We start from the raw sequence: 288,358 nt of genomic DNA on the forward strand, positions 1-288,358 counted from the left end.
CACAACCTTATTCTTACCTATATAATGTTTCAAATCAAGCCCCGCATAATTAAGGCTTCCTAATCAGCACTTCAACAGCAGCCTTGTCTCTAAGCTATTTGCAGGTGCCTTTCCAGCAGATGATGTTTGCAAAATATCATACCTATAGAAGTTGCCAAAACCACTGAAGTACTGCTGGCCACGGTTTCTGTCCCGTTGGTGCTTCGTCCCCTCCGGATTGCTGCCAGCCCCCACGCGCGGCTGCTGGGGGGGGCAATGGGGCAGAGGATGGGGCAGGTCCCTCGGCTCCGGACTCGCCAGCTCTCCCCCAGCAGCTACTGCGTTTTCTTTGCCTGCATTAGCTAACGTGCAGCCACCATCCCCTTAGCTGACTCACAAGCCCCCACGTCACCTTCCTTGAAAGCAGAGTTAGAGTTCCTTGGAAATTTAAAAAAAAAAAAAAAGTTTCATTTCTCCCTGGCTTTGGTGCTACTTCACAGGTATTTTACACCCAGGCACTGGTTTGGGATTCGTGCCACGCCGAGCCACAGCTGCTGCACATCAAGGTCACTCCTTTGCCCATTGCAATATAGATCCTTTGAAAGGCAATAAATAAAGGAGATTTCTCACGACGGCTCTTGGTTACAGTTAAATCTTCATTTGCAATTCCAGCGGTGATTGCTGCTAAACACTTTACTTGCTTTTTTAACGGAAAGCAAACTGGCACGGCGGTTCTCCCCAGCATAGTCCATGCCAGTGGCGTGCGGCATAGACCCGGGCAAGTTCCCTGCGCTCAAGTACAATAAATGTTTAAATAGCTCCATCCTTGCCAGTGGGTCATTCGAACCAGCAAGAGTGACCTTCTGCAAAACCCCAGAGATGGGATTTCACCGTTTCTTCAGGGAACTCCTAGGGACCAATTCCCTTTTTTATTGTTTACACTCTGCATGCAAGTGGAGCATGTTATCCTTTCAAGTAAGCCGTCATGCTCAATGATATTCTGATTTATAGATATGCAAACCAACACCACTCTCTGTGCCTGTACTACACGTGAATTTCGAAACCACAGCTCACTCTGACCAATTTTAAAGAGAAGAACAGAAAAATTGTTCTTGTCCAGGGATCCCTGAACTTCCAGCCTACAAATAATTAATACGCTTTTTTCCATGTATTTCCTTGGAGGTTAGAAATCTAGACAACACTTCAGTTCCAACTTCTCCTTCTAAAACCTAAACATTAAAAATAATTACCTACAAATTACTCAGGAATTTTGTGACAAATTATTCATGCTCTATGTCAGACCTGAAAATTTACAGGAAAAGATCAATTTTGCCAAACCTCCCAATGTAAAAAAAAAAAAAGTGGAAAATTTCAAAATTTGTCTCTAGCATAAATTATTTCTTTCAAAAAGGGTAAGGAAAATAAAGATCAACACAAACAAAAAGGTGACAGATTATCAATTCATTAGTGTTTTCAAGCACCTAATTTTTCCTCACTGCTTAATACAGATAATATTTTACTTCTGAAAATGCCCACCTTCCTGCACCCAAATGCTGTTGGGGACATGTCTAGCCTTAACTACACCTTTGTGCCACCGTACAGCTCTTACTTGGGAACGTCCGTCATAGTCCCATCAGCGGCTGGACATTCCTGCCTATAGACATAAATGGCCAGAAGAGGAAAAAGTCAGCTGAAATGAACTGGGGGCTGAAGCACCATTAAGATACAAGCCTTAGGTCCCTCCCCCTCTTCTTGCATAACACTGACATTTTTAAAGTAAGATATATTAGAAGCAGCAATTGCATATTTATACAGGTGGGAAATAAAACATTTTGCTTCTATTCTCTCCCTATGCTCTTTGCATAAACTAAATCAGATAAATGATTCCTGATTTACCTTCATCAGCTACAAGCAGTGTATTGCCTGGATATGAAACTCTAGTTTTAATACTTTGATTATAAAATACTAAGAGAAGAATTGATGCCTCAAAGGCATTATTAGCTTTAGTGAACTAGAAGTTTTCCTCCTTAATGCGGAGGCAGGAAGGTATCCCCACCTCTGCAGCAGGACACAGAGGCTTTGTTATTAGGTAGCAGGATAATAAACCTGGGGCTGTGGCTGCCAGGAGCATGTTGTGCCGAAACACATGCGCACAGAAAGCTGATTTGGTGCTTAGATATGGCATTTTAGGGAGCAAATTGTGCTAACTTTAAAATGTGCGATAAGCGTTCAGAAAGTAACATTTACAGTTTCACCGACACTGTGAAGGTAGGTGGAACAAATAGAATATAGTCCCATGAATTTATGGTGGCATGAGAAGGACCGCATATGATTTATTAATGAATATGCAAATTAGCTGTCCTGGAGATATAAGGAGGGATTTACTAATGGCTCGTCAGGGCTGTGCCTGAAGAAGATGCTTTGCTGCCTGCTCTTCACCTTCCTTATGCCACGGTGGTGAGAAAGAGAACGCGTTTGAATGCTTCATCGTTGTACTAACCTTACTTAGCAATGGAGCTAACAATGATATAATGACACTTTTGTTTGTCTCTCTTGTTGAATTTTAAACAGCTTGTCACTATTTAAAGCAATGAAGCTAAAAGTAATACAACACTCTCCAGAAACAGCTGCAAATGAAAACTTTGCATGTGCCAAAGCCAAGTCCTGGCTGTGAAGAAACTCAACCCTGGGTTGGCTAGGAAGGGAGAGAGTCTTCCAGACCCGTTGTGTTAAATGAAACCACAATTATTGATGGGAGACCATTTAAACACTTAAGATGATAGTTTCCAAAAAGTGGTCATAAAAATCTGCTTTAAAAATTGTGTCTTGAAATTGTATATGGAAAGTCTCATCAACACTACTGGACAGAGCCATTTTTTTCTGTTTAGGTGAAACATTCTTAAAATGTCAACATTCTTCATCCAGGTCAGATTGAAATGTTTGGCACAATACCTTCTCTCAGTAATGAAGAGATCTTTCTTTTTGTAGAATTTATTATTAAGCTTGCAAGCAAGTTACGGAATTATATTATACACAACTGTATAGTAATAATTTACACAGTATAATGTTATTTTATATATTATGTGTATGCATAATTTCAGGTTCAGACACATTTCCTAGTTTCTGTGCACACAAGGTGCATGGAATTCATAGTTCAGAATTTCAGTCTAAGACACTTTTTATTCTGAACTTTTCTTTGTACAGCTGTACTCACCAACTAACAAGGCAAGTCTTGACAGCATTATTTACGTGAACAGTCTCACCAAACTGCCCTGCAGAATTGTAATTCATTATTGATTTAAGTGAAGTATGTGGATGATTACAGCACTCTTTTCTGAGGTCAGCTGAAAGTACAAAAACTATTCACAGAGGCCAGAATTTTCAAAACAGCCCAATATTTCTGAAATTGTGGGAAAAAAAAAAGAAAAGAAAAGAAAAAAAAGGGGATGAGGGAGGCGGAGAGTGTAGTGCTCACAGATTCATATGAAATTCCTGAGGGTACAATTCCAAGTCACATCTATTAACGATCTCACTGCAGTCAGAGGTACAACACGGCACCGCTGGCAGAATAACACAATCTAATACCCCATAGGAAATACAGGGCTGGGAATTTTCTCACGGTGATGTGCCTGCCATTCAGTACTTTTGTACCGATATTTTCATGAGCCTATACCATAGTAATTAATATGCTGAAAGGTTTTCTTTTGGGATAGCAGAGAATATCTGTGCCTGCTCTGAACAAGACTAACAGCAAGAGTCACACAGGCCCACCTGGAAGAAATAAATGCGTTTAACTTTACTTATGCAAAAAGGTGTGTAGAAGCTGTTAGAAATGGATGGACTATACTTATTAGAGAAACCTGAGCTATTTACTAAGACTAAATGGAATCATATTATTCTTTGATATCACTATCAATTCCTCCTACAATAGAAGCAATTTACAAGGTCACTTGAAGCGTGAGCAGTGATCCCACTTTCAAGGCGCACTTCAGGATCACAACCGCCTTTCCACGTTCTTGACAAACAGCAAATAATTCCAAAGACAGACATTTAAGAGTAGAGATGGGGATCGAAGATGATGGGAAATGTCAGAAGAAGGAAGGCTCAAGAACTCTTCCAAAGACTGAAACATTACCTCCAGCAGCGCAGAGCGAGATTGGCTCGGGAAAGGTGATGTACGGAAGCCTGCAAAAAGGTCTGAGAGAAACAAGCGATGGCACAGAAATGGTACCCAGGAAATCCTCTGTTGTCCCGGCCAGCCACCACGCTGCTGCCGCGGGCAGCACGGTCATTGCCGTTGGGCTCCTAATAAAGCACCTCCTTGCTACTGAGCGAAAGCAGAACGCGTGCACATTTACAGTTACGTAGACTAAACTTTGTACGTTCAGCGCTTCGTTATTCCCTCAGTTGTAACTTTACATGCAACGGTACAGGGTTTTTTGCTTTTTCCTTTTCTTTGTAATAGGATAACTACAGTCATTTCTTCTGCAGCCCCAGGAAACAGTTCTCTGCCTAGCTGAGTTATTGACTTATTTATGTATCATCTGTATCTGCAAACAATATTATAAGTGAAAGTATTCTCAGTGTATCACAGTCCTTGTCAAAGCAACAAATGCCTTATTTGCCCAAGAAGTGGTCTATAAAAGAACAGGGATTTCACATAGGAATTCACTTCTGACATTGATGTTAGTTAAAGGTTATCACATGAAACATTGAATTATCTGTTAAGGCTGCGGAACTGCAGCAAGATAACAGAGAATTCTGAATAATAATTGATAACTCCATGCTGAAATCAATGGTATTAGACTATATTGATGTAGATATTTCTTTTATCTATAAAACACAATTAAAAATTGAACGGAGTGTGAATCTTAAATGTCGGTATCATTACCACGTTCGTGGTTGTCAATGCCTGAGCTGAAAATTGCGAATATGCAAGCAAAAGTACCCCCTGTGAAAGCGCTCAGGACTTCATTTGCAAAGCCTGTTTCCTATTAGACAAAACAACACATGGTGTATTAAGATCACAAGCCTCTGTCTCCAAGAAGGCTTTTATCAAACCAAGGCATGCTCAGGATAGGCAGACTCGTGTGTGGGGCATAGAGAAAGGAACGATGCCAGTTTCCTACAATCGATTCAAACAGAACGGGTTAGCCCTTGCTAGGTATCAGATAATTTTCCAAGAATTTCCCCTTTCCCCCAGCATCGCGAATCTTGGCCACTCTGTGCTACGCTAAACCGGAGCTGAGCAGACGGATATTTGGGGCAGGAAGGAGCAGGGTGAAATGAGAGCGTTGTGCTGGTATTTAGTTCAGTTCTCAGCATGGAAGCTTTGGTGTTACCCGACGCACAGGGTGTCAGTGTCTTTGTTAAACTTATCCACCCATTATAAATGTATAACTGTTTAAGAGTATTTTGAAATGAAATTTCATAGCCTGCCTTACATTAGTCTGAAAGCAACATTCACACATTAAAAAGAAGTCTTATATATAACAATAACATGGTTTGGGGAGTTTTCCTATTTCACATCAAAAAAATTGATGACTCAAAGAGGCTACGTATTTTCACCGTGCGCCAACTATCACAGGGAGGGCCAGCATATTTTCCAGGAGAAATGCTCTTGAAGAACATAATAGAACACTATTGTATTGTTCACAAACATGGTTTTTTGTTAGAATATTTATAGAAATTGTCAAAGCTGAATTTCTAGCCACAGTGATCAAGATGCAAAACTGCGTTTAAACATAAAGCACATCTTGTTTTCCTTAGGGCCTCTCCTTTACAAAGTACAGTGAAGAGCGTTGGATTTGGGGCTTTTTGTTACGACGTGCCATTTTCTTTAAAGATAATGCGAGCTTCTAACAGTTACCTGGGAAGCCAGCACTCCTGGTTTGGGTATATTTTATGGTCTGCTCTGGATTTGCAGGGTGCCAGGACTGACAGAGGTGAAGCTGGTGGTAAAGACGGAGGAGAGGAAACACCGTGGCAGTGGGGCTTGCCTCGGGAGCAGGAAGATGCTCGCAGTCTCTTCCAACCAAACAGTTCCCTACGATCTCATCACAGGTTCACAGTAGCTTTGTGCATGCTCTTCTCATTCCTAACTTAGGGTGAAGAGGGTGCTTGAACAAGTCTGGCACACGCCTCAAATAGATCTGTAAACTCTCCAGCTATTCACAAATTCAGTATAACATTTAGGCCCAAGTACCTTGTTCAACTGCAGTTTATGTTCTTCTGTCGTTGGTAATAACTTGTCTTTTAAACACAATAGAAGTTGTTTGATAAAAAGTAATTAAAGTATTGAAGTGTTATCTCATTTTTAAGTATATAGTTTTGTTGAGGCTCTTATCATTGCCTCAGCAAGGGCAGAGAAGCATCGCAGACCTGGTGTTGAAATTGTCGTGGAGAAAGGGAGGGCACCACTCAAAGAGCTCACTTCCATATGGTATTCTTTGAACTTGAGAGGAGGCAGAAGTGGCACCCCTCTGCTAGAATGGGGAGACAGAGAAAAAACAGTAAAAAATAAAGAAATATTTCCCTGAACCAACTAAGGAAGGTGACTTCCATCAATTTGAGTTACATCTCGGTTCTCATTTCTTAATTACTTACCTAGCTATTATTTCTCATGTTGAGAAGCACACAAGTCTGCAACATCTACATCAAGTTTCCGACAGAAGGTTATTATTTTATGCCAGGTATGATGTTCAGAATACCGTATTTCAAGAACAGTAGTACAGGCACAGGATACTGATGTGAATGTCTTCAGGTGAGACATGATAACCTTTGATGGATGGCTGGAGACAGGACCTGGGAAACACTTACACCCATGTCACAAACCGGTAATGCTGGTCTGGGTGTGCACCAGCTCATACCCATCAGATGTGCTGTGGCAGCATGTGCCATCAACATGGGGAAAAAATTGCTGCTTCCCAGCCAACAGATTCAAAGGCTGATGACCTTCCTGTCCCGCCAAACTGCTGGAAGTGCCAGTGTTAACTAAATAACCATGGAAGAAATGGCAGACCCTGGTTGTCAAAACCACAACTCCAAGAAGACGACTGCAGCTTTGATGAATTCAGAGAGTTTTCCGTGCCAGCAGATCAATGTACGGCTGTCTCCAAGCACTTCCCAAGACTTGGAATTAATTTTCAAGTTTTGAACTGAAGACAATGAATTGACTTCAGACTCATGTACAAAATACAGCTATCAGAAATGTGACTTCTGCTCAAATTCAGGTCTAATGAAGACCAAATACTAGTTACTCATATGAATACCAGTTATTTAAAGGAGTATTATTTGGTCTGCCTAAAGGTGACAGAAAAGAAGAGTAATAGGACATGTCAATGTGCTATGAGCTGTATGATAGATTGTAACCCTACACTGGTTTTATCTGAACAAACATTACAACAACCCCCTGTAATTTGATTGTAACTCTGTATTTTTTGTGTGTTCTACAACATGATATTACTTCCCGTCATCCTAGAGGAGCTGGGCAATCATTTATCATAGTAAATAAAATAATCTCCTATTACTCCGTTATGAAAATACCATTTCTTTTAATTTGATAAAGTGACTACTCTTTAGCATCTTCACAAAGCAGAAGGTTTGATGTATTTTACTCTGTGCTCTCTTATTTTTTCCATGCTTAGTTTTACCTATTAAACACACACATACATATGTTTTTCAGAATATTACTGTTTTGAGGATACTGGCATACTGTACTGGAATATACCAGCTGATTAATTCTCACAACGGTTCTGTAAAGGGATAAGAATGTATCTCCCTGCATAACTACTTCTTTGAATGATTTATCTAAGAGAGTGTACACATGGGTACACAGCCATGCATATGGCTAAAATAAATTCAAAGAAAAAATATCTTTATTATTCGGTGCTTTACAAGAAATGCTAACTAGGACTTCATAGAACAAAATTGCAAAAATTTACAGGAGGGAAAGATCAGCTGTATTTAAAGAATAATTACATTGTTAAAAATGTCTCAAAGAAAGCAAACATGAAAATGTTAAAAAAATGTGACAAAACTTTTTAGGAAAAGTAGCACAAATGCCTAGCATCAAGGACTTAGCAATTCATATTATCAGCTTTCAAGCCTGAACCTTCCCATGGCAAAACTCTACTTGTATTATCACGTCCTCTCTGCTCCTCAACTTGCCTGCATGAAACCAGAAACATGTCCCACAGCATTTTAGTCTTCCCAGACAGTTCTGGGAGAATTTATCAGGCCTTACAGAAGACTTTTTGGAAGGGTAATGGGGGTGCTGCGCGCAACGAGAGAGAGCAAGGAAGGAGAATTTCACCAAACTACTGCTGCCGCAGGTTCTTACAGTAGACTAGATGATAACCAGAGAAAACACAGATGCACAGCATTATGTCTAGCAGTCATTTGCAGTATAGGCTGACTCATTAAAAGGGATAATTAAAGACAGCTGCCTACATAGTTAATTACTGTCAACAATTAAACCTAGAGGTACATTGCAATAGATACCCAAAGAAAACTGAACTGAGAAATGGCCTCACCTGGGCAACGTCTCTTCTCTGGCTTCATCAGATCCCAATGTATTCTCCCCCATGACTTTTAAAAGGCTGCATTTCTTTTCTAGGACATTATTTTCATCTTTTTATGTAGGAAAGTTGCTGGCTATAAGCCCAGAAGGGCATTTTCTGCCAGGATGCTAATCCACCTGCAGCCAAAGGGCCGGGCTAATGCTTTCAGGGTGACTGGTGGGATGGGACGGGATGGGATGGGATGGGATGGGATGGGATGGGATGGGATGGGAGTCCTTGCTCCCCCTGCAGACCAGTCCCAAACCTCCCCTTCTGAGCAGGGAACTGCAGTCACCTGGACCCTGATCCACTGAGGGAATAAACCATACGACTGCAAAGAAATCTTTGTACAGATGGTGACAAGACAGAAGATCACACAGCTGTGAGATGAAATACATCCATCACACCGCTTAAAAATATTTCAGTTTACAGTTTTTTGTATGGGAGGAAAACAAGAAATGTGTTCTCTCTCGCTCAGGAGAGAGAGGAAGCAATGTAAGTATAATAGTTTCCTATTAATTTTAATATTATTTGTTTCCCATAATAGCTTGCAAAATACCAGGAGACCTCAGCAGGGCTTAAATGAACTGGTTTGTGAATCTGCATCCAGGGTATAGCTTATGAAAAATTAAAAATACACCAAAATTTTCTGATAAAACCCCTTAAAGTCTCGTCATAATCAGTGGTTGAAAAGTGAACTGAGAACATTTGTCATCTTTAAAATGTCTTAGATTGTATTTTTTCAAGTCATTTAACCATCCTTGAGAAAGGCAGAATGGTGACAGCTTGCTCAGGAGAAGAGCTCCAGCTTACATCCCCATCCTAAATCAGTGCCCAGCTCAGCTTCTCATAATGATTCTTTCACAAAAACCAACACGCCGGACCCCGCATGCCATCTGGAAAGAACATACTCAAATTGACAGAGAATATTTCCAATCATTTGCCAGTTCTAAACATTTCCATAAAAAAAAAAAAAAAAAAATCAGCAGCACATTTACTTGCAAACATCAGAATAAGGTAGAGCAGGGGACACCTTTGCTTTGGGGAAATGCAGATACATCACCTTGCAAAGACCGGTGCTCGCAGAGATCCCTCACGTGTACTGTGCAGCACGAGGTACCGTGGCCACCCGTCATCCATTTAGCACGCTTCTCTCTGCGCACCTGGTGGTGCAGGGGCAAAGAAGAATTACTTTCTCAGTACTTCCAGAAGAAGCTTAAGAAAATTATGGTTGTCACCTAGGGTACAAAAAATACCTTTATATTATGGCTCTGGAATTTGCAGTACTTCTGGCGTTGTGTGTTGGCATCTACTGATGGCTTCTGAGAACGCAGGATAATAGATTTTGAATTTTTTCCAGAACTCCTAATGTACACAAAAATTCCTACCTGTTTGCTACCACTGACTCCAAATGGTGCCTGTTTTCTGGTCATTACTCATTCCTGAAGCCTTCCGCATGGAAGCTTTTTTGCTTCCTTGCAAAATAAAACTGACTGGTGATCCAAGCCCATGCAACGTCCCGTTGTAAGCTGTCCACAGCCTGGGTACCCCATTCACACTTGTCCCATGTCAGCATACCTGGTCTGGAGGAATAGCAGGAGGCACCATCACAGGAGTTTTGGTTAATGATGGTCTTTAATCTCTGAGAATATGGCCAGTACTTATTTTGCTCCGTTCTTTGTTCTGCTACACAGATTCTGAGATCAGAGAGCTCGAAATGCTATGTCTCCCAAGAATAAAAATTTTTACTACTAGAAATCTTTAATTTCCCAATAGAAAATAAAGGCTGTAAATGGGATTTTATTTGAAGGAATCTTAATAAGTTTATTATGAATTATTATTTTATATGCATGTTCTGATGATAACATTTTTATGATCCCTGAACTATTCCTACAGTCACATTCACCAGAACAGACCCCGTTGCTCGTGCAGAAATCCACTGAGACCCCAAAAGGCCAACTGGATGTATAGGAGCACATGCAGCCTGTACACTTGCTTTTGAATATGACTTTAAATCAGACGTTCCATTTTGTGGAGGAGCTTTGCATTTTTTAATTTTGTATTTTTATACATGTTTTCATTCTGGATTTCGAAGTAATGAAATCAGACGTATCACCACAAAATAAAAAAAGAGGAAAAACTTAAAAGGAGGACAAGAGGCAATAGTCAAAAGTTGCAGCAAAGTAAATTCCAAGTGGGTGAAAGGAAAAAACACTCTTGACAATCACAGCAATACTGGAAGAGGTTACCCAGAAAGATTGGGCAAAGTCGGCATTTTTGGAGATTTTCAAAGGGCAGTTGGACAGGGTCCTGAAAAACCTCATCTGTCCTTGAAGCTTGCTTTCTGTTGAGCAGAGAATATAGTAGATTATCACATTATCTGCAGCTTCTTTCCAAACTACCCCTCCATAATTTCAGTCCTTTCCAAAAAAAAAAAAAAAGGCCGGGGGGAGGACCCGGGAGCAGGTTGCCCAAGGCGGGCTGGGCTGCCAAGGACAGGGCTGGGTGAGCCAGCAGGAAACAGGCAGGTTCCCTTCAGAGCCCTGGTTTATTTTAGGAGGAACATGGCCAAAATGGAAGAGTCTACCCAAAGCACTTTGGTTTTGTCAAACTGTCAGGATTTGATAAAATGCTGCTCCAGAACACTTGCTTTTTTTTTTTTTGCTTAACAGTTATAACTCTATTTTGTTAGCGTGGTGGTGAGATGAGTTTCCAGGTTATTTAGGGACTTGGATATGGGAGTAAAAAATTATTTTACTTGTTTAGAGATTACACAAGGCAGACTTATAGGAAGAGGTGATATATTGCTGTGCTGCCGAGAAGCCCCATGGAGGAAGAATTTGCAGCTACCAGAGCCCCAAATCCCACACCACTTCTATTGCTTTGGAAACAGGACTTCACCCAGCATGCTGCTCTCACTATTAGTCACCTCAAGCCTTAATTTTTAAAACAGCAAAAAATTATACTAAACAATGATTTATCTAAATATTTTTTTTCGTTCACCTTGTTGTGTTGTATCTGGATCTAACATAACAGTTATCAGTGCATTGGGGATATTAGATTTTGACACTTGTGGTTCTTTAGTTTCCTGGACTTTTAATGGAAGTGTTTATCACCAATATAAAGTCTGAAGAGGATTACTTGCTCTGTCATGCAGTTTTGGCTCCTCCAAGAAGATTTTTTCTTCCTAACTCTTTCAAGAGATTGATTTTGTTCTGAGAGACATTGACATATAAAACATTTCCTGTCAGTTTCTTGTCATTATCCTTAAGAAACAATAGCATAACCGCACTTTTTAAAACAAACAAAGTCAGTCCATGTAAGTAACATTAATTCTTTCCTTTCATAAAATTTTTCTCTTGTATTTCACAGCCTACTTTCTAATCCTTGTATAAGTACAGAGATATACCATGATATGCATTTGACACTAAATTTCTGGTTTTTAAGGCAACTCCAAGAGAGATTTGAGAGTCAAGCAAGAAACCCACCAAAACCAAAGGCTCAACCAACATCTTGAAAAAATGAATCTCTTAAATGAACTTACCTTTAGAGACAACTCACACACAGCAACCTAAAAATTTGTGCTAGATGTTTCATGGCTGGTATCCTATGATGTTATTGTACTCCTTACAAGAAAAAGCCGCAATAAAGCAGGTATTTATTATCTCAGAGGGCATCCTGCAGGAAGAAGAAAAATGCATTTTAATGCACCATTCACCTTCTCCTCAAGCGAAAGCAATCGTCATTCTGGCGGCTTAAAGTACACCTGTAGGTATATCATACACCTTCCTATTGCAACACCACCTCTGGAAAAGCTCCGAGTTTTTAAAAGAGGAGGCTATAGACGACTTCGGAAAGCACTTTAACCTTAGAGCCACCTCTGTGGCCCTGGCTGGAGCACTCGATGTCTCTAGGAAGACCATCCTAGGAGTCCTCCAACAGCATCTCACCGGTGCCGCAGCCGGCTCGAGGCAGGACAGGAGCACATCTGCCATGTGCCTGGTGTTACCCGCAACCTGGCAGCACGGACAGAGCTGTCCATCTCCTGCCTGGTGGACATGGATGTCACAAATAACCCAGACCATAATTACATGTATGCCTGGAATACATATACAGCATCTTCCAGACGTTATCTTTATGGAGCTAAAGTCAATAAAAATGACTACATTCAGCCCAGTACAAGAAATTGAATCTGCTGAACTAATTAATCCACTGGTGAGGAGTAAATTCATTGGGGGGGGGGGGGGGGCAGGGGGCAAGTCCGCAGGTTGTGGCTTGGCTGTTCCATGAGGTGCTCCCATTGCCCAGCCCAGGAAACCTCTCTCATCTTCATCCCACAAGAGTGCATGCATCAGTAGCTGGCAAGAGTGACCACCTGATTGCCTCTTGGCATGATCTATGCTAAAAGTAAGATTAAGATTTAGAGGGTGGAAACTGGAAAAAAAGTCAAATTGAGATTGTTTACAAGGTGATATGTAGAAAGGGAATACATATATATATGTATATATAAAAAATACATATATAATTTCTATGCTTCTATTCTCCACATTCTGTTTCTCCTGAATAGCAAAATAAATATTTTTAGCCAGATCAGAGACCATTTCTGTGCCTTAGAAATCAGCCATACATCCCATGTATACAACACCACAAGCCGTGAGTTTGTGGCCACAGTGAGATATGACAGAAACCGGCAAACTCTCCAATGCACACAGGGCTGGGATTTACACTTGGTCAGCGCTAAGACACAAAGCGTTTCTTTGCTTACTTTCTGAACAATTTCTGCAATGCAAAAGTAATAGGAACTGTAGGACATAAAAGCCACGAACACCTAATGAAACGAGGGACATGATCAATGAACACAATTTGATGGCTTTTACTTCTCCCAGTTTAAATGTAAGCTGTTTTTTAAAACGAGAGACAGAGAAACCCAGTTGCAACTCTCCATTAAGGTCTGGCATCGCTACTCTGTGAAGGAAAAAAAATGACACTGTTTTATATAGCCAGCATGCTTAAACTGCTTATTAGTAGTCTGGGTAAAGCTGAAATATGGTCCTTCAAGTGCACAGAATACAAACCATTAGAAATAACACCAGAAGCAATAGCTGCGGCAGCGTTGGGGAAGTGCTGGGGAACACTGGGACCTCCTCAGCCGTGTGCCCACGAGGCACCGATCCTGCTCTCGCCTCTCCCGGCATCAGCAGCACCCGACCCGGCGGCAGGGAAGGACGTAACGGGGGGTAGGTGAGGGAAGATGCCTCGGGATGCTCTCTGCCAGCGCGCTGGACCATCCCACCCCGAGGGACCCGCAGCCTGCGAACAGCCCCGCGGGTACGTGCTCAGCGCTGGGTCTCAACAGAGGCACTACTGGAGGGAAAAGAGGACAAAAAAACAACTATTGCCCTGTTTGTGTTTTTCTTTGTGTCACTGGTGAAGTGCAGTGGTGGAAAATTTTAGAGGAAAAGCTCCAGGTATGTGAGGAATGACTGTTTACTTGCAAACTCTGATGTCCTGTCCTGGTAATAAACTGAGGTTATAGAAGCTCCTGGTTTGTCTTTTCAACATACATTTTCACCAGGATACTCTCTTAAAATATATATCTGCATACATACATACATACATATATATGTATATAGGTGAAATCTCGCCCCACTTCACATTTACTCTGATGACTGATGCCGGGTTTTATTGCCTTTAATGCTTCAAGCAATCAACCAAGGAGGTACTTATGCACACACATAATATAAAAATGCCAGGCCAAAAAAAATTATCACACTTATCACATCTGTGATATCACTTTCCTTTATGCATCGCTTTATCTGCTAAAAAAAAATGCTTTAAACATATGACACTAATACCAAGTGGATTTTGGTTTATTTCAAACTGCATTATCGATAATTACAGGGTTTATATTCCAGCTTGATCTTTTCTGACCAAGGATGAATTTGTTATGAAAGCAAGCAGTAGCTATAACTTCCCATTGCACTGTGCTGGCAGAACAGCACACAAAAACGCCATCATTTGGGTGGAATGTGTTTAGAATTACAACGTAAAACAGTGAGTCATAGCCACCACAGTGGAAGGAGTAGCTGCAGTTAAAATGAATTATCCTTGGCCATCGAAGATGCAGTTTGACAGAGAAAAACATGAGCTAGGTTGAAGTTGCAGTTATAATAAATGAAAACGAAAATAATGTATTTTACCAAGGGGAGAATCGAATGGACAATATGCAAGTACTGCAGTCTTTTACATCCTGTCTGCAGGTGTATCAGTTATACCTTCCAAAACTTAATTTCCCACACACTCTTTATGCCAAACCAAGCAACATTATTACCACCTTAAGAAAACTGAACGCTGAAAATATCAAAGGTTTTGGTACCTGCATTATTCTAAGAATGGACATACCTCCAGAATGTCTTTATGTCCTTAGACCATTGCAGACTATTTTTTTTTTTGCTAAAAATACTAAATGATACAAGTTCTGAAAAAAAAATTATTTACCCAAATCTTCCAAAATGCAGGTTAGTCACAGGTCGTGAAGAATACCTTCCAAAACCAAGGCATAGCATACTATGGGGAGAAAAGCATGAAAGACAGATCCAGAAAAACAACTTAATTGCTATCTCATAGTCATGGTGATTAGGCCGATGATTAAAAGGCAGCAACAGTGGATAACTCTGCAAAGACATCAGAGACCACTGCAGAGAGGGAAGAGACAACTCTCCATGTCCCCAGTGGCTCACACCAGGAACAACGGGCCCAAAACCACAGCAAGAAAGATTGAGCTTCGTGCTAGAAACCCAAATACATTGCTTGGGGAGTTTGTAGGATCGCCACCTCTGGTACTCTTCAGGAACAGGCTAGGTGGCAATAACTTTCATTTGTGCAGGCAGACCAACCAGATGCTCAACTTGTGCTTCGCATCCCGTGGCTTCGTGATATTCTCCAGGAGCATGAATTCCCATGGCTCTTGGTGAGAAACCAGTGCCTAAACAGAGGCTGGATGTGCCCCTAAACTTTCTAAACTTCTAAACTCCTGAGGGCCAGGACACGCTTCTGCAGCTAAATGGACAAAGGCTAATTAAATCCCACCATGGTGATGAGACCAAAGCTGAGCGTGAGACGGCTAAAAAGGCCATTTTGGTTTTTTCCTAAATAGCATATACCCAAGCGAGGTAACCCACCTGCAGTTTCTGAGCTCATACAACCCAGACCACAATCTGATTTATAAACCCATTCGCTGTCATACAAAATGCAGTTGCTGGAGAAGCAGATTCAGACAAGCACGTGCAGAAGGTGCCAAAGTCAGAGCCGGGTCTCCAGTCTCCCTATCCCTTGTTCTTGGGTTATGCAGGAGTCATCCTCAACGTGGCTTTTTTACAGACCCCACAATGTCACCTGGCAATTAAAACTCAAAGAGAAAGGTAGTGACAATGAGATCTCTGTGAAGACTTGTTATACATTCCAAAAAATATTGTCCAAGAGAAATGAAAGATATGGTTTGGCAGTGTAATAAAAATAGACATACTGAGGCTGAGGTATATCACCATTGCATTTTATTGTGTCCTTGAATATTAAACTCACTTTGATATTATACAGTTACTAGAAGATATGACAACCAGGTAGGGGATTGTGTGTATATATAATAAATTTTGAGTTTATTGGGGATAACAAAGCAGGGAGCAGACCTTTTCACAGATATATATTGACAGCCATGAGCCACCTGCCACAGCCTGAGTAATTCCAGTCCTGAGAAATTACGTGATACCAGTATGGCCAGGGACAGCAGTGCATACCTGGGACGAATTCAGTGTTTTACTAGTTTGTTACTTTAAAATGGTTGTAAGTACCAAAGCTGTATGATGATGTTTTGAGTTTTTCTTCCTCTGTTTCATTTTAAAATTTTCTACTATGTTTGCCTTAAAAGCAGGTGCTGGGAAATTAAGTGTAAAGGCATGCAATAGCCATGCAAGCTATGCAATGTATCAGTTAAGTGATTCTAAATTCTGCTACAACTTCTCCATCATCCAGAAGTCTTGTGAAGAGGCAAGCAAGCCTGGCAGAAACCTTCCAAAGCACATACAGACGTTACTGGATTACCCCTGATTGCCATAATGCCACAGTCACCTCCCCATGCTGTCAGTTTATTTTTTGAACCAAGTAAACAATAAAGATGAAGCTACTTAAGGAGCAAGAATTTTCTCCCTAACTAGTATGCTCTGCCTTCAAAGCAAACATATTTTTTATAGCACCTCTAAATATAAACAAATTTTAAATGTTTGATACATGCTGAACACAGTCAACAAACTGAAGCACAAGTAAATAATTTGTTTTTGCCTTTTTCTTAAACAACGATTTCTTCCTTCTGCCCCACCAAACACACTGACAGCACACTTCCTTGTCAAACATCACATGAATCTACCTGCAAGACTCGTCAAATACAAACTCACCTGCTAAGTTCAAGCAAAAATACTGCTGGAACAAGCACTACATACCTACTTTCACTACATGTAGTACTACCTGGATCTGTCTTCACTATTTCCTAGTCTTTTTATATAAAGGAGGTTAATTAAAACACCATCTATAGTTAAGAAGCCCCAGCCCTGCTGATGTTCAGTGTTAGCCCTAGCAGCGCACAGGCAGTACTTAGCTTATAGAAGACTGAAGGTTTGGCTGATGGGAAAATGCTGATGCCATTAACAGAGTTAATTGGATGATGAAGGTGGGGGGAGGATGCAAAACACTTGCTCTCCTCCCTCCCTGCACACATCCACCCAACACGAACTCCCAGCAAAAGGAAAATAACCGTTCAGCAACAGGGAACAGACTTACAAGATAGGACAGCACAAAAGTGAGATGGGAGAATTTTAGAGAGTTGTTCCAGGCACTGCAAAGCCTGGCTGCAGCCCCGTTTATAACTGACAGCTCCTGGATCTGCTTCAGCAAGTGCAGACTGACAGTGACTGATGTGAGATGAATCAATAAAGATACTACATTTATCATAAATAAATGGGATTCATTAGGCTAAAAGGCATAATTCATGCCAGGTAATTTATATGGCATAGGTAATTTAGGTAATTACCTAAACAACTAGGTAATTTATATTACACAGCAAACTTACTAAACTCCCACCCTTACGGATTTACCATTGTTATCCTTTGTTAAATGACAGTGAACCTTCTCATAAAACCTGGTTCAGAGTGTTTTATGTGCTTTATGAATTTTCACATGGAAAACAGCTCTTGGGCAGAAATTGTAAGAAGTGATGCACTGGTATTCTACTGGGTCATATTATTTTCAGGATAGGATTTATGGGACGGGTTGTAGCAGATTAAAGCTATTATATGCAAACATTTTCTGCATTGTACGCAGCTTTCCAATTAGAGATCTCATGTCCTTTCTCCTAAGCTTAACTGCTCAAAAGTTTGGAGCTTGGTCAAGGGTAACCAGCCAGTGGCAGAGCCGGGAACAGCCACCTCCTCCCATCCCTAAAACCACTTCTCCTCCTGGATGACTCATTTCAACAAGATGTGCTGCTTTAGATGACTTGTGCTTCTCTCAGGACTGACCCTGATTGCCAGCCCACAGACTGCTGCCGTCCCTCAGCCGTGAAATTCATCCCATATCAGTAGAATTACATCAGCAGAGCTGCAGCACTTCACGTACATCACTCCCACGGTATCCAGCCAACACCGATCACGGCCAACATTCAGAGATTTTACTGCTGTAGTTAATGTATAGTGCCATTGCTGTGAAGGTGCAATGGTATAATAGATCATAAAAATGCCATTACTCAGCTGACATCAACAAATACATGTAGTTTTGGCACCCCAGCAAGAAGCCCAAGGACTGCAAAGAGACCGTGACCATCCTGTCCCCCGCTGCGGGTTAAGGGAAATAAGCACAGGCTCTTCCAGTGCCATGGCTGCTGAATGAGGTTAAAATTAGCACTGATGGAATATTTATTAGCACCTACGGGTTTTACCAAAAGTCATCTGTCACAACAGTTTTCCCATTAACACTTCTGATTTTTGCTGCAGCTGAAATGTTTTGGTACCTATCAAACCTTCCTCGCCTGACAAAACAAAGCCAAAAAATCCTCCCAGGCCTGCTTAACAGGTTCAAAAGCTTAGCAAAAGAGATGGGAAGACGCTAAAGCCAAAATATAAATAGATTTCGCTTGTTCTGAAGCAAGTCCTTCAAAGCCACTCTGCTGGCTTTTGGCCAGCGTCCACGATGTGCCACCAGAAAGCCCCCGGGCGAGGGCCACCACGGCCGCCTTTGTCCCCACCGTCACGCCTGTTCACTCAACCACGTGGCTCGGGGCCAAGCCAGGTCGCGAGATGCGCTTCCTTTGGATTTGCAATTCGATTAAACTCTTTCCCTGAATTCAAACCCCCAGCAAGAAGGGAGGCGTGTCTGTGCACAGATCAAAATGAAGACATCTGTCCAGACCCGGGATTGCACTTAGGTGGCATTTGTGCAGTGGAGTCTGCAACTTTGCAAGCAAAAAAAATTAAGTTAAAAAGAAATCTGTAACTTCTGACAAGTTGCCAGCTTGCGTGTATGATAAAGGCTGAAGAATTGAGCCATACTCCCTGACAGCTTCCAAATTAAACTTTGGGCTGTTTAGGAGGTTGTCAGTCAATAAATTCAAGTGTTTAAAAGGTCCAAGGCTGTTTCTTCTGCCTGTTAGACAGGATATATGATTTGGACTGTGTGAATCTGGGAGCAACAACCCTTCTCTTTCACTGTTTGTGGATCACTTTGGCACGGCTATTAAGGCAGATTTTGTCTTTTAAAAAGAACTCAGAAAAATATTATTTCATTGGGCTGAAACAATTCTATTTTCCCCCCACATCCATTAACTAGAACTGCGCTTGAATTCATGGGCAAACTACCCACTTACGTGCATGTAAGCAATGCTACAAAGACATCAAAAGAGAACAAATTCAGAAATGCCTGAGCAACAGCACTGAACGTCTCATACAGCAGGATTAGCTTAATGTCTATTAGGGAAAATCACACTAGAAATTTTGAAGATAAATGTTTGATTTTTAACCTAACAGCCTATTGAAAAATCTCTCCCTCCCCCAAATTTTACCCTGCATTTTGTCCTAAACCACCTTTGAATCCCACTAGGTTTCAACAGCTTTAAACCACACACCGGAGTTTTCCAAGTCGAAATCCGTGGACACTTGACCTCCTCCTAGGAAACCCCCTGTCATTAAGGGCACCATGTAATCGCCCCAGGTGAAGCAGGGCAGCTCTCTGCAGCTCTCGCTCGCGAGGCTGTGGCCGGGGCACCCTGCCACGTACCCACACACTCACCAGCTCCCGTCTGGCCTCTCCAAAACACAAACTCCAATTCGCATCTGCCTTGAAGAAACTGTGTTACGCCCTTGCTGCCCTGCATCGGTGTTGCACGTCATGTTGCATACTGGGAAACTAAGCGGAGATAAACGTAGCATCAAGATGAGCAAAAAGCTAAATGCAGCTATGAAAATAACTTGTTTCTGAGAGTTGGTGGCTCTGGGACACCCTGGCAATGTGGGAGACGGTCTAAGTATCCAAAACACAGACCTAAGCCTTTGGGCGATACTCCTCCTGTGAATGGGCTCATCCCAACCCTCTGGGTAAACACGGGGAGCCTCCTTCCCCCTCGGGAATTTTCATGAAATTCAGCACATTTCTGGGGCAGAGCTTCAGTCTCAACAAAAGACACTCCGGACCAAAAAAAAACCAAGCAACAACATGTTTTGCACAGAACCATTTCTGGACAGCTCTATTAAATATCTCAGGTAGCAGCACAGAGCGGGTGATACAGATGTGCGCGGCAGCTTCTTGGCTGGCACACACTGGCACAGCTCCACACTCATCTGTCTCATGCATATTTATGTGCGAGGGATGGCATCCTAAAACTAAAACTGTCTCAGCAGATGCTAAACTCAGACAGGGAACTTGGCTTCTGCAGTTAGTAGGTGTGAATTGCCCCAAAATAAATCAAAGTGTCCCAAGTGATCTTCAAAAACGATATGTACACTCCTAACTCACTAGCGACTTAATCTGAAATGGATAGAGGCACCAAAGCTGAGATTTCAACAAAACTTGAGCACATCAGAAAACTACTTCCCACACGTCTTTGGGGATTTAGTTCTTAAGTGCCTTTGAAAATGTTATTTTTCATTTCCATACAATTTAAAAGCATGGAATTATTTTTTAATTCTCCAGTTCACCTGTATTTCATGTACAGAGGTGGGTTTATATCACACCGTGACAGACCTAAACTCCCTCTATCCTCCTTGTGAGCCAGCATACGACACTGAGCCTAAGATGCCCTTAAAGATGACGCACGCTAGCTCATGTGCAGTATTAGATTAGCCCCATAATATGGCTATTTTGTATTATTTGGATGACAGGGACAACCTGAAAAACATCCTGTATTCAAGCTCAGACTTCAGCCAATTATAAATTCATACATCTTGGATAAGAAAGACCTTCCACGTTAGGAACTGGTCATCTCCTGGTTCTTTCTCCAGGGGTCTGACTGGAGTAGCTTTGGTTGGATTACCTACAGCCATATTTTCCTGTATGTTTATAGAAAAACAGCTAATCTGCCTCATGGATGGAAATACATGGCTGATATTTTTCATGATGGTTGAAAATCATAATCCTCTATCCTATTAGTAGGTGCATATGATTTAGTGGATTTATTCAATCTAAAGCCATGGTTCATTATCTGGAAAGGGAGATCACATTTCAGCAATGGTCTTTCATGACATACGAACAATTTTTACTGCAACAGATTAGTAAAGACATTATATAAAATAGTCTTGAGACAAATGACACAGAAAAGTCCAAAAATTCAGCTAATAAAAAAAGTCTGAGCCATAACGAGTACATTTGGGGATTACATGTGCCAATTTCATAGCTGTTTCCAAAAAATTATTTTATCAGCCACTTACTTATATCTAGGTATCTAAAGCTTATTCTCATACAAGTTAAGACACTCTTGATTGGAAATGACCTGTGGTTACAATTTGAGTAAGGCAATTTAATAAAGAAACTTTAGCACAGCCTCAATAGAGATGGAGCAATAAACCCGAGATTTTTTTCTTATCAGCACAAAATGGCAACAGAGTGTGATATGAAGGAAAAAGCTAAGTTCCCATACTAAATAATAAATGTCTGGCAAAGAGCTCTAACACATTCTTGACAGTTCTGATGACATTACAGTTCCCCCCTTCCCAAAATAGCTATAACTCTGTATACATTCATACCTCAGTTCTGCAACCTAGTTCTCAAACTCTGAAACAGAATAATGATGGTGTATTTTTCTAGAAGTTAGGGGAAAATTCAAGCCATGATAAAATAATGTCATATTTGATATGGCTGATTGAAGTTTAAGAGATGGACCTAATTAATACTGAAGTTAATGCTTTAGGAAATCTAAGAAAATATTAAAAAGTAACTTTTTTTAAAAATCAGTGATATTCAAAAAGCTTCACAGCAAACTGTGGTGTTTGGGCCTGTTATTTTACAGAATGCCTGTACAAAACCTGTGGAATGCTATTTTGGAAAATGGCTTACCTGTTTTCTTGCAGTCTCTTGTGTGTCAGATTAATTATTTTCTTACTATAACGGTATGTCCAGAAACAAGGTGGAATGAGCTCTTTTAACGACAGATTAAGAGACTTGGAGGAGAGGCAAAAAATATTTATTGCTTTATCCCTACATTCGTTTTATGAAATTGTCAGATCTTTTCCTAATCTCTCAAATCTTAGAGCTAAAGTCTTAGCCACCATACAACGGGCAGTGGCTTTTGGTCTGCAACCATGGCAGGTTGCAGATTGCCAGGCAGAAACCTCCGTGTCTGGGTTTGCTCCAGCATTTCCACAAGCACAGCTTGTGTGCTTTGTGAATTTTATATTGCAGTGTTTCTTTTCTCCCCTCTATACTTCATTCTCTCAAGCTTCACCCCCGTGGGTGGCCCCATCTTATCACCCATGCCCTGATCCAAAGCCCGTTGAAATCCTTGGAAAATTCCCACAGACATTGGTGGATGAATTTTGAGGTGTACAAAGGCAGAGTTTACCTTTGCATGATGGTTCCCAGCCTGAAACTTATTTTAATATATATTGTATCATATCTTCCTGATTATAACATATGTGTCAGAAGTTTCTATACCACAGAAGATCAGCTTAATGAGTAGGGAAAAGAGCAAACACAAAGTCAATGAATGGCCCTAGAATTTCTTTTTCATCTGTAGATAAATAGTACTTTTTAGAGTCGTCAAGAGATGAAGCAGTCACTTGTGTTTTTCAATACTTCAGCAACAGCCTTTTGCAAACAGAGCATGTCTTTCAGAAAGAAAAATTTCTTTCTCTTTCAAGAACCTGACATCTATAGAAGGCTTCTGGAGCACCACATCAAAAGAAAACCTACAGAGCTGAGGATGAGACGTGAAAAAACGCAGCTGAGTAGGAACAAAGTCATCAAGTAACAAGAAAAAAAGAAGGGAAGGTCTGGAAAAAGAAATTAGTTCATTAACATTTTATTCCAGGACTGGAGGCATGTAACATTTCATCCATTTCTTGTGATGCCAACTGATTTTTTCACCTACCAAAATGCACATCAGATAAACAGGGATCTTTTTTTCCTTTTGCTGTGTTTAGACTTCCTCATAGCTTTACAGTTTCACAATTTGTGCATAAAGGATTTAAAATGAATATGCAGACAAACCGCATTTATCTTCATCTACCAAGGCTGTATTTGAGGTACCTTTATTTCTTGCAGGGTGATAAAACTTGTTTCTAAGCTAGAGGGGAAACTGCCTTTCACAGTCTGATTTTGAAGCCATGACTTATGCTTAGATGAAGTTAGTGCTAAGAAGGAAATGAGTTAATAGTTGAAAAATAGCAAGACTACCTCTCGAGAAGTGGTGATCTTCCCAATAACCTGTGGTCACTCTGCAGCCAGCACTGGGCTGAGCATGAGGGCATCAGCTGCTGGAAACTCTCCCAAAGGTTGATCCTGCAGCACAATATAGGTCTCTCCTCTCCAGGGCTACGTATTTCCTGTTCCACCAGAGATATACAAGCAATGTGGTGGCTTTCCTTCTCATCTCTGCATTATTTCTCCATTTTCAGTAAATAAAGCCTTTTGATTTTGTATTCCAACACCAAAGTAAGTCTGTTGTGCACCAAGCTTTTATTTCTGAAGATTAAAATGAGACTGTGTATGGAGAAGGTTCATCTCTCTGAGTTTCCAGATCCAGTTAGCATTCATCTGCTCTGATCTGTGGCACCCTCCTGAGGAATACATTAATTATGATGCAAATCCTGTATATGGCAGTACAATTGTCAGGTGTGAGATATTCTTAGAAAAGTATTAACGTACACAGTTGCAAGCCTGCACCCAACCACATATCTCAGTATAAAGTTCAGATAAAGTATAGTCAAAGGAAAATTGCATTCAGAATTATTACATTATAATAAAGAAATAATTTTAAATACATTTTATTGAATTAATTTGCAAGTTGCAGTCAAGATCAGTAGCACATGTTCAGTCTTGTTTAGTGCCACTGCTCTTTATAAGGCATCTAGCAAAGTCATTTTACTGCCCTGGGAATGACAACCCTCCTGCACGTCCTGCTGCTGGCACGTGCCCTTGAGGAGAGAAGTGAAGGGAACTGAGAAGGGCCCTCTCCTTTCTGGTTTTCCTCTGGATAGCAAAGAAAGGGCTTACTGTGAAACCTACCAAACCCTATAGAAAAATCCCATTGATTTCAAAGGTTGTGGATGCTTTTAATCCTGTCAAATGCTGAGCAGGTGATTGGGAAATAAAAAATTTTCCAGAACCCCAAGGAGTTCTTCATCTCCTGAAGGACTTGTATGGGCTGACACTGAAGTACAAACTGAAGGGGACAAAGGGCTAAACTGTGAAAAGTAACCGTCACAATAGAAACATTACGTTTAAAAACCATGTGAAGAGAATTTGGTTCATTATAATTTAATCCCATGATCAGAGGCGTCGTGTTTCCCACGGGTTTGGTCTTGCAGGATATCCTGTGACTGATCCTTGGGAAACAGCGTGGACACAGGGGTCTTCCCGCACGGGTACAACTTTGGGATCACGATTTCTGCACATCGTGCTCCTCAAAGCCCCTCGCTGTATGTTGGTGCAGTTTCTGCTGGAGTCTCAGTTTAGTGGCATTTCTGGAAGCGACAAAGGTTGTTATTTAGATGCTGAGTTCACCTAAATGGCTATTACTTCCCTGCAAGCACAGTGAGCACCTTATACCCTGAGGAGCTGAAATCATCCATAGTCTGCTTCAGCGACCCTACATTACCTTCAAATGAAGCCATCTGCAGACCTAGCATCGTGACTCTTCACATAAGCGACCAAATATTACATATTTCAGTGTCACAGTGAACAGTGCTGTAAGAAATACAGCTTTGACTCTTGTACTAAGTACATCATTCCCTTCACCAGTACTTCACCTCTGCTGTTTGTCGTCACTATTGCTGTATACAGTTGTAACAGTTTTATAGAAAAAGAAGACTCACATGATGCTATTACTCTACTATGACTATCACCACTTGTCTTTTGTAGCAGAGGGTTTCTGTTCCTCCTCTAAAAACATGTGGGAAGGAATAACTGTGCTATGGGGATGTGTCAAATGTAGGAACGGTGGGTTACAAATGTGTTATGAGGAGAACAAATTTGTTAATTTGTGTCAGCTGAAGAACATAACACTATTCTAATAATGTCTGGTATAATGCAAATTGCATAGAGAACTGTATGGTGCTAGAAATGATATATAAAAGTTAGCTTTCCAGTGAAACAGCTTTATTTCACCATACAGCGCAGGAGAAGGATTCACTTCTTACACCAGCACAGATGTCCTGCTATCAGCTAAGCATCTGGCACACTCCTCCTCCGAGTTCATCTTCTAAAGCAAAACTAAACGTAGTTTCTAGCCTGCTAAACAAAACGGTGCCATGATCGGCTCTTATGTGTCAGGCCAAGCCACGAGTAGCACGTTGCTCCTCTGCTGCTAACCCCTGCCTGCTCCTGCTGCCTGACATCTGCCAGGCATCGAATGCCGCAGGTAAGCAAGCCTCCACCTGAAATCCTCTGCTCAGAGGGGGTCACGGGATAAATTCCAAACAGAGGGACCAAGTTATGAGCTTGGCATCTCTCATCGATGCCTCCTGCACTGGTGGAGCCGTCTCCCCTTGCCCCAGGCTTGCAGAAGCCCTGCCCCAGGGTCATGCACCACGGTGGCATGGGAAGGCTGCGAGGCAGAGATGGGGTCAGCTGCAATATGCCGATCTGAGTCTACAGAGGCCAAGGTTCAGGCAGTTCCTAGCTTATTTTCCTAACCAAGAGACAAAAATAAGCAAGCTCTTAGCAAGAAGAGAGGTGCACAGATCTACTCTTCAAGCCCTGCTTCCCAAGGAACTCCACACATCACTGCTTGTGTGCCCAGGTGATGTTTCACACCAAACATGTATCTGTGCTCTTCTTTTTTTAGTAGGAGTTCTATATTCAGGATGTTTGAACATTTTGAATGAGCTTCAGAGAACATTGGAAGCTTTTATCTCTGCATGCAAACACTTTATTTTTTACCTATTTTAAACAAACCACAAGTAGACAATTTAGACACGGTAATAAAGTTCTGTTGGGAAAGGTTTAGTGTTATGGACACGTCCAACAAGGATGACTGTGGTGGTTTTCCTACCGTTCCTTATTCTGCAATTTGTTATACCACGATGTGCACCATATTGAATTTCCTGCAGTTGTGTATGGGAAATAGCCCTTACAGAATATGATAGCAGAACACCTCCATTTCTATTTTTCCACGGAGACTTTGTAAAACAGATTCCCAAAACGTCTTGGTCATCTTGCATCAATTGCAAGCTTTAACAGTTTGTTTTCTGCAGACTTTGGGCTCACACCTGCTTTCTCTCGCTCTGCTGAGCAGCATCCCCAGGGCACCAGGCAGGGACCTCTCGCCAGCGAGGATGGCTCAGGGTCACAGCTCGTGGGGAGCAGACAGGGCTCAGGTTGAGAACAACCCTCAGTGGTAGGACACAGGCAATAACTTCCTTGTAAGCAAAACTACGAGCTTGCTCATCTTTTGTGAGGGTGTATCAACCAGCATTTGAAGAGAATTTGGAGATCCTCAAATTCATAACACAGTATACTGTAAAACTGATTAAGTACTACTAATGCAGTTTGTACTAAGTTTCATTTCAAAGGCAGTGTATAAAAAAATCAGTATCTTTTTTTAACAATACATTTTGTGTGCCCTTTAGAAAGCCATCAGGACTGAGCCTTGACACACAATAAAGCAGAGCCTGTATACTGCTTGTGTGGGAAACAAATGGAGTGACGGGAGTAACTCCCACAAAGGGATAAATATGTTAAATGGAAGTCAAACAGTGTTATTTCAGGCTTACAACATAAAACATACACCTTGGTCTAGCCTCTGTTTTTTAAGGTAATCAAAAAAACAGTATATGAGAGCTGTGGGCAGTTCATTGTTAGAGGTTGCAAGGGATGCCATAGCACTGTCTGCACACTAACTGAATGCATGAGTGTGGGACCATCAGGTTAACACTACCAAAAAGGCCTGTACCATGCAAATTGCTGTACAAAAATAGTGTTATACAAAGGCAGTAGAAAAAACCCAAACTATTTCATGTCTTTTCTGCAGATTCTGAGATAATACAGTTTCTGGAGAACTGCATCCACGAGTAGCCTCTTCCACAGCGGCAGTACTCTGTAGAAACAGTCTCCAGTACTATTTAGTTATTCCAGGAAACCTGATGAGTCAGTGAATCCTGTAACTGCATCTTCTTATGGCTGTAAATCCCTGAAGAGTGGCATGGTGAAATTTCCTGTGCTCCCAGGTTATTTCAGAGCCAGATCTCATCGCTGCCCGAATGGCACATTTGCTGATGTAATGATCAGTATTTACTCCCCTTCATTTGGGAGATTAACCAGAAATTGTGGCACTAGTTACACAGCAAAACAGACACCATGTAGAAGCAATGCCGAGGAGGGACGTGGTGTCATTCCCTGCATGTGCCATCAAACTCCACCCCGTGAGCATTTGGTGGCAGGACGTGCTCTCCAGGAAGAGCTGGGCTGATGGGGATGCTGGGGGGCCGATTTCTGGTGCCAATGCATTGCTCTAATTTCACCATGCTCCCATGCTGTCTAGAAAAGGTACTTGCGTACAAGAGAAAGGAGAATAACACTTGCCATGCATCCAGAAAGCACCTCTTGCTACGTCCCTCCCAAGCACTCGTCTGCTCAGAGCTACTGAAACCCTCAGCCGGGACTGAGCAAAACTGGGCTTATTTACAATTTTTGTCCAGCGGGAAACCTGTTATTTCCTCCTCTGGTACAAATGCAATGAGTAGCAAATATCCTTTCCACCCGCCTTTCCACGTGCACCATGCCGTGGGAAGTATCTCTAATATATTCAGTTATTAAGGCACAATTTAGCAGGGGGTTTTTGCTTTCTAAGGCTAGCAAAACAGTATCAGAGAGCTTTTTTATGATGAATATAAACATGAATTGAAAGTGCTCTTGTAAAGTTTGAATTGAGTTCTCCTGAATAAAAGGGGGAAAGCAAATTGTTGCCAGTTGCTTAGTAACCAGCCAGAGCTCATTTCTCTTTCAGGGAAACCAATTAGGCCTTTTAACCTATTTTAATGGGGGGGGGGGGGGAGGGGGGGATCTATAAAAATTAAACTTCCTGGCGTCTTTCTGGTATTGAGGGTACCCTTTTCTAGGGGAGCCCGTGCAGCTAATTTCAGGTGTATGCTCCAAAGAAGGTGTTCCCAGACTCTTCTCAAGTTGACTTCTCCAATGTCCATCCACCTTCGCCTTCAGGACATGAGACCACTCTCTTGTAATACTGTCTCAAAAAATATTGTAATAGTACAGGCAACAACTCTAGGTAAAAAGCCACTATTATCAGGTACTGATACATTAGGAATCAGTTAAATCTTTGCAAATAGGTCTTTGAAGTACCTGGGAGCTAGAGCTATGAATATGGGAAGATACACAAACGCATTTTTGAGGTTTTGAGGCTGTTCCTTTCGGTTTGTGGGTGTGGGTGTGTTTCTACTTGTCTGCCAGGTCCTGATTTCCTGAAAACTAAGAAAGATCAGTGTACGTTTGGGGTTAAATTTCTGAACTAAAACTTTTTAGGTCAGGCTTGCCATATCTAAGATGATATTAGATGATTTATTAGGTCCTGTCCTGCCCCAGCTCAATATAGTGACAAACTTGCAATTCATCTTAATTCTCCCAAAAGTAACTACGCACAATGGTAGCAGGAGACATTGCTTTAACTGAGTCCTATTAGATGAGAATTAATATTTACAAGGCTGTTAGAAGCCAGTACCTAACCCTGTGAGGTTTTCCTGCTGCCTCAATCAAATTCAATTGAACTGAGCTTGAGCAGTATATTTACATAGAACATATATAGATTTTGATTTCTATTTATTTTCTTGGACAACAGCGGCTAGTAATCGGATAACTGGTTTTCAGGGTATTTTGTATGTGCTCATGGTACCCACAGCTATGAGGATCTCCCAGCTCCGGGGGCCGACTGCATCATTATCGACAACCCTCAGCAGAAAGAACAGTGGAAAAGCAAATTCTTTGATACCAAACTGCAATACTAGGAGCTCTCAAATATTTTCCACTCAACACTGAGCTACCTTAACACACAGATTGGGGGACTTCACTGGGAAAGGATTTCTGCTTAGAAATCTCTGGAATTTGTGTAATTAAATGTAACACTATTAATACATGTTTCAAAGTTACAGAAATACATTATTTTGTGGTCTGTTTGCTGGTCCTGCAGCAGAAGATAAGAGAGAAACTCTTTGCTGCCTGCCCTGACGATGACACTAATCTTCCATGTTGGTGTACACCCACACCTCACTAAACCCTCCCCTGTGCAGGTAGCACCAGCAACAGCGTGCAGAAAGGAAATGACGAAGGATGGAATTAGTCGTGTTCATGAGCAGACTAATACATGCCGCTCTCTTTGTTAGAAGACAAAGCCAGGGGCTTGTGATGATTAGTAGCTCTTATTATTCATCCCATTGTCACAGATCTGATCAGTATTGCTGAACAGCGGCTGCAATATGAATATTTATGATTAACAATTCTGAAAATTCTTATTTTGGCTGTGCCTTAAAATCACCTTCAAGATGACAACAAGTTATAGCACAGCCAGCTACAACCGACATGTAACGCAGGAATTATTTCAAATCACACCTTTAATGAACACCGGCCATGATTTTGAACTGAAATCCTGATCTTGGAAGCTTTTTCAAACACACAGAAGATGCCCAGGAAGAACAGATGACGCATGTGGGCATGAAGAAGAAGCTGGAGAAAAATCCTTCCCCACAAGTTGCCACATACATCTCCAGACTTCTACCCCAGGGACTACTTAACCTCTAACAGAAGCTAAATTAATAGCGAGGGTCAAAAATCACTGATTATTGTCAAAGGATGCAGAAGAATATTTTTCATGAACAAACCTTAAGTCGAGAGTGAATAGCTTCCTTACAGATAGCTAAAAACATAAATATAAAATGCATTCACCAGAAATCATGAACACAATGCAAGAATATGGCACGACATTCTGACGCTGTTTTTCTGGAAGATGCTAGCCTTGGGTAAATGTCTTACCTTAAATATCTGTTAATAAACTGGATCTAGGCAAGAATTTTTCTAAATAATTTTTAATCTGTTCTCCCTCCTCTGCCATGTACACAGCCCATTTTCACATTCACCTCTAAATACTTACATTCTCTATATGGCTGTTTTAAATCAGTTCCACTCATCTGAATTTCATGCTATGCATCCTATGACATTTATCTTTCAGTTCCTGGTCTGTACTGATGTTCTTTTTATTTATTCTATCTATATTCTCAAATAAAGCAGCAGGTCTTCAAAAGAAATATTCAATCAAAGTGCAGTTGAAACTAAATCGTGGTTCTGGCCAGGTTAAACATGTGATTTGACAACTCTAATGGAAAGATGATGGTGGAATATTTCGCTATTGGCCTCTAAAGGAAATTCCGGCGATTGATAGTTTTCTATTTCATTCCTATTCCCTCTCATCTTCTCGGACTAAAATGTAACGTTCTTCTTTTTAATAGAGCATACTTTGATGCTGCTGGGAACTTTGGGTTCAGCTAATTCTGAAAGATTTAATGTTTATTTTTCCTGTTATTATCATTGGCTTGGAGATACTTATTTCTTCAGCTCTGAAATAATTAGGTCCTAACTCTGTTCCAGGAAAGCAACAAGTATGGGACATTTTAGGGGGCTGGAAGGAAATGGAAAACAGTCCTTCTAGCTTCAAAAGGTTATGAGACAGGGCAATATGGCCATCTTTAGCATGCTTTTCTCATAAACTGTGGGTTAGCAGAGACAGAGATTTGGGGAAATTTTAGGAAGATCGGTAGCCACAGCCACAGATCATTGTTGCGCATTAAATTGCTGCTCCAGGAAGATTTCAGCTCTGTCTCCTGGGACAGCAGTCAGTGGCTACGGTGCCTAGAGGGACCACGGAGCACATTCACACGGGTTTGAACCCCGGGTCCCAGCCCAAACGTGCCTCCCTGGGAGCACAGCCAGCTAGTACACATAGACTGCAACTCTTTCAAAGCCTTGCAGTAGTGGTTTTCTTTAAATGCGAGTTATCTTTCACCACTAACTTCTTCCAAGAGTTACTGCAAGGGCAGCTGGAGTCCCTCCATCGCCATATGCCTGCCAGCTCAGCTGGAGTGAACAGGTTGAGCCAATCTCCACTGGAAAGCCTGAGTTCAGTAAAAATCACCCAGGCGGAGGCGGACAATAGGCAGGTGAGGATCTGCTCTGTGGAGCGGCATTTGGCCGGAGTGATGGTGGCCTTCGCTTGGGACTGCCAGATGGAACATTTGGCTCACCATTCACCACGTGAACAACCTCTCCAGAAGCAAACCACCTCTTCTGGAGTGGTTCAGTTGTAAAAGTTTAGGCTCAAAAATGTATGAAATAAGTACAGTTTGGGAGTCTGGAGAAATCGTTTGATAAAGTAACCATACAAGCTAGAAGTAGGTATCAAATACTTTCAACCTGGAGATTTAAACCCTATGTGCTCCATGACTAAAGCATGGTTTATTCCAGTTTATGGAGTATAAATGCTCCCACGATACAATTACCAATTAAGGTACAGAGTCCCTGTGTGACCCCAGAGCACTCCACAAGTCCAGGCACCTTTCTTTGTTGTCATACCTCAAAACCCAAATAATTATTTGTTCTCAGAGATATCGTCACTGGGAGAGGCATAACCTACCATCTTGCACTACTGGAAAATGTTTAACCTACCATTATTCATGATGTAGGAAAAAATCAAAGCTACCAGCCTTCTTCATCCTTAATGTTGGTCTTAGCTGGAAAACCACTCTGAGAAAAGTGGAGATGGGAGAAAAACATCCCATCCAGATTTTTCCAGCAGAGGATACTAAAAAATGGATGCAGCAGTTAGGTAGGAGGTGGTGCTAAAAGAGTCGCTGGGTGATGGGCACTACTTGAGAGGAGAAAGCCAAGGAGAGGTGGGTCATGGAAAGGATCGTCTCCGTATGATGTTCCTACCTGCATTTTTCCTTCTGGCTTTAGCACGGATAAGGGCATATCTGCCACTGCCACCTGTGAGATGAGCATTACCATTCCTCTGCTATCTCAGGAGGTGCTGATAAGATAATCCTGTTACATTTCTGAATTGCTAAAATATGAGTTTTCTAGTCAAATGGTCATGGGTTTTCTAGTCAAAATAGCCACCGATAACAAGAAGAAAATTGGAATAAGCCAATATATCTGGTTTTGCTACATAGACCTTTACTGAACTCTCCATATTTCTATCTGCTAAATGTGACAAATTTATTTCCTGAGTTTTTAGGGCATTGAGAATTTCTATTGATTTTTTATTTTGAGTAATTTATATGGTATAGCAATAGCCTAATAGAAATAGGTGTAAGTGGAATAATATCAACCGTTCGTCCCCTGATATTCAAAAAGAGTCCAAAGACCTCATGAGGGCAGATTTTTAAAGGATCAAGTCTGAAGGCGGTCAGTCAAATTATGGGGTTGTCACCATGTCCTGGTCTCCCCGTGACAGGGACTTGGGCAGGAATGCCACTGGGCATGCACAGACCATTCCCAGGGAGACCACCCCCCCTCAAGGCTTGGGTCTGTCTCCAGTACATAATGAGTCAGAGCCTCACTAACCAGTTAAGAAGGAAGAGATCTTTTCATGTGTTTTTCTTGAAGGTCTCCTTTGAAGTGTTGATCCAGCCAGGGTCTGACCTCCCTAAGTTATGCGAGTACAAATTTACTCCCTTGACTTCAATGAAGTCAATTCCCTCTTCCACTATTTATCAGATTTAATAAGACTTTTTAACTTAGCAGAGGCATTCAACCTGAATAAAAACTCTTCAAAGGATTGATGCCAATTATCATTCCCTCCTCACTGCAATTATCATGTTTGGGTGGGTTCAGGTTATGCATCCTCCTCTGCACGTGCAGCTCTCGTGGAGCTGTTGATCCTCTGTGCTTCCAATGCTGTCAACAGAAAAGGCAGGACAACTGCATCCAAACGAGAGAGCAATGCAAGATGTTATAAGACAGAGAAACCTGTGCTGGTTTAAGTCAGAAAAGGTTTTGCGTTCATTGCTGTTTCAAGGAAAGCTTGGACATTCCCCCAAGAGACTCTGGAGCTACAGTTGCTCCTTCTGCAGCATCTCGGTGCAGAAGCAGAGCGTGGTCCCTGCTGCTCTGCCCAGGGGCACCCCAGGAGTGAGTCTGACCCCGGACAGATGAAAGGTGCTCGCACCGATGCTCTGCAACAATTCCCTCTCACTGAAAATTGTTTGTGAGGTATTTAATTTATAATTCAGATTGTTTGCAGAGATGCTGTAAGGCTGAAGGAGAGCCAACAGCTTAAATTTACATCCAGCCCTTTGTTTCGCCTTGCCACTCAGCACAGCTTTTGACCCTTCTTGTACAAACTCCAACTTCCACGTGCAGGTTTTAGTCATTCGAGGACTTTCGTGAAGCTACTGATGTGCACAAATGCTTGCAAGCCTGAGGCCTCAGCTTGAAATCTCTCTAGAGCAGATTGGAAGGTCAAGACACTAAAATACTTAGATTGAAAAATGTTAATATTTTAAGTACTCACGTTAACATAGAAGACCTTTGCACTTGTCTGATTTTAAAAATTAATTTCAATAGTTATTTTGCCTATAGTGTTTTCCAAAGTATAGACCCCCTGAGAATTACCCAACAAAATTTCCATGAGCCTTTTTTCTGTGTCCATTTTTATTGCTGTTTGCTGCTATAGATGGTGCTTCTTTTAACATGTTTTAATTAATTCATAGGTGATTTGGAAAAAACAGTAAATGGAAGATACAGGTTAATAATAGATCTAAAGAATGAAAGAGAAAGGTTCAAGTAATATTTAGTATTTGGTTTAAAAGATCAAATCCGTTATTCAGAGGACAGACCCATTGTTCTAAAGGTGAGCTGAAAACACACACAAGATGGACCCTGTCACTTTAGGGTTAGAGAACTTGCAGGATATAATGTTGCCATATCAAAAAGGTTAAAAATACTGCTTTTTCCTGTTTATTTTTTCACAGAGCTTGTCCCCTTTCCACCTGTTTCATGTTCTGCTCACAAGCATCCTCTGCAAAGAGTGTTCTCACGTTATGCTGTTGAGAAAAGTCTCCTTAAAATACCATATTTTTATGGTTAGGGATCGTAATGCCTCAAAACACACTCTACCATGTGCATTTGCACAAAAATCATAAAAAAGAGAGGGATAACTGGGATGTTGTAAAAGAAGAATTGGAAACATTTTAGAAAAATGACTTACGCAGAGCCACTAAAGCATCTCTACTTTACGGGTGAAGAATCAAAATATTTTATCTAGACTTCTGTCAATCTGAGGAAAAGTCATTTTGTAGATAACACACGAGGGGAAAAATATGAAAATTGAAAGTGTATTTCAGAGGGCAATATTTACTGCTTAGTTTAAAAGAAGGGCATCAGACAATTTGAAAATTTGAAAAAAAAAAAGTAAGCTTTTCCATAAGTAAGGAGGTATTTGTCTCTGGTTTGTGTCCAGCATAACTCCACAGATGTCGCTGGAGTCCAAGCGAGATCCAGAGCTTGCTCCCAGTTTTTCAGGTGACTGTAGTATATGGTAGAGTGAGTCCTGAGCATATCTCACCTCTGAGCTACACTACTGCAAGCCTTGGAAACAAGATGCATTTCAGCCAGGGAAATACACTCATCTGAATATTCACGAGGAAAGGAACAAAAGGGTTTGCAAATACTACTGAAGTGGATGACCATATTTACTTCTAAGCATATTCCAAAAACATGTTTGGCTTTAGTCACACATCTTGAAAAATGGCTGACAACACTGTCGGCTAACAACCACATAAAATTATAACAGCCACTTACACAGAATTACGACAAATTCCCCACATTTTTTGAAAGTGTGCTGCTATCCCCTTTTGCAGTATTTTTCTATAGCATGTAGCTCACTTCCTTGTGAGGCTGTCAGCAAGATTACTGTATGATTTTCTTTATTTTTAAGGCATATAAATTGCTCTACTAAAAATTAGCCTGAGACCAATGTGCATCGCAGACACACCTCACATATATGTCTCTACACCTCTTAAATTATTGGAACTGTTCTCATTGTTAAGAATGTAAGACTTCAGTTATTTCAGTTACAAAAAATATGCAGTTATCTATATCGAGCACACATTTCCCAACCTTTCATCAATAGATAGCTTTTATAACGAGTGGGCAATGGACAGACATCTGATCTATTGATGATGATGGCAGTCTGTTCACCTCTGGCTGTTTACACCCTATTTTTCAGCCCAGGACATCAATGGGCTTGTTAGCAGGGATCCAGCTTTGATGAACAAGCCCTTCTACACTTATGATTTCATGGTATTAACCTACTCGGCTCAATACAGTAAGATTAAACTCTGTGCTACTTGTTTTTTGTCTAAGGGAGGATTTCTGCAAAGACAGACAGTGTTTGTACTCAGACATATGAAATACAAGAATTTCAACAAGGAATAGAAGGATTTCTCCAAAATTCTCATAAAATAGACAGCTTCAGAGAGCTTTGAGGGGAAAAGAAATGGTTTATATACCAGGTATGTGTTGAGAGCCCTAATTAAGCATTTGAAAACCAGCTGATGACTGTCACAGGCAGCCTGCCTATGGAAGGGTACTTGCAGAGAACGATCACAACTTTTCCCTCAAACTATGTGAGATGAGGTGATGACAGGTGATGGAAATTTCATGCATTACCCACAGAAAACAGAAGTATTTGCCTTCCTAATTAAACAAAAAAAACCCAACGACCCAAACCTTAGGGAGCTATTTTTCAATAACCTTGTCTTCTAGCATCCACCCAGGACTAACTCACCAGAAACACACAAGCCAATTAATTCTGGACACATTGCAAAAAAGAAATATCAGCCAACAACCTTTTCCTGGTGACAGATTTCTGCCATTTCAGTGGTATATAAAATGGACATCAATGCATATCTTTGTTTCTCCAAAGCAATAGAAGGGGCCAACTCATTATACATCTTCTCCATCTTCATCCAAAGAGCAGCTGCTTGTCCTGCCCACTCTACGTTCAGCAATGGCTAGCCCAGAAGCTGGAGCCAATTTGGACTAAACTCTGCTATTCAGTGCCCAAAGGCACACGTGAAACTTGGACTGCTCTTGCAACAAAAGGGCCTGTTGCAATGGAAAGGACGGAAAGGAAAAAAGCAGCATTACTTTTGTCTGTTGTACAGAGGGATTCCAAAAACTTATGAGCAACGTGGATTAGTCTCAGGAACTTTAAAGTTCAAGTCATTATTCATGTTCTTTTATACATTTTGTTGAGGCTCATACATTTTTTTGCAAAGCAGATGAATCTCTGTTCAAGGTTTACCCAGAGGCACAATGATCTCTGCCAGCCAGATACAGATGAGTACTCTGAGCATCAATAACACTTACCACATCAGCTATGACTACAGAAGACAAAGTACTTATTCTAATATGGATCACAATAAAAAAGCATAGATCATAAAACTTGGTCAAGAAATTTGATCACTGAATAAGGCAATAGCTTTGAAATATATCTGCTCCATACACAATCTTAAAATCACTCCCAAGACAGTTCAGGTTGCTAAATTGAAAGTCTCTGGCGAGTCCATAAAGATTAATGTGATAAGCTATGTTAAATACCATTACATGCCACCGTGATTGAGTTAAGCAGTGCAGCTAAAATTTGGTTATGCTAGTGAAGGAAAACTAGACCATGATATAGATGTATGACAATTTTAATCTCAAATTTTGAAAAATAAATTTAAACCAATTTGCTAAAGACCATTTAATGACATGGGAAATTACTTTCCCTGAATTAACTTATTATCACATCCTTTTGTTTATGAATATGAGAACCCAAAAAAGCACAAGACCTCACTGCCTGAGCTTTTTTCTACCTTTGTACTGTAAATTATAAAAGGCTGTGCGTCAGCTGGTCTGCAACAGCTACTCTTTGGCCAACAAAGCTCCTCAAAATAGTGGTACAGGGGTCTGCGGGTTGGGGTGTTCTCCCCCCAGGAGAGCTTCCCTGGTGCTGGGCAGGGATCTCCCACCAGGGAGGACAGGTCAAGCTCAGGGCTCGCGGGGACCAGGCAGGGCTCAGGCTGGGAACAAGCCCATTGGTAGGATGCTGGTGGTAACTTCTTTGCAGGCAAAAACATGAGGTTGCTCATCTTTTGGTTAGTATTTGCTTGAAAAGATCAGGATTTCCAGCCTGTCTTTTCACATCTCCAGTCCTTCCACCAGTCGCATCGTAGCCAGAGCAGAGATTCCTGCACCAAAATTGTTTCTACCCTGCTAGAGTGCAAACTCTTTGAATGACGCTAAACTCAATGAGACAACTGAGAGCGTGTGTCAGGTACATGAATCTGAAACACACAGAGATCAGTGCAGAGCCCTCGTTTCAATTACAGGAGTAGTTTCAGTGAAGCCAGTAAGAGCCTGTGTCAAACTGGGGCCCAATACCACTCTGAAATGCCATTGTGGGAAATGTCAGGGAGACCCCTGGTAAGTCAAGTGGTCTCTTGACACAGGGCAGCGTAAGAGCCATCCTTCACTTACACATTAGTAAAAACCCGAACGCAACAACAACGAGGCTCTTATATGGCAGAAAGGAGCTGAAATGGCCGTGGCAACCCACTCTGAGCATCTGCACACATCGTGGCATTGACCTGAGATACACGCGAAGTACCTCGTGTGCGAAGGTCGGGCTCGGTGAGAGATGCAGAAAGAGCGGCGGAGCAGAGGGAGAAGCAGGCAGGAGACACCAGCCAAGCAACGGGGGCACTGGTAGCATCACCTATGCACAGAAACAGGGAAATTAAAAAGCAGAAAAAGACAAAGTGGTGGATGAAAAGGGTTTTGAACTATGAGCAAAGAAATTCCAACCACTTGAGTCTGGCTACATGGAGGGATTTGGTGCCTCGTGCAGCCCGTATAAACAGACCTGCATCACAAAGTCTGACTCCATCTCCAAACTTCTCTTCCTCAGAAACGTAATTTCAGTTAAATGTTGGAGTGACAAGTGTAATAAAAATAACACTATAAAATGCATGAAAAATTTCCTTTTCTAAATATCAGATTTTAAAAGCAAAATAAACATTAATTCTCTGCTGTCCTGCCAGTGACGCTGATGTGATTCATGGCTATTCAGCTGCACAAGGCTATGTTCTTTTCTTTGAGAAAAAGAATATAAATCTTCAGATGAGCTATCAAATGGCTTTATGATTAATTCTGTGTTATCCTTGAATTTAATGCCAATGGGTGGGAGGAAAAGAGGAATATCCCACAGAAGAGGAATGGAGCTTCAGACAAACTCAGAAGCTCCCCAAGGTTAATCTGAAAGAGTTTCTTTCTCATCCCTCCTGCAAAATGTGACGCTTGGGGGCTGACGCTGGCAGTTCCTCCCCAAGTGCCCCTGGGAACCGAGCCCCGCAGAGGAGCTGCCGCCGGCTCTGGAAAGCACCGGGAAAATGCTGGGCTGGCAGCTGCTCCCCTTTTGCCTGCTGTGCCCAAATACGCTCAGCGGGGCTCCCCTTTGAAAGGCAGAGCTTTTCTGCTGCTGTGTCCTGCGGGGAAGGTTGTTTTGCAAAGGCTGTGCAAGCTCAGGCTGTGTCTGCCTGGCTCCCGAGGATACCTACAGGTGTCTCGCGGAAGGCTGAGAGATCCCCTCTTTCATCGCCTGTGGAAATCTAGTAGGATTTTCCTAATTTCAATTTCAATAGGCATGGAAAATTCTTTTTATTTGAGATGAGTTTAAAATTAAAAAAAGGAAAGGAAGACATGCCTATGTGTCTGATATAAGCATGGAATTTAACTGGAAGTGGTGAAAGATTTTATATCCGTTCTTACCTCCACAGACCACAAATTAGCCACTGTCTGCTCCAGTCTCAGGAGGTTCACCTTACTCTGATCACTAGGTTGTACTGTGTTAAGAAGTGCTATGTCAAGTAAAATGGATCAATAGCACTGACGATATGACGCCCTGGTAAAATTCACTGATAATTTTATTTTTGAAGTTCTTGTTCTTGTAAAAAGGCACTGACCAGCGTGGAAAGTCGTGTTTACAGGAACAATGGGGGAAAGGGCAGCCCTGTCCCCCATCCTGCACCCAAGGGACCTCGGGGTAGGGACCCCCCAGCCTCCAGCCCTGAGTGGAAGATGTCTCTCCGCCGAGTGGGTCGATGTGGGTTACAATTATCATGAGAATGGGGATTTTGTTTTTCATGTTGTCACCTGTGCGTTAGCAGCTGGATAGAGGCTGCCAACCCCTCCACCAAGCCAAGAAGCTGTCGGATCACGTTAAGGAGCATTGAATGCTGCTGACAGATTGTGAATGAATATTCATGACCATTATTCTGCAGTCTGCACCCTATATAGGCATTATCTGTTAAAAAAAAAAAAAATTAAAAAATCTGAACTGATTCCTCAAGCTTGAGTCACAAAATTTTGTCAAAATAAAATGCGGTTAAAAATAACCGAGGTGGTAGACTGCGTTGTCCTTGGCATGGCTTGCTGCTTCCTTGGGCACCTCTGGTCCCCAGCAGTGTAAAACACCCAAGTTCCCCAAGGAGAAGGTACAGATGGGTGTCGCAGACATAGCTGTTGTACTAAAAGAGATAGTTCCACATTTCTGGGTATTTAGAGAAAAGAAGAGTAGTGCTTGGGGCCCCTTCTGCTCAGTTTCACAGCAGGAGGAGCGGCCAGCCTCCCAGGAGCTACCACCACAGCTTTCAGATCTATGGTGCCAGCAAGCTTTTAAGAAACTTCTGGGAATTTTCTCAGAAAGTTCAGGCTTTTTATTTGTCATGACTCAGAAACCGACAGAAATCAAGGTCAAAGCATGAATGGCCAAGACTTTCTACGGTTTAAATTGGCATCTTTTGCAGTCTGGGCTCTGGAAAAGAGACTGAGCAATACTATGGGAAAGTTGCTGATGCCACAAATTACTTGAAATCAGGCAAAGGTCAAAAAAAAGAAATAGACTGTGAGGAAATTTGGTGGGTACCAAACAAGTCCAGGTCAACTGGCAGGATGATGGTGGAGGAATCTGCATCTTGCCAAAGACACATTAGTATAAATTTTGGCAGATTTCTTGTGTAGGGATTAGATCTGGGAAGCATTTGTAAGAGCAAGCTCATTTGCTCACTGTGTGCTATTGCTCATTACAAGTAAAGTGCTAGGCAGCGTAAAAACAGAGTAGAAATCAAACAATACAAAGGATACCTTAGTATCCTGCCTTTTGTAGAATCTTTATCCCAAACTAAATTTATATTTTTCTAAACTAGAGTGGCCTTACTTGGAAAATACACTTAGTATTTCTCACTACCTCAAAAGAGTTGGGCAGACGTAGAAAGTTATCTGTGTCAATAATCAGTTAACACATGAAAAATCAAAAAGATGGGATAGTTGAATTCAAGAGGAAATAAATAAATGGGTATCCTGTAGAGATTTATGGAATTACAGACAGAAGAGTAAGAGACATTAAAACTGACACTTGATCTGTCTTGCTGTATATAAGACACCAACAATTTCCAACACAAAATTAATTTTATTTTTTACTTATTTTGTTTCGCTGAAGAAAAAGCCTTCCATGGTGTAAAGCATGCTGTCTTAAAATGACAGCATTTGAGACATCCATGGAGAAAGACCTGAAGGAAGTCATCCCTGCAAGCCCACAGGTGATGGTGCCTGGTCTCATCCCTCCAGCACACCTCCTGTTTCCTGGGTATGTACATGGCCTGGTCCCATGGCCAGATGCTTTGGAGCAGGCAGGGTACCACTGAGGTCATGGGCTCCACAGGATTAAAAATAAAAAAATAATAAAAAAAAATCAGCACTCCTCCTAGCAATGAAAATATCCAAACATGCTATGATAGGTTAAAGCAAATAAGGAAGACAGGCCCTCATTCACCATGATAAAATTCAATGATTAACAATTTGGGTTTGTAAGAACTAATTCTAACTAAGAGGTTTTTCTCCACAACACCTGAGCTGAGGATCAGAAGAGATAGAAAGAATAACATACAAATATGGGCCATTTCCCAGAAAAGCAATGCCTGTACTCTCGGGGTGGCAGGAGCTGGAAACCAAGAGTGGGTTTGGCCCATGCAGGCAGATCAAGCAATGGCTATGTCATCGTAGTGATCAACTTGCTACAGTACAAGGTGGTAACGATATGGACGCTTCCCTGCGAGTCGGAAACACATCTTACAAGGCTGGGATCAATGGACTGGAGCGTGAGTATGTTGTGTATGCATATAAACAAACAAGCAGAAGGAGCCTTTAAAACAGTCAATGCAATTCTATGCAGCAGTCAAGAAAACTCGCCTGGTCTTTGACTGCAAAAAGGCGTTGTGGTTTAACCTCAGCCAGCAGCTAAGCACCACGCAGCTGCTCACTCACTTCCCCCCAACCAGTGGGATGGGGGAGACAATTGGGAAAAAGAAGTAAAACTCGTGGATAGAGATAACAGTTCAATAGAACAGAAAGGAAGAAACTAGCAATGATAATAATAAAATGACAATAATAATATAAGGATTGGAATATACAAAACAAGTGATGCACGGTGCAATTGCTCACCACCTGCCGACCAATGCCCAGTTAGTTCCCGAGCAGCAATCCCCCCAGGCCAACTCCCCCCAGTTTATATACTGGGCATGACATCACATGGTATGGAATATCCCTTTGGCCAGTTTGGGTCAGCTGTCCTGGCTGTGTCCCCTCCCAACTTCTTATGCCCCTCCAGCCTTCTTGCTGGCTGGGCATGAGAAGCTGAAAAATACTTGACTTAGTCTAAACATTACTTAGCAATAACTGAAAACACCAGGGTGTTATCAACATTCTTCTCATACTGAACCCAAGACATAAAACTATACCAGCTCCTAGAAAGAAAATTAACTCTATCATCTCAGCCAAAACCAGGAAAAAGGGAGAACAAACCAGAGACAAAAACTCCTTTTTTTTTTTTTTTTCCAAAAAGAGCTTGTCTAGACTGCTGTACAACCTAGAAGATTTAGAAACTCAATGTTTAGGAAAGACCCAAGAGCATCACAGGACAAGAAAAATAACCAAAATGTTCCACTTCCATCAATTTTCAGCTAGGAGGTGTCAGCAACTCATCTGCCATATCTTCCCCATCCATCAGGGGAAGAGAAAACTCTAGTTCCATAAAAGACCTGGCTCTTTAAATTCTATTTGTGCTTTTGAAAACTCTCTGCAAAAGTTTAAATAAAAAAGAGAAGAGAGAAGACATGGCTGGTATACTCAGGAGTGACACAGACAAAGAGCAAAGAGAGCCTCGCGTAAATAATGGCTAAAATTTACCATGGAGGTGGTCAAACAGCAATGGTATCAGTGACCGCTTATTTTTACTTGGCAGTTTGAGGATCAAATACACCACAAGGTGAAGGCTTACTGGAGAAGGCACACGTGTGGGAGAGTTGCAGAAAGGGGGTACGCTGTCCCTCAGGGTGCCAGGCAAAATCCTGCCACACACTTCTTTGTCCATTCCTTTGAAAATTATTCTTTTTTTAGACAAAAGAATGTGAAATAGAAATTAGTGGCCATGCTACAAACTGTTACCACATGGATTAGAATTACTTAAGATATCATTAAATTATGTTGTAAAGTTTATTCCATTTTGCTTATGATATAATTTTTCTATCTATTACAGTCACAGAAATAAATGATTTAATTTCTCCAGCCTGCACTCCAGATAAAGCATTGCACTTGGAAGCTATGGAATATATATGTTAATCAGCTCCGCTGCTGCCCATGCCATTACCAGCCCTATTCATTTGTTTCCTGTTGTCATTCTTGATTACACATTTTTAGAACAGATTACTGTAATAACGGGGGGCGGGCAGGCAGTTCCCCTGCTATGAGTGTCCTTGGATCAATCTTCTGATCACAGGTGAAATGTATTTTTCTAATAAATTGCTGGTCTGCTTTATGTTTTCTGTAACTTTTCAGTTTTGGAAATCAATTAATATTAGTGATTCCAAGGAGAGGTAGTTAGAGCTTTGAAAACAACATAAAGAAACATTATTGAAAGAGTAAATGAAATACAGTACTGCCACTACTTGAAACAGCAAACTGAGGAATTGAGTGGTTTTTCTGTGCCTCCTAATTCAGCACCCTTTGAAAATAAAACTCTGCTCAGCCTCAGAGCGAGAGATCTCAAGTGATGTGCTCGCAACGCCAGGCTTTTCCTGCTGCTTTGTTCCGGGACTGTTTGTTTGGGTTGGCTGTTCAGATTGTTATTGATTTCCTCATGTTTTAGAACCATCCTGAGCAAACTGTCCTCCTGAGTGAGTCTTTTAATATGGAGCTACCTGTACTCTGGGTGTGCAGGTCCAGACAGACACACAGACGAGCCAACATTGTTGCTGAAATGGCTGTTCCCTTCTGGGTTTCTTTTCAGCAAAACAAAAATGACGTTGTATATTGAATGCAATACTGATGAATTACAAATATATGCTCATGCACTATCCACAGCATAGCATATGTAGCCACCCTCTTTGAAACAGTAATTTTGGGCATTTGATCATGTACACCCTGTCAAAATACCACGAAAGTCTGTACCTCACAAGAAAAGTCAACTAGCAACCCTCCCCATCTGCCATTTACGAGCCAGTAGGTACTCCTACGACTGTTAGATTTACCAGAAAGTCACCAGTTAACAACAAAGACCAAGACCAACGCACCACTACCCAAAAGGCATCGTTACACCTGGATTTCCCTGTTCCTCTTGACCAGCCTTCAAAGACCACCTCTTTCCATTTCTGCCACTGAGCAAATATCCAACTGCTCCCCATGCGAACAAGGATTTTAGGACTCAAACTGCACAAGAAGTCTCCCCAGAGCCGTGGGGAGCCTGGCTGCAGCCAGACACCAAATTGCACAGAGCTCACCGTGGCTTCAGACACGTCTCAGCCTCTTCAGTTGTTCAGGCTGGAGCAATGAGACACTTAATAGACATAGGAATGACTTGATGCTTTCCATCAGCTGAAACAAAATGGGATGGAGCCAGTCAGAGCTGATAATTAGAGTATAAACTCAGACTCAATAACAAAGAACAGCAGCAGAAAACCCTAGATAGATAAAGCTGGAATAAGAGAACAGGTTGTTTCATCTTCTCATTTCTTTTATTCACATAGTAGAAAATTACTCTCTCTCTCAGAAAACACTCCCTCAGACTTCTGGTTTTGGTGGCATGGGTCACAAGGAAAACAGACTCCTGACATCTTTCTGGGCTCTAGCAACCACCAGGTTACGTCGAGACCTTCTCACCACCAGCCGCCACATGGGCACAGGCAGCTGCCGCAGGTGGGACCGCGGTTACCCACCGGCGAGGAGCCGTGGCACTCTCCGTGACCAGAGCACGGAGCAGCCTCGGCTCCTCTGCCACCGCAGGGGTGTCCTAAGGCACCGTGCAGACCTGCAAGGGCTGGGCCAGGGCAGATGCTGGGACTTCGTGTGCTGAGGTGAGAGCTTGTCGTCCACTGAACAAGACGGCCCGCTGGGTTTGCACGGTTAAGGGACCCTAAGGCGTGCTGCAGAGAGATTCTGACTAATCATCAACCTGCTAAAGACCGCGGTGGCAAATACGTACCATGCTTTTATGCAAAGGGCTCTTCACCTGAAGCTTTCCAGTTCCCCCAGCACTACTGCAAGCTCAGCGGCCAGCTCAGCCCAGCAGCCTCCACGTGAGCCTGACCAGCTCGGAGGAGCGATCATGGACACAGCGTCCCCCCTCTCCGTTTTTCCTTTCGAGGCTGCAGGGTGTCTTAAAGGTCCCCGCAGGTGAGCTTTGCAGTGAACTCTAACAGCAGAATACTAAAGTATAAATTTTTTTCTACTCAAACATAAGAAATGCATCCCAATTTCAGCTGTGCATAGCAGAAGCAACCTGCTGGAAAAGCCGCGTGCTGGAAGGAAAGCATGGCAGGACGCAGCAGTGGAGCAGGCGTCTCATCAAGCAGCGCTAAGAGCAAGCTGTACCTCCTGCAGCTTCTCCTGCAGCTCCACACCAGCCCGTCTCCCTCAGGTCCACGTGCCCCGTGGGGTGGGGACTGCTCCGTCCCCATGGCTGACTCTTTCCAGGGACCTCTCAGTGATTTCCTTCATTTCAAACACAATGCAACAAACTCCCAAATGTCTGCAAGAACGACTCGGCAGCATATTCAATAAAGAGCTTTACTGCAATTAATGACTTTCTTTCAATAATTACTTCACTTGTTTTGAATTAGGAACCGTGAATCCACTGATAAATTGACTGATCTGAAAGATTTATTCCCACTGTAGCTTCTGCAATTTGGTTTCCGTGCAGCAATGCATCTCGGTGATTTACGCCTGGCACTCAGCAGCCCTTGCAGCCCGCGGGGCGGAGAAGCTCGCTCCCCCGCTCCCAGCAACACGGGGACACGGCACAGCAAGTCCTGCTCCAGACGTGGGCTGTCAGCCCGCGGCGAGGCTCGCCGTCTGCAACTCCGCTTGTGCTCCCTTCGCTTTTTCCTCCCTGTCCCCACAAGCACGGTGTGGGGCACGGACCAGCACCGCAGCGCAGAGGCACCGCAAGTTCTTCGCCCACAAGTGCCCGACTGCCCAGTGTTGCACATGGGTGAAACGTGGTTGTGCTCCAGAAATAGTCTCTGTGTGGTCGAGGTTAAGGCCTCTCACATTTTCCAAAGTCAAGGGCTAATTATTAATATCTACTTAATTTAGATATTAATCTAAACACTGGCACAGGTTGTCCAGAGAGGTGGTAGATGCCCCATCCCTCGAAACATTCAAGGCCAGGTTGGACGGGGCTCTGAGCAACCTGGTCTTGTTGATGATGTCTCTGCTCACGGCAGGGGGGTTGGACTAGATGACCTTTAAAAGTCCCTTCCAACCCAAACTGTTCTATGATTTTATGAATTTCTCAGCCCATTTCATCCTTGTAGATCATTCTGCTGGATGACCCAGATTTGCTTCATCCTGTGGCAGCTATTGGGATGGCTGGGAGATGCCTGCCAGTGCTTCCCCTTGCAAGGCTCTACGATCATTATCTAATTCCCTTTTCAAGTGCAATTATTGGAAACAAACTTTTCCGCGATCCATATTTGCCTCTGCTGCCTCACTATGTTTCACTATGCTTTTTTTTTTTTAAATTCTTTTTGCTTGACGACAGAAATCCTCTTAAGGCAGTGGCAGAGCTGCAGTATCTGCCCTGGCGCGGGGAGGTGAAAGCAGCGTGGGGCATCGCCTTGCTGCAGGGGCTCCGGGACAGTGGGCATCTCAAGCTCAGCCCCAGCTGGATTTGGGGTGGCTGCGGGTGGTCCAGCTGGAGGGCATGGGGCTCAGCACCCTCTGCAATAGCTGCTGCTGCTTGCAGGAGAAATGTGCATAAAAATAGTATGAACAGTTAAACACTCAATTTGTCAGTAAGAAGACCTATACTAACTAGATTGAGATTTACATCGATTTAATCCTTTGAGATTAGCATGCATTACTACTGCATGTGTGTTAAGTGCATGTCTGTAAAGGCATATTTAATCATCTCCCTGCATTTAACAACCAAAAATTTTTACACAGGTCAGACTGCTTTCCACACATTTCCAGGCAGTGTCCTACCAACTTCTGGTAAAGGCGCATGGTTAATGGGTAAATGCCAGAAAGTGCTGCCGATAGATTCAAGGACACCGCTGCAGGTGTGGCTTACAGTGAATCCTCCTCTGATCGGGTCGGTACAGTCCTGCTCCATCGGAACCATCTCATCCGAACTGCGCTGTCGTCCAGATTTATAATGGAACTGAGGGTACGTTTCTAAGTGTATTTAATACCTTCTGAGCAGCACTTTCAGCTGGCTGCGATGGTGTCTGCAGCTCCTGACAGCAGCACGGCAAGCAGTAGGAATTTCAGTTCCCCACGGCTTAGCACGCTGCCTGGTTGCTATCGCACGGCACTCTGCCGGGGTAATCCTTTGCTCAGCGCATCCGCCGGGAACGAGCTTTAACACCTCTCCAGCCTCAGCCGGTCTCTGCTGTGCCATCCGTGTTGTCCGCCACAGCACAGTGACTGGGATACTCATTGCATGAGGATTTCCAGCAACGTTCCAGACCAGCGTCACATTGGCGAGGCTGATCTCTAATGAAACAGCTTTACCCCTTAAGACATTTGTTGTTACATTAAAAACATGTTATGCCGTATAAGTGGCATGCACAGCCACACGTGTGCATGCAAAAGAGCCTTTTAAAAATCCCTTTTTAAACTTTTCCCAATTCTTAAGTTTTCCCAACCCTTGTCTGATCTGCCTCTCTGCATTTTCCTTTTTCTCCCCCCCCCCCCCTCCCCAGTATTTGCAGGTGATGTTATTATATGCCAGCCTCCATGACAGGAGAAATAAAATCCTGACATCATAGAATATTTTCATGGAGCTTTTTCCAGGTTAAATGTAAGCAGATTTGTTATGGAGAAGCTAATCCTTTCAAGGCATATTTAGCTGTCTCCCCAAGGAGCAGATCAAGTGGTGTGTATTTCAGAGCTCACCAATCACATTAAAAAACATTTAATTCCACTGCGGATATCCCTAATGCCTCCCTGCATGAAATGGGAGCCTACACAGGAATTTTGGGCACTGTCCCCCTCCTTACCAGCGTCACGGGTGAGCAAAGCCCACGGGAGCTGCTGGACGGGGCAGGGGCAGAGCTCAGGGTGTGAGTGCGCTGCCCGAAACCACCCTCTGCCTGCGGAGAAATGGAAAAAAAGGCACAGCTCTGCCTTGCCCGTTTAGACTGATCATTCGTGTGATCAATTAAACAATCTGCTCTGCTGAGCTACTGAGAGGAAAGACCTTGCTGTCATTCATTTACTATTCTAAGCTAGTCTTTTTTATTGCCAGACGGCTTGCAGACCCTTCAGGTATATATACGTTTTACTTTACTCAGAAGCGTGGGGGTTTTTTAAATCTATTTCACGTTTGCTTGCTTATTCACAGGTTTTTATTACTTCCTCAGTTTAGAAACAGATATCTGAAAGTAAGATGCTCCAATCTGAAATCAATTTTAGGGGGTGTGTGTGCCGAAATATCAGGTATCTGTATGCTCCCAAACATAGCAGCAAAACACTTTGTTAATTTAAGTATTTCGTATAGGCTAGTTACAGGAGACACATGAGGGTTTATTGTCTCCATTTGGCCCTTTTCTGCTGGTTTGCTGAAGGCAGGGGATGAGCTGCTACCCAAAGGCTTAGAATCCTCGCAACGTGCTTCTCTGGGACGGACCGGGCTTCGACCCCGCGGGAACCAGCTCTCTGCCTCCTGGGACTCCCTCGTCTCTCCGCTGCCTGTGCACCGCGGCTGCACTTTGACTCGCGTGGGGAGCTTGTTGTCTGGGGGCAAGGGTTGTGTTTTAATTTTTCATTTCCCACAGGAACCGGAAGGTGAGCGAAGGTTTTTTTTCCTCAAACGTTCGCTTTTATTGAACCAAAATAAACGCCTAGCGCTGCGATCAAACAGGTGAACCTCTGCTTCTTAGCAGGGTCCCGCTGCTGCCCGTGCCACCGCTGCGTGGCATCGAGCACCGCTTCTGCCACGGGAGCTGGAAACCAGCTGAAGAGGGGGCCAGCCCTCTGGCACTGCTAGGAAGTGAAACTGTTTTTTTTTTTCATAATTGCATGTCCTGGAAAACTGATGGGGCTCTGTAGAAGCTAAGGAGAAACAGAGCAGAGTAAGGAGCACAGATGCCTCTGTCTGCACTCGGACGATGCTCTCCAGAACTTTGCTGGCCAGTAAATGGAAAGGGCAACCAAATTAGTCCCCAATACGCTCCAGTATTCTGCTACAAAAAAAGCCTAGTCTTGTTCTCTTTTCTCATTGAACCACATTAAAAGATTAATAAGGAAGATGTGATCTTCAGGAAAAGGGCATATGGGATTTCTATTAAGTCTATAAGCCTAACCAGATCAGCAATACCAGCGGTAATAAAATATCTTTCTGTGATCCTCACAGCTGAGATTAAAGCCTTCAAGCAGCCCACAAGATTAAGGAAATTACTTCCATAAAGCATAATCTGTTACCCTTTCTGGACTTGGCTTAGCCACACAGTCAATCAGGGAAGAATATTTTCTCCTACTAAGAAAAAAAATGTTTTTACAGTGACACTTCTTTGCAAAAATGAGAATTTTTAGTGATAACAAAATCCAATTTTCTTTGACCTGGCTTCTGCAGGACAGCAACTACCAGCTGGATGTTGTAAACCACTTCTCAAACCTCCCAAGCCCAGGGTTAGCTCAATCCCTGCATTCTGGTTTCTGTTGCAGGGTGGAGGAGCGAGTCCCTCTCCTGGCATCTGGATACCGATGTCCTGCTCGTTCCACTCACACCACATTAGACTGCACTGCGCTGAGCATTCTAACCACCTGCTTTCTAACCAGCTGCAGAGAAAAACTACTTTTCTGGCATGAAACAAACCCCATTTCGATTTGACTGAAAGAGCAAGAAATCTACCCGGAGATGTTTTCAGGTGACCTCCAACCAGATCGTGCTTTCCACCTTTAGCCACGTGCATGCAAGGTGTCAAGAGCCTTCTCCAAGCCACCACTTTTCATCCAGATCTGCCCCCGGGCATCGGCCACTGCCTGCGAGCCAAGCAGCCACCACTGCTGCCCTCACACTGTGGCTTTTGCAGGGCAAGGGCCAGAACCGGGGTGGGAGGGAAAACAAGCCAGGAGAGTCCATTATGATCAAAGATTAAATATTTCTTCTGAAGGTTATTAGAAAGATTAATGCCTGTGCACACACTTGTTGAATTAGTACCCAAGTTAAGTGAGGACTGGATAATTGTACAATTTCTATATACATAGTTAGGTATATATATTATGTAAATGAATAATAATAAAAGAATATTTCTTCTGTTCCTAAACAGCAAACTCAAAGTGTCATGGTTCAACACCAGCCAGCAACTAAGCACCACACAGCCGCTCACTCACTTCCCCTCAACCAGTGGGATGGGGAAGAGAATCGGGAAAAAGAAGTAAAACTCATGGATTGAGATAAGAACAGTTCAATAGAACAGAAAGGAAGAAACTAGTAATGATAATAATAACAATAATAAAATGACAATAATACTAATAAAAGGATTGGAATATACAAAACAAGTGATGCAGTTGCTCACCACCCGCCAACCGATGCCCAGTTAGTTCCCGAGCAGCGATCACCCCCCAGGCCAACTCCCCCCAGTTTATATACTGGGCATGACGTCACATGGTCTGGAATACCCCTTTGGCCAGTTTGGGTCAGCTGTCCTGGCTGTGTCCCCTCCCAACTTCTTGTGCCCCTCCAGCCTTCTTTCTGGCTGGGCATGAGAAGCTGAAAAATCCTTGCCTTAGTCTAAACACTACTTAGCAACAACTGAAAACATCAGTGTGTTATCAATATTATTGTCATACTCAATCTAAGACATAAGACTATACCAGCTAGTAGGAAGAAAATCTTACTCTGCCCCACCTGAAACCAGGACACGCTGTTAATGTAGTTTTAATGTAAAATTCCATCTACAAAAGTGTCGTCTAATTAAGCTGCCTGCTTGCCCTCATCGGTGCCTACCAGGAGAGCTGGCTGTGCTGGCCCGGCTGCCGCGGCTGCATCCCGCTTCATCCCCACCACGGCCGTGGCGGACGAGATGCAGAAAGGCGGCAGGAGCGCTTGGGGAGAACGGGGGTCGGGGCTGCCGCCGGTCAAAACTTAGATTTTGAATCTACCTTTCATCCACCTCTGGAAATGGCTGACTTTAGGCTTGGATTTGGTGGGACTCCACAGCCTGCCATAAAATTTGGTGGCCTAGAGGGGGCTTTTCAGTCGGAGGAGCGTGGAGCACCACAATCCCAGGTTTTGCAGAGCCGCTTTGCTTCGGCCTTCTTGCAACCTCCCATTTCAACCAGAATTGCACGGTTTCATTGCGACCCACCTTACCTCCCTGGTTAATTCATCATAACGTGGCTATTTCTTGTCTGGAATAAATGAGGGGTCACTTTTCTGGGACAGTGCGGTGGAAGCAGCTGCCCCTCCCAGCATCAGCCAGAAAAAAGTAGCTCCGAAAGCGCTACAGGAAAGGAGTCTAAAGGCAAAATTTAATTTGCCTTGTGCCTGCAATGTCCTCCTCAAACAGCTGTAAACTTCTCCCCAAGCACCCTTTGGTTTGGCGTTTAGCTCTATCCAAGCCAGGCAGCCCCAAAAACCCACCAAAGTCGGTGAGTGCAAATGTCCCAGAGGCGCTGGAGACGTGCCGCCGGGGCAGGCGGCCGGGTCTGGTCGGTGAGGGAAGGTCCTCGGAGCACCCCCACGAGAAAGGGCAGGGGGGGATGCCCTGACGCCGCGTTTAGTCTATGCCTTCCCAACAACCAGTTCTCCCTCGCTTGCCAGAGACGTGAAGCCGGTGCCAGTTATGTTTGCAAACGTAATTAATCATTCTCAGCACACCATTTCCGAGGCTCTTCAAGCATATGTTAACTACGGCAATGTGAGGGGCGTGCTCAGGCGGTAACGCAGGAGACGGCAGGTCCCTCCTCTACGCGGCAGATTGCGGTAAAACACCCTCAGCATCGCGGCGAAGGGGATGCCGCCCCGCGGCAGCTCTGCCGGGGCACCGGCACACCATCCAGGGGAAACAGGATGGGGCTGGGTGGCCAAAATTTTGGAAGGGCCCCACGAGGGCACCCGGAGTGCACGTGGGAAACACAGACTGCCCCAGTTAACGCGGTGGTGAGCAGTTATTTGGCTAGAGCTCTCTTTCTCTCAAGGAACAAAAGTAGCTTAAATGGCAAGTCTAGAAAACCTTGCTCATTAAATGGGTTTATTATTTCCTGAGCGCTGTTTAATCACCCTTTTAAAGCCTCTGTTTGTTAATTGAATGCTTCCCCTTTTATCAGCAGATAAAAGGAACGAGGAGTTGTTGGAAATGGTTGATTATACATATGTATAAGTACACTGGGTTGCTTAATGAATCTGGTAGATGAGAAATTTATTTTTATCCTAAGCCAATCAGCTGCTTGGTTATCCCTTTTTTCTGGGGACGCTTCACAGTTCCCTTTGCAAAAGGCCTTATGCATGAAACGGGCTCCTCGTGACCATCAGCTGCTCACGGTGGCTGCAGCTCGGGGATGCCCAGCACCGTGCAAACACAGGGCAAGTATGAGCTGCATCCCAGCACGCGTGTGTCTGCGCAGGTGACAGAGGGACAGCGACAAGTGCAGCAAGACATGAGCGTACGGCAGCAGCGGGATATCCCACACCGATGTGGCTGGGACATTTCTCCATGTCCGAGGTTTGATGCTTGCAGCCTTGTGGTATACTTCAACCTATGCAATAGGGAGCACATTTCATCTCCGTCTTTAATAAGCCGTATGTCAGAAATGTCACTGGGATTGAATGAAAAAATCCACCAACAAATACACCCCTAGCGTTTAGAAGTAATGTGCTCTAACCACATTCTTTCCCTGTTTTATTTGCTCCGAGAGTATTTGTGTGAATTCACCTATACAATTGTTTGCAAAAAACCTCCAAAAGTTCCATGTGTGCTGATAGTTGCTAGAAAGGAGATTTTAAGGTCATTTACATCAGCGCTGCCATCAAAAATGTGCTGTTCTCTCCAAACAGCAGCAGCTCTGTAACTCATGACAACCACTCAGCTTCCCCTGCAATAACCAAGAGAGGGAAACCAACCCAAAGTCGGTGTGACTGCAGCTTTGACAGCTACTGAAGACATTCGTAGGATCATCATGAAATGACCAATTCACTGCCTATGTTTTTGAAAATTATTAAGTAGGAAAACCAAAGCAGACATACTGCAATAACGAGCAATATCTGGGATGTGGGACTAACTCAGAGGACAGGGAAGCGAGCAGGGAAAGCAAGTCCTTTGGGTCAGCATCCATAATTTGCTGCTGTCGGTAGAGTGCAGCAATGGAGACAGACCTGCAGGCTGGGGCATCCGTTTGCACCACTGTCACCGTGGTATGGCTTCTAAATCAAGCCCAGATATAATTAAAAAATATGATTCCTTTTGTAAGAAAGGATGCTCCATATCTGGGCTGCAGGTACCAACCCAGCCAGGGAGGTCTGCAGGATTTGCAAGACATTTACCAATGGCGGAGACCGCTTTGGAAGGAGCTGCCTTTGCTAAATAGCTAGGCAGTTTTGGAAAAAAGTATCCCTTTTTTTATCCCCCAAGCATAAATTATCAGTTATAACATATAATTGTGGTGAGAGAGAAAGGAAAACAAAAGTTAAATGAGCTAAACTGTAAACACAGACACTTTTTGAAAAAGATAAGTGTGAAGTAAGTGAACCAAAACTGGATTAAACACAGGGGAGAGCAGATAATCGAGTTCAGGAATTAAAGTGAAAAAACAGGAGATGGAGTTGAGAAGGACGTCTATCGAGCAGCATATCAAAAGATCCGGAAAGTCAAGTCAAGGATAATCCGATCCCAGCAGAATTTGTGCAAAGCGCTGTTCTCTGACTACAAACACTCTGCTCGGGCCTATTTACAACTCTTACTGTTATTTTGGCTTGTCGATAAGCGCTGTCGCACTTTCCTGCGTGGTGACGGGTTTCACATGAGCTGTGGAAGAACGGGAACTTGTGATGGATTATGGTGGACCAACCAGATGCTTTTGCATAGCGAGATCCTGCCCTGAGCACATGCGGGTACCCACCAGCTTCCAGCCGCCCGCCAACAGCTTGTCCAACACCAATAAAAATTTCAGCTCCAGTCTTTAAATTGAATTATACATTTACTGGGGGTACTTTGGCTTTGCAGCGTTCAGGGCAGCGTGGGCAATGGGGATTGAAAGACACGACCGAATGGATGTAGCTGCACGCCCCACTCCTGCTGTGGGTTCAGAGCAGCAGGGCACACGCTCTTGCTTCCCTGCATTGTTTCTGCTATTTCTAATGCACTGCTGCAGCCAGTCTAGGAGCATTCTGAGTGGAGAAGGAAGCAGAGGAGATGGTAGAGGTAATATCAATTCTTCTGCTAGTCTCCATAAAGCAGTATGATTTCCAATTTGTTAGCATTCATTTTCAAGTGTATCGCTTTGACGAGGCTGTACCCACGAGCTAATGCACTGCAGGTGGAGCTCGTGCTGGATTGCAAAATGGTTTTACACTGGCCCGAGCTCAGCAGGGGACTAGGCTACGAGCTAAGTATATTTTATATTTGCCATTTTGGAGGACGGGAGCTTTGGCATTGGCTGAACATGTTTCATCACAGCAGCCGCGCCAGCAAGCACTCAGGGGAAGGCACAGAGCCCCAGCATGGGTTCTCTCCAACAGCAAGGGCTTGCAACTCAGCTGCTGTCTGTTACGGGGTGATGAACCAACTTAGGGTCTGAGGGCCCATAGCTGGAGCCCTGCCTGCCGCAGCCCTGCCTGCCAGGCCTTCCAGCACCCCACGTTCATATGGGATATGCATTTCCATGGGTAGGGCTCAGCCAGCTCATCGCCTGGGGCTGCACTCTGTGCTAGAGGGTCCTCTGCTAATGCTGCTACCAAATGACAGGCTGGTTCATGAAATAATTTGCTTAAAGACAAAAAAAAGTCAGCCCAGAGAAAAGCTTGGAAAATTCAGGCATGCCTGGGCAAAATACTGGGGGCGCAGCCTGATGGCCACATTGAAAAATGGGGGGGTCTCTACTTCTGGGGGCTCAACGGGCAGCATATCCAGCGAGCCCGGCCCCCAGCCCTCCTGCAAACTGAACCACAGCCTCAGCCACTGGAGAGGGAAAAGCGGCAGCATGGAGAAACGGGTTATTTCTTCAGGGCTTTGGAAATGCAGAACTGCCTCCAGCCACTTGCTTAGCAAAGAGGGGGCTCAGGCGATGCGTGCTCCCTCTGCCACGCTTTCATCTGCTGCCTGCTGCGGGGAGCAGCGAAGCCGGGACCGAGCCCACTCGTTCTCATCAAGCAGCGTAAGCCTTGAGTTGATGGCTGGGGGGACCCACAACCCTGCAACATAAGCTAAGGGGAGCCATCCGTTACGTGGGGTTTTCCTTGTTCTTCAGACCCTGCTGATGCAGTGCTGTTGAGGCTATACCATCGGCAGCGCATCTGCCTGTCCTTCAGGCTTAACACGCATTCACGTGCTTGCTCTCCCTCCCCATCCCTGACTAGCTGATTTCTGTGGCTAGATAGAAGACAAGAGCATCTTCTGTTTAATTAAAACCTGGGAACATTTCCCTGAATTACTGGGAAGATGCAGGGATGCGGTGTGAAGCTATACTGTATATTTTCTTATTAAAAGCGTCATGTCAGAAGTACAAGGAAGAACTAGAGCTATTGCATATTTCATATTAGACTACCCTTAGCAGCATGCAAGACAGCCATGAAGATTGCTTTAGAAATTATTCTGGCTGTGGAGCATCAACTAAAGGTGGCTCAATTTATTTATTTATTTATTTTAAGCTTGGGAGTGATGTCACTATATTCATATATATATATATGATATATATATCTCATATATTCATTTGCTGTAAAGTAGGTGTCAGACTCTAGCTATAAACCCAACACATGGGTTGGGTAATTACCGTTATTCACAGTAGCAGCTAAGACCATTTAATAAAGTATATATATTTAGCATAGCAGTCAGAATAAATGTTTGTTTATAGAAATAGAAATAAAAACCATGTGCAAAACCATCTGCTTCTGTCATTACTGTCAGAAGGAACTGAGTTACTACCAGTCACTGAACCATCAGCTTTACCATGGGTTTGCTTCGGTGCGATTGAAATTATCAAGGGCATCAGCTGCAATAGGTTCTCCAGTTTGTTTTGCTTTGCTTGGCTCTTTTTCATTTAATCAGGAATCCGATTGGAGCTGGCTGGACTAAAAAACAATGTTTCCAATTCCTTTGGACTGAAATCAGCTTTTTGCTGGCCTTCCTGCAGCAGGTTCCTCCAAGAGCCTGTGGGGATTCTCATAGAGGAGCGGGACCCTTGGTGCCCCACTGTCTACCCGCCTGCTCCGGGGCTGATCCCACAACATGCCCCAGTAAAGGAAACTTGATTTTTGCCTCTTCCTTAAGGTACAGGTCCCATTGCTGGGAGACAGTCTGCTAAATACACATTGAAAAGCCACTGCAAGAAGATAAGTGAGATTCAAAATAAAATGTCTTTTCTTCCTGAGTATTACGGACAGACCGGTGGAGTGAGACTTATCATCTTGTCTGCTGTTTCAAAATAAATATATTAAAGAAAGTACCAAAAACCCCACCTCCTCCTTATTCTGTCCAACACTACCAAATACCAGTTGGAAAACACAATGGTTTTATCACCGTGAAGGTTTTATCCTGGAAAGATAATCACAAGCTACTTATATAGCCCAAGAAATAGCCGACAACTCCACTGAGGGAAATAAAATTATTTCCTCTCATAGTTAAAGCCTAACAACCAAGATTAAAGACATCCAGAAACATGGCTAGAAATCTAGAAACATGTTTTTCATGTGATGAGAATTCCTACTCAAAGCCCTGAGGAACAGAGGTGTGACCAGCTTCAGGAGGAGCACTGGGATCCTGCCTCGACAGAACATTCTGGATTTGTGATGGCTGGCAGTGACGGCAACCACCGGCGCTGGGATGAATAAATCAGCGCTGGGATGCAAACCCGCACTTCATTCTCCTGAATGCGTTTCAGCTTACTTTGGCATTCTGCATAATTTGTATTATAATTCCCAGCATATAAAGTAAACAATCTTATCGCTTTTTTGTTTTGTTTTTCCCTAGTATCTCTCCTGTGGCAAAACTTTTCTCCTAACAGATGACAGGTGCAGAATACTTAAAGAGACCAGCAAAGCGGAGAGGAGAACGTTGCCTCTTCTCTTCCTGATCTTCATTTCGGAGAACAAACACAGAACTCCACACTCATGGCACAGGCAACCCCCCTGATGAGCGTGGTAGGGCACAGCCAAGGCTGCAGACCCTTGCTGTAAAGAGCAACCCCTTCTTTTAATGGCAATATTCTGTACTGGATAGCCTTAGGGGCAGGCTCCTAGAGCTCTCCGAGCAATAGGTATTTTTGGAAAGAGCCGAGGCCATGCTCCTGGATAACGCGGGTCCCCAGAAGAGTTGCTCTTTCACAGCATTGCTCTGGTGCCACGCCATGAAGCCCGTGAAGTCTACACGCTCAAGAAAGTGGTGCAGGTGCTCACTTTTCCTTGTTCTTTTAACATTTTCCTACCCACAATTAAATAAATGTGCTGCTGTAAACCAGACGCATGAATGACACGCAATGCCAGCACCGACTTTGAGATCCTCAGCAGTTAAAAACTTATTTCGGCACTGACGCTGACATACGCCAGCTTCACCCCAAGCCAAAGCTCGTCCTTACCTGCATCATGTTCATCAAGACACAGATACATGCGTGCCCATACTTTTATCTCCAGCGCTGCTGAACTACTCCTTCTGCGGGATTGTTTCAAACCGATCCCACGCCAGAGCTGCATGCCCAAGCTTTATTTATGTATGCAAGGAGCCCCTACTGTCACCGACCGTCGGGAGGCATCGAAACCAAGCTGAAGCGCCTTGGAGCAGATCCCGAGGACAACGTGACACCACTGACCCTGTCAGCAGAGGCAGGTGTGCCAGCACCAAACCTCGGTGGGGATGGGAACAGGCAGGAGCAGCCCGGGGGACTCGGCTGGTCCCAGGTGCCCAGCAGCTCTGCACCGAGAGCGGATCACACTCTGCCAGAGGAGGAAGATGCCAGTTATCCAGGCAACTTGACAGGCGGGAAATAATAGAAACAGGGGATTCACGAAACTACCTGATGGCATTGCCACAGCGAAATCTTAAAGTCACAACAGAAAAGCGTACGTTCTGATTTTTAATTTTTTTTTAGTGACACAGAAATTCCCCATGCAAGCCACCCTTGTTAGCCAGGTGGCCAGTATTGCACTTCTCTCCTTCCTCCCTCATTTTACCCAATCGCCACATAGCCACTCCGGCATCAGCAACAACTCTCCAGCGCAAGGGGTGAGGAAGACCCTTTGGCAGGTAATAGTTCAGTCAGTTTGTGTTTTATTTATTGCACTGTATCTTGGGGGGGTTGCTTAAATTTAAAAAAAATTGACAGAAAATAAATTAGTGATGCAGTTCACGGAAACAGTGAGCAGAATATTCATGCTCTTAATTTCAGTATTGAAATTTACCGTTTGCATTTTAAGAAAAAATTTAAAAGTCAAAATAGATTTTTTTTTTTAATTGCCTAAAGCAAATACTTTAATTTTAAAGCAGTACACTGATCTTCTTTTTCCAAAGCAACCTAGGGCAATAGAGATTTTGGTGTAACAATTTCAAAAGTTGACATGCTAGCAAACTCTCTTCGTTCATAGCAACTGCAGAGACTTTAGCAACAAAGTGATGGCAGAGATTTGAAAGATTTAATAATTTTTAATTAGCCAATATTTGTGCAAATTGGGACTGACAAAAGTATAATCTGCAGAGTGCATCTGCCACCCGTAGTTCTCCCCTGTGAAAAGCCAGAGCCCCTGTCAGCGCGTCATCTGTGCTTGTCTGCTCTGCGTGTCAGAAGCACAGAGATGATCAGTTCTGCTTTACTGAGACCTTTCATTGCTCATCAACAACGGCAATTTATTACTCACCCAACCAAACCCACCTAAGCGATTGCAATACAAAGAAATTAACTTCACTTTGAGGTCACCAGCGTTAAGCTGCTGCAGGGCGTACACGAGAGAAGCCCTGCAGCGGCTGCAGGAGGCAGCAGCCCGACCTCGGCTCTCCCTGCGCCTGCACAAGAGGCTCAAAACCTAACCTCACCTACACGCAGGCTGCCGGGCATTTCCCAGCTTGGACCGCGGAGGTGTGCTCCACGTACGTAGATCCCGCTCCGAAGCCACAAGAGAGTCGGCAGAAAGGCTCCGTGGTGAATCCGGACGCGCTGAGCATCCACGTTGCCTTGCGAAGGAAAATGGAAAGCTGCCGCCTCCCACCTCGCCCGCAGCCCTGAACCACCACCGTCCCTGGAGGTCATCGGGCCAACTGCATGGATGGGAAGTTATCCTGGGGGAAGAAGTTACAGCGTCCCTTATAAGCGACTGCTTTGTGGCCAGAATAATGCATGGAGATTGCCAGGGCTGAGAACAACGTCTGCTTAGAATCACAGAATCCTTTAGGCTGGAAAAGACCTTTCAGATCACCGAGTCCAACCATAAGCCTAACGCCGCCAAGTCCACCACTAAACCATGTCCCTAAGCGCCACATCTGCATGTCTTTTCAATACCACCAGGGATGGTGACTCTACCACTTCCCTGGGCAGCCTGTTCCAATGCTTACAACCTTTTGGTGAAGAAATTTTTCCTAATTTCCAATTTAAACCTCCCCCTTGTAAAGCAGCAGAGGGTGAGGGTTTGCTCCGTGCCATTTTTGCAGACACCATGCAGATCCTCAGTGACCCAAAGCAGCAAAGGTGCCAGCCCCACCGCAGGCAGTTACGTTGCCCAGATGTCAGATAAAGGCTTGTGAGGCTCCTTTTGGGCTGTTCCCCAACTCAGCATGAAGCATGCAGACTGCCTGGGGGGGTATGTTCTCCAAAAAAAAAAATCTCCAGGATAAATATGGACTGACTACATCAACTGTCTTATCTGTGCTGTATTCAGCTGTGCATGTTTGGAGTTACCAGGTGATTATATATTTGGTCTTGAAGAATGAGGAAGTTTCAGTGCTGAAAATCATTTCATCTTTCCTGTAAGTAGGCCAAATACTCACGAAACCTGTGGCTTTTCCGATAGAGAAAAGAGAAGAATTTAGAGCTTGCAAGAATTAAACACCATAAGGATCTTTCATAAGACAGGATCCCACCCCAAGGAGACTGGTGCCGCAGATGACAAGCAGTAACTGCCCCCACTACTCGCTTCAAGCTAATTAAACACAGCGCAAAACACCTAGGGAACATATTTTTTCAGGAATCTCTTTTCCCCCTCTACTGTCTCTCAGTGGGGGATGAAGGGATGGCCAGGTTTCAAAGATACAGTAATACACTCAATCAGAAGACGATGATCCAACAGAAGCAGTTCAGGTAGCCAGCCTACCTTTTGGCTTCTCCCTGGTCCGAGGAGGACAGGAGGGACTCCCAGAGCACCGCATCTGCCCAGAAAGGCTCTTCGCTGGAGGTGGTGGGCAGGAGGGGCTTCCTCGGCTGCAGACACAGCCTGGACGGCCACCAGCACTGACCGACCATCCCTCCCTTAATGCAGTAGCACCGTTTTGACGCTGCTCCCCTCCAGCAGCCGCACACGATTCAAGAGCAGAGACTGACTGCCCATCATCCCTTCTTGCTGGTTTCAGCTGTGATGCGCATGTCAGCATCGCATGCCGTGCCGCTTCTTGGGGCTGAGCAGGACCGGGACTGAAATCAAACAGATAGTCCCTCTAGAAGGTATTAAATGAGGAAACGGAAGAGAAGAGAGAGCTCTCCAGTGGTCTGTAAATAATACATTTTAATTAAGGCCTGAATTTCACCTTAGGCCACTTACAAAAACTTATGAATGAATTAAACGCCTTTAATCTCCTTTAGGATTATAAGCTTTAAACGGCAACAGAGTGGAAAGAAGAAACATTGCACGTTGTGCCGCCAAAACCAGCTCATTAGCATTGCTTGAGTTCTTCTGAAGTTTCTATTTTTGCTCTTTTATGACCTTCCGAGGCAAAACATCCAAACATATTTCCTTTAAGCATGGACAAAGTTTTGGCATAGTCCCCTGTGCCTCTTTGTGCCTGGCACCCCCGCTCTGAGCACACTCTTCACTCTGAAAAGCACAATGAGGTGCTACAGGGAAGAAGATTTCCCAACTTTCTGACATTCTTGAGAAAATATTAGCAGCTTTTGTTTAAAAATAAAAACATACTGTTGCAATTTGTAAGAAGATCTATGCAGGTTAAACATGTCAACCTCCAGTTGACTATGTTTGAATTATTAAATCAATATTTTATTCTTTTAGGAGGAAAAATATCATGTCTTATGGAAAATTATTTTTAATACAAACAAAACACAGGCCTTGAAATTCTCAGCCTACCATGCTTACAATCACAGCCTTTTCAGATGTAGAAGGTCTTTATTAAAAATGCTCTTTAAAGTTAAATATATTCTTGTTTTTTCATGCAGTGCTTGTTCCAAGCAGAAACACCACTTTCCTGTGATGGCAAGGAAAAGCTTTTCTCTTCAAAGTAGGAAAAAGAGAAATATATAACAAAGACATTTTGCTTCATCAGGTAAAGCCTGATCCAAGAACACAGAAATGTAATGCTTGCAGCTTGCCTTCCAGACCACCGCACGCTGGGATTTCCTAACGCTCGGCTCTCCTTCTCCCTTCTTTGTCAAGTTGTTCAGCTGCTTTTTGGGCAGTTAAGGCTTGATTTAGTGTCAGTAGCAGTTTATGCTGTTCACAAAGCTGGGGGAAGGTGGTGAGGAACGTGGCCTCTAACAAGTGCCCCTTGAAGTTGTTTTATTTTGTTTTGTGTATTTGAGGAGGAGACATTGCAGAAGAAGTCTGAGGAAGAGCCAGTGGAGGTTCTCATTATCAGGAAGGAAAATATTGGAATTTAAATCTCACCACAATTGCGCTCTGCCATGAAAGCAACAAGGGAGAGGATTTAACAGGAGAGCTGCTCTAGCTGAATACATAATATAGAAATTACTAACGAAAGATGATGCTATGTTAAGAATAGGTTTGATAAACGCTGGGAATTGCATAAAAGAGCTAGTTATATATAAGGGAAAAAATGCAAATCATTTTGATTGGTTAATCCCGAAGTGGTTTGGTTCAAAGTCAATGATGGCTAAAGAAAAATAGATTCCAACAGGCAAATGTGGAAAAAATTAATTTAGAATTTAAATGTGTCCTTACAGCACAGCAACTCGTATGTAGAGTAGAACTGGAGACTCTTCAATTCAATTGAAAAGCTGCCTGAAATTTGCATCTCAAGCAAGAACAAGAACTTAGAAGGACAGGCTTTTTTCCTCTCTAGATAAATAACAAGATGACAAAGAAGGGGGAGTGTTCAGAGCCTGCAAATAAAAGAAGAGGCTGACTTGGCAAAGAAAGCTGTACTCAGAAAAAAATCAGCTACAGAAGACATTGTGATATATAACTTGATATGTACCATGAAAATTGTTTTCAGAGTTGAATACTGACAAATTATTCAGTAATAGAAAGAGAAGGGGATGTGTTGTGGTCTTCGGTGAAGATGAAAGGACAGGAACAGCTATCCAACGGTAGTTTAAACCCCCCCCCCCCCAAAATCCTTCACTTTTCTCCCCAAAGCTAAACCCTGCTGAACACCTGGGTATGGAAATACAATGGATCAGAAATGAGTTGTAAGCAAACACAAACACTTTTGATATGATCACAGTCCAAACATCTTTAGTGGGGAGAAACAGCAGGAAACACACCGGGCACAAGAAGGATGGAGAACAAAGCGAGTGGAGCAGCTCAGAGCTCCACGCCAGAAGCGGGGCAGACCACCGAGCTTTTAGGCAATTAGCGGGCAAACGCAGTCCACGCGATGCATCCAGGCTTCGGAAGAGCTTTTGAGAAGGGTGGCACAGCGGCGGCTGCTCGGCGAGAGGGAGGTGTTGGGGGTTAGCGCACAAGCGGTGGGAAGGAATAGGAAGAAGCATTACGGGACAGAAACACCGGGATGTGCTGCAGGAGAAACCGCGGGGCTACACGGCACCGGCATCAACGCTTTGCGTGACCTCCACCACGCGCTCACCGCCGGCGTGCTAAACAACCCGACTCAAACTTAGGAGGCTTAAACGGCAGAAAGTGATGACCTGGCAGGTAGGATGAATAGCAATGGGAAATGTTTGACAATAACAAAGGCAATCATCAAGCAGAAACATGAAAGACTTAAATTTACCTTACACCTGTACAGTAACTGCATCCAATTATCATGTTTTGCCGTGATCACTGAAAAAACCTCCATAGATACGAACTGTGGTAGTTCATCAAGATAGTCTAAGGGACAATTGCAAAAATGAGTGTCTAACCCGAGAGGCTGGAAGAAATCTGCCTTACTCTGGGTGAGCGATAGCAGGGCAGGGGCACTTTCTACCAACACACTAGGCAAATGACCTCTAAAGGAGGGAAAGAACAATTGTTACATGTTTTCTATGGTTGCATTTGGACTGGAAATTAGATTAAAAATTATATTGTCGGCATGAAAGGACTAAAGTCTGGGAAGGCATCAGGCATCTCTGCAGGGGTGTAGGAGAACAGGAAAGAGCTGAGAAGTGAAGACCAAAGTCCCTGTTTTCTTTGCTATTTTCCAAACTTCCTAAGTATTTAGGACCCAAGAAGTGAAGCCTGACTCTGCTGATGTCAGCAGGAACTTCAGCAAAACCCTTTATCTACACATTAATTTAAGGTTATCAGTTATTAGGAGATTTGTATGCTCAGAAAAATTTACGCCTTCTGTTCTCAACATCACGTACATTCAGCCAAGCCAGCAACTGCAGCGGCCCATGTGCTGACACTCAGAAGTTGGGTTCCCAACACATTTTCATACATCCACCCATTTCATTTACACAGCTACTATTTTACCTTGCATCTTGAAAAAACAGGTTAAAGCACACCAAAACTACAGATAGACATCTGCAGGGTTTTGCATTAATATCTCCCCCCGCTGCCCGGTATAGGACGCCTGAGGTAAAAAAGTCCTATTTATAGCAATTTTGACAAAATATAAAGCATTCAGTCAGGGGTAGATCGAGCCTCCCGTTTACTATCACAAGGTAACTTCTCACAAACTCTTCAAAAGCTAAATACTCTACATCAGCTTCAGATTTCTCTCTGCAGAAAGGTGCGAAACTCAGTCCCCTTTCTTGGGGGAAGATTTTTTTCTGAGTTTCTAGTTGCTGCCCTGTTTTCCTTCCCAATGTGAAGACATTATTAAATATAACAACCTTAAGACAAGTAAATGGAAGAAAACCATGAAAAACTGTCTGGCTACAAAACAGCTCCGATACAAGCAGACTTGCCAGAAGTGTATTCATTATGAAAAGCATGTGGAGAGGCAACAATTCTGGATGTCACAGCCACTGCTGAAGAAATACAATATATAGATATTTCATTGACGGTTGGAAGGATAAATCAAGTTAAATTGCTCACAGAAGCAAACCCAAAGCATCTTGCTGTGAATCTAGAAAAGTAAATTTGTAGTCTCTTGGGAACATTGCCATCATTTGTTTTCATTTCTTTGACTTCTCTTCATTTATGCTAGAGATTAGCTCTCCCAACAATGATCACAGCAATACAGCAATATAAAAATGTGTTCCCAGAGGAATGGGATGAAAGTAATATTTACCAAAGTAAACCCAAGTGAAGAAATCAAAATAGGAAGAACTAAGTTTAAAAAAAAAGAGCCACAAACTATTTAGGAAAGAGAAACAAAATGACTTTAACTGTTGCTGAACCACTAAATGTCTCCCCAGAAATCTGTAGCCTTGTTAGGAGGCCAAAAGGCAGAAAAAAACCCAAGTCAAAACCCATAAATACCTGCCATCAACAGCCTTTTGCATATTTTCACATTGCCCTTATTGTTCAGAATTTATTCACTAAGTATTTTTCATTTTTCCTAAAGAAAAAACCCATAAGATTATCACCTTTGGTTTTTTCCTCCTATTTATCTCATTTCAGGCAAACATAATCCTGCTAAGGATGTAAACAAACAAATTCCTCTTGAACCAGCATTATTCAAGCTAAGTGATTATTAGTATTTTATCAGCATGTGAAGCTAATATGCAACAAGCTCAAGGCTTTGGCAGTCCATTTCACCTCAGCTTAGTTTCAAATTACAGCTTCCTTAGTTTTCAGCATTTTGTTCGTAGGGGAGGCAAAACCAGAGCTCCATCGGGACATGTACCCTGTGGTCAAGCTCAACTTCATTCTTCTTCCTCAAGTAGCTTCCCAATGACCCAACCAACTTATAAATATATCTGCTATACATATCCTGTTCTGGGTATATTTTGAGGTTTCAGGGCTGTTTTCTCTATGTTGTTGGTTGAACTGAAAACTATTACACGCTTTGGAATGTTGGGTTTTTTTTTTTTTTTCCCCAACTTGAAAATTGAGAAAGAGCAGATATCCAAAAACCCCAAGGCACTTACCTGAGCAAAAGAACACCACGTCCATCACAGATATGAAATCACGGAGCAACCAAAGGAAGATACAGAGCAACTGGAGACTCCAACGAGAAGCAAGGAAACCAGTACCGAGACAAACATCGCCGTGTGAGCAGACAGCAGGTACCGTGCGTGTCCAGCACACGCGGCTGGGCAGGAGCACGAGCAGCTCCAAGGCGTGATCTAGCCCGTTTCCTTCTCCCATGCCACAAATAGGTGTTGCTCAGACAAGAGTCAAGTATTTCAAATATGCAAAGTTTCCAGGCAAAATAAAAAGCATTTATAGTGCTTTCCATGCCTATGTAGGCCAAGCCATAATGGACTTAAATTGCAGCAAGAGAAGTTAACGTTGGGAGGGGAAAACCTTTCCTGCTAAGAGCAGTTAGAGCGGGATAGGAACCACCTGGGGATCTCTGAAATCGCTGTTTCTGCAGGTTTAGAGAACCAAAAGAGCCAAAAGCCTGTCAGGAGGGATTATAGACAGCTGGGGCTCCTGCCCACAGGGAATGGCTTAGAAGAACAGGGTGGTGTTGGTTTCCCCCCCACCTGCCAAGCATTCCAAGTTTAATTTCCATAACTCTTTCAACAAAGCAGACCAGGATCTGGTTTACTGAAATACAGAGGCGTTGAACAAATGCTATAGGATCAAAATATTTTCATTTTTATAAAATGTTTTCTTTTCCTAGGAAATCAAATATGTTGAAAGTTTCACCAACACTAGCAGCTTCTTTCTGAAAGGGTGTTAGCTCATTCTTGCTGCCTGCATTCCCAAACTCTTTTTTAGTTCTGTCCCTTGCTGCTACGGCAGGCTTGGACTCTACTGCTGATTGCATTTCAGTTTCTTCGTACTTTAAAACACAGGTTTTCTTCCTCTTATGACAATGAAAGACTATACTTGTTAAAAATCTTGTTGAAGATTCAGTTTTAGTTATTTTTCCCTCTGTAGAAATAGCAAATTCAAGGCTGCTATGCAGTTTTATTGGCTCCTTTAGGACCGCTTACGGTCTTTCTAGAATTTTTTTCTAACTTCACCAACAACAGAAAAGGAAAGCCTCCCTCACGCACACCCTCTTTCCTTTCTCATTTTCAGAAATCCATTGTAACTGGACCTTTTTCTACTTTCAACAGCCAGACCCTCTCTGCTCATCACAGGCTCAGGAGAAAAGGGCCCAGCACGCTCACACCAGAAAGCCCAGGTCGTCTCCTCTTCCCAGCCCTGGCCCAGGTGGTTCCCGCTGGGGCCGTGCCCAGGACACGTTGGACCCACCTGAGCCCACAACCTGCGAGAAGGCTGCAGGGCAGCGTAAGCCTTCACGGGCTCGGGCTCAGCGCGCTCCTCCGCTTCAACACGCACGTAGCCGCGGAAGGCTGGGTGACTGGTTTGAGTGTTTCTTGCTACTGGCGTTAAAAAATTCCCCACGTGCGACTTGGGGTACTCTTGGCTGGGTGACTGGTTTGAGTGTTTCTTGCTACTGGCGTTAAAAAATTCCCCACGTGCGAGTTGGGGAACTCTTGGCAGAGGGGCTCGGAGGCGATGAGGCTGTTGTAAATAGACGAGGGTTAGAAAAATTGCGTTGGGTCGGGGAAGATGGGAGGGAGCGGGACCCTTGGCAGTCTCCCACCCCTGTGCTGGGGCAGCAACCTGGGATAAATGACCCCCCCCCATCAATCCACCCATGTCAGGAGATCCTGGTGAGCCCAGGACTTAAAAGATGGATTGCACTCGTTTTAATGTGACAGGTATTAGAAAACAGAGGATTCCTGGAGGGCTGAAGATGAACAAAACTTGTAACAAAATAATTTGAACAGTCCGGTCACAATCCACCCAGAGTGCTACGTTCTTGAAACCATTCTAGAAAAAAATTCAATGGGTTACTCAAGTCAGGAACAATTAGATTTTCCTCTTGGTTACCCAGCTAAAAGAAAGAGTGCCCTTATTTTAGGCAGTAAAAAGAGAGTCCTGAAAATTAACTCCTAACTCATGATAATCAGTTTATTCTGATTTGTTCTTGTGGAGTTGTTCAGGTTTAGTAAACATCATCTCCCACTATGCTATCCCCTCCTAGCGTGATCGTGCAGAATAATGATCTCTTCTAGACTTAACTGTACTGGCCAAACAAAGTCTGAGGCTTTTAGGATTTTTTTTTTTTTTCGTCTTCTCTTACATTAGCACCTCCTCTTCTCCCTGGTGTCCTCTAGTGATGGGGCTGTGCTCCCCTGGTCCAGCTGCCGCCCCATCACCTCGCACAGGTGAGCTCCATTCAAAACTATTTTCTGTGTAGTCTTGCCAATGATGGCATGGTAGGCAGGCCTCTTTGTCTGTCCTGGCTGTACCTTGGCCAAGACACTTTGAAGTGTGCATCCCAGCGTATGAAAATTTAGATATATTGCAGAAAGGAAATAACAAAAACTCTGGAAAAATTATATTTCCTGAGAAAAATAAGCAACTCCAACCATTTAATGGAGCGTAGTGCTTTTCCAAGTGTCCTGCAGAAGCTCAAAGCTGTGTGTGTGCTTTGTGAGCGAGCTGTGCGGATCAATGCTGCCTCCAAAGCTGCACCCAGCATACAGGCAGTGCTCTGCAGTGGTGCTGGGGCATTCTGTGTGACTCTGTAGGTGATCTCCCCTGGACTTACACAGCTGTAATTCACTGGCACCCACTATATGCCCTTAACGTATTCTTCTGCACTTTCCAAATGAGCCACGAAGTTACCCCCAGGGACAGGCTGAAGCGGTGCGGAGAGCTCCCGCACCTCCCTGGACGCACCACACGGGTGTTCCCAGGGGAAACCCAACCAAACCGAGCGTCAGGCCTCCTTTTTATCTAAAATTTCCTGGATTTCGCATCAGGGATAGCCTCATTTTTCAACGCCTGGAGGCCAGACCAACCTCACCTCTAAGCTCGACAAAAGCAGCCCTGCCCGACCGTCTGCAGGACAAATGGACGGACCTGGAGCCGAGCTTTTGGACCCACCAAAGGCACTTGCAACCTTCAAGGCCTTCCTGACTGCAGAGTAGTTATATTTTATTAAAGTAATATGGTTATAAACAATAATAATTAGAATATTAAGGGCTATTATGTGCTATATACTATACCAATCCAAAGGATAACGTGGTAAAGCAAAAAGCACCTATATTCATCTCAGACTGTACTAAAAAGTTGTGGCAGAAGGTTTTTCTTTGACACATTAGACATGAATGCTAATTCATTTATATTCACAATGCTAATCTGTGTATTTTGATAATTTTTATACAGGTATTAATAACAAAAGAGGACACTGTTTTAATTTGAGGTACCTGAAAAGTGAGATTAGGATTTGTTAAGGGTATTGCAAAATGAACAGGCCACAAAAATATTATTTTGGGATGAGATCATATGCTTCCACAAACTTGAAGCACTTCTCTGAAGGTATTTTACTTCAGTGACTATCAGTATTTTGCACTATAATGTGCCTTAATATACACATTTCATCCTGTTGTATCATGGGGCTAGTTGCATTTATTTTAATATTCCTCTGTTTTAAATATAAGAAAACAGAGCAAACTTGGAGGCTTTCTAACAGACACAGATCACCACCAGCACTGATCACTTCTTACGTTTCACAGAATTTCTCAAGAAAACCAAACACATTATCCATTCACTATCACACTTACATCATGACGAGGATTTCTGACGTTGTCAGGAAATGCTAAAATCAAGGAGAATTCCCAATATAATAATACCCCATTTTATTCATATTTGAAATAGGGGATGGCAGTATAGGGTCTAGATATGCACATACATTTAAACCAGAAAACAACACAAGGGGTACAAGCCACTGAAACAGAAGAGCTTTCAGGCATAAAAGCAAGATCTCACTGGTTTTCTGCATCGTACTTTTTCTTTTCTTTTAACAGGAAAATTTGCAAAAACTTATGAAAACCCCTGTGAGGTCTGTCTTCAGGTCTACTGAAAGACCTACTTCTTTTTTCTGGGTCATTGCCGCCTAGTCCGACCACATGTACTAGTGAACAGCATTTGTCTCTGCATAATTCATGCAGGACTCTTGAGTCAGACAGGGGTGGGAACAAACCAGGCTCTTGCAGTGATGTAAAAAGAATTGTTAAAAAAAGTTGTAAGTAAGTGAGTGGCTATCACAAGCCTTGCAAGCCCTGTAAAATCAAATTGCATCTACCAGCTCGCACTCCAGCTCGTTCGCTCCTGACGTATAACCCTCACTTGCAGAGGTGAGAAAAACTGGCAGCGTCTGTTTAACCTGGTAATTCCAACACAGCAACACGTTTCCTCACTCACAGCAACAGCAACTTTGGGTCAGATCTTGCTCTCATAGAAATAAATGACAATTTTTTTCATGTGGAACTTTGAAACTCTACATAAGTTCTAAAACACATCTTACGTTAAGTACTCTTCTTTGAATTGCTCTGAGTTCATTTTTGCAAAGCATTATAAAATACCCTTTATTTCCTTGATTATAAAAAATATTCAGCACACATCTAAAGAAAAATTACCATTAGTTGGGGAAAATACCAACATCACTCCTAGCAAATAGAAATCTATAAATCTAATGAGTAATAACTTAAAAATTAGGTCAACTGAGAAAATTATGATGATCACAGAGGAGAGTGTGTCTTTCCTGCAGCATAAAGGAAAGGATATACTGATGTTCAGTGGAGCTGTGCTGGTTTACAAAAGCCATGATATCCTACCTTCATAGTAAGAGCGACTGTTTTGCTCTCAAAATGCTCAGAACTCCAGTTGATATTAGTGGAACTTGCATACAAATCATGAGCGGCAGGAACACGCTCTGGTTTTCTACCTCTTAAGTAAAAACCATGTACAAACAACTGCATTATTTTACCCAATATTTCAAAAAGTTTAGAAACTTAAAACCCCCTGAAAATTGGCTTAAAATATTTATTAATTAAAAAAGTTAAATATTTATTTATACAAATATGATGAGAAAAATCTCATGCAGACTTTTCACATACAGTAACATAATTCAAATCATACTGTGATGGTTTTACAAAATAACTTTGTTTAGGAACTTTGACGGAGAGGTGTTGCTATCGCCTGTGTGCCTGAAAGCACCATTCACGGCAATTAGAAAGCTATTTCTGAAACTTAGAGTTTTCCTATGGAACATATGCCAAGATTTTCACACTCTTCACTAAGATTAACAATTAATATCTTATTACTACTACTCAGAGAACTGGACAGAGACGTATGAACACCGGGTAATGAATTCCTGCATACCACTGTACCTCTAACACTTTATGTTAATGCATAAAGTTGCCAAAAGATTGCTTTAGATAATTCCCCTAAATGTTGAAAATATCTTGAGATTGTTATGGATGGCATCTGCTTCTGCTTAATTACAAATCTGCATTGGATTCATAATTTGTGTATATTACAAGTAATTTGCATAATTAAAACAATTAAGGGATTGACATATCATGGCAATTAGAAATGCATCAAACTCTGGATGTTGTACAAAAGAGAGCTTCAATATGAAACATTAATTCGTTGAGAACAAAATATCCTTCAGACTCCTGCAGAACAACCTTCACAAATTCAATATATGTTCAATAAACTCCGTTTAGAGAAAGTTTTTCTTCAGGGATATCCTCTTCCTCGTCAAGCCATTGCACGTGTAACCCCAACGCTTTAGCCTTCATTTGAATTTCTTACTGCAGTCACAGCATGGACTTGTGTATTTATTGCCAGTTTCAGGAGTTTTATCTCATTTTCCGTAGCCTTATCCTGTTTTCTTTGTCCCTCTTTTTAAGAATAAGTATGAACTGATTGAAAAAATGCTCTTGGTCCTTCTTCTTCTGCACAAGGCGAAACCGCTGATCTCTTCCATATTTCTCCGCAAATTCTTTAAACGTTGTTCTGCAGAAAAGAGAGACATTTTAAAGCTGCGACTTTGTCAATCCACTCTCAGACTCTGACCTGGATCTCACTTAACTTTTCATACAGACACTAAAAAGGAGGGGTGTTCTGGGGAATGTTGACAGGAACAGGACGATAAGCCCGGGACAAGGGAGGCGAGACCACGCCACAGCTGCCCAGGCTTTGGACTCATGGATCAGCCTGCAATAGTTACATTCCATTTTTTGATTTAGAATAATCTGGGTGATAGTTGACAGGACAATTTTAAATCATTAACACAGCATTTGCTACAGCATGTGTTACTGCAGCTTTAATCTATGCCTGATGGTGCTTGCGGCCAGTATTTCAATAATTAGCCTGTAATAGAGCAGAGAAACTCACCTGTGTCTAATTGCAAACAAATGCACTTTGACTGTCAGTAGTACACGACACCTGATGAAATACCATGCTAGTTTGATCTTTTCTAAAAATAGCAAAAAACTAATTGTAACTTTGAGTGACGGGCACAGTGCAATTGAAATCCACAGGCAGCTTTGCCTGAGGATTTCATTGTCAGGTCCAGCATTTTCCAATGCAAACACGGTATCTGAGAACAGAAACATTCACTGGTATTTCTGCCCGGATGCCTTTGCTAATCCCAGTACAGGTCCATACGTCCAGGTCTGAGAGCAGCACAGCAGGCACCATAGACTAACGACAAGGGGTTTTTATTTAAACTCCCGGACTTTTTGTATTTCCAAGGTGTACGTTCTTCTAGCAGCATTTTCTAGCTTAATTTTCGTTGAGGCTGCATTCACAGCGCCATGAGAAACGATGGAAAACCAGAGTTAACGAAGGAGAGGAGAAAAGGGATGACAATAGGAAGGGCAGCAAAGCCCGGCAGCGCAGGCAGAGCGGTGGTACGGGGCTCCCCGCAGCCGGGGGCTCCGGCGAGGGCGGGAATAGTCACGGACCCAGAGAAGGGAGAAGCCGGGCAGGCAGCGGGACAAGCTGTCCCGAGAGGCAGCACGGCCCCAGCCCAGGGTCGAGTCCTGAGCAACCCGGTCTGACCCTGCCTGTACTTAAAATACAAGGCAACGATCCCTGTCAATCCAGAGTAGCACAGGGGGACGCTGGAGATGCTCCGGATCCGTCGGTTTTCCTTTGGCAATGCCCAAGGCTGGCTGCTCTGCGCTCCGGCTGTTCCCGGTGCCGGGATGCTGTGCATCGCACGCCGCTGCCTCGCTCTTCCCGCAATGACTTCGTTCGGTTACCGTGCTCTGCCACGTGGGCTTTGTCTTACTTACTGTCGGCTAAATCAGCGCTCCAAATAAGGTGTAGATTTGTAACAGTCGCTTGGGGAAAGGCCCGTTTTCTTTTTATTGGAAATATCTTTGATTTATTTATCTCATTGCACATCAAAACCAAGCCAGAGACTACTGCAGGTAGATGAGTTTCTTTGATGCTGTGGTCTCGCAGTCAGCTCAACAAAAGCATTAATGGGTAAAATGTTCTCCGTCCTGTAGGCCAGCATGATTTTGCCCTTGCAGACCGAAAACATCGTTGCTGGAACCAGCATTTAGCTGCTACATTAGCCCAGAATATTCTCAGTTTTGTTGTAAAAAACTTCTTATAATTATTACTTCCATAGAGCCTAACGTGTTGTTTGTATCTAGATGTCTAGGCAGGTAGTGCTGTACCATTACCTGCATATGTTAGTAGAGAAAACCATAATTTCTTAGTTCCAACAATTTAATCAGATTTATAATACATAAACCTTTATTTTCATATAACTTACAAATGAGAAAGCACTATCCTAAGCACCGTATTTGCTATTGTGCAGTTTTGGATCCATTACTTAAAAAGCAATGTATAAAAATAAATTATTGCATTGCACGCTTTATTTTAATTTAGTGATGTGGCATTAATACTGATTTTGTTAAATTGTATTTCCCTTCCATCAAAAATCAAACCTAAATACAGTTTTTCACTAGCTATACCTCTATGCCTAATATAAATGAGATTTAACATTCTGGTACTGATTTTATATAACTAATATATATGTGTGTGTGTTCTATAACTATAGCATATATATGCATATAAAATAAATGTGTTATGCAAAATATTACTTATTCTGAATGAGAGAGAGAGAGAGAAAGGAACAGAGAGAGAGAAGAAATGTCAACACAGTATTGTAACAATGGATGTACAAGCTTGCTATAAAGAGTACGTTCAATGTTACGGCGTTCTGGGGCTGATAAGCACAGGCTAAACGAAAAAGCTTATCTTAACAAATCTTCATAAGGCAATGCCATACCTTGGCGATAACTTGGATTCTTCAAGGAGCTTTTTAAATTCTTCTTTGGCTAACAACAATTTATTTTTCTTTTCTTTGTACTCTTCTCTGATCCTGGTCTTGACAAACTGTTCAAATATCTTTTCAAGACAGGGAAACAAGATACAGTATTTATTAACAAAGCCGTTATGGTATTTATGCTTGATCAAAGGGCTGTCAATGTCAAGAACTGCAGTTCTTATCTGCCCTCAGTATTGGCTGACTCACGTGCAGCTGAACCTGCTTCATGCAGCACTCATCCTGTGTTCTCAGAAAATAAGTAGCTGGAAAAAGGTATAATTTGGACAGATAACATCTTCATTCAAACATCAAGTGCAACATAAATCAAAATTTCCTGACTTCAGTGTCTTGCTGGCATTTTCATGCCTATAGCATTACTTTTGTGCATCTGTACAAGTGACTGCAGTTATTTAGTTTGGATCTCGCATCTTTCCCAACTTGCTGGAATTCCTGAAAATGTCTATAATGCTAAACATGAATATTCTGTAGGTTACCCCCAAAAAAGCCTAAAGACCTTTCAAATCAGTTGTCAAAACCCACGAGCTTACACATGATCCTCTGTACACATGCACCCGAATGATTTAATGTGTCTGGAACAGTCGACAACGTTCCTCTAGCAGTATTTGGCAGCTGAATATGCAGCAAGGCGCTCAGCATCAGGATTTTTGGTGTCTTGAATAAGGGGGTTGCTATATCACAAAATTCTGCCAATGGCTTTAATCACATTTTTAACATCAAAAATCTGGCCCTGTTGGTTTCACGCTCTAAAAAGTGTGGCACACTAAGCTGTTGAATAAAAGGAGCTGCTTCTCAAAATGCTATTAGCTTTCCATATTCACTATCCTTTTCACCACAAATTACATGCATTAATTATGATTACTGTGGTTACTACCACAGTTGCTTTCTCATCAGCCATGAGGATACACAGGTGCAGATCTACATTTTGTGAAAGCTAAAGTAACCAAATTACAACTGGTATTTAGTATGGTATGTGGAAAAGGGAAGAAATAGCACTGGAAAAGTAAATCTCAAAAAATGGCCATGAAAGAAGTACTACAAAAAACCCTAGGAAATCTAAATATATTATACTGTATGCAATTGCATAAGTTGAGTGTAAGAGGAGATGGAAAAAATGGAACAAATAAAGTAGGTGACACTGTTACTGCTTGCCTTTCTGGTATCAGTGAAGCTATTATGAAGGTAATAAATCAAAATTAACAGAGAGCTCATTATTTTAATACAGTTGCTCCTTTACCCTTCACTGTTCCTTGCTCGAACATAGTAGCATCTTTCAACTGTTAATAACCCCTTGGAAAATATTGGTAAGTAAGCGGAGCAAACCGCCAATGTTCAATAACAGATCGTTACGTTCCTCGCGCTGTGTAAGGACACCCACCGACAGCAGAGCTCGCGCTCCGCAAAGTCAAACCCACCTCAACGCAAGTCCAAGTCAAGAGGAATTTCCCTCAGATGCTTGCAGGTCACAGTCAAAACCCCTGCCCTGCCCTTTCCAACCCATCTGCCTGGCCATGGAAAGAAGGAAACTGCAGTACTGCCAGCCATGCTCCGGCGCGCCTTCCTCCCTGCCTTCCTCCCTGCCTTCCTCATTTGCATTTTGAGCCACTTTTCACCTCTAACCCCCTCTAACCTAACTCAGACACTCGCTATTCAGGCCACACAGCCAGCATCCGTGAAGGTAAACGTTTCCATAAACCTAAATAACGTCTTCTACTAATTTGGGTTGCACTTCAAGAAGTACTTTCATAAAATCAGGCATCTACTCTTTTCAAAGTCTAACTTTCTTCTTGAACTATTTCTTGGAGGAAAACAGGGTCTAATTAAATGGCACTACTCATAATGAAAATCTAGAAATCTTAACTTCAACCTTAGCAGCTGAAATGCATTACAACCTTGGTTTGTGCTCCCAAGCTTACTGGTTTTTTAACCCTGTTTTGCAGAAGAGCAACTGACAATCACCCTCTTCCACCTTAGCTCTGAGCCTGAATTACTGTCACTCTCAGAGCCAACCCCTACCTGATTACAGGTTTCTACCTACAGGACTGCCAACTACTTGCTTTTCATAACCCTTTCCTTGAGTATTAAATATACCCCAGAAATTAGGTTCCCCTCAGCAGTGCTTCAAGCACATTATATTATGTGTATTCATGATGTATTTTTATTATATCATCTCCAGGGCTGATAAAATGAAAGAAGTAATATATCTTGATTGACTCATCAAGCTCTAGGTTTTGTCCTTGCCGATTCCCTGAAATAAATACAAAACTCCCTGCTTGTTCTCTTGTCTAGCAGTATTTTCCATTCTAGCAGTTTCTCTTATGTTTTCATTCCTGTATTTCCTTACTATTTTATTTCACTTTTTTTCTTAGGAAAGAAAATATTGGAAAGGGAATAAACAAAGATGTATGTGTGCAGTCCCTCAGTAAATACTACAGGAAGCTCTCTGGAGAAGCACAAGACAACATGGGCCCCAGTGCAATGGAATAGGAATAAGTGTATTTTTCATCATGTTTATTTAAAGAATGGACAATTCCATATTCAAAATTCTTCCTTCTCCAGGATGACAAAAGACTGGTAAGAAAGAGCAATAACTACAGAAGAGAAGCGTTCACCTTCTCTGCAACATCCTTGCATCTCTCCTAAATTTTTTAGACTAATCTGCAGCCCTCGGATCCTTTTAGATCCCTAGTGATAATTAATGCCCAAATAAACAAGGCAGCTAGAAGTCCACTTCCCCTTGCAGCTTGCCAGAAAAACTAAACCCTTTCAAACAGATACCAGCGTAGCCACAGTGTTCTATCCATTTATGTCTAGCAAGTTTAGTTACTGCAAAATATAGCACTAAACACTGCCAGACTCCTAGAAAATATTCTAAGTAATAAAAATGAATTAGTTTCTCTACAACATTTAAATAATTCAGAGTGGAAACATTACCTTATGGCCATTTCCCTTTCTACAGCCCCGTTTCCTAGACTCAGGAGGAGTTGTTCCTACAACCCAAGAGACCGTAGCTCATCTCTGTGTGCAAACTCACTTGTTACCACTTGCTTTTCAAAGGAGACAGCACTTTCTTATGAGCAGAGCCTAAATTACCAGTCTCACTGAAAAACTCAAAAAAGAAATTTTAATTTTATGCAATTCTTTTTATCCCACCAAGATGATTACTCTGTTATTACGGTTAATTTGGGAGACGTTTGCTGCCAATCAGAAGCTATGCGGGAGGTAATGCTCACCTGTTTACGTTCTTCCGAATTTAGTAGAAGGTAGCGTGGATCAAATACTATTTTGTGTAACTCTTTTTCCCATGTAGAAAATGCTGAAACCTGTAAAATACACAAACACAGTTGCATTAAGGAATTTTAATAAGGATGTGAAAGAAGGAAATGTTCCAAGGTGAAGCAAAAGAGTAGTTCAGAAAGCTAATGAACCCTCTAAAGGATGCCTCAGAGCGGTTGGAAGTTGAATTTTAATCTGTTTCTGGCAATGCTCTGGTCGCCCCCACACCATTAGTATTGATTTGCTCTAGGACATCTCAGCGAGTATCTGGGAGATGCTCACTCCACATTTTTGATGAAAAGAATCTGTAGCAGAAAGGAAAATGCCATTTTATTATCCCCTTTGTTCAACAGAAGCATCAATTTCCATTTAAGCAATTACCTCAGCTTTAACTCCCCTCCTCTCCAAAACTTAAACTATAACCCAAATGAGGCTGTCAATGCATGCACACTCAAAGAACTAACAGTGAACATCCAAGCACCATGTTTTTGTAGTAAACGCGCCGCTTCCCTCCAACAGCACGGCTGTCACATCTCCGTTTTGAGGCTTCTCCCCTTTTCTGCTGAGTCTGGCTCTCCGGAGTGGGACCCTGGGTCTGCACCCAAGCCCCACGCATCACTCGCCTCCCTGCGGCCACGCGAAACGAGGGTATCGCGCTCCTGCAGAGGTTCTTCCATCTTCTCCGAAACCTCTGTATGGTGCGTGGGCTGTAAGGACCACCACGAAGCTGAGCAGGTCCCTCACCTGCCCAGCGCCCTTTGCCCGGGGCTTTTACGAACCAACAGTCTGGGAGCGCAGGACGGCAATCCCCAGCCTGATTGCGGTACCTTGTACAGCATCCCTGTTAATTAGTTTGATACAGAAACTCTGGAGTAACATAAAATATTCTAATCACTCCATCTAGTTACAAATAAGAGTAAATTCACTAAAAAAAATAAGTATGTGAAGTATAATTAAAATAGACTAATTAACACTCAATCAGGAAAGCTCTGATGAAGCAAAGCGGGTTTAAATGGACTGGGTTTCCTTTGGAATGGTTAGCACTGGAAGCTTGGAAATGTCGAGGTTCAGGCTAACTTTCCGGATGCGCAGTGATTCAGGGCTGCCTCCTCCAAAAGTCATCTTCTCGCAGCTTGCGGTTCACCCTCCGTGCCCATGCCGGTGGCAAAGTCCTGAGGTTTGGGGTTTTTCCTCCTTCAGAAGGATCAGCAGCAGGAATCCTTTTTTTTCAGGGTGTCTTTTATACTCTCTCTTGGACATCAGCTTTGTTTCCAGTACAAAGGCCAGGCTGAACTCAAAGCTAGTTAAGCTCAGGCTAATTTATCATGCAATCATTCCTGTTTATGATTTTTTTGTTTAGTAATTATTACATTTCACATACTGCAGACACACACCTAAAATAAATGTTGGCTACTGATATTTATTACTTAATTCTAGCTACACGTCATACGCCGTTCAGGATACTCATTTTGGAGCTCTACAAATGCATATAAAATATTAATATTCTGACTAATCTCCCAATGTGTACTGTACTGTGGTCTTCTTCCCTGCTATGGGACATTCAACCAGGGAACACATGCGCTGGGGATGGTGGGGGTGGCATCTCTTCCCAGAATAAATAATTACTCCTGTGGCCTAGTATCACCACAGACGAAAAGGAGAGGAGAGATCTGAGCTTTTCGCGGGTTTCCAGTTCTCAACTCCTGCCCTTAATCAGAGTGCACAGTACAGGGAAAAACCTCACAAAAATTCAACATATTGGGTTTGAGCAGTATGTTTAGAAGTGAAAGGACATCTCTCTGAAGAGCTGATTTTATTTTTAATTCACTCTGGAAGCCCAGCAATGATGGCAGGTTGAGATTTTGGCTTTGACTAAAAGATTTATAGGAACAGAAAGGTGAAGTGCCTGATATTTTCAGCGGATGCATTTTTCTTCATCAGCAAAGGATTCCCAGCTTTCAGTAGACGTTGCTCTGGTAGGGAACGATGTCCACCCCAGACACAAGCTATCGAAACACGCAAAAACTAGCAAAAAGGACGGAGTGGCAAAGGGCTGAGAGGAGGCAGCCGGGTGGGCAGCGGCAAGGACCACCCAGCTGGGAGCCGTGTCATCACCCGCTGCTGGCTCTGACGCGCTCCCAGCATCCCGAACCCACAGACAACCCCCATTAAAAGATGCTTGGGATCAAAAAAAAAAAAAAAAGTGGGATTCAGTGGCTTGTCCTTCTAGGAAGGGGCTCTTTGGGTCTGTCTGAAAAACAGGCTGGGAGAGAAAAAAAACCCAAAAGACCCTGTTCATTTGGTTTTTTTAATTTATTCTTTAGGATAACGCTGAGGCTGCAAGAATTGTTTTGAGGCAGGAAGGTGGGGGTTAGGACCCCCCGAACCCCCTTTTTTTCTCCCCAATATTAAGAAAGTAAAATCTAGAGAAAAAAATACCATTTGGAATCCCCTAAAAAGTCCCATTTCACTGACAGCATCCTAGCAAAGAGAAGACTGTAGAACGTGGGTATTTTGATGCCGTGGCTGTGCGGGAGCCAGGAAGAGGCTTGCATTTTCCCCTTCCCCTCAGGATTTTGTGGAAACTTTTAAACTTCCAGGAGGATATCAGAGATTACATTTTTTACATAGGAAAACTTGCCACAGACTTAAGAATACTGCCATTGTCTTGGAGCTACACCACAAATCACATATATTTTAAAAATGTTACAATAAATATTCTTTGTTGATATAATTTATGTAGGAAGATTCAGAACTACGCTGAAGAACTCCATCTAGTTCCAGCTCTTTGTAATGCCATCAAGTAACTTCTTGAGAAATAACAACATTACGAGAAAACGGCAGGAGACGTTCATTAAATAATCAGTTTAAAATAACACTAATGGCCTCACTGCATTTCAAGCAATGCCAACCAGCTGCTGCTAACCAGTGGCTTGTCTAGACATTTTAAAAATGCTCAGGGCGAAAGCAAAGTAACCTATTATCTACACATTTTCAAATAATAGCAAAACCAAACAGTAAATTTCCTGAATTTCTTATTTTTATGAGCAAGTCTGACTCTTACACTGGAAACACTTGACGAATCCTATTGTAGAACATCCCCAATACTTTCAAATTTTGACTTATTGCCCCTTGACTTAGAATATGCCAGCGGAATTCTTGAACCAGTAATCATTTATGGCACTTCTGCATTTTTTAAGCATAAATAACAGAATTTATTAATAAAGCATGGAGATAATTTACTGTTGAGCCTCTGAAGCTCTAATTATCCACCTTTAAAGTCTGCTGATTACTAGTGATAAATTTTATAGGCTTTACTGCCTAACAACAGACACCTTGGATTTTTTTTCTTTACAGAACTTACAGGAACTTCTATAGAATACATATTCGCAGAGTGTTGGAGGGAGGTATAAAATCTGCATACACTGCTCCATTATGCACCCATTTACATTTGCAGGATTAGGACCTAAACCTGGCATGCTTATTAATTCCATTTACACTCAGAAGTCCTCAGTTCTCTGGAAGAAGGGACACCGTGAGATGAACTTTTGTGGAGGTGATTTTGTGTTTATAAGTAACGGTATCCAAAATTCCTCACAGTGATGGTAATCTTCACGCAGCCAGTTCAACACAGGTTTGTAAATGCTACCACAGAAAACAAGTATCAGGCTGAAGCTCTTTACAAAATCAGTCACCGGATGCTGTTACACGATCTGTGATTCAGATTTCACCATGGGTCACGAGGCTCACAGCGCTGATGGGTTCTATCTGCAAATTGAATTTCTGCTCCACCTATGGACTCATAATCTTTATTAGGTCGTGGTGAAATGGCTGCAGTAACTCCGAGCCCTCCCGTAACCTGTACCAGCTCCGCGGCCGCCAGGTCTGCGCTGGCCTGGATGCGGGAGGGATGGAGCTGGCTGCAGAGGGGCCACCTCTTCTTGTGCCCCTTCAGCCCAAAGCCCTGAGCATCCCACGCTCCCGCACCGCAGCCTCAGCTGGAACCACCAGCTTCTTCCCAAGGAACTCCAAGGACAGTCAGGGACATCCAGGGAAAAGGGTTTTCTTAAACCTCCCGAGACGCCACTATGTCTTTTCCTAACAGACTGGGCAGATTTCGGAAGGCCAGTAAGTGAATTTGGCTCCCCACTGCTGGGATCACTGGAGTGTGCAGTGACGAAACCCCTCCCATGCCAAAAAAAAGCGAAGAGCTTGCTAAGAACATTTCTGACCCTAGTTCTGTCTTTCAGGTGATACACCCGACACATCTTTTGTCCTTTGTTCATCATGTAATGAGCACTTCTGAGGTCCGTGTGGGACCCCCGGGGTGGCGTGTGGCTATGGTCCCCACACCCTGCTGAGCCACTGGTCTGCACTGGAGGAGCTACCGCCTCTGGTTATCTTTGGGTCCGTCTCCAGGGATTTACTTGGAACTGCACCTGCAAAGTGCTGTCAGTTCTGCATGGCCAGAAGAAAAGTCACAGTGAAGTACCACAAAGCCTACACGGTTAGTATGTTTTATTGAGAGGGATTCACTCAATAATTCTTCCTTTGACTGTTAAGTTATAGTTACAAAATGAGCCCTGCAGTGGTCCTAGATGACGCCCTGTTTTCATAAATGGGATATGTCAAAGAAAGTAAGCGTATTTCTTACCCCTCTCTCCAGAAGCATGTCTCGGAAATGAGTGATGCGCTCTTCTAGGGGAGGCGTGATCTGAGGTGCTGACGTTTCCTCATTCTTCTCCTCCATTTCAGCCTTCCCCTGCTCAGCAGCTTGGGAATCTTCTGTTCTTTAACAAGGTAAGATAGAAAATAGTTCAGTAATTGTCAACTCGGGAGGGGATTTTTAACCCTCTCTAGAAAATCCTCCAGGACGGCAGGATGCCCTTGGGTGCCCGCAGCAGCCAGGGAGCCAACGCTGACAGCTGAGAAGTGACCCAAACCTGCAGTTCGTTATTAAACCGCGGGGCTTGCGGGCCCTGCCAAGGGACCTCTGACAGCTCGTTATGGGGAAGGATGGTCTATCGGTGTGATCAAAGAGGAACTCAGCAGCGAAATACTATGCTGTATTTCAAGCTACAGAAAAGTGACAGCTTTATGTAAAATTTGTCAAGGAGTGAAGACTTTAAAGGAGTGACTGAAGAGACTCATCTTGTTTTTCTTTCCTCTGTTTTTGTGCCCCCAAACTTGAAAGTCAACACTAATTTTTATTTTACGTTCCCATGCGCCCCACGAGCTCACTCCTAAGGGAAGTAATCCGGCAATGCAATGCATGCACAAACCTGCAGTAAGGCATCAGCAAAGAACCTGCCCTTTGTCAGAGCCAGAAGGTCTGTATTTATCCAGACAGCGTTCTTCCAAGATTGCATCTGATTAGGATAAAGAGGTGCTTCTAACCAAATACTTACTACCTATCACCTGAGTCCCTTCGCCTACAAGAGCGCCTGGGTACAGGCACGTACGTGGCACGGCTGTGCTCATTTCAGGAAAGGACAGTTTACTGCACGTTGCAACCGTAAAGCGGCAGCAGCGCGAGAGCGATGCTCTCCTCAAAGCGCGATCCTACGTAAGCGGTGTCGTCGCTGGAGCTGAACTGTTTCACCCCAGATAAACACCTACCTAATTTTATCAGAGCGAGAGACCATTAGCACTGCACTCTCACAGCGCTGGAGGCAAAAACCTACTTCCCCACTGTTCGGCGGGCTGAAAATTTGCCCCCGTGGGCCCTCAGCATCTGCAGGGAGAGGTCGATTAGATGGGAACCTCCACGGCAGGACGGACTCCGCGCCAGGAGGGTGACGGGATTTGAGGTGGGGATATGAAACTCCCGACTTCAGAGAAGCTGGCCAGCTCAGACCTCGAAATCAGACTTCTGCTCTGGGTCCGCTCTGCTGGTTCTTCATGCTTTGAGCAATGAATGAGTTGAGTACAAATTAAGGCTCTTTCTGGAAAGATGAGGAGTCTTAAAATGATCACAAGGTTCAAGTGAGGATAACAAAAGCAAGGTGATTTGATTTTTAGCCTCCCACTAGGCATGACTGCATTTTCTACTGATGTAATTTTCACCACTACAGAATAATACTTAGTTTGAAATTTCAACAGGAAAACACTTTTTTATTTCCAAGTAAATGAATTAGATCAGTATGTAATGTGAGCTCCAGCGTATTATCTTCCTTCTACAAATAATTACATTACACTTATATTTACCCTAAAATGATGCTGTATTACTAGTGATTTGAGAGATATCAAATTGGTGTTCTTCACAGAATGACAGTGACTTTTATATCGTAATAGCAAATTTTATTCTGTGACAGGAAAGGCCCAATCCAATTTCTAGTACACACAAAGAGCTTTTTCAAGCCGAAACTGAGAGAAATACAGTATACTACTGCACTAGCCAAGCACCAGAAGAGCCCCTCTTTCCTTCAGCCCTCCTTACACAACTGGAAATGATGCTGCAAATCACACAGACTTTTTTCTCATGCCAAAAATGACAATAAAGAATACAATTTTCTTTAGCCATACAATAATCTGTCACAATATGTGACTTCCTGCTCAGATGTACACATACGGGCAGCCTACTAGCACAATCTTGGAAGCCTGCAAATCTCAGAATGGATAGGGCCGTGAGATGTTTGCGTGTAACTGTGGTACCCGCTGAAAGGAGAAGAGGCAATGGGCACAAACTGAAATACAGGGAAATCTATCTAAGCATAAAAAAAAAAGCTTTTTCCCTGCGAGGATGGTCGGACACTGGGGCAGGCTGCCCAGGGAGGCTGTGGGCTCCAGCCCTGGAGATGCTCGACCCCTCTGGACAGGTCCTCGAGCGACCTGCTGGGAGCAGGTGGGACAGAGACCCTCCAGCCCCTCCGTCATTCTGTGAAGAAAACCCAGAAAACCCTAAGTTTCTCTGAAAATTGTTTTTCTTTTGTAGAGAGTACAATCAGAGCATTGCCTGAGTAAGAATTTGACTTCAGTATTTTTAAGCAGTTTCATTATACCCCAACCAAATGTAAATAAACGTGCAACAGCAGCTTGGGGAGCCCAGAGCTCCTAAACCTGCAGACGCAGGTTCTGGCTGGAAGCACTGGACAGAGGTTGGGCAAACCTCCACGAGAGACAGAAGGGAGCCCTGCTGTCTTCTGCAGCCGGCCTTGGGTCAGGTCCTCTGCTAGCTCTGTCACCGCAGCAAACAGTAGGAGACGCAAAATAGCAGACCCATTCTTACCAACGTGAACTGGTTGGTGATCCCATGTGAACCTCGGTGTGAGGACCCTCTAGCTGAACTATAAAGAATTGTGCTGGAGCTTTGATGCAATTAGATCTTATCATTAGCACAGCGCTTTCTGTATAGCAGATGATTTACTGTAGGTCGAGGGATCAATATGATTTACTAAGTAACTTCAGTTAAATTAAGGAGAATAGGGAATACGGCATATTTAAAGACAAACCCTGAAAGCATGTAAGACCTTCTTTTTTAGTTAGACTTAACCAAGAAAAAAAATGTTGGTACTACAAAAATAAGCGGATAATGGCTGTGTGGAGGTAAAAACGGGGTTCGGTTCCCTGTTCCGCTGCAGACGTCAGGTGCAGGGCTGTGCAGCCCGTCCAGCTACAACCTGCCCTTCGCTTGCAGCGGGTCTCTGCGCACGCCGAGCCCTGCCTGGTGCTGAGCCAAGGGTGCCTGCCGTCCAGCCCCGCAGCCCGGGCACCTGCAGGGGACAGAAGCCCAGAGCATCACGGTACGGCGGGCTGGTAGTGCTCCCTATCTCCCAACAGCACTCTCTGCTAAATGTAGGAAAACATTCACTGCCTTCATATGCAATTATTAATGTGGGTATGACAGCAATATAAATAGTTTTTCTGTCCGTCCAGCGCCCAAATGAAAATTTGTTTAGTTTTCTGTAAAGACAAATCTTTTTCACCTCTGGATTCAGCCCAGAGCGAGCAGCACTTTGTCCATGCCCAAGTAAAACAATGCAGAGGAAACAGAGTCAGATTTGGACCTTGTACGTGCTATTTGGAAGATGAAAAGCTGGTGATGTGTATCCCCTTATCCAAAACTCGGAGCTTGACCAGCATTTTAGTAGACTCTACGTCTGGAGAATTCCCCTTTTGCTGTTTATGGCACCGAGTAACTTGGCTGCTTTTCTTATGAGGAATTACAGGCCACAGTTTTCAAATCAGTTCTGCTGTTGGCTAATTCAGACACACACAGATGGAGCCAACTGAGACCCCCAGCGCTTAGAAACAATAATATCAGTTCCAAACACTGATGGCAGCAGCGATTTCAACTGCTGTGCAAACACCCATTACTAGGTCTCAGCTGCGGAGACGGGAGGTTGCCTGCTGCAGTGGATACCCAGCTGGGATGGTACCACACAATCTCCAGTGGGATGTCTCAATCACATTAATGAAAACTATCTTAATATAGCAAAAGAGTTTATACCTGATTTTCAGCCTGAGGATAACTAAATTCTAGTTTGAAATGAAAATCCTGCAATATTTTACTTTTTTATGTCATGAACTGTTAGCTATAGTTTATTATTAATACATTTAAACAAGCACTTAGACTGCATTTCTTCACTAAAAGGTCAGTATTTTAAAGGTCCATCTATGAACCTCTATATTCTGCCATTGCTTCAGGGTACAAAGCAAAATGTCAGGAAATCTTCACATTATAAAAGAGAATTTAAAATTCAAAACAGCTGTAGAAATCATCCAGTAGTTTGGGGATGCATGTTCTGCTGACAGAAAAATAAACACTTTATGACTTTTTGGTGACAGGTCAAACTTCTGGGGAATTGGGATCACCACAACGAAGTCTGAGAAAACACTATGTTGTCAAGCCAAATCTCACTCGTTTCTGATGTGAATGTTGCCCTTGACTTTCATAGGACTAATTGCCCAAATACAGCAAATGAGAATTGGTTCCTCCTCATTTAAAGACTTATTTTAGAAGTTAAAGTTAGAACTTAAGATAGGGTTCTCAGAGCTTTTAATATCCTCTCAATGAATATCTTGCTGGAAATCTCAAGTACGATAAAAACTGTATTATTTGTTAGTCCATACAAATATGGATCACAATATAAAGACACCTGAGGACATAAAACAGCAGGTGATATACATTCACTATCACGTGCTATTTGACTTTTGTGGCATACAGTCACAGCCGAGAGCAGTCTGTGTTGCCTGTGACTCAAATGACCTTTTCAAGACCCAAAGGATGCCTTCCCATGCCACGACCGCTCTTTTCCGTGAGAGATGCCTTCGCAGCGCCGGCGGACACCGCAGCCAGCGCTGTCTTGCTACCCGTGCCGCAGCAGGCATGGCTGGCAATCGGAGGTGCTTGCTACCACACTGCGGGATTTCGGACATGCCTGCACTTTTAGCTGGATGGCTGCATGATTTATGCTTATACATCTATATACGTAACTACTTTTGTCTAAATATATACCACAAGAAAGATGCTACAATGCGTTAAGGCAGGAGAGTCATGCAGCAGCTCTGCAACGGGCTGAGATTGCCCAGCTGAACTGAACAAATTTGCTTTGGGGAAAAATAAAATTATATCAAAATGTTTTTCTGCAAGTAAATAAAAATAATAAAAGGTAAATTCTGCAAATATATAAAAAGATGGTCCCTATTTGTGTCTTAACAATTTTGACAATGTCCTTTTGAGTGTAAAGAAAATAAGAGACTAAAAAACCCAAAGTTAGTCTTTCAAGAGTGAATAAGTCATGGAACTCCAGTGAAGATGAGACAATATTCCTTATTCTCAAGTAGACAGTGAAAGAGGCACTGCCTGACCTTCTGACACACAGCACAGTAAGCCCACGCCTCCTTTGACAAAGTAATCATTGAATAAGTGCATTTTTCTGGAGTTTATGAACAAGCTTTAGAATTTTAGAATTCCATTTATGTACATCAATGGAAAGATGTTTTCACATTTTCTCAACCAATCACTAAAGGGAATCACCTTAATAGCACATGGAAAATATCCACTTCTAGACACAGGTCATAATACTGGCCCATTATTGTCAGACCCACTGACGTCAATAAAAGTATTCTTAAGTATTTTATACTAAATATAAACTTTTATATTGTTTATGAATACTATGTAACTAGTAAAAGTACATATTTAGTATGTATAAAGTATAAATATACTCTTTTATACCAAGCATTAAATGCTTAAATAGTCTGAGTATTCAGCTCAGAAGTATCTGATTCTTCCATCATAATAATACAAATCCACAGAAAGTCTTAATAAGGTCAAAAGAACCACCCACTTACAGGATAAGAATGGCAATGTAAGAAAGAATAGAATTATCTTCAATATATTCACTTGGAAAATACAGAAATTTGCTGTACTTACTCATCACAATGCCCTCAAAAATATAACACACTATGCAGATTTATTTTACAGATTTATTTTTTTAATGGTCCAAACCAGTGTCTTAAATCACAGCCAGCCTGCACGGAGAGCTAATGCTATATGCAGTTACTGGCCAGTGGTTAAATAGAATGAAATGTCTCTGAGGTACTCCTTAAAACAGAAGTGTTTACTTCATTTTCTTGCTGTTTTGGCAACGGGTGAGGGAGTTGCTCACTTGGCACATGGATTTTTTGCCTGTTACTTCATGAGAATTTGAAACACACATGGTAATAAAGGTCAAATAAAAGCACAATAACAGAAATACCTCTGGATATTTCTGAGCCAGTAGCCTGGAAACCCTGACACCAGTGAAAAAAAATCTGCTTCACTTCAATGAAGATAAAGCTTTTATCCAATGTCTTTGAAATAACCACATATCCTTACAGTCTTTTTTTAACCATTTCAAAGTAAGTAAGAGTTACTCAGACAAAAATGGATGATGCTCATGGGAAAGAGAGATTACAGAGAATCATGGAGTTCGATGAAGATTGGATACTTTAAGAATGACTCTCATAATTTATTGGTGTAGTTATCCACACAGAAGAAAAGAATTGTATTTCTCTTTGCACTTATTTGTACCAGACGTTAGCTTCCCAACATTACATATAGAGAAGTAAACTTTAGAACTTACTTATTTCTCTTAGTTTTGATGCTAAGATCATCATTTTCATCCCCTGGACAAGAACTAACACATTTGTCTGCTAAAAAGAAATAAATAGTTATTAGATTTGAACTAGATAAATGGGAATACAAATTCCTCAAATTAACCTTTTATTTCTTGTCTTTGGCCGCTGCTCAGGTATTTACTTATTTACTATTTTTTGCTCTCCACAAAGTGTTTTAATAATAACATGTAGTTCATCAGATAGATCCTCAGAAATGCCTTCATCCAAATGAAAGTGATAGCAATAAAAATGACCATTTTAATTCTGAAAAATTACTCACTGTTCATTTGTGACATGATTTTTTAAAAATCTTGTTATTGTTTCACCTGATACTCCCTCCTCCCTTCCCTTAAAAGTGCAACTACAAAGACATTTCTGCAAAATTATTTCAGTCTTGGCAACCTGAAGGATTCAATAGTGCTAACACACACCAGAACTTCCCTCCTTAGCCCATTTCTCTTTCTTATATAAGCAAATATAATGCTGCTTTTCCAGAAATTCAACCACCAGTATAGCAAGGCTATGGAGATACCAACAACCTCCACACTCCTGATGTTGCAGAATAACCCCGAGGCAACGTTACACTCCTGGTTTGGCCTGGACACTCATCCTTGAAGGACTCTGAGGTTGCACTGTCAGTCATAACGAATGTTAAGCATGTGGAACAGGTATTTATTTCTGGAAACCTTTTTTTCACCTATACAAACTGCAGTTTTCATCAACATTCAAATGGACAGAGCACCAGAAGTCATGTCCATCCAGTGCTTGGTTTGTGTTGGGGACTCTTCAGTAGTTCACCATGAATTAATTGAGAAATATAAAAATCAAACTGTATGTGATTAGCTTGGGAATATCAGAAACACCAAAACCCAGCCTTTTTGTATTAGAGTGGTAATGAAGACATGTCTTGCTATTTAGAAAACTACGAAAAAATAAATTAAAAATAAATATAAAATTGAACTTAGGTTATGGAGACAAAAGGCTTGAATAACTTGATATGGTGAGATCTGATCTCACTGAAATCAGATGAAACTCCAAGACATCTGCTAGATGATGGGTCCAATCATCTGTATCATTGAAGCTAACAGAAATTTGGCCATTTATTTCTAGTTTTATTTTAAGAATCTTGTTCTTAGCTCATTTGGTTTCCCTGGTTTAGGGAAATTACCTGTTTATTATCGTGCTTTCAGCAGATGTTACCTTTTATTTATATTAAGTGCTTGACCACAGCATACACTAAATCTCTGCAAAAGGAACAATAAAAAAACGACAGTAGTTGTAAAGTTGCAGCGTGGGAAGACCAGGAACAGAGACCACACGAGGAGGAAATACACAGCAGGTGCAAATGGATGCATTACTAACTATAACTTAAAATGATAATGAGGAGAAATGAATGGCATTCCAAAGTAAGGAGCGTTTGATCTCAACATTCCTGACAATACACGAGCATTATGAATACATAAATGAATTTAAAAATGTTTTAAATAAACATAAAATCACTGGAAGTATTACCCCTTCTTGGTAAATTCTTCTTTGGGACACCCAATTAAAAATACAAAGAAATAGAAAAAAACAACCTGTAAACTCAGATGGTGGAATGTAATTCAACAGAGATATTACAAAGCTATTAGTCAGGAGTTGAACAACTGGCGGAGGTAGCGGTGATCTCAACTTTAATGAATTCTGAAAGTAATACTATGAAATGACAAGAGTACTTGATGGTGCTTTCCAAGAGAGCTGAAGTTAAAGGTGACTGGGAGATCACAACCCTGTTCCTACCAAACCTCACGGCTATTAAAGGAAAAGCCGTGCCCGCGGGACACCTCCTGCGTCTGCCACGCCATAGACAGCCCTTCCAGAGCCGGCTAAAGGACGTCCGTCGTGCCACGCTCGGACATTCCGAATCCTGACGGGATGTTCTTTTAGTAAAGCAAGCGGTGCAAAGTCTGGCCCACGCGGTGAGCCTGCCCTGTTCGACATTTCCACAGGCCAAGAGCAAACTCACTGGTGATGGCAAACGATTTTGTGAAGTTCTCCAGCTACTTGAAGGTGAACTCAAATCTGAAGTCATCTTACGACAAGATCTTTCACAGATTTCTGAAAAGGATACATAATTTTTAAATTTTGCTGTGAAAAATAGGTGGACCGGGCATTTATAAAACCAAATCTTAGCTACCGGATAGCCTTCAGATAAACGAACTCCGATACAACACACCCCGATTTCAGAGTTCACTTCCATCGGCTGGTTCCTGACAGCCCCCGGGTTCTCCCAGAGAGCAATGACAGCCTCCCTGAGGGAGGGACGCAAAATCCTTCTCGCTTTGCCTGCATGAGTGACTGCTGTGGGTATACTGTCCTGGATAAGTGGGACAAGGTTAGAGTCAGCATCATCACTTAAAATTTCAGTGCAATGGAAAACTCAGTAAAACATGACAAATGGTATCTACACCCTCACTCAGGAATCTACTGAATCACATCGCACCGCTGGACCTCTGGTAAGATTATAAACTGACTTTGAAAGGGAAGAGAGGCAGCCGAGCACAAAATCTAATAATTGATTTAAAGCTTTGAGGAAGAATATTACTTGACAGTAATCTTTCCATGAAATCGTGAAGCGGAGCACTGCCCCAATCTGACGGTCTATCAAGCTTAGTGCTGATTAATTAAATCATTCAGCCAACCCCAGCCATGTCATGAATTCCGGTTCATCTTCCAGAACAAAGAGGAAACACCGGCATTTACCAGGTGAGTTAAGGCGTTGTCAATCCATTGGCCACACGCAAAAATCTGATTTGCAATTTTATAAAGAGGCCCGGCACCCACGTATCGCAGGTAAGCCTAGGAGCTTACCCAGGCTACTTCTAGGGACCGTGCTTCGTATTACTGTCTGAATGCTAAAGGGTCCAAAATATTTGTGGGGACAGAGTAAACCATATCATAACCGGTTCTGAATAGGGATCATACCACCTATGAATCAACATGCCATCTTCTGCAGTCAGAATGTCAGTTTTCTTCTAATTAGCTGAAAAAGTACTTCCTCAGCCTAACCATTCAGACCAACCATTTGAGCAGGTGGAGGAATAGGAATAGATAAAAATGTTTTTCTCCACTGCAATGAGACAGAAACATTTCAAGGAATCTTTGAGGGCAAATAGGGGTTTTATGCTCAGTCTGTGCCCGTACTGAGACAGAGGAGCAACGGCAGTCGCGGACGAGAAAAGAGAGCTGCCACCAGACGATGCTGCGCTCTGCCGTCAGACAGCGCTGACTCGGGAACGTGGGAGACGAAGCTGTGAGAGCCTGGAAAGGCCGTCTCTGTCCTGACCCGCGCCTGGCCGGCGGCGCGTCCCTCCACCCAGGCGACGTCCCCGTCGCAGGGGCTGGGGTGGTCCCGGCCGGCTGCTCCGGAGGCGCGGGGCGGCCTGATGGGAACCCGCTGGTAAAGAGCCACGACGCCTTCAGAAATCTCCCAAAGAACCGATACTTCGTGGAGGCGGAGTAATTGATAAATGAGTAGTTTTTCGTTTACACCCAAATTATAAATGCACTTGACCTTTCGGCGGAGTGATGCGCAGATAACCTATAGCACCCCATGAATAACTACCCTTGCCAACTTTTTTCGTGCCTTTGATTTAAAAATTCTAATTAAAACTCGGCAGCAGCAACTAAGCTAAATAAATTTGGCAACCATTGCTGCAAACACACAGCTCATTTGTGTTATTTATTTACTCGAGATTACAAGCTAAGAGAAATGGTAACAAATAATTCCTTTCACCTCAGCAGCTAATATATACTAATTATAACCTCACTGTCTCAAATATTGAGCAACCGCAAGTCCCAGTTATATCAAGGAAGATTACGGCTATTAGCAACAATGAAAACCATGGTCATAAAGAAACCGGTGCATGAATCAAATCTTGGTGGTACATATAGATAATAAATAAAAAGGATGGAACACACAGCAAAAACTAGATTTTTGAAGTGGCACATATCAACAATGACTTTAGACTCTTCTTGTTAATTAATTATAGACCGCGAACAATGACTCTCAGTTCTGTCTTTGGCCATCATTCCCCCTTGTCAGTAATTAATTGATCTTTCAATATAACCTGTAATAAAAAACATATGCTATATTTTTCTCCTGAAGAATGAACTTCAGCAGATACGCTTTGGAATTATTAGATATACAGCTAAAGTTATTCAAGCCATATACAAAAATGATACATATACGAGCATCTGACAATTGAAATTTATATTGAAAAATCCAATGACATTATATAAGGACTACACTAATAGAAAGCCATTCTTTGTAGCTTTTTTTCAGTAAACTTCTGCTAATACTGATAACATAAATCCTGATTACCACTCACTTTTATCTACCTGCAGACACAGTGTTTCAAGTCCACAAATGCACACTCACAGCCCATTTTGCAGTAGTTAATTGGGAGCTGTGCCCGTGGATCAAAGCGTACATTACAGCCCCCGATGGCCTGAGTGTAAAAGGCAGGTCATTTCACGAGACTGGCAGTGCTGCCTTACTTTTAGTTATAAAATACTACACTTTAAAAGAATGACAGAAGTCTCATTTTTTCCCCCCTCCATTTTTCTAGACCTCCCCACTAAAGAACAAGCATCAGCTGAAGGAGGCTCTCCACTGAAACTGCTGTAAAGCAGAATATCCAAGAATTACAAGCAGCTAACCCAGACAAGAAGCATTTCACATGATTGCCATGCATCTAGATATCCTCCCAGTAACGGCGGGTCTTACTGACACCGCTCCCACGTGAAAGCCAGCGTAAAGCATGAGGAAATAAAAGGAGCACTGACACGGCACGGAGGAGCTCCCGGTAACGGGGAGTCCACAAAAAACTGATGAAACATCATCTTTGGAGAGAAATGTGGTGGAACAAACTATGGAGCCGCTACTGCACCAGCAAGCACAGGCTGACCTGCTGGGCTGCTCCTGGACCGGTGACCAGCACGGACAACATCTGGACTGAACAACTGAGGTACGGACAGCAGAAAAAAAGATGGCATGGCGAGGAGCATGGGGTGGGAAAGTCAGGCTGGGAAAACTGCCTCTGCGAACCAGCCGTCTCGGGGAGGGGCAGAGAGCAAACCCCTTGGGTCACTCACAAGCCAAGGGGTGTCTTTTAAGCTGTATTTTGAACCACTTAACATGTATTACTGCAGATCAGCATGGTTTTCTTTAGCCAGGACTCTCCCCTTCAGGAATCCGCAGCGTTTAGAAGGTGACTGGCAGAGTCATGTTTGGATGGAAGCACCCACATTTCCACCAAACCTTTTAGCGCTCTGAGATTTACTACTGGGATTTTTTCTCCCCTCTACAACTTGGTTGGATAATCATTAGCAACGGACTATCTGCTTTTGTGTAACAGCTGAATAATGCATTGGTAATGCATTCCTAATGTACATCTTGGAAATAGGTGTAATAAAACATGAAGACAGCGTCTTCTGAGATGTATTTTATACATCAAAGATTCGTCCAGTATAAGAAGCCACCTGTTTCTTCATTGCCAATAACGAGAACACTCTATTCCCCAGCTCAGCATTTCGGTGAAAATACGGATTTTGCAATAAACATCAATTTTAACGCAATACTTTATATGAAATCTCAAAAGGAAAGCCACTCTAATTATGGTTATCAAACTTCCACTGAACGTATTTAGTAACCAAGTTTCATTCGATATTCAAGTTTAAATAGAGGCAAATAATCACAGGGCTTTAGTTACTTGCTGCAGCTTCCAGCTTGCGCTTGTGAGGAGGATCCTCGATGATCCGGTTTATGTCGCCGCGGTGCTTCAGGTCCACCGGCTTCTCCCAGACTGACAGCTGCATTGTAGGGTTGAAGAAGAAGACCCGGTCATCTCCAGTCCAGACTACACACCTATTCCAAGTGATAAACTATGCTTAGATAATGTCAGATACACCCACGACCGAGAAATTAACCCGCAGCTGGCTTATTGCATCTCTGTTCGCAGCGCGTGGGTGCGACTCCTCTCAGAGCGACAGCCTGCCTCCGGCCCTGCCAGCCCGCGCCGGTCACCTCGGGTACGGAAACGCTCTCCGTATCAATAAAACATCATAGAAACGGTCTAACCACCCCCAAAAAGCAGTAGGTGAAATATAGAGGAAGGAAAAAAGAACCAGGCGAGGAGGAACGTCGTGGCACTCCCAGCGAGAGAAGCCACGGGGAAATACATTTCACGTCCTAAAGCCGTGGCCGAGAGCAGCGAGCTGGGCTGGCCGGCCACGGCCTCGATGCCCACGGGCCGGGGCTGTGCCGGCTGCTGGTGGGCGGCCGTCGGAGCCTTATATATAAGGCTGTGTTGGTGGGAGGACCTGTAACCACGGCATCCCCACGGCATCCCCACGGCATCCCCGCCGGCTCCCGCCACGCTCTGCGCTGGACAGATACAACCAGCCACCGCAGAAGTCTGCCGCAAAGGTTTAGGTTGAGCTTTATGGGCTCTGGTTCGAATTTGAAAAATGTGACCAAGTCGCTGCTGTACAAACCACAGTTTTCTTGACTTGGTCAGGTAAAATATGCGTAACAGCAGTTCAACTTTTTGTCCTGACATACATTTGAAATCAGCTAAAATAATACGAAAATAAGTATCGCGCCATCCTTAATAGACATTAAAAACCCTCAAGTTTCACTTCACTACCGCTGTATGTAATAAACAAACAATATCAATCTCAAGCCCGCGCTTTCTGAATCGTAATGAAAACTAACAAACAACATATACACACTGACTTCCTCACACACACATACACTTATAATGGGAAAATGTTGGTCCCTCTGAAGAATAAATAACTGGAAGGAACAGATCTTATCATTAGAGGCTCTGCTGCCTAACTGTTATTAAAAGCAAGGAATAAAACTGGTTTAAAAAAAAGTCTGGTCTGGGTAAAGGACTGCAAATATGAAAAATGCTCCATCACTGCAGAGTACTGTAATAAGATAATCCAACATACTCTGTGTACCACTGGTAAGACATCACCATTGATCTTGCCCAAACACGTAATGAAAAATACATAACCTCTGTAAGAAACCGTGGAGGAGCCGCAGGGCTGCGGGGTGCCGGCCGGGAGCAGCTCGGTGTAAGTGTGTTACTGAGCCCGAACATCACAGTAATTATGTCCAGTAGAGTTCAATGTTCTCCCGATGAACAGGAGCACAACATTGGTTGTACAAACGCAGCCGTTGACTTCAGTCACACTTACACCCCACGGGAGTTCTGGCATCCTGAACTCAACGACTCGGACATGACTAGTATTTTAATAACTTTCTGTTTATTTAATACACACACGTTTTGGATCACAAAAGAGCCTCACAAGACAGACGCTCTAATCCTCTGTTACGTAATGATTAGGTCTAATTACTACTTCTTACTTTGTACCTCGGAGCTGTGGGAACCTCTGCTCCCCCAGAAACACTGACCCACCAGCGCTGAGCCTCTTCTGCAGAACACACCCAGAGGGACTTCTACAAGAACACGTTCAAACCAAGGCTCCACACTCCCATAAATACCACAGTCGTCCCAGAAGGAAGGGACAAAATCTTGGCATTTAGGTGAAGAGGACTGACGTAGCTGATTAATTAAATTGGGTTTTTGTTATCCTTTTATAAATATCAGAAGTACAGTTAGGACACAGGCCCAATCCTGCCCAGGAGCAAATGCCTGTTTTGAAATGCCCCTGGCTGTAATTTCTTTCATTGGCAAGTACGCACGCTGCAGGATTTGAACCGCTTGGGGAATTAGTTGCAAATGATGGTGAACTTGAAACCAGCATCTTGTTTGGGACCTGCGATGCTACCACATGCACGCAGGACTGTCAAAGCTGTTACTTGACAGAGGTTTACAACCAGGGGGTTTGGAGACCTGTGTTTTGTCTCTGCTGGTACACTGCTGTGGTCACCGCTCCCCTGGCCACGCACAGAGATGTTGATGGTGTTCATTAATCATGGAGTATCACCAGGTCTCGCATGCCATCACCCCAGGTTAGAAACTCTGGGGTCCCTTGTGACACCTCTTCACTTTTCCATGACTAATATAATTTGACATTTAATTTAAAATTAATGTCCCTTTCCCCATGTAACATGTCACCTGTTCCTCTTTGGTATAATAATGGTTTCAATTATCCACAGGGGACACATGGTATTTTGTTTCAGTCGCAGAGCAGAAACTGGAAATGCAGATATTGCTTTGTTCATGTTTCCCTTTAGAAAATTGTAATTTAAGAATGAGTAAGGGCACAAGATGATGATATTAGGTGGTTTGGTTTTTTTATTTCATAAGGTAGATAAGGTTTGGTAACATTCCTGAAAATTTTTCTGCCATTAAAAATTCTGGTCTAGCTGCTTCTGACAGGTGCTTGGTGATGTCACATCAACCATGGGTCCTGCAGAAGCAGGAAGCCAACCAACGGGTGGGGAGCGGTTGAAGTAACTTCAGAATTTGTTGAATTTGTGTTGCATATCTAGTTTCAAGCTATCAGAAAAATCTGTAGGTTGTGCTTGAAGCACCCTACAGGCATGCTCCATGTTCCACCGGGAGCCATGGGACAGCCAATGAGACGTTGTCACCTCAGAACATGGGACAACTGTCAGCGTGAGGACTATGCCCCCTCCCTCTGGTCCCAAGGACCAGATTTGGATGCCTCTTCTCACCCCCAGAGTGCTCACTGGGTCACTAAATAGTCCTCTGGCAACCCAGAAAGGTAAGGAAGGTTTCTCGTTAGAGATTAAAATACCACAAGTTTGGATCTGAGCGCGGAGCACTTTGGTGGAGGTGGGGAATGCCCACTCAGTGCTCAGCGGACACTGCTGGAGAAGAGGGGCTGCCGCGAGATCCTGCTGTGGGTGCCCCTGGCTGTGGCTCTTTTCTGTAAGAACTGGTGAAACCGTAACCCGCTTATGACACTGCTGGACTCAAATGGTTCCTCTGCACGACACCATAGAGTAGCAACTGTCAAGAAGAGAAAGGATGTAAATCACGTATTTATGATGTTGAGATTAAGTAGGACATCGTACTGTGCTTACAGCACCGGTTTGCCAAATGACACAGTATGATAATAACAAATAACGGCTGATATCTGGGCGTGGAGTGCCTTTGCCAATGATCCCATAGATGTCATCCACTAAGTATAAACTAATTATTATATGGGTAAAGGAGGTCAAAAATCCTTCTAGTCAACCGTTCAGGACAGAAAGTGAAGAAAGTTTTTATCCATTTAAAAATGACACAGGAGCTTTAGTTTCCCAACATGTAGTTCCCTGAATGGGAACGTGGTCAGGAAACCTCGATCATGAGACACAGCCTATTTTCACTGACACAGCCTGAAATCAACCCCATTCTTGCGAGTCACCCACTGTCACTGAAATAACTGGGAGAGAAAAAGGATCTGACCGTAAAAAGCAAGAACATTTCTTGCAGATGCTGTATTTCCCCTTGATCCATCCAAGCTGGATCCTCAACGCATGTAAGACAGAGCCCACGGAGCACGACCGAACACAGCCCTGCTCACAGCAGGCGAGTGGCCACACATGCCCACAAAACCAGAGAAACCATCGGTTGCCTTCTGCCAGACCTGGCCCCTGGCTGAGCCGGAGCTCCGCAGCACACCGCCCTCACCTCGCAGATCCCAGGAGCTGGCTCACACCGTGTTTGCAGCCTACCCGCATTTTCCTTAAGTACAGGGTTAATGAGGAAAAGCTCCAGCAGAAGCTGCAACAGGAGCCCAGCATTGCTGCTTAACACCCAGAGTAGCATATTTTCCTCACGTACCAGACCGCTAATGCACGTTTGGCAAGGGAAACGGCACTGATGAATGGCTTCTAGCAGGTCTGATTGCATTTGCTTACCATGGTGATCCTGGCACTGGAGTGGATGCCACAGGCTTGTTGCCATTTGATGTGCTGTCATCCTCATTTACTAGTTTAAAAGAATGATCCTTGAAAGACAGATAGAGATTAGTCAACAAATAAAGCCGATGCAGAAGACGGTTATTGTTATACAAATCACTGCCTTTAACTTGAAGCGGATCACCCTTGTTGCCATTATTCCGCGAGCGGCTTTATGAACAACCAGCTACCTTGAGAATAGCCCAGATAAACAGCAAATAATAAAAATGTCGCTCCGCTTACAGCAATACAAATGAAAAACCAGCAGACGTGCTTTTTGTCCGTGCCAATAGCTCCCTTGGGACAGCGGGCATAACTCCGTGTATTGCGACGACGAGGAGAGCCTCCTCGTCAGAAATGATGGGCAGGGAGTGATGCCCGCGCTAACGAGGGGCAGGGTGAAGCAGGCGGGTGCTCCCACGTCTGCGCCCAAGGCAGCCGCGCACGCAGGGGAGCGGTGGGATAGCTCAATGTGGTATCAAAACACGAGAAGCAGGTACTTAATTAAAAAATAATAAAGCGTATGTCCGGAGGTCTTCATCTTGAAAGTATTTTACAACTTAACGCCCTAAGCAATGTGCCCGAGTATCAACGCAGCTGCAAACGTGGGGAACGCCTGCAGCGCCTGGTAGGCAGGGAAGGTTTGCTTGCACAGAGCCTAAAGATGGCAGCGCGATAGGAATGTGCCAGGTGAAAATAAACTCGACAGAAGCTCAAGTCCACAGGTCCTCCTCCTGCAGGACGGAACTCCTGCTGCAAAAAGCGTGGGTGCATAGAGCAGAAGCACGGGGGAACAGACCACGCCTGTTCCAAGGTGGCTTCTCCGCACTGCTGCTTTCCAAGCCTGCGATGCTCTTCCACAGCCCCACACTCAGATAAAGGTTTCCCTCTTTTAGCTTTAGCCGTTTTCAGGATGTCTGCATGAGCTGTGCAGAAAGCAAATATTTCCATTTATTTTGTAGAAGCTGGGAGTATGATTTAGGTCATTTTCCTTTATAAAATAATGTAGGCTTTTTTATAAAAAGCTGATGAAGTTACACACATATAGTGTTACCCATCCGTAAGCTGCCCACAGTATTTGCTATCCATTTATGTTCACCAGTCAGTTTTATTCAAGGACCTGCAATTATCTGTAAAGGAGTGCTACTGAAGCACCCAGCACAGTTAAATTAGTAACACCAAAAAGGTGAGGGTCATGAAAAAATTCCTCCTTGCACCTGGGGCTGATGTTGCGATAAGTGGCATGAGGTCCAGCGAGCTGACCCTGCTCTGCGCTGGGGCTGACTCAGCCCCACAGGTCCCTGTCACCACAGTGAGACAAGAAAATCACAAATACTCTGTTTCTGCACTTCAACTTCTCAGTATACGAATTTTGTCCTGGGCTGTGTCACACCTCCACGTTTGCACTCTCACGACCCCCCCCCCTCGACTCACTTCTCCTCCAGCATGCGAGCATCCCTCCTCTGATACCCTGACACTACAGTGACAGAGCTCCTATAAAGCACCAAGATAAATTAAATAGATAGCTCTTGAAAATCGACTGTAGGAAACAATCCTGTATCACCAGCACAGCTCCAGCCAGAGGACAGTCCTTTATCCCAACTCCGATTTATGCAGTTCAATAGTCTAAAGAGGTTTATAAAAGAAGAAATGCCATTGCAGACCTTATCTCCATCGCTCTCCACGGGCGTACTCTTCCTCTCCGTGTGTAAAATCAAGGTCGGTGGGCAGGAGGATCTACTCGATTCTTTGCCATTATCTGTGAGGGGAAATGATTTCTTTTTAATGTGCGACAAATACATTCCCAACAAGCCAAAACGGGCAAAGAAAAAACAAACCACTCCCTGTGGCTCCAAGTCTCCTCTCTTCACCTCTTCCTCCTCGTTCAGTCCTTTATTTACACACATACGTGTGTGGCGAGGACTGTATCACCTTTCTAAATATCATGCTGTATTTTAATGGGACACATTCATATAGAATCATAGAATCATGATTTAGGTTGGAAAAGACCTTTCAGATCATCGAGTCCAACTCGATACACTTTAGAGTGAGGCTTTTACTGCACTGAGATTTTAGTCCTGCTTTTTTTAAACCCCAAACATTTTTCCATGGGCACATCCTCTACTCCTGGGGGGCACGGCCGCCCCTCGGAGCAGCAACCTCCCCCCGAGGGGCTCAGGGCCGGCCAGCCCCCCGTCCTCCCAGCCAGGAGATACTGGTGTGCTCTGGGTTAACCTCCACAGGAACCGCCGATGAGCATTTAATTGCGTTTCCGCTGGTAGCAGTTGTATGAACACGTTCCTCTCCTTTACAAGCAGCTGTCTCCATCCTGAAATGCTAAACACTCAAGTGTTTCCACGGGCTACAAAATGCGTACGTCTCAAAAACAGAGGCCATAAGGGACAGTAAGGAAAGGCGAAAAGGCAGCAGGTACAGGACACAAACTCAACAATCAGAAAAAAAGTAGTTTTCACAGTGAGAAATATTCAGACAGACATTATATTTTTTACTAGGGTTTTTTTTTTGGTCTTCTTGTCCTCTTAAAACACATAGTTGGGGAGTTGAGCAAAGGTACTCTCTAGTCCCCTGGCCCGTCCCGCCTGTGGCAGGGAGGACAAGATATATATATATATATCCTTTGTAAGTTAAGCAGTCCCAGGGAAAGCGTTCCTAGCACCTTCCCACTTGTTCTTCCCAGCTAGAGCCGTCGCCTTTGCTCGTGACAGCAAGTGACAGCAGTGGCTCCGGCGGGGAGCGCGGCCGGCCGGTGACAGGCGGCCGCCCAGGCTACGTGACCTGGTGCGTTCCTCCTAGAACGAAAGTCTACAAACCCCGATCGCGGCCCCGTGCCACAGCACTTGGATTTCTACCTTAAAGCCTGCAAAATTTCAGGCAGAGTTAAACAACAAATAACGACGATGTTTCAACTCGTTCATGCTAAAAACTCCATGAGCAATACAGAATCGTAATTGAGCATTCCCATCCATACGTGCCTGAAGACAGCAGTAAAATGGCCAAAGGAGGCTCAGCCTGCTCGGGACCAGGGACCGCAGGGATCCATCCCCGCCAGCACGCCTGCGTGCACGGCTCTGCGCCCACGGCGTTCCCGGGAGTCACCCGTCCTACACCCAGCCACCGCGCTCGGCTGGCACGGGCTCCTTGAAGAGCTCAAGTGCAAGCATCCACTGCAAATATGGGCTGGTACTACCAGTATTAAGAGTGCCATAACGAGGGCAAGCCATGACATACCTTACCCCCTATACACCTCAAGAGTTACGGAGCACTTTCTGTCTGCCGAACAGACTAAAACTTTGGTATAGTAGCTTCCAGGAACTATTTGCAAGCACTGCTTTTCTAGGACTGCATATTATATAGCAGATTCACATGTCAAAATACTATCCAATCAATTTTAAAATTACTCAGACTACAGAATAGGCACACATGTAACAGGAATTACACCGAGGGAAAGGCTGGAGCCTCAGCCATTTGACACTACTGCACTGTGGAATATATCACAATAATAAAAATTTAAATATATGTCATTTTTCTAAGAATTGACTTACTCAATTTTTATGGGTAGTGAAAAAGAAGATTTACAAACCATATCAATTAATTTCCATATTAAAGGAGCTAGGAGTAGGGAGCAGCTAATACATATCAAAAGGGTCTCTAAACTTGTCTTTCTTCACGAGACATCTGGTAATCAGGAACCAAAGCATTACCGGGCACCGTGGTCTTCGAACGCCGTAAAGTCACACCTGGCTTCAGCCTGCCTGCGAGCACCCACCTCGGCCATCTCCTGCTGGGCTTCCAGAAAGGGGAAGGAAATCCCGGCAGAGTGCTCAAGAAGGGCCGGGGACCCCGGAGGGACAACGCGGGGACCCGGCTGGGACCGGCCCCGTGAGCAGCAGTGCCGTGCCGTGCCGTGCCGTGCCATGCACGGGCGCCTGGAGAGGCAAGAGGCGGCTGCTGGCGCTGGCAAACGGTGGAGGAAAGCCCCGTGCGAGGAAAGCAAACACAGCCGCAGGACACCTGAGGACCGAGGACCCACCGCTCTCCGAGATCCGGAGGCACAATTAGGGCGCCTCGCTTTAATTAAACTCTGCTAGCATATCCTCCAGCTCTAAAACATGGCAGAGGAAAGACAACGTGCAGTTTCTTAACTGTTTCACAGAGGTATTTCACTACCTCGCCTTGCGTTTTCCCATCACTCCCACGCTCCCACTGCCGTTCCCCTGGGATATCCTTGGTGCCTTGTTCTCTGCTCCCATGGCGTGCGACGAGCTAGCCCGCGGGCGCTGCCCTGCGTGGCACGGCAGGCGCAACGTGCCTGTACAGCCTGCCTCCTTCCTGACGAGGAATTTTTAAGCCACAATATTAGCGTGCCTTCTGGAAATATGTTTGTAGAGGATGAAAGGAACCTTGAGACATCCCCCTCTGCAGCAAACGTTCCCATGCAAGGCATTGATTTGGCGGCAACTTGAAGCGCAGCCGGAACAGCCCAGGTTTGGGATGGCTTTTGCAGGCGCACAGCTGGCGCTGGCCACATTCTGCAGGCACACAGCTGGTGCTGGGCTCCGGGCACGGCGGCCAACCATGCGCTGGGGGCCTTCAAGGGCAACGCTGCTGAGTGGCACGGTACGTCTTGGCATTTCCAGCTCTCCACTCTTCTGCTCTTGCCATGAAATAATCCCCAAGGCAACAACTCTGGAAGGCCAATTAGCTGCTGATGAAACAGCCACAAACAAATTGCTGTTCGGATTCTGTCACTCAAACATGGAGCAGCATGCTTGGGAAACGATGCTTAATGGACCTGGAATTTATCTTTCCTTTTAATAGGGAAATCACATCAACCCCTCTTCCAGCTCTGCTTCTCTCTCTTTTTATCTGTTTCTCTAATCCTAGAAAAAAAGCTTTTTATTATTATTAGAATTCGGATTCTTTTATAGTCTTCATTATCACGTTGGTTTAAGAAGTAGCTAAGATCCTTCATTCATGTATATGCACACGCACACATGCATGAGGAACAAGAAAACACATTTACCTAGCTGATGTCAACTTCTAATTAATCATTACAAACATTAATACAAACACATAAATGTCAATTGGCAGATTTAAACGAACTGTTGCACAAGTGAAATTTGGCAGAGGAGTTTCCCACAGCTGATGCTGAAGAAATGAAATAGGAGAGAGAGCCTAAACCACACTTGTGCAGTTCCGGGAGCTTGGGTTTGCTGTGAAGGAATCTATGACACACGGCGTAATTGCTTTTGTCGTGGCTGCTCTTACCCTGCCCTTTAATAACTGAAGATTGGCTTGAAGTACGGAGCACGGACGTACCGGTGCGGGGAGGCTCTCGTGCAGGGGCAGCCATTCTAACTCCTTTTTGAACCTTACACGTCTTTGGCACGGAGACACTGCCAATGCCCGAGGCAACCTCTCTTTTTTTCCTCCTTTGAAAAGCTCCTTCACAGCATCCGAACAGGAAAGGGGAAGCCCCAGAGAGGGACTTGGGTGCTGTAGCTTTTGCTTGAAATACAGCATCACCGGTGCAGCACACGTAGGTGAACTTCTGCAGCACGCAGTTCATTAGGCATTCACATGTGAAAAATACTTCCATGAAATTTTGGACAGTCAGCACGTATAAATTAAGATGGAAATAAAAAAAATTAAAATAAAATAACAAAAGAAAGTCCTGAAAGTCACTGTGCACGTCAGGAGTCATTTATTTTTATAGCTTATCGTTGAACATTGTGACCTTTTTTCCCCAAGTATAATGTCAAGAGAAAAATAATTCAAGCTCGCGTTTCCCCCGTCGAGCTCGGGAGCCGCCGGCTGACCTCGGGGCAGGGAGCGCTCCCCGGGCTCGGGCTCGCTGCGCTAAGGAGGGATGCCGAGCTCCCGAAAAGCGAGGCGGCGGAGGCGGGAGGAGGGCTGCGGGGAGCCCCTGCCGCTGACCCGCAGACCCGCTCTGCTTTCCCCGGGGGGTATCAAGCAGAGCCCTCTTAGGGCTTCCCACATCATTACAGATTCCCTCTCCTCTGCACACGCGGGAAAGGACGGCCAGCAAGGCGCGTGTTTACCCTCCACTGGCAACCGGTGCACGTCTTTGCTCAGGTTTACTCTTTTCTCATTAATTAACCCCTTTTTTCCCCCCCTTTTTAACTTAAGTGCATGAAATAAACTGCAGCCTGACAATTAAGCTACCGCGACATATTTCTGACATAATCACACACCTTTTTTCGCCCCTAAACTTAGCTGCGTAATTACTAATGATGTGTTCCCGCACTTGCTGTAATGCTGCCGAAGGATGCGCCAGAGACGGGAGGATAAAGATATCTGATTAAAGAGACTTCTCTGAGGCTCCACGGCAGGTAGAGAGACATGAATAATTCACAGTATGAAAAGTAAAGGTGAAGTACCAAAACTATCTTGGGTATATCACAGAGGATGTAAGGTGTATGATCATAAACATCTTATTAAAAGCAGAATTAGAGAGGGAGTGCAAGAGAGAAGAGGAAGATTGATTCATACCACAAGAAGCTATGGACAAGAGACAACAAAAATTTGTTTTGCAAATGTATTTAGAGGCCAAACCTCTATTAATCTCAAAAGAAGTTTAAAATTTTGATTCTAAATGTTTCTGAGAATTGAATTTACTTCAGGTGCACACATCCAAACACTCAGTTCTTTATTATCCCACCAGTATCTCTGCAGGTCAGTTCTGTCTCTCCCCACAACCTTATTGCTTTTGTATTTTGGGATTAGCCTAAAACCCATATCTGACTGATTCACAAGCCCTCCTCTGTTGGTTCCTGGTTGAGCCAAGCATGGGATTTCAGTGCCAGCTACGGTCCATGCCCTGCTCCCCCAGGCGGGGATCCCACCTTCGGCCCATCATCACTGTTTCAGGGAAACAGATCCTGCTCCTGCCTGCACACTGTATTTCACCCTTTAATTAGTGTCTATTTTTGTCTTTGACCAGTTTCGCAGTGCCCTGCTAAACGCCCTGTCTCTCCTCTTAGAATGAGTCTCTTGAGCAGTGCTTTTTTCCTTCTGCAGCAATCTCTTCCCACTCACCCCTTTATTTTTGTGGAGATTTGTAACAGCAACCGTAGAACAACAAGGACAAATTCTTTGACTACTGCACCATAACGTGGGCTATATGCCTGATGCAGAGTTCAAAGACAAACTCATTTTGTTGTTGGACTTTTGAGGCACACAGCCAACACTGCCCAATAGGTGCTATCTGCCACTAACCTGAATATAGGTTTTTTTGTTAAAGAAGGAAAAGCTGAAAAACCCGTACCAGCACATTCCCTCAGACACCATGCAGGGTGGGCAGCGTACCGTCCCCACCTCCCAGACTGGCTCCGTGCATTCGCTTCCCATATGGCTGCACAGGCAGGAGCATCACTACGAGCATCACTACGAGCATCGCTGCCCACAGAGCAGCATCGGCTCCCACCAACCGGGCACAGCACAGGGTCCCCGTTCATTCGCCTCCTCCCTCCCCGGGCACGAGGCAGCTGCACACTCATCAGCAGGGTATTTCTACCTGGTTTTGCATTTCTCCCCTCGTTTAAGCCACTGTACCATTTCTCAGCTTCTCTCTCCAGCTGTTTCTGCACCTCTGTAAGGCTGGCCCAGGCTAAGCTGGGCTCTGAGTCAAAGACCTTCACTGACTCTTGCCGACCTTCCTTCCTCTGCTCTTTACATGTGATTCCTTTTAAATATCAAGTTCAAGATCTCAGCCCTGATCTTCAAGGCACTTAACGGTTTGAGCTCTGCATATCTATGAAATGATGCAGAGCTCTGTGAGGGTGGTAGCTACAGCTCCACCTCTCTTGTACCTACTGTAACACAGAAAAGTTGGATGTGTACTCGAGACTGGACTTTTCCAGCTTCCAATACAAAAACAAATGCTTACTAGGAGCCAGTACTGTTGCAAAAATTACTCCTTCTGCTCCAGAAATACAGAAAATTTTATTAATTTTGTCTTCAGAGAAAGATGGATTTTGTGTTGTCACGAGCAAAATCCAGCCGTGCCAAGCCTCACTGAACACCCAATTTTCTCTTTAGAAACCAAATCAGAGAAAGGCTTATCTATATTGCAAAACGAAAGCATGCCTGTAATGCCATATAAAGTCTGTATCTTGGCTTAATACTGCCACTGTATGTACCAGCAGTAAAACATGGTGGCACAGGCCTGAATAAATATGTTCAAGCACTCCACGTACTACACGTACATGTTAGCATCTCCTAACAGCTTCCTAAAGCACACATTTGATTTTCTGTAGCACTTTGAGGCTGATGTGTGAAAACACCTTTATTACTGTCATTTGCTCTTAATTATGATTCCTACTTCGATTGTTTTTCCACTGGAGATAACGACAGTTTGTAGCAACCTATAGGAAAGAGCGTGATCTCCTCAAAGACGTTAAAGAAAAATCCATACTCTACTGGAGTGAATTACCATTTTTCTCTTAAATGTAACTGGCAGCAAATCAAAGGTGACAAAAGGAGGAAGAAGAAGGTATTTTTCATTTTTAACAGAAAGCTGGAAACAAAAATATAATGTTTACTGTATTCACGTTACTTGTATACATATAAAAATGAAATGATTGCTCTTCCAAAGCGATGGCCTCCCAACAGTATAGCCACTTGATTTAGGCAACCTATTGACCAAATGTCACGCTGGCTTGTCATCACAAGTCATCTAGTCATCAAAAGGCTTTATACAGTTAAATCCTTACTCAGCATGATGGATAAAATCAGGAGTGTTTGTGTTTTCAAGTCTTCCAATAAGAAGATTATGAAATACCTTTGATATGAAATGTATTAGAAACCATGATTTCAGCTTTCAACAAGCAACAAGCTGCAGATCAGCATGACCCTTGCACAAATCTTCATCTTTCTGTCCTGCATTCTTTGAACAGTTTTAATATTTCCTCTGTCTCACTTGCTTCTGACAAGGAAGCAAGTCAATACAATTCTTGGTGACTTTAAGGACGAGTATGCAGGTCTTCAAGCACACTAACTGTATAGATGATAAAAGAAGTAGGTGTTTACCAAAAGCAAACCAAACCAGCCAAGAAACTTTAAACTGAAGTATGTCAAAAGAGATGTGTATGAACTTTCCTTCAGTTTTAATGTGTCTGCGACATAAAATATTCAGCAATTTCCAGACAGAGCTAGAATACTCAGCAACATAAATTCAGTCAGAGGATCTTATTCAAGGTGGGTACAGTAGCAGGCAGACCTGCTTCAAAGGGAGCCTCCAGCTCCACTTATGGATTTGCCTAGCACACCTGACCACAAAGTATTTTACAAAAATTTTATCTTAGCTGTGAGTACAGCCGGTGATCCTGAGGTACCCACGAAGGAAACGGCTTAGCCGGACAAGTGAAACCTTCTATACCAAAACCTGTACGTGAACGCACACAGTACAATACATTCATTTCTAACTCCTCAACACCTCCGCGACCGTGCAAATCCCTGGGTGTGAAGGGTCAGATAAATTATGCCTGGACTGATACCTAGTAATCCCTGATAAACGCCGGGTCTTTCCCTGGCACGCGGCTGGGAAGGCGCGTTCAGGACCCCCGGTGCCGCACCGCCGGCGAGGGCTGGCTGGCAGAGGACCAACCTGCCCAGCCCCACCGCAGCATCTCACCTCCACTACCAGAGCTCCTGACTTCCCAACGACAGCACTGCACGAGGGATTTCACGTCGTTAGGAAAGATGTTCCCAATTTCCGAACAAAATCTGATCGCTTTTTGGTTGCGATTTCCGACGCCTATATGTGAACCTGAACAAAGCCGCGAGACTTCCTCCAGCCTTTGCGAAAGAGCATCGCCCCTTCTCTCACAACGATACACAGACATTTACATGACGGTGAACAAACCAGTTTTATCACACAGTACAGCACAAAGCATCCTCGGAGGCTTCAGCCAACGAGGCTTCATGGAGCAACTATCCAAAAGATAACCACATTATCACTGTAATGCTCGTGAATACCACTGGCATGGGAAATGAAAAGCCCAAGGACGTTTCAGAAACTCGCCTTTTGTATCGTCAAATGCAAAGCTACTGCCAATTGCCAGACTGAGTAAACAGGATCCGAAACACTCTGAATACGGTCATAATTAGCTAAAGCAAATGTCATCAAGTTTGAGCTGATTTTTTAAGGGTCCCCAGTTTCTATGCAGTATGGAAAAAGCACGGTTTGGTTGGAAGTACACAAATATACAACATATACTTCAGTAATATAATCAGTATACAGAAACATAAACATACCTGATAATGTCTGATCCATCAAATTGGTTGCCATGAAGGTCACCGCCGGTGCAGACACAGCAGTTACCCGGGTGACTTGCGTCGGCATCAAAGGACCCACATGAGCATCCATTCTGGAGGCAGAACCTGCATTCAAACCATAAGGAAACCTTTTTTTTTTTTCCCAGTAAACAAAAATGCCTTTAAAAAACTCACCTTTTTTCCAGCTGTATTTCGCAGAACGCTCTTTTAACCTCCTACTAATCATTTCTCCCTATACCCATTTGCATGGTTAAAACAATAGGTTTTGTGTTTAGCTGAATTACCGGTCTAGTCTGGCCATGACGTCCACCGATTCTCAGCAAATAAGCATCAGCGGAAATTTTAAATTAATAAAACTGTGGCCCTCAAAATAAGAATTTGCAAGGATATATTAATGCTTTCAGAACAGATTACAGCAAGATCAGTTTTCTTATTTAAGACTAAATAACACACCTCCAGTTTCTACTGCTATTCATCACAAACTCTTTGTCTCCCACTCTGTCCATGGGAAACAGCCAGTAACTTAAAACAGAAGCTTTATCCAAGGGAATCACAGTCTGCTCAGACAATTTGCAAAACAGAAAATGACTAAATTGCCCATATACGTTATTCATGATAAAGCAGTAATCCAGGTCTGCTGCTAAAACTATACTAATTAAACGAGGCTACCTAATCCTTGAGAATTCATGGCTATTGCTGAATTTGAGGTCAAACTTTGAGCATCAGTTTCCCATTAACTGTACATTTAGACACGAAACCTTTTTTCAGAAACTGGAAGACCCATACCACATCATCTCATTTCAGTGTAAATTCAGGTGTCCCATCAGCAGTCTCCATAGCCTGTTTAGAAGCCACCATTTCAAAACTAACCTGGCAGTAGGGACATATCCCTAGTTTAAGGCAGGCTCTGGGAATAACATCGTATGTCCCAAGCACGACCCAAGCTGCAGAATTTACTGCCCTTTCATTTCACTAACTATTCTTGTGCCGTCAAACACTCCTCATCACAAGTTCTCTGCATTTCGCAGTAATATGGGTCATTTCTGAAACCTTCACTCTTACAAAAACTCACTCGCACGCTATAAACCTCATCACTGATTTTTGTTTCTCCAATTCCAGGTGCCAAAGCAGATTATTAAACGTAACTCTCACCAACATAGGCACGCTGGTGGCTTTTCTGAATGCGACTATAACAACATTTTATCATTAAAAAGGACACTTTTTCTTCCTCAAAACTGGACTCTTGGGTATTGTCTGGGCTAGCGATAACCTAAGAGGGTATTTTCTCATTGCTTTGAGATGTGGATCAGCACAGCCGTCCCAGCCGGGGCAGAGGGACCGTCCCGTTCTGCAGCCAGAGCTGTACGAAGCACCCCGGCTACAGGCACTTGAAAAGGCATGGCACATTCAAAAGGGGAGTATTTTAGCAACAATAATAGTGATGATGCTAATTATGCTAATGAAGCATGCATTTTGCTGTTAGACAAGACGTACGTTCTATCGAATATAATCTGAATTACCTGTATGAGTAAAATAAAATATGCATCATGAAATCCATGGTGATTTTTCCTCCTCCACCCCCTTGTCTCCCACCCCAACAACCAGGCTACAGTGGTGGAAGCTGTGAACTTTCCAAGAAAAGATAAATCTGAGTATTTTGTAGTAGATTGTTCAAATGAAGAAGAAAGTAGAAATTGGGACTACAGAAGCCTAAAGAAGACCCGGGTTACACCACTCAGAGACTGCTTGGCAGCACGACCATCTGTTTGGGACTTCACCCTAAGCCCAGAGGTTTCCGTAACGTACAAAGGGCTCTGGTGCAAACCGAAGATAACAGTGCCATTTTAAAGGGTTTCCTGGTGGTCCAAGCAATGTTAAACATCTGCTTTCGCCCAATGGGAAGCAAGAAGTCCACAATCACTACTGAAACAGGGAAAGCCCATGTCTTCTGCCTGGACCTGGTGACATTCTCTACAAGAAATACAATTCCAACAACTGCGGGGCTATTTTCGTTCCTAGCCAGCATGTTTTCAAAGCTGTCATTTTAATGGACTTCCTCATATCATCAAGTATGTGTTCCTGAAGCAGACTGGGATTCAGGCTATCACCAGACTTGTGCAATTCAATTCACCCTCATAACGAGCGAAGGAGAATTTAAAACATTGTAACTAATTTTAACCGAATTCCCATTTTTTAGTAATCTTTTACAACAACAGAAATGGATATAAAATAATAAATCTTATGAAAGGAATAACATTTTATAAAATCAGAAAGTCACATTCCTATAAAGGGTGAACATGGCTAAAGAACCACCCAGGGAAAAGTAAAGCTTTTCCTAACATTACTTATTGGCAAAAGTAGGAGGTTCATGAAGCTTTAGGAGTTGGGGCCAGAATGTCAAGTTCATTGAATGCTCAATAACGCATTTGCCTGATACCAACTTGCTATTAGCCAGGGTATCTTACAGCCATTACTTGCTAAAGGGTGATTTATTAAATTTAAATGCAAATGAAACACCTCAGAAAACCATGATCCCCATCCAGCAAGGAAAAAAGAAACGTGTTTCCAAATGTGCTGAATGGAACAACTGGGAGGACAATTGCAATTTTTCCATATGAACAAGTGGAAAAGGACGATTAGTCCCAATCAGCTGGGGGGGGATCCCCCCATTAACCTCCCCCTTCACCTCCTCCCCTCAGAGGACCTCCGAACCCTCACGACTCAGAGCAACGCATGAGCACAGCATCACCTCTCCTCACGAGCTGGCAGCGTTATGCAGAGCAACCCCTGAACTTTGGGCTTTGCGGCCACACGATCAGGCCTCGAGACAACTGAAAAGTCACCTTAGATGAGTATTTTGCAAATGAACACCATTTGCACCATACACCCAGGAACATTTTCATGTGCACATACACCCGCACGCACAGCAAGGACCGACAGCCCCGCAGCTATTGCACAACAGCATATCACATCCCTACGTTTATATTTTGTGAAAATCACAAGAATGCAAGAAGCACATTTAGTGTTTTTATGGGCTTCCTCCCACCCTTCAGCCTTCACCCATGCCTGGCGTACATCCCTCCTAGGGCAAGGATTAATTAGCTAGCCACCGTCATGCCAGCCAGCTAGTGGAAGGCGCAGAAAAGAGGGAACAAGAGGACAGTGCCAACACTATTTTATCCTCCCAGGCCGAGTGGAGCCTGTCCTGTACGGGACAGACAACAAAGACTACATGTCTCAGGGCACATGTAAATATCTGTACACGAAGTATGGATTTTCTTAAGCCATAACGTTTACGTGTATGCCTGGGCATGATGCCGCATCTGACCTGCTGAGCGAGAGACCTCCACAAACTTGTGGCGGTCTAGAACAAAGCAAAACAGGTACCAAGAGATGATCCTAAATAGTTAACATCAACGGAGCGGGGGAGAGGGGGAGACCGCAACAGCAAGACCTCTGTGATCCACTAACTGTCCCAACAAAGCAGCCCCGTGCCATTCTCACGGTGCTCTCCTCCCCGGGATGGCAGAACCGGCTGCTGACAAGGACCCCTGCTACGGCAGCACGGGCTACCTGGGGGGCACGGGGAAGATGAATTGCAAGCGGCTGCAGGAAAAACACCAGAAAAGGAAACATTTTATTATTTCTCTTTTTTTTTTTTTCCTCGCCATTTAAGTCAGGATAAGAGAAATTCCCGCAAGACATGGTCAGTAGCACGATAAAGAAATTACCCTGCAAGGTACTATGATAAATTTAATCCATACTCACTCTGAAGAAAGAATGATAAATAAAGCATTTACAGAAGAGGAACAGGTCAGTGTGATGTCTGTTGTGCTACCTACAGCACAATAATGTAACTGGAGGCACTTGTAACTTGGCCATCTCTAACAAGACAGTGAACCATTTTCCAGCTCGAGACGATGTTCAGACCTCAGGCAACGACAGTTTCTTTTTTTTCTGCTTCTGTCAAAGCCCCTGGCAAAACTATTAACTTTGATGAGCTCCCTGGATATAAAGAAATGCTGCGGAACCATCAATTCCAACACTGAAGTCTAAGGTGCCTCTGATTATACGGAGCAATCCATGCAACAGCAGACTCACAACAGCCCCTCCAGTTTTATGGAGATCCCAACAGGACACACGCATGAATGGACCGAAATTCTGGTTTCCATATCCTTGGAGACCATTTCTTAAGCTAGGATCCCCACCTGTAACTTAGATGTACATTACTACACAATTAATTCCATGAATAATATTTTATAGAACAAGAGTTGTTTGATTTTCTTCGGCTTTTCAAATTAATTTTAATGACAACAAAAAGGACACTTTCATCCTACCACTTCCAGAGTCATCAGAGACAGATTAAAATGGTATTTCATCATCCGGTGTCTTCTGATTCTGGTGAGGTATGTGCACACGGCTGCCTTGCTATCTACAACATACCCGGAAAAGCCTATGCAGCTATTCTGAATTCCTGCCAAAGTGACCACCTTTAAAGATAACAACAAATCAAAAAATACTGGAGATGAGCATGGCCGGGAATCTCTGGCTTGTCCTTTTCCACCTTTAAATTTGCAAAGGAAGGGGGAAAGGCTCACGCCTACAGATGTGAATCTGTGCCACCAAACGGGCTCAGCCCGGGTCCCCTCCTGCTGCTGAAGGTCTCCCCGGGGACAGGCTTGTCTCACGCAGCTCCACGCTTTCTGGGAAAGCTCTCTGAGAAATGCTGAGCTGATCCAAAACCGGATCCAAACCCAAGCACAGCCGGGCATCACGGCTCACGCCAGCCCCATTTGCCGGGGGCTGCGGTGCTGGGCAGGGCAGAAAATCACAGCTGGCTCCCAAAACGCCGGCGGTGCCATCCCACCGCTGCATCCCACGCCGGCGGGAGCCTGCCGCACCGGGACTCCGGCCACGCCGCGGATGAAGCGTCCGTGGGCTATACCTGCGGACGCTTGAAGGTTCATACCCAAATTCTGAGGTTTATAGGGACAGCAGGTGTAAGCTCACATTAAGGTATGCCTACGAATTTCAGTACACAAGCAATTCTCTACACCCAAAGTTGGAATAATTTTCATAACCTGCTTAATTATTTCCCTGTAGTTAGACACGTACCACTTGAGATGAGCTCTGCCCATTTTGGTACCACAGCGTATGCTGCGTGTTGAAACGTGTCTTTCCAGTATATAATTTCAACTGCTTCTTTGTGTTGATTTATTATCACATCCAGGAACAATAAAATTATCAATGCATCTTTTGATGTGATGGAAGCAATTAGCTCACAGCTTCCATCCATACTGGAGTCAAGCATATACATATATATACACATATATATGTTATTTCATACACGCAGATCGAGTTCAACTGCTTAGTTTAATTATATCTGATGCTCACCAAACAAGCTTGAATGATTTAAGGCAATCATAACCTTTAAGGAATAAATATTTATGCTTTCCAGTTCTTCGTGCTCATAAAAAGCAGTCTTTGCAATAGATGGATTTGGAATACAAATAAACTCTGTGGATTGAGTTTAATGTCAGGATGCAATATAAGTCTTCAGTATGAACTCAACATAACCTGGGCTGGAATGATGCCTAAACATGAACCTAAGCCCACCCACCCACACTCTGAGCATTTTATGATGAAGTTTAGGCAAATTTTACCATAAAACAACACTGAGGAGGGGAAGGATAAAAGCGATCTCTTCTACGAAGTTTCTGATTATTGTCAGAGCCAAGGAGCCCTGACTAGCAAGTCGTGCGTTTTGAGAACATCTGTCCATTTTTAAGATTATTTCAGTGCAGATGCATTTTACTGTCGCTTACAAACACAAGCAACCTACGCCTCAATCTGACTGCAACGAGGACAACACAAGGACGAAGGAGGACAACAGCAGATGAGTGGAAGGTGCAGAAAGCTGAAGATCCCCCAACAAGCGATACGCCACCCTGATTTGCATCCCTGCGGATGGAATCCCGACGGGATGCTGCCGTGCCCGAGGCTCCGCTTGCCGGGGCTGGGGCTCCCCTGCGTCCCTCTGCACTGGGGGGGTCCGGGGGCTCCCCGTACCCACCGCCAGCTTGCTGCTCCCCACCGCCGCCCTGCCGAGCTCCACTTCGGGAACGGTCGAGCATCCCCAGGAGCAGAGCAGAAGGACCGTGCCGGGCACAGCTCCTGGTCCGGGGTCGGTCCTGTCCTGGCTCGAGGGCTCGGCCGACGAACGGCCCGGAGCCGGGGCTGGCGGGGTGCAGCTCCCCGCCTGCCGCAGTCTCGGGGCAAGATCCGCTTCAGCCCCCCGGGAACGTTTGTTCTCTCTCCTCTGCGCCCGGGCAAGGGCAGCTCAGGGAGGCCAAGTCCCACAGCAGCTCTGGCCAAACTGGGAATGGTTACAACCATGCTGGCTGAACTGGGAGCGGTTATAATGGACAGCCCCGTCACCCGGCATGTCTGAATTGGCATTTTTACCCTGTTGCTTCAGCACCTGAGGAAGAGAATGGGAAATTCCCCATCACATAACTGAGGGACTGTGCCTCACCTCCAGCAGAAACCACTGTCCCCAGGCACGCACCAGGAGTCAAATGAGATTAGATTCTTCCCTGAATGGACAACTAACTTTTCCACCTTTGTTATTTCTAGCAAACAGCATTTAAAGGCTCTTTCTTTTTTTACCCCATAGCACATAGACAGATCACTGTTGCTAGCTCCCTCCTCTACTTGCTTGTGGCCAAAACAGACCTCAGGAGAGGGAGCAGATACATTACGGATGTTCATGGCCCGGTTGAAAGGGATAGGACAGATTTTCAGGGCAAAACTGTTCTTTGTAAATGTTTACTCTGTGCCTCAGCAGACCCATCGGCTCTCATCATTCCATTACACAGCACATGGATGTTAATGACCCGTGCTAACGGGAGTCATGCTGCCCGCAGCAAAATAATGTGACGCCGGTCCTGGACCACAGCTGGCTACGGCAGCGGACGTCTCCTGTTCCTGTTGTTAAGTTTTAATTCTTACCTTTTCCAGTTAAACCATGGCATTTCCAACATTATCTTAAAGCTAGGCTGGCAGTTCAGCACAGGTTTAAGCCTAATTTTCCTCCATGTGATTCAAGGAGGCTTTAACAGCACTGCACCCAAAAGAACAGGGGCCACAATTTATTTTAATGTACTCATATTGAAAATATCCATAGCATGGGCCTAATCTTACCACCAATGAAGTCAGCACAAGTGTCTCCGCTGAGCTTTATGGGCACGAAAATCATGCTCCTGAAACCAAAGCTTTTCTTCTTGCAAAACGTTTGCTTCTTGCAAAGCTACTCTTTATGCCATGGGACAAAAGCTCTTAATGCATTACTGAACCGCATAGTTGGTAATTCATATTTATTTTCGCTAAATATATCTCAGAACTTGTTTTTATTACTGGCTTTGTAAGACTGCCTCAGGAACGGCATGAAACCTAAGAGCACAACGTGCCCAGGTAATGGCAGCAGCAGCAGGCACATCGCACGCAGAGCCGACACAGCGAGGCGCTCAGCCTGCGTGGGAATCAATCAGGATCACATTTGTAAGACTTTTTAAAATTCAACTACACGATCGAAACACTCGTTCGGTGAGAAACCACAATCAAATAGGCAACGGTGGTTCCTGCAGAGAAGGGATGGAGGGACGGAGGCCCATCGCCACGCTGGGGACCGGGGGCCACGGGGCGGCACTGCCCACCCGGTACCGCTCCTCCGCGCCCGGGATGCTCGCGAAGGTCTCCAGCTGCTTCTGAAGCGACCGGCTCCCCCGACGCTGGGCTTTACGGACCGAGCCGCAGGGCAGGTGATGCTCTGCCGGCTGCGATGCCGCGCACCGAAGGTGGTTACTCCTGCGCTCGCCCACGTGCGGCCACGGCAAGGCTCCACCTTCAGAACAAATGAGCACGGATGCAAGGGTGGGACCGGGGCGGTGGGCTCCCCGCGTGGGAACAGCCACGCTGGTTCACCCGCCCACCAAAGTACGACCGCTGGTTGTTCCCAGGCAGTTCAACCAAAGCACGGCCCCGGCCGCTGTGCTCCGCACGGACACCAGCCACCGGACCTGGTGCAGAACTGGATGCTCCAGGATGCTCCAGCACCCAGCGATGGCCCAGCCTGCGCCGCCGTCCCATTCAGCAGTGGAAAAAGAGCCGAGGTTTCCGTTGTGAAAGCTGAATGTTTTTCATATACCTAAAACCACCCCTATTCCGTTCCTTTTTTTCATCTTTTCTCACCTTTTATGACTTACATCATATTTGCCTGTAGTTACGTGTTTGTTTCAAAAATATGAAAAACACATTTAACTGAAGCACTCTTTCTGTACCACTGGGATTAGATGGTTAAAGAGGAATATAAACCGAAGGCATTTTTCAGATTATTAATCCTGTTTTGCCTGAAATAATCCAGCCAGGAATAGTTTAAAAAAAAAAAAAAAAATCACAAACTCAGACTTCTGCCTGTCCATCTACTGCTTTGCACACCTTACCAGTTACAGGAAATAACATATAAAAGTGAACCATCACCCTTACATCATACGCACAATTCCTCCCATGCCCTCGGTTAGAACATCGACCGGTGCATCCCCAGCAAAGGGTACCCAGGACAAGCAAGCCGGGCCATCATCTCCGTACACTCAGGTGTGCAAAGACAGGGGGACACTTTCATTAACACTATCTACAAAAGCAGTTGGGGCATAATTAACCAAGATAGCTACTGAGCATTAGGAGTTTTACAAGTCATCTGATTTCAATACCAAGTAACTTTCTGTTCCAGCAGAGCAACCCCAGCAGGTTCCCACAGACCAGGACCCACCCGCTGTGGGTGCAGTTCAGGCACGCCAAATCCCCCCGCAATCTCTATCTATTTCCCTTAGCTGGTGTACCTCTAGAAGATTGTTTCCCAGGAAAAAAATACAAATAAAGAATTTTTCCTCCTGTTATTTTTTGCTAATAACCATCTGCCTGTATTTGCTTGTCAGATTCTGACCTACCAATAAGAGAAAAGACAGAAAATAAAGGATATGTGACGATGATGAAATGACAGCAAACATCCTCAGTAAATCACACCAAATAAGAGAAATACAAACTAATTATTCAAAGCTGGAAGGAGGAGCTGTGTTGGAGGGGTCCTGCAGCCCCCTCCCAGACAGAACTGAAGCGCTCCAGAGGGAAGTCGCTGCTGCAGGGATCCATTCCCATCAATTCCATCTACTCCAAGCGCAGGAGGTAACTCCCAAGAGAAAGCACGAAAACGGCACCTTCTGGACTGTCACCAAAATGGGGAGAGAAACCACCTCTCCAGCACAGTACCCCAACGCCCGCCCGCTGTGTAGGGAGAAAAATGGGGAGAAAGAGGTGAGATACTGATGAAAAAGGGTGCGGTGCCCTCCCCTAAGGGGGGGCCGCTGCTGGTCCCCACTCCCTGCTCGCAGGAGCCGGGCTCCGACGGCTGTCCCGTCACCTACGCAGGGAGCAGAGATCGGGCAAAGCATCTGAACAGTTTTGCTGGCTCTCACCAGGTTTGGCAGCGCTGGCCAGTGCGGGGGCAGCTGGGATCCCCCCTGCCCCGGGGCTGGAGACGCCGGTGCCTCGCAGGGACCTGCCGCCTTGGCCGTCGGCGCGGCGTGCCGTTACCCACGCTTGGGAAACCGCGTAAATGCCACCGAGCCAGTACTCCGAGGATGGCATCAACCTGCCAGAGCTGCTCTTCAGGTGACTTTGGAACCACGACTGTGACTTTCTGAAACAGGGAAGCATGTTTCTTCAAAACAACACTTTCAACGTATTTTAAGTCTGTAACAAACGCTTTACAGTGAGCCCTCTTGCCCTCCCTCATGCTGCTCGTTTCAGAAGACTCCCCCCCGCTATTTTTAAAGCCACCCAATGCCCACACCGGGTGAATTAGTCTCTTCTTTTGCCCAGGGGAGAGGAGCCCTGCTCTGCTCCCTGCTCCCACCCGGGCAGCAGGGTGGCTTTGTGCTCGTCCTCACCTTCCCAGCCTTGGCAGCCGGACAAACCCAGCCGCCTTTCATGGGCAATTTAAGTCACGCCACGGCCCAAGGGGAGGGCTTGCAAGAGCTACTTTGCACCTGAAACAGAAATCTCTGCGAGACCTACAGCTACAAACCCAAACGGGCTCAGGTACGGAGATGCCACAGGCTGGGGCTCAGCACCGGCATCACTGATGCACCGGAATGTGCCCAGCCCATCCTGCATCCACCGGTCCCTGCGCCCGCAGCGGGAGGCAGTCACGGAGGGACGGGGATGCTGCGGCAGCTCCGGGGATCTGCCAGGCGGCCGGTACCGCTCCCCCGGCCCCGGTACCAACCCAGCAGTTGAACTTCAGCCCTTAGGGAACTCGCGGGCGCAGTGCTTGCTAGAGAGCAGCACCGGGCTGGAGCAGAAGGCGAGCGAGCAGTCCTGCCCTGGGAGATCTCGCGGCAGGACACCACGGCAAAGCAGGGATGCGCTTATCACAAGCTGGCTTTTAAACACAAAAGCGTCATTGCCTGGGTGCATTTCAAATTAATTCTATGGCATTTTAATAAAATCAAGATGCGCCATTAATGTATTTGTTACTTAAAAAGCATCCTTAAATCAGGTAAGTTATTTTTTTGCTGGAGACTACTGTCCAAATGGCAAGCATCATAAAGTTCACTGCTTTAAAGATAAAACAAGAAAAAAAACACTGTGCCTCTGGTGCTGAGATGGAGATTACACAGGGGTGTTACTCGTTACTGAAAACCTCTCGTCAGAGCCCACTGGAGTTGATGGGAAAACACCGACAGCCTCAGAAAGAGGACAGAAACGTCTGATGCTTATTCACACCTTAAATAGCTCAGAAACAGAAGACAACAAATGGAAAATACATTTTAGCACCCTCGTATATAGCCGATCAGTGCATGCACTCTACCGTATGGCAGCACCTACCAGTTCTGCGCCGGCAGGTGCTGCCTGTGCTGCCAGCCCAGATGCACACCCGACGGTTACAGGACACCGGCCGTGCACAGCACGAGCACCAGGGAATCCTCCTCCCGAGCCGACCACAGGCCCGTTCCGACGTCAGGGTTATCCCGTTTAGTCGGCAGGGCTCGGGAGGTCAGCGCTTTCCGCTCCCACAAAAACTCAGGCGTCCCCGCTCCTGCTGTTTCCCAGCTTAATCTTTTGACGGAGGCAAAGGCCCAGAAGATTTACATTGCTTAACTGGATGAAGTGCGGTGCTGCTGGGCTGACTGCACCGCAGAGGCTGAAATCCGTACAAATACAAGCTTCCTTGGTGATGGCGGTTTCCTGCCAGTGCAGCTGGTCTCCGGCGTGGGAAGATGGGAAATTTGTTTCCTTTCCTATAATATTTTAATCTATTCTAGCGCCTTGTTCTGCTTCTGGAACAGCGGTCTTTTAATTCCACTGCTTTGTCAGAAGTTTTATTCTAGCTTGTTTGTTTGTATATTCGTTACACTCTGCTGTGTACAGACAGGATCACCTTTGGTTTCTAAAGACAGCAAAAATTTTCAGTGGTATAAAGCCCAAGAATGTCATTTTCAAAAGTGTGCCCATGACCAAAGAGTAGAAAACCTATTAAGAGTATAATTTTGTTGACTTTCAAATCACTGATGCAACACTGAAAATCCCACACTCAATAAGAAGCCCAGCAGGTACTCCAAGATATGCTTATTTCTAAGTCAAATGTGAGCCGCAATGATTCTTTTTTACATCCAAATTGAAATGTAATGAGAATGTATTCTCAAAGAGCATTAAATATTCAGTGGTCTGGCTCTGCTCAGGCAAGGCTTTACCTTACACTTCTAGAGCGACCCGCAGAGCAATGCTGATGTAACGTAGGCTTTGGGCTTTGCCCTTTTGATACCATTTAGAGGAATTCCGCTTCTGCATGGAAAAAAAAAAAAAAAAAAAAAAAAAAAAATCAAACAAAACACAACCAACCCCAGAAAAGCCTAAAGCAGGAGACAACCTATAAATATGAAATAAAACACTAATATTGAATCCAAACACTCAAAAGAGCTTTCCTCACAGTGGCAGATATAGCTGCCGTTTCCTTTTGCGCTGAGTACCTACAGAAAGCAGTTTTGGGAGCAGAGCACACTACTCGCAAACTTGCCATCAATCCCTTATTTCTTACTGATAATAATCCTGAATGCATACAAACTCACGGAGCGGATGAACACAGTGCTGTAAAACCTGTTTCAGAGACAAGAGGAGAAATTCTGGCACTGAGCACATCACACCTTCCCTTGTCTTCCAAGGGTCAGAACTTTACTCAAAATTCTCCTGGGTTCTGTGGATTTTTCAGACTAAAATCCATGCTCAGCAAAGCATGGAGCACCTATTAATAATCTAATGGGATGTAACATCAAATTAAGAGAAAAGATAACAAACCAAAGAAACCACCCTTGCACGTACCTGAAAAATAACCACAAGTGCGCTGGGTGTGCTGCAAATGGATAGCTCCTGTTGACTGCATGGAGACCCCTGGTTTGAAACGTGGTGTTAATTCACAAACACGAAAAAAATGTGTTGCCATACTGTATCCATAAGAATGTTAAGTGTAAGACGGACACACTGCATCAGAGCAAGGGTCCTTCCTGACCGGCACCCAGCTCCCAGCCACAGCTAATTGCAATTGCTGTGGGAAGAGTGTAGGAATGGAGCAAGGATGTGGTGATAGACAGGGAAAAGGTGTAAGAAAAAAGCAAGGAGATAGCATATATTTCGATAGGATACTCTTCCAACCTTTCAAATACCCATGGCTCAAAGAATTGAATAACCTTAATGGGCTTTTTTTGTCCACAAATGTCTCTAGTAATTCTTTTGTGCCCATCAAGATAAAACCACACAGAGGCTTTTGCATTGACAAAACTCTTTAGGAAAGAGTTCCAAACATTCTATGTCTTGTTTGTTTAACATCTGATAACTCTGCGTCTTTGTGAGAGGCTGAAACTTGCTTACACTCCTCACATCTCCCATGACCTCACGAGACCTCTATCACGTCCTCTCCCGCCCTGCCCTTCATCGTGTTCCAGCTGAAGGGCACAAGGTTGCTTATCTGTTCTTCTGGCACTGCCCTCAATGCTGTGCGGCCACAGGGTCACCAACAAACTGGAATCAAGATCATATTTAGATAGAGATATATACACAGATATATATATATATGGCTCATTCAAAAATAATGAAACTATTGCAACACTGTCAAATTACAAAACTGGTTTAAAGAAAAGCATTAAACTGTGAAGGAATCTCATCCAAATTCCTGGAAACTGCTGGAAGGAACAGAAAATTGAAGAGCAGGTAAGTGAAGCCATGCAGTAATCAATTCCTCAGCAGCAGCTAACGAGCACGTCTACACTGCAGGGCAGGCACGTGCCAGCCTCATCCCCTACCTGGAAGATGCTGCCCTCCCGCACGGGCACAGCCATCGCAACGCGCACACCGTGACGGGTAAGAGGGAAAGGTGCCCGTGCCCAACGCCGCATCGCCATCACCTCGCCACTGCGGTGGCTGACCGATCGTACGAAGTACTCCTCGCTGTCTGAGGCACCGAGCTTGAGGCATTAAGTCTGCGCGGGATTTGATACTGGGCACTACACACAGCTCTTGTCTGGTTTGAGAAATGCGCGTAATACCCAGCTGCTGCCACGGGTAGCTCGGTAGTTTGGAGTTAACTACTGGGAATGAAAATCCAATGCATGGTGCCGCAGGGAAACCTCAGCTTGCTTATAAAAATCATTAACAACATTTCACATTTAACTCATTTCTGTCGTCTCTCTAATGTCTCCTGTGAGATTTGGGCTTGAACTGAAAGAAACAGGGGTAAAGTTCAAAAAATATTGAAAAAGAAGATAGTAACCTCAAGAACTGTGTAACTAGGACTGAGCAGGTCAGGCAAGAAGCATCAGAAGGAACTCGGTACCCGATATACTCCAAGCCCAGCAGAGAAATGCAGTCCTTCTGCTGGCGAGGAAGGAGCCCACTGCAGGATGGTTCGGTAATAAAGAAACAGAATAAATCCATGTCTGGTCCAATTCTTTCATCATTGAAATATTCCTTTGGAGGACTTTGCCTGTTCCCAGCCCCAAGGGCGCTCGCCCGGGGCAATGACACCGTCACCAGCCATGATGCAGACACTTGTCACCTTGTCCCCCCAGGAGGAACCCCCCTTTGCTCACCTTGGTCCGGCCAAACTGCCATCAGCGACAGGGAGGATTAGTTTGTAAAAATTCCTGGAACGTAAACACGTAGTTTACTATTGAAAAGAGGAGAGCAATGAAATTAATAATTTCAATCGCTGTGTCTAATAGCCAGTAACAGAGTCAGACACAGAAATGCGCCAATTTATTTTTATTATTGCTGTTCTCATTTTATGACCCCAGAAGTTAGTGAAGATCAGGGCCCAGGGACTTGCTTCATTTAGAAGCAACATCTGTCACGATTAGGTAATTTGGGGCAGTACTGCTTATTTGCAAAGGACAAGAGAAGTCTTTTTTGCTTGAACAAAGGAGGAATTGAACAGTAACAAAAAAAATCAATTTTTACAAACCATGCAGCCCCTCGGCTCTGCTTCTACCTTCTCCTCAAGGTCACACCGCGCTTTTCCTCAAGGCCATTTTCAGTTGGCTAAACCCAAGGCTGCCTAGAAGCCACCTTTGCTGAATTCTCTTTCCTTACTCTGTTTCTTTGAAAGGCCCAGATATGTTCATTAAAAATATTCAACACTTTCTGAATCTGATTATCTTGTTCCCTCTGCTTCAGACTGCAAAACGTGTTGCGTTTTTTGAGCAGCAGCTGCCCTCGCTGGCCTGTAAAGGTGCTGCTGGGTGAATCCTTGCAAGAAACGTCTGCAGCACAGCCCGCACAGACACTGCCCGGCTGCTAAAAGGTTTAGCAAAGCCTGTCCTGTCCTCCTTCCCCCCCAAACTTAAACCAGCAAAAAGTCAGAGTCTCACCTGAGTCTGGCAGAGCAAACCTAGCCTGTCTCCCCTCCTTTCCTCACCTCCAGCGTGGGGTTACTGGAGAAAATCTCCAGCACGCTGCAATACGTCGTGATGCTACATAGGAAGGGGCAGCGACCACAGCCACGCCAAAAAACACCAAAGGCTGGAGGGGCTGGAAGTGGCAATCACTGTTTGTAATTTTCCCTGGTATCTACCATGCAAGTAGTTACACCGCGTAACGATGATTTATGGTGCGTACCTGTGCACCACTGCGGAGCGCTCCCTCACCTGGAACGTGCTAACGGCCCCTTGACTTCTCAGCTGGAAACCAGAAACTGAAGCAAATTTAACGACGAGATGCAAGCAGGATGTGTTTGCTTGCTTATAGAGAAGGGCAGGCCATAGATGAACAGCATTTACACTAGGAGTTTAAAAGTACGTTTTCCCCAGACCCCATGGAAGCCACAGCCGGACTTGCTGGGTGAAATGGTGCAGGATTCACCCGTGGTCTTCCCTTCCCTCTCATGCAACAGGAGTGTAAGGGGGACGATCCACAAGCAGTTTCTGCTTGTTCCAGTGAACGGGACTGAACTGGAAGCCAAAGCAAAGCCAAACGTCTGCTGGCTCATAACTAACCCAGAAAGGGAGGGCTGGTGGTGAGGAGAAACACCTGGAAAGCTGGTTAGCACAGCAAAGACCTTTCTGAGCATGGACCATAAAACTGTCTCAATACGGTCTGGTTTTCAGCAGGAAATGCGTACCGATCTGTCATTAAAAGGCACAGTTTCCATGACAGTCTTTAGAGGAGACAAGGGCGAGGAGCTGATGGGACACGTCCCGGGGTGCCCGAGTCCCAGCGCCAGCCGTGCCCAACCTGCTGCACGGCCCCGACCGAGGCCGGCAAGCTGTACGGCCCGAGGACCTTGTACAGGCAGGGAGAAAAAAGCAGGAGGATTTTAGAAATCAAGACTTTTATAGTTTCCTATCCATATAGAAACGACACTTAAAATTTTGGCAGCATCATTGCTTTTGGCAGAATTACCCTGGTTGCTTTGCAGTTCTTTGTCCAGGTTTCCTGCAGTTTTATTTTTGTTTGAGTTTTCCTATTTTTAAATGTTAAAAAAAAAGGGGGGGGAATTGCTATTGAAGATCTCTTTTGCTACTGTACTGGAAGTAGCAAAAATAATGTATTCAGTGACCTGGGATGGAAAATAGAAGAATGGCAATGAGATGGAAGGGTGAAGGGTGATACCAAAATGAATGTCTGTTTCTAGAAAGGAAGAACTCTCAGCAGGTTACGGTACCGCCTGACACAAACACAAGGGACTGGAAAAAGCATTAGCTGGCTTATGAATTTTGACACAGAATTTTTTTTTTTTTTTTTTTTTTTAGTTAAAAATGGATAGTGTAGAAGCTTAGTCACCTCATTGCTATTCCATCAGATTAATAAATTGCCCTATAAGGAGGTCAGAAAATCAGTTTAGGACTTTCAATCTTTGGTTAAATGAAAAATAGTAGCATGACACACATAACTACAGATAGATAGATAGATACACACACACACACGTGCATGAATGCATATATAACTGTACAGCAGAAAGACAACATGGTGAACTACCACCAGTTTTTTCTAAAGGATGCACCCATTTTTCCACCTTTACACTGGAATGCTGTTAAATGGCACCAAGAATAATCATTTAATTAATACGAAATAAACAAATTCCTACTTCTTAATTACAACTGTCTGACTCGGAACAGCTTTAGAAGGTAAATGTGGCAGAAAGCTCTTCCCCGGCAAAGCACCAGCAGCAGCCCTGGAACACCCACCCCCTGCATCCCTCGCATCCCTCCCCCTGACCGGGAGGGAGGGAGGTGACGCCGATGGCACAGCGCTAAGGAAGGTGCCTCAGCTGGCGGTCCTGCTCCAGTGGCTCTTACAGCCCTCCTGAAGCCCAACTTACAGCGTTCTTACGTATTTTATAGACAAGTATATATAGCTTTGACCAGAAACCCAGACTGAAGATACCTTTTAAAAAGCAGGCACAGAAATACAACAGCCGCGCTGAGGACCCAGCTGCCAACAGCATCAGCCCAAAGCCCTTCATCGCTCCTCGCTCCTCACTAAACTTTTGGAAGGTCAATAACGAGCTGTTTAGCGATGAGCTTTCATCTCCCTAGAGCTGCCCCAGCACGGCTCCAGGCTCCTTAGCCTGGCTCCTGCAGAAGCAAAGTTTTTTTTCTTCATACCTTTGTTTGTTAGGGGATATTTGCCCAAACATACCTGTGTTCCTCCACAAATACATTTGAAAATACTAGTAGCTTTTGTACAAATCTGAAAAGAAAGGTCAATCTTTCAGAGGCTGAATGAATACCTCCGTATTCACAAACAGCAAGGCAGGGAGGAGGAGAGAGATGCTGTAAGTGCTTGGACTGAAAGGTGATGGCAAAACCTCATCTTTTCTTAAGTGGCCAAGCATCCACGAGAAAGGAAGGTGCTCTGAATGTCAAAAAAGCTTCAACTGAAGTCCGTACTTATTTCAATACCAGGAGGCATAAATCTGTAGGAAACTATCCCTCATTAGGTCAGAGAATTACTTAAGGAGGTAATTGCCCATCTCCTTGCATGCTTACCGGCCAGCAGACGTGGCTGTCTCAGCCACCAAGCGCGAGCCGTCTCCTCCGACTGCCACCGACCTGCCATGCTTTGAACGCCTTGTCTTGGCGTCCTTCACCACCGAGGAATTAAGGACTGCTTGGTTTCAGGCGCGAGGACTCTGCCCGGATTTAATTCCCGGGTCCAAGGCAAGGAGGGAGGGATGCTCCCTGGCACATCCCCGCCGAACTCCCTGCCGCCCTTCGGCGGGTCCCCCCCAGCCGGGGGGTGCAGACCGACCCCCCCAGCTCAAAGAGCTGCCGACACGCGACCGAACCGGCTGCTGCAACAGCGTGCTGGGGTCCCCGTCGCAGAAAGCAGCGGGCTCCCAACAGAAAAGGCCCCGTGTTTGGAAAATATTTACATTTCATCACAACGATCCCGTTACGTTTGTGGAAGCCAGGCTGGCAAGTGAATTCTGCATAAAAAGCAGATTACTGGAAAAATATTTAACTCTGTGTTATTAGTAGTCTCGCATGTAATGAGACGGTTTGAGGGCTCACGTACGCAGCAGCTGTGCCCCTGAGCAGCGGGAGAGGCACTCGCAGAGGAGGGGAGAGCAGCGGCACGGGCAGCACGGTCCGGCTTCTGCTCAGTCCTCACGTGGGGAATTGGCACGACAGCCCACATAGGAGACGGCTGTGACACCTGAAAACGGTGCTTGAGAAGATAGATTCAGCTAAAGTAGAGAAAATAATTATCTGTTTGTTTTCAACGAGAATAACCTTACTTAGGATGCGTACAAATGTGTATACTTACCGTGGTGGTTCACAAAACAAACAGTATTCCTTCTTTTTTAGTTCTTACAACTCAGTCTTCTGACTGTGGCAGAATTTCAACTCCAGAATCTACCAAAGTCCTCTGTTGCTTTCCAACGACCAGACGGCAACTCTAACACGCACTATGATTCCCCCCTGCATCCCATGGGAAAGTTCAACAATATTTTTCACGTTTGGATTTTCCAGGGAAGCGGTTTGGGGGTCTTTGATGGGCAAGACCCAGAAGTCACCCAATGGAGACCTGGGCATCTGTACAGTAGATCCATTGACAGGATGGTGACCTCTCAGGGCCTCTGAGTAAGTCTTCAGGCTTCCTACGATCCAAAAATAATCTCATACCCATTACTTTCTCAGTACTTCTATCGAGATGAAGTACTTCAGCACAATAAAAAAGCCCACCCTTGTCTTACCTCAGCAAACAGAACTGACAGATCTGCGGCATCACTGTGGTTACAATTAAGATCGACTCTCCAACTCTTACACTCTCCTACATGCTAATTTAGATTTCCTTGAAAAAACTTAATTTCTCACAGGATTTCAAGACAGGACCATCATTTCAGTTTTCATCTCACTTGTGGAAAAGCTGCTCATGCTGCAATCTCCCTTAGACATAAATCTACTACCTGGACTAAGGTTTAAAGACCTGTAGCATTTTCAGACACACTTAGCAAAGAAACAAATTCTTTGATCTTCCTTTTCCTCTAACTCTTTCTTTTGGGAAAGGGATATTTTTAAAAATGGGAAAACGTTGGCTCATAATATGTCTCGACACAAGTTTCTGTGCTTGTATCAGCCACAACCCAACCCTCGTGTATAAATTTCTCACAAATCTTAACGAAATCAACACTTAGAAGCAAAATAAAACCTAAGACACAGAACCCCCAAAACTCATTCCCACTTTACATAGTTTTATGCAGATCCTCCCTGACGTCCTTCCCAACGTCAACATGAGCGAACGCTCGGGGAACGCCTAGAAGGTCCAACACCAGTGTGACCAGGGCGTTGCATGGACACGGCTCTGGACTCGGTGGCCATCCCCTGTTTCCCATGGAAGTCCTCAGCCTGGGAAGCCGTAGGAAAGCCGTAGGAGTCAGCAGGTGGGAGAGCTCTGCCAAGGCTACCTGGCAGCTTACCTGTCTGCTCGCCGGATTCCTCCTCCAGGGTAAATCTGTGGAAATCTCTGCAGTGGGAATTCTCACGGAATTATTTTGACCCCAGCTTTGGTATGCTCTTAACATGTTTCTGTCTGTTTCCCATATTTGGAAATACTGGAAAACACTCGGGGTTTTGGAATAGATTGATTAATTTGCAATGCCTACGGAAATGTGTTGGCTAAATACGCAGTGGCCACTCTCCTCAGACTGAAGTCATTACTTCTTAAATATCTGTTTGAAGAAACGAATTGGCAACAGAAAACAAATGAAACAGGACACCTTCTAAGGTGCCAAAAAGGATTTAAAAAAAAAAAAGGGATCCTTCTTGAGCCAAACCAATCCATAGTAATGCAAACTTACTGGAGCGTTATGTGTCTGATTTTCTGCCAGCTACACAAACAATAGCTGTTCTGGGCTAGAAACACTTTTTTTATGAAACTTTAAAGGAACCAGAACATTGCACCAGATCCAGATCAGCCGGGAGGTATGGGCAACAGCTAGTTTTCTTCTGCAAAAATGCATTTTATAAACATGCAAAACGTGTGCTTAAAATTATGCCTGATACTATAGTTAATTAAAGAGAAATTAGGGATCCTAAGAAAACAAATCTGTTTGGCACCTTTTTTTTCCTCACTAGCTTCCTTTGTTTTCAGTGATTCTCAGGTCTGGCTAAGCACAGAAACCAGAACATGGGCTACTTACAACTGCAAAGAGAAATTAAAACAAAGCATGTTTCAGCCGATACCAAAATGGAAATCAAGTACGAGATCACCGCTGATGAATATCCTCTCCCAAAGGCAGGGAGGCTTAGAAGTGCTGAAAAACTCCCGTTCCCCTATTTAAAGGGCACAACTTGGCATTCTCACTCATGTCCAGGTCACAACTTTATGCAATAAAGTGTCCTTCCTCTGGAAATATTCTACAGTGAATGTGAGACTGGTCTCCAGAAGCGCACAGGTTCAATAACTCTGATCTGGTAACAGAGCCATCAGCGCACAACCCAACCAGCTCGGACTTACAGACAGATTTGGGAACTTGAATATTTAATTGCCACTAACTCCATAACTTTAAGGCCAAAAGTGGAAGCAACACTGGTTTTCTGGTGGTTTTTCTTCAAAAACCAAAGGGAGAAATGAAATGCAAACACGTCTTCGCGGTAAAGGCAGGACTGTACATTCAGCAGCGCTCCATGCATCAGAAATGAACAGAATCGAAATTGAATTTTTTGGGTGCAGAATTGTACATTGTGCTCGTACAACTGACATTGCCCGTTAATACAAATAGCTAAGGTTGAATACCAGTGCGTGATATTACAGCTAAATCATGAGACAGACTGTTACTTAAATCTCTGGGAGCCAGAAAGCTCAGACCGCCGGCAGGCGCCAGGACTGCTCCGCAGCCTGACCTCCCTCCTCTGGTCGTGCTGGACGCACCACAGCAACTCGCCACGGCCACCGCCTCCCCTCCTCCCGCCTGCTCTACCCCATGGCTTCTAAATCCCATCCCGAATTCAACCTTTTTTTCCACCCCCGTGTAAAGCTGAAAAAAGGAAGCTGTTCCTTCCTACCGAGAGCCTGACGCGGGCGCTGGTGTTACGGGGAATAGAAGCCCCTCTGAGCAAGGCTGGCGGGATCAGACCTTGCAACCCACTGCGGCCGTTCATCTGCTAAATCGTACAAGTCAGAATTAAATTCCCACTAGTAACCTATGAAGCAGCTCAGTGCTTCTACTATTGTAGTTGTTTGAAGGAAAAATCCTGGGAGCATTTTAATATTTTCCAGCTATATTTTCATTGTCCAAGAAGCACTGGGTTACATCGAATCTGAATCAGTGTTTGTTTTCTTCAAGAAAGAAATGCACAAAATTTAATAGAAAAACAATATGATGAGGTGCTAAGAGAAACTGATAAAATTTAAAAAAATAAAACATTTGTGAGTTTACATATTTTGTATTTGTATTGATCCCTCGTTCCCTTAAAGATAAAAATAAAAAATAAATTATCATGTCAAATAACCGGCATGCTGTGTGTCACTATTAGTTTCAGATAATTAAGTGAGACACACTTTGGAGCAGAGCCAAATCCTGGTAATACGGCAATTACTTCCATAGAGCCCAGTCGAGATCATATAGCGTTCTCCTCCTGCATCTTCATTACTGTCTTGTTTTAAACTTGGCTCCTAAACTATCTAAAGAGCTTTTGGAAAAACAAAACTGCTGCTTTCACATCGCTGCTTAGTAACGGCAGGCCCGGTGTCACCCTTCTGAAGCCAGAATTTGCACGGCATTTCTGGATGACTCGCTTGAGTGCAAGATGCCAGCATGGACCAACCACCCCAACCCGCAGAGGCGGACGGACCAAGGGCCCTTCCCGTGCGGAGGCTCCCGGACAAAGTCTTCCGCCTCAGGATGCTCTTAGGCTCAGGCATCGATGCACAGATGGGTCGGGTACCATTTATTCCTCTTACATCTCCTCTTTTGAAAACACTTGCTAGTTCTGCAGAAGCCACGTCGGGGTTCAGGAGACCAGGAGAAGTTCAGTTGGGGTTCCCATTTCCAAAGTCCTGGCATTGCGTTTCTTCCCATTCTCCACCAGCAGGTTCTTCACCGCCAGCTTTGTACCGTAATTCCACAAACAGACACTGGAGCCATGTTTTGAGTGGCAGAAAGTTCAAAGTTTGTCTCCGAAGACATATTTTGGCTCTGGTGTGTGCTACGGAAGCAAGTGCCGGGTCCCTGCTCAGCCGGCGCGGGCGGCTGGAGACGTGCCGTGCTGGGGTGTGTGTCCCCCAGAGCCGCCGTGGTACGAAGCCATGCCCACGTGTCCTTAACTACATCCTACAGCCCTCGTCCTTCATAAAGGAAGGACGGAGATGACTCTCTTCATATCCATGAACAGACGAGAAAAATGGTCAGACTGCCCTACATGATTGCAAATTACGATAGTGCTCTGCAAATGGTTTTAACAGGACAATTGATTTTTAGGGACGAAGAGAAAATATGATTTCATCTCATTTCATGCAAGCGGATATTTACAAGATACAAATCATAAAGATGACATGGCTACAAATATTAGATTACAATCTGTGCTAGACTGGCATGGTTTTAAATTACTTTGCTTCTATTAAAGCTTACCCCAGAAAATTTTTCCTTCAAAATGATCTGTACGGGTATCGAGTATATATTGCAGACACGCACACAAAAATAATACTTTGAGGGAAGGAGAGCAAAATCAGCCACTTCACTTTTGTGATGAGACATTAGCAAAGTATTGGTGTTCTCCAGCTTGGATTCCCTGTCACCCTGAGCCTTACAGGATGACCGTACAATGTGCGGACAGACAGACAGCGATAGCATTTAAGGTAAGTGGGCACTCATCTGACACATACACAGGCACCTTCCGTAATGTGCTGCCATGACTTTCCTTAAAAAAAAAAAAAAAAAAAAAAAAAAAAAAAAAAAGGAAAAAAATTCTTTCAACATAAACCCTGTGAAAACATTATTGACAGAGTCTCCAGGAAATGCAGCCCCAAACTAAGTGGGACATAAACAGCTGCTTAACCACAGATAAAATCTGTCACTTTTAATAAAAAGAAACGGGGCACACAGGTCCACGGCTGCAAAATAAGAGAGTGGGAGGCAGAAAGGCTCCTGGGAGCCGCAGAGGGCTGCACGCTGCCCAGCTCGGGGGTCCGGACAAGCTCCCGAGCTCCCCTCCACGCCAGGAGCGCAGGGAGCACCACGGCACGGCAGCCTCCCCAGCTTCTCCCAGCACAGGGGCTGCACCCCAGCAGGGTTTTGCTGGACCCCTCAGACAGCGTTCAAGCCTCGGCTTGGAAACACCCGTTTCCCTGGGCTCCAGCCGCGGCTGCTCGACGCCACGCCGGCTCCACGGGCAACTCCTCAGCTTTTCCTCAACAGACGGCGAGTGCTCTCAGCATCGCCACAAACCCTACCGAACTGTACTTAGAGCATTAAAAAAAAAATCTCCAGCTCAGCTGAGGCCAGTGCAGGGAACAATTAGCAGTGCAAACACACCCGATATTGACTTTAAAATCCTGAAAAAGAGCAGGGGCAACGTGTGCTCAAGTAGGTGCATCGGTCCATGACCCACACGCGATCCAGACACTCACAGCCATCTCCAAACTCCTAACCAGGGCTCACCACTACATTTTCACCCTTGTTCTTCACACCTAACTAATGCCACAGCAGCAACCACAAACCTGAGTGATGCTAATTCAGTCAAATGCCAAAATTCCCACAGAAATCCCAGAGCTGTAACTGGGCATCTCAAGGCAGAACTGGCTTTTCAGGAAAGCTGAATCGGGAAGTTTTCTGAACTTTCCAGCTACCCATTTATGTCAACTGAAATGAATTTACCAGAAAGCCTGGGCGTATAAAAGGTTCTGAAGTTCCACAGTCACCTGCCCAGCCCACCAAGCAGCAGAGCTGGATGCCCAGGGCACGCTTACATCCAGCCAGGTTTTAATTTCCATTACTTTACTCCTAGTAGAAAACAGAAGCTGGGTAAAGACCAGTATCAAAGAGAAAACTGAGACATATTTTCTTTCCTCTCAGAATTATTTTGGCAAACAGAAGCCACGATCTGAGGAAAGACACTGAATCCTCCTCGGTAGGACGGGTTTGGGTGGCAGAAGTGACCACACGGACAGAGAGAGTGGCACAGCAGCCTGGCAGAAAAGCTGCTCTAGAAAACAAGGTGAGGATGGAAGTTCATGAGACATATGACTGCTGAAAATCAAAAGCTGGCCATGCCATGCTCTTGGGAAAATGCAAGCACATGCGCTAACCAGACAGCTGGAGAAAACTGTCTACAAGTGAAGATGGCAACCCACTGGCAGAATGCATCAGGAACGTCTGTGGGAGGGCCACGGGCAGCTGACCTGCCCGGTTACTTTACAATAATTAAAGAGACCCCAAACACTTCTGAAAAACTCTGAAAGTAAATTTGGACATCTTTGGGTCAAGAGAGGAACGTACAGCTCATGCTTGTTTGCAGGTTAGAAGAAAGGTGGGTTTCAGCCCTTTCCCTCTCAGCTCCCTGTGATGTTACTCCTCAAACATTTTCCTCACGTGAGATGGTTTTCTTCTCTCCTCCACCGCCTGCTGCAGTCTGGTCCTGTCCCACCACCTCCCGTGCCTCTTGTGCACGTCTCCCTGCAGGTAAGCCACTAACAGCAGTCCTCCTCCCTAGTTACATCCAATACACTATAGAGCAAGTCCTACGGTCGTTCTCAAAGTTTTCTTTTTTTCCTTTACCCAAGCTCCAACAGCCTCACTTCCCTATTTGTTCCTACTACAAAAGATCAGTGGCTTTGCCCTTGCTCTCCACTGAAGGTGGGAGATGCTAAAGTCATCACGTGCCTCCAACAGCAAATGCAAAATCCCTCCTGGCACAGAGCCGAGCGCCAGAGTCCCACACCCTCCGCAGCACAAGCAGTAGCTGCACTTTTGTTTCTTCAGGATAATGTTAAGCTTCCATTTCAGTATGCATTGACATAAGCACTTTAGGAACAAGTAAATGATGAAGTAAATTGCTCACTGGAGTGGGAACTGAAGATGTGCAGATAGAAAGTCAGCAAATATTTCTGCAAATCTGCAGAGTAAGTACTAAGCGTCAATGAGCATCCTCTGCCAACGAGCCGAGCTGGGGCACGATTTTTGTATCCACTTTCTCTTAACAACCTCGGTTTTTGCAATTTCCAACAGATGAGCAGAGAAGCAAGTAAAGTCAAAGTAGCTTCAAAACCAAAGTGAAGTCAAAACCCCTTAAAAGCTAACACCTCAAGTGCCACATTTAGCCTTTTTAAACATTGTGTACTGTATTATCGACGCTTGTAAATACCATCGGTTCAAAAACAACCGAAGAAACTCTCCCTGACCTGAGGGAGGGGGAAAGCGAGGATAGAAGCCACCGGCCACCCCCTTCATTGCCACCCCATCTCAGCCGGGGGGGGAGGACACGCACGGGGGGAGCAGCCCCGGCACCCGCAGCGCACGCTCCCGTACCGCCAACCAGCTCGTTCCAGCGGCAGGAAACATCCCCCGAAAGAAAAACCTTGTACAAATCTCCCCGCTGCCCTCTCTGCTACGGTTTTGCCACTCGACAGGCGTTAACTGCAGGCAGTTATAACTCTGATTGCTTTTTGAAAGTCTTGTTGCCACGTTTGGGAAATCTGAAGCTTCTCGATTTAAGAGATTTCTCAGAGGAATTATTTTTAGATGGGTTTTTAGCGTCCTCATTTCTTGCCTTTTGCGGAGAAATGGTTCTTCAAGTCCATACACCCTCCCTGAGACATACCTTGCCCAGACCCGACAGCGCTCTGCTTCACCCCTCCTCTGGTTCTGCCTTTACACATCTGTGATCTCAGGCAGGAGTTTATCCCCTTTGTGCACAACATCAGCTATCTCCTGTCACTGGCGTGTAATTGGAAAAAAAAAAAAAGTCCAAATTCAAACGAGAGCACTGCAACAAAGCAAAAGTTAACACAGTCCATTTCCCAACTTTTAATGAGATTTCTCATCACAATAGCTGTAAAAGCAAGAATCACAATAATGGTATTAAAAATGACATATTTAATAACAAAAATAACAAGACTATTGAACACCACTTTAAGCCCCCTAGTTAGAAAAGCAAATGATGCAAATCCCCAAAGATTCAGCTGGCATCCCCACATAACTGCTCAGCTGCCTGGACTTCTGCTAACCCAATGCTCGAGACACTTTGCATGGGCTCAGATTCCACAGCTTTAGAAGACTGAAAATACAAATCCTGTCCAGAAGTTTTTTCTCACCGTTTTTATTTTTAAAGACAAACAGTACCACCCAGAAGATACCCAGCTTCTGGGCCATCAAATACCGATTCTCCACCTGATGCCACAAAGGTGGAATTCCCCATCTCTAATATTTCAGGGTTTCCTGCAGTTTTACAGGTTGGGCGGCCACAGAAGGGAACTGAGACGCCCCTAAGATTTCAACCCTAGGAAAGACCTCGATATATTTAGTAACAGAGATCTTCAGCACCATTTACAGCGAGCTTCCAAACAGCTGCATACGTCAAGTGTGAAATTAGATTCCCTGCTCTTGCTCTCATTAATTAACGCCCAGAATCCATCTCAGTAGTCACAGACTGTACGACACCCGGGGCTGGAGCTCCAGCTCTCCTTCTTCCTGGGGGGTTCCTTCTCCTCCTCCTCCTCCTCCTCCTCCTGGCGAGGAGGTTGTCCTTACCAGCAAACTCCTTCAAACCTCCTGACCACCACCCAGGCTACCCTGGCGCTGACTTACTCATTTTTCTGTGTTAATCAGAGAGTCACAGAATGGTTTGGGTTGGAAGGGACCTTTAAAAGTCATCTCGTTCCAACCCCCCTGCCATGGGCAGGGACACCTTCCACTAGACCAGGTTGCTCAAAGCCCCATCCAACCTGGCCTTGAACCCTTCCAGGGATGGGGCATCTACCGCCTCTCTGGGCAATCTGTGCCAGTGCCTCACCACCCTCACACTGAAGAATTTCTTCCTTATATCTAGAAACCGAAGGGGTATTTCTTCTTTCAAAAGCAGTAGCATTAGAAGCAAGTATACTTTCCCACCCAATTCTGCCTACTTTGATAAGAGAGGGAAGGCAACCCCATAGAAAAGGGAAAGAAAAAAAAAAAAAAGGCCAAGTATCAGACTAGAGAATCTCCTGTATTTTATGCCAGTAACCCAAGGGGACTTCTCTTCCAAAAAGCACCCCTTAAGTCTTTAAATTTCACTGCCACCATTTTCTGACTAGATTGAGCCTCTGCCACACTGATGGTCAGGAGGAGGCAGCCCAGCAAAACTCCTCCCGTGAGCCTGCTCCTGACAATTAATGTGAAATACCACTGCTCATAGATTAACTATTAAAAAGGAAAACAAATCTTTGTCGCAATTCTAGTCGACAAAGAAAATTAGCCCCACATTTTCGCTCTCTGCCACGCATGGTACAGTTCCTGCTCCCAGCACCAGCCGCAGCCTGGGAGTAGCCAGGAAAGGTGCCGGTGCCAAAGCGAGCTGCTGGGCACCGTCCCCAGCACCTCCATCACCCAGCCCAGCTGTGTGCATTTATATAGGTATCCATATACACATACTATCAACACAATGAGGCACAGGACAGAAGAACAATCATCTTTACTCACTTTTTCTCCTTTTTTTTTCCTGCACCAATATCATTTAAGCTGAACCGCAAGACCCAGGATAGCAACAGACACCAAAATATATACTGAAAACCACAAAAAACCAATTCTGTAGGGCACACTTCTCAGGATTATTCTCACTTATGACAAGTTTCTCTGAGTTACTGAACTGTTTTAGCAACGTGGGAAACGGCACTACTTCAATGGCACAGCTGGAAGCACACTGTGTTGTGCGGCTCCCGGGAGAAACTTGTGCCATTTATCACCATTTATCATCATAGAGACCCTGTCTCGGATCTGCTGTTCTTCTTATATTAATATGTTTCTGGTTGTATATTCTCCTGATTTTCAAAGTACTACACTGAGAAAAAAAGTATCAAGGCAGTATTATTAATTAAAAAGAAATCTTGCCAGAATTGTGCCAAAAAACATGGCACATGTCTCCACCTAAGAGCTGGTTCCCACTATGAGATGATAACGATGGCGATGTTTGAGGCAGTATGATTCAGTATGAAAACAAAAAATACCGAAAACCTTTCTAGCTGACCTGGGCTGCGAGGCAGGAGAGGGAAAAGGCTGAAGAAAAGACAGAAGGGAAAGGGGAAAATAATAAAAAGGGAAATGCTCTACCCACCCGGGACAAAACCTCCCCAGCAGGACAGAGCCCACCACGTGCCTTGTCAGACCCGAGCTCAAGCCCGAGATGCCACCAGAAACCGGGAGGAAGAGTCTGGACATCTCAGCACTGCAATCTGCAGGTGGGGACCAAGCAGGATTAAACAAACTTCACTGCCTCACTGGGTGGTAGCACTGATACTCATTTTCATTTCCATGAATGATATGAGCTCACCACCATGTATTAATTAAATTAATTCCTGTAACACACCTCGGGAACACGTGGCCAGCACCATACATTTGCAGAGGAAAAGTACACAACGGTACCGAGTCCTCCTACAGCAAATGGCAAAAGGACAGTTACCTTTATCCTTTCCAAAGCGACTACGGCCTTCGAAACCCAAGCAGCCTGGTGAACATGATCCTCTGGAAAGCAAACAATATGCTAATTCAGAAAAAAAATTCAAACACTACCATTCTCCCAGCAAAATCATCTTTGCCTACAGTAAACAGAGCGCACCTGCCAGGCATAACAAAAGCCGGAGTTGGCTGCACTGAAAGTCAGGCTGTTCATTTGTTAAAAGTGTATGAAATCTGGATGCTTAGTCTGTGTGACATACAAAGCCCATGGAATTAAATCATCCTCCCGATTTACCAAAATAAGCAATGTGTGAAGCAAAACCAAGCTCCTCTGCTCACTTACGAAAAAAAATTTAAAAATTGTTTACCCTTTTATTTTAAAAGACTGTTTCTCTTCTGCGCTTCATTTTAATAGCTAGTAAAACCAATGCCATCCGACAAAAGATGACATCATGCAGACTGTCACTCCCGAAGTGACTTATTGAGCATACGAACGAGCAGCAGTAGCTGGCAGCGCTGGGGGCTGCGGCTCCTGCAGGGCTCCGGGTCCGCGGTCTATCTCCAGCCCAAGCTTTACAGCTCTTGCAGATGGACGGACGGATGGACGGACGGATGGACGGACGGATGGCCATTGCACGATCACTCGCAGTCCCTCTCAAGCAACGCTGAGCACGAGGGATGCGCGGGCAGCTGCCCGTGGGTGGCTCACAGCCCCCCTTCCCGAGCTCTGCTTTTCCCGGGACAGCGGGCAACGCATCCAGGGAATCGCCCCGCGCCTTCCCAGCTGATGGACACTGGGCAAAAGATCCCCGATCTCACCTGCGCGACGCCAGAGGAGCCGATACGGATGGCTGAGACGCAAAGACCTGATGCCGCCGCTGCAGAGGGGAATCGCTCGCTGTCACCATCCTTCCTGCTAGAAAGCCTCTCCTCTTCGGGCCGGCCTGGAGAGAGGATGGCACCGGGTCCTCGGTACCAGGTCCCTACACCAGGACCCACCTCTGCAAATGCAACACGCTAAACTCTTCTTTAGTCTGCCATTGCATCTTATAGATCCAGACCTAAACCAGCACATTCTCAACGTTTGAATTATTTATTGATATTTAAAATAATGTAACTATTAATAGTGGTATTAAAGTATCAATAATTTAAATTTTTCTGGATTCTCATTTTGAAGATTACTTCCCCCCAATTCCCTTTTATAAAGGGCATGATTGTGGCATTACTATTTTACTCTTCAGCAAAACACAAATGAGATGTAACTGATGGCTCAGAGAAGCAGCATTTGAGCTATCGTGTTTGTCTAGCAGTGGTTCGTATGTGTTTCTAGGGACACGCGTCTCAAACTCCACCGAGATCACTTTAGGCACCGCTGGCTCCTGCTGCGTTACACAGCAATAATGCAGTCCCCTCAAATGGAAAGAAAAGTTAATATTAGATTTTCAGCAAGTTTCTCAATGCAGTAGCACCTAACCCGGCTGACCTCGCCGTGCAGGGGGACCTCCCCAACCCGGGAACGTGACAGCCAGTATCGGATGAAAGGCTCCTTTTGAATTATTCACGCATTCCATCACATAAAATTGGCAAATAAGGATGTAGGTCCCCAAACCCAAGAGCTGTGATTTATGCCGAGTGCTGCTCAGCATATTTCGTGAGTAGCTGAGAGTCTCCCAGGCTGTAAGCGTGGCGGTTCCCCAAGCAGAGGGTGCACCGAGATGCATCAGCCAACACGGAGGAGGGCTGCGGCGTGGCCATCCTGCACCCATCCTGCACCCACGGGAGCCACGGGGCCGGGAAGCGCCTGCCCAGCACCGGGGATGGGAAGGGGATGATGATCACCCCACACCTTTCATCTCCCATAACGCTCCTCGCTGCTCCTTAATACGGTCCCATTTGCAAAACTTTGATGATTTCTTTGCAGCTTTATGAAAACTAACTCCAGCATAAAATTTCAATCTCTTCATTTAATAGGATGTAATTCTGAGAGAATACACTAAATTATGCAGCATCAAACCTTTGGAACTTCCACTTTCTCTCCGTCGTATCAGAGTAATTATTTCTGCATCAGCTAATCCATTGTAGTTTAGAGTAAAATCTTCAAATACTTATTTCTAGGAGGACTTGAGTTAGAAATTAGGTTTGGAATTTTGAAACCGGCAAAGTAGAAACCGGAAATGCAATTCTCTCTTTTTTTCAATTCTTGCACAATTTTTATGATGCCATCTGAGCTGAGATTTAAAAAAATAACTGGTTCTTGAAATCACGGTGGGAAGTCAACATGATACAGGGCCTGGCAGGAGGGTTTTTCTTTCCTGGAACCGTGGGCGTCTGGTCAGACTTTTCTCTGCTGCTTTATCCATTCTGCAAAACAAACCCATGCCAGACGGACTCTCTGCTTTGGGTTATTTGCTGCCAGCTCCTCAAACCAAACAGCACGGCTCCTTTGGTAGACCTTCAGCTGAACACTTCTCCTCCCCGTACCTTACTCCGGATTTTCGTGACGTGACGTCACCTGCCTTCACCTCACCGCTGCAGGTTCCCCGCACGTCGAGTCGCAGCTGCAGGCAGAGCCTCCTCCACGGGGTTCGCAGTTCAGAGCAAGTCCTTCCTCCGAATCCCCGCCTTTGCCTCCTGCGCGGGGTGAGGGTCGGCGCGGAGCCAGCGCCAGCCCTTCCCCGGGGGCAGCCAGACCTCCTGCCTGGGTTGCAGAAACCTCGTCGTCGCGCTTTGCATGCGGTAAACAGAACTAAATTTGCAATAAAATCAATGAAATTCTATTTAGCTACTCTAGGGAAGCATCTATGGCACACTTAAAATTGTGGAATTTAATTAATTTTCCTTATTTATATTCTGGCCAACAAACTAAGATTCATTTTACCTCGTTAGATTTGTTTACACTTATATAGTGGGGCCTGATTGAGAAACACACGAAGTCAAGCAGAAAAGGTCCACCGACTCCTAACCGTAACTGGTTAAAAATACCACGAAAACTGCTATAAATTTGCTTCCCACCACCCAAGACGTTGAACGGGCATAGCTGTTTTACTGGATAAATGGAAGTAATACCAACAGTAACCCCTCCCATCCCCTGTGCCCTCCCTCAGGACATGGCAGCCACCCGCCTGTCCCCGGGGCTGGAGGACCAAAGCCAGCAGCAGAAGGGCTGGCAGGGAACCACCCTGAGGTCTCACCCCCTCCGTCTGCTCCGAGCTGCTCATGGGCAAGAGCACATAACTGCTACGGTTCCCTGAAATTTATGTTTGCATTTGGGTTTCCTTAAAATAGTCTTCCAAACAGGTATTTCTATATTATTTTTAATTTCCAAGATTAAATGTAATGGCATTCTTAAATTATCTGAAGGACGCTTTTGTGGCACGGGGTTTACTCAGTTCACAATTACATTAGACAAACTGTTTAGGAGCAAATTAACAAGCTATTAGCCTTTCGAGAACCCATTCTATCTCAGGGAATGCTGTGAAACTATTTCCTTGTCTAATACATCATACTGAGAATTTCTACCAGAAGGTACAAGATTCTGCGGACGCAAATTCTACAAGAAGAGATCAATCCACTGAGAGCACAGAATTTTCTTCCTCCATCAGACATTGGTTTTGCACTAAGTTTACACAACACACAGAGCTGATTCAGTACTGCAAATTGAGGTCAAACATTGAGAACATGTTGGTTGAAACCCACACTACAGCTTCCTTTTACAATATTAAAATAAGCCCCCCCCCCCAAATCTGAAAAATAGAATGAAGTTGGCTGAACATATTATGAAAAATAATTTAAAAAAAAAAAAGCATGCCTTTCTCTTCTCACTGAGAACATACTAAAAATTTTCTCTAGCGCAAGAGAAATGGACACAAAGTAACGTCACTCCTGTTGCATCTTTCCACCTTTTACATGGACCTTAGCAAAATTTGCTCCTTTGGACCGCTCTCAAAATCTCCACAATATTTCCAGTGGGTACCATTAAGCAGTTCAGAAAAGATGGCTTGGCATCATCGTACCTTGAATTATTTTGCATTGCAGCAATGTTACATCATAACTGTATTAAGCCTTGGCAATGCATGCAAAGTTCCTAATGGTTTAATTGCATAAATAAATTTAGGGAAACAACAACAGCAGCCACCGAAACAATGTGTTCCTTCAGCTCTGCTTTAAAACTCGCGTTCACAAACAGTAATTCTCATCCGTTCACCTTCTGCTGGAGTGGGGCAATCTAACAACTCTCTTCTTGAAACTATTACATTATTCTTGCAAGACCTATTTCTTTGTTTCAGTCAATTTGGTTTTTTCTTCTAAGACTTCTGCTCCACTTACAATATATCAAGTTTAGCTAAGACTCTGCTTTAAGCTACAGAAATCTCAACTAAATTTGAGTCTGCAACAGAAAAAACATGAAGCAGGAGAATCCTCTATTGAAAAGTCTTCCAAGGGGGGAAACGGTGTCTCTTGTAGCTAATGAGGAGGAGCTGAACTGATTTGAAATGAAATGTTTGAGCAAGGGTGTGAAACACCCCCCCCCCCGACACACGAAACCCCAGCCTAGGGATCACGCTTCAGGAACACTGGTGGGCAGGTTAGCATCTCAGGAGCCGTATGGAAAAGGAGACCTTTCCCCCATGGATCCTCAGTGGTCCCCTTTGCCACAGGCGGGAGGAGTCTAGCCCGTAAAGCAGCGAGCAAGAGCTGCGGAGATCCCACCAGTCCTGCCCCTGTTACAGCCCCTCGTCTTAAGCGTGAGATCGAGAGAGAGTTCGGGCATCCACATCCCGCCAAGGCAGGATTTCAAAACTCCCGAGAGAGATGTTAAAACATTATGAGGCTGGCCAAATAATCACAAAGCATAAAAGAGGAAGAAAAGGGATACACAGCATGCCTTTAGCTGACTCTCCACGTGCCACGGCAAGGGGGGCTGGCAGCACTTGCAGCCCACCACAGCCCTGGGGACCCGTCCTGCTGGGAAAGAGCAAAACGTGACCAGTTCAGACAAAGTTCCTCGAACTGCCTTTGCTTTCCACAGGGAAAACTGCTAACTGCTATATTAGTATTAATCTTCCAAGTATCAGCAGCAGTAACTGCCTAGGTCTGCACCACTTGCTTGTCTCCTGAATAGGGAAAAACCACCCCACAGGTATTTTAACGGTGTAAATGCTATTACTAACACGTGAAATCCGATTTAAACTCTCTCTATAGCAGTGCAGTGGCATTTTTCGAAGAAAAAAAACTACTACTTGTTTTAACAAGCAGTTAAACATATAGTAAATTAAGTCTGACTTTCATGACATTTACCAAGCAAACAGTTGGGCATGAATGAAAGGATTTGGGTTGTTTGTCTTTTCTAACTACTACGTGAAATATTTAATTAAGTTTTTGCTATTGTCAATATCTTGATATTACATTCAAGACACTGAACCAGTTTCTTCTGGTTCACACTAGAGAAAATAGCTGTTTACCCAAGAACATGGCATAAATGAAGCAGAACTAATTCGAAACTGATACCAGCTTGGCCACAGGATTCTTGCAAGAGATAAGATGAAGTACCACAGCAGTAAATTCCCTCTGCAAGTGTATTTTTATCCCACCAGAAGATCTTCCCTTTTAATTCTAGTTAGTCATGTCAATGATATTCCAGGAAAAGGAGGATTAGAGATGTCTTTTCCTATAGATGCATAAGATAGGCTCAGACAGACATCATCATAATGCCTTGGAAATCACCATCTATTTGTATCGACTAACTGCATCATGACCCACAAAGCCAGTTTAGTCCATCCACACATTTGCATCAATAAATGCTCCATGATTGACTTTTTATTTTTCAATGGGGATGGTGTAAAAAATTTGGAATATCAAAAAGTTCTTCCTGATATCACTCTGCCTCTCCTTCTCGTGCACTATGTTTGCCTTGGTAACCCAAAGAAATGGCTGAATTTTCCCACAAACAATAAGAACCATCTTAGGAACGATCACCCCGCTTCTTAGAGAGTCTTAATTGGGCAGCTGAGCACTTGCAGTTTCCAGCAGAGATTTATTGTCCAATGGGAGGAGAAAATTGATACTCATTTAGATGTGATCTCTGGCATTATTTTAGCTCAGAAACCCACTGTACATGCATGCCTTCCCTTGCATGTGCCAACACAGATATGAAACAGAAAAGTAATTTTATGCTGAATATTAGCTCAAGTAGGAAGTTATCACTTTAATAACTATAAACATTCATTTGCTTGCTTCGTTACACAGCATTAAAGCTGGGCAGATCATTTACAACAAGCTTGTTAGAACTACTCAGTATTCAAAGTCAAACCTGCTTTACTGCAAGACACATAGGACGCCCAGGAAGGGGAAAGAAAAGCTTCCCGAGTAGATGAACACCACATTTCTGGTTGGAATATTTGGAATTTCTCATTTGATTTTCCAAAATCGTTATTTCTTGCTCACCTAACATCTAGGAATTCTGGTATACCTAACGGCCAGGTTATCTTAAATAACAAATGCACAAGGAAAATTACCACTGAGTGAATCGCCTTAACAATGGGAACGAGTACCTGGAGAAAGAGCCCTGCGGAGCGCACCCGGACTGGCAGAGCAGGGAGAAATGATCCAAATGCCCAGAACTGCACAAACTTTCCAAGTATTTACTCACTGGATTACATTTTTTCATTAAGCTTCTTAAGAAAGAAAAGCGTTTGTAGTTTCCACAGAGGTTGGACCAATTTCCAGCAGCTTGCTGGACCGCCCCAACCCACCAGCTGGGCGCTGGGAGGAGAGGAGCAGAACAAACCTCCAGGTAACTGGAAGGTGCTGGAGATGTCTAACCTTACTCCTTAGTTTCTTAAATTTCTTTTCCCAGAAAAAATATTTCTTACAGAAAAATTTTATCTCACCTCACTCATTCAATCTCACCTACGACGGCAGTAAGAGATGGGGAGGGAAGATGTTAGGCTGAGCTTCAGGGTTTCACACCAGTAACTCTGCCGTCACGCCACCTTCCCCCCGACGGGCATTGAACCCTTACTAAATGCCATGACCACTTCGAAATAGCCATCACTTCGGTTTGCTGTGGAAGAGAAGCTGTTTCTTCCAAAAAACCACCATAAAAATAATTGAGTAATTGTTGTTATGAAAATGTGTTTTATATCAGCAGAATTTGCTAATGAAGCAAGCTGACAGACACATGAAAGAGCATGTAGAAAAATGCTGGCATTAAGAGCTGTTTTTAACATATAATGTTGCTTGGCCATTAAGGTACTGATAGGAAAAATACTTAGTCACTTCCCAGCTGTTCTGTGGCAGGCTAAAACATTAAATTTAAACCATTAGATAATTCTGAAAGCAGGGGAACAGGTGGCAAATGGTTTATATGGCAGATGGTGCCTTTTTTAATATTTGTACTCGCTGCTAATTTACAGAGTCCATAACCACAGACTCATATCTTACCTTTTTCACTCAAATAATTAAGAAATCGTATGTGAGGGTAAGAAAATAAATACCCCAATTCTTAATACAGTAGCCACAGAAGTGGTATTAGAGACTACTAGATATCCCATACCTCAATTACTCCACATAACTGTTTACATTCCCAAAGTTTATCTTAAAAAAAAAAAACCTAAAATGCAATAGAGTTCTCTTCAAAGACTTGGCTTGATAGTGTTGGAAAATTAAGTTTTCTCTTTACCAGCAGAGCAAATAAGCATGAAGATGCAGCCCAGATCACTGAGTAGCTGCACCTCTACAAGCTCCTATTTCGTCTTTATGTTAAATCTGGCACAAAACCTAAGTTAACAGCAAGGCTGACATTAAATATTTAAGGGAACGTTTTGGCTGGTACATGTGTGAGCAGAACCACCAGTGCATGAAAAAAGAAGAGATGAAAAAAAGGAACAAATAACCCAAAACTCAGCTCCAATAGCACCGCTGGGAACTCCTCTGTTTTAGCTCCTTGATGTGAAAACAGTTGTCGCCGTGCTCAGCACAGGATGGAAATATTGTGCTAAGACCCTTCTCACTGCATGGTGTTTCTGAAGGGCTCCATCCCCAGCTACCTGAGTTTTATTGTAGTGAAGGTTCCCACGCATGATCCCCAAGACAAGGCTGTCCCCAGCACGGAGCATCTCTGCACTGGAACAAAACCCATTTGGAGGGAGAACTGACCAGCAAGCGATGCTTCCCCGGGCTGGGGGAGGGACGGAGGCGATGCTCCAGGCCCATCCCTGCATCACCAACGGCCCCTGGGCTCCACCCCACCTCGAATCTCTTCTACTGCTGTCACTAAGGAGCTTTTACACCTTCTCTTAATCCCAGTTGATGGAGACTAGAGTTATTCAAAGAAACATGAATTTTTTTGAAGAAGAACTGCTTATAACACACTTGCTGCTTGCAAACAATTTAACTTAAACCACGAGGTTCTCTAGCAAAAGGATGCACAAAATGATCATTTAATGAAAGAGCTAGAAAAGGTCCAACACCTTTTGGGATGCAAAGCTTTCAGAAAGCAGAAGTTGCATCCCGAAGGTCACAGTGCCATGTATCACGTCAGCACGTCAGATTCACCGAGCTGGCTTCCCTCTGCTTAAGGATGATTTTTTTTCCAGGGATAAGGGTATTTGCTAGTATTGAAAATTTGGTATTTTCTTCCACCAGACACTCACAACTGAAGCCATTAAAGACAGTGTTCATGTGACTACATTAAATACACAAGGATGTTTCAGCGAGCAGCTTATGAATGACTCAGCTGCCAACATTTTCACATTTGTTTAGCCAACAGCATTGATATTGTATCTCCAGCTTGGTTGAGGCTTATCTCAAGTCCTCGTAGATAAAACGTAAGGTAAAATAACTCCACCTTACCCTCCAGAAGCTGCCAGTTGATAATTGCGGTGTGAGTATTTTAGGTTACACGCTACCACCTTGAGCATCCCTCCCTCCAAGAGCGAACGCTGGCTGACCACAACACAGACCTCCCTCAAACCCGACCGCTGGAGGCTCAACAGTGTTTAAAAGAAACTGAAAACGGCACCAAAGAATTACTTTTACCATTGCAGGAGCCCCCAATAAGTACAGCTTTAACTACTTTCAGAAGGAAGTCTAGTTACAATATTCAGGATATTCGTCTTTAGAAGATGGCTAAATCAGCATTTTATCTGGCATTGCTCTATATACTGTATGGAAAACACCACATAGTTCTGATTTCTTACCAGCTTAAAACTAGGAAAACTGCTCTAGCCAAGTTCTCCACGGGGCTGCTGCCGGCACTCTGCATTTCAGCATGTCAGAAGCAGAACTCACCGTAAGGGAATGATAATAGACACTGTGTTAAACCCAGTGAAAGCTCAATAAAAGAAAACAAGCACATCAAAAACCCTGTCAATGAAGGCAAATTGAAACATTTAATGTTGTTTAAAAAATATCAGGGAAAAAGAGACTTTTGTAAACAAAAATGGCATCAATGCAGCATGCTCAGAGTTTGCGGGAAAATGCTACAATGAATTAAGAGAGGCTCCTACATTCTGGCACACAGAAAACAGAATAACGTGTCTGGCAATTGTACAAATACCTCACAACTGTATTACAAACCTGATCACCACGGGACTAGTCTTGAATGGTTTGAGATCAGCAGTTTTGAGACAGGAATGGCTGAAGAGGAGAAAATCTGGAAATCAAGACTAAGGGGCATCAGTTTTCATCTGCAAAAATTTCAAGTATCACATTCCTCCAGAAACTACTCAAGCTGCTGTCTGGAACAGAATTCTGGGGTTTTCCCCATGTATTTCTACATTGTTTGCCTTTTTTTTTTTTTGTAAACCAAATGAGAAATGGCTAGCGAAACCAAACCAGTCTAGAAAAGCAGAAAGCAGAAGGAGAACACTTTCTTTGAGCTGTTGGAAACAGAAGCCCAGGCCCTCAAGACCTCCCATGACATCTCCCTGGGGCACAGCTAGAGGAGCCAGCACCATCAGCTTCCATAGTGCAAACAGACTTTTGACTTTACATTCTATTTAATTTTTATTTCCTTTTTCATTTTTATTTAATTTTTTATTTCAACTTTTCTCTGTAATATCCTGGAGCCTCACTGTTTCCAGGCACCGTTAGCTTTCTACATCACATTTGGTCTGCATTTAGCTTTATCCTTCTGCAACAACACATGCAAGGATTTCAAGATTTTATCAAACACCCACTCCCTATTTGTAGATGTGATCCTACAGCCATTCAAGTCATCAGCAAAGCCCCCACAGCTTTTACTGAGCTGGAGTCAGGGCACCAGGCGCTTGGCGGTCTTCTCACACTCCAGTCCACGAGGAACCTGACCACTGATGTGGTTTTTGAATGACAGGGAGGAAGGAATAATGTGCCTTTCAGGTGGCTAAGAAAAATAGATTTGCTCTATCTAATATTACCAAATGAAAAAAAAAAAAAAAACAAAACAACAACAAACTCCAATACACGTTCTCCACGCACATTGAAAGTCAAGATTTTTTAGAGTGCAGGTAGGACTGGGGAAGGAGGGACAGAACACCCTGCTCCCTCCTTTTCCGCTGACAACATCGCTCCGATTCCTCACTTCCAGAAAGTTACTTCAGCAGCGACTTAACTCTTACACAAATCACACGACGCGTTTACACAATGGCAGAAAGGCAGAAACCATCCTTTATAGATCGTGAACAACCATTTCCAATCATATCAGCAGTAAATGAACCCAAACACAAAACGAGAACGACATTGGTATTGAATTCCAACCCCTGTAGCACCAAGACAAGGATTATTAATATCAATTTATGCAGAGGACCACATCATACTGAAATACAATTGGGTTTCTGATTTTTAACAGATATTAACAGTTTAAATCTCAAGTCCAGAAGCATTAAGAGCAGAAAATTCATGTCCTATACTAGGAGGGACTGTGGCTACAGTGGGCTCTCGGGCCAAAGGAATTGCCTTACGGCTAGAAAACAGAAATATGTCCAGCCCACTGACCCCCAGGACGGTTGATTTTGATAACGTCTCATCAGGGCTGGGATGCCGTGCTCTGAGCTGGCACTTCGCCTCAGCGCAGAGGTGCTGAGTCCTCGACCCAAGACCAGGGGGGTATATAAACACCTGAGCACGAACTTCTGAGGGTGAGAAAAAGTTGTCTCTCTCTGGCTTTTTTTTTTCTTTTTTTTTTGACTGTATTTGACAAGAGCCTTACTTGTATTTTCATTTTGCATTACGTTGTAACATGCAACCTTAGCCCTCCAGAAGATCACAGACCACTTCATGTAGAGACAAATAGTTTCCTCAACCTTAAATATAGGGTATTTTACGTTTCTTCTTTTCCATCAATTTATTTCACCATTAAACATTTCTAAGATCAGCATGGTGCCAAACTAATACCTAATGGCAAAAATGATTACAGAAGCTTCTCCCATCCCAGAGCCAAGGGCACAGCAAACCTGCGCCGTCCTCCCTCGACCAGCACATCCCACCCTCGTCTCCTTATCCCCAGGGCCAAAGGCCCAGCCGGGATCCTTCACAGCATCCCGCACAGGGAAAGGCTACAAAAGGTTTTAAATTCCCCAAACCACCTGCACTTTATTATAGCTCTACTTCTGATTTTCTTCTACAAAATGTAAAATAAATTGTATTGAAATGAACTTGTAAAAATTACCACAGCGTTCTGCATACTTTCAGTTCTCCTTAATTCACGGGACCTGGCGATTTGCTTCAAGGAAGCTCCAAGAAATTTCCTCTGCGAGGCTGGAAAAACGCCGAAGCCTGGATCCTCGCCCAGCCAGCGCCTGCTGCCATACCTCCCCAACAGCTCGCCTTGTTTCACTAATTTGCTATTTCTTACTAACTCACCAAGTTTACTAATTAGGCTGGCAGAAAGTAACACAGCTGAACTGTAAGGCTGCAAAACTAATCATATTAAAAGGCCTCCTTAAAAGTAAATACTCAATTATAAGATTATTGATTGAACAAACTGCCATGATTAGAAACACAGTTCTGCACAAGGTAGTATTATAATACCGATCTCCAGTATAATCAATTAACAGTGTATAACTAGAGCACACAACATTCAGCCTTATAGGCACCAATATACATGTAGATTTAGGTTAGAAATAATTTAATCTTTTGTTTCCTAAATTCATTCCGATTATGTGAACATTGACTTGCATAAACTTTAGACAAGGAGAACATGGAAAGTTCATTAATTACCATCTTACTTTATAAATGACACATGGATCAAGAAAAACGCAGCTGCCCCCAGGGTCCGCAGATTATGCTCTCTCCAAGATGTATTTCTCTTTGAGAACAATAAGTCATCTTTAATAAACGCCAACGCACGGATGTTTTTAACTGAGAGGCCAGCAGGGTTGCAAAGCATGCTCCACACTTGGGATTATCTGTACATTAGATTACGCTTTCTTGACACTTTCCCAGCCATTAACTTATAAGGCAATAGAGACATTTATTTTTGACAGCAGAGAGCTGCCTTTGGCCAACTGACCATTTTTTCCCGCAAATTAAGTTAAACCCAGCTTCAGTCCCTCGCCCGCCGCGTTTCGGCAGCGGAGAAGCAGGGGCAGCCCCCGGCAGCCCCAGCGGGCACAGAGTAGACGTAGCTGGGCTTAAAGCTTCTGCACGTGCTTTTCCCCCATTTTCGCTCACGCCTATCAGAAGCCCGGCTCCTTCGTTAGCACGTAGAGGACCTCTCAGCCCTTCTTTATCGGGCGGCTCTGGCTGGACCTCCCTGGACGCAGCCAGCGGATGCCAGCCCAGCCGCGGAGCGGTCCCTGCCCCACTCCAGCGCTCCTTCCCAGCCCAGCACCAGTGGGGATGCTGTTCATCAAGCTGGTGTTGACAGAGATCATCTAAACCCAACACCTTCGAGTCCTCTTCTCTGCCAGCACAATAAAAAGGAATTTCATAAAAATGTTTTATGTAAGCCTTTGCAAAGGCACTCGCCTTCCCTCCAGAGATGGTGATTAATAGAGAAAAACGGTTAGCTGGATCTCGAGTTTATTGTACGTGGACTGGGCATTTTCAAGCTTTCTTTTCTAAAAAGCTACTATATATTCTGTAGGAGAAAACACCCAGAAGTGTATGGTTTACTGTGAATGATTGATAATAGGATGATTGCTCAGGCACTCAAAGCATGATATTTGATAGCCTATCATACACTCATTCGAAAGGAAAGCAACAATTATCATGGCCTGACATGTTTATCATTGCAGAGCTGAGCCAGTTATCAAAGTGGTAGAGCTTCCCGGCATTATAATATTCGATCACGTCTAACACACTTCACGCAGAGCTCACCTCCGCAGCTGTAAATCAAAAGTCCTGCGACGGCTCCTTCCCAGATCGCCCGAGCATCTCAATTCAGGGAAGAACACATCTGGCATGTAATTCTGCTTTTCAGCACAGAAAAAGAATTATTTTTTTCCCCTTTGGATTCTCCTCTAAGATGCTCACTTACCAACAGGCAAAATGGTTTCTGTGGGTCAAATAATACTCTGCGGGAATCACCACCAGCTCCCTGCCCTACAGCAGCGATTAACTCTGCTTTCTGTTCTTATTTCAGTACTGTCCTTTCTCGACAAAGTCTGAAAGACTTGTACCTTTATTCCTATGAGTCAGTTCGCTCTTCAGACTCTCTAAACACAAAACCACTGCTGTACGCCCTTGGCAGGCATTTATCCGGGTGATTCTAATGGCTGCTCAACGGGAACAATAATTACTGAGATACATTTCTCATATGAAGACTCTGTCTGAACACCGAAAATCGTAACTGCATACCTTCCGCAAAATTCAATCTCACTGTATCTTGCTGTGTTACACTTCAAGAACCAAAAAGATGGAAAACGTACCATAATTTAAATTTTTAACTTAATCGGTACATAACACTTCTAAATATAGCCTTAAGCATTCAAAGTACAAACAGTTTCAAAAATTACCCTAAGGACTTTAAATCAGTCAGACTTCCACAGCGAGTCAGGGATGCCGTAGTACTTCCCCAGCTACCATATGCAGAAAGTTGTTACGCAATGTCACGCTAAGAAAATAGTGTTTTTTCCAGTAAGCAACCACATCTAAACCTACCGGGAAAAAATACAAAACCATGGCTACATTCGTCCAGCATATTTTATAATTATAAACACCCAAACAATCTACTTAAGTCTTAATCAAATATTATTGTATGTCGAGCAGATACCTTTCAACTGCCGACACTGCAACCTGAGGATCTGCTGCAAAGACCTGGTGCCACTAAGACCACGTTTTCTTACAGAAGCCACTAAGATGACAGAGGAAGCAGCTCAGTTCATATACTGCCTGCAAACGCCACAGCGACATCAACGTTGCAAATGCAGAGGGAGTTTTGAACTCACTTTTAACACGCAATTTCAAAGAACGCCTCTAAACTGCACCAGAAAAAAATAAGTCTAATTCCAGATTACGGTAATGCCGCCGATATCCCCTGAATATTTAACAACGCACACCCAAACCCACACTAGGAAGCCCCTCTCTGTTGCAAAGTAAATATAAAAAGCTGCTCGTTAGTGCCGCCAGGAGCGACCTTACCTGGAAAAGGCGAAGCCAAGACGGGAATTTTGATGGGTGAGAAGGTCAGCACGTGGCAGGGCTGGACGCTCGGCCCCGAAGGTCCCTGGGGGGCTTCGGGCTCCACCGACACCATCGCGGTGGTGGCCGCCGCGGCCAACGCCAGGGCCTGATTGCCGCCGACCCGTTTAAGGCTATTCTGGCAACCACCTGTGGAAGGGTGAGATACAGCAGGTTTTATTTTCAATTGGAAACCAGTGGATTTACGCAGGATGATGTGTTTCATCGTTCTGAATTTCAACGCAAGATGGAACAAAAGTCTGCAACATTTCCCACGCGGCCTCTGCTGTTTGCATGTCCACCTTAGTGAGACGCTAGATTTCGAATATATTGTATAATATTTTTTCTAAGGACTCTCAAAGCCCCTTTCCTAATCGTTATTCTTAAAGTCCTACCTTGTGGTTGGTGCATTCATAGATATTAAAACCCCATATATGTGAACATATCATTATAACCCAGAGGGACAAGACAGTAGTGAGTCATATATAAACCACGCAGAGTTATTGAATTTAAATGAAAAAACTCAATAAAAAGTCAAATATTTCAACACATTGGTTGGCATTTCCTTCAGCTCCACAGCTTCATAATGACCCTTATTCTGAATTTTCCTAAATATAAGTTGTCCAATTTCAAACACGAATTGTTTTTATTACTTGCTATATTAACCATCCAATGTTACTGTTATCTGTCCGGCTGTTCTCCTGTATTATGCACGCAAATAGCTGACTTTTACAGGTTTTACATACTAGTGTCATTCATCTCGAAAATACGCCACACAGGAAACTTCCCATGGTTTTACATGGGAAGTCAGAAGTCCCGCAAATCAAGGCTCGAACACACTTTAGACTATGTAATATTTACCTTTAAGTCTAACAAGCTTGGGGGGAAGACCTTCAGAGCTCAATCTTGGCTAAATATGTTAAACAAACAAGAAAACGAGTAGTAAAAATCTTAAGGAGAAAACCTAATTTGACAAACACCAGCTGTTACTCCCTCTACACTGAGCTATGTATTCAAAAATTAAGCAATCATTAGCTTATTATGTCATTCTGCAAATGTTTTCAGTTCATGTGGAAATCCTTCGGGCAATAAGAGCCAACTGTAGCTCTGCAAAATAATCACTATTTGATCAGCCTCCCCACTTCAGCCGTGCCATGAGTTTGTCGGATTTCTTTTTCCAAGTGCATCTCCACGAGGAAAACGGGGACTCGGCCACGACCGGCGCTTGGGAAGCGTGGCCATCGGGGCGGCGGGTGGGCGACGCAGCCCCTCTGTGACACCGTAAGACAACTGCAGCTGAGCAAGCTCGGGTAAGATCCTATTCCCCGACACAGCTACACAGCCCAGACACCTCATCCAGGCTTTTCCATCCTGCTCTGGCCTCAGACACCCAAAAAGTTTTGACTTGCAGACGCCAAATGCTGTTTTGCTCTCCGTTGGCATTGGCGAAAGAGTGGGTCGGTGGTTTTTGGAAAGGAACCTGCTTCGGTTGCAGCTAATTGGGGCTCCTGAGGCTATCCGTTATACTAACTTTTGGCAGCTTTGCGCCTGACTCCTTATAAACAATTATTTGCCAACAAAATAAGCTCTGCATTAGCAAAACAGAAGTCAAATATTTTCAGTAAGCATCACAAAAAAACCTCCTATTATTTCTACTGTATTTGTCAATGCCAAGAAGAATTCACTTAAACACCTGCATATGCACTAATTAACAGGCATGCGGGCAAAAAAAAAAAACCCCACAAATGTTAAAGTTTTGATCATGCAACCACAGGTAGATGAAAAACCGATTATTCTGCCAGAGTCACAATGGAAATTAAAAAAAAAAAATAATAATCAGCGTCCAACTAATCCAACTGTGTAATACGTGTTTATTGTTTATTCACCTGAGGACTAGAACAGACCATGAGATTAGGTTAAACACCTGGCCTCCAAAAGCCTGTGTGTGTTCCTAATTCGAGCTGCCTGCAGTTGGGAAAGATCCACAAAACATCTTCTGTAACTCTTATGAAAACTGATGTCTAGAAAAATGACTTTTCTACTGGCTTCCGACAGGGTACATGAGCAGAAAGGCTGTTTATTTCTCGTTTGATTCTTTTATTTTGGAGGGGAAGATGCAATTTCCCCAAAGAGCCCAGGAAAGCAGCAAAACAATGTAAGCCTTAGTTGCTTGGATAGCTGAAGTCTTCCACCAGCACAGATGAGTAACGCTCCTGAAGCAGGGTTTCCTTATTAAAGTTTCATTAATCCCTTTATTAAAGTTTCATCAGTCAGCTGAAAGAGAAGTTTTGGTGATTTCCCTGCCTTTGATGAAGTTCTCTCCCCGTCTCTCCTGCTAAATAATTCCATGAAGAAAGGACTACCCCTGTAATTGTATTAACAACTGAGAGGAGAGCATGGACAGGGTGTCTAGGGGTCGTCAAGCCCACTCTCTCACTTTGCAGTCAACTGAATAATCACGTCAGCAATTTATCAGCCCCTAACATAACATGTGATTTGCCAAAGCAACTGGAAGGTGGCCCAGGACGTGACTTGTTGACAGCTAGGAACCTTCATCTGCACTCAGCGTAGCTGGAGAGAAGAAGTTCTTCTCGGAAACAAAGCAGACTTTGCTGTAAGTATTTCCAAAAACTTCTTTAAAGGGTTTTATAGAATCATCATTAATCACCCCACATTTACATGAATTTCAAGAGTCGAATGCCTTGAAAATAGTAGTAAAATACTACCATCAATGTACCCTTGAGGGGAAAAAAACCTGCAAATTTTTTCCTAGCAATGGTGGTTTCCCCAAATCTGTTTTTTGCCAAGTCACGCTACACCCTGGTTAGTAAGGTAATACTGGTCTGCTGAAATAACAAACCCCACTTCAGTGCCCTTCCCCAGCCTTCCAGCTCTGCTCTTCTCAAGCACGCAGATTAGGGGGAAACATCCAAGACGGGCAGCGCGTTTTGACGTGAAGCAATTGAAGAGCAGAGAGCAGTTGAAGAAGCAATGAAGAGATTATTCAGAGAGAACTCACCAACGGTGAGGAAATGCGGTGAAGGCACCGGAACGGGGCAGCAAAGCCATCACAAAGGATGACGCGTGATCGCCAAGTATCTACCTGCTAACATCCAGATGGAAAAGGGTCGACACGCACAGCTGTGGAAGAGCAGCCCTTTCTGTTCTGCCTCCTCTTCTAGCGCAGCATCGTCTAGAAAAAGGTTGTGAATGGTACCCCATAGCCTGATCCTGACCTAGAAGACCTGTTTTCACGTGGCACATCTGCACCCGCCGGCTACAGAACTGAACCATCAGGTACCACCCCTGCTGCAGGACGATCCAGCCGGGGCCACGCTGCCGTGCCTGGCCAGCACACGGCTGGCTAGGACAGCACACGGCTGGCTAGGACAGCACAACCTCCACTGCCCAAAGCCAGCGTTTCCTTCCCGAGTTTTCCAGGACACCAAGAGCAGGCTGTGAGCCTTCCCCACACAGGTATGGAAACCCGACAGACAGACACACACACACGGTGGTCCTATGGCACGTGCTAAATCGCGCGGCACGATGCTCTGCCCTCAAGTAGTCTCCATCGCCTGCCACGGAGGAAGGAGACCCTCGGCGATACAAAGGCTGACCCCGCTGAGACCCACCAGACAGAGCGTGTCCAGCACGGAGCGTGCTCAGCATCCTTTCCAAAATCCACCAAACCCCTCCGCTCCCCCCAGTCTGCACCAGTGCCCTCTCTACCCTCACATACAGTCTCTGCAAGCAGACAGAGCACACCCAAACCTGCCTTTTGGCTACTGACATTGTTCAACACATTAAAAATTGAAACCATAAGATTTCCCTCCATGAAGAAAAAACACCCAAAAGAACAGAAATTACTTTATTTAACACAAGTAAAGACTACTAACACTTGTGAGATATGAAGATCCACTCTTACCCAAAAAGGGTAATTCAAGACTTTTCCTTTCAGATAAAAAAGTTACCAGTATTGTGAAAACGTACTGTACAGACAATGTAATGAATTTTAAATTGCACTTGATCATTATAGTCTTTCAGTCTTTGTCTTCAGTTTTGCCTACAGGAAAACCTCTTTAACCAAAGGGTTATGAATATCTTTCCCAAAAGACCCACATTAAAAAAATAACGGAGGAAAAAATTTCAAGCAGGTTAAAGACCTTTTGAACTTTTCATCTGTCTTTGAGAAAAAAGTATTAACACACACAAGTAAAATGTTCCTTGCAACTTTTTTTAATGATCCAGTGAATCACTGGGTTTTGCTTATCCTTTCAGCTCATGAGCTACTGCAAGTGCCCAAAGGCCCTGTAAGAGCTCTTCTACATTAGGAGGTGCTCCTTCGGGTGAGGACCAAAGGACCCCAACACAGACACTGACCTGGCTGCCTCTTCTTTTTTGCCTGGAATACCCAAAAGACACAATTATAACACAAATGGATTTCCACTGCAGTATGCTGCTCTGTCTCTACCAAGCATATGGAACTACACAGCACTTGATTTCTATCAGTCAAAGCTTTCCAACCACCAAACCTCCTGTTTCCGTGCTGTTTCCCATGCTAATCTGTGGTAGTTTAGCGTGGGAAAAGGACACCAGAACTCAACGCTACTAGGGAAAAAAATCACACCAAGTATTGAGTAGCTTCCTAAGGGATCTGAGACATTTTCCATGGATATTTAAAATAAAAAATATTTTGAAGGGTTTCAACTTAAACGTGTATGCTATGGAAGCCACATAAAATTAAACACCAATTCAATTAAATAGAAGTTAAATACTTTGACCCCAGAGTTAATGAAAGTTAGTAATGCTGAGGTCCTAAACTTCACCCATAGAAGGACGCATACCATTGTCAATTCTTTTTAAAGCAATATGCAAGCTCCTTATTTTTAGTCATGAACCAACTGATCCCCACCACCCTGACTGCCTGTATCCCTGGTTTTTGGGGGTTTCCCTGCTGCCTGCCCTGACCTCAGGACTGCTCTTCAGGCACCCACACCGCTGCCTGGTACGCATCAGCCCGGGGAGACAGAGCTCATAACCCAGCCTGGCGAGGACGCCGTCCCGGCACCGCGGCCAGTTTAGTTCTAAGGCAACAGCCGTCATAAAATACTTAATGCTGCTTCCAAAGAGGTATTAAAAAACAGCTCCAAAAGAAAGAAAAATAATTGAAATGTGAACTATTATTATCCCTTATTCCCTTTCCCTTCATCTGTAGAGTCTGTAAACTAAAATCTTTTAGATGGCAGTCCTTTATTAGACTGTTATCAGAATTAAAACTGATAACAAACATCTTTTGATGGAGAGGGAAAAAAAAAGAAGGTAGTTGAAATAGGCTAAAACAACTCATTGCTTCATCCTTCCTCCTTGAAGACAAACCATTAAAAAGGGGGCTACCATAACAAAATTCATGCAGAGATCGGTGGTTCCTGCCCTAACCAGCCCCCCCAGCCCTCCTGCTGCGGGGAGCCCTGGCAGAGGTGGGTCCTGCGCAATCCGCCTTCTCTTCACCAGCGGTGCTGCTGTCACAGAAGCCGTCTTGGCCAGCTAATCCATTAAAACACAAGGTAAATTTAAAAAAAAAAAATACAACATGGCAAAGCCTGCCGATTTACAGAAGAAAACGAGCCTTTTCTGCTTCTTTTCCCCATTCCTGCTACCCAGAGGGGCAGGGACCCACGCAGGGCTGTGCCCACGGCTGGCAAGGGAAAGCCCCACAGCCAGCCACCCTCGGCCCAGGTATGGCAGGACACCGAGAGAAAAACTTCTTCTCAAAAATATTTCAGTCATCAGTTACAAATCTGGTATTTCTGAAAACCCTACATGTTGGATCATTTGCAGAGCTGATAAAAATAATCACTTATACATAAAAAATGATAGGATTAAAAGGTTACCGATTACAAAAATGTTAAGTTTGAAGACATGAGTATTTTAATAATATAGATATTTATACTACATATACATACACATAAGTATACTGGCTTCAGTACATCCAAGGAGATGCTGGCTCGATTGGGATTTTCCCCTCTCGAGGGGGCTGCTGCCGGCTCCCTCTGAGCAGCCGAGCATGGGCATACGCTCCCTGAACTTCAAGGTTCCACTCTCAACTTTCTCAATAAATTGTCCCTCACGCTGGGAGAAAATCAGATGCAAGATGACAAGTGGAAAGAGGTATTAAAAAAAGGGGGAGGTCCAAGTTTAGTGGGTCAGGGGCAAACTTCCTATCTGTAGACATTTTGTGAATACCAGGTTTTGATTTTTTTTATTAGGTAATTCCCCATGAATGGATAGCAGCTAGGAATATAAGTTACTTTTATTATTGTTTTATTTATCAATAGAAGGCTGTTTACTACTTGGGATGAAGCACTAGCTATTCTCCTTGCTCGCCCCACTCTGCTCTCTACCATTTAAAAGCTATTTTCTGGTGCCATGAAGTCAATAGGACCAATACTCTTTGGCAGACTGAGGTGCCATTCCAGTTGGGTACTTTCTATAGAATAAACATATCTCTGAAAAAAGATACACACAACTACCAATAAAAGTAAGTTTCCTTTTCAGAAACAATGAAACCTTATTTTTATCCCATCTGTTTCGGTGGGCTCTGACGTGCCCTCCTGCCTGAAAGCCGGACCGCCAGCCAGTTTGCCTGGCCGGGCAGCGTTACTGGTGGGAAGCTGGCGAGCCTCCACTGGAGATAAACGGCCAGAGACTCTGCTCCAGCAGGAAAACTCACGTAGACGCTCACAAAAGGAGGAGAAAATGGAAAGTGTTACTTAACCTGAGCCCACCCCTCCATAACACCGCACTGTTTGAGTGTCTAATGCAGAGTATCGGCGACGGCAGGCATTTGGGAAGGCACCAGGGCCAGGACGGCACTCCGCATCAGGACAAAAACGTCACCTTCTCCCTCAGCAAAGTGCATCCTTGCAACCACGGGCTCCAGCTTTGACGCCGGAGACACGGTCGCTTCCTGGTTAATCCCCTCCTGCCATTTCTTACACAATCCAAACTTCACGGAACACCAATTTACAAACGCCCCGGCCCCACCGCTCGCCAGGGTGAGCCCCCTCCCGCGCGGGGCGGCCGCGCCGCGGTTTGGGTGCTCTCCCACCGGTGCCCACGAGCCGCCTGGAATTCCGCTCCTCTTCCTACCTGCACCCAATGCCCCCCCAAGCAATGCCCCCCTCTCCGCCCCCCACATCAGGGCTTGGCACCAGTCACGATTTTAAGGGGAGCTTCCGATGCCTCTTGCAAGGAACTTGGTCTTTTTATCAAGCACAAACCCTTGGGAGAGCTCCAGCCCACGAACTCACAGCGCCAGCACCGATGCTCGCAGAAGGCGGGTGACTGAGAGCCCGCCGGCCCCGCTACCCGAACCGCGCGTCGTCTGCGATGTCAGCTGCAGAGCATCGGAAGCGGCATTCATCAATCAATAAAATGAAGCAATGGATTGACTTAAATAGCATATTTACCCCAACGCAAAGGAAAACATATTGATATCCCTACCTCCTGTAGCCCAAAGGGAGGGAAAAGAGCTTATTGCCTTTTGCGTTCGTAAACTCCAGCTACTGCACGAGCCTGCCAGTAACAGCACCACTAACGGCTCAGTTTTTTGCTCATATGCAATACATAAAAATACCTGGCTCCTCACAAACAAGAACAGCCCCTGCCAATCACTGAAAGATCTGGATTTCTTTATAACGAGGTCTTAGGGCCAGGTAGGACAATATTATGAAAGGGTCAGAACTACAAGCCTTTCCCATAAACACTTTACATGTAGTTTTACTTCTATAATTTAAGTGAAAAAAAAAAAACAAACAACAAACTTAACTGGGCTCAAGTATGCACTTGATTTGGGTAGATAACAGAAAAAGCACCAAAAAAGTACAAACTTCATAAGCAAAACAAAAACTTTGTAAAGGCTGTGATTAAAGTCAAGCATTCCAAGAGACTTAAAGTGTTCATCTCTCCAGTGCCTGAATGCTCCACAAATAAAGAGGGGTTTTGTGGCATTTCAGGGTTCTTCAGGTTCCTGCAGTACTGCTATTGTTTTCCAAACAGGGAGCCCTAGCACATGCACATTAAGTATCAGAGAATCCAACTTGAGAGGCCCAAAACCTGACTACTTGTATATACACGTGCTTCAAACATAAAGCTTGTGTTTAGGAAATACAGAAGGTCAGAGGTCCTGTGTCACGTATTTCAAAACTGTTAAAAAAAAGTAAGAAAATAGAACCCAAATTTAACACAAAGCAACCACATTTCTTCATAGATTTGTAATGTCTGAAATTTAAACTGAAATTAGCTAGAAAACTGTATCTGTACATATATGTCTATTTGCATATACATTCTGATACTCGCTATGGAAAATATTGGCTCAGTCCCATAAAGGTTAGTAGGATTAAAAGAAAGAAAAGGACACTAACAGGAAGGATCAAAATTTTAATCTACATAGGATCAGTAATGCTAAAGCCATCTGGTGAAAGAATATACATGAACTCCTCATTCTGGCATTTCTGATTTCAACAGCAATGGATGAAAGAGCAAAAAGATTGCTATGGAGCAAAGAGACACTGTGGAAATGTAGAGGCAGGAATGAAGCTTCGACTTAGCAGAAAATATTTTCTATTGAAAAATCATTCCACAAAAAAAGAAAATAAAAAAATATCTGATTTAAGATGACTATTTTCCTTCAAGTAAACCAACACTGAAAAACACTGAAAGTCTTCATTCCAGGTTAGATTGCCTCTGTTACAAATGAAAAAAATACCTTGAGCATTTTGTTAAAGGTGAAAACCATTAAAAGGCTTTCACCTCTTCAATGTCTCCTCCCAGCACTCACAGTTCTGACACGGCTCCCTGAAGGAGACCTCCGAGAACGCAATGTGTTTGCCATAATGCATTAATGCATTCTTCTGCACGCACCTTAGCTGCTATTACTGAAGACATCTATTGCACCAGGGCCAGTATGACGCTCAAGATAGGTAAGAAAATGCAATTTATGTTGAAATGTGCATGAAAAAAAATAATCCATTTGAGGACTGTCAAACATTTTATAAAATGGAAACAAATGTTAGATCTTCCTTTGCTCTGAGTAGAAGCGCAGAAGGCAGCATCCGGGCTCCACTTACCCAACAACCTAGCTGAAGCTCCTGTGCTACAAACACTCTATTTTTGAGGTTATGCAAGCCTCCGAATTGCTGGTGAGCAACTGCCCACAACTAACCCCTAGAAACTCTCGAGGGTATTTATTTGATAAGCCATTGGCAAGATTTACAGAAGCAACCTTCATCTCTATGCGCTTGCAGCACGGACTTGGTTGAGGTGTGGATGGAAATTCCTTATTGCAGGCTGAGGGTCTCCCTACAGAATTCCTGGGACTGTATGTAGATAATCTGCTCAAAGCACGATACCCTGAAATGAGCTGCAGAGTATCATGGTCTTCACCGAGGAGCCCAGTAGCGACCATTATATTACTGGTTCCACTGGAGTGCCCGCACACTGTTAAGGTTTAGCATCGCACTGGGGCTTCCTGGAGAGCCAGCAAGCTTTCCGTCCCTGCAAAGGCTGGAGCCTGCGCGATACGGGACCGTGCACCCAATTACAGGAGACATTGACTCGCTAACCTTGCGTTTCATAGCCACCCTCCAGCAAGCAGAAGGCAAAAGTGGATTTCAAGGGCTATAAGCTGAAAGCCACACCTCGGAACTTCACGAAATCACTCAATTTTTGACCTGGATGGGGATGCTTCCTCCGCTCCCCTCCCGGAGCAGCAGCCTGCCGCAGCTCTGCTCAGCACGCTCCCGCCGGCGGCTCCCGAAGCGCCTCTGGGGAACGTCGCTTCTTCAAGAGAGGACAACACGCTTGCACCTCTATCTCCTGCTCCCTCCCTCACAGGAGGCTGGACGAAAGGCTTGTTCTCCAAGGTTTCCTGGGAAAACCTTCTCGAACGTACTAGTAAGAACACACCCTTTGCAAGGAACCACCACCGGCGATGCTCTTGAGAGCCAGGAATGCCAAACCGCAAGAACGTACCTTCCAACATTTAAAATAGCATCAATAATAGTAAAATCACGGAACATCATGTGCCAGAGGGCTACAGCCGTCATGGAACGGGTGCCACCAAGGGGTCCCGCAGCCCACGTCCCGTGGCCACTGACCACGCGGGGATGTGCGGACCGCACAGATGCCGTATGGGCACGTCTGCCTTCAGGACCAGCCCAACCCCGATTTCCTCTGCACAGCAGAGAGCGCAACGCAGGAGACAAAAATATTAATCCTTTCTCAGCGAAAATACCTAGGCGTTGCTTTCCCCACAAAAAACGCAGTATCCAGTAGATGTAAAACCACCTATCATTCCTAGGTGGGAAAATAAAATGTCACTATTCGCTTTAGATACACAAAATGGTAAGTACATAAATTCATGTTTTGCAATATGCGTGAGAATAATAGCTGCCTCCTTTTCTCACGGAAAATAACACCGTCTAGTAGCTGGAGCTCGCAGCTGTTAAATTATGTGCACTACCATTCGCCAAACTCCAGTGCCTCATTCCTTTATCTTTGTAACATTGCTGATACATTGAGAAAACAATTATATCATTACTGATAACTGTGGAAGGCAAACCTGCTGTAAGACACGCTTTCAAAATGAATACAGCCACAGAGCCTGCAAAAAGCCTATTAACTTCTCAGTTTAAACCACTTAACTAAGCAATTTGCTCTCAGTATTTTTATTACTCTTCATATTAAGTGTAAAGATTATATAGGAAATACTTCAAGTACTACCACAACACTTCCTAGAAGCACCTTCTGACTACAGCTGGAGGGCACCAACATTGCCATCCTGCAGTAATGCCATCACCGCGCACGCTTCTCTGCACAACCTCTAGAGTCCACACGTGGCCAGAGACGTTATTGGATTAGCATTGATCGCATCAATCCAAAATAAGACTTCAGGAGGGATGGGAAGACTTAGAAAGATGGTCAGGGGTCTTTGTGCTCCTCCCTGCACCTCTCCCACCCGAACAGGAGCTCAGAGGGTTTCTGAAGAGGTGGCAGCCAGCGCCAAGCACACTGCCAGAAAAGAGCTGGATCCACCTGAAGACCTCCTGCGAAAACGGGCCTGAACGTGCGTATACTGCCCAGGGGGAAGAAAATCTTCTTTCCTCTGTGCTACTTACAGACCACAAATGTGGCATCAGGCTGGGAAAGCCCCTGTTCGGTCCCTAACCTGCTGCCAGGTACGCTCTTTCTTTGCATCTGAAATATTGGATGTGATGAAATCTGTTTGCTTAAAATAGGGAAGTATTTTAAACATACATAAACAAACGACGGGCTGTCGCTCCCCTGCACGGAACACCTCCCTCACCATCGCGCCTGTCCTTAAAAACACGCTTTGAACAGTGCCTCCTGCCTGGGAGCACAGCTCAGCTATTCCCCACGGCATCCCAGGAGGAATGCATCAATATAATGGGGTTTCGCCCGTGGCAGTCTCATTTCCGAGCGCTGCCGAGCAGCACGCCAGTTGAGCATCGGGCGATTCTGGCAAGAGGAGAAGGCAGCTTACTATAACGGCTTGCTAAAACATCAAAATATGGAACCGATTTGAACGGTTCAACATGTTTCAATACAGAACAATATTCACTGCTAATTAATCAGCCTGGCAAATGAACCCAAACAGTCAGGATCTCTTCCAGCAGACTCTCACAGAATCTCGGCATTACTGGCAAAGTACAAGAAAACTTCTTGCGTGCTAGACAGTTGCAAAACAAGAAGTACTTTATAGGGCAAAGACCAAGGTAAGAGGGGCTCTGCTGCCAACTGAACGGACATTACCTTCGATCTAAGAAAGAAAGAAACAATTGGCAGCAAGCCATTAAGGCTATCCTAATTCTGAATTTAAGAATGTATGTTAGGGGTTTAAACATCAGGAGCATTTTACTTCTTAACCTTTTCTATGAAACAACTGCTATTTTAAATTACTACTGTAGCACCAAAATAGAGAGATTCAGCTTCACTGCAATGCATTTTCTGTTCTTTTCCAAATATAAAGCTTAGCTCTGCTGTTAACAGCTGTGACATACCCAAGTTCTGCAGATTAATAGAATTTATTGCACAAACATTGTTGTGCATAACTGAGTCTTAATGAGATGATGGATCAATTGCTCTTCTCTACTGATAGCTGTCTACACAGACCACACCAAATTCTTAAAACTAGCAGCCAATAGGAGAATTATACATGAACCGTGTTGGCAATTTCTTGTTTGAAAATAAATCAAGTGTGCTGGGAGTGGCAGGCCCCTTCATTCCAGAAGCTGACAACCAGTGATGGAATAATCTGTTACAATCTTCTATAATTACACATGGTCTTTTCTTTCTTTAAAAGTCATTTAGAGGATGAAACGCACTTTGCCATCAAGGTTCAGATGAAGCAAGAGATTTTCAGCTGAACAGTATGAAACTCTTACTTTAGAGAATGTCTTATGCATCTCTGGGAGATGCATTTAAAAAAAAAAAAAGTAAGTACTTAATTATTTACGTCCTACTGACCTGGCATCAGCTGGGGTGCCAACACCACTGTGGGAAGAGGCCTGGAGGCAGCAGCTGGCCTGGCTATAGCCATAGCTACTTGATTTGTCATTAACAGAGGTTTCTCATTTCCCTGGAAGAGTCTTGATTCCTCAGGATGTATCCACGCTGAATCCAGAGCAAATGCATTATTCAAGTATATCTGTCCAACATAGATAAATAAAAGAATGTTAAGGTTTGGGATACTTTATTCTCACTTTTACTTCTGAATTTTGTATCTCTAACTCAATATTACAGGTAGTATCTCAAGTTGGGGACAAACTTGCAAAAATAGATTGATTTCTGCTCCGTCAGCATTGTAGGCTGAGTTTAGTTGACCATTTAAAAATCAAACGGCTTTTAACACGACTAATGAGCCGATGCAGCATCACAAAAAGAAAAGAAGAGCTGAAAGCAACTGTGTCCCCGACACAGCTACTGTGGAGCAAGCCCACCTGCAATTCAGAGACTTCGGTCGCCTTCCGAATTGGCGAGATGGGGGCGAGAGAGGGAAATGGGGTAAAGTCCCAAAGCCGCGTTTTCATTATTCAGCTAGGTAAAGGTACAGATGTAGGTAACCATGGGCGGGACAAGGGCGCAGGACCACGAGTGACACCCTGGCACCGGGGACGTGGCAGCGCTCGCGGTGACGCCACCGCCGCCAGCGCTGTACCGCAGCATCCGTTTTGGGGAAAACCAGGGGAAGTACCAAGAAGAAACAGAAAATGGAAAGCTCTCATCATCACATCCCATTGTAAAATAAAAACATTCTACTCAACGTAATAAAGTGTAAAGATAGTTTACTCTCTTTAAAACTTCAGAAAAGTGAAGCTGTATAACTGCTGAAGTAGCCTTCTCCATTAACCGTCCCTTACAACATTCCTCCTCGGCCTTCACAATTCACAAAACCCGTAACATTTTTCAGCTTATGTACTTTAGCCTTAAAAATACTTCAACATACCAAGATCAGACTTACCTTGCAGTTTGGTAGCCTCTTATCGATCCAGTTTTTCCCAGCATGAGGTGGAACCGTAGATGCGTACACAGGTGGAAAAATAGGAACAAACTCCACGCTCGAAGAAGGTGAAAATCCTATGACTGGAGAATGAGCTCCAAATATCCACTTAGGGGAGAAAAATAGGAAGAAAAGTTACCAAAAGGATTTTACCTTCAGCAAACAGCTGCTTTTCAGGATTTCCTGATTACAGGAAAGATGAGTACAGAAAATTTCAAACGTGTCTCTTCAGCCCAGCAACCATTTGTGTTTCTTTAGGCATTAGACGGTGAGCGACGGATGGCACTGACATTATAAACTGCTGTAGAAAGCCACAAACCAGTAGCCTGGCAGCAAAAACAGTACTTGGCTAATGGCTGCTAGTCGCCAGGGAAGCTTGGTTTTTCTCTGCTCAGAATCTCACATACAAAACAGAAACATCACCCGAAAGTGTTTCTAAAATTCGTCTCGAGGCAAACAAGAACCAAAGGAAATGTCGGAAACCTATTTTCTCTTAACTTAAATTCATTTGGCAAATAGGTTCCCACAGTAAAACCACCTCTGCAGTTTATTTAAGTGGTCTCACACTGGGGAATAATTGATGTTACTGTTTCATTAGACCCAGCACTGCCTATTTTCTCCCTCCCACTCGCTCCGCTCCCAAGCCACAAGAGACGCTCGTGCTCGAAAAGGCTGGAAATCTTCACATGAAATCGAGCGGATACTACGGCGCTCACATCTCTCTCTTATTTTTACTTCTGCCTAGTAAAAAATACAAAGGCGAGGCACGAACTACGAGTACAGCTCCCGGTATCTCCGCCGTTAACACCAGAAAACGGCCGAAACGCTTCGCTATTTCACAAGCAGCCTCACGACAGCAGTTGATAATTGAAATATCCATCGGGGAGAGCACCGGCGAGACAGATCGGTTCAGCCGGCACGACTCAAAACTTTAGTCTCTATGAATATTCAAAAAAAAAAAAAGCAAGGCGCTCGGCGTTGCACAGGACCCTGCGAGCGCCGCGTCCTTTCTGCCCTCCGCCCGCAGAACCAGCGCCGGCGGGGGCGGCCAGCGGCCTCTCCGGGGAGGCCGGCGGACCCTTCTCCTGCCGGGGAAAACACGGCTGCCGCTCTCCGCTCCCCTCCGCGCCCTTACCGCACCTTCTGCCGGCGGCTGCCCGGCGCGGCACCGGGGAGCGGAGCCGCGCACCGGCGCCCACGGCGCAGCGCTCCGCGGGGGGAAGAGCCCCACCGCGTCCCCCCCCCCCCCGGCCCGGCGGGCACACACAGACAGACAGACAGACACACAGACAGACCGACACACAGACAGACACGGGGGGGGGCGGGCGGCTGCCGCCGCGGCGCCCACCCGGAATCCCCCTTCCCCGGGGCCGGTGATGGGCTCCGGACAGTCGGCGACGGTGAAACTTCTGCCCACCCCCGCTCGGCCCCCCAGCACCGATCCGAGCCGCCCTTACCTGCCCGTGGAGGAAGGCGGCGGCGGCGGCGTGGTGGTCGGCGGCGGCGAGCAGCGGCAGGAGCGGCTCGCAGGGGACGCGCCAGCCCGGGGCGGCCCGCAGCAGGGCGGCGGGGGGGGCGGGCGGCGGCGCCGGGAGCAGCAGCGGCGGCGGGGGGGGCGGCGGCGGAGGAGGAGGAGGAGGAGGGGGGGGGGGAGCCCCGGCGGTGCCCCCACCGACCCTGACCAGCCCCGCGGCAGCCGGGACCACCCAGGCCCAGGGGGGCGCGGGGGGTTCGGCGGTGGGGGGCCAAAGCAGGGCTGGGGGGGGCGGCGGCGGCGGGCGCTTAGCTGCGGGAGCCGGCAGCATCCTACATGGCACGGGGAGCGGTGGGAACCCGTGGCGGGCCGCCCCACGTTCCGCACCGGCACCGGCGCCGCCGCCGAGTGAAACTCCACTTCGCGGCGGGGTGCCGCCGGCAGGCTCCGCCCGGCGCGGGGGGGGGGACGCGGGGAGGGAGGGAGGGAGGGAGGGAAGGAGGGGAGGGGGGGGGCCGCGCTGGGGCCGCCCTCCGGAGGGGCGGGGGGCACCCGGTAACCGGCCTCGGGGGTCAAGATAACTCCCCCCCCCCCCCCAACCCGGAGGAGTGCGGCTTTTGCTGTGGTCCGCGGGGGCGGGGGGGAGGGAAAAAAAGGGTTTTTTCAGCGTCCTATCGCATTAAGGTTGTTCACCAGCGCCTGGCATCTCGGGTCCTCCTCTACTGCGGGGAGACGTCTCGGCGGCCTTTGGGGGGGGGGGGGGGGGGCATCGAGGGGATGCGCGGCCTCACGGGGTGATGCCTGGGCTGGGCAGGGCACCTCTGCCACCCCCCCCCCTTCCCCCGTCCGCCCCCATGGCGGGGAATGGAGAAGGCTTCTCTGGGGTCAACCGACGGGCTCAAACGTCCCACGGCCGCCCCCTCGGATGAGGCCCTTCTCCGGCCTTCGGTAGAGAAATGCAGGAATTCGCTCGCCCGCAGAAGGAGGCGACCCCCCCACCGTGGCTGCTGCCCGAGAAAGAGAGGCCTTTTGGGGAAGGAGGTGCCCGGCCCAGCAGCGCAGACCGCTGTGGGTGCTGCCGCTGGGAAGGTGGGAAGGGTCCCACTGCCCGGGACACCCCCCACCATCCCCACCACCACCTGCTCCTGCCAGGCTGTAGACGGCGGCATCGGCAGCCCCTCGTTAAAAATTAAGCTTTTGACCCCTGGTCACAGGTAACCTCTAGCAGTTAGGAGTGTGTCATCATACTTCGTGTAACGATTCGAGGGGAAAACGAGCACCCACCTCCTCTGCAGGTGCCCGAGAGCAGCTCCCTTCCCCTGCCCAGCTCAGGCGGTCCCGGGGTTGAGCCACCGCGGCAGGACAAGCAACTGGTTTGCTTGCAACCTGTGGGCTTGTTTCTCCTGCCTTCTCCTCCCCGCTTTCCACGGAGGAGAGAGGAGCTGAGCAAGCCTCTTCAGCTGCTGACGGCATCACAGCTTCCAGCCTCTCCAGCAAAAAATTTAAAAGGAATGAATAACAGTAAAATGGGCTGAGCCCGAGTTCACAGAATATACAAATGCTTCAACTTTACGGTTTAAAATCATTCCTATGTTTCTCTGCCAAACCACTAGCGCTGCTCCGGCTCTCCATCATAGCGGCACGGCGAGTGCTGCACAGTGAGAAAAGGCAAATATCCGGCTGCACCCGTCCTGAGTTTGTAAATCACCACGGTCCCAGAGTGCCAGAGCGCAATGGAGAACTTGCTATGTCAGGATTGCGCAGCTGTACGTAGGCAAACCAGGGGCTTCGTAAAACTGCACTGAAGAAAGTCAAAGGTCTCAGAAATTCATCTTTTTTTCTCTTTTATTTGGTGCGCAGAGGAATTGGGCCTCCCGTGGCAGTGACTCACCTTAGTAGAGGTAATTCCCAAGAAGTTTTGAAATCAAATTATGATCTGTGGATAAACGCAAGATCAGGGGAATATGTTGCTTACAGTTACCCTCAGAAAGATACTGGGAGATACAGATTTGAGTCACCTACAAAGTGACAGAAATCAGGTAAACAGAAGATCCCTTCCAAATGTTCTGGTGCCTGGCTATTTCTTAAACTCACAAAATCACTTCCTGGTAATTGTAACTGAACGAGGAAACAGAAACATAATGACAACAACAGCAAGAAAAACCAAAAAAAAAAGGTTGTTTCCTATGAAATGCAGTGGTCCTTGAGTAGTCTGTTTTAAATGCAATAGTTCATCTATAAAATACTGAAAACAGCCACAAAATAGAACACTTTGTTTTTATTAGCGGCTGAAGATTTATTTTGGGCAGGAAAAAGGTTGAAAGAGGATTTGAAGAAGTTCAGCAACTGTTTGTGTCCATCCACCTTTGCATGCGGAAGCGTACCCCTCCCGTGTGGGTGCACCCTTGCCAGTTAGCGGGAGACACTTACAGCTACCTTTTCTGGAGGCACACAACACTGACAAGACTACTTCTTACTTAAGGTCCGGAAGAAAGATTGTTTCTTAGAGGACTGTATTCCCTGTGTTGAAACCATGACTAACATCGGCCCATTAAAATTACCAAAGGCCAGCCTCGATCCAGCAACTGTGTAACTATTTAAAGCACAAATCAGTGGTGTTATTTAGACCATCAAAAAAGCTGATTAATAGATCGAAATCATTATAATTTCTTACCAGCGGGCAGTCTTGCTAAATACTTTCCTAATATTAGACGGGAAAGTCTGTATGTGTAACGTGGCTTAGAAAGCCCCAGCTCGCTCGGGTCAGTGGGGGTCGGGGGGAGTTTCTCACCTGATAGACAGACACGTTACAGCCTGGCTGAAGGATGCACTCACAAGCAGCGGCTGCTTTTTTGCTTAGGCTTCCTTCTCCTACTCTTCAAAAAGTAGTAGCAGAATGATTGGTGCCTTCTTCCCGGGAGCTGGGGAAGCATTTGGGTGTTTCCCAGGCTACGTGTGCGGCAAGTTTATGACAAGCCCGCATGCAAGAAGCTCATCGCGGTCCAAGCTCAGCGCTCCCACGCCGCAGCCCGGCAGGAGCGAGGGGTGACGGCAGGGATGAGGGATGATGGCAGGAGCGAGGGGTGTCGGCAGGAGCGAGGGGTGACGGCAGGGATGAGGGATGATGGCAGGAGCGAGGGGTGTCGGCAGGGATGAGGGATGATGGCAGGAGTGAGGGGTAACGGCAGGAGTGAGGGATGACGGCAGGAGCGAGGGGCTGCATCACCCGCCAGAGCCAGGCGATGCAGGCTGCCGGGGCTCTGCTTTTCCCGGGCAGCCCAGAGAGCGGCAGTGATGCCGAGTCCAGCATCAGCGCGGAGATAAGCCAAGGCAGCTGTGAGCGTTCAGGCAGTGGTTGCCATTCCCTGGAACTGGGAACGACCCCCGCGGCAGAGGACAGGCTCCTCTCCCCCCCTGCAGAGCGCTGGGTGACGGCCGGGCGCTCGCTGGCTCTGAGGACGCACTTTACAAAGTGAGAAGGTTCAGATAAAGTTTTCACGTTCTGGACTCACTCCCCGTGCTTGTACGTGCAGGATCTGCATCGTGTTCGCCTTCAGAGCGTGGGGTGGCCTCCCCTAAGGAATGAAGCGGCATCTCTAATGCTGCTTACCACCAACTGCTCCTTCTGCTGGACTTGGCAGTGTTGGGCTTACAGTTAGACTCAATGATCTGAAAGGTCTTTCCCAACCCAAATGAGTCTATGATTCTGTGATTCCCTCTCCAAAGCATATGCAGTAGGTTGCTGTGCTCTGGTCAGGGGCTGCCCTGAACACGCATCTTCCCCCTGCCCAGCCCTTGCCTTTTCTTTAAAGGAAAGGCTGGAGAGATGTCCTCGCGTTCGAGTGAGGAGTAACACAGGTCCGGGTAGTTCCCTGGTTCCTTGTGGAGCTTACTCCCAGAGCCCGTGGCCATGGCATTCTTCCTCTGCGGACGAGCTTGTTACACATTCCTGTGGACAGAAGGAGCATTTACGGTCGCATGTGCCTGAAATGGCATACGCTGCTGAGAGAACGGTACAGCAACCGCTGGTCATTGCAGCAGTGGCCCTTTGCAGTCACTCCAGCTACAGTATTACCTGCCTCTGAAGGGGTCTCAGCGCTGGATGAAATTCATGACACTGATGCTGGTGGGCTGGAGATGCTGGTGGGCTGGAGATGATGCTGGTGGGCTGCTGGGGCTAAAGAATGGAGAGGGGAGCACAGAGATGTGGTAATAAGCTATAAATATGGACAAGGGCTGCTGACAAGAAGGGATTATTCTGGTTTTTGTGCTCCTGGTGGACAGAACAAGAAGGAGCAGTCCAAAACCGTAGCAAGAAAAATCTAGTTTGGGCCTTAAAAGATTTTTCTAAGGGTGAGAAGGGACACAGAAGGGCTGGGGTCTCCTGCAGCACAGGTCGGGGAATGGGCACGGGAGCAAGCCAGGCACAGCTCCCTGCCACGAGGCCAGCACAGCACATCCCGTACCAGCCTAGGGGGTATGGTTCCAAATGGGAAAAACCTCCCATGTCAGCAGGGGGGGTTTCTTTTTCACTTTTCATGACAAAAGGGAGAGTTAATAGAAAGGCCATGTTGGAAGAAGAGACGTGTTTGGGGCATAACTTCTTTCAACTATTGCAACTTCAACTTGGAAGTGCTTTGGGGAAGAAAATGGCACCTGAAGCAGTTAATCAGTCTCACAACTGGTGCACACGTTAGCCCTTAAATGCCACAAAGTGTACTTTAGATAGATAGTCAAAAAGCCCATTTAGCACTGGAATAAAAGGTTCAGACCCAAAATCGTCATTTTTAAGTCTGAAAAAATCGGTCTGAACACTCAAAAAAGGGATCCCTTTCATTAATATCTAAATTATAGACTTTTCTTACTGAGGACATTATGAACCACTTTTCTTCATGGCGAGGTTGTCTTGCTGTGAGACGGTGTCAGGTGATGACCAAACAAACTTTCTGTTGTTAAAGCATCAAACTATTTTTCAGAATAGGTGATGTAAAGTCTCCGTTGTAGCACATCCGTAGGGATAAATTTGATTTGGTATGGTAAACATGAACAGAACAGTATCCTGTACCATGTTCCGGAAGGCATTATGTAGAATGCCCTGTATATCTGTAGCCATGTATATCTGAATGTGCTGAAGTTGCCTGTGGATGATAGCACCGACCAGAACCTCGGCAGAATTACATGCTTCAGCAAATTCCTAATAAATAAATTCCTCCCTGCTCCTGTGTGCTATCTAAGCTCAGAGTCCCAGGGAATGAGGTTTGCAGCTATCTTTGCCAGCGTCTGCCTCTCAGGTTAAACCGCTCATTTCATACTGTGCGGAGGGCCTGGAGCGAGGAGCGGGAATCTCCTCTGCCATCTTTGGGCATCTTGTGCCATGTGAGAAAGCAAGCGTGAACACTGGCAGATTTTCCTTTTCAGGTACTAACCCACGCAATTCACTCCTTCACAGCAGTGCAGCAATCAGGAACCCCATCTGAGGAGCTCTTATTTCTTCCCAAGCAGACCTGTCAAAATACCCAGCCAAACAAATGACCTGGCGAGGTGATTATTCTGTTGAGTTTTCTCATAACAACATTGACTAATAGTCTGTCCCTTGGGTTAATCCTTATCTGCTGCATTAGTCATTTGTTTCCAACAGTGGTAAATAGCAGAAAAGTATCAAATAAACCCACTATGCACCTGATTGTGCAATACCATGCTACGAAGGGAAATGAGCTTCTGAGTCCAGCTAGCCATCAGTTTATAGTCTGGAGCATGAGGATTGCTTGTCCCTACGTCTTTTATTCTAGCTAGCAGAGTCGCAGATGCTATTTTTATTCTCCTGTGCAACTCACCTGAAGCTTTGACAAAGCCCTCTTTTTGGGAATGGTGGCTACCAAGCGGTAGTACCTCTGTGCCTGGAGAGAGGGATTAAACCCCTATGCCTAAACCAGTCAGGTTCTCATGGGATTTAGCTGCCACTGCCTGGTGCCGAGAAGGAGCTACGCAGTACGTGGGAGTGGTGGATGGTGGAACAGCTTCCACTGCTCCTCAGAGCGCAAGCCAATCCGCCGCTGAAGTGAGTCCCCAAGGCAAACACATCAAATGAAAAATCCTGAAATAAAATGACCTTTTGTTTCTATTCCTGTAATGTGAAATACCTGATCTGTGATCTGATTTTTGCTAAATTCCACTGATTTCCATGAGCCCTGTTTCAACCCTGGTACGAGAAATCAAAGAAATAGGAGTCAAAGGAATAGTAGCTTCAGTGCAATAAAAATCAGTGCAGGAAAACATGCATGATACCTGACTTCAGCCTTCCTAGGAGCCCTTTTTCAGTCTCTGGCGATGGTGGGAATTGCCTTGGGACACCTGGCTCCCCAGGAGGCCTCCCCCAGCTCTGGCAGGAGGTGATCCACGGCAAACCAGGACAGACAGTCAGACCCACACTGCTGGGTACCCAGAGGATACAGACACCCGAAACTGCAGCAGGAGACAGGCAAGGAGAATGAAAAAGTGAAACAGCAGAGAAGAGTGGTTAAACAAGGGGAGACACTTCAGGAAACTACAAACAGATCATCTAAATTTGTTTAGGTTGAAGGGATCGCCCTGCTTAACGAGCCCCAGAGTAAGAGGTTCTAGGTATTTAAACGAGCCAGTGTGAGAATGAGTGGCAGAGGAGCAAGCAGCAGGATTTGGCCGTGGCCTGGAGATGTGACAGAGCAGCTGAGGCTCTGCAGATGGTCCTGTCACCCCGGGGACTGTCCTGCAGCTCAGCACAGCCCTCTGCCAGCCTGGGAGCACGGCTGGTTTACAGCTTGCAAAAAGGCGAGTGCCAAAAATGATCTCTGGGTGGGGAAATGGATGGAGCAGCATTCCTCCATCCCCAGCCTGCCCCAGCAGGCATCAACACCTTCTGCTGGTGTGAATGAACCATGTCCTCGTAATGCTGTGGGTGATTTCTGGAGCTGCTCTGCCATCGACACCATTTACGTTTCCGAGTTAGCCATTTGTTCCTTTTTCACTCTGACTTCAAAATTGCCAGCCTTCAGGTTTCTTGGTGGTCCCACCAGGAGATCATGGCTAATCTTCACCTTGCTGGGTGCTATATTAACCCAATGGCAGTTTGAGCAGCTGTCAGAGAAGGAAGTGATTGCACAAAGATGATTAATTGTCAAGTTAAGCTGAAAAATATGAATTTCCTTCCCATTATACTTCAATCAGTTTGTTTTCTGATTTGTTATACAATATTCTTCAGCTATTTTTATACAAAGATGGAGTTATTGATACCAAAATTTCAAACTCTGGTTATTTAGGAAGGGAAAACAAATGAGAGACAGCTGCCCTCATAGAATCATAGAATCAGTTAGGTTGGAAAAGACCTTTAAGATCATCGAGCCCAACCGTCAACCCAACACCACCGTGCTCACTAAACCATGTCCCGAAGTGCCACGTCTACGCATTTTTTTTAACACCTCCAGGGATGGTGACTCCACCGCTTCCCTGGGCAGCCTGTTCCAATGCCTGACAACCCTTTCAGTAAAGAAATTTTTCCTAATATCCAATCTAAACCTCCCCTGCCGCAACCGTTTCCTCTCGTCCTGTCACCAACCACCTGACAGAAGAGACTGACCCCCACCTCGCTACACCCTCCTTTCAGGTAGTTGTAGAGAGCGAGAAGGTCTCTCCTCAGCCTCCTGCATGGTCAACCGAAAGCAGGAGCATGGAGGGGACAGGCAAACATCTCCTGCCAGACTGCTGGGACAGCTAAACCCGTTCACTAAAATCCTAAATTTATTCTAATCCTGTTGGATGCAGAAGTCAAACACGCTTTTTTTTCTTTAAAAACAGAACAACTGATGCATAGTCCAGAGTAAAGCTCTGCAGGGTTTTGCATACAAGAAGATTAATTCAGGTAGCTAAGAAAAGAAACAGAAAGGTGTTCAAACAAAGTGAAGTATAAAAAAAATAGCATATTTTGTATGTGCACGCTAGAGACTAAGTTGCTGGAAACATTTTCTTTTTGAATTGAAGAATAAAGAGTACAGTCATTTGAGGCAAGATTTTCTTTTTAACTAGTCAGTTGGAATACATCTCTGGTCTGATTTTAACCCTCTTTGGTAGTCATTCCCAGTTCCACCCCGCAGTAGCAGAAGGATAAAACCCCCCTGGGATAAAGATATCTACCTCTGACCACCCTTTGTCCCAGAGCACTCCTGAGAACATACACAACTCACTTTGATCTGGACCTTCCTTTAAAAGACTCCAAAAAAGTTTCCATGCTAAATGTGGGACTGAGCAATCTGTAGTTGCATCAACCCATCTCCCCTCCGCTTCCAGACAGATGGGCTGAGGATGGCTAAAACCCGTGAGAGAGGAATCCTCAATCTGCACCTGGAATTTATGAAATCGAGTCAGGGCAGCGATGCCACCCTCACGCACCACGCGTCAGTTTGTGAAATTTAGAAGTGTAGTAGCTGCTTTTGGCAAAGCATTACGTGAAGGGAAGAGAGCTTCTCCGTAACATCAGGGAACAGATACAAGGGAGGTGCTCCCTCCCAGCCACGTGTGGTCACCTCCCCTTAAGTACCAGCATTGCTGACGCAAGTGTGTTGACCCGGTGCTGGTCCACGTGCTCCAGAGGGGCCCTAGGGGCTTTCCACAGGAGATGCTCCTGGTAGGCATTGCTCACCACGAGCAGAAAGAGACAAATTTCCTTATTCCCTCCTGTCTTTTCAGAGCCTACAGATTGTCTGGAAGGAATCCGTGCATCTCAGAGGAGACATATTGCAGAAAAGTAGCATTCTCAGAATCAGATTTGCACCTTCTTAGTCCTCCAAAACACTGAGGCACTTGCCTGGCATCGAGGGTTTGAAGAGATGTTGGTTTGCAGCTGGTACAGCCCAGAAGAGAATCAGTAGGGTTGTTTTATTTTTAACTTTTCAGAAGAGATTCTTTCCTCATTTACATTCTTCAACCATCACTGAAAGCCTAGAGACCTGGTCCTCTGCATCACCACGTGTCTCATAAGCATTTCAGGTACCTCGGGTAGCTAAGGAAGACATTTTGAGCATTCCAGGTTCTCAGTGAAGTCAGATCAATGACTTCACTCACAATAACTTGCTTAGAAATTAACTGTTTCATGAATTTAAGCAAAATATATACGCGACAAGCTCAAAACATCTAGCTAGTCAAAAAGCTGTGGATTCCAAAACAACAAACAACAGATGGTGCCATCTCACATCTACCTACTACTCTAAAGAGATACTTGACAGATAGTCAGATGAGTTCCCTTGTAGAAAGACTAACAGCAGGGTTTATAGTAATAATTTTTCTGGTGCTCAGTAGCAGCTAGTTTATCAATAAAAGGTGAAGAGCAGGAATCAAATCTGCACACTCCATAGTGCTAGCAGAGCAGGCAGAAGATACCAGCGTCCAGCAAAACAGTCTGGCACATACTCAGCAACTCGTTTATTTACTCTCAAAAGCAAGTTGCATTTCATCCTGGAGGGATAAAAAATTGTTCTCTTCTCACTGCTGTAGACCACCCAGCATTTTAACACTGTGGTTTGCGTGAAAGTTGGAAGGAGAGGAGTCTTCATATCACTTTTTAGTCCCAAACAAACATTTGTTATTGCTTAATCTCCAGTTTAGAAAAGATCGGTTTTCCAGAAAAGACATGGGAGCAACACTGCATTAACTGATAAGACATCAGACAGCAAAACAGCCCCACAGCTTATCTCATAGTTGCAAGGCCCTTCCTGAAACCTGCTTTATTCACACTCAGCGGTGAACCTTAGAAGTAACCGGAACAGCTCTGAAATGTGGGTTACATCGAGAACAACAAAAAGTGTGGTCAGCTTTGCAGCGGGCTGGAAACAGTCATTCATCACATCGTGTCCTGTAGAAAGTCTTCAAAACTGCCCACAGGACACAATTTTTTTGTCTCAGAGCTGCTGTTTCCAGGATGCACAGTGACTGCTGGTCCTCGAAGGATGGTCGTGTCACCCACCAGACAAGAAGGAGGCTTCTGGATACGGACATGATGCCCCCAGCAATGTTCTGGATGCCAAGTGGGAGTGTTTGAAAGGTGCTGCACCCACCCACCACACTACTGTTGTACACAACATGCACCAAATCGGTTGGTGAAGAGACAGTAACGTTTCATGCCAAGGACAGACTTTTCCTGAGGCACCTAATTATCATCAGCCCACACGCTATTTTCACAAATTGCTTAGAAGGGCTTATTGCAAAGGCAGCGTTATGAGACAGTTGGTTACACTGAACTCAGGTTATTTAAAATACATGAGGGGAGGGAGGGTGAGTCGTGGGCACTTTGGTCTCCGCAGAAGGTGGAAAATCATTACTACCTCTACTTTTTACACATTATTCCAAGGTACGAATACATGGGTTTGGCTTCTTAATTAGGTGTTTTACCTCCCCACGTCAACACGGTTATTGCAAAGCTCATTGCAAGTTTAAAACTTCACTTCATCAGCCGAGCAATTACATTTTTATGAGCTTTATCCTCTTTGTAGTAACTTTAATACATTTTTGTTACCTAATTATTTCTCTTCCCAGATTATTGCTCTTAAGTAACATCGCTATTCTTCTGGATTCAGCGGTGGAGACAGCATGCCAGATCACATACTTATCTCCAAAACCATTTTGGGAACCAAACGTAGAAATATCAGTGTCAAGTTACAAAAAAATATACCAAGAACTAATTATTCCATCTGGAAACCTTCAGATTTAATTTCTCCAACATTAAATCCCCTGGTATCGTTCTTCAGTCACTCAGCTGTAATGGCTTCTGCTCCACTCCCAGAAGAGCATTTCGCAACGCTTTCAGGACAGAGCTGTCCCGGTCTCTCCTTATTGCCGCTACTTCTGCTTGCCACCTAATTACCCATTTCAGGGATGGTTTTACTTTGCAGTTGGCTGTTAGCTTAGGCCGTTTATTCCACCCCCAGTCCCTTCTCCTGCAATTCAGGATGGCGACTGGCAAGCCTCTGAGCAGGGCTGGATGCTGCATTCCGCCTCCCCGTGCTGTCGCAAACTGGCGAGCGCGGCAGGGATCGCCTCGCCGGGGCACAGCCACCTTCCTCTGTAAGCGGCTTAGGGCCGGATAAAAGACGTCTGGTTCCGACACGTATTAAAGTGCTCAGCCGTTCACTTAGGAATTAAGTGGAGCGCAAAGCCATTCTAAAAACAAATGCTTACATTAAAGTCCCTGCCTCCGAGCTGGGCACGTGCTGCTGCGCGCAGGAGGCACTCGAGCCGAGGCGAGAAGCGGGGTCTGTGGTCTGCCAGAAACCTCCGGCGCCTGGAAGTCCTCTGGCCAAGAACAAAACCCCGTCCAAGCTTCTCCGGTAAGTGCTAAGCTCCCAGCTATCGCACGGTAAGAAGATATCGGTACACCGTGAGCAGATACCGGTTGTATCTCGCAGTTGGTTTTGGGGGTAGGACCGGCCCCTGCTGCCTTGCTTGGGTAGCCACGTCTCACAGGAGCAGTCGTGCTGCATCCCCCGAAGGGCTCGGAGCATCCCCCAGCACTTGGGGCGCGCAGCTCGGAGCAAGGACGCAACGTACAGCAGCAACAGCCTGAGGCTTCCCCCAATTCCAGCGAGGAGCCCCAGGGGAGCGGGAGGAGGAGGAGATGCTGGGGAAGGTCCAACTCGTTCTTCTGAATCCAGTTCCCAACCCTGGTGCGGGAACGGGCCAAGGGGGAGGCAGGCGACGGTATGGACACCGGCGCACCAAGAGCGAAGGGTAACTCCTGCTGCCAGCCCCGTCCCTCCACCCCACGAGGAGAAAGGCACCGCTGGCTCCTCGCACCAGCCCCTGCCCTGGATCCGTCCCTGCAGGGCTCCCACCCACCCACAGACACAGCAACGGGGCTTGGCCCACCGGCCGCAGGGCTCGGGAGCCGCAGTCCCCCCCTCCTTTTCTGCAGGGAGCCCGAGGCTCCGTCTGCCGGGTCAGGATGCAGCCACCATGTCAGGATACGGTCCAGCACAAAGCAAGAGAGCGCTGATAAAGCCGAGGAATTGGTCAGGCTAGCGCTGGACGCAGAGGAGCCGCTCGTTAGGGCTCGCCAGCCGCTGCTTACATTTCCGAGGGAGAGAGAGAACCGTTTCACACAGGTTGTGAATAACGTTGACTTGAGCTGTGGCTGTCAGCCTTTAAAGTTAGCGCAGAAACCACCATAAAAGGTCATTTTCTTATTTCATAAGAAGAAACTTGTTGCTCAGAAGGAGCTTATACTCAAAACTGCACAAATTGTTAACAACCAAACAAATTCCCAGCTCAAAGATGCCGCTGCTGTTCCCGCCAGCTTGCGGAGAGGCACGTGGAGGTGGGCACAACTTTAGAGCTCCTGAGTTAGGGAGAGAAATTGCTCAACACAGTCCAAAGCCTGAGAAAGGCTATGGAAAGTGATGGAATAGTTTGATTGTTTCTGTTTTACTATTTTTTTTAATAAGCAAATTAGAAAAAAATTGTTTCATGCACACTTTTGCTTGCAGTCTCCCGTGGTGCATTATCCCGCTACATGACATTGACTTGAGTAGCAAATACAAAAAATAATTCCCATCGCTCAAGATCAGCCTGGAGAACATCATTCCATATGCCAGCGTTGCTGGATTTCTCTGGGCATCTGCCAGGCAGCCTCCCCTCTCCTTCCCTGCCTCAGAGGTTTGCTCAGGCTGGTTTTAACTTTGGTTTTCAGGTCTGTTTTTCTTCCTCTGAGGTGGTTAGGCAGATCCCACTGATTTCAAAATCTTAAAATACATTTTGGGGTTGGTTTGTTGCTGCTGTTTTTCAGCTAGCCTTTGGAGTTCATCTTCCCTCTTTATTTCCCTGACACTTTGGTCAATAAAAAGACACAAAAAAACCCCAAACAAAAAAACCCTTCAAGGACTGATATTTTACCTTTGTCCACAGTAGGTAAATGCACGCTCTCCTCTCTCTAGAGATCTCTCCAAGCTGTGCATTTCTGTCTTTGGGTTGAGCATTACCAGCATCATAACTTATTTATGTTTTGCTCGGCTGACGAGGACACCACCTCCAGTGTTAAAAGGAAATACCAGAGGGCAGAGGCAAGCGTTATTTTCTCTCTTGCCTTCTTCCCTGCATTACAGCCGGAGACTCCCTCTGATCCCCGCTGTCTTCTCCCCATGCAGTGCTCCGAGGAAGGAGGGCTCCACAAAGAGCACACGCTCCCCCAGCCGGGATGGATGCACTTGCTGTTTGAAGGCGATATTCCCAACTGACACTTCTTCACAATATGTCATTCATGTCACAAGCCCGACTTGTATTTTGTTTGCTGCTTGAAGAAATCATTTTGTTGAATAATAATCTTCCTTGTACATGAACTTCTATTTTCAAAACGGTTCGTGGAGCGGCTCAGCTCTTAATGAGTTTTCCTACGGGCTATAAGCTGACATCAAGAACCTTCTTCACTTGGCTTCTTTTACAGAAGGATTCACTGCAGATGCCAAAGTCAGCTGTCAGGTGCAGAAAGAAGCAGAACGGCTCCAGAGACGTAGCGTTGCAAGATGAACTGAACGCGAGCGTGTTTCTGAGATCACCCACAGAGAAATCCTCCTAACCAAGCACCAGCTCCTGGTTTGGAAGATCTCACAACATTACATTTTAAAAGTTTCTACTGCTCGCTTGGTGAGCTCACGGTGGCTGAAATTCAGCCATGTGAGAGCACAAGGCTCATGTACCTGATGTTGTCAGACTAAACAGGACCAAGTGACACGGTGCTTTGGGCTGGTGACTGTCACCAGAATAACTGGAATCCTTATCATATGCCCTTGGAGTCCCATAAATAGCCACCGCATTTATTGTAATAGCCGCTAGTAACTCCTGCAATAGCTGCCTGCTTGATTTCTCTTACTCTATTCATTTTTCCTTATCTGTCTTAATATGTTAAGGAAAAAAGGACTCATTACACCGCTTTAAAAATAATGCCTGAGGTTCTTGTCTCAAAACCATACACCAACAATGATTTTGCACTAGTTATGGTTACAAGTGCATATTTTTAATGTATTAATACAATTAGACAGGATATTTGACTGTTTAATCTTTCATAAGATCATCTACACGTTTTTCCCATTTGATAAACCTGATCAGAGTTCTTAAAAAGAAACAAACAAAAACAAACAAAACAAAAACAGGCTTTGTTGTAACATCCTTTCTCCTTCCCTTGGAGCACTTTTTTTTTTCTTAAGTCTTGGTAGTGATACCACAGAAGTCTATTATTTTGCTTCCAAAAACTTACTTCAGCTGTGCCAGATATACTTTGTAAATTATAAATATGCATCCAGCTTACCTAAAAAAAAAATAAAATGTATTGTCCCAAAGTATTTCTAGCTAATCATTATCATTAAACTAATAATTGCTGCATTCAAATCACTTTTCATTCAAGTAATAAAGTTCTTTGTTATATCACCCATCCATAATGACACTTCCCTAACTTTATTTTTATGAAATTAGTTCTTAGAAAATATTCAAATACATTTTAAAGAAATACATACTAAAAAGTCCTTGTGACAGAATCCCAAATTATTACTTTCTCCTATAGAAAAAGGAATGGTTATTTTTAATGTACAAATGGATATGATCTTAAATTTTCATAAGAAGATGGGAAGTTGGAAAGAGAGACAGGGACAGAGAGGAGAATTTCTAAGCAGCTTAAAAAAGAATCAGCTAACACAAGTTTTTGGAAGGAATACACATCTAGCCATCTTGGTATTGCTCATTAAAAAAAGTCACTATTACTGCTCAGTAAAGACTTGCGATCAACCTTGCAAAGCAGTTTAATTCTCCAGACACCTTGAGGATTGTAAATTTAAGACAAAAGTAAAAAGTCTTACCAAACCAAAAAAAGCACACCGTGCCTGGCACAATGGCAGACTTGTTGTGCCTTTCTTCTCCAAAAAGACAGCTAGAGGTGGGGAAAACTGTCAGCTTCAGGCGAGACTAATAATGACTGAAATCCTCTCTTCTTATTAGAAAAATCCTCTGCTCATTGTAATTTAAAAGTAGCCTAAGCAACTGCTGGTAAGGCTGTTCTACTAAAGAGGTAAAAAAAAAAAACCCTAAGTTTCTTTTTAGGGTGGTTTTGAGCAGACAAAAATGGAAAGAAAAAGAAGTACTTTAATGAAAGCAAAGCTCAACTGACAAGCAAGGTCCTAAAGGGAAAAAGTAATCAATTCCAGAGGATCCTGCTGGTAGGTGGCAATTACATCTTCCACAGCGTTTCTTCTTGGTAATCGAGTTGTGTGTGTCACTTGTTCTGACCCCTCATGAAAGTGGGGGGGAAGGTCCCTGAGCTCATTACAGTCTTTTATGTGTTTGTTCAGGATTTGGTTGTTTGGGTTTGGGTTTTTTGGTTGTGGTTTGTTTTTTGTTGTTTTTTTTGTTTGTTTTTTGGGGGGGGTGTTGTTTGGGGTTTTTTTTGTTTTTTGTTTTTGTTTTTTTTAAGTCCTTCCCAAGTTCTTCATGGGGTCTTTCAGAGAAAACTCAGTGTACTAATGGCCTGTTTGAGCATGCTGGGGTAGGGGTGGACGTGGTGGAAGGAGCTGAAATAGATTCCCCAGTAACTTTCTAAAGAAGAAAAAGCCCAAATAGCCCAAATACAAATATTTCTAAGCAGCACAGCCAACCTTTTAAATAATACAATTAGCAGACCATGAGAGTTTAATGCCATTCCTGAAGAGTTATTTATCCACTTAGATAATGACATGATTAACTTTGTGGCCTGCCCTCTCCTAAGCTCTCCCTTAAAAGTCCTTCCATATTTATGGTAGCGAGCCAGCGGAACTCAAAAAGTTTCTCATCAGGTGGGGAAAGTGTAACATTTCCAGTAAAAGCTGCCCTTGGCCAGAGGTGAAGGTTTTCTCCGGGCTAAACAAAGCAGCTCTTTCACTAACAAATTAAAAATAAATAAAAGCAGCACCACCACCCTGCCCAATCTGTAATGCAGCCACTGTTAGATGAGCACCATCCCTCATCCGTGCCCAGCGTGAGCCAGGACCGTCTGCGAGCCGAGTCCTCCCTGCCAAGAGCTTGGCCAGAGATTTACCACTGAGGGCTGGTCCCCGCTGCCCAGGTCGACATGCACAACCTCGGCTTTTGGAAGCCTCGCTGAGGTCTGTCAATTATTTTTGCTTTGATACAACAGGAAAGATGTCCCTATCTGTGATCCCAGGAGCAATACCACTTTCAAACTTTCCTCTTACCTTGAATTTCAGCAGCCCAGTCCAGACCACTGCCCAGCTCAAACCACACTTCTCAGGTCTTATTTTATTTTCACCTCCCCTTACTCCACATTATACACTTGAGAAAAGAAAGTCTTGTTTTTATCATTTTGGAGAAAGAAATGATCAAAGTCGTTTAAGTGGCTCTTTTCCATTCTCTAGGAGTTTTACAGACACCCAGACATTTAACCGCAACTGAGTTTGCTTCCTCAAATCTCTAAGGTTTTACCAGCAAGGGACAGTTTCTTTTAACTCCCCAGTCTATAAGTAAAGCTCAAACTCCCCCTGAGCGGGACCAGGAGACCAGTCGCTGCACTGCTAGGAGAGTGCAGGATTTTATGTATGAGCTGAGCATGATTGTGAAGAGGTGGGAGAGAAAACCCCCAACACACCAAGCAACAAGAAAAAAATCCCCCAATCCTGTGGCAGGGAAATGTAGCATTTCACGCAAGCTGCACTTAAAACCAGTAACATTAATGCATTATCAAACTCTTCGGTTTGTTCAGTTTCTGTAGCAAAAACTGCCAGAAGCACAAAACATTTCATGCTTTCATCTTCCAGAAATAATTTGACAGTACTTGAAGATTTTATCGCTCTGATTACATTATTATTGTTTGTTGAATACCAATAAAAGCAGGCTTTAAAAATATATATGTATATATTTTCTCTTTTCACTGCTTGCTTTGTAGCAGCAAGATGTGCTATGATGGGCCATTGTGGGGCAGACATGGCATTTCTCATGGCTTCCCAAAGCAGGTGTTAGTGAGTGAGTCCACGGGATGGAGGCGAGCAGAATTTCCCACGAGTTCCCCTGAGCCCCCAGTCCTCCGCTGCCGACCCTGGTGGGCACCAACAAGGGGCCAGAGTCCATCCGTGGAGCAAGGTCTGATGGCTCCTGCGATGGAGCATCCTGCAGCATCAGCGTTGTGCTTTACACTAGTTGACTCTGCTCCTCCAAACTTGCCTCCGCACACTTCACACACCAAGCAAATCTGCCAAGGTTTGTTGGTTTTTTTGTTTTGTTGGGTTTTTTTTGTTGTATGGGGTTTTTTTTTAATCTACTAGAAAGTCTTCCAAGCCATTAATTTTAAAGAAATTGCCTGTTTCCTACAGAAAAAGTGATGTGCTTGATTAATCTCTAGATCCCTCATATCAGGGCTTTGTCATTAGGCAGCTTTCTTTTGTATGCACCACTTACTCCAGTAATCAGATAAAATTGCCAAGCCGTGGTGTTAAGGTAGAGCGCTGATCTCTGGCTGTGGAGCTAATGTCCAAATGAAAGGTGCTGATGAGTGTAATAGTGCTTGGAGTATTAGCAGCAATATTTATGTAGCCCCATGAATGCACTATTCCTTCTGGAGGCCCTGTGTACAGCAGGATGGTTGGGAAATTGTCTTGGTCTTCTCTCTTTTTTAGTAGTGAGGCTGTTATCTACATTTCTCAAATGACAAACTAGGCTGCTACCAAGCCCAGACCTCAAGACACATTAGAGACAGTTCAAAGGGAAGGAAGGAGTTTGTGACTTGATCTAGCGTGAGAACAAGGAAAGAAGAGATCACATGTGTTGCTCCTGTGAGAACATGCAAACTGCCAGGAGCTTGATGTTCCTCCTAATTAGAAGTGAACTACTGCCTTTGAATAAATACACATCCTCCATCTCTTCCCAAACTCTCTACCCATCACCTGTGTTCTACCTTCATTAGTAGTAATGTCTGTATTACCCTGCCAGCTATGGGTGAGGACTTCAGCTCTCAACTCACAGATGTAACCCAAAATAAAGTAGATCTTCTGATGCAGTTTGAGATCCAGTTTTCAGTTTATCCTTACAAATGCTGCAGCCCTACAGACTGACCCAGCATGCCTGAGCCCCGTTTGAAGCTCCTCTGCAAGCACTGAGGGGCAATTCACTGAGACCAGGTACTTGCCCCTCTGGCCAGGGCTGCACGACGAGACAACCCACAGCTAACAACCCGAGAGCACCCAACACAACCTAAACGCAGACCAGCATCACCCGCTCATCCCTGGTGTGCCAGAGCCCTGGCATTTATTCTCCCCTTGCTTCTGCAGCTGCAGACCCCCACAAGTCCCCAGAGCCAACCAGCCCCTGAGGGGGCACTCCTTTTCCTACAAATGTCCTAGTCCCTATGGCAAACCTTCACACTTACTTAAAGTACTCTATTTTCTTTTATGTTGAGGGGCAGGACATGCTAACCGGTTTGTATAACTGTGACCCAACTGTCTGTCTTCAGACAGGGCTTATGAGTGGTGTTTTCTGTTGGGTCTCTAGAAAAACAGTTCTGTATATGAATGGCACTGTAGTACACAAGTAAAAACTAGTGCATTAATTTTTTTGCAACCAAATGAGTACTAAGAAAACCATCTACTCTTTAATTTGGGTATGAGCCTACATAAGTTAGAGCACAACCATGAGATAAGTGAATGCTTCTTAGGGACTGGAACTCATTATTTTGCTCCCTGCCAAACAGTTCTGGGGCTGCTCTGTCTCCTTTTCTTGGTCAAGTACATGCAACTTTGTGCTTGCCCCAGCTTCTGTACCAGGCACAGCAGGTCTCAGGTTTGCCTCTGGTGTCACGGGTACAGTCACACACGCACAGAAACTGTCCTTGGAGGATTTTCTGCCTGGTTACTGGTGCACATCTGGATGCCTCAGCTGGATGACCAGAAGAGCTCGCCGCCAGCAGACCACCCTCCTGGTCCAAGCCTGTATCCCTGCCCGCGGAGGTCAGACACGAGCAGGGTATTTGCCAGACTGACCCGGGCTGCAGACGAGAAGGGGGAGCTGCCCCCCCAATCCCCCCTGCACCCCCAAGTAGCCCTGGGGAGGAGCAGGGTGCACCCACACCCCACCGCCTGCAACGCCGGGAGGGTTTAGGAACAATAGAAAGGAAAAGGGTACCTTTTAAAATAGGCAAGTTTTAAGTCCTCATAGTCACACAATTCACCAGCTCAATGAGGTCAGCAATTAATCTCTGGAAAACAAACCCCTGACTTCAGAGACTACCCTGCTCCAGAAGACAGCTTTCCAAACACGGATGACTACGTTCTCACAGGTCTGTAACAGGTCTTTTCAGGCTGACAAATTTAGTTTTGAAGTGAAGAAGTTATTAGCAATGGGTTATTATAGACAGTTTCACTTTTAGAGCCTGTGTCACTGCTGTAAGCAGGAAAAATTATTACACTAGACCAGAATGATAATGACAATCAAAAAAAAAGTTGCTCTCATTTCTAAGTAGTCGCCCTAAACAGTATAGACTTGTGTTGGGATCTTCCCACAAAGAATTGCCAAATCATCAGATCCCATCAAACTGTTAGTCATAACAGATGACAACAAGCCCGCGTTGGAAGCTGCTGCCGGGGCTGAGCTGGAGCTGGCTCTTCATCCCGGGGAAGCGGCACAAGCCGGCAGCGCAAGCCCGGCTCTGCCGCAGGCAGCAAGCCTTGGGTGCACAGTGCACACGGGTGGGAGCACCCCTCCACAGGGAAGTGTTCTAAATTAATATGACAATTTAATGTTATGGCTCCATTGTTGAAGCATCTTATATTATTAGAAAAAGCATTGGCTCTCCACATTATACCAGTTCTAATGATAATAAAACAACTCTGTTTCATATTGAAGTGAATTCTCCGTAAGAGAGGCGAGTTTTCTATTAGCCTCAAGAAACACATACACTTGGGACTGCTACATTGAAGCACTGTGAAAAATTTAATATTATGTAGTTTGCGGCTAAAAATTATCCAGTATCCAATGTAAATCCTCACTTATCTTAGAAATGCACATCTGGTGGTGGAACACAAAAAATTGTTTGAATTGGATAACTTCTGAAGCAACCTCTGGAAGCGGAAGCCATCCCTCCCCTGAGCCTTCCTCACCACGCAGGAGGACCCTCCGCCACGTCTGCTCAGCTCCCCTATTTTCACACCGCGGTTGGGATTCCCCACGGCACTAACACGCAGCGACACGGGGCGGGAGCCGCAGCCTGCGCGGGAAAGGCTGCTCCGCTCCCCGACGAGAGGCACTGTCGTGTTTCCTGACCTGCGCTGTAATTGCAAATGACAAACTTCTGCAAAGGTTAGGAACAGTTTAGTAGACATTTCCTTTCCCCTACTGGTACGTGATATTCAAGAGAAGCCAGAAATGCCCTTTTTAGCCAGCCCCCCCCACGGACAAACAGATTTTGCTCGTGTGATGAGTCTGGAGTCAGATGAGCAAGGCGTAGGATCAGTCTCATTATTTCCTTCCTCGTAGCATTAATTTTCCTGCTTAATCCAAACACAGCTTTCTGCAGTTATTAAAGTAGTTTTAATCCAATAAAACATAAACAGCATGGATCAAAGAATATCCCAGAGGCACAATAGGCAGAAAACCACTCATGTAAAGTTCAGCAACATAAAATGCAAAGCCTATTTACTGCATACATAGACAACCCAAAGGTAGGAGAGATCTGTAAGACCTGTCTGCCGCTTTATTCCCTGTGCCGTAATGCCATCTATCCAATTAAAGTGCATTTCACTAATCACTGGTTAACATATTTCAATTAATTTAATTAACATGTAATAACATTACATCATGCAAAGATAATACTGTAACTTGTTTTCAGATTAAGTTCTAAACTACTGTAGAACATGTCCACTCCTAAATGCAATAAAAATGCAAACTACTTTTCTCCTTAACACCTTTTAAGGACAGGCACAGACATAAGTTCTGGAAAACTGAATTCATTAAGTGAATGTATGGGTTTCATGAAATCCATAGGTGTCAATCCAAGACTATTTGTGTGCTTCCTGAATTATAAAAGGCACATGCCAGCGCTCAGAATTTGACCATGCCCAGTTAGGGTGCTGGTCAGCTTGTCCCTCTGTGGCTCATACCCCTTGGGTGATCAGACTCGATTCGAGTCTGGTAGTTCACCAGCTCTCATAAAGGGCAACCGAATCAACAGCAGTTGGCTAGCATTTCTGACACCACTCCTGGTATTTCGTCTCTTGTTCGGATCCAAAGGGAGTTTATCTGGAGCCCATGACCAGGCCCCAGGCCCCCAGTTCTCAAAGGAAACTGGGAACCGCTTCCCAGGTCTCAGTGAGACGCCTCCAGCAGCAAGGCAGCATAGCCCAGGGGACTTTCCACTGCCAAACCTTTGCTTGCATTTCACACCAGCCTCTTTGAAATTCTGCTTTGGTCTACCAGAAAGCATAAAAAAAGAGAAATAAAGATCACTTTCAAAACAGCAATCTTGATAAAAGGGTAAGTAATAGCCCATAGTGCTTTGAAAGATGTTTGCTTGTCAACATTGTTTTCTGTGTGAACACGATGATAAGAAATTGGCTATGGGACAAGTCAGGGCCAGTGGAAAGGATAGGGGAAAATCAAGTCAAAATGCAGGGATGGGAGGGGAGAGAAAAGCAATGGAGGGCAGCAGCAGGAAGAGGTTGGGATAATGTTGTTTTCTGTCATTCCACTGGAGCTTGCCCAGTTTTCTTTATTCTTTACTCTGGGTGTCTCTGCCCAGGTTGTGGCAAGGCTACTTCTGACCTGGACCACCTTCAAGGTAGCCGGCAGAGACGAGCTCTTTGCTCCCCCCAAACTGCCATCTGACTGCGACTCTTTGTACACTGCTACGCAGACACCAACACCTGTGTTTTCTGTTGGGAGAGTTTTAACCAGTCAAACCACCTCCAGGTATCTGCTGAGCTTCCCTACCCAAAAACTGCTCCCCATCATTCATCGGTCACATGCAAGGCTTTGCACTCCCTGTACCAAAAGCAAACGTTACACTTAAAGCCTTTCCTAACTCATTAGCAGTTCATTTGGTCCACTGACGAGACTCTCCGGAGCAAACACAGAGTTTGGTAGGTCATCAACACAGCAGAGATGGTCACCTGCAACAGCACCAGTCAGCTCCTAAGAATTGTGCCCCTGTGCAGAGGTTCTCACCTATCTCATCAGAAATCTTGATCACCACCAAATACCCCACATAAGCAACTCCTGCAGAGGACTGGAGACCCTGCTTTTCCTTCATTGTCATGCAGTTGTGTTGTTGAAGGATGAAACTGGTAGAAGTGTCGGTGTGATATATCTCATTGAAAATAGTGAAATATGATTTAATACTATCTTTATGAATAAAAAGGAAAGTATACATTATCTATCCTGAATAGATCCCATGCTTTCTAAATTTAAAAAGTTAATTTTAAAGAGAAATTCCAACTCAGTCAAATGAAATCTACTTCCCTTTGAATTTCCCTTCTGATCTATGTATGGTAACATTTCTGCTAAAGGTGGCCTACTCAGAGGTTACACTGCACCAACTGGAAAGTAATCCCCATAAAAATCGTGTCAGAATTTTTCTTAGGATTCCAGTTAATGAAAGGACAAATAAAATACCAGCATTATTTCCAACCTTTGAAAGTTTCCTTTCTGAAGAGTTCTTTTAAGTGCTAATTAATCAAATCAGTGATATTTTTCTAGGGTCAGTGATTCATTACTGCTGTACTAGTTGAAACTGAAGAAGTTTGAAATATGAAACTAAATAGATCATATTTCTTCCATAGATGGTCAGGCTGCATTTGCAGGCAGGATAGACATTATCTTGAGTCAAATACATTCTGAATCACCTTTTTTTTTTTTCCCCTCCCCTCTCTCCTTTTGATAGCAGTACAGAATTATTGAGATGAGATTACCAGAAAACTTTCCATCGACATCCAACCAGCACTTGACCGGTGCAGATGAGCACCATCAGGTTCACCCTTCCCTCTTGTAACTAACCCAACAAGAGCCTGAACGAGCTGAAGGTCATCACATTCCCAGCAAGGTTAATATAGGAATTTAGCCATTTTCTTCATGCAGGGCCAAAATCTGGATTTGACAGCAAGGATGGGAAAGACATTTCTGAATTCAAGGCTAGCAACTGAAGTCAGCTTTCTGCACACATAGAATACAGGGAGTGGATGTAGCCTCACACCAGCTACCTCCCTCCACCTTGGCACCCCTCCCATCAGGGCTTTTTAAAATGTGTGTCTAGAAAGTAATGCGAAGAACAAATTGTCAAAAGGAAATGCAAAGAAGAAAGCAGAGAGAGCAGACTGATGAAAGATCATCAAGAAGAAGGGTAAGAAATAAAAAGAAGGGTGAGTAAAACCAAGGGGAGAGAAATATGGGTACTTAAAAATAAGTGAGAACAGTAAGACGAAGGAAATAAAATAATTAAAAGAAAGAGAACAAAGCAGTGCAGTTAAAAGAAAAACAAGTTTTAAACCATCTTGCAAATGAATGTTTCTTACATGATGAAACCCAGGTTAGGCAGAATGGGATTTTTACCAAATGCTTCAGCTGAACATTTGAAGTCAGCTAAATTTCTGCACAGAAGAGGTGAAAGCAAAGGTAGCTCTGAAAAAGCTCAGAATCCCACAGCTGAACTTAGAGTGGGAGAAAAACCAGCAGACATGATGGCAGCAACACATGTGATGTGAAACTGTTACATATAGGATACCTTTATAGGTAGGTAACTTCTGCATATTATCCTGAAACCTTGTACTGATCAGCTGCCAAACACCAACCAATTTAATTTATCATCATATTCCTAAGGAAACACACTCAGACATTAACCTAACGCAACTGAACATTTGAAGAATTTGTCTTCATCAACAAAATAAAATATGCAGGTCTTTCAGATCCTAGGTTGGAAGAAAGCATTTATGTAATCCCAGTGCCAATCTCAATGCCACAGAAACACAATTTAGGAATTGACATTATGAGTTATTACAGGCTATTAGGGTTTTTTTGTTTGTTTCTTTTGTTAACTAATGCCTGTCCTCAGAATAAAAATTATATGCAGAAATTTCTATCTGCAATTGCACAAACAATATAAAGATCGTCATGAAAGAAAAAAGTTGGCTGCTTTTTTTGGGCAGCAAATGCTGCTCAAAATCTCCAATTTTAGCAACCTTTGTGACATTTAAGGTTTGTCAGAGACTACACATCACAGGTAACACTATAGGTAATAAACACTGTTCTAACCAGTAATCTGCCGTAGATTATAGGGAAGGACTATTATTACTTGATGCTGCTTTCAGTGTATTTGTTCAAAGCTACAGAAAAAATATTCATAATGCTTTGGATATTTCTCCACTTCAGGGCAGAATTCAGTGCTGGATTTTTCTTCTGATACTGACAGGTCCAAAATCCCAAATCAATGCATTTATTGGTACTACCCCTCCTGTTAGCCCCTTTTTCCTACTAAAGTGGTTGAATACCTTTCGCTAACTGTGCCCAATTCCCATCTCATTCACGTGCTGCTTTGCACAATCAGCTTTTGAAAAGTGTCAGCCTAAAATAATAACACGGCCACCGGAGCACAGAGCTTGTGGGTAGAAGAAACATTTAAATTGTTCAGGTTTTTGAGATAGCAAATAGAAAGAAAGTGTTTACATGCCATTTTTTGAGGAAATATGGTGTCCCAAAGTGTAGGAGATGATTTATTTGCCAACCAAATGGAGCAGGAGCTGTGCATCAAGTGTGGGATAAAGACTGAGGTTCCTCTGACAAGTCGAACAAATCCAGATTAAGAGAGATGTTTCTAGAGCTCTGCGTCTGGCTCAAGCCTAGTGCTTCTAGGCTTCATGTTTCTACCTTCCCATTTCAGCTAAGCCTGCAGAAATACCGCGGTGGATGCTGACAGGGTGCTGTTCCCTCTGCTGAAGCCAGACGATGCCCTGCCGCCGGCGTCCGCCGTGGGACAGGACACAGGTACCCGCTCCGGGCACAGGTCGCGCACCTCGCGGGGACCAGCCCCAGAGCCCACCTGGCTGTAGGTACCGCCTGGGCAACCGCACCTGGAAGTTTGGTTGGGTTTTTTTTTCATTTTATATAAAAATATAAAACTAAGGATTACGCACCAGACCCTGCATTTCTCACTCAGAAAAACCCCCAACAGAACAAGCTATTGAAGAGTATGGCCGTCTGTCCTGGGGGATGCTATACAGGCAGCTTCCAACGGAGATATTAAGGGGGGACATTCAGTGACAGCTGAGGAATGCAACACAGCTTGTGTAAGGATTGGGCATTTTCTGTTCTTCAGCAATAAACCTTTAAAATCTGTATAAGAAACCAAATTAGCCAAGCGAAAACAAGATCTTTTTTCAGAAGGGAACACATGAAAGGACGCTTTTAGTGGAACAAAAAATATTGGCAATGCTAAAGGCCCTCTGAAACCCCCTCTGTGGTAGCCAGATTTGATAAGATTGTTAAAATTAAAAATGTAATGTATATATCCCCACTGCTGTTGTAATGTTGATTCAAACCCATGGAATTGTTCCTTCTGGTTTTATTTCTCCCAGAGACTGTTTCAAGCAAGTTTGCCTCCATGTACCTAGCTGGAAACATTCCCCACAGCCTCCCATCCAGATAGTATTAATATTTTCCTCCAAAGGCATATATCTCCACAAAGCTTTGCTACACTCATGACTAGCAATTAAAAGATTCAGAAAACCTTCAGGACTACACCCACACACATGAGAACCACATGGCAACCTGCTGCTGCTGAGCCCCTGATAATAGCCTAATTAATTTTCTATAAAAGAACAAAGTTGAATAATCACCTCTACAAACCAGCTCCAGTTTTGCTCCTTCCCAACCTTCCCAGCCACATGCACATGGCTGCGCTCGGGAAGGAGGGATGCACACCCCAGTACTGGAAAAATGGCCAGAGCTTTGCTGGAAGAGTTTGTTTCGTACAGATCTTATTGGAGTTGCAACTTTTTATTAAATACCTCTCCCAAACACAGGACTTCTCCAGTAAAATGTGGCCAGTTTACCCACAGGTACAGACTGGTGTGGGTCTTCCCCTTGTAGGTCCTCGTGCAAATTAAATGAGCACCTGAAGCTAAAGAGGCAGCATGAAGGAAATGAGCTGCCACCTCCTGCAGAGAACAGAGCTGTTAATCACCAAATTGAAAATGGGGAAGGCAACACTTTTGGGCTGCAATTGCCCAAATTCCCACCTGCTGGGGAAGCAGAGAACAGCCATCCAGCACATCACTCACCACATGGCCAGAGCGGTCTGTCCTCAGCACCGTCACCCCTCAAGACAAAGGACCACAAGTCCTTAAAACAGGATGATGCCAGAGGGGTGGCAAGGTCCTGCATTACTTTACAGCAAATTGACTTGGAGAGTAACTTTCATCCGAATTAAGATGGGAACAGGACTATTGGATACAGTCAGATGTGCAACACGAGGATGGGAACAGGACTATTGGATACGGTCGGATGTGCGACACGAGGACACATCCCAAAGCACACGAACACGCAATTACGGCCAAAACAACCCTCTCCCAGCCATTGCAGCAGCAGATGCACAGCACCCAGGGGCTCCTGCACAGCAGGCGGGAGCCAGGGAGAAACGAGCCCTGCACCGAGAAATGGGCTACTAAAAGTGAAGGAAAAAGGTCAGGTCCAAATTAGCCCAAAGTGGAAAAAGAGAAACAAATTGAAATGTTAGAATAATATATAAAAACCATTTTGTTTAATTTACCAATGGCTCTATTATCTACTTTGCAATCTTTGTAGCAATGGCAGAGAAAGGATTAGAGCGTCAGATGAGAATTATAGGGTAATGTTATTCATAAGCAAGCCTTATCTGTCTCTGTACAGCTTGCATATTTTATAAATAGCTAAATTCTTTAACCATTCAAGGTTTGGAAGCTGAGAGATTTGTGTCTCACCTCATTTCTCAGAGGAAATGGATTTATGTCTGCTGTACAGCTGACTTCTAATTAGTCAGAGGTTTTCAGCTTGGTGAGTTTGATGAACCCTCCACAATATCGAATCACCAGTTGTGTGAATAACCAAGTCCAGCCACTGACACTCTGTGGAAATCACAGGTAGCATTTTAAAAAGGAGGAGGTAACTTGCTGACAAAGCACCATTTCTGATCTGTGTTCACTCAAGGAAAACACTCTCTCCCATCACTGGATTAGACAATGCAAACAGAAGTAGTGCATTTTCTTCCCCATTCCCTTCTCCACATGTAGATTACATTCTTCAACAAAACAAATGCGTGAATTTCAGCTATTATGAAGATATTCCTATAATCAGGCATAACAGCAGCTTTAAAAGCTTTAAATATAAAGAGTCTAGTTTTTTAATATGCTTTAAATTGCAAATTAAAGTAGGCCACTTGTTATGACTTTGTCTACTTGAAAATTTTGTGTTGTTTAAAGTAGTAATTTTTTTTCTTTTTTTTACTGAAAGCTTCCAAAAAGTCAAGCTGAGAGTGGTTTCTAGGGAATAAATCATCTAACTGCTATAAATATTTTCTTTAAAATTGCTTTTTCCACAGTTTACTAGACCTTTTATTTTGAAGGAAGCAGTTTAAGGCATTTTTCACTGTCATTTTAGTGATTAATAATTAAGCTTATATGGTTTGACTATTTTTGTGCTTTCCAAAGGCAAATCTTCACCTTGCCTATCTGATGCTCACCTACAGAATTGCATTACTCACATTTCAAAATAAGAGAACAATGGGAAAAACAATGTGTTATTAAGGTAATATTGATTTGTTTAGAATTAGACAATTACTTTGAAAACATCAGTGGACTGATTTCCTCCTTTGCTTTGGATGTGTGCTGCTTTCTCGCCAGGGCAGAGACAGGCAGTGCCTGAAGAGGCTGTGGAGACAGGAGCCGTGGCAGGGTGTCTTGCAGAGACCTTCAGCAGTTCACAGCGCTCGAGGTGAAGGACACAAATGCCCCATCCAAGAAGGGCTCTTGCGAGATGGGGCCGTTACTCTGGGAGGAACCCTGTGCTCCTCACCTTCCAATCTCTCCCTCAGTCCCTTGGGTATCTGGGAATTCCCATTCACTCCCACTTGTAAGTGTATGAGCCAGTGAAGCCAACACTTGGTCAAGTACCCTTGTGTGCTGAGGTTTATATATTAGTAGCTGTGGAAAAATAAAAAAGGTATTTCTTCCTGAGGATATATCTTGGCACGCTACCGATTGGCTGCCTTCACAGGATATTTGCCACTACAATATTCAAATTAACCTTCCTGAAGGCAGAAACCTCACAGAAATCAGTGACTAATACATGGTTAAGTAACCATGCAGACCATGTGAGTTTGGGGCCCTCCTCCCCAGCCCCTGCCACTTTTTTTGGGTCCTGAGGCTTCGCAGAAATAACAGTTAATGGTACCCAACAAGACAAGAGCAGGAATGCAGGTCTGAGAGAAAGGGGCACTGCAATAAGTTCATAACCTGAGGACGCAACTGAGAAAGCTTTCATTTATTTTCTTTTTTGCTTGTCTAAGCTGAATCTGGTTAAGCTTTGCAAACTTTTTGTTATTAAAAATCAGGTAACAGAACATAGTACCCTGAGCTAAGCAGCACACTCGTGCAGAAAGGTGCCCAAGTATTCCCATCAAGAAAAGATTTTTTAAACAAAATAGGGACTATCATCTTTATTTTATAATATGGGGAGCTGAGTTAGGCTGAAAGTCTTGCCCTGGGGAAGGTAGGTAGTTTAAGATGCAAAATCTTAACTCAGGCGTCCTTAGACCTCCTTTTATCAAGCTACTTCATCATCTCCTGCCTTCTGTTCTTCACTGGATGGTAGCATTTCAGTCTTTTTCATGCTTAGCAATGGGCCATAACCGTTGTAATCCAACATAAATCCATCAAACATTTCAATAGAGACAATAAAAAGATAGATAAGGAACAAAAGTTAAAGATTCTTTGTAACATGTTCATAAATGAAGGAATAAAAGTATGTGACAGAAAACTCTTTCAAACAACATCCAATAATTGGCAATATTTACAAGAGATACATCACTAATGGTTCATTTAACTTTGCAATATCTTAAATTCACTCATTTTGTGAAACTGGAATTATTCATAAGACAGTTTATTACGAGTAGATTAATATTCATTGGACAGTTGGCAGAAGATGTATGCTTAAAGTCTCTGAATTGTTTTGCAAAAGAAAAAAAGCCATCATTTTGTGAATTTTGGACAGAGAACTGATTGCAATCAGTATTATCCAGAAGTTCATTAGACACTGAAATACTCTGTGTAGAAAGGCATCATTTAAGTTAATCACTACCTGGTTGTCAGGCAGAGAACAGCTTGCTGAGTTCAATGTTTTATAGTCTTGGATTGCACATTACATCTCTCTGAAAAGCAAGAATTTAGAAATGTGTTCATACTGCTAATAAGATACGGCTTATTAGAAGTAATATTTTTGGTTTACGTAAACTTTGGTATAGCCAATTCCTGAAGTGTTTGAGAAATAGCAGTTTCCAAACATAGAGCAACACAGCTTATTTCTACAATCTGCCAGGCTCTCAGAAACACCTCTCCTCGCCTTCCTTCAGTGATGACTAGAACATATATGTTATTTACTAGCGAGGTATTGCTTTCAACAGGATTTATATAAGTTCAGTCCCTGACACTGCTTTGTTTCCCCATTCACTTAAATCATTGGCAAGTCAATACAGCAAACACCACCAGGAAACTTCCACCACTGGGATGCCCACGTCTCCCAAAGGACTGGTACTCTGCGAACCACTACAGACACCGGTAAAACATTTAGTTGTTTAATTCGCACCAAGATACCCGAACAAAAATTAGCAGAAAAGATGCATGCATTTAAAAAACAGGAAAGACAGCACCAGGGTGCCCTTATGCAAAATACCAACAGAGAGAAAACACAGAAGTGAGTGATTTGTTTCCTGTGGGTTTATAAATGTGAATTGGAGGGACAGCGAGCTGACCTCCAGCAGCCGACGTGCTTCCCTGTGCGCTGGGACCCCCAGAGAGCACACACCGCCGGCAGGCAGAGGCTCCTGCCCAACACCTGCGCAAGTCCATGGATTATTTTTCTTATGTAAAGCAGCACACTAGCAGTTTTTAAAAACACATCTCAGTATTAATCCATCAATACATATTATTTATTTCTCATCTAGTACTATATATAAATAATGCATACTACTAAGTAATATTTCTATCTACGCATGGCTCCAGCTGATCATGGTAATGACATGGAAAATGAAAAAGTAACGGTCTCATTGCTTGCCCCATCACTTGACAGGAGCATCTCTTTTGTACTTGTGTTAGCCATCAGGACAGGGATTGCAGGAAGAGCAGATATAAAACTGTCAAATACAAGAAGAAACTGCAGTAATGCTCTCATCGTGAGACAGCAGGGAATAAGGAAAACATGTCTTGGATGAATAAAAAAGCATTTGTGCTTCTAGAACTTGTCTAATTCAGAAATCTCAAAAATTACAAATGTTGCCTCGTGCATGCCAGTGACTACTGCTGTCTCTTATTAATGGGTTCTGTTCTCAAGTCTTCCACTTATTCATGCACTTTTTTTTCAGCTCAACAGCACAATGACACTCCTAAATGAGCATTTTCTTTTATTGGTTTTGCCCCACAATGAAGACAGAACATTACCTAGCAAATAAAGCAAGCGCACAGCGTGTACGCCTTTGTTACAACCTGTAAAAGGAGATTTCACCATGAAATCCACTGTTCCTCTAACTAGGATTCTCAGTAAAGCTCACCTTTAGGTCTCTTCTCAGTAATGCATTTAATGCAGTGTTTCACAGTTGGCTGCATAAATCATACTGTGTAAAATTACCTGATAACATGTAATTAATGATGACAGCTGCAAATGAATGCATATTGCATCACCATATAATGCTTCACTCAGGAAAAAAATCAAATCTGACTGTGGTTTCATTAGGAAAAAAATGTTTTAGAATACACCAGCCATGGCTGCACTTCATCAGTAGCACATCACAAGACAAGGGGTCTGCTCACGAGGAGAAGTTATAAAGTTTCTAAAATGGCATACTTAAAGTATGTGTCTAGTTCCAGCATTTAGACATCTTAATTAAGCCTGTAATTCAGTATCTAATCTGCTATTGCCTTTCTTCCCCCGGCTCAGGCAGGGATCCAGGCAGCCACCAACAGCCTCACACAGACCAAGATTTCTCCCCTGGAGATCAGGGGAAGGAGCATTTGGTCCCACAGCAAAGGACTTGTCAGAAAATCTAAACCACAAACCAGGCAGCCTTACTCCTCCCTTCCAAGCCCATCCTTTGGGGGCTGCGTGACAGGGGCGAGTCAGAGACTTCAGGTGTTGACACCACTGCAACGTCCAGATGCTCACAGGAGCACTCGGACGATTTGGATCATCTCCTGCATCCTCGCTGTATGAGTATAAAGACCCAGTCTAACTTTCCACTATATTTTGGGGTTTTTTTAACTTCCACCCCACGCTGCCAGATCCAAGCACTGTATAAGCAGGACAGAAGTGCCCTCGCTGCAGAGCACCATGGGCAGCACCAGCCACATCGCAATAAAGCCCCCAGCCAGCTGCCTGTTAAAGCACCACCCTTGTGTTGTTTCTCAACACAACATCATTTTTACAAGCCAACAGTAAGGCCACGAAACACCATGGCTCGTGCTGTCGTTCCCACATTTCTCCTTCCAGCCTTGGTGTTCCCCAGGCAGGCAGCGGGGTGACTCTCCAGCAGGGCAATGGATCTGCTCCCCCGGGAGCAGGCTGCCGCTCCAGAAGAAAACTGCAGTAATGGCATTCCACCATGTCTGTTTTCTTTGTTTACTATAAAATTATGCATGTCAGGGTCAGCACTTCACCCTGAGTAGTGGAAAGAGGATTCTCAGGCATTTTGAATTGCTTTTTTTCTTTAAGCCCTGAGAAAGGACACTCCCTTACCTTCTCCCCCTCTTCTAAAAATAGAGGGGCTTAGAGAATTAGGAGAAGCGTACAGCACAACAGCAAGTCAGATCAAAATAAAATGAAAAACCCATTGCACAGACAGATTAGTATCTGATTTCTTACATTACTAACAACATAGAAGAAATTTAATACGTGAGCTTTGGGGTTTTTTCCCCACCGCCATCGCTTGTGACCCACACGGTCTAACCACACACATAATGTTATTCCATGGGAATCCTTGAAACCAGATAACTTAATATATGTACATGCAAAATCAACGCACATTTGAATTTCCTAATGAGAACAGAGCTTTCGTAACAAGCCTATTTTCGGTCTAGGTATTTATAACTATCCCATACTAAATTGAAAAGAAGTAGCAGTTTATAAGTGCAACCTGTATTTGCATAAAATGTGTGGCTAGAGCTAATGTTAATGAGTTCATAATACCACTGTACCTAAAAAACTGTTTCCCTAGCTAAGGAAGAGCAAACAGCAGTTACTGAATGGTCAAAATTCACACACACACCCAAATTTGAGGGATGATTATCTTCACCACATTCACCTAAAAATCTGCTTGCATACTGATGCCGCTATCAGCGCAGCAGAGAGACTCCCTCCCAATGCTTTGGCTTCTCATCGAGCAGAGATACAGAAGCACTTGTGAGTGGACACCACAGTTAAGACACTCTTTAGCAGCTCAGAAGGGTTGCTGATGAAAGATTACATGTTCAGAAGGTAAGTTTAATGCCATACTCAGATTAAATGTTGACATAACTCATCTCATCATGGTGTCGGGATAGGCAGCTGCACAGTACATCACACTGCAAACAAAAACACCCCCAGAGCAGCAGGGATGGGGAATATACAAAGACGCCTTGCCCAGCACAAAGCACTATGGTGTTAGATTATCTACCAGTGCATAAATTACATTTCAGGCATCCCTTTAGCCAAGATCATTTCAGAAAGGAATGACAGATGCAGGCAAACCACACACATCATTGAAAAAAAAAAAAAAAAAAAAGGATTTTTCTTTGCCAGTCATGATGAAGGTCTGATGCCACCCTGATACCACACTCAAAACAGGTTATTTTTAGTCACATCATTATTTCAGCCCACACATGACACAGCGGCGAGGAGCAGGGAGGCTGCAGGAGGAGGCAGACAGCGGCAGGATGATGGTAACCCCCCCATAACCCAAAGAGCAATGAAATGGTCAGCAGAAGCCGACCACAGCCATGCAGCCGTGTGCCAAAGGACACTACCAAGCCCACCCATGCCCTCAGAGCCACTCACCAGGACAGCAGAGCAGACCTTCCACCCACCACCTTGCAAACAGCCCCCCTGCCCTCCCCAGCCTTTTTATCCCCTCTGGCTGTGGCTTTTTTTTTCCTCAGGGGTGGGATTTCCACCAGGTGTGGGCAGTGAAGGCAACGACCCACCCTGCACTTACCCTCCTGCTTTTCCACAGGTGGTAACAGGGGGAGAACTTGCCCTACCTTCTTGAACCCGAGGCTGCTTTAGCCCCCACACCATTAAAACTCTTTGCTATCTTGTGTCAGGCAAATGGCTGTTGACAGCAGAGATGCAAAAACACTGTCCAGGTCTCCTCCTGGTCCGAGCTGCTGACCCCCATCTCCCACCGCCCAGGAGAAGATGTGGTGAGGCACCTCACCAACACGCACACTTGTATTTACCCTGCACATCACACATTCTCCCCCTCCTGGGGTGAAGCCGGTGGAAAAAGGTGTTTTTCTCGCACATTTAAAGCCGTTTGGGAGAGACATTGAGATTATACACATGACCTTAATATTTCCCACCTAAGGAGCAACATCATTTTCTGCACTCCCAGGCTGTGCTGGCAATATGATGAGAATGAAAGGTGCCAATTTGCTGGGGAATACCAACATTTGTCTTTAGAAAGCAGGGAAAGACAAGGAGAAAAATCAGATTTTTGCACTTGACGGCTGCAGCGCTGGTCTGTACAGGACCGGTGGGGCCAGGCACAGAAGTTGTTACTCTTGCTAAAGTTCAAGAAAGCTGAATTTACCTGTCTGGGTGTTTTGCACCTCCAAAAACTGCCATAATCCTGTTGTGTTGGGGGAAGGTGAGAAAATAAAGTGAAAGAACCAGAAAAGCCCCAGCCTGGCTGTGAAAGCCAGCCAAAGGGCTTTCAGAGGAAACCTTCATAATAACTGCATTCCCATTTCTTTATGTATGAGCACACTTTGCTTCACGTAAGTCACATGTACGGCTTGTGCATGACTTTGAAGCAGAACTAACACTACATGTTCTCTCCCATTACAATATGTTTTTAATATTTGCCATTTCATCTATTTTGCTTTGATTTTGATTTTATCTGTTTGTTTTAAAGCTGTGATGAGAATTGGATTTCTCTCCCCGCAGCCCCAATCAGCTCTGATTTGTTTGCCTTCCCATTTCTTGTCTCCCATCTTCCTCTTTTCCCACCCTTACAATCTTGCTAAATCTATAAAACTCCCCGAAATTGCCCTGCATGAAAATTGGCTTAGGTTTGTGCAGAAGCACAGTAAGCTTAACTACATATCCGTTATTAACTTTAATAGATGACATGTCTCAATCCCTTAAGCTTTCTGCTTTGTCTTAATTATCCAGAGACGCTGTTAGCACCAAGAAGCCGAGCTCAGCGTTGAGGTTTATTGTGCTAAACACTGCACGTAGGCATGTTTCCACCCCGAGCGGGTGGTGCTGGCATCCTTCATCCCCGGCGGCAGGCAGGAGCGCGGAGAGCCGGGACTGTTCTCCATCTCCTCTCCTCTTCATCCCAGGGAGTGGATGCCACCGGCCGGGACAGGAGGTGCGTGGGTGAAGCCCAGCCTCGGACCGGCACAGAAACCCCTCGTTGCTCCGTGGGTGCCACACTTAGCAAAGACCTGGTCTGTCTCTCGGGGGAACCTGGGCTTTCCCGTTCAACTCAAAAAGAGGTGACACAAGTATAAAGCCAAGAGGAGCAGCAGGTAATTAGGTCAGACTTTTCTACCAGGGAAATTCTCAGGCCCTGGGGCATAATGTGGTCTCCACTGTGGCCGAAAATGTCCATCCTTTTGCTGCTAAACACCGTGCATTTGGCTAGCTACGCGTACAAATCTGAAAGCGTTATGCTGACAGCTGGATCAAAATGCAGTAAAGTGATTTGGAAAAACACCTAAAATCCGGCAAAGGTGAACTTCCCCAAACTGTTTTTCTCTTGGTATTTCAGCACTGGGGAGAGCTGGCTGGAAATGGCAGGGGCATGTTCCTTCTGACGCGAGCGGGGAACCAGCACCCAGGGGAGAGGGAGGGTCTGAACAAAAACAACGTCTAACACCATTTCTTTGCTAACATGCGAGGACTGATTTCGTTCTGTCCTTCCGCCAGTTGTGGGTTCAGTGTACGAGGAGCTGCCCGGGCTCAGCACCCTGCTGGGATGGAGTCTTTCGGGAAAGCCCAGCCAGCCAGCCCACGTGAAGAGCTGCGGGAGACAGCTCTTTTCCATGGCGGGGCATTGCCCTGCAATTCCGGTGCAGTAACATGTAGCCAAAATGAGAAACGAGAACATTGTTTGGATGTGACCTATTTGGGTGTCACCGCAGTTGGCCCGTGGCAGTGAAAGGTGGAGAAGGGTTTTTCTTATGGAAATTGTTCTGCCTTACTGACGGCTCAGCTCCTGGAGCAGGGAAAGGATCTTAATTGCTTGATCTCAGGAACTGACAGAGCAAAAAACTCTGAAACCCAACCCATTTTCTGTTCAGAACAGATTTTTAAGTGGCAAAGTAATTGTTCCTTTAATTTGTTTTTCTTTAGCTGTCGGCATCCAGGAGGGTGTGAAATGCTGCAGGGACCAGGGTGTAAGTCTGGCTTGTAGTGCCACTGGTCATCGTGTCTTTAGGGCACAGCGTGACACAAGTCTGTGATCATATGTGCTGGATTTTGTCCTTTTTATAACTAATTTACAAGGTTACTTGGATGTTTGCTTGTTCTTGTTACTTTAACAAACTACACATTTCTCTAAAACTGATAAAAGAACAGCTTTAAGTATCCTAGTAGTAGGCTGATACACTCCTGATTGCCTGACCTCAAAATAGTTGTTCTACATGACTGAGTGAAGACATGTAAGAATTTTACCCTGTTGCAGTATTAACCCCTGGAGATGCCCAGCTCCCCCCAGGCCTTGTGCCAGCACAACAAACCTCCCCAGCCGTTGCTCCCATCACCTCCCTTCCCAGTCCCCACCAGCTGTATACAGGGATTTTCTCCTTCGCCCTGGGGTCCTGCTCAAATTTCCTGTGCTTTAAAGCCTAACAAAGGCAGGGTTTAACAGCAACAAAAAGAGCAAGACAGTGAACAAGAGCCTGGTAGAGCTGAAAGAGTCCAACATTTTGAATAAGACAATTGCAGAAACCTGCGTCTCTGGTCAGACGTTTTACAAATGAGACTGGTGCCACCTAGAAGAAGGGTTTCCTTTGAGAAAGATGAAGTTAGGTGAGAAAAAAGCAAGTTTGGGAGGGCTGGCAGGGAAACAGATGAGGTTTCCCAGGGAAACAGAGATTACCTCTGTAATTGCCATTTGCATGGATGTGCTTATTGCACGTGAAAGCTGAACCCTGAAATGTGCCGCTCCGGCGGCATTCACGCTCCTGCCTTCAACTCCATCTTCCACCCACATGAAACACAAGGGAAAAGATGCGGAAGATGGGGAAACACGAAGTCTGAGATGCCGCAGAGCCCATCAACACCACTGCAGGGGGAAAGAAATAATTAGGCAATCTTCAGCTCTCCAGGCGTGCATTGGGCTCGCAGGCAAAGTACTGATGAAACCCACCTCAGCGGTGTGGGAGGGTATTTTTCCTTTATGTTATATTCTCCCTCACAGCTTCTGCTCAGCTATGTGGGCTCTGTGCTCCAGGGTTTGCTTTGGGAGAGGCGGGCAGGCAGCCGGGCAGTTCTGTCCGAGACAGGCGAAGGCTCCGCTGCTGCTCCACAACGTGCTGACGGTGCCACTTTTGCAGCATTTGCAGCAGAAGTATTTTTTTATTTAGCCTAACATGGGGCACAGGAGCGATATTGGACAATTTTCTTCGGCTGCCTTCTGGGGAGGGCAGCTCCAGAGGCAGCGGAGGACTCGGTTTCCATGAGCATCAGGTCCTCGACCTCTGGACTTCGGCCACCGGAGCGGCTGCGGGTCAAGGACTCGCTGCGGGAGCGATGCGCTCTCCGGGCAGCAGCACCAGCGCTCTCCACACCGGGCAGGAGAGCCGCTGAACACCCATCCTCGTTCTTCATTCTTTCCCGTCACTAACAAGTCGGAGATAATTTTTGCTATTTTTTCTTTCTTATATAAAATAAAATCAGTATCTTTAATCTGAATTTTGCATACAAGTAGTAAATCCAATCCCTCCCTGTTGTTGCAAGCGGAGCCGACACCTTCTGGGCTGTTTTCTTTCCTGCCCTCCCCTCGTTTAGGAGTGCCGTCCCTGTATATTTCTGCAAAATGAGTAATTTATATAAAAATACATTCCTTCTAGCAAATACTTTGGCTTTATGTTTTCCGGTTTTGTAATGCGATGAACATCCTCACTGCAGGTCTATTGTTTCCTTTTTAATTCTTAAAAGGGAGAACAACAGTTAAGTATTTGTAAAGTCTTATCCTATATTTTCAGAAGTGGAAAATAAATGAAGTGAGTTTCATCTCAGGATGGTTTTTTTTAGATATTCCCCGCGGCAAAATTTTGAAGCAGCAGCAGAGTCAGGTTATATCAAGCATGAACAGTATCATACATACATATATATATATATATATATATACACACACACACACGTATATATATCAGGTTTCAACACTTGAAATCATCCCAGCAAAAGTCCTCTTAATTTTATGTGTTGCATTAATTTCAAGTCAAGTGTATGCGTTATGGCTAGAGTCTGCTGAGTCAGGAGTATGTACATTTTTTCTACTTTTATCATTATTCCTTTATGGTTTCACAAAAATTGAGTCTTGTTATAATTCAACCGCCCTGACTGATACCGTGCAATTTGGCACACAGTCCTTCTTTATAGTTCTCTCCAAATTCACCTCTTCCTACAAGTGGGTGTCTTTCATTATGGCTGACATTAATACTGAATGAACTAACAGCTGCTTCTTGCTAATGAGCCAGAGCGAAAAGAAATCTCTCTCGGTGGCTGCAGTTTCAGGCTTGGCAGCTTGCCTGCCGAAATCTCTTAGAAGGAATGGGGCTCGCTAGAAGCAGGGGTCTAAAATGTTTTTAGCTTTCCGTTGAGTTGCGGCAACATTTCATGCCCTGATAGTATGTTTCGAAGTGGGAAAAGCAGGACTATGTGTTCGTTTCATGTACATCCCCTACTTTAAAAGTTAAGTGTAGTACTACATTTCTATGTGACAGGGCAGAAGCATCCCAGTGCCTGAAAGTCTCTTAAGGTTCTCCCCATACTCCTATGTGCAATGTTGTAACACAATAAAGAACCAGCAGATGAAGAAAAAAAGTAATGTATGTATTAAAGAAGACCCATACCATATGGACCTGAGCAGAAAGACCGGCTGGACAGCACTGCAGATAGCATCCGTGTGCCCTCGGACCAAGGCCAGGTACCCCTGGTGAAACCCTGCCCAGGAGTCGACGGGCACTTCGCCACCGGGGGCCGAATTGTGCCCGCCAGCTCGGTGAGGGACCCCATCCAGGCTGCAGCCCATAGCTGGAGGCACCTGGGGATAACAATAAGCTGAGGAATTGCACAAAGTTTACTTTAAGTTTCTGTTAAGTCCCACTGAGATCGGTGTCAATAGCCCCTTGCTTTCGGTTAAGCGCATACTTAATTTACACTGACATTGGTTGACATATTTAAGTGCTCTGTCTCAAAACCCCCTTGAAATGTCATTTTCAGGAAGATGAGGGGACACTGAATGTGGCCATGACTCCAGAAGGTCACAGGCAGATCAAAGACATGGAACTCTCAACCAGCTCAGGATACTCTACCATATATAATGTAGAGATCAGTATAATTAATTAACAAAAAAATAGCTAGCAATTACAATTTTATGTGTGTTTATGTGTATATATACATACACATAAGGTTTTACTGTGAGCGATGCTTTTTGGTTTGGGGTTTTTTTTCCCAAACACCACATTTGGAGGACCCCCTAATTTGCAGAGCTTTTATTACAGTCAAGCCACCGAAGAGTAGACTTTCCCACCTAAATGAAACATGTTTACATACTTTCTCCATTTGTTGCGTGCTTTGCTTTATCTTACCCAAAGTTTTGCCAGCTTTTTGAGAAACAACATATGGAAAGAATATTTTGAGCTAGGGTAGTTCTAAGAAGTGAGTCCGTGTGCTGAGGTCGGATCGTGACCACCCAGCCTTTCCGAGGGGACACGGAGTGGGGCCAGGTAGGGGCAGGTCAGAAGGTATTGCAGCTCCCGGGAGCTTTACCCTTACTCTGCCATTCTTAAGAAGCTCTCTTGACTAGAGATGAGTAGTTTTTTAATAGCTTCATTAAGATAAACTGTGCATGTACGAAGGTCTGTCCAAGCTTTGAAATTCTGATTGCCAGCAGCAGCACTTTACAATATGACTTTTTATCAGAGGACAGATTTAAGGTTAAGGTTATAGTTAACCAGGCTTATATGGTGTCCTGGTTTCAGCTGGGATAGAGTTAACTGTCTTCCTAGTAGCTGGTACAGTGCTATGTTTTGAGTTCAGAGCGAAGAATGTTGATAACACTGATGTTTTCAGTTGTTGCTCAGTAGTGTTTAGACTAATGTCAAGGATTTTTCAGCTTCTCATGCCCAGCCAGCGAGAAAGCTGGAGGGGCACAAGGAGTTGGCACAGGACACAGCCAGGGCACCTGACCCAAACTGGCCAACGGTGTATTCCATACCATGGGACATCCCATCCAGTATAGGAACGGGGAAGGGGGGGCAGGGATTCGCCGCTCGGGGACTGGCTGGGTGTCGGTCGGCGGGTGGTGAGCAATTGCACTGCGCATCATTTGTACATTCCAATCCTTTCATTATTGCTGTTGTCATTTTATTAGTGTTATCATTATCATTATTAGTTTCTTCTTTCTCTGTTCTATTAAACCGTTCTTATCTCAACCCACGGGTTTTGCTTCTTTTCCCGATTTTCTCCCCCATCCCACTGGGTGGGGGGGAGTGAGTGAGCGGCTGCGTGGTGTTTAGTTGCTGGCTGGGGTTAAACCACGACATATGGACAACTGAAACTAGAACCAGATGAAACACTGACTCAGTTATTTTAAATAAATGAACGCTTTAAAAGAGGGTCCCATAGCTGACAGCATTCACAGGAACCTTAGCAATGTCATTTATAGTACACCCAAAATAAAAGCAAGGGGCTGAAGAACCTGGAGCCTGAGGGGACCTGAGCAGAGAGCGGTTGCAAGGCAGGCTCACCACCATGAAATAGTCCTTTCTGACATTGATCTGAAAAATATGAGAAAAACCCAGTCGATGCTTTCTTTTTCAAGAGCATAACTGCAAAGTTTCTGACAAGTTCAGGGTTTTTTGCAGCGTTACAATTTTCCTTTAACTAGAGAAACATTTCCCCAGGAACATTTTCCTGTCTCAAGCATACTAAAGATGTCAAGTGAAGCTTAGAATATTTCTTCTGGAGCACAGTAGTTTAATTTCTGACTCATTTGCACGATCTACATTGACTATTCAACAACTAAGAGATACAGGCCTTGAGTTTATCTTTGCCTCAAATTTATTTGACAATGTTACTTAACAAGAGATTCAAGTGAGGATTATTTTGGGGGCAGTGGAAGAGTTTGGTGAAATAAATTTTTCAACAATAAACAGAATTATAAATTAGAATGACTTAGTTACTGTGTTGCAAAAGATCTTTGAAACATTGTCTCAGAAGTTTATAAAATTTGTCACATAACTTTGAAATGCAAAGTATAGCAGGTTTTATTTCTCCATTTTGGTGAAATGAAGCATCATGGAATCAGTTTTTCTTATTTAAATACCATGGGGCAATGTGAGCTCGTGCACTCTGAATGCAAAGTAGGGAAACAGAGTAGAACAATTAGCGCAAAAAAACATCTGCATCTCTCGTTAACCATAGGGACCGTCTAGCAAAAGTGATTATTTTTTTTTACTGTTAATTGGAATTTATTAAAATAACTTTGCTTCAAAGTGAACATTAAAGACATTTCTGAGCTTTTTATTTTCATGTTTACTTAGTTAGATTCCATCTGGTTTAGGCTATTCTGAACAATAGCTATCTGGAGGAAGAGACTGGACTTTTAAAAAAATCGTTGCTGCTAGCAGCTTAAAGACACCAGCTGTCCTTAAAGCTAAACTTCCCTGATCCTAGGTCGTTGCTAAGCCCTAAGGTTACACTGTTATGTCACATGAGGACTTTTCCATTTTGAGACCACGTGAGCACATTTGTTCAGGAAAAAGAACTTCGATGTTCATCCAAATCAGTTACACATCAAAGATGCTTTTATTATAGGAGGATTCATAATGTTTGAGACAGCTGATAACACACACACACACACACACAGAGAAACTATCTGACTGAAGTGCCCAGATCATTTAAAAGAAGTTCTTTAGGTTGGAGATACTTTAGGTAAGTAAATGCAGATGTAAGGAGCAAATGGGCAGAAAAGGCCCACGGAGTGGGTTACAGTGTGTAATGTATTTTTAGGAAACCCCTTCCAGCTTACTTCAGTGAAACGCTGGCAGCTCTGGCAGTCCCTGATGATTTCTTACAGGGACTTAAATTAGTCATCGGCGTGGAGAACTAGATGAAATCAAATGTAGTACTACTTGATGACCACAGTTACAAAGGCCATTAAGGAGGTACCACTTATGACTATAAAATAAAAACATTAATCCGCTTCCCATAGAGACATAAGATGAAGAGGTCCCTTCTCCTACGTGGCATTTCAGCGTAACACCTTCGTGGTGGTGACTGCCGTGCCCTCTCCAGGCTTTGGAAAACACGGAGAACAGCACATAGGGCAGCATCAGGCTAGAGGAATCGCTAGTGATGTGAGCTCGGTGCCTTTGCACGAGGTATTGCCAGCGAGGCTCCCAGCGAAGGGATCCTCCCAATGTCACTGTCGGGAAGCTGTTCTGGGACAACCAGAGTGGTTTTGATGCAGTCCCTGAAGCACGGCGGTTCACCCGTCACACCTCGGGGCTGCAGCCCGACGGGTCCCCTGCAGCGGATGGACCCCGCATTTGCCACTGCTTCAAACCAGCTACCCCGGTTTTGCCTTGTCCATCCTTCAGAAATCCCAGCAAGGTCTATGTCAAAGCACAACTAACGCAGGTGAGATTTAAGCAGCGTTGCAGAAAGCTGCTTTCCATCCCAGCGAGTGCTGGCGAATGAGCCCCCCGAGCCTGCTGTTCCTCTGCCTCTGAATGTCAGGACAAAATTAGCCCATGAGGTCTGCTTTGAGAGGTGAGCAGCAGTATGTATAGCAAATGTGGAGCCTTGTATTTTTAATCCCTCGAGTACAATGTGCTTTTGGAAATCGTACACATACACTAACTCTGAATCCCATGCCTGAAGGAAAACAGAGCAAGGGAAAGATCAAAGAAAGTATTAAAGTTACATTCTGCATCCTTGCTAAAGTGGTGTGTCCCCCTGCCCTGAAGAATATCCTCAATGGGGTCACTTAATCCTCTTTATGTCTCCAGAAAGGTTAAAAGAAAAAAAAAAGTGTGAGAGAACATCAAAGCAAAAAAATCACAGTTTATTATCAATATGCCACTGCCTACAGTTTACCCCATGTTTGTAATAATAATGTCAAAACCACTTCCCCAGGTAATGTCCCGCGGGAGCTGTATCAAAATGACCTCATTTCAACAGGTCGCACGACTGCTCTTATTTGGTGCGGGTTTTCCATCATTCCGATCCAGACCAGCCACCCAACAGTCAGAGCATCCTCCCGGCATACTCTGCTCCGGCTCTGCCTCCATTCACCTTGCAAAATGCCTCTCTCTCTGCTTACAAGCATCTCGTTTTCCCACCACGCTAACAATGAAGATGCACTTTCAGTAATCGTTTCCCATTATTGTCACTAGGATGCAAGCCTGCAATATTCCTTGGATTGCAATCTCGATAATGGTCAAAATATGCCATCCGCAGCTTTCCATCAAAGAGCACAAAGCATTTATATGTAGCAGTGTTCACAAAAACTGCTGAAAATTGACAAAATATTAGTTCTAATTCCTTTCGGAATGACACATTATTACAAGGGTATTAGCTGAGGTTTCCCATTTTTCTAGTTCCTCTGATTTAGAAAACCAATGTAAAGATTTCTAGACACTGCATATGAATAATTTAGCACTCACTCAATTCATCTTTGAAAGACTTTCCTATTTTACCAGGATCAAGCAAATGCTGACACTACCTTGACACATCACATCACGAAAGTAAATGAGTAAATTTATAGCTAAAAGATAGATTAATGCCCAATAAATCTCAAAATATGGATTGGTAGGTCTTAGAGCTGTGAACCCCAAGTATGTATGAGATGCAAACTTTTCATGACTGGTAGGTTGAAAGACTATATTACAAGGTTGGGAGGCATCCTATTACTGCTGATTTAGGCTGAGAATCCAATGGAAACTGTTTAACACTGGGCACTTTAAAAATCAGAAGATGTCATTATGAGTTTAAATAAAGATTTAGAGTCCACATTTACTTTCTTATCTGTGAAAGTGTTGACATTTATGAATAAGGATTTTGAAATGAAAGTGTACCATTTGCAAGAGGGCATATCAAAGGAGGACCCTGCAGTCAAGGAGAAGCCATAAAGTCAAGAGCAAGACTAGGGTGAATGCAGACATTTCCTCATACGGAAGCATTTTAAGAGACACTTTCTCATGAGAAATGAGGATAGGAAGGGAGCAGGAAGGGAATTCACATGCAAGCAGGTTGGTGGCATTCTTTTTGAGCCATATACACTGGCAGCAACAGGATCACTGACATTCAGAGAGGTAAATGTGCTGGCAAATCACCTTCTTTGTTCCAGCAAAACTTTTCTGGTGTGATGATTCAACACTTCCCAGTGAAACTCTGTTCACTGGAAGCCTTCACAATAGATTTAGTATTATATCATTAGAGGGCTCTAATTCAGTGGAAGAGGATACATTTGAAACATCACCTTGGATTTGCACCTGGTTGTTATTGCTTGAACTCAGAGGCAGCCAAGGTTCTCAGAAAATCTGCCTCAGGAGAGGTCTGGGAATGCAGCTGTGTCTGTAAACAAGCGAACCCAGATGCTTCCCCAATGCAATGAGTGCAACAGCCCTTTAAATTCACCAGTGCATCTTACGTGTTATTAATTTTACAATAGGAGGAAATGTAGAAGTAAAACCCTTGCTTTAAGATTAATGCTTGTGAGCTTGGTGCAAAGTATTATTTACCCATAAATAAAATTATACTGTAGTCATTGAGTCTACAATGGCTACACATTACTGCTTTCCCTGCAGCCGAAATGTAATTCTGCAGAAGCACTCCCACAAGTGCCCAAATGCTCCCTGGGAAGTAACTAGAGATATTTCACTGAAAGAACCGAGCAGAATTAGTTGTGACTTGTTATTTCCAAGAAAACCATAGAAACTGGGGGGGGGGGGAGGTATGTCCTGTCCACGCTGCTCCCATTACCTCCCAACCTGTCCAGCCTTCATGCTTTGGCACAGCAATGCTGATTGTTCCCAGGCATCCATTATGCGTGCACCTTCTCCACCTGTCCCCTGAATGCTTTGCATCCTTAATCCTCACTTCTTCTCCAGGCACCCAGAGCCTCTGTGCTTTGAGATGCCCTATGGCTCTGCCCCACCACTTACACGCTTTTGCATTACAACCTGGCCTTCTTTCACGATGAAGCTATCTTTCAGTCTTACCTTCTCACTTTCATGTTCTGCATGTGGCTCCAGCCCTAGGCAGCTTTTGGACTTGGCCTGGAGAAGCCAGATATTTTGCCCCATGAATTTGCATCACAATTTCTCTTTGGGGTCACAACTTTTTGTGCAGCTGTTCAGCTATGGCTGTGATGGGTGCTTGATTCTAAGTCAAGAATGACACAACACGGTGGTGCCAAAGGGAGATGTCCCTTTGGGAGCCTCTTCCCAAAGCAGTCCCACCACATGGCAGAGACACGAGCCTACGGGTGAAGGCTGCAGCTCCTGTAGGCATGTTTGAAGCACCAAGCAGTCTGTAAGGGGACAGGAGAGCAAACAGCTATCCTTACACTGCTGGACTCTGCAACATCTGCCATCAGTGCTTTAAGGGCTCTGAGTGGAGAAGAGGTGCCTTATCCAGGGTGGTGCAGCTTTCCTTTCGTATGCTTTTGCCACCTCAGCAGGATCCTCATCCAGCGCATCATCCTTAGTGTGAACCAGAGCTCCATCTTCTTGGCCAAGGAACCTGAAATGTGGCCTCCAGCCCTGGTGCAAAGCTGGTGGGCAGTTGCCACCTCTGTGTGCCCCGGCCAGACTCCCTGCCCCAAAGAGAGAAGTCCCCGTACGTAGAGATGGCTCCAGAGACGAAGCACCACCATTGACCCAACGTCTGCTCCAAATGGAAAACACATTTCTTTGGTGTTGCTGTCTTTGCTGTTGACACCCAGCTATATGCCTGGGGTTTTAATTTTTCAAATCTTAAAATTCTGTGCAGACCCCAGGCTCACTTCTGCCAGGGAAAGCCATGAGACAGCTATTTGTTCTTGCTTTCTTACTCACAGAGGAAAAAGGTAGCGGCAGGGGTCAAGTCTTTTTTACCCACTGCCACAGACCCACAGTCACATCAGGAAGATGCACCTGTGGTCTGGCTTCCCCTGTTAGGAACATTGAAACCATGGATTCTTTGAATTTAAGCACATGTACCTTTATCCTTTGATCTCTTGAAGCCACTTACCCAAGGCTTCTCATCCCATACACTCCCTCTGTAGGGCTGTCTTCTCTGTTCAGTGCGGTGCTAACATTCACCTTTGATTTTAATAGGAGAAGGTGGGGGTTCTGATGCATCAAAGCATCTTCAGAAAAGGCAAAAGCAGACATGTAGGCAACTTCAGGGTGGCAATACCTCAAGATGCATATTGCTTTCCGTGAGCTCCTGTGGCAAACACCTCTCACAAGAGACTGCTTGCCCAGCAGTTTGTCCTCTCCCTGCCATCCCCACGAGGGCTCTGAGCCAAATCTTCCTGCCAGTGCCCCCTGAACAAGGACCAACAGTGCTGCTGGTCCCTGCTGCCCTGAAACATCATATTTCAGCCACAGAAGTGTTTGGTGCGAGCCTTGCACAAAAGGAATTTATCAAGAAAAATGCCCTCTTTTCCCCAGGAATTGGGGGATGCACTCAGGGGCCTGACACCAGCTCCCTAAATGAAATGTCTGTAATTTTTACTTTGTACTTAAACTGCTTTAATTGAGTCTTTTTGCAAGTCTGAAATTTGTTTTTAAATAAAAAGTTGAATACATCTGCAGCTGAGAATATTTGGCTGCCAATGCTTACACAGACTATTGAAGGAATTTTTTTAAAATAAGCTTTTTCAGATTTCAACAGCGTAAGTAAACATATGTTTTTAACAGTGTTCACCTGCAGTGGCACCTGCTTGCAGCAGATTAAAACTCTCAACCATATATTTGAAATAAAATCCAACACAGCAACGAGAATTACCCCTCCTGCTGAAACCAAGCACCATAAAACTGGTTTTAAAGACACCAGAGGAGAGGTCTGGGGCTGGAAAAGGGAGTGGTGGGAGAAGACCAGGCAGGTGCTGAAGGAAAAGTTGGCAGAGCCACCCCCAAGGACTTCTGGAAGAGGATCAGTGACCAAATTCAAGGCATGGCTGTGACTCTTCCTCTGCAGGACCCCTGCCTATTTTTTTTCAGTAAAGGCACATGTGAGATGGAAGAGGCTTTGATAGAACCATCTGTCTTATGCTGTGGTTTAGTTGTACAAAAATCCAACAATGAGAGAAAAAATCCTCCCACTGTATTACAATAGTTCAGAGCGGAGACGCAGGAACAAGGATAAACAGATATTCAGTAAGAAAAAATAGAACATCATTTTTCTTATCATTTTAAAAAGTGTCTGCTAAAATGAAAACATGTCCTTTACAGGAAACATAGATCTTTCCTTCTTTTTTAACTGAGCAAGCATCTGCTTTGACAATGAAGGGAGAATAAGGGACTGAGGAACCATAACAGGTTTTTTTCCCATTTATTCATTTGAAGAAAGAAAACAGGTGGATGAAGAATTCTCTTTCCAGTCTGTTTAAAACCTCTGCTCACCCTCTCTTCAGTTAACACAGCTATCAGTAACGCTCCTTTCCATTCCAGTGAAGGGAAAGAGGCTCCTCCTTCTTAAAAAGCCTGGGAACATTAAGAATATGTATTTTAAGGGAATTCGTAGAAAATGTCTTCATTTCTTTCTTTCTTTCTTCTGAAAAGTTAAAAGTTTTCAGCCGACTCCTGCTGTGTTTTTGTTGGCTGTAACATTTGGATTTTCATACTGATGGCAGCAGAGACTGAAGACATTGACAAACCTCCTCCTTCATTACTTTGTACAAATGTCTTAACATAACACAAGGCGTTTTAAAAGCTACCTAGAGGAAAATCCTGAGAAAGCCATTGCTTTGTCATGAATCTCTAATTGCAGAGTTTTTTGGGCAGCAAAGCCCAAGATGTTGAGAACTTCAAGCTTTGCATTACATTTAATCCGTTCACCTCTCAGACCTGCTTCTTTTGAAAGGGACTGAATGTGGCATATTCAAAGATAATATTTAAGATTTTTCAAGACTACCACTTCATGGTCAGGAGCTCCCATAATGCATCCTTGCCATCTGGAGTTGTTATTAGTAGCAGTGTCATTGTAATGATATATTATTCGGTAATGAAAGCCCAGCTGGCTGCACACATTTTGAAGATTCAGGCTCTGTAAAACTGTACTGACAGATTGCACATATAGATAGTAAGGATGGGGTGAGATTGAGTCCCTTAGGGGACTGGAGTGGTCATCAGCAGTGAGAGGTGGGAAGATCTCTTGCTGGTACTTTCTGGGACAAGTCTACGTCAGCATCTCCTTTCGAGTCACAAGAGCTGGTGGGCTGGACCCCAGGGGCCACTCAATGCTCTCCAGTCACTCACAGGGTTCGGTCCACAGGACCAGGCTAGAGCTAGCACGAAGCATCTCCCCTCCCCTCTCAAAAAACCCTCCTGTTGTTCTTTGGAAGATCCATAAGCAAATCCCTGCATTCTCAAAGCTTCCCCTTATACAGTCTTTGACCAGAGAGGATTAATTTTCAGGGTGGAAGCCACAGGCAGCATTTTGGGGTGGGGTCGGACAATGAAAGGACTGTAAAGGGTGGTCTTGGTCCAGACCAACAAGGCACAGAAGACCCAAATGGCTTTTCCTGTCTCAGCCAGCTGTCCTGGCATTTATCTCCAACTGTCTGCACCAAGTTCTCACACGCTGAGATGAAAAATGGACAACATTTAGGGGGATGGACGAGAGAAGCTACTTGGTGCTGCAGCCCTACAGAGAATAGACACTCCATAGACCCAGACTTGTTTTGCATATACTTTCCTGCCCCCTCCCCATCTGCTAATTATTTTCTTCCTCACAGCACTTGTTTTTATTTTTTGTCTAGAAGTTCTGCTTGGCCCATAAGCAAAACTCAGATCCATGACACAGGAAGACAGATTTACCCCCAGGCCATGCTGAAACAAATGGTGACTCTCTTTTAACTTTGCATCTGCTTGTCCTGTTATTCCTGGAATGTTCATGTAGAGAGAACAGTAAATCTACTTTAGCAATTACTTGCTGTATCTATGAAGTTTACAAATCACTGAAGGAACAGACCTGTCCTGCATTGTTAAAGATATGTTATTATACTTTATTTCTGAGCCACAGATAAACTCTAGCATGCAGCTATGAGCCATGTGTCTTGTTTGCCCCATATAAGAGTTTCTGGTAAGCAAAGAAAAAGTGGCATCAAAATATCCTCGTAAGAAATTTTATGTAATATGAAGATGGAGTAGCAGATAATGCAGCCAGCCATAAAATGTTTTCTTTATATGACCTTTGGAAGTAACAGATAAAGTCACTGATAGGTGAATCCCACCCTCCCCTTTGCTGCTTCTCCCTTTAAAGTCACAGAGGAGATTCATGGAGGAGGCTGCAAACTGCAGAGCAATCCCCCAAAGGAATCATTCAGCACTGCAAAGCGTCTTCAGCAGAAATCCTGTAAGCTTATTGATGTAGTATTGCCATAAAATTTAATTTAGCAGAAGTCAGAGAGAAAAAAAAAAATCCGTATCTCTTCAAGTACACTGGTCTTTAGAGTAGAATGAATGGTCATCCTCAGGAGCCGAGGGCTGAGGTGTGTCAGGCCTCTCGTGCAGTATTTAGGGAGCAAAAGAGACCCACCAGAAGGCTGCCGCTCAGCAACATCACAGAGAAGGACTAGCTTCCAGCCCGGGAGGGACCGTAACCGTTTGCAGCAGTGGGATTCATCCCGCCTTGTCTGCCTGTAGCACCCATCCTTGCATCCGCGCCGGCCGGCACTGGCTGGGCACTGCGAGGAGACATCCCGACGTCTGTCTCCGGTGGAATGAGTCTCTCCCGGCAGAGCTGCTGCTCTCCGTCAGCTCCACAGAGAGCCCAAATGAGGAGCCAAAGTGCCAAGAGTATTCTATAGACCTCCGACTGGTAATTCAGTAAACGGTCTGTCTCCATTTGCTGCGGACGACACACATCTGAACAAGCGCTTCTATTTGTTTTGCAAACACCAGCTCTCGTTATCGTGACAAGAAGAACTGGAGAGCAGAGGAGGAAAAAAAAAAATCTGTTTCCACTGTGTGCTTTCAATATCATTTTGTGTAGCATCACGTTTCCTCTCTGTACCCGTTCACTTCATTTCCCCAGTGCGGGTAATACAGCAAAAGGGGGAAAACACTTTTAACTGTCAGCATGTGCTTATAAAACCATGAAAATTGGCAGCGGGACAAAAGGCCAAGTTTAATGCTTTAAATTATCATTAGCTCATTTTTAAAGCGTGAAGAGAATGGCAGGCACCCAGCCAACTTTCCCTTAGAAATGGGCTTACCGAGGGCAAGCGTGCAACTGCTGGTCGGGGGGCTCCTGGCAGCCGCCCTGCCTGCCCCGCTGCCCCCGCACACCCACACCCCTGCAAAGGCAGCGCACCGAAGGCTGGAAATACTCTGTCACCATGAGTCATAGCAATAAACTTGCAACCAGAAGAAAAAAAGCATACACAATTCCTAGATTTCCAATGGCTGTGTAAGCGACGGTTGGTTAGAAAGCTTGAAAATTTATGTTTTTCTCCCGTTACAGTTTTTAACGAGTCTCAGGCGATGGAGTTTGCTCACACTCAGACTCAGAATCGATGCTCGGGTTTTAAATACGTTGCGTGGCGTACAATTTAAAGTAGTTACTTTATTTATTCTGCGTTACCTTAAGGCTTTATCACTGTTGGCCCATTTTTTCATCCCATCCCTCATTTGCCAATGACAGCAGACAGAATCATTAAATCTGCAATATGCAAGGATGGCTTCCAGTGGCAGCACTTAGCAGCCCTGTCTTTGCCCATATGCCCAAAGACTTGTTCAAAAACAGAATTTTTGAGTAATTTATGACTGTTCTTACCATGATACAGATGGTTTATTGATCCGTTTAATCTAAGTACCTGTGGTTTTGCAGAAGAAAATACTACTCTTTTTTTGTGCTGCTTATTTATGTACTCTTTTTCTGGAATGAGAATGTGCTGCATATTACCTTAATTGACTGATTTTTTAACAAGTTTTGGTCTAGCTAGAACAAAACTAATTTCAGAAAGCTTGATCAGCTTGAAGTTTTCTCATCCTCCTCATCTCAGGACACCTATTGCATATCACCCATTCTTCCCTCTCTCGCCTAAGGGTGACCTTGAAAGCTACCCAGAAGGCCATCTCTTATGACATTCAGCTATTTGAAGTTCAGGCAATGAAAATCGCCAACACTTGCATGAGGTACTCTCTACTCTGCTCCAAGCAAAAGTCACAATATTTAGATATAAGCTGTCAGTATCATTATCTCAGAGAATTTTTTTCTCCTACCACTGGAGCCAGCAGAGGTGCTACTGCTGCTGAAGAGAAAGCAAAGTCCAAAGGAGACAGTCACATGTCTTTTAATCTTCATCATTTTTTTTTCTAATTATGCTGAATCAAAATGAACCCAAACCTTTGCTGTTCCACAAAGGAGTACCTGGTGCATTCTCAAAAAAGCTCTTTCTCTGTAATGAGGAGCACAGAATAACCAACAATGAATAGAATCAAACCACATTAAAAACTAAGAGAAGTGAAGAATTTGAGTTTCTTTCTTAACAATAGTATATCTTTCACTTACAAAGCATCATGACTAGCGCATCAGGACATTCAGGCACCAACAGCCAAAGAAAATCAAAAGTTATAGAGGAATCTGCTCAGAGAAGCAAACTGCATTAGATCCTACTTACAACCCTTCAGATGTGCCTCAGAGCTCTTGGTATAGAAGTTAAGGGATGCTACAGGTACCACAGAGTCTTTATGACCTTGGTAGCACTCAGACCTCTTGGGAGGTCTTTTTGGTGCGGTGTTTTTTTTATACCATGTCTTCATGACTTGTGTCCCTTTTCTGTCAAAGCCTGTCCTGGCCAGGCAACGGGAGGTCATTCCCCACAGGTCCCCGCATTCCCTCAATTCTCTCGGACCTGCCGGGGCGGTGGGCACAGCCAAGGCATCGCAAAGCCCCAGCTCCAGACTGACCCCCGTGGTCCCTCTTTTGGGGGTTGTGAGGAATGTGCACCCTCAAGGGCACAGAGATCTGCCCAGGGCCAGAAAGAGAAAGGGTTTTACAACTCCTCCCCATCCTTTTGTGGAGCAGCCAGCCTGTCTGGTTTACGATGTCAGCATTCTTTAGGATCTGAATTTCATCTTTCTGGTGAAACGAGTACAGTTCCCAGCTAGAAACAGTGGGTTCCATACAAAGCACTCAAAAAACATCATTCTCAGTAGCTCCTAGGAGTGGACCAGACTTTCCTTGATTTCTTCCTGATTTATACCAGCATCAAGACAGAATCACACCTGGAGCCTTTACATCACTCAAAGATTTTTTTTACCAAATGAGCACACTTTCAGGAAAGTTTTGTCTGCTCTCAAGAGTGATTAACTTTCCTTTAGAACCATATGTCTCAAACATAGCAATATTAGCATCATCCTTGGCATAGACTGAAGTGAGAACAAAACCTCATGGAAAGACAGAAATGCAACAATGGAGAAAGAGCACTTCTGAGATACATTGCAAATTTTCTTTCTTTAGCAAAGTGTTGATCAGCTCTCCTGACCTGGTACCTACCTGGCTGTTCGTTACAGACACACACTTAAACGTTGTTATTTCAGAATCAAAGGCCAAACAAGCCAGCCCCCAAATAGCTTTTCTGTGTAAGGAAAATCATCCACAGTTGCTACATACAAAGTGAGACTAATTTACTTTTCCTTAATTAATCATCTTCATTTCCTCCCCCTTTAGCCTCATCCAATGAGGTGTAAATTGCAGGGGCAGATGCATTTGCTGGGCTGAATTCCAAACTAAATATTCTTCAAAAAGCGAGGAGGCACTTAGCATAGTATTTTAGTGTTTCACTGTCATTAGGCACATTAAAATCACCTCATTCTGAAGGCTTTGGCGACATTATTTTACCCATATTCTTTCTAGTCTGAAAGACTATGGCATCTTTTGCACCCTGAGAGCAAAGAACGAACATTGTTCTGTCAAAGTGTTAGTGGTTCAAGAAAATGAACCAAAGTAGCCTGGTCCAACCCTGGGTCTTCTGCTACAAACCTTTTGGAGGTGGTTTACTCTGAGGTTCCTTTATGCCCCAAACTTCCTCACCTCCAGGACACTCATGAAGGTCCGGTTGTTTGTGGATTCCTCGGCAGTGACGAGCACAGTGAGGTCCTCAGATAGACACCAGGCTTGGTGCCTATCCAAAACATCACCGCTGTCATTTTTGAGATCTTATTTTTGGTATTTGCCAGATTATTGCAGTGATTCACATACTACCAAACCATTAATGTATTACCAGTGTGACAAGTGAAAGAAAATGGTAGGGAGGGGTTTTCGTTTAACTTTCGATGATACAGAGTTTGTTCTATTCCTGACATCACAACAAAAGCTCAGTTTGGAACTTTTCATTCTCTACGTGCCAGTGTGCTCTTCTGCACTGCAGGGATAACTCACAGTGTCAGGATAAAGTGGGGTTTTTTTTCATTCCCTGAATGTAAACAAGCCAGAGCCCTTGTTTACAGAACTGAACTATGGGCAAGCACAGTCTAATTTCTGAAACTACATTTGCAACCATGATCTCTGGGATGCAAATTAGGAGTCTGCACATTTTCCCACATCATTACTATGGCAGTGTTCAGTCATACAGAGAAACTCTAGGTACATAAAAGCATAGGCACAAGACTGAAAATGTAGTCCCGAAGGGAACTTTTCTTGGTGTGTAACAGTTTCATCACAGACGCTGACTTCTAATTAGCAAACCTTGCACTGAAGAAAGTTCATATATTTTCATTAATTGAAAAAAACATACTTACCGTGAAAAGCGTAGAGCCAGGAAAATATTTGGAGTCTGAGGATTTGAGAGGCCCATCTTGCTAGAAACACCATTATATTCAACACTACCAAAATCAATGCCATATATTTGAATTAAACATCTATTAATCCACCTATAAAGGTCTGGAGCTATCCAGTCAATTTTCTGATTGTAAATATAGCTTTTGTTAATAAAAATAAACCATTTCTCTTTCAACCATAACTCTGATGATGAAACCTGTTACAAGCACAGCTTTTTAGTAGCTACCATACTGTAATTATTCATCAAACTGACAGAATAAAGATCCTTTTTATCCATCTTATATTTCATCTGAAAACATTGAGGCGATTTGCAAGCAACAGCCTCACACACAGTCTCAAGACATTGCTGGTAATACTGGCAATAAATAAATACTCGCAATTCTGGCTGGAGGTGAAGACAGCGTCTTCTCCTTGTGCTATACAGTATCCACTATCCCTGTTTACAGGGCGTGGGGTGTGTGTTAATATTAACTAATTCATCTTTTAAAGGTATTCCCCAGCCTTACAAATTATATGGGCAAGATCCTCAAACTCTACAATATTTTAGTTTTACAAAGCTCTCTCTAACTGAGAATTTTTCTCTCTCTAAGTGAGTTTTCAGTGTTATGGAGAGGCATAAGCAGTCCGAGCTTCGCGTGATGGGGAGCTGGAGGTTGCCCATGGGTGCAAGACATCTGCTGACCCAATGTGCACCAGGTCGAGCCAAAAAAGAGCTTTAGCCGCATGAAGGGGAATATCACAGCAGAGAAACGAGGGATTGTATTTCGGTGCACATCTTTTGGGTTGCTTGCAACTTAGGAAAATAAGTCATCCAGTGGAGATCTTAGTTCTGTCATTAGGCAGCAGAGCTGTGCTTTTCCTTTGGTTAAGGGCAGTAGCCTGGCTTTGATTCCTTGCTCTACTAAAAATCAGCAACGTGCTAAAAACTATAGTTGTAATGTATTGCCTGAGAAAGTCTGAGGACAAAATAGGCTAATCCTTACGAAATAGTCACACACAATCATCACGGGCTCCAAATTAAAATAGCTTGTTTCGCATGTAACAAGACTACATGGCAATAACAACTTTTGCTTCTGAATTGCATGGCCCACCGAGGCACAAGCCGTCTTTGCTGAGCACAGGGAAGCCGAGCCCAATTTGGCAAGAAGGAGCTCTTTGGCTCCCCATCATTCTGGTACCTGAAAGAATGAAGAGCCAAGAGTTTTTGCAGGGAATGGGTGTGACGGCTGATGCAACAAGGAAACAGCAAGCTAAGTCATTCAGTAGCTATCATCTGCAGTGTTTATTTCATGGGCCTCTAGACCAACCCTTCTGTTATGAAATCATCCATCTCAGTAATTGTAAAATCCATTAAAAACAAGCAGAGGCTGCCACTTAACACAAGTGTTATTTTTATTTACATCATATTATAAGGGCAATTTTAATTTACATTTATGTGAATTTTAATGGTGTTGGCTTGGATGGTCTGCAGACAGACAACATGCCTTTTCTGGATGTATGTTATAATCATTGTAATTTGTATTCAAGAAAATGTTGATGAACTTTAAGCATTTTTGACATAAGGAGGCTGGAACAGACACTCAGCTAGTGCTCACTTTTTCTTTATTCATTTTGTACGATCCAGGTTAGCCAGCCTCACTCCCATTGTGCAATTAGCATAGAAGCATTGTTTGATCGGGTTTTCCTTTTAACAAAACTGAGTTATGTTTTCCTGAGATATCTGTAGGTTTTATAAGCAGCTGCAAATCTGCTCTGTATGACAGCATTTCTGTTCTGTGATTCACCAGCTTCTGAACAAACTCTTACTAATATTATTCAGCATACATATAGTATTGAAATTGTAACATGTAGGCTTGCTATAAGAACTAATCTTTATTTCCACAAACTTGATGTATTTTAAGGAGTATGTGACACTATGGTGATGAGTTTTCCTTGCCATGGTTGTGAATTGGCTACAGTAGCAGTAAATGGTGTTCACCTGAAATCGGTGCCAAAAACCTCCTAAAGACACCCTGAGTTATTCCACACATATGTCACAGAACAAAATAATGGAAAAGTATTTTCAGAATTGCTATAGTAAGGTTTTAATGTTGTAGTGGAAATCCAGATATATCGCTATTAGGCCAACTTTAAATGTCAGTCCTAAAACAAGCACAAAAATTCTGTAAGACCACCCAGAGAAGATGTTTGATAACTCACATAGAGCCGTACTTTTCATGGCAGCTTTTTGTCAGATTACCTGGGCTAGCAATACTCTAGAAAGTAGGATCTCCTTCAGTTTAACAGCTTTTGCGGGCCTAAAGATTTACAAAGGGTCATTTCTTGAATTTAACACTGTGCAGAATTGAATATTTCCTTTATATAATTTAGAGCAGGGAAGAACGAGTTTCATATTTGAACAAAAGTAGAGGACGCTTCCCTGTTTAAACATTTCTAACCCATTTTCAAATTTAACTGTTCATCTTGGCACAATTATTTATTTGGCAGAGAATTCAGGTTTTGGAGTTGTTTCTGAAGCGTCCCCAGACTCCCCGGTACGGTTTATTCCGTGCATAGAAGTGGCCAGGTTGTACTCGGGGTTTTCCCAGCCTGAAACTCTGTCGCCTAGCCGGGGAGCAGCGCGGGACGAAGGGTTCCAGCATCGCTGCACAGCACACGTGTCCTTGGGCAAAACGCTGTGTTGGGGTGTGTGCACAGGTGAGGGTGCGTGCCCGTACCGGCGGGGAAAACCTGTCCCGTTAACACTCCTGCACGTGTCCAGGCTGGCGCAGAAAGCTGTTTCTCCTTGGCGGAGATCTCCAAGGCACTCGCGTTGTATCCTACTGCATTACAGCTGGTTTGGTTTGATACTATAAGGAGTTTGACTGAAGGATCTGGGATTTCCAGTACACGTTAATACCCGGGACTGCAGATAATAGTAATAATCAATACCAAGCAAAAAGCAATGCTCTGGAGAGCTGTGCTTCTGAAAATATTAGGTTGACTCTACAACTAATCCCCCCACAAAAATATGCTGCTGATTTGGAGTTGGGCGTGTAACACATCCTCACGTTTCTGCAAGGAAATGTTAAAATCTCCCTATGTACAGATATTACTAATGTCAATCGGTGCAGCCAGAAGTAGGTGGATATAAAATCAAAGCCACCCAGATTATTGAGCTCAGTCTTTACGAGGCACATAAAGAAGCGGAGGAAGAGTTACGTCTCTGTCAGATAACTCTTCCCACAGCGGCTGCAGAGCTCCTGGCCCTGCTGGCACCGCGCAGCCCCACGACAATCCCCAGTTAGCCTAAAAGACTGACATGGACCATGATGTCCCACTGCCGAGCGGCTCGGTGGGCTCACCTGCACACACAACCACTGCATCTGCTGCGGTGGCAGACACCCAGCTAACGCACCGGGGTCCGTGAGTCTGCCGGCGGCGAGAACGGGAGGCTGGCAAGCATCCTGACCGCTGCCGAAACCGCCCCGTGGAATAAAACCTCTGCAACACGTGCGCAGCTCACACCGCAGATCATGCACTTCGTGGCAGGACTTCGAGGGGAAACAGCGGAGGCAGCAGCGGCAGGGTGCAGGGGTTTAGCTGAGCATTTACGCAATTGTGAACAGATTTGCTGCTCCTTTGCTTGATCCCAGGTCTGAAGCTGGTTGAATTTGACATTTCCAGCCATAACCACAGTATGTACTTTTATAGTTCACTTTTTAAAACAAAAAATATATATCCACTCACCTGTTGCACCTGAATTTGTCCAGACCTGGCAGGTGCAGGGATTAAAGCAATTGTCCGTCTGCTCAGGCTTCGCAGCGAGAGCCGAAGGAGAAGTAAGTGGGCACAGCCGGAGGGATCGGTGTTTTACAGCCTGTCATCACTTCCCACACTCCCTGCTTCTCACTGCCGCGGTGCAAAGGAAAACAGCGAGAAGAGAGGAGTCCTCTGCCGCCCGAGTCCTCTCGAAGACCTTTCTCACACCATCATTTCAAAAGTGGTTTTCGCATCATCAAGTATATTTCCAGAACGAGCATTTCTTGAATTTGCACACAGATATATTTTATAGCGTTGCATATACAGTAAATAGGCAGATATGCTTGAGACAATGCCCTTAAAAAGAATTTTGAAAGTAGAATGATGCATATACTTTCCAGATTTTGAAAAGTGAGTCTTAGGGTGCTGAGCAGGGGGCCCCAGGGAAGAAACCAAGCGTTCAGCGAGAAGGTGGCACAGTTCTTCCACCGGAGAGTCGGTCTGATCCCCGAGGTACCGTGGATGTCCCTGCCTGCCTTGGGCGTTCATCCGTGCGGGCAGTTTTTCCCCAGTAACCAACCCAGACCAAATCTGCTGAAATACAGTGGGGGGTGAGGAAAGCGAGGGGGTAGATCAGAAACATAATAGGAAAAAAATACAAAAGAAGGGGTTCACGTTTACCAAGGTGTAATAAAATACACAAGCAAATACAAATGTATTTTACATCAGTTAGTAGGAACAAGTGTAGGTAGATAGAGCGCAGAGTCCCAGGCTGCCCGGCATTACGTTTAACCCCTGGTATGCCCCTCTCCACACCAATACTGGACCCTTTCTTAATCTGCTAAAGAGCTTATTTCACATTATCACTTTTTTGTTTTAGGAAGAAGATTTTCCTTGACCCTTACTCCGTTTGCAATGCGTGGTGTGTGGGCTTTTACAAAACTCCGTCAGACTGACAGGGTTACCTGGAGCGATGCTCTGTCAGCACACGGTGACACACACCGCGCACAGCCACAGCTTCCAGCGGTCCGGGAAAACACTGGATCAGCATCTTCCTTTCACTTTGCAACTGCCCCACCTCAGGCCGACACTAACGGCTGCCTTTCACCCAGACTCCATTAGCGACATCTGTACAGACAGCTGGAGAATTTAAACATAATTACCTCAGCATGCATCATGGTGCATTTGTTATTAAGGTATTGATTAATTGTATTTAAAGTATACCAAATGACATTGAAAACTTCCACGGCTTTGCTACCAGCACAAAACAAACAAAAACTGTAACCCCTACCAAATCATCCACATGCCTGTTCTTAGCATGCACTGTAGAGTTTAGACTGTAAAAATTGCCTTTTCTTTTTTTAAAGTTGTTTTATTGTCATTTTGTAATACTGAATTAGAGATGCTGGAATAAGAGTTTCATTTTCTGAATTGCAGCACTACTAAGGTATGTGGTTTCTTTATAAAATATGCACTTCCTGAGGCTTTGATTTCTCCTGTTGCATGCAGAACACTGAGCTGTGCCAGCTGACACTGACAGAGAAAAATACCACCCCAGCACGTACCGAGTCCCCTATTAATGTGACCACGAAAGTCTCCCGACCCTCACTCTTGCTCCACAGGGGCTGTCCCTCCGCCACAGGCACAGCGCAGGACTCAAACACAGGTTTGGCATCACCGTATTTCCCAGCATTGTTCCAAACTTTCATTTCCCACATCGGATTTGAAACCTGAAATTTTTCACTCTGGTCTTCTTAGGTGCATTATCAGCCCTCTCATCCTTGGGAGGATTTCATTCCCTGCTTGCTCACGGGTGGCATGTAGCACTGAGAACTATTTAAAAGCATTGCAGTCATTATCTGACAGCCGGCAGACTCTCCCTGCTCCTCTTGCGGGTGGACAGCAGCTGAAGGAGAGAGGAAAGCTGCCTCTCACCCACCTGGGCTCGCAGCTTTCGAGCCCAAAACTTGATCCCAGGGCAGAATTACAATTATCCAGTGAGCAACCTTTCCGCGGTCGCCTCTGAAGAGGATTTAAGACCTGTCACACCCTGTCACCTCCCTCTGCTCCGGTAACTCCTGCAGCTGAGCAGATTACTGTTCCTGGCTCCAAATTCCCACCAGTAGCTCTTTAGCAGCATTTCACCGAGGAATGTTCAAAGCACTCCACTGATCTCAAAGCTGATTTACCACAGATTTATAATACTCTGTCACGGCAATCCTGTGGTTTGCCAGGGATGAAGGAGAACCAGCAAAGGGATGATTTCAGCAGCTTGAAGAGAAGGGGGAAGGTGAGACGTGGCTTTGACTCACTCCGTGAGAATAGCAGCTGGTAACGGGCTGGATACAAAACATCGAACTTCCAGGGCTTTTCAAAGTCTTGTGGTTTTTAAAGTATTACTGTGCCTGCGCTGAGCAACGGTTTTTTGAAAAAATCCACTGTTCAGGAAAACTCCTCCAGTGCATTCTTCCAGGAATTACACTATTTCTGAGAGTCAAAACTAGTAGTTTAGTTATAGTCACTTAAGGCAGGGGAGTTTAAAGGTGCTCGCAGGTGTTCTGCTTAACGGCCCATTGAATGCCGTCTTAGTCCATCCCATTCAATAACCCACTGTCAATTCTAGGTAACTCTGTCTTAAACATTCTTAGGGTGAGATGGTTGAAATTTTTTCCAAAAAGCCAGGATGAGCAAAGACTTCAGCTTTTCATCTTGGGTGGAAGCTGGTGGCAAAACATACCGGGTCATTTCTCTCCTTCCTCTGCTGAGGAACATGTTGTTTACCAAGGGCAACAGAGAATCCAGGCACACCAGCCACTCGTCTTCACTGTTGTTGAAGCTCAGCGTTGTCACCAGTGATAATAATGCTCTTTTATCACCCAAGATGCAGCCCAGCGCTACGGCACGTCTCCGATAACTTCTCCAGCACCTGCTCACCACCCAGAGGAACGGCTCATGATACCTGCTAAAGCAGTGTAACGTCAGAGATACATGTCTGCAGTAAGAATTTGAATATCATCTTTTACGGTTTGCTTTATTTCCCCGCCCTCCCCTTTACCATTTGATGTTGTTGTTAGTACACCAGAAGGATTAACTCATTATAAATGCAGGGCCTTGGGGACTGTTATGAATTTCAAACGTCTAAAACAAAGTGAATGAGTCCTTCAGAGCTCGTCTTCAAATCGGCATAACGCCATTAATAATTAAACTGCACCGTGACCTAAATAAATCATAAGATCATACTTCATTTAAATACTACTTGTCACATATCAAGCCTGTCTGATATTCTATGGGGTTTGAGCACTCAGCCAGACAGGAACAGTCTTTCAGGTGTAATTAAATCTGTCTGTATATCGTTAAACAAGAAACATCCTCAAGCAACCAGTGTGTCAACGTCACTCAGACCAGCGTGGTTCACACCATCACTAGACAGCTGGTAAAATCTGGGGTTATTTGGCCAGAAGATGAAAACCTAATGCTTTTCGATAAACCTTTTCCACTTATTAGGAGATGGGCAGTCCACAGTGTGTTCAGTGCTTCGGTAATAAATATAATTGCCGTGCTCTCTTCTACCAGAGCTCATCTCGGGCACGGCCGAGTGGCTGAGCGCCCTTGAGGGTTACACCTTTGAGTTCTTTTTTCAGCAATCGTAGCCAGAACCGCAGTGATGTGTGCCTTTGCTGACACAAGCCGGGCATTGCTTGCCTTACATCAGAATTGGAAAACATATGTAGTAATGACTCAAAAGGAGCGAGCCCCAGAGACAGAGGAGGAGGAGGAGGGCAGAGCCAGCCCCACGCCATCCCGAGCCTGGGCAGCCAGAGCTGGGGTTGCTCCCGGGGCCCTGCCACGCGTGCATAGACACGTAGGCAGTGTAAAAGGCAATGCACGTGGGAAAACAGGGCAATTGCACAGCCTGGCATCATCAGCTTGAAATAAATCATTTAGGATTCAAAAACATTTCAGGTCTCTCTTCTCCTCAGTGCCCATTACTCAGCCCTATGCGTGGAGGCACTGTCAAATGCTGTAGAGAGCAGCAACAAAAATAAGGCAGTCTCCTGAAATCAACGAAAGAGGCTGTTCTCATAGCGATTTGCCATCAAGAGAGAAAGCATGAAATAGCAGAAAATCGTGAGGCAGACAGTTCTCATGAAATTTTCAGCTCAAGAGGTTCAGAGCATGTGGATAAATACATGAGCTTTTTGGGTCCTGCATGAAAAACAAATCAAAGCTTTGAGAAGCAGCCGGTTGAAGTATTATCGCAAAGCCATTCTTTATTGAAACGTGTTTGTTTTCAAGTCCCTGACACTCACTCGAAGTCGGCAGGGATGGGGCTGCACCGAGCCCCGATCAGAGGCTCGCCTCCGCCGCAGAGCTCCTACCAGCTGCCCCGACGCCTACGAGCAGCTCTGCCGATGTGCAGTTTATCCCACGCAGGGATCAGCCTTGAAGATGTTATCCGTTTGAGAGGCTGGGAGGAAGAATTCCTTATTTAAAACAGGAGCTTAATTTCAGAGAGTTAAAAAGGAACTTTCATTGATTAAAAGAAGAAGGAGGGAATATGAAGTGTAATCAGAATTAAGCTGGCAATGGCTGTTCCCAGGCTGGAGAGGCGAGGCAGGGGGAAGGAGAAGGGGAAGGAGAAGGTGTGTCAGAGCTTTCCAAGTGAAGCTATGGGTTCGTACTTTTGCACCTTGATAGCAGAAATCTTACAAATCTTATTATCTCTAAAAACCGATCGCCCCTGCTGTCACCGATGGCACGAAGAGCAGCCTGGTGGCTTCTCCCACCAGCGTTGGCCACACCTGCGGCACGGCCCTGGGCATGGGATCAGCAATGGCAGCCAGGACTAATTGCTCTCCTCATTAGCGCGTTTCCCAGCAAAAAAACAAAGGCCCTCATAGGATACTCTGCTGGGGTGGGGGAACTCTGCTAGCAAGGCACCACCGCAAAACCTCCTCCGAAAGATCCCAAATTTTTAAAGGCAAGACAGAAATAGACACAAAAGTGGATAAAATTTAAAAAAAAAAAAAAAAAAGGATTTCATACACTCTGGTATGGTTTTGGTTGAGCATACCTTAAACAGAGTTAAATCCTCAATTCCTAGAGATTAATTCTCCAAAGCAGAATATTTTTCTCTCCCAGGCAGAATAACCTGTATGGACTGAATCAGTATTTTTTTTTAAATCCTCTCATTTTCCCTAGTAAAACCAACAATTTCTTCCATATTCTTACAGACTTTCTATAAAATTGCTGAAAATTGGAAGTTAGTAGGAATATAATCAGGATCTGTCAAGGTATTTATGCATGTAACACTTCTTTAATTAACTGGATTTAAGAACAGAGAGGTCTAACTTCACAGTTGTGTTAAGTGACTTGTTTATTAGGAAAGAAAAAAAAATCCTGTTATTCTTGCGCCTTCTCCTATGTGTGTTTCCAGCGCTCTGCATACAGAGATGTGAGATATGTGTTATATTTAGGTAGGCTTCTAAATATAAGTTATTGCCCTTACCAGAACTGGGGCAACGTTTGAAAATTTAACCAGAAGTATTTGTTTGCATAAAAGTCTGCTCTAACTTTAATGAAGTTCTGTGCTTTGTGTATCTACTTTCTGTGGATGCTTTAGTTAGTGAGTTTCCTTCTGGATATTTGAAGAAGCAAATCCCTGTGGCATATTTTGGGGAATATGTTTCAGAGCACGTGCTAAAACAGAAGAGTCTTTGTACCAAAATTTCAAGGCAACTATTAATTGGAAGCCTGGAACAACCCAGCTTGTGCCACAAAATAAGTCAACAAATTATTTAATCAAAGACACAGTCAGAGGAAACCCCCACATCTTCACAAGTAGAAGAAATCCCTTTCATTTGATGTAATCTGCATTAAAACATAGGTTTACCTGTGTGACAGAGCCCTCCTCCTCCTCCCAGTACAAACAGACGGTAGAGCCAAAAAGGGCAGTAAATTCTCCTTAAAACCAAGAACACATCTATCTTCCTTATCTCACCGGGAACGTGACACAGTCCTATGTCTGTTAGAAAGAAATCCTGGTGTTTCTGAAGTACATAGACTGCATCACCTAAAAAGTTCATTTTCCTTCCAGGTATAACTTATTTTTAGGAGAATTACTCAGTTGAAGTGGTGGTGGTATGTATGAAACTGAAAAGTCTTTTAAATTCAGAACAAAGTATTTTAGAATCCTTGCCACAAACATTATATTTTACTACTTTTAAGACAATAGTCTGAAATTAATGCACACGTGCTTAAAAACTGTAAGGAAAAATTGACGACTGGAAGAATTAAAAGCTAAAGTTACAAGGCAACCTTAGCAAAATCTGCTAATGTGAAGCATAGCTTACTTCATAATTTCCAGGCTATAAGAATGATCTAAATAGATGTGTCTCAAGAGACCAGTTTTAAGGCCTCCTGTCCTCCCACTCCCCCGGATGGTTACGATCACTCATGTATTATATTGTACTATTTAGGTGCAGCATCTGCATATTCCATAAGTTTTTCACAGTAGATGGTGTTAGATATATCTAATTTACATCATTTAGAGAAAGTGAGGGAGTGCCTAAGCGATAGTCTCACGTCTCTGATTGATGCAGTTATTGCTTCTTTGGTGATGAGACATCATATAATCATCTAAACTGATTGTTCTGAAATACTCAAAAAATGCATTACTCAAGTCCAGCTCTCCAGGAAAAAGTGATTATTAGAAAAGTGCAAGTCTACAGGCAGTGTAATTCCAGTCGATGTGCCCCCCCCAATAAGCAGACCTTGTTTTAATTTGCCTGTCGGTTTAGCACCTGCGCTAAGCTCGGGACATGTGCCGGGTAACGGCGGGCGTGCAGGGGAAGAGTCTGCTCTCCCGCGCACCTTCCCGCCGGCGTAAGCAGGAGTCCGACCCGTGGCAGCAGGAGATCGCACCCGCAGAGCCTGGCCGCAAGCGCTTAGTCCCAGGGGAGGGAAATATTTTTCAAGAACTAAATTAGCAGCGGGATGCCTTACCTGGAGGAAGTTTTACACGTCGCCGCATCTGGTCCCAGTCAAGAGCAAACACACCTCCCCGGCGCGCTCGTGACGGCACGCCGCATCTCCCAGATCCCCAGCAAGCAGCTTGGGGCGCAGACCTGAGCCTTTCACGTCCAAGCGAGAACGTTCCCAGCAGAAGCAGACAGGGCCACCGGCAGAGCCTCGCGCGGGAGCCCCAGCCTGGTGCTCGTGCCGGGACAGCCTGGCTCAACCTGCCGATTTCCAGCCCAGCAAAGGAAAATTGTATTTGATGAGGCATTCTGCAGCTGAATGGTCATGTTTTTTTTTCTTCTTTCTTGTGCTTCTTTGAGTATCCAACAGACTGAAACGCTCGAATGATGAACTTCGAAGTGGGAAGAGGAAAAAAGAAGAAACCCAAACCTTTGAGGAGTTTTTGAGCAGGTCTTCGCAGGTAAGAAATAATGTCCAGAAAAGGTCAGACATGAAAGCCTGGGATCCAGCGACTTAAAGTCAATGACTTAGAATGGTTTTAAACATTTTTATCAATAATAACCTAGGGAAGAGTTAGCAAATTACCACTGTAAAGGTTTGGCAATGACCCTGAGGCTGAAGTGAAGACAAACCCAGCTGAGGACGGGACCTTGCTGCAGACCAGCCTGGCTTATCTCTGGGCTGAGCCCAAACCACGCACAGCGCATCGGTTATGTACGTCATGTATTTTAATGACGGTTAAAGCTGGCACCGACAGGGTGGAAAGTCTCTAATGGAGAAAACAAGCCCAAAGTTTGGACAAGTTCCTGTCCAAGGGCTGCATAAGGACAGGAGAGTTGGAACTGAAAAAGGAAAAGAAACTGTAGACTAAAAGCGGGACTTTTGCTGTACGGTGCTCTGTTTTGAGCGTGGTTCGTGCAGCTGACTCAGTTAACGTACTTGCGATGAAAAGCCTCGATACATCCCCCACCTTTGTTATATTTGCTATTAATAGTATCTGAGGCTACACTTTGACTTTCAAACATTTCAGACACAAATAATAGAAAATTTCCAATTAAAAAGGATAATCTCCTGTCAGAAAGAGAACAGTAAGCACAGTGAATAATTTAAAAGCTTTGGGGATATAAAGATTTATTATATTTCCCAACAAGCCAAAAGCTTTGATTAATGGTTAAAAATAGAAAATTGGGATGGAATTAAGTTGTAAAAGATCCCTTCATATAATCATTTTTATACTGTTAATATAGTTTGAAATGTTTTCATTCTATGAAACAACCTGCCTGTCTCATTTTTCTTATTAACACAGATAAATCATAATTCATTTTTGAATAAACTCATTTGGAATTAATTTCCAAATTCAGGACAAAAATTACAAAAACAGCAGGGTTTTGTAATATTAAATACTGCATTTTAACATCTTAAAAATTACAAATGGAAGTTTTCTGGTCATAAAAATCTCTTCTTGTAGATTTGGCCTTACAAAATTTCCCACCACAGCACTGAATTCCCCACTGAACAAAAGCACATCAGCATGGAGGGCACCGTGTGGACGCTCGCAGTTGCTACTTACAGCACTAGAAATACATCCCTATATAGCAATGTGCGCTACTTATAAATAAAAGCAAAATCACAGCCCTTATTTTAATATATTATATGGCCAAAGACACCTACAGAAATTGTCAATCCCTTTGTTAGAGTTTTCATAGTGGTCTACCCATTTGCCATCAATTCTGCAGTATTTTTTCAAAACAAAGATTAGCCAGAGCACTTCCATGTGTTTTCTCCTTAGCAATGCTCTGTTTATACCTAACATTGTTATTCAATAACGCCTTTTGCCAAATATGAATGCTTGCTAAGATGTAATTAACTTTCCAGTGCAACGTATGCATTAGGACTGTTAGATCCTGTACGAACGGCGCTGCTTAACAGTATATAGTATATAGTAGTACAGCTTAGGGTGTAGAAGCAGTATAGCAGCGCAATTTCAGCTTGGCATGAAGACGACCCCACATATGTTAAGATATGTATACCGTAGCCCTGGGTTAGGGGTATGTTTCGTATCTAAGCTGTCACAGCTCATCAGCACGGCGGTACTCGGATCATGTTCTTGCAGGAAGTCCTTCCTGAGCGGGTCAGGAGACACCTCAGCTCAGTGGTGCTGAATAAAAATGAGCTTTTCTCACCTCGGACGTGTTTCTCATTTCTAACACATCCTTAAAGGAGATATGTCAGAAAAAACAAAAATCCCTTTTTGTTTAAAGGTAATTTTACATTTGTTGCTATTTGCGTGACTTGATTAGGAATTAGATCTGAGGGTACTTGGAAAAAAAAAAAAAAAACAAACCACCGCTTGACGAGTAACCTTGTTTTTTGTTAGAAAGTTAGAAAATGGCCAAACTGCAAAAACCCAGCAAGTACTGCCTAAAGCCAGCAGGAGAATAAATGTGGCAAAAAAGGTGAGGGCAGCAAGAGACCAACAGACATTTGCAAAAAACGATGCTCAAGAGCGCGGTGCAAGGAAGCATCCCTCCTCCTCCTCCTCCCTGCTCTGCGCGTGCCAGCAGCCGGCATCAAGCCCCACATCCCGCCAGCAGGACCCGGGGACGGCTGCGCCCGTGCACACATTCCCAGCCCTTCTCCCTCCGGCTTGGAGCAGAGGAACGCAGAGGGAAGGTGCTGCGATAAAGATTATTCCTTCTACAGCAAGGGTGGCATTTCTCCTCCCAGCCCGGACTTTGCGCCAGTGCCCTGCTATCAGCAGCTGCGCTTCGTATGAGAAAACACTGCAGGATTTTTCACTGCCTCACCATCACAGCGTGGGCTTTTTTTGGCATCCAGCTGTAGCTCAGAAAAGGCCCATGGAAGAAGAATAAATTAGAAGAGGGTTTTGCTAGAAATTGATGGGTATCTTAAACTTTTTTTTCTTATCTTACAAGCAGCAGTTGGTGCACAAATCACTTCTTTCAGAACAACTTTTGGGGACCAAGATGGATTTTCCAGAACGAAGTCATTGCCTGCATCACCTCCCAAACTTCACATGGAAAAGGTCAACAGGCTCAGCTCGCAGACTCGCTGTGTCCCGCTCTCCGTCCCGCTGGGTGTGAAAGGCGTAACCAGCCCCCCAGGAGCGACTGCCTCCAGCAGCAACAGCCCCTCGGGCAGCAGATCCCCTGGCCAGCTCCCGCAAAAGTTTTACCTGCCCTGTGGGAAGCCCTGGCCGTGCTCCAGGCTGCCCGGGCAGCGAGACAGGCTGTGTCCCTTGCCAGCCCCCCCGTCTTTGCGTAGGTCCCCATGCACAGCATCCCTGCAGAGCTCCTCTGTGCTGTGACGCGTGAACCTGCACGCACGGCTGCGTCGCTCCCTCCACGGCGGGCGGCAGGGACGGCAGGGAAACCTCCTGTTTCAAGACAACTAAATCTTACAGATCTTGTGATCCGGGCTGGCGTGGTGTTACAGTCCGCATGAATAGCACAGCACCCAGAGAGAGCTGCCGACGCTCTCCCACCATTATGCCCGCCTTTCACAGCAGCCTTTCAACACACACATCCATCGGCATCGCGTCTACAAAGCTCTGTGAACCTCTGAGCTGGCACCTCTTTATTTTTAGGTTATTTGATAATTTACAGGGGACACCTCAGGAGGTTGGTTATTGCCTGGCTGAGCTTATGGCAGGAGACGAGCGAGGCAGCGAAGGGCTCTGCAGCGCAGCCAGCAGCTCCCCCCAAGGGCGAGCATCAAGCATGGAGCCGTCCCGCAGCAGCATCCCCGCGGGGAGCAGATGCGAGCCCTGAATTCTCGGGGCTGTCAGGATGCAGCACCGCTGCTCCAGGAGGGTTTCAGCTTACTCTTGGCTTTGCTGAGGCCATTCTCCTCTCAGGGGATGTGCAGTTATCTTCATTTAGATGCTTTAATCTCTAAACTTCTTCAGACCTTAATGAAGAGACGGTGGGGAGAGGTTTGATGGTTTCCCTTGGCCGCTGGCACACATCCCCGATGGTGGCTCTCCTGGGCTCAGGGATATTACTTCTTCCCAGCTGCTGTCAAGAGCGGTTTTCTCTCCAGTGACGTTCACCCATTAATAACACACAGTGTAGCTCTCGCTCGGGAAGGTGTTACTTCTGATGTAGGGCCCTTTTTAAGGTGTCTGTATCTTTTCACTCCTCTCCTGGAGGCTGGGTGACCCACGGCACACCATGCCAGTCCCCGGCTCTCTGCTCGCCGCCTGAGCTGCCAAATCCTTCCCAGCCAAGATGATGCCCTCAGCACAGTGCTCCCGGGGAAACCTCCCAACGACCTTCCACACGGCTCAGCTGTATGCTGGGCATCCCCAGGTAATTTAGTGTGACTTCCGACAGAGTTTATTGCACTGCCTCGTTTTGATTCCATGCGTGTAATCGTCATCTTAAAAAAATTCCTTTAGCAACAGAGGAGAGCCTTTCATCTCACCACAGGCAGAACGAACAGGTGTTTAAAGAACTGCTGTCTCTGGAATAAGGGTTACAGAGTGAATGTTTGCTAGAGAAAAGTCCTGCTTTATCGGAAAGCAAAGTCCCTGCGTAGGTGCCATTTAATTAAGGCAGCCGAAGTACAAAAAGGCATACCTGAGAGGGAAGGTAGATGTAGCTCTTCCAGTTTGGGGAGTGATGCTACAAGCGTAGCGCTTTCTTTTCCACAATATTTTCTACATGTATTTTTCATTAGTGTTGACTAGTTGTCAGTTCCCAAGGATTTGCGGTTTTGCAATAATTGGATATGTGATTCTGGAATTGATAGGACTTAAAATTCATAGGTCTTGCCTAAACACATACACACACAGATTGTGTTATCTATCTGGGTTTAATCAAACGAGATAATACTGCTATTCACTAAGAAAATTGTGTGTGTTATCTTACTGTAGCATGTAGTTTTGTTGCAATGCCATGGTTAAACAACAGCGTTAAAGAAAAGGAGAAAACTTAGAGCTGAACTTGCACAGCAGAAGATAAAATGAGTGTCTTTTTCTTAGAGTTTCATCATGCTTTCTCCTAGCAGGGTTCCCTTCCCCCTCTTCTCACGACTGCTTTCCTCTATGCTCAATTATTGCATTTTCAAGCTGCTGAGGATGCCCACGCCATGCAGACACCGGGTCGATGTTTGCCCAGCGCCTCGCAGCCCGGGAGCTGAAAGCTGCTGCAGGTAACACGATTGCAGGACAAATGGTCCGATGTACCGCTGCTGCTGCAGGTCTGCCGTGAACCTTGGTGCTTCGCCTGTCCTGCACGCTGCGCTGGGGAAGCAGGGGAGAGCTATCAACTCCCTGTGCCAGGCAGGGTGAGTCATACAGGTATGAATAAGCATCCCCATGCTGTGACGCTTAGCTGAAGCTCCAAATCTTTTGATGTTTGTCCAGCGTTAGTCATCTCTTATTCATAAAAATAAAAAATACATTGGGCCGTCACCGACGTGTCTCTGCCCTCTCCCCCGGGTCCCTGTGAAGGCAGCGCAGGGTACCGCTGCCCCTTCCATCCGCACCACGGTTCAGTCGGCTGCTAACCATGGCATATCGTACAGCCCCTCTGGTTTCGGTTATATTTCACATACCCCACCTATTGATTTGCCTCCATTGCAAAACTGCTGTCGGACAGTCTCAGGCTGTTGGAACATCCCTCCTCTCTCCGTCCCCGCAGACCAAACCAGGGCTGATCTCGCTCCACCGCAGCAGAGGAAAAACCTGCGGGTCAAGCAGCTAAGACCCCCCTAGAGCAAAGCCAGCGACAAACCCCTGATCAGCCCTCGGGACAGCTCAGCTGCTTTCACTGTCAGCCGATGGGTCCAGCGTCCCGTTCCACCCATCCCACCGGGGCAGCAGAAGGAAGCCGAGACACCAGCGCGCAGCTCAGCGCACAACACATACCCGATGTGCAAATCTATCTTCCTTAAAGCTAATGGCAAAAAGGCTGCAGGTTTCATCCCTCGTCACACCAACGGTCTGATCAGAATTAAGCCGTGCAAAGCATAACTGACCACTTACTGGAAAACGCTATTGCAAAGTCCTACTTTGTTCAGCTGGTAACTTCTTGTTCTTTTAAATGCATAGCGGTGTTTAACGCTCACGCTGTGTTTTCCTTCCCTCTCATTCCCCGTGAATGGGGTGACAAGTGACATGGAGGCACCCCGAGCTGGGAGACTCGCTTGTTTTCTGCTTTTCAAGAGCTTTGTTTTCATAAATCCACCCTTGCAGAAAGATTCTAGTTTCAACATTCAGAACACACTCGTAAGAGCTGCAAAGTATTATTTGTGATTAATCTTTGTATACTCTAATAGATGAATTTCGCTCCATCGTGCCTCTCTCTTCTATGTCCCCTATTATCTCCTGTGTCACTGCGGTGTCACGGTGCTTCCTGGTGGTGTACAAATCACAGTGTTAAGTCCTTGAGCAAAGATCCAGAGGTCACAGGGAAAATAGCTTCACACTTTGCTATATGTTTGTTTTTCCAGCCGCTGCCGGTGGGCTGTGCTGTGAAAGGCAGGTGGGTGCTCCTCTGCTCGGAAAGGGGTGTCAGCGACAGGGGCCACGCTTGTAATTAATCGGCACTCTCAGCTGTCAACACCCACACTACAAAACGGATTGCTTTTTCAAATTGTCATGTTCCTTTGCTAAGGGCAGAGTCTTATCTGATGTTGAACAAGGCTCTGCCAGAGCCTCGTGCCACGCTGGGCTGTCCTTCTGCTTGTCTCGCAAAGGGCCCCGAACTGAGAGCCATGAAGGACCAAAGCCTGCCCAAATCTAGAGCAATTCATTGTTGTTTAATAACGAATGATGTAACAGTATACTCCTGCCTGGGGAAGGTTATAAACTTCCTCACAGTCTGATTATTATGGGTGCAACTAATTTTTCACTGCCTGAGCTGCTTAGAATCCAAAATTGATATTCACATATTCAAAGTCTTTATGGGCAAGAAAGCTTTTAATTCTTTTTTTTTTTCCTTTGGGAATTGCCTTTCTCTGTGCAGCAGCAAATAAGAATATTCAGGATGCATTTCTCACATGAAGGTCCCCATAAAGGTGTGCTCAGGCCCCGTGCATTTCAGCAGCAGAGCCTTTACCAGCAAGGCCATCAGGAGGGGCAGAGGAGGGAGTCAGACTCCACGTGTCCTGGCGCTGGAATTCACAGCCGTCAGGGAATCTGCCTGCCCTGCCTTTTTTGAAGGTTTGGGGGACTTAAGCAGATATGCAAAATCTCGTGTGGACAATGCACCTTAAAGAAAAGCAGTTATTGTGCGTATCTCTCAGCCATTGTATACATGTTCCTCTCTATCTGTGATCCTAGCAGTTGCTGAATAAATGGGGAGCAAATCTGCAGATGGCCTCTCAGGGCAGCACCAGGGTGGGAAGCTGGTGCTACATCCAGGGGATGTATGGAGGACCACACGTCTATCTGCTACCAGAGAACATTGCTCAGAAAAGCTGCTAACACAGCCTGTTTTCTGCTCAAGTGAGCAAAATATCCTCATAGGAGAAGTTTGTTAGCTTGAAAATAGCAAATTTTTATGCACGATGTAATTCACTTGAAGCTTCACTGAGCTGAAATTGCCTGACCTTTTGATCTTTTGCAAATAAATGAAGAGCCCCAAGGAAGCTTGAAAGTGCTGCACCCTCAGTGGAGGAGGACAGGGCACCTGAAGGATCTGAGGAAACAAAGCTTTTTTTTTTTTATTCTTCATAAGGGACCAAGACTTGAGAAAAATATAGATACTATGATATATTTTTAAATGTTAATCAGAAAAAAAACCCCAAAATATGTTTGTACAAAGGTTCAAAGAGGTGTTATTTTTGCAAATATTGCCTCCCATGGCAGTGCCATTAGGGCTTGCTCAGCTAGCTCCCAAGGCTTGCATCATTGTCACCCAGAATGCTGTTTCTGCAGAATGTTGAGGATGTATTTAAAGCCCCAAGAGTGAGCCAAGTCTTGATGGATAGGCTTTGAAAAGGTAAGGTATAGAAAGATGGAGCTATTTTGAACCAAAAAGTACATGAGTGGCATGGTCACTAAACGAACTGTCAATGAAGTGATAGAGAGGCCGGTGGGTTTTTAGATGGAGTAACTACAGCAGCGCATGCTGAACGATTGTGTGAATTGGCCATAATTGGTTGGATATGTCCCAAATGGCAAATCTCCTCCATTCTGCAAGGTAGGCAATTCGTATGAACTTTGTTCAGCTATTAATCAAAACGCAGGGCAGAGGGGGGTTAGCCTTCACATCCATTTTCACAAGCCATCTAACAAAACGTAATTCTGTCTTCAGAGTGATGATATGAGAGGATCTCTCTTCTTCCCAGGGGATTTCTTTGAAGAGGTGGTTGTTGTGCAAGTGCTCCTGCCTCTCCTCCAGACCTACCAGGGTGGAGGAGAGTTTTGCAGACTTCTTGAGATTAAACTTGTGGTGCCTCTTCATCAAGTTTCTCATTTACCTCTAAAAGGTGCTAAAATGTGCATAGTGCGAAGATTCTTCCCAAATCAAAATATGGGATATGATTTTCAGCCATTAGCAGGGGTCAAGCTCTTTGAAACCCCATGGGTTCCACCTTCTGCTATGAATTTCAGAAAATTACAGAATTGTGAAACGATATTAATAACCTAATTATTTAAAAGGTAAATTGGAGAAAGATAGCTATGCATAAAACTGCAGCTGGGGGAAACCAGACCTCCAGCACCCAGTAAGCCAAGCAAGAAGAGAACAAAGCAGCATCTGCACAGCTTTTTGCCTCTGGTTGCTGAAGGTAAAAGCAGATGGGTTTTGCTCTGACAACGCTGCTCACCAAGCCCCCAGTGCTGCACTTACTGGGAGTTACCTTTGCAGTTACCTTGCCAAGGAGATGACTTCCCTCCTGAGAAGTGTACTCATGTAGTATTCAAACCAGGGATGGCTCTTACCTCAGGGACGATGGTCCATCCCCACCAGAACATAACAGCTCTCAGAAAAACCACGTGGGTCTCCTCCTCTCGCTCCAAGCCGGCATTCCCACTAGCCAGACGGGTGCACAGCACTGAGAACTGGTGGGATCCCACGTTGGAGCTCCTGCTGGTGCAGACACATTGTAAGATCCCTGAGCCTTTACAATTCAGGCACCACTGTGATATTTCTCCTGTATTCCCCAAACATTGATTGCTTGCAGGCAGTCAGTTGTGCACATGCTTGCTAATGAAACACTGAAATCCACACTAGGACGGTCAGCTGTCAAAGTCAAGCTATATTGCCTTCGTGGCCCAGTTAGAGACTGCACAGAACTAAACAGAACAGCAAAATCAGTGTTTTCTTAAATATTAAACCCCACCGAGTTTTAATTTCTCCCCTTTGTGACTATCCCTCCCAGCCCTGCCCAGTGCTTGCCTGCTCTCAGCAAGGCAGGGGGTTTGCAGCCAGAGCTGCACCAGAGTTTCCCTTCAAATAACATTGAGCAAAGGCACGTCTAGAGAGCAAATCGTGTAGGCCAATTCGCCTGATCGTACCTCCCTCAGGGCCTTCTTGCAGGGATCTCAAGATGCATATTAGCATCTCCACCATCTCATGACTCACAACCTGGATCAGGCCCTCACTCCCGCTGGAAGCATCTTCTGCTTTGCTCTGCGTGGCTGGGACGTGCAGGGGCACGCACAGCGGAGCGGTTTGTGCGTGCACGAACGCCTGCTCCAGGACCAGAAGAGCCATGCTGCATCCCCTGGGTAAGGCACTGTCATGGTTTAACCCCAGCCAGCAACTAAGCACCACGCAGCTGCTCACTAATTCCCCCCACACCCAGTGGGATGGGGGAGAAAATCGGGAAAAGAAGTAAAACTCATGGGTTGAGGTCAGAACGGTTTCATAGAACAGAAAAGAAGAAACTAATAATGATAATAACACTAATAAAATGACAACAGCAATAATAAAAGGATTAGAATGTACAAATGATGCGCAGTGCAATTGCTCACCACCTGCCGATCGACACCCAGCTAGTCCCCGAGTGGCAATCCCCCACCCCCACTCCCCCCAGTTTATATACTGGACATGAAATCCCATGGTATGGAATACCCCGTTGGCCAGTTTGGGTCAGGTGCCCTGGCTGTGTCCTGTGCCAACTTCTTGTGCCCCTCCAGCTTTCTCGCTGGCTGGGCATGAGAAGCTGAAAAATCCTTGACTTTAGTCTAAACACTACTTAGCAACAACTGAAAACACCAGGGTGTTATCAACATTCTTCTCATACTGAACTCAAACATAGCACTGTACCAGCTACTAGGAAGACAGTTAACTCTATCCCAGCTGAAACCAGGACAGGCACCGAGCCCCGCAGCCGCAGACACCGGGGCACAAGCTGCCGTCACCGCTCGCTTCTGCACCGAGCCCTTCGCAAAAGCCGTTCTGCTCTCGGTTCAGAGACAGCAGCACAGCGTGGCACGGCACGAGGGAGACCAGCCCGTGGTACTCCCCGACCCCCCGCTTTTCTCCCACGCTCCCGGACTGAGGACCGGGTCAGGATACGCTCGGCAGTTACCCACAGCCGCCTGCACCCCTGCGATCCCCGGCGCTGCCCAGCGCATCGGGGGCCATTCTGCAGGGTGTCAGGAAGGAGAAACGTTTAAGCTGCTTGACTTTGGCAGGATGTTTTTCTTGTTTTATCTCCCAGCGAGACCCAGAGCCGGGGAGGTAGAAAACTGAGAACTCGCACTGGCGCTGCGTCAGACTCTGCTCTTCCCAGGAGGGGATTTACCCTTTGCACGTCCAGTGCGGACTAGCGTTTCCAGGGCAGAATAATTATTTGATTGTTTAGCTGTATTTAATATAGAAATAAAACATAATGTATAAAGAAATTAACTACACAATAAAATATCTCTCAGGACTGTAGCACTCTACTGCACTTGATAGTTGCAATCCTGCTGGGAACTGGGGCGTGGGGACAGTTCCTGCCTCAGTAATGCATTTACAAGAAAAAATGAACAAAATCTACAGTCAGTGAAAGAATACAGGTCCTTTTAAAATAAACACTCTGTTTCAGTCAGAATGCAGCTTTTTGTTCTTCTGAGTTTGTGTGCTGCTGTAAATCACACACACTCCTTCCTTTCAGCGTGCCTAATGTTAATTATCAGCAAAAGAAACGGGAATACTAGTCTCAGGCGATGTATGAGATCACCTTCTTCTAATGTCATTATTCACAGCAACATATAAATATTCTTTTCAGACACGTGAAGGCATTTTATGCTTTTTATGGACTCCCAGGAGGAGAGAGGTGAAGGGATGGGGGCTGCTGAGGACCCTCCTGCTGCCGCTGCCCGCAGCAGGGCTGGAATCGGGGTGGAAGCCACCCCGTGTGCCCCATCGCTGCAAGCGCCGGCAGCACCCTGCCTTCAAACCTTGGGCAGAAGGGGAGCACACCTTGGATGCAGGGCCGGGATTTCAGTTGTGCCAGGGATGCGTTCCGAAAAGTCTCATCCAAAAAATGACTCTTAGACCAGATTTCACTCTCGCAGAAAATTAAAGAAAAGTTATGAACGCACGGGAAAGGCGCCAGGAGCAATCCCCTGGGAATACCGGCACACACCGACCCTGGTGCCCACTCCCTGTCCCGGTGTCACCCTCCCGGCTGCTGCTTTGCTCTCCTGGCCCCCCAGCCGCAGCCGAGGGCTCCGTGGCACCAGCCCGCGCCCCGTCCCGTGACCTGCACAACGGCACCCCATGCCTGCGTTTCTCTACACTCTATCATTATGATAGAAACACAAATTTCTCTTTCTACACAGAGCAGCATGTGTAAAACCTGTGTGTAAGAGCTATGGTTGTACAACACAAAGGTAAGCAAAAAGGTTTTATAGAAATTACCTGTTCTTCTAGAAATGCATACTTTCTTTCCCTCTTGAACCTTTTTTTCCATCCTTTCTTTTCTTTCCTCCAGACGTGGAAGGATTAAACAAGTAGTCAATCCAAGCAGCTGGGTCACAGGACTGAAAACTGAAATAAATCATATTTTTCCCTTATTTAATACAACAGGCTGTTTTGAATGGAGGTAAAATTTGCTAAAGGTTAAGGTAAACAATTCAGAGAACAGCACACAAAAGCTGCAAGAAAGTGAAACAACATGGCTTACAGATCTGTTTAAGCAATTCTGAATAAACTGCCCTTTTAAAAATACTTTGAGAATTGTCAATAAAACTTCCAAAAATACTTCTGACCTAACTCTCAATTGCAAAGAGACATGATTGTTGAACTTGCCAGTGACTTTCCTGCCATAAGGAGGTTTACAAGAAACATCTTCAGTATTATAAAAATGGTTTGAAAAAGTTTCACTTGATGGGACAGAGGGGGAAGGTTCTTTTCAAAATACTTGTGTGTTGCAGCTAAAGTCTGTGTCCCACAGTATTGTTGGTTTAGGATTGGCTTTCCTACTTGTTACCAAGAAAAAAAAATACCTGCATGTTTAGCGTAACAAATTCAGGCATTTATTAAATCAATTTTTTCTTCCCATACCACAGTTAATTACTATTGCTGGCTCAGCAGTAGAGGCAGGTAGAGAATCAAAAGATTTAGTACAAGGCAGATGGAGAGCCATCAGGCTGCATCCCAGCCCTGCGGGCGGGTGGGTACCAACCCCCGCAGCCATCACCTCGCTTTGGGGCTCTGCTGGGCAACGCCAGCAGAGTCCCACGTCCTGATCCACCCCAGTGTTCCCTGATTTTGTGCAAATTATTCACCTTCTTTGTTTCCATTTTTCTGTCTATGAAGCAGACTCAGAAAAACTTCCCTGCTTTCCTCGCAGCACCGCTACAAGGGCTGGCTCCTGCCTGTGAGGCGTTCTCAGGTGATGGCAATAATTTAGGGTAACTCATTTTTAATCAAAGTCAGGGCTTTGTCCTTATTATCACAGCTGTTTATTTTTTCCTCTGTTCTTAAAACGTTTATCCAACCTTTCGCTGTCCCACTGAGCTGTGCTTACTGGGTCCTTTTCTCTTGCCTAAGCTTCCTCTAAAGCCTGCCAGACCAGGAGCACCGCTCCCCCCTGCAGCTCTCGGCTGGGTTGAAGACATCAGCCTGAGCTTTTCCAAGGACCACGCAGTGCTCCCTGCCCTTGGCGAGCTCCGCACTTCCCTTCCTCGGGGGGAGGTTGGGGACAACCGCAGGCACCCGATCTGCAGCAGCATTCGCTGTTTCCAGAGGTGTGTGTTGCACATCTCCACCTCAGCCACACACACGTTGCATTTCTAGCCTGGTAACTTATTAGAAGATCAAAACACCACTCTATTCTAACACAGTTCTACTTTATAAAAAGTCATTCCATTAAAATAAGATAAACACCTCAATTCCCATTGAGAAGCATAGCTGTGCTGCACAGCTTTACTCTTCTTTATCTCACCCACAGGCTGTACAGTCCCAGAAGAAAAATTAAGCAATGTAGTCATCACAGTATTTTGAGTATTTCAGTACTTAGATCACAATTAAAAGTTATATCATAGAGGTATTAAAATCAAATCAATAGATTCAAAGGGCATGATGCCTAGAAGATACCAAATCTTTGCCATAAGGGTATCGGTGTGACCAGGAGAAGCATCTTCCTAATACTCTAATGCATTTACGACCTGGGTACCAACCCCTCCACATCCTCTGCCCGGACCGACCGGGCTGTGCATACACACAAGGGAACACATTACACACAGAAGTCTCCGAAATGTTTATGGTTATATCAGCAAGTCACTTGACAACCTCTAAGAGCACAGTATTTCTTATTCTCAAGCAAAGGTTTTGCTCTTACAGAACAACCAGGGTCTCACCAAAGCCAGGGTGGATGGGTGGCTGTGCACAGGGTCACCGATTGGGTTCGGAGACACGTGTATGAACAGAGCAGCTTCCAGGATGTTTCTGTATTGGAGAAGTGGAGTAAAAAATGGTGAGTGGACTTAAATGTAGTTTAATCATCACTCAAGGTAATCAGAGATCAGCATCTCATGGATTTGTTTGGAAAAACACCACAGAATTGTGCCTGATGCCAGCTTTGCCACTGCAACTGATCACTGCGTAAGAACCTGCTTGTTCATGTAAATATATATATATCAGGACCTGACCCTGCCCACTGACTGTAATAAAAGTTTATCAACATTAAACGGATGAGTTTGTCACTCATTTAAGCATACTTCTGCTTTTAAAAATACAGCATACCTACGACACACAGCGATAGTACTTTCACAGTCAGCAGCCCAGGGTAAGTTGAGACATCACAAAGAACCACATTGGGATACCCACAAAAAGTAAGGAACTTTGAAGTGGGACTGGGAAGCTGTGAGGTGTTTCTATTTTTATCCCTCAAACCATTCTCACCCCGTTCTGGCATTCACAAATGGCTGAGAAAGGCAGAAAAGCATCTGGCCTATATTGCTACAGTGAAGCGATAGAGATTATGCATGCCTGAAAACCCACTTCAAGTTTCTTATCCAACATCTAATCCTTATCGGTTCCTTTTCTTCTCATACCTTTGAATTTTTTCCAGATATGAAAGGAAATGGAAATTAAATTGAAAATTTATGGTTTTGTCTAGTCAGAACTCAGAAGTACTTGAAATGTAATTGTGGTTGTTTCTGCAAGATCCAGTTTTGTATTTTGAAATGCTAAATGTTTGGAAAGCCAGCTACCAACCCAAACCCAAATTCTAACCGTTGGGATCATACAGTACTTAAATTGAAACTGGCAAACAGTAAAACTTAAAACATATAAAAGGAATTAATATCATTCAAAAAGACCCAAGAAGCAGTCCCCCACCCCCAAGAGCAGTAACAAACCTCACAGCTTTTCTCCCATCCGATGCTTCCCAAGAAAGGCTTTGTGGATCAAAACTACCCAAGAATCAACAAAATGGCCCAAATCAGTCACAGAATGATGCACAACTCCTCCTCCAGATAAGCAGTATGGAAGGCACATGTTTGATACCATATCTGGAGACCATCGGGCAATCCCATCAGGGCTAGTCATCCTTTCCACTGGACATCAGGTCCACCCCAAAGTGGGAGTGGTTCAAAGAAAATCCAGGTCATCTAGATACACGGATCTGTTTTACTACAACGTACTCTCTTAAAAAGGAAAAGCAAAATAGGAATGTTAAATCAGTATTTTGTGAATGCTGCTATCCAACCGTTGGCCCTAGCACATCAAACCTGTAGAAGGAATTTCCTCTATTTATGTGGCTGGACCAAGAGGAAGGAGAGATGGAGAGAGAGAGAAACCGGTCTGAAACCATAAGAGAAGAAACCATAGGGAAAGCAAATACAAAAAAGAATTTTCCCTTCCTCTCACTACCATTCTCCTTTCCCTCACCCTGCCTTATAAATATGCACACAGAGCTTTTAAAAATTAGCCAAGATGCTTTGGTGCTTATTACTGGATTCTCCTTACAGTCATTCAAATTATGAACAGGGCTATTGATGCTAAACCTGAAGTACTAAAATTATTACGAGTAATGCACGCCCAGCTCTGAGATTCTAAAGTTAATTTAAAACATCGCCTTCAGAAACAGGATGCCTTGTCCTAACAGATCTATGGTGGCCATATTGTGAAGAGAGTTATCAATACTTTTGTAGATTTTGCATGCAAGTAAACTAAAATTATCATTATATTGATTCAGTAGCAACCACTCTAGTAAGGACTAGTCTGAATGACCAATAAATTGAGAATTCTACAAAACAGAATGGGAGAAACATAACAAATGAAAATTTGGATGCTATCTGCCATCTCCTGTTGTCCTATTTTAACTTGCTAAACTTCTTTTTAAACAGGAGGAATCAGTAGTATGTTTATTTTCCAGTCACCAAAGCATTAAGCAACATATTGCCAACCCTGCTTTGGCGACCGGCCACAGAGATGTAGCATCGCACCCTCCTGCAGGGCTTTGGCCTTGGCTTGGTGTCAAGGCTTGCTCTTCCATTCCAGAAAGTGCTCTGCTGGGCTTCAGCCCTATCCTCTCCTAATGTTTCTCTCTAGCAGCTCCAGAACAGTTTTCCCCTCAAGTACCTGGACAACGAAGCAGTTCAATTCTGATCTATAAATATTTAATATTTTATTTCAGAGCTGGGCTTTCTCCAAAGCAGCATCTGCTGTCTTTGGGGGTTTACAGCTTGTGCATATGCATTTATGGGGACGTCAGCCTTCACATTTCTACAGAACTGAAGGTAAAGAATAAAGCAAATGTTCATAGATTTTTATATGTCTGTGAGACTAGAATTTCTCTGAGCTTTAAACCCTGCACAGTTCAATGAATGCCAGAGCTGAAAATTACCCAGCAAAACCTCTCTTCTGGGCTGCTCTTCATATATGCAGTTCAGTACTTTAACTGCGCTTCCACTGTGTACAGACCTATTGCTACGGCCTCTTTTTTTCTCCCATTACACAGAAATAGGTGTTAGTCTTTGACTTGGCACCAGGTCTCACACCCCAGGTCCAGCAGGCTCTGAGCAAGCTTGTCAGGGGACGGCAGCGGGCTCTGCGCTGCTCTCCGGGAGGGGAGGGAAAGCGGGGTGGAGGAGAGAGCTAAGCTCATTTCAGCAGCCCGTGATGCAGAGGGGGTGACATTTCCCAGGGCCAACACGCTGCTGGAATAAACAGCATGGCTTAGCAGAGTTAATCATACGCATTAGCCCCACCGCTAGCTACCAGGGTGCGTAGGCTAGAGAGTAAAAATGAGGTGCTTCTGCCTGAGGTTGCACGCAGGACAGTTTCAGTCCAGATGTGCAGCTTGCAACGACAGTCACAGAAATGCCATGCGAGAGATCTCCTGTTCGATCCAGCAGTTCAGTGTTGTCCTAAAAAAAGACATTATTCAGTTTAATGTGTTACTGTGAAATAACACCGCTGGTTCACATGTACCCGTTAGTGCTTGAGCAGCTGCAAGGCATGCCAGTCCAATGTACAAAGCAGAGATGAAGTGAGAACATGATACTTAAGATATTATTTTAAAAAGTCATTTTCTAATTCTTCAGGAGAACTCACCTCAGTTTGGGTTCTCTGTGTGCCAGGCAAGAGACCTTTATAACCTCTATAAAGATTGTTAGAAGACCAAACTAGGAGCATAACACATTGGGTAATGCTGGAAAGCTGAGATGTCTAACCTAGGAAACTTTATTTTGATTTGTATTCATTTACACACTACAATATTTCTAAAGATTAAATTAAAACTTACCTTTAGCCAACAAATCTAACCATGCTAACACTCTTTAAACTGTCCCTGGCTACATAAAAGCTGAGCTACCTGCGAAAACAGATACAATTGCTGCAACCTGCAAAAAGCTGATTTTTTCATGCTGCTGTATCTTCCATCTTCCAGCCTTATTTCTATGCTTAATTAAGCAACCTCAAGAGTTATCCAGAAATAGAAAGAGAAGCAGTTGAATGTAGGGATACTAAGGAATTTTTTAGACCGTCCCGCTTTTTGCCTCCAAACTGTATTCAGGTGAGGAAAAAGTAAATAAGTAGAATATTTGTTTGAATTCTAGACATACCACACACTGTCAACTGCAATTACATTACTTCAAACTGCATTCATCTTCTGCTTTTAAATCTTCTATAGCAATGATTTTGTTGAAATACTTTGATTTTACTATATTATGCCAATACTACACTGTTAGAAATTTCAATCTTCTTACACAGAAAGAAGGGCAAAAATAGATTAACAACAAGCATAAGGAAATTTAAACTCTCAATGCGTCTGGTTTATGCTATTTTTCTGTGGGTTTTTTTTTTTTTAAAGCATCTTTCTTTTAACAGCTCGATGCTGCCTCTTTAATGCACAGTTTGCATTTTACAAGGCAGCGAGCTGAATGTTTCAAGAGAAGAGGGGAATACTAGAGCCGGCAGCCTGCAAGCGCTTCCCTCCCACTCCTCGTCCCAGGCTGCACGTGGCGGTTGCGGACCCCGATGCTCGGACACGGGAGACGCCGGCCGAGCGGCCACCAGGATGGTGGTCGGATGGACCTGGGACCTGCCGCCCGGTTGGGCTCCTGGTGGGTTTTCTGGGCGGCTTTGTCCACCCGAATGCCTTTTTCCCTGGACTTCTCTCTCCCGCAGAGCTCGTGCACGTTCGCTTCCAGCTGGCTGTGAAGGAAGGGATGGCGGCCGTGCCGTGGGGAGAGCCAGCCGCTCGCTGCAGCACCCGGAGCTCCGCTCCCCGAGCCCAGCCTGAGGATGCACAGGAGCAACAAAGACCTGCAGCACACAATGTCACCGTAACTCAGCAGATTAGGCAGCAATGAATTCCGCTTAACCGCTTCTCCAAAGATAAGTTAGGAAAAAATTCAATAAAACTTGCGTTAAGCTAATTCCATGTTGCAGTACAAACAAAGTCTGGAACAGCCTAATCCTCTTACACCAGGGAGCAGGCTCCTAAAGTAGTTGTTTAATAAGATTAAATACTGCAGGTCATAAAAATTAATTTTTACAACTGTCATGGTTTAATAAACTACGTATCTACAGAGCAGGCCAAATTTCTTCTCCGTGAGAGAGGCAAAGCCGGGTACGAGCCCTGCCCCAGCACGTGCTGTGCAGCCCTCACGGAGCACAAGCCCTGATCTCGACTCAGGAAAGCCCCTTGTGTGAGTAACTGTGTAAATAAGATTTAAACTGCTCACATTGGACAATTTGCCAGACACTTGAACTTACCGGATTTTAAGTGAACAGCAGTGTTCATTCCTACAGTGCTTATAAATCCCTCCTTCAGCGGAGCAGGGGGAAACTCCGCATGGAAATCTGCCCTGGAGGCATCCCCCTGCTCAGAAAGTACACGTCTGGTTATTCTGCAAGGGAAAGGCAATCAGCTCCCTGATTTTATGTGCAAAACAGGAGTCTAATAGCTCTGCATACTTACACAGTTACAGCAATAAAGTCGGTGTCTTAACTACCCTCACTTACATTCCTCCCATAATGTATCCTAGAGGGATCTGCCACTGGCACCTGCAGCTAGAAATTCAGAGCAGGTGCTATAAATACCTCTTTCCCTCCATTCCACAGTAAGATAAACTAGAGGAAAAAAGGTTTAATCTGGAAAAATACATGGCACATAGGAAGGTCAAGGCCTGCTAGAAACTAGGGGGGGAAAATCACATTTTCGCTCAAGTTATACACAGAGATATTAAGAACAAAAACCTTTAAAGCTCAAAAAGTGCCAGGAAAGGGCAAAGCAGTGTATTGAGGGCTGGAATATGGTTGGGGAGGAAACAACAGTAGAAAACTGAGAAGGAAAACATGGCCAGTTGTGGGGAAAGCAAGACAGAAATAAGCTGTGTAGAGGTTGGGGTACTGCACACTGGAGTTCTCCCAGGGAATCCAGACTAAAAAAATTAAATCTGTCAGAAGTAAGAGAGAAACCAAGACTTGCAGAAGTGTTTCAGGAAAGCAAAACACTTAAAAATCAGAAAAAAATTCTACGTTGGGTCACAGAATGCAGTAATTTAGCAGTTTAATAAACTCAGCTAGAATGGGGAAGATACTGTTTTATGTCCCTGCTCTGAAGCAGGAGGAGTCACGTCTGTTTTGCATCCCTTAACCAGTAAGAACAGGTCATAATTTTGATCAGAAACTATTCTGAAGCTTGAACGTTTTAATGCAATCAGTGCTGCACCACAACTAACATGCTTCCATGAGAAGTTGCAGTGTAGATGTATCTGAGTATTTTGACCACGCACAGCCCCCCCAGAAAACAGCCTGTTCCTGGGAAAGCTCCAAACCAGGTTTCATACCAAGACACACAAAAAAAAAAAAAAAAGGCACAAACCAGCCGTCTGTGCTTTCCGCCTGCTGCATGGGCGAGCAGGGCAGGTGGTGAAACACACTGTAAAGGTATCGCAGCATGGAATCTTAAAAGTTACCAACTCTAAATTGCCCTAAGGGACTGGGCCAGGGATGGAGAGGGATTAGTTGACGGTGTGGGGAAACTGTGATTACTGCAGAGATGTGGCTGGCAGGGGGTGGAGGTGCGCTGTCCCTCCAGTGCCTCCCCGGGGGTGAGGAGGTGGCTTTTGGGTCCTCCAGGATGGAGGCATGCAGGTTCCCCATCTGCTCGTTGAGATCCCAACAGCTCCAATGCTCCCACATTGTGTGGAAAGGCCATTGGTAAGATATTCTGGATATACGGGAGCAGGCACAGCGCTGAAACCTCTCTTTTTAAAGAGAACATTCACTTAAAATTGTTTTTAAAATTAAACAAATTATTTTCAGGTGTACAGCTCCTGAACTTGCTCCCATTTGCATTTGTTTCACCAGGAAATCCAGGAAAAACTTGAATTTCATGAGGCCTTTCCCATTCTTTTCCCAAGCCCTGCTTAAACTTTTTATCACCTGTCCCTGACTTACCAAATTTTACTCCTGAAAGCTGAGGAGAGAGATAGGTACCAGGGAAGAAAGGATAAGGACACACTTCAGCCCTCTTCTTGCTTGTGAATACTTCAGATATTTCGTCAAACTCTTTGAATTCAGAACAAACAAAGCTGTTTCTTACATTTAAAAAAGGGAAGAAATCTGAAAAAAAAAAACCAAACAAAACAACCACCTGCCTGTAATGCTGTTTGTTTGGAGACACAGGGATTTTTCTGAATAGTCTGAAGTTTTCCCCACCTACGGTTACTGAGCAGCCTGGCACTATCGAGTGCCGTTGGCTGGGGAAACCAGCAGCCACGCAACCAGCAGTATTCTGGGTGCTGTTTTGTTCCATTTCTTACCACTGACATTCTTTGAAGCAATATTTCAACAAAAGAAAAAATACTTATATCACCTCAGGGAAAAGCAAGCCTGCAGTGAAATAAATATCTCTTTTGTATCAAAGCAATTCACAATTCCTTTGATAAATCTTATCACTGTGGAGCTTTTCTGCATTGAAACAACCCCATGAAGGGCTGAAAGAATCATCTAAATGCATCTGAACAATTCTGTTTATTTTGTATTCAACAGTGCATCACACAAGCCAGCGTAGCATTTCCATTAGTCTTTAAAAATAGTATTAAAGGATGTTTCAGTCTATTTAAATTATGTCTATTTTCATTTAAATTAGTTGCTAAATAACAAGTCCTATACCATCATTATGCTGTAGTATGTAACTGCTAGAAATACACTTCAAACAAAACAAATTAAGGAACCTGGAAATTGCTACAGCAGAGCAAGGACATATTTTTAGGCAAAAATAAACAGCAAACAATGGCAAGTCATCAAAAATGTGATAATAAACCAGCCCATATTTAGTGTGCAAAAGGAATGGTACATATGGAATACCTCGTTTTACTTTTACGAGGTTTTTACTTATAAAACAATGCATAAAATTGGCAGTTTCCTTACTTAACTGGAAAAGGACTAATTGCCTTTTCGGTGGCCTATTTTATCATACCCAGCAGTTCTCCGTGAGTTTTGAGCCGTCTCAGAGCAAGACAGCTGGAGCACTTCCCATAGCACCATCCATCACCCTGGCAGGGCTGCCATTCCCAGCAGAAACCAGGGCTTCACTGCTGGCTCTGCCCCCCCCACCTGCAAAACCAGGACTCAAATTAACACAACAGTGGGTTTTATCCAGAGTTTCAATGACAAGCACAAGGACAGGACGGAGAGCTCTCCTAGACGGTGCATCCTCATTAGGGGCAACCCTGAAGACATAGGATTTACAGCAACCCGAACGGAATCAAATGGCAATTAGCTACTGAATGATGTTATTTCTCAAGGAAGACATTGAAGTGGTGTAGCTGTGCCAGGAGCCCGGGGGGAGCAAATTTTGGGGTACTTAATAATAATGAAGAGACCACCTAAGCAGTCACCCATCTAGGAAACCCCCAGGAACAGCAAAACCTTTTGTTTTCCCCGGAGGTGCTGTGAACTGACAACAGGAGGTTTCCGAGGTCTCTTCCTCACGGAGCCAGGGCTGAGCAGCATCGGGCCCCCGTCCCAGCATCGGGCCCCCGTCCCAGCATCGGGCCCCCGTCCCAGCATCGGGCCCCCGTCCCAGCATCGGGCCCCCGTCCCAGCATCGGGCCCCCGTCCCAGCATCGGGCCCCCGTCCCAGCATCGGGCCCCCGTCCCAGCATCGGGCCCCCGTCCCAGCATCGGGCCCCCGTCCCAGCATCGGGCCCCCGTCCCAGCATCGGGCCCCCGTCCCAGCATCGGGCCCCCGTCCCAGCATCGGGCCCCCGTCCCAGCTCCAGCTGGGAGAATTCAGAGCTGCCGCCTCCTGCCCTCCGCGCAGCCTCAGGCGAGCAAGGGAGGCTACAACAAATGCAGAAGAATATTTACAGTGAGCCTGGCACTTACAGTTTACCTCCTGTGTTGCCACCATACGCTTTTTTCCCCAGCACACAAAAAGTGTCAGGATTGACCTCCATAGAAATAAACTCTCAGAGGAACAAAATGTGATCCTATTGACTTATCAAAGTCTTCCTTAAACTAAAACCAATCCTTATATTACACATTATGAAATTACACATTATCAAACTACATCAAACCAGTGTTAGAGAAGAAATGCGTCGTGTAAGATACAGCAAATCAAGTAACTGGACTGAAAAATGCATGTACAAATGTGTCCAGAAATTTAAAAGTTTCCAGAGCAAGTTGGGTGCCTCCTTCTCCAAGCAATGCCTTAAGACCATTACTCTGTTAGCTACTATTAAGGTTTTGAGTTTTAATCACTGCCAAAATAATTTAGATCCCCATAGTTTGCAGCAAGTTAAGGCTAGGATCTTAATTAGCCATGTGCTAAGCGTTGCTTGGATATGGTTTATTATTTCCCAAACAGGATCTGGAATGTTTTATTTTTGTATCTACCGGTCTTGATCGTACACAGTCATTTGCATTCTCAAAAAGCCAAACTGGTCTGCCTTCTAACTCATATAAACCCAGAAAAAGCATCCCCCTACTCCCTCTGTCTTGGGAACTGAATTTTCACAGTACGCTAAACATCTTATTAGATTCTTTTTTTCTTTTTTTTTTTTAAATAAAGTTCAGTTTTAACATGCCAAGGCACATTAGTAAAGACAAAGAAAAAATGTCACAAAGTAACATTGAGTGTAAACATATCCACATACTGTCATAATAAATATGAATATATGAAATGAGAACAGGGATCAAAGCGCATGTGCATATTTTGACTGAACATAATTTTAAAAAAATAACTCACAGGCTTCTTTCTAAAGTGACTGACTATAAACCACCCCCTCTCCTGGCGCACGCTCTCTCCTTCCATCAGCAGGTTATTTAGCCTCGCGCCGCAGCGTGAGGATGTAAGCTCACACCTGCGAGGTCCCCGGGAGATCAAATATTTTCTCTGCTCCACAAGCGGAGAAGGACTCTGTCCTGTGTCCCATGACAGTGATAACATACACAGAGCTACCATGCTTTACAGACAATAGGAAGAAACTCCTGGTCAGTTTGCAACTCCTGGTTAAATAGAAAAATGTAACCCTGAGTTTGGAATGTTTTCTAAAACTGGAAAGGTTTTGGTCTTTCCATTGATACATTTCCAAAGGAATAAATATATCCTCTGTAAACAGAAAATCTAGGAAGTTTTCTCAATATAGGAAATTTGCATATATATTTACCCTCTAGAAGTTTCCTAGCTTCAACTAAATGTAGGGAAATAATTTAGAGTATACATTTGATACTCAAGCCATGTGACAAATCATATGCACTTAATTCAACACTGCTATTAAAAAAAAACTACACAAGTAATCAAGAATGCATGTAACCTTTCTCTAAGCAACACAGAAAAAAGTTAGCGTGAAATATGTGACAATCCCCTAAAAATATAACTAAAGGGTAACTGGTAAGGTGTGCTGTAAAAACACAATCGGCACTAAGGAAACAAAAAACTGACAAGCCAGAAGAAAAATTTGTTTTGGAGTCACACTCAGTAATAGCTGATGTATGCTTACAATAAAATGAGATGTATAATGCAAACCTCCCTGAAATAAAAGACAGCGTAATTTCAACACTATACCAGCACAGCAGGTCTAAGAGTTAGAAAATTCCTGTGGGCTGACAAAAAAAATACATAAAGGTTTTTTAAACCTAAAATCACACAAAAACTCAAAATTAATACTCAGATATCTTCCATTGCATTTATGTAATTGCGACAGAGAAAGTAAAAACAAGACAATTCCATTCTTTGGATTTGCTTTCACTTAACATTAAAAATTGACAAAAGTTCTTGGAAAGTGTGCAGCCATCCTGGGCGCAACGTGAGGGAAAAGGCAGCCAGCGTTCTACTCGGGACTCAAACCAGGGGGTAAGTACCGACGCTTCTGAAGAGCAAGGAACCTCTTTTATGGTGTCCGTTCCTTTAAAATGTAAAAAAGATCATGCTTATCTTTCTCTTTCTGAAAAGACAGCCCTGCTCTAAGCCTTGGGAAGAGCAGGCTTATTACGAAAGAATTAACTCGGTATCTCAGGACAACAGGGAAATAGTTAAAATGGAAAGACGAGCTGTATGACAGAGTATTGCAGGGGAGTCTGAAAATCTACTCGTGACTCGGCACATAACCAATACCCAGGGTGACCAAAGAATTGGACTAATTAGCACAGTTCTTCAGCCACAGCAACCACCGCCCCGAGATCAGCTTGGACAGTACCTGGAGCAGGGGAAGAGCCGCTGGAGCCAGCCGATAAAGACGGGATGGAAAGGAAGGGCGGCCGTTTCCAGCCTTACACTGGTCTGACTGCAGTCAGCAGGTTGCTTCGTTGTCAGATAAAATAATCTTCCACATCTTCGGTTCAACACAGAGATGACTATCAGTGTCAATCGCTGGCTCCGGTCAAGCCACTGAGTTAGATACCCATAGATTTTGAGGGAAAGAATAACTGGGAATGGGAGCATTGCAGAAGATGCCCTGAAGTTAGAAAGTGGTAAGAAACAGCTGCCTCCTGCAGAAGATGTGAAGATCTTGTTACCCATTCAGAGGGAATCTGCAGCCTGCAGAGTCCACGAGCTCACACCGCAACGACAAGGATGCTGCTGGAGAGAGCGACCCTCACTGCCATGCAGGGGCACGGCAGAAGTGCTTCTCTTTCTCTGAAAAAGAAGTCTCTGCAGCCTCCCAAATATCAGGGAATAAAAAGTTCATGTCATCTGAGAATGCACAAGGGTTTCTTAGCTGTAAGAGGTATTCTGCTAAAAAAAATACCTTCTCTATCAACGTACCTGTTGAGGCCACCCACTGCAATTGACTTTGACCTCCGCTGACAGCTTGAGCTTCATCATCTGCTGAGGTACAAGATGGAGCTGAATCAGGTTTGGGAGGATTTTTTTTTTTTGACAGATCTGAACTTAGTCCAATCAGTTATGGAAGCTTAGATAAATATAGATATAAATATAAATAAATATATATATATGGATTCTTGCAGAAACCTCAGAAGTTTTTGTTTCTCCAAGATAACCTGGAACCAAGTGCAGGTTTTCCCCACACAAAGTCCTGAAGGCTTTTATCAGCAGTTTGGTGCTGTCCCTGCATGCAACTGTAAAATAAAGAAATAATGTAATATTCAGAACATAAACTCCTAAAAAAAATCAGACTTTGAATCTACATTTAGAAAATTAAATACTTTGTCTGATCTTCAAAAGTCCCAAATGGTGAATAATTTCTGTCAATTTACATGCAACTTTTGTAGAAGGGGAGAACTAAAACATTCATATATATTGGTAAAATGAAATACAGATTTATTTCAAAAGATCTGTACTACAGCAGGGTTTGAGGTGAGCACTTTAAGATAATTATTGCATTTGCTTTTACAATTTCACAGCTAGCTCAGGGACCTTGTGTATTTAAAGCCTGAGCTGGTACATTTAGTTTATGAAAACTGTCCTGCTATCAGGGTTGTGCAGCTTCTGGACACTTCTCCAGCAAATCCAGGGGCCAGCAGCAGAGCCCGGGTCTGAGCATCCCACTGCCCCTGCCCGGCTGCTGGGGACCAGAGCCCAGCACTACAGAAAGTGTGACCGGGCAGGGCTGTGAAAAGCAGCGCTCAAGAATCATTCTGACATCATCTTCCCATGAGATTTTGCCAGCAAGCTTCCCACGCAATTAATACAAGGTCCTACAATGTCAAGACCTTTTAAAAAAGATGGCAAAAACACTTAATTAAAAAAACGGGATCTGTATTCGGTTCAGAAGGGCGGTTCTGTTTAGTTTTGCATTAACAGCGTCAGGGGGCTCCGAGGGGTCATTTCTATTGGAAAACTCCCATGAAAAGGTCACACACATTACCAGTTTCCAGCATTGCAGGCACTCTCCCAGAGTAAATATTGACCCTGCTAGGGCAAATAAATAAGTTAATAACATGACTAGGTATCATTAGGCCAAACACTAACAGCAGCACCACCTTTTCCCTCCTCCATTATCACCATCCCAAAATACTACGTTACCAGCAGAACTTACTGACAAAAAGCGTAGGGGCTTTATAAAATAACTTAGTAAACCCAAAAACCCACGTAGGAGCACTTGGTGAGAGGCAGAGACTGTGCTGGGCTGCATCGTCGGGACAGAGCGATGTCCCCGGTCCCCAAGGCACATCTCAGGGACCCCCCTCCGCCGCGCAGCCCTGTACTCGCCAGTGTTTGCCGAAAGGCTTTGCTAACCCCGCAGGATACCACCCCGATGCTGACCAGCATCGTCAAAACCATTTGCTGCATTTGTCCTTTTATTCCTGTCTGTTGTCATTTTTGCTTTATAACCAGGACAGGGAGGGTTTCCTGGGTTTCTCCCAATACCTAGGAACCTGGAGTCTTAATTTGTGACAGAGCTATGAGGGGCTTTGACACAATTAAATAAAGGTTTAGGCTCACAGCATTTAAATCCGATATCCCATTTCTGAGAAACCAGAATCAGCAGAGTAAATAATACAAAGTTTAGAATCTGGATTTGAAAGTTAAAGTTTGAGCTACTGATTGTTCATGTGACTGTGAAATAATAATTACTGCAATACAGGAAATAACCAGCTACTTACATTAGTATCAAAATCCAAATTAAATGCATAGATGCAAGGATAGGCTCCAAATTAAAAAAAAAAAAAAGAAGAAGTCATCAGGCAGAAATGTAACCTCTCACTTTTCACATTTCCAAGCCAAAAGGTATCAAGAATACCCAAAATGTAGTTCTACTGCCCAAGGTTACGTAGTTAGTGCTCTACGCCCTCACAAACCCATACCCAGAAGTGGTTGGGGAGTGGGTCTTTTCCCACTTTTTCTCCATTCCATAATTTTATCTTCTCCTTGATCTCATTTCTCTTTCTGATTCCCCAGATGCTAACGATGCTCCTGATTACTCAAGGTGTTCTACATCTTCACCAAAACTACAAAAACGGCCTTTTACCACATGCAGATGTGTGATACAAATCATGGTATTCTTTAAACATAAAGGATCTGCAATTTGTCCTTTACTCATAAGTTAAAATTCTCATGTGAACATAAACTTCACCATGTGGACCCAATACCCTTGTTTAGATCCCTATCTCAACTTATGAAGTCTCATGCTTTTAGTCCATTTTTAGATGAAGAAATCAGGCAATTCACCAAGGAAGTTTCTTAACAATTCTGTGCCATGTTTAACTGTACTTTGCAATATTTAAGCAAACATTGAAAAAAGTATGAAAAGTAATAAAATCCATAGATGAAAACTGTCAGAAATTCTACTGCTTAAGCAAAAAAAGATGATAATTCTATACCTAAGGCATAATTTCAATTACAATAAAACAAAGTTAATATAAACCCAAAAACCAGCAGCATTACTGTACTTATTTGTATATCAACTATCACAGAAAATGCTGCCTGCTTCCAGTCCAGCTCTGGAACAGAGTTAGCATTCAAACACTAACTCACTAACCCTATCGCTGGGAAGAAATTTAACAGAAAAATTGAATCTCTAAAAGCATTAACATTATGACACAAAAAGCAGGAAGTTTAAAGTCAGTGCTCACTGAGCTGCTAGCTAACTGCTTTACTCATTATTTCATGGAAAAGAAAACCAATGTCTTGTCTTACCTAAACAATGCTGTAAAGTCAGCAGCAATCAGTCATATCTTGATCGAGTCAAATATTTGAGCATATGCTTGCTTGCTCCAGGTAAAAAAAGACTTTCTTCTTATGTTAATTAGTGAACCAGTGTCTGTGTTTGCCTGGAAATGGCTTGATTTTGATAAGAATCTTGCTTATCTTCGCCACAAATATTTTGCAAGGCTGTTCAAGGAGTATCATAGGGACTATGCTAAGACTGAAAATTAAATTATTACAAGAAAGGTCATTTTTAACAGAACATCTGTAGGCAAGAATACAAGCATCAAAAATTTGGGGGTTTGATTGTTAGCATTGCTGTTTGCTTGACTATTTTCTGAGCTTACCAGCTTTCTTCTATATTCACATAAAATTCAAGACAGATGCATTCCCTTTAAAAGCTTGTATGCACACGCAAACTTGTTTGCATAGAAATCCCTGATTCTAGTTATTCATTATTATTTCTCTAACAAGTTAAAGAGAATAGCTCCACTGGGGAGGTGGGGATGGAGCAGATCAAGCATGCTGCACCAATGTGGTAGATACCCTCTCCAGAACAATACAGCTTACCATTTTCATCTTCTTTCAAGTCGTTTCCTTCAATATCATCAGATTTTTGTGTTGAGAGAATGCAATCCCCTTCCTCCACACCAAAGCGATGGCCTCCGCGATGGGAGAGGAGATGAGCAGAGCTGATGTGGTGAGGATCTCTCTGGGAGTCCCAAGCAATCAGTGCCCCTTACAACCCTGATCTTTTCACTCACCTCTAGCAGAAATCCCTTTAAAAAAGTACTAGCTTTGCGTCAGCCACAGTCACACAAATAAACAGAGGGCCTACAGTATCAGCGTACCCACGTGCATGCAAAATTTACATACTTTACTTATCTTCTAATGACCGGTTAAAAAAAAACTCTGCAAAATAAGGGAAAGTGCAAAAGCTGTAAGACTTCCTCTGAACAAGAAATGTGCTTAAAATTAAGTCAATGTAGTGAGATAAATAGTTTGTAAGATGGAAAATAATTCTAAGCGTTACAATAACTCTCCACAGGGCAACCTCAGTATAACTCAGGATATGAGTACTGTTATGCAGCAATAAAATATACACTGCATAATCCTTCAGAGACTTGCAAAGACCCAACAAGAAAAACGAAAACTGTGATTAGTTCTTTCCCTAAGCAGTTCAACCTATAAGAAAACTAAAACCACATAGCCTAGATAAAGAATGGAAATGCACAGAAGTCAGGAAAATAGGCCCAAAACCTCATCAGCCTGTTGCTAGTAATCACAGAAAACAAGCAAACTACTTTGGAAATTCAATTTGCTGTTTAGTTTCTGTATGTACACACTGGAATAGCAGGGAGAAAGCAAATATTCTGGCACATGTTGAGACAAGCAGGATTTCCTAGTGCTGTGAGCACATTCCCAGAAGTATACTGCCATTTGTCATAATTTTATTAAGCGGTGGAAGAGCCACTGCCGCTCGTTAGGCTCACGCCGCGCTATTTCACAGCACAGCGTGCCAGTCTGGAGAGGCAGTTAGGGAAAGTCTCAGTCCACCCGAACAATTAAAATAAACGCAATCGTCACCTCTATTCCTTACAGCATTTGAACAGCGTTACCTCCTAGGGCGAACCCAGCACACCAAATTGCACCTTACAAAAATCTTTTCCTTTTTTATTTTTAAATAAGAAGAGTCTTTACAGAGACCAACAGTAGAGGAAAAAATACCAAGATAGGGGTCAAATATCCATCTGGCCTGAATTTGTGTGACTATTTTGATTTCATCTGATGCCTATGGATGCGGGCCAGCTGAGGATCTGACCTTTCAACCATCAGCCACCAACGGACATCCTACATGAAACGGCATTTCATCACAGGGTCTCCAGAGACAGCGGTCAGCACAGACCTCCCGAGCCCCAGGCTTCCTCAGGGGCTGAAGGAGCTCTGTAGAAATCAACTAAGTGGGTAAGGAGGGAGGAAGAGTTTGGATTTAAGTTTTGGAAACCAGGGGCAGGATCCATCCCAGTCACATCAGGGTCACGCATCAGAGACACCTGAGAAGACCATGGTAACGGTATACTGGAAACGCAAAGGAGGTCAGTTGTTCAGGATCTCGGCAGGCAGTTTAACCACTGAATATATTGTGTTTTCACTCCTACCGCACTCTGCTTATAGCCACCTTGACAGGTATCTCATTAAATATACTTAGATTTAAATAATTTGTTTGACTCAATAAGCACATCAGGTGCGCTCTGGCAAAAGCCGCGGATGTTTCTAAACAAAGCTTTCAAGAAACAAAATTTTCTCAAAAGGTAAGAATTTAAGAGCTAAGGAGTTGAGAAATCAGGGCTTTATATTAGGGGCAAAAGACAGAAAATGTCTTCAAATATTATAGCTTGAATATCCTTTAATGTCAATATTAAATTACTATATAACTAAATAAAACACCTGCAAATTATTCTTATTCTGAGCTGGTTCAGTTTACATTGACACATACTAGAAGGTTGAAATCAGAATGGTCTGTACAATGACAAAGAAACAGTTTTTAAAAAAATCGTAGCCTGGTATTTGCATCGTCACATTGAGGTACTTCTCTTCTGATAAGCCTTTTAATTTCTCAGCTTTTCAAATTCAATCTCTGCACATTTCTTCTAAACCTTGAAAGACAACAATTAAAATCCACTCATGAAAACAAACAGAAAAGGTCAGGGACAAGGAGTTGGTGCAGACTGTCAGAGAGCAGGTGAGGAGACATCTTGATAGGAGAATTCATTTTCACTAAATAATACATCCAGTTCTTGAGTTTGGTATAAATGGAACTGTGTTGAACTCAAAGTCTGGAGGTAGGTGGTTTGTTATTTTTTTTTGTTGTTGTTTTTCTTTTACTACATAGTCATCCCTTTGTGCAATACTTATTATTTCTTTGCCATTAAAAGGCAGATTTGGGCTGGTTTGCTGCCATGCCAGCACTGTGTCTGAGAAGCACAGAGCATGACTGAACAGGAAACCAGAGAGGAAAACCAGCACTGACCTCCCATGTCGGTGGTCATTTTTGGTCTGCTCTCCCTGGGCATCGTTTTGGGATGAAATTCCTGCAGAGCAGAGGAGCACGCAACCAGTCTCTCTTCAAACCCATCACCTTCATCGCCACAGACATCACATCACAGTGTCGATATCCAGGTGGCTCTGGCCGGGTGAAGGTCCGTGGCAGACAGACGCATGGTCTCCCATGAGCACACTCCAGAAGCAGCACCAGAAAGAGCCCCCACACCTGGCTAGTCAGGATGAAAAAACGGACCTTAGCCTCCAGAAATAGACAGAAACCAGCTTCGGTAGCCTTTTGCCTAGGAAACACCATTCCATTAGCAGTTCTTAGTTAAAAAGGGGATCTAGCAGATCTTGGTTACAAATCAAAATCAAATCATTAAGTTTGGAAAAGACCTCCAAGATCAAGTCCAACCATCAACCCAACACCACCATGCCCACTAAACCATCTCCTGAAGCACCACATCTAGGGGTTTTTTGACTGCTCTATTACTAATGCAGAAGAAAGTCAAAGATGTGGGTACATACAAGCCATTCCTGGTCTCAGCTATTTTCTTTGCAAGTGCCAAACAAACTCCTGCGCAGAGCAGAAGCTGAAGGAGCCAACCTTGACAGGGCACTGGGCTCCAAGGCACACCACCACACCGGCTGCGGCAAGAACTGGCCTTTAAGTAGGCAAGGGTTAAGTATCCCCTGCCCTTCCTGAAGCAATATAAAATAAATGCACATGTTAGTGCTGAAATAAGTGATGTTGTCTTCATAGTTATACTTCCAGGAGAGGCGTAATATGTAATATTTTGCCACAGCTATTGTGACCCAGAAAACTAAATATAAATCACAGTATCAGAAATCAGCACACAAAAACAGCGGCTCAGTGGACAGGTATATGGCAAATCTACTTCTTAGAGCAAGGTTAAAATAAATCCTGTATTTTCCAGTGATGCAATACATTATACTGACAAGATAGCTGAAAATACCATAAATAAAATGGACTTTATCATCTCGTATCAGTCTCTTGTGGATAATATTGTTTATTTCAAGAATACCTCCTCCAGCATCAAATATAATTCAGCAGTAAAATGGACTTTAGTTGCTCAAACCGAACAACAGAGCAGGGAGATGCTACACTACACTTTTACTAATGAATTAATAGATCCATAGGCTCTCTGTACTTTAAGGAGCAGCAGCTCACAGCACAGTCCCCAATATAATAAACTGTGAAAGCAGAACAACAGATGCTATTTCTTTAATGCATGTAGCCTTTCATTTTCAAAGATGAATAAAAAGAAATCATTTTGTTTATCTTTTCAACAGAAATTGCTTATTTTCTAACTCCAGAAATCTGAATATTCATTTCTGTTGTTTGCAATAGGGGTTTAGCCTCAACTACATTCCAATTTATAAAATAAAATTTAAACTTCTGCTAAATTGCAGACTCGAATGGATACTTTGCTTTTAATTACTTTCAAAACTGTTAAATATCTGACAATAAGGGATGCATTCTTCAGCTGTGTGATACATTTATTTACTCTGCTGTGCTTTTGGAACTCACTGAATGTTTATAATTAGGTTGTGTAACCATGCGAACCTTCAGCTGGTGTTTGCTGTTTTTAAAGCAGTTTTGTTCTGCATTTTGAAGGAAGGAAAAGCTACAATGCACCATGAAAATTATGCAGTAGTCTTTAATCTATACTTCCAGTGCAGAAAAAAAGCCTACTTAAAAATTATAATTGTGATATTTTAAATGCTGCTTAGGTGCAGAGCAGAGCAACTTTTCCTGTTGCAATGCAAATGCAGGCAGCGACATTCAATCGTTTCCAAAGCCGTTGCCAGAGGTTTCCTGCCCCAGTCCCACACCCGCACCACCTCTCACCGGCAGCACTTCCAAGCGGGACGTTCTGCTCCGAAACACGAGCTGCTGGAGAGGGCCCTCAGACACGGCAGGCTTTAGGGGACGGCTTATGCATTTACATGCGATGGGCAAGGCCTGATCTGGACACATATCTCTAAGCGCTTTGGCAGCAGCTATATTGCATTAAATAATTAGACTTGTGCATGCCTCCTCCAAGAGCACCCAAACCACGCAGGTGCCCAACAGCCTTCAGGTCTTCTGGAACTGCTACGAGAGCCAGTGGTAGGGGAAGGTCTTCCCTTGGGGACACGAGCAGGACCAGTCACCTGGAGTGGGGTCTTTCCAAGCTGTCGTCTTCTCGGGCTGAGCCTGGATGACGGCGATGGCAAACGTGCCAGCCCCGAGCCCCACACCGCAGCACGGGGACCAGCTGCTCTCTGCTCCCACCTGCCGAGGTCCCACCAGGCAAAGCACATCTCAGCCGCTTCGTGAACCTCTGCTGCTCTCTGAGCCCTGAAGGACAAAGCGATTTCAAACACTAAGGTGGTTCTTGGCTGGTGCCACGCTTGGCAGTGACATTAATGCTTGCTATGGAGACAGCCCTCGGGGATCAACCTAACGCTAGCTTCTGTGGAGCTCCTGAAGTCAGAGTATTTTAAAATAGACAATTTCTTTTCAACTAGGTAATTTATAATCCAGAATTAAAGGTGGGGTTTTTTTCATTATTTCATGAAAACATGATTTTTAAATTGGTTTTGGTGCTTTCTGCACTAAGAAATTAACATTTGGTGTCAGGTTTAACCATCTGTTAACACACATGTGATTTCAAAATTCTCCCTCATGTCGTCCATAAACAGAGTCTCCACCACATACGTGATTAAGTTATCTCCACCACACAAATGTTCACTTACATCTTTCCAATTCTCCATACAGATTTTCTGACAAGCGCTGAGAAACTGTATGAGTTTCCCTTAGAACGATGACAAAAATTTAACATAGGCCATACAACATGTAAATGTTGAAGCTTTGCCATCTTCCCCTGCCTCTGTCGCAGTTGTAGCTAAAAAGTGTTATGCAAATATGTGAGTTTTCTCTTCAGGAGCTCAAAAAATAGTAATGTAATATCAGCTTCACTATGAATCAGTTTTTCCTCTTTTTTTTTTTCCTTCCCCAAAACAACCTCACAAACTTCCATTTTCTTTCCCTTTAGAAGTTTTCAGTCAAAACCAAATCAGCACAAAATGCAGACTATACATTGGTATCATTCACAAAAAGGGAGCAGGAGGTGGGCAAAGATGCAGGTCCCAGGTCCCTCCAACCCCACCAATAGCAACCCTCTGTCATCAGGAAGGATTTTTATTTTTCCTGGGGAAACAGATCCGCACCTTTTGCCTCCTGCAACAGGGTTATTGCATTTAATGTCATCATATGAATGTCATGGCCAAAGAATTACATATTAAATCTAATCTAAACCACAAGCTGTGGAAATCATCAGAAGTTACCCATGACCCACCTGGCAGCAGATGGAGGAGAGCCTGTACGGAACCCAATTAACTTTGGGAACATCTCTGGGAAGGGAGGTTTGGCTCCTCAGTGCTCCCTGCAGCAGAAAAAACGTGGAGTTCAGATGTGGTGTGGAAAGGCTGCTACTGTGTGACAGCCCACGGTGTCCTGATGCTGCGAAGACTTACATGAACCTCTGAAGTCGGAAGCAATTTTTGCAAGTCTGCATGTCCCTCAGCGTTAGGAGACAACATACTATAGTGCAGATTTTATTTCCTTCTGAGATTTAAATAGGTCAAGTCCCTCACTCGGTGTCATGCAGGAAATTGTACATTCCCACAATTGCATTTCAGAATGTATAATCAGCCCATTTAAATATTATCATTACAGAAACAACAGCAAAATACAGATTGATAAGTACCTCAGCTTACCCACACACACTTGCACTTTAATGCCTGTAAGTTATTCCAATATTCAAGCTCTTTACTTTATATTACTGCATTTCAAACATACAGAATAAAAATTGGATTAATAATATGCTGAAGAGGATACTTTGCCACCGTGCAATATGTGCTATGCTTGGCAGCATACGAGATGCACGTGTCTAGATGAATTGCTAAAGATCAGGAGTTAAAATATTCAGGCATGATGGGAGAAAATACGACACACTGATGGCTTTCCGATGCCTCTAATAAAAACACAGCGATTCTAGCAAAGCACAAAGTAGCAGTATATTCCCTTAACAAAAATAATGACTTAGAGAAGTAAAAGAAGTAGATGGTAGAAAGAGAAGCCAAAATATATCCAGCAAGTCACTGTGTCTAGGACAATAATACACCTCTTAAATTTTACATCTGTACCATCCGTCCAAATAAGTTGCTAATACACAAGTCTATCACAGACTGTAAGTCTGGTAGAAAAGATTGGAAAATTATGTTAATGTGACTCGAGCTGAGAATACTAAACCAAAACAAACAAACCAAAAGACAGAACTTTGCCACTACAGAGGCTGTCATGCATGGAAATAGCAATATACTGCCAAATACAAGGAAAGACACGTTCACTACTGAAGCGCGGGGGAAATAGCCGATAGCCACACAAAGGTGGGAAAGGGCCCTCCTGGGCTGCTCAGGAGCATCCCCCCAGGAAAGCTCACAATACTTTGTCTGCAGGGTGAAAATCAGAGTAGCAGGTGTCTCTATCTGCTAACATGAACTGGCACTGGCAAAAGACATCATAAAGTAAAAAGAGCGTTCAGGTGAAGGCATCTGTCAGAGTCAGGTTTCACGGTGTCATACAATATATCAACCACTAAGTCAAAAATGGCACTTGTTGTTTAGACTCCAGTTAATACCCACCTGATTCAAGGCAACATATTGTACATATGTAGCCATATGGAATAAGTTTGCTTTCTTTTGAGAGATTTCATAAGCAAATAAAAAAACCCAAACCACAACAAACATAAAAAAACCCCACAAACAACTCCCCCATCTCCAGAAAACACCTTTGAATAATGCGCTGACCCAACCCAACCACCTCTCAGCCCCCTCCATCAAATGGCATCTACAGTCCCATTTACCAGTTTGGAGAATATCGGATATTTCAGTATTGCCCTTCAGGAGCCTGGGCTGTAATCCCCCCTTGCCGGGGCCAGGAGTGACACCCTGCACCAGCACCCTTCCCCAGCCGCCCAGACACGGCACAGGGTGCCAGCACCCACTGCCTCAGCACCCACTGCCAGGGGCACAGGCGGTCTTGGGGCATTTTACTGAAAACTATTGGGAGTCAACCAATACATATCTTATTTCACTTCAAAAGTTGTTCTCAAAGAATAAGATAAGCTGAAGAGGATAAGCAGGGTAACAAAACCAAACTGCACTGTCATCTGCACAGACCCAAGAGTGATTCCCAGATAAAATGTCAGTGCTGGAAGCACCAAGGTCAGGAGGAGATGTCCAGCCCCATGGCAAATAGAGAAAACACCAGACCGGGAGAGAGCTGAGCTCTGAGCCTGCCACAACCCCGACAAGCAGAAGGATGTAAACGTGCCTCAGGTCATCTTCCTTCATATTTTTGGGACCCAGCCCATGCCACTGCCATGTGAAAGCATCAATAGGGAAGGCACATTCTAGGAGGATTAATCAACATGAGGAATGCTCTAGCATGTTTTTCCTTCGGGTAGTTCACCCAAATCCAGCGGGCTGCAGTCACCGCGCTGCCAAACCTTGACTCTTATTGATTGCAACAGAAGCCAGAGGAAGCCACAAGAAATTTTGAAGCAACAGGGCTGGCTGGGCTCAGCTGCCCAGGCAGTAGCACCTGCACATCCCAGAGCCCCAGCATCTTCTACAGTGGGGACATGTGGTGGAAAGGACACTGTCTGCGTGGCTTGGTGTGGGTGGTAGGGTTCAACATCTATCAATAACTCAGTGCTACTGAAGTATATTCTCTTTTTGTAAATATTTTTTTCCCCTGTGTTCATGGTAAGCTTACAGTTTACCCTGTGCTCTGCAGCTCTGCGAGTACTGTCCTCCCCTTCCACTTTTGCCTCCTTGGCACTTAACAGATGTACATGAAATTTCAGTAAACTGTGAAATGAACTGTCATTCAACAAAGCTAAGCTTTGAATAATGTGTGCCTACTAATACGTATTGCCATCAGCTTCTAAAAAACAAAATCCTCATCAAAATCGGTAGGTCTTTCTGAAAGTTTAATTGTAGAACAGATTTTTAAACCTACAGACTTGATTTTGCCACTCCTTGCCAAAGAGGGGTATTCATAAGTGCAGAAGTCAAATCCTTTCCACTGATCCTAATGACAAATGCTAAGAAGAAGAAAACAAGAACATTAAACCCTACTAAAAGGATTCAGATGACTTACTATGCTACAGTTTTTATTATTAAATTATATTTTTCCTGCCTGAATAAAATTAGGATGCTTAAATGCTGCATACCAGTGATCCTGATTAGTTGTATGTCTTGAGGGATGTCTGAACGATTCAGATAACCAGCGCTTGGGATTACATTTAATTTCTGTATGAATTTTGGATTCAGGGGAAACATATGAATTTCAGATTATCCAAAACTTGGATAACAAGGTTTCATGCATTCAAGGCTTGCCTACATTAAGGAGTTGCCCAAAAGCTATTCTGCATTCTATGTGTAATACATCAACAAATGAAAGAAAGATTTAGAAAGAAGTTAATAATGTTGGAAAGTAAGCAAAAGAGCACCTATAATGAAGTACATTTTGCATGTAATTCAGAAATAAGAGAAGTGCATTAACCTGCTGGGTGAAAGTGCTTCACAATTCCTCTCTAATTGGATTCAGACTGGAGATGCTCCAGGCCTTTTTGCATCAGCAGGGATTTTACTCCACAGGTAAGCCAGCTCACTTGGAAAAAGTGGCAGTGAGGAGGCTTTATGGGGAAGATGCTGTAGCTGTGTTTTATTTGTTGCACATTCACATGTGCAGTGAGACTTTCCGAAGGACCTAAATGGCCGTAAAGGCTCAGCCACGTTCAGTGCTTTGGGGAATACTATCCTTGATACATGTATGGCCAGTGCAGCCTAAAAGCAGGGTTTTTACAGGAAAATGGCCTGAAATCTATTACAAGTACTACTACTACAAGGGGAACTTCAGAGAGCATCTAGTGAAAGCAGGTATTTTCTGACCTCTAAAATATTGACATCATATTAAAAATACCATTAGATAGCAGATCACAGAAGAGCTTAAAAATATAAAACAATTACAGCTCCATAAGACAAATGCTAGATCAGCAGAAGCAGATGGACTCACGCAAACACTACACTGGTACCCCAAAGGTGACACTGGCACTGCCACCCGCAGCACGTACCGGGCAGAGGGGAATGTGCGACCCAGCCAGGACCCCCGTTCCATCAGCAGGGGCAGAGCCGCTTCAGAGAGTTTCCAAAACTCAGTCTGATAACCTTTATAGCAGTTTATTTGGTCTGAGATAAAAACAGTCCAGACACAAATGAAGACAGCTGTCATTTGAGCTGGCCAAATGCCCCTTGAGCTGCTATATTTTTTCTTTTAATAGAAGGAAAAACAAAACCCAAGAAAGCAAGCCAGCCCTGACTTCAGACCAATATTGGTAAAAAGCATTGGCTTTCATTACACTTGAAAGTTTTCCCCCCTCCCACATAAAGTTTGTCAAACTTTAGATACAGCTTCCAAGGTGTATTAAGAGTATGCACTTCCATGCCTTTGAAATACCATATTTAAGAGGTTAAAGATACTATTTTACCAGCATTTATTTACTCCATGTGGTCCCAGCTTTTGATATTTTGTCTCTATATTAGATGTTCTCACCTCTCACCATCAAGTAAATGTGTCATCTTCACCACAGTCATTTCTTCTCACTCCATCACAATAGCAAAGATCCTGCAGGCCAAATAAAATACTGCTTTACACTATTAAAACATCTTGGTCCCCAAGCAGTGCTGTAACACACACCTGATTCTCAACGCTCACACCAGAGACTCTGCAACACCCACACTTTCTTAACCAGCAGAAAAAGGAAAAGGTGATTTTAAATAGGATTAAATTAATTTCTCATTAAGAAAATAGATGGGGTGTTTAAAAACTGGAGTAATTGCAGTTACACAGGATGGAGGCTGAGCTCGACTAACTGAAAAATTGACCCCTGGTAAGAACCAAAGCCCCAAATACCTGTTTGCTCTGCTGGCAGCTGTGCTGCCCAAGGATCAGCAAGCCAGATGGGAAGACACAGATGCTGAAAAGCCAATGTAACTTCACAAGTAGGCAACAGGGAAAACACAAAGGGGAAAAAAAAAAAAGGTTGTCAATATTAATGGAACATCAAAACGTCCAGGAACATCGACACCAGGTGATCAAAACAAAACAACCAAACAAAATCCCCTGCCAGTGAAGAAGCTGCAATAAATGTGAGGTAGCAGCAGGAGTTATTGATTTCAGCCCTGGCTGCCAGGGGAGGCAGGCTGGAACAGCACAGGCTACAGACATATTCGAAGCAGTAGAAGTAACTCACCGCATGTTCTTCCGAGACCCAGCGAACCACAGAAGTACTTACACATGGCTGCTCTCCAGCATCGTGTCTCAATGCCAGTCAGCTCGCTTCTTCATCAAAACGTGACAGATACAGCTTACTGCATTGACTTTATAACTTCATTGTGGTTTGGTTTGGGGTTTTTTTTAAATGCTTTGGCATTTACTCTTACTTCCATTTGTTTCAACGAAATGGTGATGGTATAAGCACACAAGAAGAATCAAACACAAAAATTATCCGAGTTTTATCAGTTGGTTACTACTGGAATGTGGCAAGTTTATAGGAGAAATATAGTGGGTGGGTTTTTATTTCTTCCTGTGCTAAAAAAACAAATAAAACCCCAAAGTTTGATCCCATTCTTGCAAGCAGCCAGTAAAAAAAAATATTTTTGAACTTACAGCAACAAGTTGAATTCAGCCAGGCGGGTGGACAATTGAGTCTGCACACCACAGCCTTGGCTCCGCACTCCAGGAGAGGGGGGGACAGGGATGGGGACGGAGCCACATAAGCCCCAGTCCACCACCCTTTCCTGCAGCCTCAAACACATCTCTCCCTGTCAAGGTGCTAAATAAAAAAATTTTTGTTCTTGACTGGATTATCTGAGGCATGACTTATTTGGCGAGTCCAGTTTGAGATATTTTATCAAACAAAAATATTATCTTTACCCCTTATAAATCCAAGCTGCTGCTGTTCTGCTGACAGCTGCAACATCAACAGCATCACATTGATGAGCCAGAGCAGACCCAAAGACTTCTGTCTAGAGGGACTGAATTACCAGCAGGATTAGTCCTAAGGAGAAGGAGATCCTCTTTGCCTCTCCAGCCCCGCTTGGAACAGACATGGGGCAATGCTTCATGGAGCATGGGAACCAGAGAAAGAAAGAATACGAGAGTGGTCTGCTACCCAGTACAGGAAGGTAAACACAACCCAGTGAAAAAAAAACATCTTTTTTTTCCAAGGAGAAAAAAAATTAGTTCTGGGGTTCTTATTTAAAAACTGAAGTGAGAAGACTGCCTAAGCAAAAGTAGTTTGTTGAATTTGTTAAAAATGACCACACCATTGCAATATCATCATGTAATCAGCTGTGTCATGACAGAAGAGCCCCCAGGTCTCATAGGGAGTTTTTACATTATTTGGTACTGTGTTTTGATAGTTTCATTTTAATAAAACAAGCCTCTTTTTCATTCATTTAAGATAAAGTTAAGGTAAAAGCAGACAGACTTACAAACATAGGAGTGAGAAAAAAAGTTATTTATATAACATCAGTGCTGCACCTCCCTGAAATAACAGCCTGTTACTGTTCACACCAAATGTGCTTCTGACAAAGTAAATAAAAGCAAATGCCTGCAAGGGGCAGTTGAAACCCTGTCCCACAGAGCCACAAGACTATAAGCTGTTATTACCCACTGAGTTAGTCAACACTGCAAAAAATAAACTTAACCAAAAGAAATACTACCATGAAACTGAAGGACACAGAGAAAGAGGTTTGGCAAGAAGCTGCTTTGAAATACAGTCTGACACCAAAAGCTCCCTGAATACCTAACCTTCACTTTTAAATCTTTTTTCCCCTTTAGAAACTTGAGCTTCGTGATGAAAATCCCCATTTGCCCTGTTATTTCTAGCCACCTCACTGCCTAGTGGAGACACAGCAAGGGCACAGCTATAGTGGCAAGACTCAGGATGCTGTCAGGTACATACTGGTCCAGAGCAGGCTCAGCACTATCTGGGTACCCAGACATGGGCACATCTGGGACAGTGCCTGATGTACCATAGGCAAAATGAAAATCCAGCCCTGAGCTATCCTTGTCATCTCTAGTGCCTAAGATCCATCATGAAGACATTAGCATCTGCTAGATTACTGTACAAAAGAAGAAATCAACTCCCACTAGATTAATTTAGAAAAAAATAATCTATACCTCTCCCTTGATATGAAATATGGAAAGTAGTATGTCCTGTCAAAAGCAGTCAGTGTTTCCTTCATGGAAACTGTATGCATTGCACATTGCTGTTTTCCAAGACCCATCCCCCAGGCTGCCTCCAGGCTCAAGGGATTTCCAGCTGGACCCCAGTCTTAGCCTGTGCTGAAGCAGAAGGATAATTTTAGCTCAGATTGCATTATATAAGAGACTCAAGATAATATACTGCTTCTGGGAAGGAAATGCATAAATGTGTTTTAACATTAGGTAGCAAAAAGGAACAAACACAAGTAAATTCACAGAGAGGCATGATTAATACAAGAATTGCTCATGAGTCAGCTTAGTTTACTAGTTTTTCCAATGTCAAATGCATTGAGCACTGTGTCATATTGTGGCATGCAGCAAGCAGTATATCTTCTACAATTTTAAGAGCCAGAGGAATAGTTAATGTAGACCTTTAGTGCATGGTCAAGCTCAAGCAACCTAAAGAGCAGCAATTCTTCTCCTATTAGTCAAGGAGCACAGTCCTGGAGAAGAGAGACATGGCCTTCGTTTCCCAGGCTGTACAACACCAAAACATGGACTGGAGCCAAGAAACTCTTCTTGCATTCATCACAAGTTTCCGTATTCTCAGACAAAGAAAGCCTCCACAAGAAAAGGTAATTTAGGTCAGTCAGATGAATGTATATTAAAAACACAGAGATAGGTTTCAGAAGTCTGGATTCAAAAGCCAAAGTATAAATGAAATGCTTGAGGAAATATTATTTACACATTGTGTTTTCAGAGAGCAGCAAAACATTGTTCTAAAATGATGTTTCTAACCCCTTTTGATAAACTGTGTATACAAAGAATAAATTTAAAGTTAGGTCTGTGAAGGCTGTCAAAAGCTACAGCATTTATTTACAGGAAAGAGGAACAATATTTTGACTTCTCTTGAGCAACCTTTCAGGAAGGGGAGCTTTTTGTGACTTAAATGTACAAAGAAATGCCACATTAGTCAAAGGTCTATTTCCCCACTACAACAGGAGCATTACTTTGCAATGACCTCCAAAAGGCCTCTATTTTTCAGCGTGGTTGGATCAAGCGTAAAGTTAAAGCCACTGCTAGCCTTAGCTGGTCATGTCTAAGCAGCATTTCAAAAGGTGCTTTTTTTCTTTTGAAAAGTTATATGAACCACTTTCTGGTATCCTGCAATTATTGATTTACCTACTTTAGGAGGGCACAGAACACCTCATGTAAAATGGAGCGATTTTCTTTCATGAAAATCAGTTAGGAAGATGATAATACAGAAACCAAGTAAAGCAAGATGCACCCACCGTAGCCAATGACGTTATTATATGAACAATTTAAAGAACAAAGTTTTCAAAGACCACATAGGGACAGTCCTGTTGAACAGGAGGACAAACCCACACTTGAGAGAGCACCTGCCGGGCAAAGCTGTAAAGTTAATAGAGGCACTTTTACTGCCTTAATGTTTACGTCTTCCTTAATCAGAGTAAAGCTTCACTGAGGGTCTTGCTCAGGAATCACACACTAGTAAGAGAAATAAAAAGCAGAGAGCACTTACCTGGAGAGAGACACATCATTCGGACACCTCCTGGCCAGGTTTGTTTTCCCTGCCAAAGGGACCGGGCAGTTTTAGGCTGATGCTCCCCAGAAGCATCTCCATGAAGCAGCACTGACCCACACGACCGCAGCAGCTCCCATTCCCTCTCCCAAGGAGGCAGCCACAGAGGTAAAAGGCAACAGCCCCATCGGCATCTGTCAGACCTGAAAGGGTTCAAACCTGCCCAGCAAAGGCAATCCACCCACACCTTGCAGCTCATCACAGGAGCACAGCACAGCTGGAGGGACAGAATTTTGAAGGACTCCTGCAGCTAGTACAGCTATTTTTCTGTTTCTTTACTTCTCAGGGGTATTGATGCATTTGTTATGATATTAAAGCTGCATTTTTTTTTATAGTTCCCGAGAGGTTAATTTGGTGGGATGTTATCTTGTTTGTCAGACTGGATTTTTTAGACAAGACCTGAGATACCTCACTTTTATTTTGTCTGTGTTGAACAGGCTTCACATGGGTGTGCAGCAGGTCTACAAACAGCATTTATTTCCATCCCCAGTCCATCACTGCCACATTTTCAACCTTTCTTCCACATCCTTTTTATGACTGTAATTGTGTGATAACTATAGGGTGTAGTGTTGCTGCATTTCAGTGAGATTGTAGACCTATTTCTTGCTTGAAGCACACATCCATGCACAAGCATAACTTACTTGGTTTTCTCTTCCAGAAGAATAAATCTTATCTTACCTGAAAAGCATGAACCTTTTTCTTTCCTTCATGTTTAATTACCTCAAGTCATCCAGCTGAAGTTAATCTAGTTCAAATGGGGGTGACCATACTGCAAAACCACTATCCCAGAGTGATGCGATCAGCAGTACCGAATGGTTGAATTAGCATCTGATGAGCTGTGCTAACATGAATTACAGCATGTATCCATATCCTAGCACATCCCTATTTCAGGCTCAGCAGGACTCCAGCTTCAGCCTCCATTCGTTGGTGGGTGGGTTGACTCAAGTTTCAAGCACCGCTTAGCTCGAGGTTTTCGTCTGTAGGCAGGAGTTCAGCAGCAGCAACACTGAGATTATATTTTGAATGAAGGCTTCAATGAAAACATGCTTCCACTCTTCCTTCTTACCCCAGATTTAATACATTTATTTTGTTGCCAGCCACACTTCAAACACAACTACTTGGAGTCTATTGGCCAAAAGCTGAATCTGATTTTAAATTCACAGTTCCAGCACACAAATACTGGAACCAAGGAAATAGAGATGCTGAAGACCCAATTCGGGGACTGTTCCTGCCATAAATCCTAAAAAGTTAATTTAGGAAAAAATCTTTAGAATTATATTCGTTATAATGAAAAAGTTATGAATTTGGTTAGAATTTGGAAAGACTTTAATTTTATCTTTCAAATGTTGACTGAGAAAATACCCTTGTGATTCAGGAGCCTTAGCACTTACCAGTGGAGCTTGATAATTTGTCTTCAGTAATGGTCCACCCTACTGTTCTAGTTTCTGCTCGGATAATATGTTTATTGCAGCTTGTGGAGTGCTATGATTTATTTATGTTATGACCCTAGTACTAATAGATATGAATGAATGGGAACCAGAGCAACACACTGATGTGATCTTCTAAACAGTGCTGTCTACAGCCATCCTTCACATTCAGATGCTATAGAGAGTTCAGCTGCTACAACGCTATTATTTTGAAAATAATGTTTCTCTGAGCTCTTCTGTCCCTTGGTATTTACTATAAAGTGAATTTTTAATTCACTCCTGCAAAGTCAGACTTCTCACAACCACCCGTTCTTGGGTGCTGGTGGTGAAGACGCAACATCCCTGAAGGGATACTGGCAGACGTGACATCTTTGGAAGAAACAGGTGTGAAGGGAGCCCATATTAGTTTCTCCTCCAATATTTGTCAGAATTCAGAAAATCTGCTGGGTGAGAAATTAATGCTGTTAGACAAGACTGGTAGTGTTGCTCTTCTCACTGTCCTCAACAACAGCAAGGAGAAAAGGTTGTGTCATCAAATATCTATAAAAAAAGACAGATACAGAGGTTTGAACTAAGCAGCAGATGCTTTGGCATGTAAAAGCCTCTATATCATCTTTAATGGTGAGTAAATTTTACTGGGAGCATTCAGAAGACTGGCTATTTATGGCACTGGTGTTGTGAAAGAGGCAGGTACATGTCTCCATGACACCTAATCCCTACTTTTCCTGCTTTCAAAGTAGGACTCAGACCCAGGTTTCACAGATGGTCTGTGCTTTCCAGGATGGAGCCATATAGGATCATTCACAATAATTTGGGGGAGTGGCACTTGCAAGTCAATGGCTTTCCCTTTGCAGCAATCCCACATCTGCCTGCAAAAAAACATGACACCACCAGAAAGGTGCCATGAGATGACAGCAACCGTCCTGGAACTGGGGAAGGCTTAGCAGGAGAAAATGATAGTGCTACAGCTCTGCTTGGAAAACCCTATTTGATTCTTGGCTACTAAAGTACTGAATAATTGATAGGGAAGGAAACTTTTTTTTAACGCAGCATGACTTCATAAGGTGATTGTACAAAATAACTCAGGCTCTATTCCTTTGTCTCTTGATGTTTGATTTTGTACTACACGGCATGTTCCGCTCTTCACACGCAATCTCTCGACACTGGCAAAAGTGAAATATGACTGATATAGAACATAAATCAATACAAACTAATCCTAGACAAATGTTCAGAATAAGAATATTTGCCACCTTTTTATGTCATGATTTATAAGTTTTACTGCCATTGCCACTCTTATTATGCAATATGCTCAAGCTTAAAAACTACTAAGAGGGCTGTGTGCTCTCTAGTGCAAGGACAGTAAGTAATGAACTTGAAATTATCAACAGACTTGCAACTTCTAAACTCGTGGGGGTTATACAAGCTGCAAAACATTTGGCTGCACTTCAGCGAAGCCTTATTTTATAGCCTTTAGTAGTAAAACTCACGAGCAAGAAATACGCTCAATTCCCAGTCCAGTTAAATACCCAGGAAACCCAAGAAGCTCCTCGAGCCTGCAGCCCAGAGGACAACCCAATAAAGTTTCATGGAGGAGTACGCTGCTCTGCGCTCCAGCTCAGGACCAGACAGGGCACAGGGGTCTGCTGCTCCTGCAGGCGCACAAGTTTATGGTTTTTAAAGAATGTAAAGCTCGTGGTAGAAGCTAGAAGAGAAGTACAAAGAGTAAGGTCATTCTTTGCACAGGGAACACAGAGGTTTTCCTCCTGTCTTCCCATATCACAGTCAGAATATTTCATTTCAGCAGAAGGTCCAGGGAGTTCACTTTTAAGAAGGAAAGGGCAAACTAACCATTTGGGTCCAGATTTCTCAAATATACTTAGGTTCCAGAAAGTGGAATACTCATCTATTAAGAGCTAGTTTTAAATATACTCCACAAGATTGAGTGGAGCAATCAACCACCTTTTTTTCAGGACTGTTAATATATTTTACATGTAAAAGGACCAGAACCCCCACATCCCCTGTGCTGTTCCCCATTGCAGTAATATTTCCTCCTGCTGTTTCTCCTTACACCAAGGGACTCTGAAGCCTTTCCCACAGCAGGACAGGTCAGGGGTCCCTTTCCCAGCAACCAGCAGTTAGTAAATCAGGCAGCTCCCAAGAGAGCGAGAGGTGTCTAGCTGAAACTACTCAGGCAGAAAAGATATAAAGTCTGTTCTTCCATATTTCATCTCAGCAATTTACCACCAAACAATTCTGCAATAAAGATGATAAATTGAAGGAAAATAAGCAACACATCTTCTAGAGGGGTCATGTTTTCTGGGTCTGATTTTGCAGGTTTTGATGGAATATGTTTTGAGAATAGTTAATAGTCAAGCCTGTTGGGTAAGGGTCTCATTGCTGGGTCCCTCCGATCAAAGTACAGCTTCAGGAGCTTGAAGAAGAAAGCAAAGGCAATAGAGAATCTCCGCAGTTTAGTGCAGCTGGTTCTACACACCAGCTAAGCAGATGTTTTCAGAGCACATATATGTGTGTGCTCAGCCATGTGTATTGAAGTTCAAGCTCGCTCTTGCAGGCATACTGTTACCCTTAACTTCCCTGCAAGCATATCGCTTCCCCTTGGAGTGTAGCTGCAGCAGTCTAATGTGGGTACGTGCCTGCTAAGGCCTGGATCCCAGGGCCCTGCACCAGTCAGTTCAGCTTTACAGAACAAATTATGAACCGTGTAGACTGTATAACTGCTTGAAAGTTAGAAATTAATCTTTTCCTGTGCTGCCATTTCAACCAGCAACAGAAAGGCACTTGCCAGTGACCAAGCCTTTCAGCAGCCACATGGACCTTCCCCCAGCAAGTCTCTACCACAGTTTGCATCTAGCTGTGAACATGGGGCCTCAACACAAATTTGTATTGCAAGAATAAAAATAGAAAGCACAGTTCAAGACCACACATCACCAGCAAAAGAAAAGATAATTTTCCTGGAAGTGCTATCAGTAAAGATCCTAAGAAGCACCAACCAACTTTTTTTTTAATGTCTACATTACCTCATCTGTTTCCATCTCTTACAAATTTTTGGTGGTGATTCTGTACTTTCTGCACTTACTATTGACCTCTTTCCACTACCTCCTTGCAATATGGGGCTGTTTGTCAGTAACAAGCATATTAATAACTTTCAGCTGACGAAGCACTGCAGGAGCCATCATTATACAAATCCCATATACCTGAAGCAATGCAAAACGAAATACAAGCTTTGAACTTCAAGCACAAGCAGATGATCCACAGCCACCAGGGCTGCTGGGGCAGGGAGAGACAACCAGGGTCATCACAGATAAAATGGACCCATGCAACATGGAACACCACAAAATTAGAAGTTGCATATTATTACCTCCTCCTTCTCTTTATGTGTTCCACTGCAGCAGCAATCATGACAGTCCTCAGTAAGGTAGCTCAGGTACTGAAGCAAAGCAGGCTGCAACATCTGCTCTGTGCTGGAACAACGGCTGCAGGATGCAGCCCAGATCTGACAGTCCGCTCCCAGAGCGACCGCTACATCAGCGCCTGGCACCGTCTTGCTGCAAAGAAACACCAAGTCACGAAATGAGAGGTTGGGAAGTCACTTCAGAGAAAAAAAAAAAAAAAGAGAGGTGGACAAGGCAAGGCAGGCATTCCTTTTAGAGAGATACTTTAAGAGCACCTATTGCCTCATCACCTAATGCATTGCTGATCTTCCTGACCATGACAGCACCTCTCATTAGAATTAGCTGTCCTTTTAGAAGAATGCCATATTTTTAATAGCAAAATCTCTGTTCTTACTCCTTTCTGGACCTCTAATAAGCTTGTCTTCTGTATTGCAGTAAAATTAAAAGGCAAGCCCCGTTTTCTTCCTTAAATGTCTTTGTTCAATGCTGTGACAGGTACACTAGATTTTTTCCCCCATGTACATCATTAGGTGCCCAGGGGACTGCAAGGCTGGGAAAAGTCCATTACCTTGCCACTTACACTTCTGATTCTTTCAGTTCAAAATTTTGTGGGGGTTCTTTGATTGGTTATTTGGCAGGGGGGTATACATTATTTCATACCTTTATTTTTCCACTACGACAGTGGCTTAGCAATGTGCTTGCTGTCAGGGCCCTGAGGGCACTAATAAACCCCAAAGTACCTGATCAGCCCCCCTGCCCATGGCCCAGGACCCTCTCTCAGCCCAGCCCCACCACTGCCCTGGCTCCCCTCACCAGGTCACACCAAACTCTGAAATTCAGCACATGGAGCTGCATGTGCTGTGGCAAACTTGATTCAAGTTTTGAAGAAACATGGAGAAATGTAGCAGACTTAGCAAGAACTGGTTACCAGCAGCGCACACAGCTGGGCAAAGTATTGTTTCAACAGTCCCATTAAGCAGAGTAATAAGGGAAAAAGAAGAAAACACTACTGTAAAAAATATGTGCAATCAGATGTGGGATACAAATTTTAAGGTTTTGTGTCACTGAAGACTTAAAGAGGAATAGCGGGAGCAGGACCTCCCGTGTCCCGGTTGTCGTTGGACAAGCACAAAGAGTATTTCAGTACAGTCTTTCTGGAGCAGCCACACTGGAGAGCAACAGTTTATCCATCAAGAACATTAACAAATTAGTGCTTGTACAGCAGAGATGGAGATTTTTGTCTAACCTACAGCTATAAAAAGTCCCATATTTTATTCTTTCCAGCTAGCATCAGCCCATCACAAGCCATTTCGCACAACTGATAGAAAAGGTCTTACAACCTCCCGCAGGGTTTGTCTCTCCATTTGCAGATACAGGGGCTATTTCAAATCTCAGCTCCTGATGCAAACTCGTTACCAGTGTGGGGAGATTCACATCTGCTACTGCATCTGACAAATCACACATGCTTGGGAACTGTGTGCATTTTATATTGAGCAATAATTAGGTAAATCAGAAATAATCCCAAGAGCAGACACCAGAACCAGAATTTCTGTCTTAACACTATAGCTGTAAACTCACTCCTCAACGCAGGCTCCCTCATCCCTCTCTACCTCCACAGAACAGGTCCTCCAGGCCCAGCAGAAGATTGTGCCAGAGTCCCAGAGGATGCAGGAGCTGTTTAATTTGGAATTTAGGGTCTGGGCCCATACCTGAGTGGCTATGCATTTAGGCAGAAATAATTACAGGGACAGGGGGAATTTTCCATCTAAAGAGATGATCAGCAAGTTTTAGGTACTACCAGTATTAGGCAAGCACCGAGAAGGGAGCTATCAAACCATGGTTTTGCGCTTACACAACAACTCTGTATTTATACCTACATCTTTGCTGGATCAGGTCTGGAGTCACCCTATCATTTCCTTTCAAAAATCTGCTGCTCTCCAGGAATGGGCATCACAAAACTGAAGCAGAGTACTAAGTGGGCAAAGGGAAACCTACAATTTGTATATATTTGCTGTATTATTTAAATTAATTAGTGCTTTACCTTTGTGACTATTCCAAATTGTTCCACCGTCTCTAGGTAGTTTAATAATCTTTTCGGAGAAAAATTAGTTTCCTCATACACCAGTTAATGTCAAATCAAGGTGCTTGCAAATCTAGGCTTGTTGCCTGTTGAAAGCAGTAACAGATGTCCTTTCTGATCATTATTTGTTGCACATATGAACCAGCTACTGAGAGGTTCTAACTCACAGATGCATGCGTTTGATGCTTCCATTTCATTTGGAAATACTTCTATTGGCCAACTGCAGTAAGAATTGATTTTGTAAAACAGATGGAGATTATCCTACTGATCACTGGTTCTTAGTCATAGTTCAGAATATTTTCTGTGCTGTTCCTCTAAAGTATATTCATGCAAAACAACCACATTAAAAACCCTCCTACATTAAAATGTAGTAAATGTTTGATGTTAACCCTTAAGAGCTCCCAATGAATTAATGGATACGACCGATTTTGACTCTTAACTACTCCAGTTTGATGTTGGAGTTGAAATGATATGAAGAGGTGCATACTTACTCCAAGATAAATGCTGATAGTGGAAAGAAGACATAGCTCATGCAGAGTGTTGGGCTGACAGGAGTTTGCCTGCGCTCCTTTATTAGCTGTGAGCACAGAAGGAAGCAGGAGAGAATTTGATGGCAGGAAAGAGTGTGCTCAACACAGGCAACAGATGTAACATTAAGCATGTGCCTGTTCCTCTGCCCCCCAGGACCTGCTCTTGAGATCATCCACTTTAATACCCAAAGTCCTCATGAGGACTAGAGCCACCTGAGCATACACAGAAAAAAACCTGAAATTTTGCCCTGAAGAGCTGAAAAAACCCAGAGCAATCAGCATAGGAAACAGAAGCAGAGGAAACACTAGGATTAACAGGGAAGAGTAATAAGACTGCAATGTTATGTAGGCCTACAGTCTGCAAAATGCAGTTCTAGTGAATCCACTTTATGTTTGTTTTTTAAAAAACATTTTTATGCAAAATGATGGTGCCCCAGGAACAAGCTGCTGACTAGTAGGAAACAATAAATGACTAGTAGTAGGAAAAATGTGTTCTTGATAATTGTACCTTCGCATTTTACTGCAGAATCTGAGGCACAAGAAACATAGCTGTTGCCTAGACAAGTATGATGTGCATAAATAAGTATCAGCAGGAGATTCTCAGCACTCGGGGAGAGTGGCTGGAGAAGACACTTCCTGTGCATGGCAATGTTTTTTGGAAGAGTAGCTGGAACACATTTTATGTTGATTCATAAATGTGTCATTTTTGGGTGGAGGCTGGAAAATATGAGCAAAGATGGCACTGGAGTGAATACTGGAGTGTGGGAGATGGGAGCAGGGAGGCCAAAGAAGAGTAACAGAAAATAGTTCAGAGGAAGAAGATACAGCCCTGAGGAACAATGGAGAGGGACGGGGGAAAGACAGACATTTCACCTTAGAGTGGTAGACTAGAGATGGAATAAAACCAGAGTAAGAGAAGGGGCTATTGCAGCATCTGCATGGGGCAGAAGGGAGTGATTTGAAACAGAAACACTAAATAAACATCTAACAGCTGCTTTTAAAGATTTGCTTAACAAGAAGTGTGTATGCAAAATTATCCCTCAGTGTATGACTGTGAAATTTGTTAGGAAGGATGAAGGTAAAGGGAGGCAGGAGAAACAAGAACAGAAACAGCTCTGGCTATACTGCCTTTCCTCAACCATATGCAGTCCATACTGCGTGAAATTCCTGTCTTCCTTCGTTTCATCCTGTGCTCCGCAACCTGCTTGAAATCCCACTTGAAATTCTGCTCTGAAATCTGCTTGTATTGGCCCTGCAGTCTTTTGAAACTTGAATACAAATTAAACCATCTGCGTGGAGAAGACAAATTCCACTCTACTCCAGTAAAAGCTCCCACATGACAACAAACTTGGTATCCTGCCCTGTAAAATAGTGGTTGCCCAAGTAATTGAATTTTCCTGATGGGCCAGGCTAAAATACATAGCCAAAAGTCTCTGTCAATCTCTCAGAAAGGGGGCAAGCATGATGAGCTTCTTGGATGGACAGCAAGACATTCCCGGACAGAGACTCCGGTTAGACAAGGCTGAGCAGTCCAGCATGGACAGCCACTCAACTGAGCTTCAGACACGGACCGTGAGACTGTGGCACGGTGAGGATCCTGCCCGGGCAGCTTCCCAGGGGCTATGGAAGGTCATGCCTAGGGGAGGGATGGGTGCTAAAACAAGGTCTGCAAGCTCTTCTGCTCTACATCTGGTTAATTTGTGACAAATAAACTTGCAATAAGAACAACAAACCAGACCAGGAGCAACTGTCAAAATTATATCGGTTTGAAAGATAAAGTGTGGCAAAGTTTGGTTGTGCAGTTGATCCCTAATTTATTTCAGCACTGCAAAGGAAATCCCGGCTATTGCTTTGTAACCAGCTTTCCAACGGAAAAGTCTACCATAAAGCCTACAGAGCACAGTCTGATCATATTAAACTTCAAATAACTTTGGGCATTGCAGAAGATGTCTTTTTACACCAGCTTATTTTCTGTTTCCCTAGAAACAGAAATCGGCACCCACTAGCGAAGGAGTTGGAACTTGTGTTAATTTTAGCTGCTGCTGTTTGTTGCAACTTCATTTCCATTTTCAAAGAAACAGACACAAAAGTATTGTAGAATTTCACACGGCCATTTTGCAGGCCACATGCAAACCCTGGATTCATGCAGTTTCACTCATTAAGCTCTGGGTTTATATCAAGCCATTGCAATCACAAGGTGGTCCAGATTTGCTCCTAGCTGAGTCCAAGCTCATACAAGCTTCAAACAGTCCTGGCTGGATTTTCAAGCCAACAATGAAATCCAGGAGGAGGATGTAGGCTGGAATTTCATCAGTACAAAGTTATGCAGGGCTTTGCATTGGATGAGTTAGCGCAAAACACATGCTTCAGCCACATCCAAATTTAAAACATTGTACACCATCTCCTCTGTAGCTTGATCACCTTGGCAGAGTCCAACAGTTGGTTTTCAAAGCCAGAAAGGGCAGCAGAGTCTGAGCTATACCTGGCTGGTTTTTCACACTCAACAATTTTAAGAAAGCTATGGATATATTCCCTCAGGAATACACCCGGATGTAACTCATGGCTTTTAATCAAGATTTCTGAAAGATGGTAATGAGCTGCCTCTCAAAGCTTTGTATGCAACACCTCAAAGTCAGTCCACCTGAAATTATATCTCCTCAGTACCTTTACAACTATTCTCCTGGTGGAGAACTAGCATTCTCAGGCAACTGAGTTTAACTAAGTGTGCAAAACTTCACTATTTTGACTAAAACCAGTTTTCATTCAGGTGATGGTTTTGTACTAATTACAAGCCACCTAACTCAGCACATCCCAGCCAGTGGTGCTTTAAACATCATGTCCTTCCTTATTTTGCCTTTATTTCTTTCTGTTAGTGTTTCATGTAAGTTTTAAGCCTATTGTTACATTACCGAGCAGGCATAGCTTGAACTTTCAATGCATAGTATAAGCTCTTTGCTCAATTATGCTACATCTTATTGTCCTTATCACTGCATATTTAGGGCTGTGCTAAACATATGACCTGCTTTGATTTTTGCAGGCTTACCCTTTTTCTTTTGCTTTACTGCTACTATCCATGCTAGCTCATGCTTTCTGTTGCTTCTGCTGTATGAACTGAAATTAAAATAGGAACTCAGGTCAGAGGAACACAACCTGACCAGAGATGCCCTCCTTTCCAGAAACCTTCAATCAGTGGTATGTAACTTTGCTTTGACTTAGCTGATGAAGAGCACTTCATTCCCAAAAATAGTGTCTTCAACTTTACTTACCTACCATCTCATCTTAGGTAAGGTGTTTTTTCTGTAGGGCATGAGTGTTTTACAGTGCTATTACCAGAGAGTAAGGACAACACTACAATTAGTATAAAGCGAGAAATCTCAGACCAATTGTGGGATGTATTATACAAGAAATAGCCAGCTAAAGTACCCAGGAGCTGTGGACTCCACTCAACCCCAAACACAATTATGTTGCATTACTCACTATGGTAGTCTGTTGCATAAGCAGAAGTTTGTGGGCTTTGGAAGTCAGGCCCTGGGCTGAACCCTCTGGAGTACCGACAGGTCTGTTTTTCAACTGTTGGGAGTCTGTCTGCAGTGATTTCATTGAAGCACTTCAAGTTCACAGAAAAAACGTTTTGTTAAAACTTTGTTTCCTCTGGTAGTTTTCTAGCTCACTTTAGCCAGTAGATTAAAATTTAATATAAATGTCCTTATACGTTCTGACTATGATATGACTTATCGTAGACTCATGGTTCAGACTGGGAGGGACCTTGGAAATAAGTGCATTATATTACCAGGTACACTGCATACATCAAATACTATGTTTTCTTTTGTAGAGGTTCAGTAACTGGAAGTGCACTCACATTACTAGCATTTCATTGTGCTCCATCTTTTCCACCTCACCATATATTGTATTTCCAGTTGTCCTCAAAATGCTTTGGCATCTATTTTTAGTTTTGTTATGTTAAATTTTGACTATAGCAGGGAAAAACAGAAAGCAAATACTACTGAGATGCCACTTCTTAGCCCACTTCCACCAAAAAAGCCTATCTATGGCAGTCTCGCAACTTGTTTCTCACACAGATCAGAAGTGATGAGCACACAGACTGGAGTCACTGTTCCCCAACAAACCAAATGTTATTTTGTCATCAGCTAAATAAGAACAGCCTGATCAGGCTACAGGAAAAAAAGGCAAAAAGGTACAAGAGCTAGGTATGAGCTTGAGAAGATTGACAAGAAACGGGGATATAGCTCACTAACATAAAAACCATAAACACCATTTGCAGGGCATCAATGTGGTCTTGGACAAGGCTGCATGACCATCAGCAGCACATAATGTAAAAATCCTAGAAATAGTAGCTTCTGATAATAGCTAGGTAAAGAGATGAAGTAAAGCAGAGTGGAAGTACCTGCTGGGTTTTTATGCAGTATTAGTGTAGTATTTTTACAGCATATTGCAGTGCTAAATAAGAACTCAGAAAAATCAAGCTTCAGCTATACAAGGTTGTTACATGGTCTTTTTTGTGTGCCTTGGAGACCCAGCCACTTTGTAAGAAGAGGAAAATTGAGTTGACTTTCCTTTAAACAGGAATGGATTGTTGAGCCTATCCAGTCATTTTAAATTTACAGAAATGTAAGCAAGGAAAACACGGACCTAAGAAGTTTGCCTGACAGAAGTGAACTGCATAATAAGTGCAATGCTCTTAACTAGAAAGGTTATAGTGACCTACTTGCTTGGTCAAGAAGGAAGGAAAGATATTTTTGCCAAGCTGGAGCACTGAGTGTTCGCTCGAACACTTTCAAAAAGAGTACAAGGGGTGGGTAATGACGTAAATGTAGTCATCAGCTAAAAAATAGCAGCGTAAACAATAGGAACACCCTTGTGTTTGAGTAACATAATGAAGAAAAATAATATGCACAATGGCTAGAATAAGTTGTAAAAAGTAACTATAGGGGGAGGGAGAACTCTGAAGCTTTCCCCAGCACAGCTTTTCCAGAACTCCAGTTTGCTCATGAGAAGGCACAGTAATGCAAATAAGAAAAACTGGTTTGATTTCAAAATTTAAAAAATAAATGTTCTTAATTGTGGATTCTTGTTTTATTATGCGGCTTTGCAGTGTAATTTTGGAGTATCTGGTCAAATGCCAATTAACAGTAAAATAAAGAGCTGTTAACTTGGCCATTGTCTAATTTTAGTTTAGGCAGATAATCAACAAGAAAATTACTCCACTTGGGGGTAGAAGGAGGTCTGACAATAACCTGAAGGAGAAGGAAAAGCTACAAAGAAAAATAAATACAGACTAACAGCGATGACTTCAGTGGTCAGGGCATGTGCTCAGGATGGCAGGAGACAGACAACACGAGCAGCCCATGGCAGGCTGCTCTCCAGCTGATCAAGACAGAATTAACACCCCAAAACCCATTCATGCAATTAAAAAGCTCATGTGGTCTGACCAGGCTGCACAATAAAATAACCATGGGCAAACAGCATTAACAGGTAGGATATCAACCACGTGTGCGGTACAGGAACACCAGTAATGAAATATGTTGTTCTGGGCATCATCTCTGGCTGCGGACTCGTGCGTGCCCCCTCAGCACTGCACAGATCATCTGGGACAGCACTCGATGTCCGTCACCATCCTCCGCCACACAGCGTGCTTCTGGACGAGACTACCCTTGTTTAGAGCACAGACCGAGTCAAAAAGGGCTGGCTCACTCCATTTATGGCTTTTCAGTCAAACAATCTCAGTGGGTTTTTTTCCCCTCATTCAGCCCAGTTTTCCACATCACGTGCCTTTCTCCCAAGCCTTAGAAGTGCTGTAAAGAACCCCGGCATGTGTGAAGTACAGCTCCAGCATCTCAGATCAAGCTGATATTCACAGGCACTCTCATAGCAAGGTCATTTCTCCCTTGGCTACAGCCTCTTTTCTACCCTACTCATCTGAGTCAGAGTTGCTTTTTGAAAGGTTTTCAAGGTTTTTATAAAAAAAAAAAAGGAGCTGGCTTACCCACTTCTCAAGTTATTGTCTTTTAAATTACCAGGCAGATTTTTTTAATGCATAGAAACCTACCCATCCCTCCAAGCTGCACCTTGGACCATCCAGCACACACCTCAGCAGCGCCCAGCACACCAGCTGACGAGCCAGGTCTCCTCCGCCGGTAGGAGCCATGCAGCACCTCCTCCATTCAGCAGAGCTGGGCACGGGGCAACAAGCGCAGGAGAAACAACATCTCCCTTAATGACAACACTCCCTTCGGCAGCACTGGGAAGCCCGGGCAGGACAAAGGCTCACCAGACACAGCATCCCTGCAGAGATCACGTTCTTAGTGCCACGGTGGTAGAAGAAAACTGAGCTTGCTCCACTGCTTTTAAATGATGACCTTAATTCTGCATTTACTCCAGCTGGTTCTTCCTTGATCCACTTAACATTCCCAGCTGTAGTTAACAAGCTAGTGCAGGCATCGGGTCTCAAGTTGTTTTGCTGTAAGAGTCCATGAAAGAAATTGTGAAGGCAGAACTTAGTTACCGAAGTTGGGTCTTTCCCATCAAAATAAAGCACGGGGGAAAAATTATGAAAGGATTTTGTCCCTGAAATTAAATGTGTAAATGAAAACCACGCTGTTACACCCTATATACCTCTGCCCCTTGTAGCATGAAAAAGAAATCAAGGACTACTTAAAATAAACACATCCTACTGAATAAAGCCTTCCCCTTGCAGTGACTTTGGCATGAGGAGACTTTTGTAGAAACCATGTTTGGGGATGGAATCTCTACGTTTTACCTGCAATACAGGAAACATTCACCTGCTGATTCAAATAATGTCAGAATGAGATTTTGAA

General features: G+C 44.2%; 1 protein-coding gene across 1 annotated transcript; it reads right to left on the bottom strand.

Annotated features, from left to right (window-relative positions):
• Positions 1–69,140: 69,140 nt before the first annotated feature.
• On the bottom strand, positions 69,141–167,079 carry TCERG1L (transcription elongation regulator 1 like). The gene is made up of 13 exons (XM_052799782.1): positions 166,645–167,079; positions 165,149–165,295; positions 164,155–164,335; positions 151,570–151,758; positions 108,285–108,410; positions 99,650–99,744; positions 97,947–98,035; positions 93,811–93,965; positions 88,024–88,093; positions 81,612–81,747; positions 76,915–77,004; positions 73,625–73,743; positions 69,141–71,328 (listed from the first exon to the last, which is right to left on the bottom strand). Exons 1-13 carry the CDS (start codon positions 166,990–166,992, stop codon positions 71,172–71,174), a joined length of 1,902 nt encoding a protein of 633 aa, XP_052655742.1. The 5' UTR covers positions 166,993–167,079; the 3' UTR covers positions 69,141–71,171.
• Between the last annotated feature and the right edge of the window lie 121,279 nt (positions 167,080–288,358).

Source organism: Harpia harpyja, chromosome 10 (assembly GCF_026419915.1).
Source record: "Harpia harpyja isolate bHarHar1 chromosome 10, bHarHar1 primary haplotype, whole genome shotgun sequence".
Classification (NCBI taxonomy): Eukaryota; Metazoa; Chordata; class Aves; order Accipitriformes; family Accipitridae; genus Harpia; species Harpia harpyja.

Coding starts and splice junctions, on each gene's coding strand:
- TCERG1L (XM_052799782.1), bottom strand. CDS start 166,992: ATGCTGCCGGCTCCCGCAGCTAAGCGCCCGCCGCCGCCGCCCCCCCCA. Junction 165,296..166,644: donor CCGCCTTCCTCCACGGGCAG/GTAAGGGCGGCT, acceptor TTCTCCCCTAAG/TGGATATTTGGAGCTCATTC. Junction 108,411..151,569: donor CTTGGCTTCGCCTTTTCCAG/GTAAGGTCGCTC, acceptor GTTTGAATGCAG/GTTCTGCCTCCAGAATGGAT.